Below are 288,358 nucleotides of genomic sequence, written 5' to 3'. Positions count from 1 at the left end.
GTTAGGATAAGGATTTACTGTACATGTATTTAGCAATTAAATTTCGACTGCATCTCCATACACAGTGTGGTATGCGGCGTTGATATTACACATCATATGCAGTACTGTACTGTAATTCGTCTTGTTTAAGTAATCAACTTAAAAGTAAAGGGTGTTTCAGATAGATGGACACAATTTTAAAGCAGTATATTTCACGACGGTAACATGTTACAATTACACAAAAAGTTACAAACGTTTATATGAGTTATCAAGTTTTACTAACCATTTTATAAATGCTCTATGTGCCCTCCACCTGCTGTACGGACAACATCGAGACGATAGTTGAATTCGTCCCAAATGCCTCTCAAAGTGTCTTCTTCCACTGAAGTCACCACTGTTGTGATTCTGTTTTTGAGGTCATCCAGATTAGTCGCTAATGGTGGCACAAAAACACGTTCTTTGACGTATCCCCACAAGAAAAAGTCGCAGGGTGTGATGTCTGGGGATCTTCGGGGCCAAGAGTGTGCGACCTATCCAATGTTGAGGCAGTGTGTCTTGCGAATGACTGAGGCTAGGGGCTGTTTGTGCGCTGGGAGAGGCATCTCGCAGTAAACATTTGAAACTCTATGCCCCACCCTTTCAAGTGGTAAGAGTTTCATTCATGGGCGATTCGTGGTTGCAGAGATATAGCGATTTCAAATCGCGTCCATTATCCGCAAAGCTGTTTCTCCAACCATGGAGAAACAACGCATTGAGACGCCGATCAAAACCATCACGTTGCCATACATAGCAGGTGTTGCCAAAAATATTTCCAAAATCTTAAACATACACAAGATCCAGGTCCGATTCAGTCCAGTACACAAAATCCGTGATCTAATCCCATCTGTGAAAGATGTCATTCCTGACATGCAATATCCTGGAGTCTACAAACTAAGTTGCACCTGTGGTGATTGTTACATTGGGGAAACGAAACATCATGTCTCGGACCGTGTTCGCGAGCACAAGGCAGATCTGAAACACGGCAGAACTAATTCCTCTGCCGTGGCTGACCATTGCTATAATGCTGTGGGCTCTCATGATATTGTTTTTTCCGAGACCAAGGTGCTCTGCAAACCTTCGGGCTACTATCAAATGTTTGTTCATGAAGCCATCCAGATATATAAACATAGACATAACTTCAACCGGGAAGATAGATACAGATTGAGCAATCATTGGAAGGATGTTATTAACCTGGTAAAACCATAACTACTTTTGGCCTGCCTTCATATCCGCATCTCCAGTTTCCTAACCCTCCCACTCCCAGCCCAGCCCACTTCCCCACCCTACCCCGGCATTTTCTGCTGTGCTTGTGTCTTACTTGTAGCCTCCACTCCCCCTACACCACACCCGCACCCTCCCTGTCTCTCCTCCCCGCCTCTTGTTGCAGCAGCCCTTTTGCCCACTTCAGCAAATGTTTCGTGCTGTGGTTGTCCCACCTGGTGATGGACGCTTGTGTTGCGCCAGAAACGTCGTGATTTAATTTATTTTATTTTATACCTACGTGACTTTACCGAAGAACCAAAGAGTTTGGCCCTGCCTATTGCTCGGTCAACCACGCTCACTCAGTCGGTGTCCCGTGTCCTTCCTCCTCCCCCCCCCACATAATGAGCCAAGGGTGAGGCCAACATTTTAAAACCGGGACACAATTCACACTCTCACAAATGCTTAAGGACATCGGAAAAACCTTAGTTTAACACGTAGACTTTCGCGACAAATATTATCCATAATAGAGATTATTGGGTTAGATGGTGTAAATACGCGTAAATACGCGATCTAACCCAAAAACCTCTATTACGGAACAGTCTGGCTGAACCTGGTACTGTGCTGTCCTGGCCAAACCAGGACGTTTGGTAGCTTTATGATTAGGGGAGTCACCCAGAAGTGGAGAAAGAAAATAATTGCTATTATCAGTTTACCTGTGACAACATATTCCGACAGTGATTCCTGTATCCACAGCTATTTCGTGAAAAAATATGAATTATAATTAAGAAGCCATTGCCACACAATTATGTGGCAATTGCATCTCACCGTGGAATGACAATAACAATGGATTTAAGATTATTCCGTAGCTCTGTGCTGTTGCTGGGCAGTGTCACTGGTGAGGCAGTGCCTCCGAGCATCGAATGGACAATGGATGTTGATGAATATGATGGCACTGGTGACGTTGGACTCATTCTGCACTGTGGCACATGAACCCAGAGACCCAAGCACGAATCCTGGCCACAGCTCAGCGACGAGCGATATCTGCACCAGTCGTGGGCCTCTCCCTGATAACCAACCGAGATTGACTATTGCGGTGAAGTACAATCATACAACTCCCATGGCGAGGTCTTCATCAGTGGTTTGACAAAGGAATGAAAATGAAATCGTATCCATCACAAAGGAAAGCATAATTCCTAAGGGGCCGTCCATAAATGACGTCACGCGATTTTGGACGATTTTTTACCCCCCCCCCCGCCGTCGTCACACGGCGTCACAAAAAGTCAGACCCCCCCTCAAATATGACGTCATAAAGCTCTGCCCCCCCCCCAAATATGAAACATGCTTCAAATCGCTTTAAACTATTGTCATTGTAGTGCGTATTTAATGTGGCGCTGCACTCTGATGTTGTAGGAGAAAACATTTATTAAAAAGTCTATTTAATTAAGTAGAAGGTGTTGTCTATATTTATTTAAAGTTGCGCATTTTGATGTGACGTCACATTTCTCAAATCCCCCCCCTCCTCTTGTCACACATCGTCACAAATGTCTGAGCCCACCCCCCTAGGTGCGTGACGTCATTTACGGACGGCCCCTAATGGGGGTTGAGGATCGGTAAAATGTTTCACAAACTCTCCGTGTTGCCTCTCCCTGCGGTGTAATAATGTGTCCTGTGTTTTTGAGAATGTGGTCCCAGTCAGAAGCGGAGGCCATCACCGAGGTGCACAGGGCTGAGCGACACTTTGTCGAGACGCGTTTGGAAAAACTGTCCCGAGACACCGAGAGACTCGTGAGTAACAAGTATAACCCGTAAAAACAAAGTTTTTCACTTTAAATCCTTTATATGCGTGGCGGCTAGAGTCCTCTCTTCCTCTGGCTTGAGATGGCTGCCACCTATGGGTCAGATGATTGCCTGCCACCATTAAGCAATTGGTAATTAAATATAATTTATTTTTTCCTAAAAAGTGTAAAATTTTGGAAACATTTTTTCACGAAAATGAATTGTCACGCACAACGAGTCTGTGTGCAAAATGTCAGCTCGATTGTATCACGGGAAGTGGGTTAAAAAACGACCGAAAGATTTGCACGGTCGTAAGCGTGCAAGCAAGCAAGTGAACTTAATATAAAGGATTTAAAAATTACAACCACCTCCCCGTTTGTCATTCTTTTCTCTCTGCCCAGAAAAAATACTGCATTGCTTATGAGCAAAGTCTCTTGGTGAATTTGAATAATCAGATCCACGATATGATGTGCGTGCTGGTTTATGTATTCTACATAGGCAGCAGGCCTGATCAGCAGACTTAGGCAGCAACTTCAACAGAAGAGTCAGGAGCTCGATTCGGCTCAAGCTCTGATAAGGAAGCTCAAGCTGGAAGTAACAATGTGGCATGAACACGCCGAGGATCTCGACAGAAAGATGGCCTGCATGCATCAGGTGCGGAAAGTGAATGTACCTGTAACGTCCTACATAACGGTCCCCACAACATCATCATTCCCTACCTCTTCGACTGCAGGGGTGGGGAACGTCCGGCCCGCGGGCCGTATGAGGCCCGCGAAATAATTTGGTATGGTCCTGCCAAGGCATACATTTAATTTTGTATGGCCCGCGAATTATGTTATAAATATCCAAATGGCCCTTGGCAAAAAAGGCTTCTCCACCCCTGCCTTAGAGGCTTAGACGCTGACGTCATTCCTACTCATATCTTCATTGGCACCCATAACAAATATGGCATAATATGCTAACAACTGTGTTAATGTCTTGTCCATTATTGGTACAGATCGCTATCACAAACGGGATATAATCCATCTCCATTTCATTGTCACCCTGGAGCAGAATAAGGGGTTAATAACACTGGTCAACAAAAAAAACTTTTCTTTCTGGCCTGGACTTTTGCAGCTGTTTTAGACTAATTTCAGGGTGCTGATTCTAAATCTGATCTCAGATTTGCTCTATCACATCTCATTTTTATTCTGTCGGCATACCCCATTTTCATTGATTTTACCCGAAATTAACTTTGTCACTTATGATTGCAAGTTGTTGCGAGTCAGTGACTGCTTTAGTGTTAAAATATGGTGCTGTATTTTTAGGATAGTGTGTTTATAATATAATTTTATGTAGATATCCACATTTATTTAATATTTTTCTTCTGCAGTTTTGATTGAAAATGCAATATTTGATATCTGAAAAACCTGATGTGATAGACAAAAAGTGATGCCAGATTTGGAATCAGCCCCCCAAAATTACCTTAAACCCGTTGGAATACCTTATGCCAGAAAAAGTGTGTTGACCAGTGTAATGTATGGTAAAATACGTTTTTGCTGCCCTTGCAATCACACATGAAATGTCTGGCCTTCAAGATATTGACACCAGAATCATTTATTTAAACATGAAAACGGAACTGGTTTTGACATTCTAGGGTTCATCAGGATGCCAAACAGTCATGCTAAACACATACTTTAAGTTTTCCAGACAATCAGTGCAGAAATACTGGTGTAATACTGGTCTTTATTTACGTGGCAGCATAGAATGGAAGGTGATTTATTTAATGTAGACATATAATTTTAACCTCTGATTAGCATGGTTGGCTACGTATGGTGTGAAAGAACTTAAATAAAACTACCCGTGGACATTTATAGTATGGCTAGTATAAGTTGCTAGATTAATGAATTGAACAAAGTAAAATTGCAGACATTGCATGCTGGGAGTAATTCACATGTTGATGGTGGTCAACTATACCCTGGCACATTGCTGCATCTTAATCACGACAATGCGAGTCGCAGTTCTGCAACTGCTTCTTTCACCACTGCTGGCGGAAGGACCTCTACTAGACGTAGCTATAGAAAGCCCCTTTAGGTGGAATTTTGGCCTACTCTTCCACGATATAGGTGCTTGTGTTATGTTAATTTATTTAGATTTTCTTTTGTGGGATCTGGCCAGTTATTTGTTGCATAATTCATTATGGTGTGGCGAGAGTGATAGGAACATCTAGAAGAAAAGAGTTTTGATGTAAATTCAGTACTAAGAAATTACCTTTCTAGTTCTTAGCACCAATAGGCACTTTAAGCCTGTGAAAACGCGCATCACAATAATGACATGCCCATCGTCAGCTACGTCAGCATTCTGACACAGTTTGTATTGCCGTTCAAAGGCAGTTGATCATCAGGGCAGCACGGGGAAGTACTGCAGGTCATGTGGATTTGCGGAGACAGCGTTGCACGAAGGGAAGTCCAGAGGATGCGATAACCACAAGGGCTTCCAGGATGCGACTCCTCCTGGTGACCACGTCAACCACCACAACGGGCTGAGGCCAGGTAGCTGTTGTAACGACATCCGTTTCCACGGGTGGCCTACTCAAGGGAAGAGCAAGCTCCAGACAAGAACAAGAGCCAGCCATGGCCACAGCCTCAACTATCAGACGGCAGTGCCCAGCAGTGCATCTCGGCATCAGTCTGGAAGGGAGCGCAGCGAACGGCGAATGGTGAATTTCCAGACAGCGCTCAGCAATGAAGAGAGGCTGCAGGCTGGAGTGGAGCCGAACAATGACCACGGCCTCTTGCCAGGGAGAGAGTGGGAAGGATGGCAAAGCCAGGCTCAGGATCTGTCGAGGCAGCTCGGAATCAGTGTGGAAATGCTGGCCCTTTGCAAGCAAGAGCTGCGCAAGAAAGAAGAGGAGTTAGAAGGACGACAAGAGTAAGTGTGCTGTACACATTACGCGCAATATGCAATGTATATTTATCAACGCTATTGTTCCCATATGACCCGGTTTTTTGTACCTGAAAAGTGGCAACCCTCATATATTGTCCACGACATTATAAAGAAATATTAAGCAAGCTATAGAAGTGTTTAAAGTACTAGCCACATATGCGATAGTTTAAAAGAGTTCAACGTTGTGAATCAAATATTTGGTGTGGTACTTTAGTGGGAAATGTATATTAAAGCATGCTCTCTTTAAACGAATACTGAACTAAACAATTTTTATTTTACCAGGTAAGGCCCACTGAGCTATCTAGCCCTTTTTTCAGAAGAAAACTGGTCACAAATGATAACCAAATACTCTAAACGTATGTTTATAAATGTGGAGAGAAAAACCAGAGGACCCGGAGAATAATCCACGCGACCACGGGGAGAGAGAGAGAGACACGCAAACTCAAAATATACATGCGTCGGGGTTGGACTCGAACCCACGACCTTCTGCACACCAGGCGAGGTGGTAAACATCTCACCACCGCGGTACTATTCCATCGCATGGACAACAAAAACTGCGTGGCACAACTTGGAAGAATTCGAAATCAAAAGTACGACCTTTAACTTTTGAATTTAGAAAATTAGCTGCACTAACAGAGTTAAGGAAGTGTGTCGCTCACTGCGCTGTTGCAGAACTAAAAGCCATTCCCTTGGGACTCAGCGTTCAGTCTTTGCCAAGAATTCCACATGGCAACACAATGAATTAATACATTGGACACTTGAATGGAATGCTTAAAAACTCAAGAAAACAATATGGTGTGTATGGCAGCAAATGTAAATGTCCAATAAGCTCATAAAATAGTTTACAGTTCTTCATTCATGCGTGAATTGCACCATATTTTAAAAACATGAAACGGAGCGATCTATTTCCCTCAGTTCCATAACCATGCCCGGACATGTGTGATATTTTTATTTATTTAAGTAGGGGACAGAATTGAAGTGATTTGTATCTTTTCCGTAGAGAGATGTAAAGCAATATAATTGCATGGATTCTTTAATTTTAAAGGATGCCTATGGTAAAACCCGTGCACAGAACGCCTGTTTCGTATGCCTATATATATCTGTAACTTTAAACAGTGTCACAGAGTCAGTGACACAAAAGCGACTGGGAAAAAAGAGTGATGAGCTAGACAATTACGCGAGGCATTGGCCAAGGTGTACTTGCTCAGTGTTAATTCGGTTATATTTTTGTCTCTCTACTCTACATATCCATATGGTATTGGCATAAGTTTGTTAGAAAAAAAAAGGAACTCAATTCACGTTTCATTTTCAACATGCATTTTGTATTGTGCAGAATACAATTATAGGTGATAATGACACAGATGGCGCCTCCAGTTAAAAATGTGGTCGATCACATCTCATTGACACCATGTCGTGACATTGTGTCACCTTTAACTTTGTAGAAATAAAACAATTATTTAATATAAAAAAAAATCTGCACAATTACTATCAAGTCCAAAATTGAATTGCTGAAGGCTGTCTAACCTTGAACGTTCTAAAATAAAACCCGCCGGTCGAGGCGGTGGCACATGCTCGTAATCCTGCAGCTAAGAGGATTGGTCGGTGGATCACGCAGAGATGGGGCCGTGGTTAGCATCAGCATCATCATCATCACTTCAGTGAAAATACATTTAGCACCACCAAGTGAGGCTGCACCACTTGATGAGAAGCCAACAGTGATTGTCTTATTAAGTCTGTTAGTCCCTGGTATAATAATGTGGAATTTACACCACTAATTTTAAGACTTTCCACATATATGTATGCATGTTGAACTTTTGTCGCACTATAAGTATCCAACCCTGCTAATCGGAAGTACGAATGCTTCGAGTACTTAACATTATCTTCTTGGTTCTTTCGGTAAAGTCACGTAGAAGGGAAGTAATAAAATAATAAAAATAAAACATAATAAAATAATTCTCACGACGTTTCGGCCACAACGCAAGCAGCCGTCCTCAAGTGGAGAACAGGTCTGTCGAGGCGACAGCGTCTGAAGAATTATTTTATTATGTTTTATTTTTATTATTTATGACTTCCCTTCTACGTGACTTTACCGAAATAACCAAGAAGATGAATCCCTGCAGTCACGAAAGTTTTAAATTGATACTTAACATTACTTTTATCTACCACGTGCTTTTTATATTTAGGATTTTCATCAAAATTGTATTCTGATTGCATGATCATGTTCTTATATGATTGAGAGACACCCTTCACTATGATCTGCAATATGCTGGATTAAGTGAAAAGTATATATATAATGACGGAATCTTTTTTTGCAGTCATTGGTGTCAGGGCTAAAAGCATCAATTCATTTCACTTGAAAATTAAGTTTAATCACAGGTCAATTCAAAGTCAAGTAAAAAGTTTCTCTGTACTCACACGAGGACTAGGGCCATACCTGTCAACCCCTTATCAGTGCCTACCTTATTACAGACTAATTCAGACCTTATTGGTCACCCCGTGCCCTTATACATCTTAACGTCCATCCTACAAAGTCTCAACACAAGGGAAAAACACTAACAATATACTTTTTTGGCCCGTATTCAAACGGTTGTACAAGAATATAGATAGGTTGACGGGTATGTAGGGCCTTGAGCCGTTGCTTCAAATTGTACATTTCCATGGCTGGAGCCAGAGCCTACAAAGGGCCCAACCACTGGGGATTATTCCCAACTTTGGAGAAAGGGGTAACTTAAGTCAACTGCCGACTAGAGAATTAAACTCGCAATCGAGTAACAGGATAAATCCTCTTCTCCGCCGCGATCATGTGCGGGACCAATATCACAGACACTATTATCAGCGGGGTTATCCACGAATTTACTCGACTTATCCGTAGGAAGAAACTCTGGCAGATAACAGGGAAAATAAGGAAGAGGATAATAGGGGTTCTGGTGGACCCGAAAGCTCCTGCCATTAATAGGAGTTGCAGATAATAGGGTCATAGATAAAATGAGTTCTGCTGTCCAATTAATCGGCAATCTATAACAACGCGTTCATAATTGTTTAAAATAAATATATAACATAAAAATAACTAATCTAAAACCTTAAGATGAGTGGTAGAAACACCCTACTCAGTATAATAATTGTCTTAATTTAACGAGGGCATGAAATATAGGCCTGTTGAGACACTTTGAATAATGCCCTGTTTGCTCGGGCGACCTGGCAATACTACTTATCAAATCGAGTCACGCAACGCAAGAAAATAAATTATCAGAGCCACATATCTAAAAACACACGGGGACATTGTGAATCGGAATGACATCTTGACAAGACGAGTAAGCACACAACACCCCACTGGTTCACACAGCTGTCGGCACTGGATCCAGCGGCGTAGATTTTTACAATAAAATCACGCGAAATGGAAAATCCACCAACACGTGAACCATGCACCCGCTTGGCTTTTTATTTCAGAATCAGAATCTGTATTTATACTGGAGGAATCCGATGAGCTATGAAGCTCTTTTTTTAAACAAATGTCCAGTAGGGGTGGGTAAGAACGTTACGACAACAATACAAAAAAACTATTGTTCGTGCAGAGTACAGGAAAGGCAAACAAATCACCAAAAATCTTACAAAATAAACGAAACCATCCCCACCCTACCAGGCAAAGCCCGCTGAAGTAATAACTTTTTTGTTTGTTAAGAAGTAACCTGCCCACAAATGATAGCTCACCAAAGTGACTTATCATCAACGCACAACGTCATCTGGGTGTCGATCCAAACGTCTTCTCGGTGTCCGAAAAAACGTTCAGCCGCTTTCCCACAAGCCGCCCCCCCTCCCCCTCTCGGGATAAAAAAGAAAACAAAAAAACCTCACGGCTGCCCTCCCCACGTGCCCCTGCGCTGCTGTCACGCCGCCACGCCGGTGTTTGTGCCGCGTTGCATGCAGGGACGAGTGTCGGATGAACGCCGAGCTGCAGGCGATGGGCGCTCGGGAGGCAGAGTCCCGGGCCCGTCTGCACGAGCTCGTGGAGGAGATGTTCGGTCGGCTGGAGATGGCCGAGAACGCAGCACGACGCCAGGACGCCTCCGACACCAACACCTGAGGCTCTATTGTTTTGGCAACCGGTGTTTGGCTGGGGGATACTAACAGCCATTGGGGGGGGGGGGGGCAATGTCGAGTATCAGAGGCGTAGCTAGGGGGGGGGGGGCAGGGGGGTACATATGTCCCCGGGCGCCAAGGTAAAGGGGCGCCAAGATGAGGCTTACAACAACGTTACATTATAACTTATTGCGGCGGGCGTGGCAGCCTGAAACTACTGCAAAAATCTACACCGCAACCTAAAAGTTTATATATCCCGCCACACACAGCCTACATGTCATGTAATTACATTTTCTCAGGTCATAAGATTTGTGGATGTGGATTTTCAAACTAAAAAAGTAACTATCAAAGAATAATTTTTAGGTTATATCGAGATACATGCAAAAGATGCAGCAAGCCTAGAAAGAGTCATCGTCGAGAGACTGAAATCTGACAACATACCTCTAGCCGACTGTCAAGCACAATGTTACGGCAATGCTGTGATGACTGGGCATATATCCGGCCTTCAACAACGAATTTGTGACAAAAATCACAGAGCATTGTTTGTCAACTGTGACAACCACAGCTTAAACTTAGCAGGAGTACATTCAGCTAAAGGGATCCACTTGTCGTCACATTTTTTGGAACAGTTGAAAGTATATATTTGTTTTTCTCTCGTTCAACAATTCGTTGGGAAGAGTTAAAAAAAGCTGTGCCCATCACAGTAAAGCGGGAGTCTGAAACACGCTGGAGTGCACGATCAAAAGCTGTTAAAGCTATCTATGAAGGACTGGATGAACTAGTAGGGCTGCTAGACAAATTATCGGAGGACGTAACTATGACGCCTGAAACCAGAAGTGATGCAGAACAGTTACAGGCATGCGTATTAAATTTTTACTTCATAGTTTTATTGCATTTCTGAAATGTCATTCTTGGAGAAATTGATCGTGTTCAGAAGCGCTTACAGGATCCTACTATGAATTTCAAGGAAGCAGCAACTGATCTTGAATCTTTGGAGCATGAATTTGTCAAGCTTCATGATGATTTGAGCCAAATTGCTGTAGAAAACGCCAAAACAAGATGCACAGCCTGGGGGAATCGATGTGGACAGAAGAATTAGGCGACGTTGGAAGATGCCAGGAGAACTGGCAAGAGATGCATGACTTTCAGCAGAAGAAGAAATTGTGCGTGTTATGAAGAGCGTATTTTATCGATGTCAACAGATGTCAACACGGTTTTTATGACTAAAAGACCTGAACACAAAATTTGAATTTCTGCTGGACATCAAAACTCTTCTATCCGACACAGATGTCGATGCAATAAGTCGAAATTGCACAGATTTTGGAAATTTCTATGACACCGACATCAATGGCCACGAACTTTTCACAGAAATTGAAGATTGCAAAATGCTGCTCAGTAACCGGAATGTAGTTCTACCAGAAACTCCTTTTGGATCTTATTGGTTTTATTGTGTTTTATGGAGACGACATATTTCCGAATTTGCTAATTTCACTGCAAATTTTATTAATTGCAGTTTCAATTGCAAGCTGTGAGCGGTCGTTCAGCAAATTGAAACTTATTTTGTCGTATTTGCGTGCTTCAGTGGGACAAGAACGTCTCAGCGATCTTGCTCTTCTTAGCGTTGAAAGACAAACATTGGAAAAAACTGATTTTGATTACGTGATTGACCAGTTTGCGACAGTGAAATCAAGAGAAATTAGTCTTTTGTAGACTATCAACCAGTCTACGACAGTGACTGAGTGAGCCATGTAATATAATTTCTATAAATTTGCTTTAAATACAATGTTTCATTAAAATTTAGATTGTTATTCCTTATTCGATGTAATAGGAAAATGTGATTAAACCGGGTGGGGGGGGGGCGCCATATTTATAGTTCTCCCCGGGCGCAAAATATCCTAGCTATGCCTCTGTAGAGTATACAAGAGGGGGGGGGGGCTCGTCATCATCAGCCGTGATTTATCCACTGCTGGATGAAGGCGTCCCTTCGTGGGGATCATAGGATGCGACAATCTATCTGCAATCTGTACGCGAGATGATGTCATCACTCAGTTTGCTTGGAGGATCTCTTCTTGGGAGCGTTCCCTCCTTTGGCTCTCTACTCCACTGTTGGTCTCGGCCACTGGCCATCATCCTTGTCCTGCCTTCGTCCGCGTACCTTTTTTAACGGTCAATGTGATGTTTTTTTTCTCTTGTTCTCTGACCTATTTGTTCCTCTCTCTCTCTCTACCTCCAAGCGTGCACCTCTTCACAATTCTTTGAACAAAAGGATATTCAGTGAGTGAGCCGAGTACGTGTTTTCCATCCCCCTGTGTCAAGGGTTGGGGGGGAGTGAAACAAAGTTAAACCGAGAGAGACACGGACAGAATCAACGCCCCCATCTATGCTCTTAACCCACTCAAAATGGACACATTTCTGTTCATCTAGGATGCCATGTAAAGCCTGGACCTCAGAAGCATGCTCAATTTTGGGTATGAACTTCCATGAGCAATCATGATTTTGCCCCCATTATATTGTTAGATAATGTTCACAAAAGCAACATTTAACTGGCCACTCTTTAGCAGATATCATGGGTCTCATTTTCCTAAAGGTGAAATCAAATGCATTTCAATTTAGCTGCAATGCCACTGTACAGGGAATGGCTTTGGAAATGCAGAGTAGCCCTAACGTTTATCAATAAAAAATAATCGTGTCTGCATATCTCATTAACCTAACTTTAGGGAAAGGGAGGTCTGGACTGCCCTACTCAACATGCTGCCACCGCTACCCTCACCAGGACAAGCGGATTGAGAAACGAACGAACTAACTAACCAACGTTAGGGCCACCAAGTATATCGCAGCATATAAAGTATCACTTTAAGTAGTATTAGTGGAGCAACAGGAGGGCTAATTCAATAATGTAATGAAATATTTTGTTATCACATGGAAAGTCACATTTATAAGTGTTGGCAGCGATTTTTTTTAAATACATAGAACAACCACTGCTGTCTTTTTACACAAAGTGTGGAAGACTGCGGTTTTAACGGTGGGCTCAGTCAAAACGTCGGACACCGTGCTGGACAACACGCGGTAAGGACCCGGAAACGCATCGGAGAGCCATTTTAGATGTTCATTTACAAAAGAATCGCAAATGAAATTACTCTTCAGTTTCCGTCAAGTTGCACTTTGCGTTACTGACAGTTGAGGAATGCTGGGTTGAGTTGACCTTAATTGTTATTTTTAATGTTTAGTGCTGCTGCACTAAACATAATTCAACTTATAAATGTCAGCTTTTCAGTGAATTGTAATGTAAGGAAAGACACCAAAATGGGGAAAAGCAAAGGTAACTATTATTTAAATATTTGTGTCAATACTCCAGCAAGATATACAGTGTAACAGGGTGCTAATTTATTTTTTAAACGGTGAGTAGAAATGTTCTGTATATTCAAATAATCTGTATTCATGGGATCATTAAAATGAAATGGCAAGACACCCACAGATGATGAACACACTCGTATAATAGTGTGCTGTTTATGCAGGCACCATTTAGTGTGGTAATTCAAAAAGAGAGACTTTGCTTGCCTGTCTTCCCAGCATTCCTAATGTGTTGGTCACTGAGGTCACATTAGTTTGCAAAGTGGAAGGGATGAGCAAATGGGGCCAATAACAGCTAAGAAGGGAATGGACTGATGAGGATGGATTTGAAAAAAAGAAAGGAAAGATGGACTCTGGAGTGGTCATTTGGAGATTTTTTTTTACATTCGAGTCATTTTTCGCCATGACACTATCACACAATGACATATTAGTGAAATGAGTCATGGGGCATGTGAGTAAAGGAAAAGAAGAGCACGGGCTTTATAATAACAACGCCAGGCCCTGCGTTGTGTGTATCGTGTTAAAACGATGACTGAGAGATCGTTCCGTGATTTGTGATATTTCATTTCTCTGTAAACATTTTGTGAAGAGATCTCATCATTTTGTTTCAGCAGTTGGTCCTGCTACTTTACTGATTGCCACAGTTTATATCATCTGGTCCAAGCGACGTTCCCCCTTTTCATGCTGCGAAGGGCAGAGTTTATTTTTTCGAGCGTCACATTTGGAACCTCTTCCTCTATACCGCTGGGCTCCATAAGTATTTTTTGTTCATTTAGAGATCTGCACAAAATGTCTCCACCAAATTGTAAGATTGTATCTCTGTCATGAGTTAGGGTTCAATATCTCTCCATAAGTGCTACCACTTGTGAATTGCCAATCATCAACCTCCTTTGTTGCTGCCTTCATATCATACCCCTATTGCTCGCTATGACGCCTTCAATCATGTTTGTGTCGTGTTCTCTGATTTATTTTCTTATTATTTCCCCAAACGTTTGACAGAGTGCCGTGTATTCACTGTTCAGTCTCGCATCTGCGTCTCTTCCTCAATATGTCTTCGGGGTTAAATTTTGATTTAAAGCTTTGGTGACTGCAGGGATTCATATTCTTGGTTCTTTCGGTAAAGTCACGTAGAAGGGAAATCATAAAATAATAAAAATATAAAACAATACAAATTTTCACGACGTTTGGACTGCAACACAAGCAATCATCATCAGGTGTGAAAACCACAGCAAGAAAATTGTATTGTTTTCTTTGTATTATTTTATTATTTCCCTTCTACGTGACTTTACCGAAAGAACCAAGAATATGAATAAGAATATGTCTTAGTGGCTTTGGGGCAATTTGCTCTCTCTGTATAAAATATGTTCTTCATTGTAACTGTAACTTTCTGAGCCACCCTGACTGGACACGTGTGAAAAACAGTTTTGTAGTTCATCCTATTTCTCCAGAATAAATTAAGATTCTGATTATGCTCTTTATTTGCTGTTGTTTTACTGTTTCATTCTCTGTTTATAGAATTAATCATCTAGCATCGTAGTGAGAATAGTGCATTGAAAGTAGGGAAAACGGTTCGAAAGCAGAGAGTAAATTGCTCGGCAGAGTCCCGACTGATAACGCATTGAGCCATGGGCAAAGGAGACAACCCTGTCTGGAATCCCTTTTAAATAAAATCTGGGACGACAACGGTAACCATTCTAACAGTGGCCAAGGGATGCACTTATGATATTTATCCGCGCTATCAAATGCTTTTTGCCCATCGAATGAAACAGCATACAGTCTCTTCTATTATAACGCGGTAGTAGTTGCGTTCCCGGGGAAGACCGCATTATGGCTAAAATTGCGTTTTAATAATATTTAATATCGGCTAAAGCACAGCCCGCGATAAAATCGTTAGCCGTACAACCGCTTACATCTATTAGCGTGACGTATGTCTGTTCACTCATTTTCCTTCTATCCAATTCGCATCCGCGTGATAGAAACGTGTTCTGCAATACTTTCATCGCATTATATCCAATCCGCGTATTGAAAACACGCGTTACATAGGAAAACAGACTCTATGAATAAGCCTAAATATTGCAATCAACAGGGAGACTGGAGCACGGGTCACCTGGTTTAACCGGCTGACGAATCGATGGGATGAAGGTCTCCACCGCTGAGAGTGGCAGCTGCCCCGGCCAGAGAGAGCACTGTTGAGGGTTTGTATCAGGGGATGGGCCAATATTCTGGGTCTGGTGCTTCAACCACGCGCGAGGTGCAATCTGCAGCCGAGATTTTGGATGAAGACAATAAGGTGGCCACACCACGCCCGGCTGCCTTTGTATCCCGAGTGGCGATGCTTGAGGACACAATAGTTCCTCGTTATTCGCGAGGGATACGTTCCAGAGAGGCTCGTGAATAGCAAATTTCGCGTATAATTATATTAGCCGATGGAAATCTGTCTTTGTAAATGAAATACCTTAAATAAATACGTAAATAATGAAATACATGAACATTTTCATAACACATCACATTCTCTCTCATCGCTTTCTCTCGATGCAGTTGTGTATCGTTCCAAATGCGATTCGCGGATAGCAAGTTCGTGAATAACGAGGCAATGGTGTATTGTACCATTTTCTGACATTTGGGAGATTTCAATACCAGTGAGAAACTTCGCAGTAAGATTTTATTTCAGAGTTCTGTGAAGAGTATGAGTTCGAAACATTGACTGTTGCTGGATTTGAAGATTTATTTCAGATGACTGTGAAGATTGGCCCAGTACGGTCCCTTGTTCTCGCAATATATTGAAGATTTTGTATCCCACGTGCTTGGAGCTTCTTAAAGAACGTGGAACAAAACGTCGGACATCACACGTGGTACAGCCTAACAACACGTCGGGAAAGCTATACAGTACTGTTCAGATCATGGGACGTCCCTTGCCAGTATCAAAATACAAGAATAGGTCCCGTGATGTAGCTGCTCACCCCGAGCTCTCAATGCCCTGAGAGTGGCATTGTCTTTGTGCTGTTCGCCTGTTGGCGTCCTCTGGTCTAACACTCTTTGAGACAAGGCTCTAAAGAAAGCTGTCTCTGGTATGGACCAATCAGTTTCAAAGACAATGCAACATATACTACCAGAGCACGTTTTTTAGTTGCATGTTCACCACAAGTATATGTGGTTACTGCAGACATGATTCCTTGCAAAAGGTTTCAGTTTGGTGTTTTAGCATCTTAACGCCTGTTTTATTGCCAGAAAGGGTAAAACCTATTCTTATACGATCACTAAATCCTACACAGGAGCGAGCTTAGCAATCCGTGGCCTTCCAGATGTCACGATGCAGTCCTCTCCCGCGCCCTGCAGAGAGCGCTCCGGCCACACTGCTGAAAAGACGCGTGTGGATCACCCGAACCCACGATCGCAGCAAAAAAGCAGAATGCTTTAAAAAAAACGGCCAAAAAAATCTCATCGAATAAATCTCTTTGCAACATGCCCGGAAGGGCCGATTCATTTGCATCGCTGTTGTGTGTGGAGAAAAGCGTCGGCGCAAACGTGGAGTGGAAAGGGAAGTTGTGAGTCAGACACTCGGCCCGGAGCTTAAAACAAAATTCAGCATAAAAGCACTCAGAACACTGCAGGTGCTTTTTTATCAATTGCCTTTAATGTAGCAAACTCCCTTATTATTTGCCCCCCCCCCCCCTCCGTACGATTTATTGTTCAAACAGAACATTTTGGCCTCATTTTATATCTCGGGATCATGTGTACATTAAATAATTGCAAGCCATTAGTGATGGCTCCATGTTCTTTGCCAGCGCGGGGACTGTGCGGTGTTTGCTTCTCAGATGTGCGTGTCTGATACAAATGTTTGTGTAAACATCACGATTGTATTTGCAATGCAGCTGTGTCGCGTGTTACACTATATATACTTAAAAAAAACTATTTTATTTGACGAGATAAGGCCCACTGAGCTATGTAGCTTTTTTTTTTGAAGCGACCCGGTCACCACAAGCTCAACCAAGCGGCTTGTCATTATGAGCAATTTTATAGCAGCCAAATACTCGAAAGGCAGTGATGTTGATTCTGAATGTGGAGGAAAAAACTGGAGGACCCAGAGAAAAATCCACTCGACCACAGGGGGAACATGGAAACTCCAAATATACAGCAGCAGGCGTCAGGAGTCGGGATCGAACCCACGACCTCCCGTATACCAGGCGAGGTAGTTAACATCTCATGGCCACCGTGGCCCTCACAACGCGCACGGTGCTTTTGTCTTATCCTCGTAAATAATTTAACTGTACCTTTAAAAATATATATGCTTCGCCCTGCTTGCTTAAATGCAGTTTAATGAGTCAGTGTTTGTTTTCATGAATAACCTGCCCTGAATATGCATAATTCGGATTTAATTTGATTTTGCTTCGTGTGAAGGGTTTCTACAATATTAAGATAAAATAATGTGATCTTGCTGTAAACTGGTTTACCATATAGTGTAATGCATTTTACGATTACCACTGGTTATGACTTAATCAACAAGCCTAACCGAGTGTTATGACGTTTTCAGAAAACTGTTAAATGTCCGGACCCAATTCGGTAGAAAATTAGTGACAGGGGAAAACCCCATGCAAATGCGGGGAGACAACTCAAATTCATGACCGAGATCAGTAACCGACTTGCTTTACTGCCTCTTGCAAGCACCTTGTGATCTCTATGAGATCTCTTTTACCAGTGGCAAAATATAGTAGTAGGTTTTTACCCTTTTAAACTGGTACAAAACTGACACCTTTATTCAAGGCATTATGTTTGCAATAACCACAACACAAGTAGTCAAAAAAGCAAACAAAAAGAAGCAACTCTGATAATGATAATTATCAGAGTTATTGGAGATTTACTGAACATGCACATGCCTCATCTGATTCAATTCTAAATTACAAAAAAAAACCTCCAAATACCCTTTAGCATAAGGTCGCGTTCATCTTCATATGTATAAAAGGCAAAGTTGTGAATATGTGTCTATTCAAAATGTTTAGCGTACTTCCCGACATGCAACAAACTGCAAATTTGCCATGTGGGTACTTTCCAAACTGTATACCATGCAAACATTATAAAAATACACTTTTGTTTTTTTTCTTGGAGGGGGGGGGGGGGGAGCTCAATAATGCATTTATTTTTTGCACGGCAAGTGAGCTGTGACGTCAAATCTGTCACGTGATCCGCGCACGTGGGAAGCATAAAGCATTGTAGTGTAGTGGTTAACGCGCTGCGCTACGAACCCGGCGACCCGAGTTCTATTCCCGCTCACGGCCACCACCGGTGACGATTATTTCAACCGCTCCTGGGCCTCCCCTAGGTCGCCTCAGCCTCAAACGAGTAACTGGTGTGCTGTGTGAACATCGCCACTGGGGAGACAAATACGGCCGGGCGCCGTGAATCCAAGTCCCGGGCGAAGCCGAGTAGTAAAGCAAGTTACTGATAAATTCCTTGCCACAAATGAACCCCAATACATCGCTGATCTCGTCAAGGAGCATAAACCATCACCATGCGAACTCCGCTCATCCTCGCTGCAGCGGCGACTTTTGGCTGTTCGCCATCGAACAAATACGGTGGTCACCGATGCGCTTCTGCGGCCGTCTGGAACGTTCTTCCGTCCAACATTAGGACGCCACCTGGAGCTGCACACTTTTAAATCATCGAGATAAAAAAAACACCCCATCTCTTAAGAGCTGCTTTTTGTGTTTAGTTTGCTGTCCATCCCGCACGCACCTCAGATCAGCGTGGTTGGCTACGTACGGTGCGAAAGAAGTTCAACACGCACGTGTGCTGGAGAGACCGGCGGCTGATTTGTGTGAGCCCGTGTGATCCGTGAGAGTTGGTGGTGGTGGGGGGTGGTCAGGTAGTAGCAGCAGGAGCGCCTCTGAATAGGAGGGGGGGGGTCAGAGTCGCCCTCTCCCGAGTCGTTCGCCCTCCTTGCTCCGTCACCGCTCCCACTGGATGTGCCTTCGCTCTCACCCACGTGGCCCCTACGAGTTGCCAGCATGCGCCTGCTGGCACACCCTCGGTTATTACGTCTCGGATCGATGGACAACAACAAGGGGAGGGGGGGGGCTATGCGAGATCCGACTGTGACCCCCCCCCCCCCGCTCCTTTCTCCCGACTCACTTTTACTGAAATAGCTACGTCTTCTTGGTTCTTTCGGTAAAGTCACGTAGAATGGAAGTAATACAATTAAAAAAAACATAATAAAATAATTATCACGACGTTTTGGCCACAACGCAAGCAGCCGTCCTCAGGTGGAGAACAGGAGAACAGGTCTGTCGAGAAGACAGAGTCTATCTTCTCGACATACCTGTTCTCCACCTGAGGACGGCTGCTTGCGTTGTGACTGAAACGTCGTGAGAATTATTTTATTATGTTTATTTTTATTATTTTATTATTTCCATTCTACATGACTTTACCGAAAGAACCAAGAAGATGAATCCCTGCAGTCACGAAAGCTTTAAATCGAAAAATAGCTACGTCGGTTTTTGTTTTAATACGAACACAATGTTAGGCTATAACTATACAGGGCGCTTCAAAAAAATGTTAACACTTACATGGGACTATTGTTTTTAATGGATAAAGAACGGATAATACACTGTAATATAGCTTCAAAAAGTCAAAGAGTCTCCACTTATTAGCCAACGTTGTCAACACGTGGCCTGGAATCTTCTCCAGGTGGGCTCCAGAGCATGGAGGCACATTTCTTGCGGTGTTGTTGCAAATTGTCAGTAATATTTAAAAAAGAATTGAAGCACCCTCTATATATTATTTTGTCTTGCACCGTGTATTGCGTTTCGAGGAAGACAGTCTGACAGTGACAGTTATTTTAAAAACATATATTTAAAGGTACAATACTACTCACAACTAAGTTGTCATGCGTCTTGATTTCATTCCGGCTCCATCAGTCGAGGATTTCCTCAAAGGGGGTGGATCGCGTAACTTTATGCCGCTCTAATTGATACAATGGCCAGATGCGTTAATCGGGCATGGTTCATGGTTGACCGCATGCAATTTTATTTTTAAATCCTTTATATTAAGTTCGATTGCTTGCTTGCGTGCTTGCTTGCTTGCGTGCTTGCTTGCTTACGACCGTGCAAATATTTCGGTCGTTTTTTAACTCACTTCCCGTGATCCAATCGAGCTGACATTTTCCACACAGACTCGTTGTGCGAGACAATTAATGTTCGTGAAAAAAAATTCCCAAAATTTTACACTTTTTAGGCAAAAACATTTTATTTTACATATATTCAAATAGAACTCATTCATGGCTTTGGCTGAACGTCACAGTGTAAGAGCCCAGAGCGTAACCCCTCCACAGGCCGTGGCGGAGTAGCGCAGTTGGTAGCGCCCTCGCTTCCCATGCCAAAGGTCGCGGGATCGATCCCCGCGTCCTCCACAGGCGATTATATTTTTAAATCCTTTATATTAAGTTCGCTGCCACGCATATAAAGGATTTATAGTGAAAAACTTTGTTTTTACGGGTTATACTTATTATTAATACATAAACAAATTCTCAACACGTTTGTTCTTTACACCATTGGAACCTCATTTGCTAGTAAAAAATATTTTACTAGCAAATGAGGTTCCAATGGTGTAAATGCTTACCCCGAGCTCTCATACTCTAATGGTGCATCGTCTTTGAGTTGTGCGCCTTTTGGCGTCATCTGGTCCAACCCATGTGAGACTAGGCTCTATGGAAAGCTGTTTCGGGTGTGGACCAATCAACTTCAAGGACAGTGCATACATTATCAGAGTTATGTTTATTGTTTGCATTATGACTGCAGGTATTGTGGTCTATGCAAACATGACTCCTTGTAAAAAAAGGTGTCAGTTTTGTTGCCAGATAGAAGGGTAAAAAAACAATTATCACGTTTGTTCTTGTTTATATGTTAATTCGGGCCCCCCTTGTGGCCGACTGGGCCCCTATGCGTCGCATAACGCTGCCACGTACCCCCACCCATGGTTGTGTGCCATGGCCAACGGCTTTGAAGCCCTTTGCTGAGACGTGGGGGAGGGCATGGCTCTCCTCGCACGCGAAGAACGACTCTCTTCCTCCGGTGGAGCGGGCGGAAGAGATCGACCGACCGATTCGGCGGTCACGAAGGTGGCTCAAAGCAAAGTTGTTGTAGAGCGCTCAGAGCAATTGGAAACTTCAGAATTATTATTTTCGGAATCAGATTCTTGATATATTACTGGAGGAATCCGATGAGCTGTAAAGCTCTTTTTTCTCTCCCTCACAGATGTCCAGTAGGGGCACGGGGGTCAGAAAGTGACAACGAACAATACACAAACACGATAGAAGTGTAAAGTAGAGGAAAGGTCAGCACTGAGGAATCCATTGGCCACCTACGTAATTTTCAGCCGTCTTCACCTTCGTCTTGCCACCGGGACTTTGATGGGATGGGCGCCCGGACGAGAGAGCGAGGCTGATGTCGCGCAAACTCTCCCTCAACCCCAACACAGCGCACGCGCGAGTCGTCGCACCACCGTGGTCCTCGTCGATTACGGTGGAAAAGCAAGAACATTCTTAGTGGAACGTCGAACCCAGGGCTCTCTCGTAACACAGACGCAGTACACGCAGCGGTCAGCGCTACGCTGCGCTACGAGCCTGGACTTTTGCGGCTGTTTTAGACTAATTTCAGGGTGCTGATTCCAAATGTGATCTCAGATTTGCTCTATCACATCTAATTTTTATGCTATAGGCATACCCCATTTTCATTGATTTTACCCGAAATTAACTCTGTCACTCTGCAAGTTGGATAGTGTGTTTATAGTATCATTTAATGTAGATATCCACATTTATTTAATATTTTTCTTCTGCAGTTTTTATTGAAAATGCAATATTTGATATCTCAAAAACCTGATGTGATAGACAAAAACTGATGCCAGATTTGGAATCAGCACCCCAAATTTACATTAAAACCGTTGGAATACCTTATGCCAGAAAAAGTGTGTTGACCAGTGTAAGCGTCAATAATATTGCAGAGAGCTACTGCTGCGGAGCTGGAGTGGCTGTATTCTGCGAAGTCGGAGCGCCACTACAGCGCTAAATGTTCCAGACCGTGAGCGATAGGATGATGCGATTAGGGGCCGTCCATAAATGACGTCACGCGATTTTGGACGATTTTGACCCCTCCCCTCGTCACACGGCGTCACAAAAAGTCAGACCCCCCCCCTAAAATATGACGTCACAAAGCCTGCCCCTCCCCCCAAATAAAACATGCTTCAAATCGCTTTAAATTATTGTCATTGTAGTACGTATTTAATGTGGCGCTGCACTCTGATGTTGTAGGAGGAAACATTTATTAAAAAGTCTATTTAATTAAGTAGAACGTGTTGTCTATATTTATTTAAAGTTGCGCATTTTGATGTGACGTCACATTTCTCAACCCCCCCCTCCCTCGTCACACATCGTCACAAATGTCTGACCGCCCCCCCCTAGGTGCGTGACGTCATTTATGGACGGCCCCTTAGGCAAGAGGAGGCCGCGATATACAATAGCCGAGGTGCGACCGTGCGAGACAAATTTAACATTGGGGCCCCACGTGACCGATTGTCGCACCCCCTGAGTTGATAAAGTAGTGACGACGCCACTGGATGCAGCCAATGATATACAGAGGGTGTGAGAGCGAGTGTAGAATGCATGACAGAGAAATAAAACAACAACCTGCAGCTCTCCCGCTATAGTTTTTCACCAGATGACGATTGCTTGCGTTGCGATCGAAACGTCGTGATATTTGTATTATTTTTCAATCTACGTGGCTTTACCGCAAGACCCAAATAATATGAATAACAACAACCTGATGTTCCTATGAATTCCATTCAGCATTCAACATTCGTTTAAAGTTTAACATTGAGTGTGATGCCTCCCCCCCCACCACCAAACCCGAGTTTGTGCATGCCCCCCACGATGAACAAGGTGACTCCAGCAGGCCTGGTTGGGGTTCCACCGCCGTGACCACGCGAAACACGCGGATTGCGGGCGTCTGGCGCCAAAGTGCATGCAGTTTCATAGGTAGATCGAATTGAATGCATCGATGAGCACGAAGCGTGTGAATTGGGAAAGGGAGAGGTTTGAAGCTCGTGAGAGTCACGTGTAGTTCTTTGTAGACGGCTCAAAATCCCAGCAGCAGGTGGCAGCAGCGACTGAAATTTCACCAAACCCCCGTTTGGGTGCGTGTTGAACGTTCCACGTTTAGCAATGTACACAGCGCAACAGGTAAATAACAACTACCCGTGCACAGTGCCGGATTATCCTAGTAGCAAAAGTAGCTACATATGTAGTAGCTACGGGCCCCGCACTTTCAAGGGCCCCGCGCTAAATGCTTTCAAGCTATCAATTACGATTCAGTGGTTCTGCACTTGCTCTATTACTGTAGTACTATACCGCCTTCAACTTTTATGAACGACTGGGTGTTTAATGTTAGCGATTTGTCGTATTGTCTGGCTGTATAGCAAATTAAAAAATACAATTACTTTACTATGCAAGTTAAACATTTGTGTTTTAATATTTATGGGTGTGCTTTTTACATTCTATTTAGTGCTTAATTGTATTTAGTGCTTACTCCATCACTGACCGTGCACATGATTTTGTAGGACGTTGTTAAACGGAAACCGGTAAAACCCTTTTGTAGTTCTCTGGTTTGACACTGGTGGTGAGACCAGGCCCTAAAGAAGGCTGTCTCTGGTGTAGGCCAAAGGCAATGCTCAAATATTATAACAGCGTGTCTGTTTGAATGTTCACCACAAGTACGTGTGGTTAATGCAGACTTGATTCCTTGCAAAAGGTTTCTGTTTGGTGTTTGAACATTTTAACACCCTGTTTTAGTGCCAGAAATCGTAAAACCTATTCTTATTTTTTCATAACCCGTAACTGTAAACATGCTATTTATGTTTATTGTTATCCATTTATATTTGTGCGGGGTTTTTTATTCGGGTTTTTGGTAAATGGCAAAAAAAAAAGTCAACAACCCCAGTATTGTGTGTGTGGGGATTTTTCTTTATCAGCACTCATTTTTATCAGTTGATTTTCAATCAAACTTTTAAAAATATAAATTATAATTTAAAGGTCACATGTATACGATTTTTTTAGTACTACTATCCCCCCCCCCTCCGTTGACACTTTCATTTTTATTGCGGTAGAAGCGTTGGCAACATTCTTGAGAAAAATACAGCACCAAGAATAACCACTCGAAAATGTCCCTCCACCTCCAACCCGCTCACCCAACCCCCCTTTCTCGTCACGAGCGTGAGCTGCGATTGTGCTGAGTCCGCATATCTGGTGCACACATTCCCAAATGCACGACAATAGAACGGGATAATTTCTGCTACTACTACTACTACACGATTTTTTTTTATCAATGCAATATTTGGTGTTCATGCGTGGGAACACAAGGTCGGCGCTTTGCCCCTCCTCGCCCCCCCAAAAAAACCGTCGGTGCACTCAAAAAGACACTTGTATTACGTCGAACTTTCTCTAGATGTACGCTGAACTTCTTTCGCACCGCACGTAGCCAACCGTGCTAATCGGAGGTGCGTAGCAACGTTGCCCCGCGAGTCGCTAGGTGAATGTTACCGTGTCACGAGTGATTCACTTGGGGGGGGGGGAAGGTTTCAACCACAGGCTACTGAACATTAAACGCGTCTCTCTTTCTCACTCTCTCATGGTCGTCTTTACAAAATTGTAATTTGAATTAGAAAAACCGTTATAGTGTTTAAGAGAATGGTTAAAGTTGCATTGTAGCTTAATCTTTCGGCACCGGTGATGAATGAATTGCATATAAGGTCGCGTTATGTTTGTTGTTGTTGAAAAGCAATATTGCTTGCTCGGTTAATCCGGTTAGGTTAAATAATCTCGTGATAACTTTTAATGGCGGGGTAATCTCATTGCAGTGGTTCGTTTCACATTTACCTTATCCCGTTCGTGAATTTGTATTTACATGTAAAAAAACTGACCTTTTTGAAGTGTACACAAAGCCGATGAATAATGCTTGCCCAATCTAGGGGGGGAGGGGGGGGGTCGGTGCGTGATGATTGGTACACCGGAACAACGCCCGGGCGCAGATAAGGGCAAACACAGTGTTGTTGCATACTCTTTGTTTTTTTCGGTAAAGTCACGTAGGTAAAAAATAAATAAAAGTAAATAAAAACAACAAAATGTAGTTGGCAATATTTTTTTTTATTTTTTTCCGCCTTTTTTTTCCCTACGTGACTTTACCGAAGAAACCAAAGAGTATGAATCCTTGCAGTCACGAAAGCTTTAAATCTAGAAACAGCGTTGTAGCACTCTTACACACTCCTTCTATAGTTGCCCAATTTGCAGGCATTGTTCAGAGAAAGAGCTCAAGGAAGTTAAACGTGTGACATATAGGCATTGAACAATGCCAACTTTGTACGTGTTATGAAACGCATTGCATATGTATTCACCCAATTTGATTAAGCGTGTACGCGGCACACCCAATAGTAATTATGTAAGTTGTCTCAAATATTATTTATATAGATGAAAAAAAATTGTTACGTACTGTTGTTACAAACCCATAAAAACATATTTTGTCCCGAATATCCTCTGGTGGTGGCTTTCCGTGACCAGTACCGTGAGCGGCAATTGGAGGGTTCCACATTTACCTTTTCAATTTACCTCCCTTGGTAAATGAGGGCAAGCCTTCTCCACAACTTGTCAGTGAGCCTCTATAGGGGGATACGCACGCCTAAGGTTTTTGTTGGAGTGTGTTTGCTCATACTGCTGTGCTGCTCATACAAATGTAACAACAGCAGCAGGGTGCATGATCACACACTGACTGTAATACATCAATCCGGGCTCAGTATTAATGACACTACCCAGGCACAGAATCTTGTCACATTTTGCAAACAGTGCCATTTTGCCGAACCAACTGGATCTTGCTCCACTTGACGAACTGACAGTGGTATTGTGCAGGGGCCGTTCAGCAGATGACAACACATTGCTACACCAGGCAGGTGAGCTTGCGGGCCAAACTAAAAGTGGCATAACGGAGAACTGTTACGGCATTCGTGTCGGAGTGTGTCCCATGGGATTAGAAAGCTCATGCGATCCACATTAGTCACGACAGGCATGCAAAAACACACACACTCATTTTCACTATTAAATATTTGAAATAATGTTTGGTGACGGTCAAAAAAAATGTGTGTTTTATAAAATATCCTACAAATTTTAGTAACAAAGTATTATAATACTTTTTGCAACGTACGTAGCCAACCGTGCTAATCAGAGGTGTTGGAAATACCTTATATCTCTAAGCCAAAATAAATTTTAAAACATCTTCACCTCATGATGGATTTTTGGGTATTTTGTAAACAGGCTGAGCCTCTCGACTCACTAAAAAAACTTGAGAACCCAGTTTAATCGAGAGAGCCTGGAACCCATACGTGAACCCAGGAGCCCCAACAGCGCTCTGACATTTAAAATATATATATGTGGCTTGGACTGTGATGTTGCGTCACACTTTAGACCAAAAAAGCTTTAAAGAAACATCAGAAAACGGCGCTTAAAAAGAGTGGCTGACAGTGACACACAGAGAGGAATACAACGCACCCTTGGCACGCGGACCCCTTGGATGTCACGCACCGGCGTTATTTCTGTCACGCTCGACACAGTGAAGCTCCGATGCCCCGCTGCCTTTCTAATCTGATTTAATTTGAATGTCACCTCTTTGTGTAGGGTCCAGAGACTGGGTCTCTGTACGTCTTACTTGAAGTGGTCAAAATTAGCCAGAGCTCTCTTATGCCATTGGCCCCCTATTCCACCAAACGGATTTCACAATGTCCATAAACCCTGGGCATCATGGGAGTAGTCCACAGTAAACAAAACAACGACCTTTGTTGTCGACCAACTGAGTCCATCACCCCTCCAGGGCCGATAAAATACATTCCACTTTTTTGGGAAGTTAGCAGTGGTTGCCCCATTGGTCGACTGACTGGGCCCTGCAATCTGAATGTGGAGTTCCCACCACTGGCTCAGTGCTGGAAATGTTGATGAGCACAGAACAACGTCTCACTTTTTGAATGGAGTCACTTCAGCTGTTGACTTTTCGTGCTACTCAACTGCCTACTGTATATTCCATGTAAATTGTAAGAAAAAAACAAGTGGCTACTTTTAAGCACGTCTTATAGAAGTATTGACATTGCTTGAGTTGGATTCTGGCAAACCCAGAAAGCTCAGCTGACAATTGCACACATCCCTTTTGGTCGTTTTCCCACATTTGTCTATTTTTCTTGCTCGTTTTACCAACATTATCTGGCGATGACTCATCTCTGGGTCACTGGCTCCTATTTAAAACATACATCCCTTTCCAAGTCCCTACACGTGATAAATATTACACTGGCTGAACAGACGCATAGCCATTATGTATGTATGTTGAACTTCTTTTACACCATACGTAGCCAACCGAGTTACTTGGAGGTGCGGGGGAAGGCCAAAAAACGACGCACAAAAAGCAGTTGTAAAGAAATGAGTTTCCAATCTATTAGTACACACTGCAGACATGTTTCCATTCATACTTGAGCGTAGGCCTGCGCGGTTGTTCCATGTAGTTCTCCAAAGTGTTTTCGAGTTGTACCACAGAGTTGATTGGACTGATGTCCGACGTTTCACGTCCTGGGAGCTTTCTTTCAGGAAAATAGATCTCAACGTCTTTTTCGGCACGCACACATTTGGCTGACCCGGTGAAGAAGCTTCCCAGCGCTTGCGGCAATACGCCGAACAACAAGCTGCACACCTCGACATCCCAACAGAGATGCCTCCAATACATGTAATTGCTTTAGTGCCTTTTTCTTTGGGACATGGTGAGCATTGTGATAAATTGTAAGTCTATATAAACGATGAACTCTAAACTGTTTTTTAAATTTTAGCAGGTAATGCCCACTGAGCTATATAGTGGCCAAGAGAATTACAACTGTTAAAGTGCTTTTCAGAAGCGAGTTGGCTATCACAAATGATAGCTCAACGAAGTGGCTTATCACGTGGAAATCTATCGCAGCCAAATACTCGAAAAGCACGTTCCTAAATGTGGAGGGAAAACCCGGAGGACCCGGAGAAAAATCCACGCGGCCAGGGGGGGGGGGGAGAGAGAGCGACACACGCAAACTCCAAATATTCGACAGGCGCCCAGGGTCGGCATCGAACCCACGACATTAGTTAACATCTTGCCACCGCACCGTCCACAATGTGAAAGTGGGATCCATGCCCCTGCTTGTTTGTGTGGACCAACGCCTCCGTTGTTCTGTAGCTGCTGTGGTTTTGGGGGGTTGGGGGGGGGGTTTCCCAAGCGTCGGCCGCTGAGTCACTCGCGGGCTGAGTTCGCCGCAAGGCGCGCTGGGCAGGGCGCGAGGGCCCTTCGCGCCGAGGAGTTATCGGGCGTCCTCACACGTCCCCATTCACTTGCCTTGCCAACCGCACTCGGGTCAGCCTGCCAAAAATAGAAAGTCACCACGGGCTTATTTATTTAGTTATTTTCATACTTTGGTTTGGTTTCCAGGGCCTCGCTCACTGGCAACTTCTCGGTTCCGTTTTGTGAGTTATACGTTGTCTAGTTGTGTATTTTAAAAATAAATTTGTACGTTTTCGTGAATGTTTGTTTTTGGATTTCGGATTTGTCTAATTGACAGTGTCAAGCTTCTCAAATGAGCGCACGGAGGCAAAGGAAGTGGTGCCTATCTTTCTTGTTCGTTCTCAGCCAGTTTTATAAATTGCATATTGCCATGGCGGTATCAGTGGCCAAGAGAATTACCACTATTAACGTGCTTCCAAATGGAAGTCATTGTATTGACCCCAGAATGCTGAGCAGACAACTGTATATGTGTATGTTGAACGTCTTTCGCACCGTACATAGCCGACTGTGTTTCTCTCTGGCATTTGAACTTAGCCCTAGCCTTCTGTCAGCTCAGTTGGCTACCACTGTGCCACTTTGTTGTTATTTTAAAATGTGACAATTGGCTGTTTTCATTGAATTACCTCAGATCATTTAGCTGATATGGACACGTAAACGTCCATACGCGGGTTATCTCGGCCTCGCTGTGCGCTGCGTTGCACCGCTAGTCGAGTAGATAACCATGTGTTCAATAAACCCTCGGAGCCAGGATGACCGTCCAACTCCGATCGTCATTTATTGATTGTAACAGGTAAAACTGGTGAGAAAACACAGATACAGCATCTGTTATAATTCGGAAACACCCACACAATGAACACCACAGCATCAGAACATTGTCTCAGATAACAATAGATCCTGGAAGGACCAGGCCCCCACATTACCCCTGAACAACTAGACAAAGGCACAAGCTGGTGCGTTGCATACAGGCACATAGTGTAGTCATCCCACTGCACCCCAAATGTACAGCATTACACTTAACACTAAACTGTGGATGAGATACTTCGTCATCACTCTCAGGATCGCAACATAGGCACAAGTCTGACTCGACCTACTAAATCACAAGTAACATCCACAATAAGGAACATCACAGGCTTCGTTACTAACTAGGCCTCGTATTTACTACAACAACTTAACGGCACCATAAAGGCATTTACATTGCTATAACGGTCATTCCAACATTACAACATCATTTCCAATATTATAGGAATATAAACAACTTACAGATAATGCTTCTTAAGCTCCCACAATGGACAAGTGCAGCTGTGATCTCACTGAGATGCGATGCGTGCCGCCATCTTGACTTATCTGTGTAATGACTGACGCCCGCGTGGTACAGTGGAAATCTAACATCGTCACTTCCTGGTCACGTGACCAACATTAGCATAAAAAAACAGGAACTTCCTGTGAACACACGCTCCACATCTGCCGTGAGGCAAGACACTCCCCGTCTGGTATCTAGGAGATACCACCATTTATTTCCTATGTCATAAACAAGTGTATAACAACTTCAACTGGTCGACTTATTTGTCCATATCTTTGCGAGAGAGAAGTAGTACTATCTCGACTATGGGCCTGATGAAAGTTCTTGCGACACCTTGCTTCGCAATCATAACCTCGACCTTTCGAACTTTTCCGTCGGCACTTGGAATCGACTTGAGGATGCGGCCCATTGGCCACTCATTCCGTTTGGCTTGGTTGTCCTTCAGTAGGACGAGGTCGCCTTCTTGGATGTCTGGTCTATTAGACTGCCACTTGTTGCGCACTTGGAGTGTCGTAAGGTACTCGTTTTTCCAGCGACGCCAGAACTTGTTCGCGAAGCTCTGCACTTGTCTCCATTGACGTCTGTAGAGGTCTGCAGTGCTGGCCTCCTCGGTAGGTGCTGTGAGCACATCTGTCTTCTGGGTAAGAAGTGTAGCAGGAGTCAAGATGAATGGTGACTCCGGGTCGGTTGAGACGGGGATCAGGGGTCTTGAGTTAATTATGGCTGAGACCTCGGACATGAGAGTGGTCAAGACCTCGTGAGAGAGCCATGTGGACCCGACATCACATAGCATGGAGTCGAGAATGCATCGAGCAATCCCGATCATGCGTTCCCAGGCTCCACCCATGTGCGAAAAGTGGGGAGGATTGAAGATCCATGTGCAGCCTTGGTCACTAAGGTATTTCCTGACAGAATCATCTTCGACATTCTCCGTATTGATCTTACGCTCTTTACATGCTCCTATTAAATTGGTTCCACAATCAGAACGGTGTTGCTTGGCTGGCCCTCTGATGGCGAAGAATCTCCGGAGTGCATTTATAAAGCTCGAAGAGTCCATGGACTCGATGACTTCGATGTGCACTGCTCGTGTACTCATACAGGTGAACAGCACTGCCCAACGTTTGCTGTTCGCAAGCCCTCCTCTGGTGCGGCGGGAGATGACTGTCCACGGTCCGAACACGTCAATCCCTACAGAGGTGAAGGGAGGTTCTACACTGAGTCGATCGGCTGGGAGGTCTGCCATTTTCTGTTCTTCCTGTTTTCCACGTAGCTTGCGACACTGGATACACTTGTGGATTGTGCTGGCGATGCACCTCTTTGCTCCAACGATCCACAGCCCTGCAGATCGGATTGCTCCTTCTGTGAAGTGCCGACCTTGGTGCTTGACCTTCTCGTGGTAGTGGCGCACGAGTAAGATTGCGATGTGGCTCTGGCTTGGGATTATGAGGGGGTTTCGTTCATTCTCATCTAATTTTGCATTCCCTAGCCGACCACCGATCCTGAGCAAGTCGTCTTTGTCCATCCCGGGGTTTAGCTTCCTGAGGGTGCTGACCCTAGGAAGGTCTTCTCCCTTGTTAATGGCCTTGATCTCACTTGCATAAGCTGCCTGTTGCACACAGCGGAAGATTGATTTCCTTGCTCTGGAAAGCTCGTCTTCAGTGCATGGCACTGTGCAGTAATGCCATCCATTGCAGCTACCAGTGGTGCCTCTCATCGGGCGCTGGAAGCAGTCTGCGATATGCGTTAAATGTGCTATCCCTCGCACGAGCGTCGTCCATTTCGAGAAATGTTCAAAATGGTGTGGACTCAGTGGATTTCTTGGTCGCACATTTGTTACGAAAGTTGTCACTAGAGGACGAATCTCCTTGTCGGACTCGGGCTCTAAGAGTCCAAAGGTCTCCTTGGTAGTAGATGGGCCAACGTCACGTCGTAACAGGAACGCTGGACCCGTCAGCCAGATGGTTTGATTCAGCAGAGATGCAGGGACGGACCTAGTTGCGAGATCTGCTGGATTCTGGTCAGTTGGAACGTAATTCCATTGCTCCGGCTGCGTCGATCTCCTGATGCACTCCACCCGGTTGCTGATGTAGGTGTAGAACCTTCTGGTTTGGTTGTTTATGTAGCCTAGTACGACCTTACTGTCCGTGTAGAACTTGACCGCGTCCAGTTTGACGTCAAATTCGTCTAAGATCAGTTCCGCCACCTCTGTAGCAAGAACCGCTCCACACAGCTCAAGCCTTGGGATGGTATGGTCCAGTTGTGGGGCCAGTTTGGCTTTGCCCAATATGAACCCAACATGCTGGATCCCTTCTGCGCTTGTGGTTTTTAGGTAAGCTACTGCTGCTACGGCCATCATAGAAGCATCTGCAAACACATGTAACTCCTTCCGTTGGGTTACGGAAAGGGATGTGGGCGTGTAGGAACGAGGAATCTGCAGCTGCTCAAGTGCCTGTAAGGAATTTCTCCAAGTTTCCCATTCTTGTCGCCGTTCCTCTGGCAACGGGCTATCCCAGTCTTGTGTATCAGCACAAAGGTCTCTGAGTATCCAACGGCCTTGAATGGTAACTGGCGCTACAAATCCCAATGGATCGTACAGGCTGTTTACCATTGACAAGATGCCTCGTCGCGTGTAAGGTTTCTCTCCAATTGATACTCGGAACGTGAACGTATCCGCTTTCAGGTCCCAACTCAGTCCAAGGCTGCGTTGGATTGGTGGTGTGTCGACGTTAAGGTCCAAGTCTTTCAAGTCTTTTGAACGATCGTCGGAAGGAAACGCTTTTATCACCTCTGCGCTGGTGGACGCTATTTTGTGAAGTCTCAGGTTAGCAGTTGCTAACATTCCTTGCGTCCTTTGGAGCAGATCGATGGCTTCTGAGGCCGTGGGCATTGATTTAAGTGCATCGTCAACGTAGAAATCTCGCTCTACAAATCGCTTGGCGTCTTTCCCATATTCCCCTTCTCCTGCCTGCGCGGTCCTCCTCAGTCCATAGGTGGCTACCGCTGGGGATGGGCTGTTGCCGAAGACATGCACCTTCATTCTGTATTCAACAATTCGATCATCGACGTTGTTATTGCGGTACCACAGAAACCTGAGGTAATTTCTGTCGTCTTCTTGGACAATGAAACAGTGGAACATTTGTTGAATGTCGGCGGTTACGGCGATTGACTCCTTTCTGAAACGGATGAGTAACCCTAGGAGACTGTTGTTCAAGTCAGGTCCAGTGAGCATTACGTTGTTCAAGGAAATGCCATTAAACTGAGCACTGGAATCGAACACCACTCTGATCTGATCCGGCTTCTTTGGGTGATACACGCCAAAGATTGGTAAGTACCAGCATTCCTGTCCTTCTTCTAGAGGAGGAGCTGCTTCAGCGTGACCACTGTCAAATATGTTTTTCATGAAGGACACAAAATGTTTCTTCATCTCTGTTTTCTTGTCCAAGGTGCGGCGCAATGAGTTGAGCCGTGAGAGGGCTTGCTCTCTATTGTTGGGTAGCCGGCATCTGGGATTACGAAATGGCAGAGGGGCAACCCAACTGTTTGACTCATCTTGGAAGAACTCTCTGTCCATTATTTTCAAGAATTCTTTATCCTCTAGCGATGGAGCAGGTTTGTCATCGTCCTTCGTTGTCACGAACACCGTATGTCCAACATCATCTTTCAGCATAGAGGTTCCTTCGTCGGCCTGCATGGTACAGCCTTGACTTCTCTCGCCGAGTTTCTCTTTCAGCGTGAAGTGGTTGGGGCACGGTTTGAAGAGCGACGTGCGTCCATTCGTGAGCACACTCGTTCTGAATGTGCTAATGTGGTCTGGTTTGTGTATTCCCTTCAGACAAACGTCACCTACGATGACCCATCCTAGGTCGAGTCTCTGGGCATAGGGAGCGTCGTGAGGTCCATTGCGTTGGTTGCGAACCTTGTGGACTCTCAGCATGTCCCTGCCGAGCAGAAGTAAAATCTGTGCCGCGTGATCCAATGGCGGGATGAACTCTGCTATGGGTTTCAGGTGTGGGTGGTGACGTGCAACTTCGGGCGTGGGAATCTCACTCCTGTCGTCCGGTATCTCGTTGCACTCTGTCACCGTAGGAAGGGCTAGCTTCATGGTGCTATCTATGGTTTCCACCATGAGGCCGCTCGCTCTTCTTCCCGCTGTCTCCATCAGTCCTGAGCATGTTCTGAGCGTGTATGGAAAGGAATTCCCACCTACACTTAGCTGATCAAAGAACTCTGACCTTGCCAAAGACCTGTTGCTCTGGTCGTCCATTATGGCATACATCCTTACTGCCCTTTCAGGATGTCCTTTGGGATAGACTCGGACGAGGCATATCTTTGAGCAAGATCTTCCTTTGAAGCCTTCTCCACAGACTTCTGTGCATTTGGTTGTGATTGACGAAGTGAGTGCGGCGGTCTCGCCTTGCTCCCCGCCGTGCTCTGCTTCGGGATCGGAAGCCTTAGTGCTACTGGGTTTCGAGTAAAATGTGTGCAGAGCAGTTGCGTGTTTGTCGCTGCCACATTCCTCGCACTTGATATCTGCCTTGCAATTCCTTGCAAGGTGGTTTGTAGAAGCACAGCATTTGAAGCACACTCCAAATTCTTTCAGCATGTTCTTCCGCTCTTCCAATGGCTTCCTCCTGAACTCACGGCATTTCTGGAGGGAGTGAGGTTTATTATGCAATGGGCATTGCTTCTCTGGATCCTCTACCTTTTTCTTTGTGGTGGTTGCCTGGACGGAGTTTGCGAATGTCGCAGGAGAGACCTCAGTCTTGTGTACGGAAATTGGCACTCTCGCTGTTCCTCGTTTCGCCGTTGTCCTTTCCATTTTTGGGAGATCTGGACTGGAAATCCCCGTGGTGCCAAACATGAAACTCGGGTAATTTCTAGTCTTAGCCAGGTTGCGGATAAACTTTGAGAAAAAAGAGAATGGGGGGAATGCAACCTGATGCTCTGACTTGTATCTTGAACCCGCTGTTCTCCATTTTTCCTGCACGTCAAATGGCAATTTCTCTACGATGGGGTTCACGCCATGGTAGGTATTCAAGAAAATGAGACCTGGTAAGTAGGGATCAGCCTGGGCTGATTCAAGCTCCATCAAAAGATCTCCAAGCTCCCGTAACCTTTTATTGTCTCGACCAGAGATTTTTGGAAAGTTCTGCAACTTCTTGAAGAGAGCCTTCTCAATGGTTTCTGGGCTACCATAGCACTCCTCGAGCCTCTCCCACACTGCATGCAGGCTTGAGGCGGGGTCGTCAATGTTTGCTGACCAGATCCTCTTTGCGTACTCTGCAGATTCATTTCCTAACCATTTCACCAATAGGTCGAGTTCTTCACTTGCAGAGATGTCTGCATTTCGGATTGCATTTCTGAAGGTAGATCTCCAGGCTCGATAGTTCTCAGAGTGGTCATCAAACTTAACGAGTCCTGTGTTGATTAGTTCGCGGTGAGCCAGGTACCTAGCAAAGTCTCCTAGTCCTGCTGATCCAGGGTGTGTCCATACTGGCGCTTGTGAGGCGACATTATTGGCTGTATTGCCTAGCATGCCGTCATTTGCGATGGCGTTGGACTGTGGGCCCAAAGGGTTTCGATCACGTTGGTTGGATCCCCTTATGTGACTGTCTGGAATGTGGGTCTGACTTGGTACATCCACGTCTGACCCCACGTGCGCGACGCTGAGTTGGCGACTAACTGCCAGAGCGGGATATGCATTTCCACCATTCCTGTAGACAGCATTCATGTTCATTCGGAGTGGAGATGGCAATGCCTGAACGTCCACCCTTTGTTCGGTATGGTTTGGTGGAGGAGCATTGATGCATTGTTCAGACCAGTCCAAAATATTTTTTCTGGTGAGTTGATCACGGTCCTTGACAGGTATCTGAGTGCCAAACTCACTCCAATTCTCTTCCTTATCCATGTTGGCTGCTGCCTCGAGCACCTCTGCCTGGGCCCTTGCAGCAGCTGCTTCTTTTTTGAGTTGTAGGGTGCTTAACTTAGCATCCAGCTCAATTTTCTTCCGTGTGGCGGTAGCCACTAATGTACTCTCTGCTATGCTTGCTTCTTCTTGTATGCGAGCCTTTTCAATTAGCATGGCTTCCTCTTCAGCCATGTAGGCAATACAGGCACTTGCTGCTTCTGCTGCTGCGCGTGCCTGAGCTGCTGCCATACTAGTAGATGATATATGTGAGTGTGCTGAGGCTTTAGATCTTGTGGTGGACCTGGATGAGACAGAGTGCTGAGATCGTGTCTCTCTTAAGCCCTCCACACGGTCCATTGCATCTTGTATCACTGCCTGCACATTATCATCGAGCAGTTCGAGGAAGTGCTCTTGTCTGCGCACTCCCTCAATGCCCTCATCTGTTTTCACCTTCATCAGGAGCGAGATGTATTTATTTGCCAGGAGCTTGTAGCTTGAGCTGCTCACATTCACTCGCTGGATGGCCCGCTGAATTGAGGCCACTGTGTCTGAGGCGTTTGAAGCTTCAGATAAATCTGCTTCAACCCGGTTCCATGCCCGTTGTATCGTGGCATCCAGGTCCTGTTTATCAGCCTCATAGCTTTCCAAGGCCCGTTGCGTCAACCTGACCTCCCTCTGGGGCCTTGAACTCCCTTGGTTATCTTGAGGCAAGATGGGAGATCCTGGATTGCTTGGTTCACCTTCTTCAGCATCTCTCCCTGCTGAACTGTGGCTTTCCATGCTGCGATGCTTGCAGCACGATTTTAATGTAGACTCGTTGCAGGGCTCCTTGCTTGTTGCAGGCTGACTGCAGGGCTGGCTGCAGAGCTGGCTGCAGAGTTGACTGCAGGGCTGGCTGCAGAGCTGGCTGCAGAGCTGGCTGCAGGGCTGGCTGCAGGGCTGGCTGCAGGGCTGGCTGCAGGGCTGGCTGCAGAGCTGGCTGCAGGGCTGGCTGCAGGGCTGGCTGCAGGGCTGGCTGCAGGGCTGGCTGCAGGGCTGGCTGCAGAGCTGGCTGCAGGGCTGGCTGCAGAGCTGGCTGCAGGGCTGGCTGCAGGGCTGGCTGCAGAGCTGGCTGCAGAGCTGGCTGCAGAGCTTCTTGGGAGCTTTAAGAAGTGTATCTTTTCATTATCTTTTTACTATCTCGGCCTCGCTGTGCGCTGCGTTGCACCGCTAGTCGAGTAGATAACCATGTGTTCAATAAACCCTCGGAGCCAGGATGACCGTCCAACTCCGATCGTCATTTATTGATTGTAACAGGTAAAACTGGTGAGAAAACACAGATACAGCATCTGTTATAATTCGGAAACACCCACACAATGAACACCACAGCATCAGAACATTGTCTCAGATAACAATAGATCCTAGAAGGACCAGGCCCCCACATTACCCCTGAACAACTAGACAAAGGCACAAGCTGGTGCGTTGCATACAGGCACATAGTGTAGTCATCCCACTGCACCCCAAATGTACAGCATTACACTTAACACTAAACTGTGGATGAGATACTTCGTCATCACTCTCAGGATCGCAACATAGGCACAAGTCTGACTCGACCTACTAAATCACAAGTAACATCCACAATAAGGAACGTCACAGGCTTCGTTACTAACTAGGCCTCGTATTTACTACAACAACTTAACGGCACCATAAAGGCATTTACATTGCTATAACGGTCATTCCAACATTACAACAGCATTTCCAATATTATAGGAATATAAACAACTTACAGATAATGCTTCTTAAGCTCCCACAATGGACAAGTGCAGCTGTGATCTCACTGAGATGCGATGCGTGCCGCCATCTTGACTTATCTGTGTAATGGCTGACGCCCGCGTGGTACAGTGGAAATCTAACATCGTCACTTCCTGGTCACGTGACCAACATTAGCATCAAAAAACAGGAACTTCCTGTGAACACACGCTCCACATCTGCCGTGAGGCAAGACACGGGTTGTCTTTGTTTGGAACAGAAACCTGTTTCCGTTGTATTTATATGCACAAAGACTATTCCATTTGCATGACATAATGGATGTTTTAAGTTTTAAAAATATGCCCTGATTTACCACAGTTTGGAGAGTTTCACAACAGGAATATTCACGTGGAATAAAACTTGTGTTTTCATGACAACTTGTTACAGTGTATTTAGTTTATTTATTAACTATCGGGACTAGTGTACGTAATTAACAATTTCAATGAAAGCATAGACAATGGCCTTCTGGGACTCTTTCAGTCAATTCACGTCAGGGAATGGCCCCGGAAGATGACACTACAGAACTACGTTTGAAGTCACTTCACTCAGCCTCTCCTTCCAGAGTGGGTTCTGCTGCATGCCAATCATCCAACACATTTATGAATATTAATGCCCAAAGCTGGAATGGGCAATCTTAAGTGAAAATAATGAATGAAGTGTTCTATACTGGGCATTCATTGGTGTCGAGGCTAGGACTATAATTGAGAAATCTGCTCTATTCGTGAGTAGATGCTCAGATTCAAATCCAGCATCTCAGCAAGATAATTCCGCTTGTTCTGACACAGGAATATATTATCATCAGTCACCAGGCCACCTACCTAAGTTATTATTTTCTGAAAGGCTTTGCATTGTATATATAATGTTACATCCAATTGGAGTACAGCGTCGTATATCGGGACTTGCAGGCAAATGAGGTATGGGCTGATATATAAATTGGTCGCATATGTGAACACCTTATAGAAAATGGAATGTTCACCACGCACAGCTATAGCACTGGGCATGGGCAGTTCATTGGAGAGGACAGATATGATATAGTCAGATATGCGATGTCATTTGCTGTTGTATACGTATGATAATAGGAATGCAAATGTATAAATGATGAGAAATCCCATCAAAATTAAAACATATAGCATGCAATCGTGCAGTTTAAGGAAGGCAGTTGTGGGCACGGTTAGTTGAAAACAGAAATTCTATTGAAACGCAGATTCCTAGAAACACAAAGGAGACCACACATCCCTCTGCCTCGTGTATAAATGTACTTAATCCCAACTCGGTTAAAATGAATTCAAGGGTTCTTCTTTTGAATGACTGGATGACACATTTTTCGTAGAAAATCTATTTTTAAAAAACACTCAACAAAAATTTAACTGCGCCAGCGAATTGTATTATTATTATTAAACTATCGCGATCACAGATCAACACAGAATTGTTTTTGAAGCCCTCATGAATGCATTAACAATACCTTTAGCAAACTCAGGGACTCCTGGTTGACCAATCTTGTTGACTGCATCGAAAAACTTATTTCCAGAGAAATACATTTTAAATATTAAGAAAAGTACGTGGGCGAGGATAAATGGGGTGGAGTGTAATTTAATAAGAAGGTTAATTTCCTTTACTCTACAGGTACTGTGTACGGATAATACAGTGATGTCAATCGTCGATCCAGGTAAGGCTGAATGCACTGTGATGTTTGATCAGTGCGACCGCAGGTCAAAATCAGTTCTCGTGATGTCGAAGCAGCCGGACAAACGTCACGAGCAGCTGAACGCGAAGCTGCACAGTATGTTGCCGTATAGCAGCACCCAGCCGGATGACGATTGGCTGGCTCCGTGTTCCAAAGGCGAAGATTTGCCTCCTCGTGCCCGAGCCTTGGTCGGAGGGATCCTCGAAATATTGACCGTTGATCCAAATCAACGATCATTATTTACCTTTTTTTTAGCAACTCTCAGTAAACTGAATAACCTTCGAATCGTGTCAAACTTGGCGACAGGGTCAAATAAAAACTGATACACAGATTTGCTCATTCAAATTTAGATTTTGGACTGTTTTATGAGGACCGATGTGTTACGCTGCACCGGTGTATGTCCATTTGGCGACGTCGCAGCAAGCAGCCTCATGCCTACAACACCCGGTATGCACGTGGTGATCACGCATCCAAGTCGTAACCAGGCACTGACCCGCTTAGCTTCTGAGAACGGGCACATTCAGGGGTGATTTGGTCCTAGGCAGTACAATATATTGATCATATTGTACACTCGACATAGAGTACTATATGAAGGCAAAGTTGACGGAGTGGCATTTATGTCTCTTGATGACCTGGAGCCAGCTGTCAAAATTCCACATACCTATGGTCTTACAAAGTGCAACCTATAAACTACTGAAGGGGTGATGAACCAAGCCGGACTGACCGGGGCTTTGCACTTGCAACCCCGAATTGTGAGTCGAGCTCCATCACAGCACCACAATATTCGATATCAACAAAATGATTCATTTCTATTCCATCTGATAAATACGTGACAATTGTAGAATACGAACACTTTCAATAGATTTACGAAGCCATTGTAACGGTTCTTTGGGGTCGAGTGGTGACAGTGTAAGCGCATTGTGCTCTCAAATTTGCGGCCTGAGTCTGATTCCCGGTAACAGCTAAATTTTTTACGAAAACTATTTTTATTTTACCAGGTAAGGGCCACTGCGCTGTATAGCTCTTTTTCAGAAGCGACCTGCCCACAAATGATAGTTCATCGAAGTGGCTTATCATGGGGAAAATTTATCGCAGCCAAATACTATAAAATCATGTTTCTAAATGTGGAGCGAAAAATCGGAGGACACAGATAAAAATCCACGTGACCACGGGGAGAGAGACACGCAAACTCCAAATATACAGCAGGCGTCAGGGTCGGGCTCGAACCCACGACCTCCTGTATACCAGGCGAGGTAGTTAACATCTTGCGAGGGTGGCCCATATAGGGGGTTTCCGTTTATTTTAACACTGGCATTAAACATTTTTATTCTCTATTCTTTACATTCATATTTTATCTCTTACCATTATTGATATCTATATGTTTCTTCTTCTTGTGGTGTCACCTCTAATCCGTCCTTGACAAAACTCGACCAAGAATCCTTAATGAACTGAGTGAAAACAATTGATAAATGTTCAAAGGTTACACCTGTAATCTCAAAAAAAGTCCTAAATTATTTGAAAAAGATCATTCATGCACGCATTAACGTGAACGGGAGTCAGTTTTAATATTTGTCAAAACCAAATAAATAACCCAAATAAGCGTTAAATAAATACATTGATTCTAGATTTTAAGTTTTCGTGACTGCAAGGGTTCATACTTTTTGTTTTTTTCGGTAAAGTCACGTAGGTAAAACAAGAAAATAAATTAAATTACTGTATCATAGTAATTTTGCTGTGACGGTTCCACCTGAAGACAGAAGCTTGCGTTGCCTCCAAAACGTCGTGATTTAATTTAATGTAATTTCTTTTTTTACCTACGTGATTTTACCGTGTCGTGGCTTTTGGGCCACCCTGTGTACGGCTCTTTAGCCAGTGCGTGTGCGTCAAAGAGAAAGGTTGTACAGGCAGCCTGTGAAAGTTCTAGATTTGAAGCTTTCGTGACTACAAAGATTCATATTCTTAGGTTTTTTCGGTAAAGTCACGTAGGTGTGTTGCCTCCGAAACGTCGTGATTTTTATTTTTTATTTTATTTTTATTAATTTAAATTTTTTTATCTACGTGACTTTACCGAAAAAACCTAAGAATATGAAGCCTGTGAAAGCTCGCTCACTGCACACAGGAACCACCACGAGAGGGCGCTCTCGCGCACACCGCTCCAACCCCAAGCACACGCCGCTGATGCTGTGGCTTTGTGATGGCTGTTGGCACCTGCAGGGTCTCTGATGTTCTTCACTGCCGTAGTTCCCTTCAAGTAAATTCTACCTCCACCCTTTCACTTTTTTCTTTCGTCGTGGTGATGCTGTATCTCTATGGTTTATATATTTTTTTACATGTTGTTTCAAACAAAACAACTGACAGGCCCGTTACAACGCATCACGGGGCAGGGGACAGGGGGTCATATTTTCATCGCTCAGGATAAACCTGTGAGTTCCGTGAGGTCTGCGGATGTCTTCTGTGGAGCATCACCTCTGGCATGGGAAGGGGAGCGGTGGAAGGGGGGGGGTGTAACCTAACTAACTTACACGCGGCCTTTTAAAAAACGTTTATACCTTTTCCTCCGTTTCTCCGGCCCCCGTCTCTAGAGGGGTTATGGTTTTGTGTTTAGTTGAGGCGGTGTTTTCATGGTTTGTTGTGTTTCGTTTGAAATGCTTTGAGACGCCGTTGCATCGAAGCGCCTAAAAAAACAAAACCTCATCCTGAAGTAGCTCCTTCATGGTGGGGGAATGCTCCCCATTGCAGCACAGCAAGGTAGCCCGGTGGGGCTGATTGAGCATGGATGTTGCACTGATCCAGCACTGCCCAGGTGCCTAGTCCCAACATGAGTTGAAGTCACTCGTTAGTCATGAACCGGGTTTTCAAATTGCAGTGAGATAGTGTTCTCGACAATGAATACGCAGCGAGCACAATAAGTGACCTTTTGGTTTTCTACTTCCATAAGGCCAACCCGCAGCCTCGGAAGGTTATCATTCACGCAACGGAACCACTGTTAACAAAGCACGAAGGTTCAGTCTTCCTGCTTTCTACCTACGCATGTTGAACTTCTTTAACGCACAGTAAAGAAGTAATACATGCCAACCGTGCTTACGGGATGTGCGAAAGATGCTCGTTGAAGTGACGCCATGAACACCGGTCGTGGTGTAGTTGTTCCAGTGTCATTCTCCGGCTGTACTTGATGTTCTCTTCACTGAAGGAGCTCTCTTTTTTCTCCAACGACACAATGATGGAATTATCATTATATATATTTACAACAAAACACCTCAGTTATAATAACATAATTACGAGGACAACCTTATAAATACAAATTGACGATGGATAATATTCAACCCTTGTTCTGCCTCTCAATATAATCATTCTCATTACACGGAGGCAACAATGTGAGGGAATACAGGGTTGAAAAATACTGGACAATCACACACCACTCACCCCCTTCCTACCGGCCCTGTGCTGTGAACTTGTTGAACTTAAGATTGCCTCACTCAGATGTTATTAATAAGTTGTACCTTATTCCCATGAGTCATTGGGAATAAGGTACAACATCAAGAGCCTGGCAGTCATGTTATGTTCCTTGTCAAGCCTTGACATTACTGTGTGATCTTGCCGCGCGACTTTTCAGTCATATTGTATAGATGTCCCACCCTGACCACGACAAGTGGGTGTGCGGTCAGGTAAACATCATCACATATTAAGGAATAATTGTATCTCGGCCTCGCTGTGCGCTGCGTTGCACCGCGAGTCGAGTAGATAACCATGTGTTCAATAAACCCTCGGAGCCAGGATGACCGTCCAACTCCGATCGTCATTTATTGATTGTAACAGGTAAAACTGGTGAGAAAACACAGATACAGCATCTGTTATAATTCGGAAACACCCACACAATGAACACCACAGCATCAGAACATTGTCTCAGATAACAATAGATCCTGGAAGGACCAGGCCCCCACATTACCCCTGAACAACTAGACAAAGGCACAAGCTGGTGCGTTGCATACAGGCACATAGTGTAGTCATCCCACTGCACCCCAAATGTACAGCATTACACTTAACACTAAACTGTGGATGAGATACTTCGTCATCACTCTCAGGATCGCAACATAGGCACAAGTCTGACTCGACCTACTAAATCACAAGTAACATCCACAATAAGGAACGTCACAGGCTTCGTTACTAACTAGGCCTCGTATTTACTACAACAACTTAACGGCACCATAAAGGCATTTACATTGCTATAACGGTCATTCCAACATTACAACAGCATTTCCAATATTATAGGAATATAAACAACTTACAGATAATGCTTGTTAAGCTCTCACAATGGACAAGTGCAGCTGTGATCTCACTGAGATGCGATGCGTGCCGCCATCTTGACTTATCTGTGTAATGGCTGACGCCCGCGTGGTACAGTGGAAATCTAACATCGTCACTTCCTGGTCACGTGACCAACATTAGCATAAAAAAACAGGAACTTCCTGTGAACACACGCTCCACATCTGCCGTGAGGCAAGACACTCCCCGTCTGGTATCTAGGAGATACCACCATTTATTTCCTATCTCATAAACAAGTGTATAACAACTTCAACGGGTCGACTTATTTGTCCATATCTTTGCGAGAGAGAAGTAGTACTATCTCGACTATGGGCCTGATGAAAGTTCTTGCGACACCTTGCGTCGAAATCGTAACCTCGACCTTTCGAACTTTTCCATCGGCACTTGGAATCGACTTGAGGATGCGGCCCATTGGCCACTCATTCCGTTTGGCTTGGTTGTCCTTCAGTAGGACGAGGTCGCCTTCTTGGATGTCTGGTCTATTAGACTGCCACTTGTTGCGCACTTGGAGTGTCGTAAGGTACTCGTTTTTCCAGCGACGCCAGAACGTGTTCGCGAAGCTCTGCACTTGTCTCCATTGACGTCTGTAGAGGTCTGCAGTGCTGGCCTCCTCGGTAGGTGCTGTGAGCACATCTGTCTTCTGGGTAAGAAGTGTAGCAGGAGTCAAGATGAATGGTGACTCCGGGTCGGTTGAGACGGGGATCAGGGGTCTTGAGTTAATTATGGCTGAGACCTCGGCCATGAGAGTGGTCAAGACCTCGTGAGAGAGCCGTGTGGACCCGACATCACATAGCATGGAGTCGAGAATGCGTCGAGCAATCCCGATCATGCATTCCCAGGCTCCACCCATGTGCGAAGAGTGGGGAGGATTGAAGATCCATGTGCAGCCTTGGTCACTAAGGTATTTCCTGACAGAATAATCTTCGACATTCTCCGTATTGATCTTAAGCTTTTTACATGCTCCTATGAAATTGGTTCCACAATCAGAACGGAGTTGCTTGGCTGCCCTCTGATGGCGAAGAACCTCCGGAGTGCATTTATAAAGCTCGAAGAGTCCATGGACTCGATGACTTCGATGTGCACTGCTCGTGTACTCATACAGGTGAACAGCACTGCCCAACGTTTGCTGTTCGCGAGCCCTCCTCTGGTGCGGCGGGAGATGACTGTCCACGGTCCGAACACGTCGATCCCTACAGAGGTGAAGGGAGGTTCCACACTGAGATGATCGGCTGCGAGGTCTGCCATTTTCTGTTCTTCCTGTTTTCCACGTAGCTTGCGACACCAAATACACTTGTGGATTGTGCTGGCGATGCACCTCTTTGCTCCAACGATCCACAGCCCTGCAGATCGGATTGCTCCTTCTGTGAAGTGCCGACCTTGGTGCTTGACCTTCTCGTGGTAGTGGCGCACGAGTAAGATTGCGATGTGGCTCTGGCTTGGGATTATGAGGGGGTTTCGTTCATTCTCATCTAATTTTGCATTCCCTAGCTGACCACCGATCCTGAGCAAGTCGTCTTTGTCCATCCCGGGGTTTAGCTTCCTGAGGGTGCTGACCCTAGGAAGGTCTTCTCCCTTGTTGATGGCCTTGATCTCACTTGCATAAGCTGCTTGTTGCACACAGCGGAAGATTGATTTCCTTGCTCTGGAAAGCTCGTCTTCGGTGCGTGGCACTGTGCAGTAATGCCATCCATTGCAGCTACCAGTGGTGCCTCTCATCGGGCGATGGAAGCAGTCTGCGATATGCGTTAAATGTGCTATCGCTCACACGAGCGTCGTCCATTTCGAGAAATGTTCAAAATGGTGTGGACTCAGTGGACTTCTCGGTCGCACATTTGTTACGAAAGTTGTCACTAGAGGACGAATCTCCTTGTCGGACTCGGGCTCTAAGAGTCCAAAGGTCTCCTTGGTAGTAGATGGGCCAACGTCACGTCGTAACAGGAACGCTGGACCCGTCAGCCAGATGGTTTGATTCAGCAGAGATGCAGGGACGGACCTAGTTGCGAGATCTGCTGGATTCTGGTCAGTTGGAACGTAATTCCATTGCTCCGGCTGCGTCGATCTCCTGATGCGCTCCACCCGGTTGCTGACGTAGGTGTAGAACCTTCTGGTTTGGTTGTTTATGTAGCCTAGTACGACCTTACTGTCCGTGTAGAACTTGACCGCGTCCAGTTTGATGTCAAATTCGTCTAAGATCAGTTCCGCCACCTCTGTAGCAAGAATGGCTCCACACAGCTCGAGCCTTGAGATGGTATGTTCCGGTTGTGGGGCCTTGCCGTGGAACTCCTTCCAGAATTCCCACTCGGACGATAGCTCCGAGTCGAGGAACGGAGAGGCCACGGTCACAGCGACCACCGCCACGACCACCAGCAGAGCGACGAGCAGCTGCTTCACCTTAGTCTTCTTCCCGTCAGTCAGGACTGGCTTGGAGAAACGTGGAGGAACAAACTCCAACGAAGACGGTGGATGCACAAGCGAAGTCATTGTGGTTTCTTCGTAAGTCTGCACGGTACAGCCTTGACTCCTCTCGCCGAGTTCCTCTTTCAGCGTGAAGTGGTTGGGGCACGGTTTGAAGAGCGACGTGCGTCCATTCGTGAGCACACTCGTTCTGAATGTGCTAATGTGGTCTGGTTTGTGTATTCCCTTCAGACAAACGTCACCTACGATGACCCATCCTAGGTCGAGTCTCTGGGCATAGGGAGCGTCGTGAGGTCCATTGCGTTGGTTGCGAACCTTGTGGACTCTCAGCATGTCCCTGCCGAGCAGAAGTAAAATCTGTGCCGCGTGATCCAATGGCGGGATGAACTCTGCTATGGGTTTCAGGTGTGGGTGGTGACGTGCAACTTCGGGCGTGGGAATCTCACTCCTGTCGTCCGGTATCTCGTTGCACTCTGTCACCGTAGGAAGGGCTAGCTTCATGGTGCTATCTATGGTTTCCACCATGAGGCCGCTCGCTCTTCTTCCCGCTGTCTCCATCAGTCCTGAGCATGTTCTGAGCGTGTATGGAAAGGAATTCCCACCTACACTTAGCTGATCAAAGAACTCTGACCTTGCCAAAGACCTGTTGCTCTGGTCGTCCATTATGGCGTACATCCTTACTGCCCTTTCAGGATGTCCTTTGGGATAGACTCGGACGAGGCATATCTTTGAGCAAGATCTTCCTTTGAAGCCTTCTCCACAGACTTCTGTGCATTTGGTTGTGATTGACGAAGTGAGTGCGGCGGTCTCGCCTTGCTCCCCGCCGTGCTCTGCTTCGGGATCGGAAGCCTTAGTGCTACTGGGTTTCGAGTAAAATGTATGCAGAGCAGTTGCGTGTTTGTCGCTGCCACATTCCTCGCACTTGATATCTGCCTTGCAATTCCTTGCAAGGTGGTTAGTAGAAGCACAGCATTTGAAGCACACTCCAAATTCTTTCAGCATGTTCTTCCGCTCTTCCAATGGCTTCCTCCTGAACTCACGGCATTTCTGGAGGGAGTGAGGTTTATCATGCAATGGGCATTGCTTCTCTGGATCCTCTATCTTTTTCTTTGTGGTGGTTGCCTGGACGGAGTTTGCGAATGTCGCAGGAGAGACCTCAGTCATGTGTACGGAAATTGGCACTCTCGCTGTTCCTCGTTTCGCCGTTGTCCTTTCCATTTTTGGGAGATCTGGACTGGAAATCCCCGTGGTGCCAAACATGAAACTCGGGTCATTTCTAGTCTTAGCCAGGTTGCGGATAAACTTTGAGAAAAAAGAGAATGGGGGGAATGCAACCTGATGCTCTGACTTGTATCTTGAACCCGCTGTTCTCCATTTTTCCTGCACGTCAAATGGCAATTTCTCTACGATGGGGTTCACACCATGGTAGGTATTCAAGAAAATGAGACCTGGTAAGTAGGGATCAGCCTGGGCTGATTCAAGCTCCATCAAAAGATCTCCAAGCTCCCGTAACCTTTTATTGTCTCGACCAGAGATTTTTGGAAAGTTCTGCAACTTCTTGAAGAGAGCCTTCTCAATGGTTTCTGGGCTACCATAGCACTCCTCGAGCCTCTCCCACACCGCATGCAGGCTTGAGGCGGGGTCGTCAATGTTTGCTGACCGGATCCTCTTTGTGTATTCTGCAGATTCATTTCCTAACCATTTCACCAACAGGTCGAGTTCTTCACTTGCAGAGATGTCTGCATTTCGGATTGCATTCCTGAAGGTAGATCTCCAGGCTCGATAGTTCTCAGAGTGGTCATCAAACTTAACGAGTCCTGTGTTGATTAGTTCGCGGTGAGCCAGGTACCTAGCAAAGTCCCCTAGTCCTGCTGATCCAGAGTGTGTCCATATTGGCGCTTGTGAGGTGCTATTATTTGCTGCATTGCCTTGCATGCCGTCATTTGCGATGGCGTTGGACTGTGGGCCCAAAGGGTTTCGATCACGTTGGCTGGATCCCCTTATATGACTGTCTGAAATGTGGGTCTGACTTGGTGCATCCACGTCTGACCCCACGTGCGCGACGCTGAGTTGGCGACTAACTGCCAGGGCAGGATATGCATTTTCACCATTCCTGTAGACAGCATTCATGTTCATTCGGTGTGGAGATGATGATGCCTGAACGTCCACCCTTTGTTCAGTATCGTTTGGTGGAGGAGCATTGATGCATTGTTCAGACCAGTCCAAAATATTTTTTCTGGTGAGTTGATCACGGTCCTTGACAGGTATCTGAGTGCCAAACTCACTCCAATTCTCTTCCTTATCCAGGTTAGCTGCTGCCTCGAGCACCTCTGCCTGGGCCATTGCAGCAGCTGCTTCCCTTTTGAGTTGTAGGGTGCTTAACTTAGCATCCAGCTCAATGTTCTTCCGCGTGGCGGTAGCCACTAATATACTCTCTTGCTCTCGTGCGGCAGCAGTTGCTAATATACTTTCTTGCTCTGCTTTCCTCCGTGCGGCAGCAGTTGCTATGCTTGCATCTTCTTGTATGTGGGCCTTTTCAATTAGCATGGCTTCCTCTTCAGCCATGTAGGCAATACGGGCGTTTGCTGCTTCTGCTGCTGCGCGTGCCTGAGCTGCTGCCATACTAGTAGATGATGTCTTTGAGTGTGCTGAGGCTTTAGATTTTGTGGTGGACCTGGATGAGACAGAGTGCTGAGATCATGTCTCTCTTAAGCTCTCCACACGGTCCATTGCATCTTGTATCACTGCCTGCACATTATCATCGAGCAGTTCGAGGAAGTGCTCTTGTCTGCGCACTCCCTCAATGCCCTCATCTGTTTTCACCTTCATCAGGAGCGAGATGTATTTATTTGCCAGGAGCTTGTAGCTTGAGCTGCTCACATTCACTCGCTGAATGGCCCGCTGAATTGAGGCCACTGTGTCTGAGGCATTTGAAGCTTCAGATAAATCTGCTTCAACCCGGTTCCATGCCCGTTGTATCCTGGCATCAAGGTCCTGTTTCTCAGCCTCATAGCTTTCCAAGGCCCGTTGCGTCAACCTGACATCCCTCTGGGGCCTTGAACTCCCTTGGTCCTCTTGAGGCAGGATGGGAGATCCTGGATTGTTTGGTTCACCTTCTTCAGCATCTCTCCCTGCTGAACTGTGGCTTTCCATGCTGCGATGCTTGCAGTACGATTTTAATGTAGACTCGTTGTAGAGTTCATTGCTTGTTGCAGGCTGACTGCAGGGCTGGCTACAGAGCTGGCTGCAGAGCTGACTGCAGCGCTGGCTGCAGGGCTGGCTGCAGGGCTGGCTGCAGAGCTGACTGCAGAGCTTCTTGGGAACTTTAAGAAGAGTATCTTTTTACTATCTCGGCCTCGCTGTGCGCTGCGTTGCACCGCTAGTCGAGTAGATAACCATGTGTTCAATAAACCCTCGGAGCCAGGATGACCGTCCAACTCCGATCGTCATTTATTGATTGTAACAGGTAAAACTGGTGAGAAAACACAGATACAGCATCTGTTATAATTCGGAAACACCCACACAATGAACACCACAGCATCAGAACATTGTCTCAGATAACAATAGATCCTGGAAGGACCAGGCCCCCACATTACCCCTGAACAACTAGACAAAGGCACAAGCTGGTGCGTTGCATACAGGCACATAGTGTATTCATCCCACTGCACCCCAAATGTACAGCATTACACTTAACACTAAACTGTGGATGAGATACTTCGTCATCACTCTCAGGATCGCAACATAGGCACAAGTCTGACTCGACCTACTAAATCACAAGTAACATCCACAATAAGGAACGTCACAGGCTTCGTTACTAACTAGGCCTCGTATTTACTACAACAACTTAACGGCACCATAAAGGCATTTACATTGCTATAACGGTCATTCCAACATTACAACAGCATTTCCAATATTATAGCAATATAAACAACTTACAGATAATGCTTATTAAGCTCCCACAATGGACAAGTGCAGCTGTGATCTCACTGAGATGCGATGCGTGCCGCCATCTTGACTTATCTGTGTAATGGCTGACGCCCGCGTGGTACAGTGGAAATCTAACATCGTCACTTCCTGGTCACGTGACCAACATTAGCATAAAAAAACAGGAACTTCCTGTGAACACACGCTCCACATCTGCCGTGTAGCAAGACAAATTGTTTTGCCCTTTCTGGCAATGAAACAGGTGTCAAGATGTTCAAACCCCAAATAGATACCTTTTGCAGGGCATCAAGTCTGTATTAACCACACGTACATGTGGCAAAACATGCAAACCAACAACCTCTGATAACATATGCATTGCCTTTGAAACTGATTGGCCTACACCTAGTAACATCTTTCTTTATGGCCTAGTCTCACCAGTGTCAGATCAGAGAATGCCAAATGGCGAACAGTACAAATAACAATGCACGTGTAGTGTAGCAGCGCCGACTGGCGACCGAGAGTAACAGTTATGGGTGTACCCACCCAAGGGGAAGATCTGGGCCAAGGGTCATGGAAGGGATTTGTCTTTAAGCTCCCAGAACCAGCTAGATGGCTCCAGAAGGGGGACGTGGCCAGGGCGTGGCCGGGCCCCGCTGGAAGGATAAAAGAGGGTGACAGAGGGAGCTCGGGGCTGTCCGTGGGAGTCAGGGTCGTGCTGTCGTCGTCGCTGTCATCGCTGCCATCTTTGTCATCGCTCGACGTCGCCACCGCTAAATAGTTAGCCAGCTGTCTAGTCAGTTAGCGCCGTCGTTGCTAGGCGGTCAGTGTTGTGTCATGTGCTAGCGAGTAATAAATAAGGTGCCTCTACAGTTGATTGTCTCCAGAGTCGTACACTACACATGTAGCGGAGCATTTATAGCTCGCGTTGAGCAGCTATGTCATCTCGGACCCTTTACTTACAGGGACAAAGTATGAAAAAGAAGACTAGGTTTTACCCTTCATGGAAATTAAACAGGTGTTAAGATGTTCTAAACACCAAATAGATACCCTTTGCAGGGCATCAACTCTGCATTAGCCACATGTCCTTGTGGCAAAACATGCAAATAAACATGCATTGTCTTGGAAACTGATTGGCCTACGCCACAGAGAGCAGCATTCTCTATTTCCAGAAAGGGCACAATATATAGATACATCCCCCCCCCCCCCCAATATTCAAATATGCTCAAAATGTCCCCCCCCCCCAATATATTGATATATAAATAAAATAATTGCGATGCTACGACAAGCAACCACGCACCGCCGTCCGAAATAATCATTAGAAAGTGTCATCATAATCATAACTAAACTTAACACATTGCCATTATTATTACCACCGGTTCGAGTATTACGATGTACTGCAGTTCTGCGTGTGGTTTGTCCAAGTGGCGTTGCCGTACCCCAGCAGAAGCCGTTGCTCGACTGCTGTGGGTAGGTACATTCAATGTTACACACTGCGCTGTCTCTCCATTTCATTACTTTAAAATGTATTAAACAGTGGAAAACTAGAATGTAATGAGTGTTACGGAGGCTATATCACTGTTGAGTGGAAACAAACGTTTTTGGTGAAAGCGGGCCGATTTGCGATTGCTAATCAATCAACCATCACTAACGTTAGCTATCACAGCTAAGTAAGTTACTTGGAAGGTTAATTAGCCAGACATTCACCCAGCGACCAACAATGGCACTCGCAGGCGCATTCAACTAACGTTAATGTCTTTATTACGTTATAGTTGTCAGAAAGCCCACGTGAAGTCTGAGTAAAGTGTCAATCAAATATGTTGCACTGCACGTGTAATATTTGTAGACAGTAATAGCTTTTGATTTAAAGCTTTCGTGACTGCATGGATTCATCTTCTTGGTTCTTTCGGTAAAGACACGTAGAAGGGAAATAGTAAAAGAATAAAAATATAAAACAATAAAAATTCTCACGACGTTTCGACTACAACACAAGCAATCATCATCAGGTGTGAAATCCACAGCAATAAAATTTTTTTCACATTTTCTTGCTGTGGATTTCACACCTGATGATGATTGCTTGTATTGCAGTCGAAACGTCGTGAGAATTTTTATTGTTTTATATTTTTATTATTTCCCTTCTACGTGACTTTACGGAAAGAACCAATAATATAATAGTAAGCTTTCATTTATTGCACACTAGCTTTACTACCCGGCTTTGCCTGGGACTTGGATTCACCACGCCCGTCCCGCCTTTGTTCCCCCCAGTGGCAATGTTCACACACCACACCAGTTACTCGTTTGAGGCTGAGTCAACCTAGGGGAGGCCCAGAACCGGTTCAAATAATCGTCACCGGTGTTGGCCGTGAACGGGAATCGAACTTGGGTCGCCGGGTTCAGTAGCGTAGACGCGCTAACTACTACACTACCGCTCCCCCCCCCACACACACAAACACGCACGTCCATAGGTACACATACACGCGCTTGCAGCAGACACACACGACTTTCAGGGTGCGTACGGCAGTAAACGACTGAAATAATAAAGCAATGCTGCGCGAAGAACGCCTTAGACTTGCAACACATTTGTATTTCACTTAACCAGCGATCAGCAGGCACACTCCGTTACGCTTCCGCACACGGGTCACATGACAGATGTGACGTCACAGCTCACTTGCCGTGCACAATATATGCATTATTGCCCCCCCCACCCCCCCCCGAAAAACAATACAAAAGTCTATTTTTATAATGTTTGCATGGTGTACAGTCTGGAAAGTACCCACATGGCAAATTTCAAGTTTGTTGCATGTCGGGAAGTACGCTAAACATTTTGAACAGACACACATATTCACAAATTTCCCTTTTATATATGTAGGACTCGTACAAGGATTGTCTTTCTCTCCTCTTTATTTTCCTCTTAGAGACCACCTTCGCCGCGCCACCGCTCCGCGTCTCGGCGCGGCCTCGCTTTGCTCCGCGTCTCTCTGCTGCGCCACCGCTCCGCGTCTCTCCATGCCCTCTACCTCACTATCGCTATGCTTGTCGTCTCTACGGTTTCTCCTACTCTGCATCCTGCCGATGCATGGCTACCCTGGTTGCTCACTGCGTTCTCGCTACCACTGTCTCTCCGTGCTTTACTCTACTAACACTGTCTCTACGCTTTACTCTACTATCACATGCTCTGCAACTCTCCGGGCACCGTTACTGCAGCTCCATCCACGACGCCGACTCGTACAGGACTCCCTTCTCTCCGTTGCGCTCTGGCTTATATCCCCACACCAATTAATCTCCCTAATTATCTCTACCCCCCGCTTATCGCTCGCCCCCTGGCCCCCCGTGTCACGTGGCTGTGTTTTCGCCGCCGGAGTGACGCCAGCTGATGCGCAATTACCTTTCCACCTGTTTCAACCCTTAACGACCCACTTCGCCTAAACTCACAACAACAACCATTACCTCACATCACCCCACTGTACTGTGCTTGCTTGCATAGCAACAGAGGCGGGGGATGCGTGGCGTGCTATACTCAAGCCCTACATCACCCCCCCCCCCCCCTGTGAAAAAAACTAGCCGTCCCAGCTAAAACAACGCGAAACGCGAAACCCACAGTACACGAAAAGTTCAACAGATGCACAATATATATACAACCCCGAGTCCCAGGAATTTAAGTAAAAGTTAATCGTCGTGAACGTGTTCCCACGGCCGGTCCATCTCCCCGACTCAATGGAACAAGGGCTAGGGCATCCCCGTCCGTGGCCACAGGGCAGCGTTCTGCCCGAACCGTGCGTCCATCTCCATCCCCCTGTCCATCTCTCGACGAGAGCCACCCACGGCCTTGTGCGTCCCGGCGTGTCCATCGCTTCAAAGATGGTGTTCCTGCAGGCACACGGGGGGTAAACCGCTGAGGTGCATCTTCCAATCGCCCCCCAGGACACTCGTCGGACACATCCAATACAGGCCGTTCCGGGATTGGAAATGACGCATCATATGGCACAACATATCTTTTCAACCGTGACGGGTGAATGTGCCACAACCGTCGACCGTAGCGAATCCTTACACTTTGATCCCGACGAACTTCCACAATCTCAACGGGCCCTTGCGAGGGCCGGTGGAACTTTGGTGACGTGCCCACCGGCACCATTGGACAATGTAACCAAGCCTTGTCCCCCACTTGCCATGGTTCCCGTGGAGGCTGCCCCCCGTGCAGACGCTCATTAGCTGCCTGCCTTCGTTCCGTATTCCGCAGCGAGGCCTCCCTGGCCTCGTTCAACCGATCCAATGACTCGCGCATGGGGACAGCCACCACTGGCGACTTGCTCTTAGATTTCACACCCAGCCTGACCAAGGTCGGGGCTTCTGGTTCACGCCCATACATCAGATAAAAGGGCGAATATCCTGTAGAAGCGTGTGGGGCCAATCTATAAGCGGCCAAAGCCGCCGGGACATGTAAATCCCAATCCGTCTGAGCCGAATTAACCTGCTGGCACAACATAGATGTCAATGTTCGATGAAGACGCTCGACCATCCCGTCGGTTTGCGGGTGGTATGGGAATGTCCGGATTTTTCTCGTACCCAATGCGTCACACACCTCCTTCAAAAGGCGGGACGAAAATGTTTTTCCCTGGTCTGTAAACAGGTGCTCCGGGGCCCCTTTATCGAAAACGTAACCCTGCAGAAAGGCCTCCACAATTGATCCCGCTGATTGGTCCACTAACGGCCATGCCATAGGCCACCGAGTTAAGTATTTGATCCCCACGAGCAAGTATTTGTGACCCCGCGGGGTAACGGGGAACGGTCCCAAAATATCAAGGGCCACAATTTCGTTAACCCGCGAAACACGTATCGATTGCAATGGTACCCGATATGGCTGGGCTGGCGCCTTCCGCCGTGCGCACTCGTGACAAGCTTTAACGTACAAATGAACGTCATTCTGCAACCCCGGCCAATAGAAATCATTACTTAAAGTCAAAGCGGTTATCTTCTCCCCCAAGTGCATCAACCGCGCATGCGTGTTGGAAATGAGTTTCCCTCGTAAACACAGCGGCACCACTATACAACATTTCTGTAAGACGACATCCCATCTGACCAGGAGGTCGTCAATGAGTCGGAGAAAAGGCCGATCATCTGACTGTTTGGAGCGAGAGGCCCGTAGCCTCATCCTGGTAAGCGACGGATCGTCTATTTGCAACCGCACCCAACCCCCCCGTGACAAACCCAACAACCCAGGCTCAGTATCCGGTGTCTCGTCAACCTGGTTTGAATTAGCTGCAGTGGCCATTCTCGGCTCGCTCTGCAGCGGCGGCCCACAACGCGGCGATCCCTCGGAGCACCGACACGAGCCCGATGCCTGAGGCAACCGGGACAGAGCATCCGCGTTAACGTGACGCGTACCCTTCCTGTGCTGGACCAACACGTCACGGAGCGTTTCAAATGAACGCTGCTCCTCATCACCTCATAGAAACGTTTTACCCTTAGCAGTCAGCGTGTGCAGTGGCCTCGCAATCGTAGCAAAATTCTTAACAAATCGCCGATAATATGACGCAAAGCCCACGAAGCTGCGTACTTCCGACACCGTTTTAGGCACTGGCCACGCACGAACACAACTAGTTTTCTCCGGGTCCGTTGCGACCCCCGATTCGCTGACCACATGACCAAGATATTTAACGGAAGTTCACAACAGATGACACTTTTGGGGTTTAAACTTCAAATTGGCGCCCCTTACCCTGCCAAACACAGCTCGCAGCCGCTGCAAATGTCCCTCGAAATCCTTACTGAACACAATGACGTCGTCCAGGTAAATCAAACATGACTCCCACTGCAATCCCGTCAACACCAGCTCCATCAGTCGTTGAAAAGTGGCTGGTGCGGAGTACAGCCCCATTGGCAATACATTAAAGTGAAACAATCCTTGTGGCATGCGAAAAGCCGTCTTCGGTTTAGATGCCTCGTCCAAGGGCAATTGCCAAAAGCCCGATAAGAGGTCTAATGTGGAAAAAAATGTAGCGCCGGACAATGCGTCCAATGAGTCGTCAATGCGCGGAAGCGGATAAGTATCCGCCACCGAAACTTTATTCAATTTCCGGTAATCTACACAAAATCGCAGAGAGCCGTCCCTTTTTATTTTTTACCAACACGATCGGGGCTCCCCATGGGCTGGACGAAGGGGATACGATATCCTGTTGCAACATCTCATCAACCGTCCTCCGAATGCAATCCTTCTCCAGCGGGCTCACCCGGTGAGGATTCAATCAAACAGGGGCCGCATCTCTAGTGTCAATGTGATGTCGCAACAAGGTCGTACGACCGACGTCAAACTTCCCCGAGCTAAACACATCCCTAAATTCCCAAAGCAACTCCCTTAACCGCGTCCGCTGCTCGGGTGTCAAATCGTCGTTACCTTCATACAATTCGCGAAACCAGCTCGGTATCCTCCTCCGGTCGTGGCAGCGTGTTACCCCCCCCCCCCCCCCCGCTGCCAAACACACATGGCTTTCCGAACCTCGTTCGACTGACGCGTGTGCCAGCGTGGTCCCTTCCTGAATAACGACCGGCTCGTGCCCCGTGTTTACAATCTGAATAAACGGTTCGGCCGTGGCTGGCACCATCGTAAAAGCCCCTACCAAAGAGGGCATTCGTGACACGGCATTTGAAGGTGACAATTATATACCCTCCTCCAAGTTACCTACTGACAGCCCCTTTTTCAATTTCAATGGGACAAGCATCTGCGTCGCAGGCGGAACGCGCACCGTGCGGCTAACCACCGCCTGAACCACAGCGTTGACACGAGCAAATTTAGACGGAGTACCCAAAAATTGTATGCACTTCCCTGATGGTAATTCCAACTGTCCCCTTTCAATCGAAATCTTAATTGGCATCTTTTGCAAAAAATCCGTGCCCAATAAACACGGCACAGCCAGAACAGACGAAATCAAAATGTACCCCGTTACACACACCTCCCCGACCTGTATCGTTGCTAGTATACGACCCATAATCCCCAAACTACCCCCATTTGCCGCTATACACGGGCCCTCCACTGGTTCCAAAACATGGGCCGAAGCAGGGAGCAATCGGAAGGTGTGCAAAGAAATAGGCATCGCGGATGCCCCCGTGTCAACAATAACCCGAATTCGAATCCCTTGAACAAACGCCATCACATCCGACGAACCCGGCGCAGCTCCCAAAACACGATGAGCCAACGCACCCCATACCGCATTACCTTGAGCATCATACGAAGGGGGATCAACATTATGTATCGATGTGGATGGGTGAGGTGTAGGATACGGCCGTGTATTGCATTTGTCGCAACTCGCCTGGTAATCCTGCGCTGGGTAGAATCCCCGATTGTAGGGTCCCGATGAACGTGGGAAGACGCGTCTCCGTCTCCAGCAGTCCCGCGCGAAGTGTCCTCGCCGCCCGCACTCGTAGCAGCGTGACGGACCGCCACATCCGCCCGCATCCGAGCGGCGGTGTGGGCTCAACGGTGGTCGTGCGGCCGCTGCCGTCAGCGGCGTCAGCTCTCCCTCCGGTAGACCACCGTCTGATCCAACGCCTACCACCAGGGGCCGAGATGGCCCCGCCGATGGCTCGTCGCGAAGATCCAGGTTGACCTGGATGTTCCTGGCAAGCTGCAAGGATGACCCGTCGTCGTCATTGTCGTTGGGAAGTGAGAGGACGACTTGTAGCTCCTTTGCCATCTGCAACAGCTTCTCCTGGGCCAAAGAATCAAGGGCCGCTTCGTCCATTGCCGGGTAAGCTGCTTGGCCAAGAGTCAACAGCGCACTGCGATACGCGAGGGGAGATTCTCCTTCCGCCCGTCGCCTCAATTGAAACTTGCGCTTGGCGACCGAGCGAGGTTCGTAAATCTTCTGCATCGCCGCAAATATCTCTGTCAAGGACAAGCGAACCCCTCGAGGGAGACCGTAGAACGTCGCCAACGCGTCGTCGTCCAAAGCCGTTGGCAGCGCCCGTAGCGCTTGAGCCTCCGTCCACCCGAGCGACTCATACGCTGTCCGAAATCGTCGTGTAAACGCCGTCCAGTCGCCGGCCGGGACCTCGAAGCGTTCCACGTGCAGCCGACGTGGCGTGCTCGAGGCCAGCGACTCCTGTTCCACCTCCTCGTCCAGCGACGTACTTGGCGCCTTGGGAGATCCAGCCGAGCCGTCAGCCCCCGCAGATGTAACGAGGTCGTGCGGCTGCGGATCCAATCCCGTCGGCGCTTCCCGCATCGACCGCAGAACTCGATCAAATTTTTGCATGAGCACCGCCATTCTGGCCTCCCACGCCGCCATCACAGCTCTCCACACGTGCGGTGGGCTCGGCTCCTCCTCGTCGTGCGTGTCGACCTCGTCGTGCGGCGGTGCTTGCTCCGTCACGTCCTCCGGTGATGCGGGGGCCTCCGCTCCTGATGGAGGTATCACGTCCGCATCGCTGCTCTCCGCCGACGAGGCTGCCGGTAAGTTCTTTTTCTTCATGACTTTCTTGGGCATCTCGGTGCAGGTCCGTTATCACTTCTGACACCAGTTGTAGGACTCGTACAAGGGTTGTCTTTCTCTCCTCTTTATTTTCCTCTTAGAGTCCACCTTCGCCGCGCCACCACGCCGCGTCTCGGCGCGGCCTCGCTTCGCTCCGCGTCTCTCTGCTGCGCCACCGCTCCGCGTCTTTCCGTGCCCTCTACCTCACTATCGCTATGCTTGTCGTCTCTACGGTTTCTCCTACTCTGTATCCTTCCGATGCATGGCTACCCTGTTGCTCACTGCGTTCTCGCTACCACTGTCTCTCCGTGCTTTACTCTACTAACACTGTCTCTACGCTTTACTCTACTATCACTTGCTCTGCGACTCTCCGGGCACCGTTACTGCAGCTCCATCCACGATGCCGACTCGTACAGGACTCTCTTCTCTCCGTTGCGCTCTGGCTTATATCCCCACACCAATTAATCTCCCTAATTATCTCTACCCCCCGTTTATCGCTCGCCCCCTGGCCCCCCGTGTCACGTGGCCTTGTTTTCGCCGCCGGAGCGACGCCAGCTAATGCCCAATTACCTTTCCAGCCAATCACTGGCCTGTGTCCTCCCGGCTACCCTGACACCTGTTTCAACCCTTAACGACCCACTTCGCCTAAAGTCACAACAACAACCATTACCTCACATCACCCCACTGTACTGTGCTTGCTTGCATAGCAACAGAGGAAAAGCCCTACATATATATTCGTATAGTATAGTGTATAGCTGTACCTGCTTAGGATAAATAGCGTTATTAGTGTTTCTTTGATTAAAGTGCAAGCAGTTTTATTACAGTCGGCTTTCATTCACAGTGAGTAGCATCGTGAGCAAGAGGAAGGGTGGCAGTGACATTCTTTCAGTTTTTTGGGCAGCCTCAGAAAAGAAGAAAAGTAAGTTTAGAGCAGTGAGAAATTGAGTACCAGTCAGACGATATAAGTATACAGTGTTACAAGAGATGAGTCAATGTTTCTCGATATAATAATTTCTATTCAGATCAGAAATGGTTATTAACCCATTCCTGAACATCATGGCAAGAAACCTCACTTCTTTACTGATAATATGTATTTTATGTTCATTCTGGTGCATGCAGAGTAAAGAGAGAGAGAGAGGGAGAGAGAGGGAGCATGAGGATGCCGACAGGGCAGGGAGAGCAGGTGACATGGAGGTGAGTGAGAAAAGGAGCAAATATTGATGGTTAAGACCGAATAATGACATCACAACAGTCTAATCCTAATGTTAATTTAAGCTGAGATATTCCTCTAGGTATGGCTTTTCATGTGTATTTCAGATCATGCAATCAAGCAGGGAGAGTGAGTTTGAGACAATGACAGAGAGAGAGAACAGACAGGCAAGTGAAGATGAAGGTGCAGGAGAGGGAGGGGAGGAGCATGAACCTCGCCCAAATCAGCCAAATGTTAATGTCATACCTAGTCAAAGCCTATCAAATAGGAGAAATGGTTTAAAGATTATACTTGGCTCCATTACAGCCCGTTTTTAAAGTGGGTCCTCTGTTTATATTGTGCTAAATACTTTGCAACACAAAAGTCTAAGCTTGCGTCAAAGGCAGATTCAGCTGTTGTCAAGACTGGCTTTCAAAATTGGAAGAAGGCACTGGAGAAATGTAGTGCGCATAAAGACAGCCAGTGTCACAAATTAGCTGCGATGACTCAGATTCAGGAGCCAACACCTGTTAATGTGCAACTTTCACGTGAGCTTGAAAGACAGCAGCAACAAGCGAGGAGAAATCTTATGAAGATTGTTGGGGGTGTGAATTACTTGGCACGGCAAGGTCTGGCTTTTCGCGGCGTTGATAAGGAGAGTGGGAATTTCAGCCAGCTTCTAAAGTACAAGGCAGAGGGCGATGCAGAGCTGACCACCTGGCTGAAAGGTCACGTTGATTTCACCAGTCCCCAAATGCTAAATGAAATTTTGAAGCTGGTGGGCAATACAATCGTCAAAGAAATTGTGTCGGAAATAAAATCAATAACAGTGGTCCAGTTCGCACTTATCATTGATGGCACCCAGGATATATCCGGAGTTGAGCAGGAGTCAATATGTTTGCGCTTTGTAGATGCAGATCTACAACCAAAGGAATAATTCCTGGGACCCTACGAAGTGTTATCAACGACAGGGCAAAATATAGTCAAGATGGCATGTGATGTGATCATGCGTCTTGGCTTTCCTCTGTCCCAACTTCGAGGACAAACCTATGATGGCGCCGCAAATATGGCTGGACGATTGCGTGAACTTAGTTACGTAGGCTGCCTGTGTAGCCTCTCCACTAGTAAGAGAATCAATGGGTCTGGTGCATGAATTGGGGCGCTTCTTTAATCAATCTGGAAAGTCCAAGGTGATTTTCCAGGAAATCGCAAAATCAGAGCATGGTTTCACCTCGTTGAAACCTCTCTGTCCCACTAGGTGGACTGTTTGCGTGTTGGAGGCTGTGGACCAAGGCAAAACAAGCATGCAGGACAAGCGAACGGAGGAGCACTTTGATGTCTTGTTTGCAAAAGCAACTGCTGTGGCAACAAAGTTAGACCTACAACCTATTCAGATGCCTCATATCCGCAAACCTACAAAGCGTTACACCGGTCAGGCTGCAGCCCGTATCCATCAGGATGCCCAGTCTTTGTACAGAGCCCAATTCTACAACGCCTTGGACACAGTGAATACTCAATTCATAGAGAGGTTTGATCAAGCTGGATTCCACAAGCTGCAGCAGCTTGAGAATGTGCTGCTACGCGGAGACATGGACAAGGTGGTAGACGAGTCTCCTGAATTGAATTCAAGACGACTGCAGCTGCAGCTGGCCATGTTTTGAGCTAATTACACATATCACACGAGCTCAGATGTTCTTAGCGTTATTAGGGAAATGGTGCCAGAGGTGAGAGGTCTCTTCAGTCAGGTGGAAGCTTTAGTAAGGCTTCTGCTGGTCGTCCCTGCCTCCTTTGTAGAGGCTGGGGAGTTTTAGTGCCCTGAGGAGGCTTAAGACATGGCTTAGATCTTCGATGAGTCAAACAAGGCTGAATTATGTGGCCATGTGTCACGTGCACCAGGAGAAACTGGACAGACTAGCCCTTGAAGGAATATGCCAGTCTTATCGGTGTCAACGATAAGCGCAGAAGTGCCTTTGGATCCTTTGCTTGAAGAATGTCAAGTCAAAACACTTGTCATTGCCTGGAGAGGAGAGGAGAGCAGAGGAAAGGAGCAAAAATGACTGCAGAGCAAGGGGAGAGGAAAAGAGATGACTGGAGAAGAGAGGAGAATATAGGACCAGAGGAGAGAAGGAGAGAGGGCTGGAGAGGAGAAGATATGAGAGCAGAGCAGAGCAAACGCTGCTGCTGCTGCCCACCCAAGTTTACTTGTAAATATGTAAATAAAAACAACAATTTGCTACACCTTGGCCACAATATCTGGACATAACAATGCAGAGTGTAGCGGTTAGCGCTACGCTGCGCTACGAACCCGGCGACCCAGGTTCGATTCCCGCTCACAGCCAACACCAGTGACGATTATCTGAACCGGTCCTCAGCCGCCCCTAGGTCGACTCAGCCTCAAATGAGTACCTGGTGCGATGTGTTATCATCGCAACTAGGGCGTGGTGCTGGTCACCCACCCCCTCGTGTGCCGGCCTTCATAGGTGCTCGCTAACAGCACTTGCCGCTACAGTCTGGTACAGGCTACACGGGAGATCTTTGTCTTTGGTTATGGTTGTACTTTATTAATCCCTAATCTCTGCCATTACATACAATGAAACAAGAAAAAGTAGAAAATAAAAAAAACACAGAGCAATGAAATACAATACACTATTAGACATTATTGTAAAAAAAGTCCATCTCATGTGTTAGTGAATTTTGTAATATTGTAGGCAGGAAATTAGTTTTCAAATTTAGATTTTTTTCTGTGGGGGGGAGGCCTAAACCCCCTGGAAGATTTGGTCCCCCCCAATGTTGACTCCATGGCTACGGCCTTGTGCCCCTGCAAATAAATTACATTTATCTTCGGCACAATACTTTGTATTTGACAAACAGACATTACCAATGAGCCTGCTGCCTGGAAATTCTAACGGAGACCTATTTGTGCACGCGTTTTTAAATTGAGAAAATAGATAAAAACACCAACTATTATGAGTCTATTCACACTAAACACGTCCGTGTCTCCATGCTAAAACTATCATTCTGAGTTTGTGCTGATCGCCATTGGCAGCCCTCTGTCCAGTGGTGGAAATTCCACGTTCCCATGATGGTGGCTAGATACAATAATACAGGCAGATGGTACGGACGTAGCAAAGAAAATGCAGACACATTCTCGTGACAAGTTTTTCTATCGCGAAGTTTGGGCCAAATCAGTAACTGCTTGCCAAAAGTCGCACTCACTTCATGAATGTTAACATTATTAAACACCCAGGATATCTCGTCTCTCTCTAAGTGCACTGCGCGCAACCACATTTTGTTTCGACTGTAAACATAATATAAAACCATTACCTTATGAGTTTCTTCTATTACGAAAACCTATATGTTTAATTCGATCAGCATTCGTTCATATCGTTCGTCTTTTGAGCACCGGGAATCTTTCTGCCCTACCAAAGCTCGATGTTACGTATATCCATTTAGAAGGGAAGGGAGGGGGGCATTCACCCATACAGGAGATAAGCTTTGTCCTGAAGAAAGCAGCACTTCCTGCGGCTCTCAGTGGGTAGTTCTAACACCATTACGGCATCATTTAGCCACGAGGATAGGACATCCGTCTAAAGCGCTGACGAATGGTCGCCCATTGACTTAATTTCATTGTGGGAAATAAGAGAAAGCCGCCCACAAAGGCGCATGAGACATTTCACGAAAGCCGGGGCCGAGTGCATCTCTTTGGTTTCCGCACATCGCCGTGAATGCAATTAAAGTAGATCCGAGATAATTGCCTTTCATCTCCATGGGAAACGCGGTGTGCTGCGGCCCAGCAGATGTTGCTGCCCGCTCCGTGTATACATCCGCGCGCGAAGATGTCTCCTCGTGTGCCGGTGGTGACTGACTGATGAAACTTCGCTCCCAAGTCATTGAGTGGCACGGGGGGTGTGGGGTGATGCGGGCCTTTGCCTATCAATCGCCGTTGTGCGGTTTGAGCCCTAGACTAACGTTCGAAAATGTTGCGAGTTCAATTGCCGGCAGGCGGTTGTTGACTCATCCTGTCTTTGTTGTTGTTGTTGTTAAATCTTGGGTCAAACAGCATCGTGGGAAGGCAACAGTCGTCGTGTTGTGGATGGACTGAGACCCTCGCCAACCGTGGGAATGTGGAATTGACACTACTGGGTCAGGGTCGCCAGCAAAGGTCATTGCAGCTCCAGTGTTTTGTTTGTTTTTGATCGGCTTGAACGTGACTCGTTTAACTAAGAGTTTGTGTTGTATTTATATTTGCACTGCGTAGTTGTCTTACCCCAGGTCTTTCTTGCAAAATAAATGTAATACAGCACCTAAATGGGCTCTCTTAATCGTCGTAAAATAATGATTTGCTGCCCTTTTCAAATCCAGCGACGGATCATTCGTTAGTGAATTTGGGTGCGTTACAAGTTATTATAATCATTATTATTATGAGGCTCCCCACGCTGTGTAGATTGTGGGGGTTGCTTGATGTTAACTACCTCGCCTGGTATGCAGGAGGTCGAGGGTTCGATCCCGACCCTGACGCCTTCTGTATATTGAAGTTTGCGTGGTCATGTGGATTATTCTCCGGGTCCTCCAGGTTTTCCCCTCCACATTTAGAATCAACATCACGCGTTGAGGAGTATTTCGCTGCTGTACATTTCAACATTGAAAGGCCACTTTGTTGAGTTATCATTTGTGATAGCCAGGTCGCTTCTGAAAAAGAGCTACATAGCTCAGTGGGGCTTCACCTGGTAAAATAGAAAAAAAGTTGATACAAAGTTTATCAATAGTTTAAACTTCACCACACTGGCCCGTGTGGCTTCGTGAAGAGGAGGGCCCAGGACGGGTTCATCGGTCACAGCGCAGGCCGCTCACCACTGGCGCTGCTGCTCCAACTGCTGCTGTTTGAATGTCACTGATGAACTCGGGGTGGATGAACTCTGCCCGTCATCCTGGTGGGGCTCGGTACAATGAGCACCGCTTGACGATGAGTCAGCACCGCTTGTCCTATGGAAAGACGGGAGCGAACGATGGGAATTTGGAATTTTTATCCGTGGCTCGACGCAGCTGAAGGATAGGAGCAAATTGCCCCACGTTATTTTGAGCAGGAGAGACGCTTTGATTCGTGACCTAAATAAGTGCCTCCCTCCTCAGATATTTAATTTTAACACAGATGGTGTGTGTCTGTGTTTGTCGTGGTCAAATCTTGTAATCAAAATTTTGTCCACTTCCCCTAGTCCAATCAATTCCACATTTGGCACACGTACTGAGATCCGGTGACAATGCATGCCTGTAGCAAAATCGGCATCAATTAATCAATTAATTCCCTACTTTAAAGCAATTTACATTTTGTATGGACGCCTTAGTATTTATATATATATTTGTGTAGGTCAAAAACGCCGCGGTCCCTAAACTGTGGAATTTGCTCGCACAAAACGCAGGCGCCATTGACGTACCTCTCGACCGTGGGTTAAACGAAGTTGTTAAGAAAACCGTTGTTTTTAAATAACTTTTTAAAAGGAGTTTATTCACCTGAAGACGGTTGCTTGTGTTGCGATCGAAACGTCGTGATTTATTATGTTTTCTACCTACGTGACTTTACCCAAAGAACCAAAGAGTATGGCTAGGAGATGTTGACTACCTCGCCTGGTATACAGGAGGTCGTGGGTTCTATGCCGACCCTGACGCCTGCTCTATATTTGGAGTTTGCATGTTCTCTCCGTGGTCGCGTGGATTTTTCTTCGGGTCCTCCGGTTTTTGCCTCCACATTTATAATCAAAATCACGCGTTTAGAGTATTTGGCTGCTGTAAATTTCCGCAAAATAAGCCAATTCGTTGAGCTCAGTGAACCTTACCTAGTAAAATAATAGTTTCGTAGTAGTTTAGTTTAGCCAGAAGAAGGGCTTCCTCGTGATAGCCGTCTCATGGGTTAGGTCGCGTCAATGTAAATGTGTTGTACACCCACCTCCACCCGGCGTAGCCAATCGGTATTTGTCACGTGAACAGAACGTGCCTTTCTTTCTTTCTCATGGCTGATGATGTAGATGGCAGAGCACCAACTAACAATGTCACAGTCAGGTGTGTCAAGCCAGTAGATAACCGCGTCCGGGGCAGCGGAGTGCATGGCTCTGGTGTCTCCTTCGTATCCAATCGGTATTTGTCACGTGAACAGAACGTGCCTTTATTTATTTCTTTCGTATGGCTGATGATGTATATGGCAGAGCACCAACTAACAATGTCACAGTCAGGTGTGTCAAGCCAGTAGATAACCGCGTCCGTGGCAGCGAAGTGCATAGCTCTGGTGTCTCCTTCGTATTTGTGGATCCGGCCATTGCGCCGTTATATTTTTTACGGTCTGTTCTGAATGACCACAGTCGCACACTACTACTGGAAAGGTATTCCATTCGTGCATCAGGTATCCGCATCTACCATGGGGTGTGCAGTGGATGCGATTTAGGGTGGACCCTGAGCTTCGTGGAAGACACAACTGCTTCAGCAGCACCAGTGTGTTGGAGAGCAAACCCACGGAATGTGCAATCGAGTGCGACGCATCGCTGGTGAATACGACCAGCATCGTCAGGCGTTTCGCCAGAAGTGTGACGATGTCTTCCTGTTGTCGGTCTTAATCAGCGGAAAGGGGATGTCATCACCGTGCTCCTACAAGCGAGAAGGACCCAGGTATGCACATAGGTTGTAATAGCTTCCGTCTTCTTTACGGCCTCGCAGTGGCCGCGTTGCGATTTCCACTGATGTGCTTGTTTGGGCCGAGCAAACTGTGGCGTTGCCAAGGGAAAGCACGTGGTGAAAGGGCTGACGGAACACAGCTTCCTGCAGAGTCAGCCCCAGACTCCGTCGCTCACGGGGTACAACACAGCAGTGATGACATAAAGAAACACACACACACTATATTCCCTTCAACATATTCATATCTTCCCATGTAATAAAATAAAAAGCATCTCTTACATAACTCATCCAGGGCCGGTTTAAGGTTATGAGGGGTCTAAGGTTGATAGGAGATGAACTCATCAAATATATGTATGTGCCTATGTAAAATTAACACATTTATTCGACTGTAGTTAATGCATCACACATAAATCAGTGACGACACTAATTTCTTCAAACAATATTCCCCCCCCCCTCGTTTTAGCTGTGGCGAAGTCATGAATGATATCGTCGTAATTCAAAGACAAAAACATTTCCGATGGCCGTTACTTCTGCATGAAACGGAGGGCCTTCAAGATACGAGGGTCTTGGGCGTTATTGGCCTGTGGGTTAATCCAGCCCTGGACCCATGGGCCACATGGCCGTCTGGGAGTGTGTGCGATTTCAGTAGCATTGAGTCAGCGCAGGCAAACTCCGGATCGATTTCGACGTTCAGCGTCCCAAAGAAATGACGCCTTTGTTTACAAATATGAATGGTGAGTTATGCAGTGTTGACAGTATGAAATGGTAAGTTGCGAAGGCTGGGAACGCATACTCGTAGTACTAATGTTATACGTTATTCAATACACGACGATTCAATGCACAAACGAAACTCCATGAACGCATCTACTTCGTATATCGAGGTAGTATTGTACTATGGTTGGCTACGTACGGTGCGAAAGAAGTTCAACATATTAAATCATCGGGGTTGTTGTGGTGGGGCAATCGTTCGCACTCCGCACATACAATCAAGAGGCCGCCGGTTCGATCACCCGGCACGGCATTTCCTAAATCCCCCCCCCCGCCGCCCCCCTAATCATCACTATAAATAGCTGCAGCACATTCATAGTCAATCGGCAGGTCACATGAGTGGTGGGGTAAAGTGTTGCTACTCCCGCCTGTTACGCGACGTCTGGTCAAGCGTGGACGAGAAGGCCAAATATCTCGCAGAGGGGCTCTCTGCGGCTCCATCTGGTGGAGGCCCTTTCACTGGCAGTGGCATATGCAAGCAATTGCAGGGCTGCCCCTTGAGCAGCTTCTTCCATTTTTCTTCAACGTGGGACCGTCTAAGTCAACGCTTGTATAAATGCCGAGACGTCAAAACGCCTCCTTCCTGAAGAAACACGAGGTGGCACATATCTGTTGTCAGTTCATAGCCGGTGATGGAATTCCACATTATGATGGCAGGAGCCAGTCTCTCCATAGGCTAACCACTCTGGGATTTCCCATACAATGGATTTATTTTCAACCCCAGTGGGATGATGATGATGATGATAATAAGATGTCTGCAAATGGTAAACTCTTGACCGTTAAATTCTGAGTCAAGCATTTTGCAGAAGCATCACCACCCAGCCATCTCTGACGACGACAATTTCTGCATCAATACCACGAAAATTCAATAGTCGCACACTGATGGAAATTATGGATACATGCAGGGCCGTTGAAGTTCAATAAACATCTAAACTGCTAATCAGAACCACAACATTCCGAAAATACAATGGGTATTTCCCGTGCCATTATTTATTTATTATTTCCCATGACGAGTATTTCATACAGTTCACCATAACAGATATAAGCAATTCACCGTAGCAGATATATATATAAATTCACATAGCTATAAGGGTGAACAATTTTACTTGAATTTTATTACATCATTGTATAAAAAATTAAAACTGTTTTGCATTAATTTGCATGGTTCCTGAAAAAATTGGCTCTCTAAAGTGCCCTATATTGTGTTACCCCCCAATATCTTGACATTAAAACCGGTATTTTCAGTAAGGCTGCCAGAAACCAATTTTACGTTTACAATATATATAGAAGAAGAATAAAAACACTCTCCAGATACCCCCCAACGGAAAATGTGATGACGACTGTCTTCTCAACCCCCCAGCGAGCGACTACAACTTGAGCACAACAAGCGAGACTGATAATGGGGGGGTGGGGGGGAGGGGTTAGTGGGGGGCTCCACCCAGGATGAGGAGGTGACGTGGCCGAGTTGGAGCCGCGTCTTGCGCTCGTTGCGGACGTCTGCGGTTCCAGGTTCAGTGGCTGCTCTGGTTCATCGTGCCTGGGGGTGCATTGAGAACAACAACAAAAAACCCCCATCGCTCACCGGTCCGCTTCACAGTGGGCGTTACATGTGTAGTGGTGATACGCGCTGGGGTAGCGATCAGGTGCCAGCGCGTCGTGATTGGATGTGTGTGTGGTGACGCGCGCTGACGGTGAGGGATCAGGGGTCAGCGCGGGATCGTGGGTTGTGTGGTGCTGATTGGCTGGGTGCCGGTGACGCGCTGGTGTGGGAGTGATCGGGTGGCAGCGCGGCGTGATTGATTGGTGAGTGGAAACACGCGTTGGGGAAAAGAGGATCGTAGAGATAGCGCGTTGTGATTGGTTCACTAAGAAGCGATGCTCGCATCGAGGTCCGCATCCGCTCCGTCTCCCGGGAGGAGGGACTATATAAGGTGATGCGCACAGGCGCACGGGGAGAGTGTAACCAGCGAAGACTGAAGACGGGAGGAAGAGATAGGGCCCTGCGGTACCTAGTCCCGCTGTCCTGTGAGGACCGGGACTCTGTGTAACCCAGAGGCGGAGTGTAGGGTGGGCATGCAGTGTCAGCATGCAGAGTGTGTAGCCAGGGCCTAGAGTCTACACGAGACGAGTGATGTGGGTGTAGCCAGAGGCATAGGGTCTACACGAGACGAGTCTACACGAGAAGAGTCTACACGAGACGAGTGATGTGTGTGTAGTCAGAGGCAATGGGTCTACACGAGAAGAGTCTACACGAGACGAGTGATGTGGGTGTAGCCAGAGGCATAGGGTCTACACGAGACGAGTCTACACGATAAGAGTCTACACGAGACGAGTGATGTGTGTGTAGCCAGAGGCATAGGGTCTACACGAGACGAGTACAGTGTGTTATAAGAAGAATAGAGGTTACGAGTTGTACCGGTGTCTGGTGACCGTACTCGGAAGAATAGAGACCACACGTTGTATCGAGATAAGCGAAGATTTAATAAAAGAAGTGTGTTACCCGTCAAGGAGTTTCCTGCCGTCATTTCCAATACTTCACATGTGGCGTGGCGTTATTAAAAACAAAAAGGAATAGGCCGCGTGTGTTGGCATCGTGGTCCAAAAAAATAATATTTTCGTATATTAATTCATTGGCGAAAAGCCACTTAGCAACATCATCCCATCCGATTAGCGCGGTTGGCTACGTACGGTGCGAAAGAAGCTGAACATCCATACTGTGAAATATAGCGCGCTCATGATAGCCTTGTGCTTTAAGAATGGGGCCAACAGCAAATGTACTAAATTATTTATTGTTATGAATACATGTTAAAAAAAACCCTTTTGTCAAGCCTCGACTGGAATGAGAGTATCCTCATCATGCAGTCGGATCGTGGTGGGCTGTATTTGACCATACTTCACCGTGCTGGTCAATGCGGGTTGGTGAAGTTGTTGGGAGCTTAGACGCGGGAAGCACAGAAGTCAACCGCTAGATGCCAGGTCCCAACCTGTGCAGCTGGGTGAGGATGTCCATAATGAGCTTCTGGCAAGTGACCCGGCTGAATCGCTTGACTCGCAACCAAGAGGTTACGAGTTCAAATGTCGGCTTGGGGTCAACCCCAACCTGCAGTGTCAGCCCTCGGAGAGGAGTGCACCCCTGGGTTGTTGACGAGCGTCGTTGGGCACGATGTCCGAGAAACGGAAATGTTTTCTCCGATACGAAGCCGTGATACACAGGTTCGCTGCACATTTGTTCTTCTTGTATACCTCTCGAAGGACTGTACGGTTGGATTCCTGAAAGAAAAAACCCGAAACGTTCCTGATACGTGCGCCGTCTGCTTCAACCGAAACGTTCCGTCAAGAAGCTCCCCCAGCACGTGGAGCGAAACGTCGGACGTCGTGCCGAACGTCGCGCGGCACGACAGCGCCGTGAAAACCCCCGTGGCAGCATACTCTTTGGTTCTTTCGGTAAAGTCACGTAGGTGAAAATGAAAATAATAATAAAAATAATAATAAAATTTAAAATACAAATGAAAAGAACTAAAAAAAAAACATTTTTATTTTAAATGTTATTATTTGTATTATTATTTTTATTTTCACCTACGTGACTTTACCGAAAGAACCAAAGAGTATGTATGGATCTTTGCAGTCATGAAAACTTCAAATCTAGAATTAACCCCGTGCAGCAGTTCCGCACGAGGACCGGTTTGTGGGAAGAAAACAGCGGGCGTCCTATGGATGCACTGGTCCCTGTCATAGGAAGGCAGCGATTGATCTCCACTGGCTCAGCACCACCAACGGAATTGAGCGACGTCCAAAACGCAGTTGGGTTCGTGGCGCACTTTGGATTTCTGCGAGATACTTTCTTTTATTTCTTTTAGTTTTTGGTCAGCGATGCTCACTTTTTTTGCGATTTGTTTCGGAAAGGCTAGAGCACCATTCAGTCTCTCACTTTACAAATTAATATTCTCGCATTTACGGCGAGTTTTGCTTCGTCGCGACGTGGCCCCGGTGGAAGCTCAGAGGAGAAGGGGAGTAATTGAGTAATTGTGGGTAATGGAGCAAATTTGTCTTGACACGGGCAGACAAAGCCGTGGCTCTTGCAGACAATACCATGGGGACCTTAATACCCAGACAAATTGTGAGGCGGTGTGATTGCGAGTGATAATGGCCTTGCGATGCAAACTCAAGGAGCCGAGATTTATTATTTGAACTGGTGAACTGTGGGTGCAAGCCATGCAAACGCATTGAACGCAGGACAGCCCAGCCGACGTGCAGCAAATGCAGCTGTCGTGTTAAGAGCAGCAATTTGCTATAAAATGTCACCGCCGTTGTGAAACGATTGGGTGTCTGCAGTTGGAGAACGAGGAAACGATGCGGTGAACATGAATGTTTCTATTTGAGGAGAGAGAAGGAACGCGAAAGCTTTAGAGGACATACGCGGATTCATGACGTAATTCCCGCTGTTTAGAAACGTGAGCGCATTGATGGTCGATGGTCATCAATGTTGACGGAGGGGCCGCCAAGAGACTGAACATGCCCGAGAGGACGTCGACAGGGGAGACGGAGCGACGAACGGAGTCCTCGTGTGCACGTGCTAGGACCGGTGAAACGTTAAATCGCGGGACCGTGAGAGATTGGTAACAGCTGCGAGAGGGTGCCCCTTCATCCAGCAGTGGATTGACCATGGGCCAAGCGACGTTAATTTCACTAACACCAGAGGTCTGAGTTGACCCTCGAGTGACATTTGGCTGGAAGCCGTGCCGAGCTAACGAGACCAACTGAGGCTTGTTTCCCGTCAGTAAACACAGACGCTCTGCGTCGTGTCAGTTGGACTCGTGATGATATCAATCAGCCAGCGGGAAATTTTAAACAAAATACTTTAAATATATATCTTCATGTAAATACCGTACAAATATTGAGTCACCACGCAAACGAACGCACTCGTAATTCTGAACAAAAAACTCGCGATAGAAACAATTATCGTAAGGGGCTCAAAACCTTAAGCCGCTCCTCAGAAATGAAAGTGGTTATGAATTATTGTTTATTATCATATCTCGCCAAAATGTCCTACTTCGACGAATGTGAGTAACGGCCGCTAAAAGTCACACCAAGGAGGGTGGTCCCTGCAACCGCAAACTCGCACAGGAAAGAAAGTGCGACAAAAAAAAACCCAAACCAAACCAAAGCGTCGTTTTTTTTTGTGAGGATGCCCCCCGTGCCACGCGTCCGTCGACGAGGACGTGGAAAGTCGCAGCGCAACGGAGCTTATCGGGGCGGGCGACGACGAGGAGGAGGGGGGGGGAGGAAACGGGGCGCTTGCAGCAACCGGCGTCGCCAGGGATATTATCGGACTGAAGTTGGGGAAATTCCAAAAACCGGGTTCCTCAATCGCCTCCGGCACGCGCCGGGCACTACCTCTTCGCACAAAACGTTCGACGTTCGTGGCAGCGACGAGGTCTGTCGCGTGACAGGCGCGAGGAATGTTTCCTTTCCTTCGTTTAGAACGGCACGGCGGTTGGCGATTTATGGGGTGAAAGTGAAAAATAAAAGAGTAAATGTTGCGTTCATCCGCACAAAAGTGTCCTCATCCAGCAGGGTAGATACCACATTCCCCTGGCGCGGGCCAGTCGATCCGTAGGAGATGTGCAGAGGGCCATCACTGACGATTCCCTGATGATTCCCGCTTGCTGTAGCATTATTACCGCTGGTGATTTTGATCAAAGTGAAATATTTTTTTCACAATACGGTATATTTTGCGGGAATGGATTTCGATTGCGTAGAACAATGTCTCTCTGTTGGTGGAGAGATTTCCGAGGTGGCTGACTGGCTTAGGAGTGTGGTGCTTTTGTCGGAGTACAAAGCCAACACTGCCGAATTTGAGCATTTAAATTTGAGTCGCTACTTGTGGTTCAATTAGTTGTAGTAAGTGTATGATTTCAACCTTCGTTATCAATTATGGACTGGTTATAAGGTTATACCTTTTCGGAAAACACTTTTTCTGGTTATTTTTTCTGAATACATAAAAAACACTATTCGGCTCAAAATTTGAACTTGACCAAATACCTAATTAGATAGCTTAACGCGGTGGTTTCCATAGCCATTGCAATGGTCCCCATTTGTTTCCGAGTTGGGCCACGTGGTGATAAGATTACTACGTTTATACAGATATCAGTCACACGTGGTCAACAATATCGATCAAATTCTGACCGATGAAGATCTACCTCACTGGTGGTTTAAAGGCTTCTCACGACTGAATTCACAAATCTAAGTCGTTCCTTTTTGTCGACTGAGAAGTAATAAAAACCGCAATTCGTTGCTTCCCTTAATAAGTTTGTTGGATTATTGACCAAATAAAAACAACCCCACGTACATGTGGATACATTCACACATAAAAAACAAGATCACACACTTAGATCAACGCACGTGTAATCCCTGTCTGATATCCCGGTTTACGTCCGGGGATGCGTTCCTAAAAGATGCGAGGACGAATATCGAAACGACGTCAATCAAAGAGATGTACAGGAGAGTAGGCGGAGGAGGCGAAGGGTGAGAGGCGATGGAGGCGAGAAAGGGCGGACAATGCTGTACGTATGTTCAACTTCTTTCGCACCTTACGTAGCCCACCGTGCTCATCGGAGGCCAGCGACGTAAGTGGTGGGGTTGAGGCGACGCAACTCATCAGATAGCCGTGTGAATAATAAAGTGACGACGTATCTGCGAAACGACGTAGAAGGGGGACACGTAAGTCGGCGTATTTACTGCATCACCTTCGGCTGCTCTTCGTGGCCACTGATCAAACGCCACGATTTGCTGTGTGGCGCGCACGAAGCGCGCTGCGCCACCGCTCCGCACGTGCATACAGACCAGTGACGTGCGGTGTCAGAGCCAGATTCACACACTGAGGGGGGCGTGGCCTCACTGAGGGGGGTGTGTTAGACACGTCCCCCTCAGTGAGGCAGATGTGATAGCTGCCTCCCCTGGTGCTTTTTCACTGCAGTTTCATGACGAGACCAGCGAGCCTAAATATCTTTATACACATACGTGAAATAAGTTACCTGGAGTATGGAAGGCGAGAACATGAAATGAAGCAGTCTACAAACATTACATTGGTGACATACTGAGATAGTAACAGGCACGCGCTTATTGCCCGCGCTCCATCCAGTTTCTGAGGAGTTGCTCAATCAGAGGGGAGGCTGAGTGCGTCGCTGCCTCACCTCTCGTCTCTTCCTGTATTTGCAGCGGAGCTCCGCAAAATTTGGCTATTTTGACTATAAAAATTATTGGAATCGTACAGAAATGACATTTATAACACATATTAGTGGGAAAATCTTAATATTTATTTGATTTGATTATTTTTTTGTTACTTTAAGTAACAGCTATTTTCATTGGAGCGAGGGTGCAAACAGCGTTCACCTCGAGTGGAAAGGAGCGGCCGGATAGAGGCTCGCAAGTGATGGGGAGGGAGGGAGGCATGAGTGAATGTGCGGCTGCCACCCTGGTCGTGAACACATCCGCTCGGCTGCTTCACGTGCAAGTTTGGCTCCGAGGGCTTCACCGCGTACCTGCGTTGAATTTCTTTCGCACCCGTACGTAGCCACCCGTGCTCATCTAAACCATTTTTTTTTATTTTACCAGGTAAGACCTACTGACCTCTGTAGCTCTTTTTCAGAAGCGACCTGGTCACAAATGGTAGCTCAACGGAGTGGCTTATCGCGTGGAAATGTATAACAGCCAAATACTCTAAACGCGTGTTTATAAATGTGGAGGGAAAAATCTGGAGGACCCGGAGAAAAATACACGCGACCACGGGGAGAACACGCACACTCCAAATTACAGCAGCAGGCGTCAGGGTCGGGATCGAACTCCGACCTCCTGTATAGCAGGCGAAGTAGTCAACATCTCCTAGCCACCAGCATCAGTTGGACTTAGGAGAGATCGGCCCTGACATAAGAATGCAGAATTTCGACGACTGGCTCAGCCCCCCCCCCCCCCCCCATTCTAATGCACGTTTGAGGTTTGAGCAAGGATACAATGAGAATAAGTTTTTCCCCTTTTATCTGGCAACAAAACAGGTGTTAAGTTGGTAAAACACCAAACTGAAACATTTTACAAGGAATCATGTCTGCATTAACCACACTACTTGTGGTCAAAATGCAAACCAAAAACATACTCTGATAATATATGCATTGACCTTGAAACTGATTGGTCCACACCCCAAGCTCTCATTACTCTGATATTGCATTATCTTTGTGCTGTTCGCCTTTTGGCGTCCTCTGGTCTAACACCATTTGAGACGAGGCTCAAAAGAAAGCTGTCTCTGGTGCGGTACTTGTCAAAACAGTGGGGCCTTAGTCTCGCGCAAAGTTCCCTCCTCGGTGACTCCAGGTGTCTCCAGGTGTCTCATGTGGGCCCGGCTTGAGCTGCCTAGCGCCACGTTGGCACCGCCCTCCCCGGCCCCATGGACTTGCTACCCCCAATCCCATTGATCTCCACTCTGATTCGACTCTCTTTCTCTCTCCTCTGCACAACTGGCTCAGAATTTTTTTTTGAGGGCCACGTGGTAACGTGGCACGCCAATTAACCCGCCCGCAACCGAGGACTAAAAACCCGCGCACGGGTTTCCACTCAGCCCATCATTCGTCTCCAGCGTTGTTAAAACAAGTCCCACTTGGGGAGAGGCGCGTGGCGATATTTACCGCGGCAGCGTTGAGTTTCCATCCGTGGCTCGGGAATCACCGACGACGATCAGTCAATGTTGGACCAACATTGACCTAACCTTGGGGGCCGTCCATAAATGACGTCACGCGATTTTGGACGATTTTTGACCCCCCCCCCCCTTTGTCACACGGCGTCACAAAAAGTCAGACCCCCCCCCCCTCAAATATGACGTCACAAAGCTCTGCCCCCCCCTCCCCCAAAAATAAAACATGCTTCAAATCGCTTTAAACTATTGTCATTGTAGTGCGTATATTAATGTGGCACTGCACTCTGATGTTGTAGGGGAAAACATTTATTTAAAAGTATATTTAATTAAGTAGAACGTGTTGTCTATATTTATTTAAAGTTGCGCATTTCGAGGTGACGTCACATTCCTCAAACAACCCCCCCCCTCGTCACACATCGTCACAAATGTCTGAACCCCCCCCCCCAGGTGCGTGACGTCATTTATGGACGGCCCCTTGCGCGTTTTCTTATATGTGCGGAGTGAACCCCAGACAAGGATTTGAACTTGAAACCTACAGCCTCTGTGGGTCAAGCACTCTCTCACCGTGTCCTCTGCCAATCGCTTCTGAGACAAGAGATAACAGTGTGGGTTGCCATCTTGCCAAAACATAGTTTCACTCCAAAGCAGACCGGGTACCCGATACCCGTACCCTACCCGATACCTGGCTACCCGTACCCGGCCGGGTACGGGTAGCCGTTTGCGACCCTGGTGCGGCCGGGTACGGGTGCGGGTAGGCCGTGAGTCACTGGTGAGTAACCGTTTGTCACTCATTTCGGGTAGGGAACGGGTACCCATTTGCGACCCTGGTGCGGCCGGGTACGGGTAAGGAATCAAAACCGGTTTGCGACCTCTGCTCCAAAGTCCAAAGGGCTCAACGCTCTCTCCCCCCTCTCTCTCTCACCTTGGCTCAATAATGAGTCCCACGTGCGTTGGGGGTGGCTGGGTGGCCATGTGCAAAAGTGCCGCTAGGGGGCGCCATCGCGCCAGGCTGGGGGTCGGTTTCACTCGAGGCTTCGCGCTTGAGTCCCGTGAAGGTCAAGTACAGGGCGGTCCAAGATGTCTTGGTACACCCCCCCCCACAAGCCCCCTGCCCCCCCATTTAATTATCTCAAATGTAATGTTATTTATTCCAGATTTGAAGCTTTCGTGACTGCAATGATTCATACTGTTAGGTTTTTTCGGTAAAGTCACGTAGGTAAAAATAAATTAAAAATTATTTTATTTCCATTATTACTTTTATTAACTTTTAATGTTATTGTTTTCCTACGTGACTTTACCGAAAAAACCTAACAGTAGTAATGTTATTTTTCAGCGTGAGGTTTATTTAAAACAGAAACGAATATGCAAAGGAACAAAAAACACGTTAGGGGCCAATTAATTAGGGGGGGGGGGGGGGGGGGCGGGGGTTACAAGACATCTGGACCACCCTGTACTCTATTGCTGACGACCAGGACACGCGGGTTCCGTTCTCATTGAACACGAAGATCGCAGGTGAACGTCGACTCAAGGAGACAACCGCCTCGGACCCACTGCACGTGTCTTCGCGTTTGTTAACGTGAAGCTCTGCGATTGTAGCTTTTCGGGGTTGTAATTTATTGCTTGTTTTGTTCGAATCGAGGTTCCGACGTTTCGCTGCAGGTTCCTGAAGGGTCATGCCGAGCAACGTGCGGCACAACCCGAAAACACAAGGGGCCGTCCATAAATGACGTCACGCACCTAGGGGGGGAGGGGGGGGTCAGACATTTGTGACGATGTGTGACGAGGGGGGGGGGGGTGAGAAATGTGACGCCACATCAAAATGCGCAACTTTAAATAAATATAGACAACACGTTCTACTTAATTAAATACACTTTTTAATAAATGTTTTCTCATACAACATCAGAGTGCAGCGCCACATTAAATACGCACTACAATGACAATAGTTTACAGCGATTTGAAGCATGTTTTATATTTTTTTGGGGGGGGGCAGAGCTTTGTGACGTAATATTTGAGGGGGGGGGGGTCTGACTTTTTGTGACGCCGTATGACGAGGGGGGGGGGGGTCAAAATTCGTCCAAAATCGCCTGCTCTATATTTGGAGTCTGCATGTTCTCTCCGTGGTCGCGTGGACTTTTCTTCGGGTCCTCCGGTTTTTGCCTCCACATTTATAATCAAAATCACGCATTTAGAGTATTTGGCTGCTGTACATTTCCGCAAAATAAGTCACTTCGTTGAGCTATCAATTGCGGCCAGGTCACTTCTGGAAAAGACCTACATAGCTCAGTGGGCCTTACCTGGCAAAATAGAAACACGCGTTTAAATATGTATAGGGTAACACACCACAGAGCCGCATTGTAAACACAAGTGTGATGTTTGCGCCAACGTTTGTGTCAGACGCACACGCAGGCAAAGCCTCCAGCGTCAACAGTTTTCGTGGGGTTTTTTTAAACCTCCGAATAACAAGCCGAGCGCTGTCCTCAGTAAACGTGGCGTGACACTGAAGGAGCCACCTCTTACACGTGGGCACGAGGATGACCCACTCCGGCAAAAGAATAATAATAGGAGAAAATGTTTGAACCGCGCTAAGAAAACTGCGGAGAGGATGCCCCCCGCTTGGAGTTCCATGAACAGAGAGACGCAGAGTGGAGGAATGCTTCGTTTGTACTCTTAGGTTTTTTCGGTAAAGTCACGTAGGTAAATTGATAAATAATAAAAGATGAATTATAAACATAATAGAAGAAATAATAGAAATACAATAATAAATCACGACGTTTCGGAGGCAACACAAGCTGTATCAAGTAAAGTATCAAGTGCTGTGACGGTTCCACCTGAAGACGGAAGCTTGTGTTGCCTCCGAAACGTCGTGATTTATTATTTTATTTCTATTATTTCTTCTATTATTTGTAGAAAATGCCCGTATTATTTATTTATTTATTACCTACGTGACTTTACCGAAAAAACCTAAGAGTATGAATCCTTGCAGTCACGAAAGCTTCAAATCTAGAATGCTTCGTTTGGTTTGGTGAGTTTGTTGAGCCGCCGCGTGGCCAGGATCGGGCAACAAAGAAAAACCCAAGAGACCACGATTCAACCAGGCAACTGGAGAGCAGCAACATACGTCAGTGTTTATAGCCTGACATTCCAACTAACAATACAATATTTAATCAATAAATTAACGAGACAAACAACAGTATGCGTACTATTAACTCGAAGAATAAAAATCTCATAAATTCTCAAAAAATCTCATCAATAAAAATCTTATGAATTCGTAAGCCACTAAAGCTAGGCACTTTTAAATCAAAATTGAAAACTAATTTTATTAGAACTGATTTTTGTGCTCAGTTTTCTGTCCTTCCTCTGCACCTCCGATTAGCACGGTTGTATACATACGGTGCGAAAGAAGTTCAACATACTTGTAATCTAAGCAGATCGAAGACATTTTTACTAAAACAAAAGAACAAAAAACGTGATATAAAATTACAAAGTTAGGGGAAACAGATATCGCAAGGATCGTCATATCGTGAAATGCAGTGTCATGTTAACGTAAATCTCGGCAACCCTGGGGGTGACGCGTTTGACTTTTGACTTGGTATCAATGTTGACATTATTCAAAACGTAATCACGGACTTCTTTCACTTTACAAATTTCCCAGCTGCGTCACGTCGTCATGTATCTTTCCCCCGCTGCAAATCGAATACACGCGAGATCATATTTATCCTTAGAGCAATTCGCCATTGCACCCCTTTACGTCTTCTGACTACGCCTTGACTGCCCTCCCACTGGGCCGTACATTGCCGTATTGATACAACCTTGAGTCGCTTTGTTTACGTGGCGAGATCTGCACCGCATACTACGACTCGGAGGGTGTGGGGGGGGTTTCACATCTCACGGTGGAGCTGACGAGCCCCGGGGGAGGTGTCCTCATGAATTAATTACGGGAAAGTGAGCGAGAGTCGAGAATAGCCAGCTGAATCTGTGCCTCGGGCGATTTACCAACCAACACCGCTTCTGCTGCTCTTTCCGACAGACCTGGTCTTCACCTGAGGACGGCTGCTTGCGTTGTGGCCGAAACGTCGTGAGAATTATATTTTATAATGTTTTATTTTAATTATTTTATTATTTCCCTTCTACGCGACTTTACCGAAAGAACCAAGAAGATGAATCCCTGCAGTCACGAAAGCTTTAAATCCAAACTGTATCTAGTTTAGCAGCTATTTAGCTCTTTTTCGGAGCGACCTGGCTATGACAACGATGTAGTGTATCACGTGGACATTTATAGCAGCCCAAAAAACATTAGTTTTAGAATTAACTGAAGTAAAACGTAGCTGAAAAGAACCATCGGCCTCGTTTCGGAGTATATAAGAAAAAGTAACAGAATAAATAAGCAAACCAATACACCTCCCTCGTATATATATCTGTCTCTCCGCATAGTAAACATTTCAACGCATCCCATCGGTCACACACGGCCGACTGGGAGCGAATGTTTTCAGCAGCAGCGTTGATTAAAGACCGTCAGACACCTCGTTTGTCGGTTGTGCAATGCTCCTCCAGGACCCGTTCTAACCAGTGCCGGATTATCCTCGTAGCAAAAGTAGCTACACATGTTACGGGCCCAGCACTTTTAAGGGCCCCGCGCTAAATGCTTTCAAGCTATAAATTCCGGTTCAGTGATTCTGCACTTGCTCTATTACAATAGTACTATACTGTCTTCAACTTTTATGACCGACTGGGTGTTTAAGGTGTCGTATTATCTGGCTGTATAGCAAATGAAAAAATTAAATTAATTTACTACGCAAGTAAAAAATGTGTGTTTTAATATTTACGTGTTTTTATTTATTTTATTTAGGGCCCCTCTATAACACATTCCTGCGGAGGGAGCTGGTAGGAACGTTGGGTTGCTCGGTCAATGGCCAGGGTCAACGGCGGCGTGGTGTATTCCGCAAATATGCCCGACTGTGAGGGCGGGCACAAGCCGGCGTGAGTAGGTTAAACGTTGAGTTGTATAAGGGTACCACGGGGTGACCAGCCCCTCCCCACCCAGCCCCACCCCTCCCACCCCCCCACCCAGCCCCACCCTTCCCACCCAGCCCCTCCCCACCCTCCCTTCCCCACCCAGCCCCTCCCCACCATCCCCTCCCCACCCAGCCCCTCCACACCCTCCCCTCCCCACCCAGCCCCTCCCTCCCCACCCAGCCCCTCCCTGCACGACAGACACAATAATCCCCTGTGGGCTGGTGTAACCAGCAGGTTCCTACCAGTAACATCATGCTACAGGCCCCGCACGAGCTTCATCCGGCACTGGTAGTAACTCGCTCTCCCGCAATGTCGACGTGTCATGTTTTCGTTGTTGCTGCACGCACGACGACATCTCCCGACTACAATAGCCGAGCAACTGGCTGAACGGGGACCTTCATGTACATTTATACAAGACTAGCATAAGTACCCGGCGTTGCCCGGGTGAAAAATATATTTCTTAATAACCTTACATATATACACAGATGGGCTGCTACCCCTGCCCCCCCCCCCCAGCCACGATCTCCTCGGCCGCTGTGCAGTAATATGTACGGCCTATAGTGTGGTGGGGTGTCGAGGCCTAGTACCGTGCAGAGCCTCCGGCCTCGCCTAAATTGCCCACTCGGCTGAGGCTGGGTACAGGGGCCGTTACCCCCCCCCCCCCCGCGCTACAATAATACTGTCTAATCGCTATAATTTTATTATCTACCGACCCTATAATAGTAATTGCACACATTGTGGTGGGGGGGGGGGAGTGAAGAGGACGTGAAACTTTGATGAATTTACCTCAGAGTCGCGTGTTAATGCGTGCGCATATTTTTAACGGGAATTAAAAATGGCGTCCACCCCGCAGCGAATGCGTCGCTACCCGTTGCCAGGGGCAACCGCCGTCCAATGAAACTGTGTATGGTCCGGCGACACACAGACAGACAGACACACACACAGACAGACAGACAGACACACACACAGACAGACAGACGGACAGACAGACAGATTTGCGATTTTATATATATAGATAAGCCACTTAGTTGAGCAGTCATTCGTGACCATCTCGCATTCTGAAAAAGAGCGATATAGTTCCGTGGGATTTACCTGGTCAAAATAAATATTTTTCTTTGAATCCATGGAACAAATAAAATAAACTTTGAAGAGAAAAAAAACAAGCAAACTCTGGAACGGTTTTGCCGTGGAGTGGCTCATCATCAGGCTTGCTTCGATCAATGCTGGCGAACTGTCAGAGAGTTTCATAGGCACGAAGTATCTCTGTTCGAAATGAGACTCGTGATGAGATCCATTTCTACTGATGAGCCTTCCAGAGCCCTCCTCCAGGAACCCAGGAATTACTGCAAAGTAGCGGTGGGTGGTCGCAATCAGGAGGTCCCAGTCACTGCCGTCTCCACGCGCTCAAGTCAGCCACCCCACTAAACGTGCGAGAGAGCGCAATGAGTGACAGCGACACATTCACCTCGGAGACCCCCACCCCCCGCACCCATCGTCTCAGAGGGCTCGTCAGCTTGACAGCTCACGAATGTGGGAATGCGATCCGATCAAAACCCGTCGGCGGCACGTGCTCCGTACGCGGCCGCCGCCGCCATCGTCGGCATCTCAAAACAACGTCGCGTCATTCTTTAATGTCTCCATGTAAATGCTTCTCCAGGTTGGTCGAGACGTTCGCTACTTTCAGGTGATGTAGATGGAAAGTGTTCTGCGTGCACTGGCTGCCCTGAGCGAAACCGTGGCTCTTCGCTGGGGGTGGGTTTCTCCAATAAGGCTTTGCACCTCCATGAGTCTTTTTTGTCAATGCTCTATGCCAGGAGAGGGCCTGGTAATTGATGGCAATATTAGTGAAACCTTGACCTTGATAAAAAAAAATGTTGACGATGATGATAGTTGATGAGGATGATGATCGAAGCAAGTCTAACCAGAGTCTCTCCATGGTCAATAGAGAATTGGGGTAGCCCAGATCCAGTCATGCGAAATCCATGTTCTGCATGTCAGGGGCCAGTGTCTCTAAATACTCATAAAACTGCTGGGTTCCTGCAATCCCAGAGGTTCTGTGAGAGTTCCAAACGGATGTGTCTCTCGTCTCCTAACGTGGCGCCAACGTTACGATTGAAGTGACATTTGTAAAGAGACAAATAATTCGATTTACACCGATCAAAACAAGGATGGACTTATGACAATTTGGGATATTGAACCCTGTATATCTGTCACTTGCACGAGACATATGGGGCTCAAGTTATTAATTCCTATTTTAACGCCAGGTCAAGATTATTATATATATTTTTTATAATAAAGTGGAAAATAAGAAGAATTTTACCGCTAAAATTACTCGGACTTCTCGAGTCTACGTCTTTTCTTTTAATAAATCCATCACAGAACGATGCCATTAAGCGAGGTGATGTTAAAGTAATGAAAAACTGTCAGAGGCGTCAAGGTGCCAGCACTCGCAAAAAAATCAACTCTTTTTTCGCAGACACCTGTAAAGATTGGGTATATCTAACAACGGCACTAATTTTTAAATTACAGGATAACAACCCAAGGCTCAAAAATAGGCTCTGATTTGACCATTTTTGTCCTGGACAATTTAAACCTCATCTTTTCCAGGTCTGACTTCACACTCATTATGGTCGAGATTATTAAATAGTGGATGGAAATGGTTTTTGTCACCCCCTGTGTCGGCCCTACATCCACGCCAGGTTTCAAAAAATATAATTTAAGACGCAAGTCACTGATGGACTTTCATGGTGATACTGAATTACAAAACTGTGAAAACATCCACAGCATTGGATCGTAACTTTAACAATCCAATCTCCAGATCAGCTATCAATTGTTACACACAATCGATAGGTACAGCTTCAGGATTACCAACAAACTACACATCCTACATATAAACGTGTCTTTTTGGTTACACAATATTGCACCAGGTACTCGATCTAGGGGAGGCTCAGGACCGCTTCGGCCAATCATCACTCACTCGTGTTGGACGTGAACAGGAATCGAACTCGGGCCGCATGGTTCGTAGCGCAGTGTGCTAACTATTGCACGACCACTCCCCCACTATACATTACAAATAAAAAGATCCCCCGTATAACCTTAACAGCAGAGTAAGCTACACTTAGCAGACACACAGCCTTCACTTTTTGTAGAATTAAAGTTTAGATTTTGTTCGATCAATGTCAGTGTCAACTAGACATGCAAAAAGCACGCTGGAATTCTTGTTATGCGTTGTCTTTTGAAGACACACATATACGCAGACGCCGTATGCGCGTTTCACAAAGTGTTATTTTCTTCCATGAGCCGTTTTTGAAAGCGACTTTCGCTGACCAGGTGTAACACGATGCGGCCCACACAGGGCTCACGGTAGAACGAGATTCACGCTTTGTTCAGTCGGCGTGGACGAGTTCAAAAAACGCGTTTGGTGGCGCTCAACCGCATCTGCGGCCATGAGCCCTTCGCATCACAGGCACTGCTCTGCCTGTGATGCGCCTGTATATTGATCATCAAGCCGCCTGCGGTGGGGTGGAGTGTGGGTACCCCTGGGGTACCCCCCCACAAACTCTTCTCAGACGATGGCCACTGTGGACGAGTAGACCAAGTATAATCTAGAGCGGTGGTTCTTCTTCTTCTTAACCCGGTGTGCACGCTGCACCCCCTGGGGATGCGAGATGCCCTTTTCCGGGGGAGCGAGACGTGGCCAGACACTTTTTTTAGTAGGTACATAATCGAAAACACAAATAAAGCACGTGCAACGCAAGTACAACGACTTTGTTTCATGAAACCCCTCTGTGTGTGTATTAACATGATAGATGGGTCAACGGTTGAGAATCAAAGGGGTGCAGGCTGCGGATAAAAGTTAAGGACCACTGGTTGCGAGGGTCCTCTCCAGAGCTCGCTCCAGTCCAGGACTATTACTGGTAGGAACCTCCTGGTTACACCAGCCCACAGGGGATTATTGTGTCCGTCCGTCGTGCATCCAAAAATGGGAGGGGTGGGGCTGGGTGGAGAGGGGAGGGTGGGGAGAGGCTGGGTGGGGAGTGTGGGGAGGGTCTGGGTGGGGAGGGGAGGGTGGGGAGGGGCTGGGCTGGGTGGGGAGGGTGGGGCTGGGTGGGGGTGGGAGGAGTGGGGCTGGGTGGGGGTGGGAGGGGTGGGGTGGGGCTGGGTGGGGAGGGGCTGGTCACCCCGTGGTGCCCTTATAAAACTCAACGTTTAACCTACTCACGCCGGCTTGTGCCCGCCCTCACAGTTGGCCATATTTGCGGAATACACCACGCCGCCGTTGACCCTGGCCATTGACCGAGCAATCCAACGTTCCTACCAGCTCCCTCCGCAGGAGGAATGTGTTCTGTTTGCCGTGGCTTGAGAGGACATTGCGTTGTCACCCGGGAGCAACTGCACGGCTCCGCCGTTGCCTCTCACACAGGGGAGCAAGCGACGGATTTGTCTTCAAGCAATGAACGGCTCCTGGTTTTAAATGCACAACGGTGCCCATGCCCTAAAGCGACTTAGCGATGTATACACAACACGTGCAGTTTTAATGTCTCCGTGCTCCAACGCTTATATGAGTGTAGTGGTGATACGCGCTGGCAGTAGGGATCGTGTGGCAGCGCGTGGTGATTGGTCAGCTGAATGCTTTCAAGCTATCAATTCCGGTTCAGTGATTCTGCACTTGCTCTATTACTATAGTACTATATCACCTTCAACTTTTACGAACGACTGTGTGTTTAAGGTTAGCGATTTGTCGTATTATCTGGCTTTATAGCAAATGAAAAAATACAATTACTTTACTGTGCAAGTTAAAAAAATGTTGTGTTTTAATATTTATGTTTTTTTGTAATATTCAGGGCCCCTTAATAACATATGCGACAGGCCAGCACAAGCTTAATCCGGCACTGGCTTTAGTCTAAGGCCAATGTTGCGGTAGAAATGTCAACTTACGGAGACTGGTGCACTCTTGAGAACGAAGATTTATAACTGACAGTTAAAAAAAGCGATTTTCAGTTACAGCCCCCCGCGTTCATAGGTTGACATTGAGAGAGAGGATCGAATGTGACGCACTAAGTGGAACTTTAAAATCGTAAGAAATCAATTTGTTGAAAAGCCTTATGAAGCGTAGGCCTGAATGTGCATCAAGCTTTGTCCCATGGTGCTGTTTTGCATTTTGAAGTATAAACCCGTTACGCATCGGTCAGTCTCAGCCAGAGCAGTCTGCAACGCTTTAACAGGTCGGATTTCACGACCAATATGCAACTTTCTTTCTTCTAAATGATTTCCCCCCCCCCTCCAGGCATTATTTTAGCATCCGGCCACAACCATCTCGCCTCCTCACTGTAAAAGAAAACTTCAGAAATACCCGCGTGGCCGTGCCACGTGGCGCACACTACGGGGCCGTCCATAAATGACGTCACGCGATTTTGGACGATTTTTGACCCACCCCCCCTCGTCACGCGGCGTCACAAAAAGTCAGACCCCCCCTCAAATATGACGTCACAAAGCTCTGCCCCCCTCCCCCCCAAAAAAAACATGCTTAAAATGGCTTTAAACTATTGTCATTGTAGTGTGTATTTAATGTGGCGCTGCACTCTGATGTAGGAGAAAACATTTATTAAAAAGTATATTTAATTAAGTAAAACGTGTTGTCTATATTTATTTAAAGTTGCGCATTTTGATGTGACGTCACATTTCTCCCCCCCTCGTCACACATCGTAACAAATGTCTGACCTCCCCCCCCCTAGGTGCGTGACGTCATTTATGGACGGCCCCTACAGGGATTCCTCTGCGCATCGTTGCGAAGGGTCCGGCAGGTCTCCCGTGTGGCTGCCCCCGCGGTTCTGTGGCCGTGATGTGGGGAATCCGCCTGGCAAACAAGCGCCGTGCTGATGTCACCGCCACCGAGTGGCCTGCGGTTGTTGTTGTTGTTCTCGTTGTTGAATAGTGCCATCAATATAAGATTGTATGTCTGTTGAACTTCTTTCGCACCGTACGTAGCCAACCATGCTAATCGGACGTGCGATGGGAAGTGACAAAAATTGGAGGTGCAAAAATCGAAAGACGGTGCTTAGGGTTAACGCATGGATTTGATGTATGAATGTACTGTATGTTGAACTTCTTCCACACCGTACGTAGACAACCGTGCTAATCGGAGGTGCGGGGGAAGGACAACAAACTACGGATAGGCATACTATCTCGAGTGGTAGTGCCCTATGCCGAGAATCCCTTCTCCCAGTCAGCCCTAAAGCAGTCTTGTGACAAAATAAGAAAAAAAAATTAAGCCCTGTCTCTATGTACACCGAGCTCTACGATTTATAAAACCACAAACGTTGCACCTAACCAAACATGACATTCAAAATGTTTTTTTTGTGTGTGTGAGAGAGGAGTCAAAAGAAATGGGCCAAGAAAAATGAGGGTATGCTTCTAATTTCTCGAGAAATAGATTATTAATTTAAGATGGACCGCAAGACACGGTAGGCGATGGTTTTGATGGTGCATCTTGACAAAGGGCTCATGTCTGCGTACGTTGGATCATTCGTGACTTGACAAGGGTTCTGTGGAGAGAATTGTACGGTACTTTAAGGCACAGTGGAAAATTACCCAGGTTTTTCATTGATAAGTCTGCCCGGAAAATGTCAATTGCTCCCATGAATGAACCCTTGCGCGGCCATTATAGTCCATTCAAAGCCACTGTTCAATGCCATAAACGCCCCTTCTATTAAGGTGTGATGCACAGGGTGTAATTTTCTTGTTTTTTTGTTATTTAGAGAGATGCTGTGACCTTATTCAAGCAGGGGATACGGAACACGACTGATAGTCCATCTCACGCCTGGGTTGTGTGCAGGGGAGAGAGATGCGTCACGTGCGTCACTCTGGAGGTTACAAACGATAGTCCCCAACAAATCACAGCCATTCGCTAGCCACCGCTAGATGCAGCGGATCTTTGTACCTCGTTTCACGGCCCCCTTGTAACTGATTATTTCAAATTCTAGAGCGAATAAGCAGCGCTGGGGGTGATAAGGAGATTCATCACGACAAATGTAAAAAAACATTTCTAACGAAAAATGTGGACTGCATTTTCATAAACGACACTTCGTAAGCTTTCACGTGAATTGGTGGAGCGGCCTAGGAGAAGTCCTTTGGACAAATATACATATGCATATTCAAAGATACATACATACAAAGATACATACAAAGGTACATATATACAGAGATACCTACATACAAAGATCATCATCATGATCATGACGATCCATGGGCAGATGGCCCGTAAGTGTCCACTGCACATTTCGTCATTGGTTTCCACTTTCATCTGTCTTGTGCCAATGTGCAGTGGCCACATCTTGCTGGCACCGATCTCTTGTGAAGTCGTCATCAAGCCATTCTCTGTTAGGCCTTCCTCTCTTTCCGGTTCCTTCCGTTTTCCCGAACACACTTTAAATTATCCTCTTGTCCATCCTACTACACGTGTCCAAATAGTGCCAGTTTCCTTCTCATCACTGCCTGCTTTGTGCAACTTTCTTTTTTTACTTCTACGTTAGTTACTCCTCGGTTCCATGAGCTTAGATGCAGCATCCTTCGGGAGCAATACATTTTTGACGCACTACCTACCAGCTTGAGACTGGCTCCTAACTTGCTGGGTTACACGGTGGTCATGCTAAGGCGATACAGATCATTTTTGTTACTGTCCTATGCGTATACTCTCATACGCATGTGTGGAATCTCCCCACAGACCCGTTTCTTCCCGCATTTAATAAGGATATGGCCAAACACCCCAATGTATGGCTATCTTAAAAATTGTGTTTGAGGGTTTATTTTTTTGCTAAATAAAAGAGCGATTTCGTTGTTAAAATCTCCGCATCAATTTCAGTGCGACTGGTCACCGATATTGATGGTTTTGATGAAGGCTGTGTCACTGTGCGTGTTATTAAGGCCTTGTGTTGTGAGAGCTTTGGATGACTGCATCAGTTCCCACTCAAATGCATTTTCATCATCCACATAAATCAGGCGTAGTAGTATTTGATATAAATTTGCGTGTTTAAAATAAATGTAATCTGATTGATATGTACGTGATCAGCGGTAGCAGACACGTTCTGATTACAGTGGGGGGGAGGGGGGTGGTGGCACGTGCCCCCCCCCTAATGATCCGATCGAAATCCCTAATTTCGATCGGATCATTGGGGTTTATTAGTAATAAATCGGCATTTTGCGACCCCCACTGCCACTGTGTCGCATATTATTATGTGCCATGGACTCTATGAGATGATAGGACAATAGTCTGAGTCCATAATTGGCAATAAGTAACGGCAAAGCAGCGATAAGTGACTCAGAATTGTGCGCAGATGCGTATACAGCACACGACTTCCCTGAAGGCATCAACACCTTCAGCGAGCGTGATGCAGATCACACGAGGTTCGAATTCGACCCTCGATCGATGGCTGTGCCATCGCCGCACACGCGTCGAATAAAAAGCAAGGGACAAGTCCTTACTTACTAACAACTCCTCTATAATTTTTCATTGCTGGAGGGGTTGACCCCCCCCCCCTACCTGAAAATCCTGGCTCCGCCATTGGTTCTGAATATAGCTTCCTGGCGTGGTCTGTCGGCCCCTAAATTATCCGATATTTTGATCTCTATGATCTCTGTAAAGCGTTACATCTACCGGAGATCCGGGATTCTCCCCTTCTCTCACACTGCGAAGGGCCGTGGTCACCTTTTCAAATGTGACATCTCTCACATCGAAGTTTTAGTTTAGCTTGCTGGGGTATTCGATGGTAATTATTTGACGCCATTTCCATTAACCACTGGGTTAGCACATTTTGTGTGTCGGTGTGGAACTGCATTTGTGATCTATCCGAAAACTCCATCCATCCATCCACGCGCTGTTTGAAGATACACATTTATAAAGTAATTACCAAACTACTTCAGATTCACCTTCTCTCAAATGACCGTATTGGTGATGGTGAAACAAGCGTGACATTACGACAGCGAATACAAAAACCCCCACCTGAAATTCGAAGAATTACATTGTTTATATAAATGTTCATCCCCTTTAGTGTCACGCACATTCAAATTGCTTCCTGCGTCGTGCTATTTGGGAGCCACGCTCTTTGACCCCCCCCCCCCCACTGAAACGAGAACGAGAGGCATCTTCGGCCTCCTGGACGGACAACAGCGTGACCATCGGACTCGGTGGGTGGGGATGACTGAAAAACACCGCTACTTTAAAAGCCCTCCTACCACCGCCACCGCCGTACATTTGAAGGGGCACATAATTGGGTCCATTACGACGAAAATTAAGGCGCGCATTATCGAAATGTCAAGTTTGACGGAGGTCATTAATGCGCAGCTGTCAGTGAGTCACAGGTGAGCCTCGAGACTGGGCCTCAGAGGCTGCCTGTTTTGCGGTTTTCCTGCCGGCCTCTCGGAAATTTCCATTGCGTGCACGCGACGTTTGATGATGATGATGGTGATGATGATGCAGACGCCGCCGCCTTGGACGTGGAGTCGGTCAGATTTCGGGAAAAATGTTGGCAGCAGTACGAAGGTGAACTCAAATCTGTAGGTGACAATGGGGAAAACCCACCACGGCGGGAAACAATGCAGGCTGGGAGTCAAACTGATAGAACGACACATAACCAGCTCAAAATATCCAAACACGTGGGCAATTTCTCATTGCGAGGCACCAAGTCAGAGTTGAAAAGACGTACAGGACAGTGGCCAGTGCTCACTGCTGCTCTACGCCTTGCGCTCAATTCTTTTGAGACACGTGCTCAAAGGCACCCACCTCCTTGGACTTCTCCCCTGGGCGATTTTTGACAGCGCGGCCTTTTGTTTCGAACGCAGAAATTTTGCATCGTGCGAAATTTTCCGTCCTCTTTTTTCCCGTGACGCCATTTGTTAAGTGATTATGGTGGATTACAAAAAACAAAGTAAATGAAGGTGCAGCCCTGCAATTATTTTGCTCAGGGCACTGCTGAGCCACTTTGCCCAGTGAATCGCTACCCCAGCAATCCGTACTACTGCCATGGCCAGGGAGCGATTCTCTTAATGCGCCGGGAATAACTACTCCGTGGGACGTATGACAACACAACGGGGAGGATGGCAGGCTCGGAACATCAGTGGGCTTGCCTTTGAAAACTAGGTTTGACGTAAGGCAGCCAGCCGTCAGTATGGCTCCAGTTCGGCACGGTGCGCCATAAGCGTGACCTCCACTGCGTGCCCGAGCGGCGATCTATAACTTAATGTACAGCCCTTGTCAAATACAGCGCTGGGTGAAGACGTTCAACACCATGCCTCGTTGACCGCAGAGGTTGGTTAACCACCAGGCCGGTCAGTGCGGGGCGGGGAAGAAGCCCCAGGACCAGTTCAGGTTTCTCTCGCCGCCGATGTGAGCCTTGGTTGGGAATTCAACTCAAGCAAGCCAGGTTCATAGTGCAGTGCACCACGGCTCCAATTGCATCGACCAAGTTAATTGGAATTGAATAACGAACGGGAACAAAAAAAAACACGGCGATACATTTATCCCAGAACTTCATCGCTCAAACTGTGGTGGCCACGATCGCCCTTACAGGACAGGGCATCTGGGGAGGGCCGTGACCGTCAGGGGGTGGTCACGTCTGAATGCGGCGACCTGCGGGGCCCCCCACGCAACCGCCTCGTCGAGTGAGTTCTGCGATGGCACCCAACATGCAATTCTCGAGTTGGACGCAGATTTTTCCACTTCTCTGCGTCCCCCCCCCCCCCGTCCACAAAAAAATAACTCCGCGAGAAGACGCTCAAGAGCACCGTCAGATTATTGGCCGCTAAAGTCCTTTTTCTAAAGAGCCCTCGCCACATCTAACTTAGGGCGCCGAACGTGATGGGGTTACTCTCTCGTGGTTTGCATGGAAGCCCGAGATGCTGATAATCTCCTCACCTTTGTGGACAATTATAATTGGGGCCAGAAGCCATCAAAGGTTGTAACCCACGTGCTCTTCTGGACAAAGCCAGGGATATAAGCAACACCGTTTCTTAGCATCATATTAATATCTAAACTTTGAGGTTTGTTTGTCCGAATGTTAAAATTTAATTCACATTGAGTCACGTGAATGCGTTACGTCTGACAAACTTCAAACGCACGAAACACCGTACACCGTTAAATAATGGCAAGGTAAAGCTGTCGTCGTGACCATTGCTGCCGATGCCCTCCACACTTCAACCGACTTCCAAGGCGGCCCATCCTTGGTTTCACGTTTTCCTTTTGGTTGCCGACCCGTGTCCTTGTGTAACGACTCCGACGACAAGTTATAAGAGCCACTTCTCGTGCTCTCCCCTTATCTATCCCTCAGCCCCCTTTCTCGAACCTGCTCCTTGTTTTACCTCCAGCCAATCCCTGTCCTTTCCCTTGAACGGATCCTTTTTGTTTTCCCGTTCAACCCCCTTATTCTCCAATCCCTTTAAAGTCTGCTTCCCGACCAATCACCGTGGAGGCCTCTTTCTTCCAATAGGAGACCGTTGTTTGTGTTTAAATAGCCGGTAGGCTGCACATGGCTTGGGGTAATTTTTTGGTCATTACACTTAAACACGCGCTCCGCTCATTACCATATATCCCGCTGGAAATTCCATCCACGATGTTTTAGCGTCGCGTTTTATTCTAAAGGTACACCACAATTACCCCCGTGCCTCCATCAACACAGAGATAACCATTCAATATTAACATTTTCCAAAAAAGCATTCATATAATGTTCAATAAGACACTATTCAGTAATATGTAATAATAATGTTCAGTAATAATACTGTGTTAATAACATAAAGCCAATTTACTGCTACATAGATTAAAAAGATGTCACTCGGTAAATGAAAGATTTTATTACATTGCAAGACATGTGCTGAATTTCAGCTCATACAGTTGTTATGCATTTGGTATTCAATTACAGAACCATTAACAAAAATGCAATTCATAATCATTCGAAGTCAGGTCAAATGTGGGCGAAAATTAGTTCTGTAGCGAGAGGCATTCAACGTATGAACGGGAGTTGCGTTTCACATTTTATCTGACATTTTCATTTACAATGCGAACTCGAAATTTCACCAACTTTTTAATAAATGGGCCACCTTTTTTGCAAGATGTTGACCTATATTATCGTCACTATTTACAATCTAATTCATTCTATTTCAATAAATTATATTTTAACTGTTCATATTAAAATCCAGAATGTATTAAAAACAATGCTAAACATTTACGTGGCAAAAAGGTTGCGATTATTCGGACATTTTGAGAGTTATAAAAGGTATGTGTCAGCAGATGCTTAACGTATATTGTTATGCAAATTATACTTTTAAAATACAATGAGGTTGTCAGGAGTCTAAGAAGTCTGATTAATAACCCAGCACGACTGACATTGTGTGTTTCAGTCTGGACATCCATCCGTGATTATACGGATGCCTGCAAGTTGATGTCTCTGCCTAGGCACTGATTACTGCAATTTGTTTTGCGCTTCATTTGACTCAGTTCCACCTCTATAAATTAAACATGTTGGTGTGACCTCCATGCAACCGTCCGACGACGGTCTCGTAGAAGGGTGCACGGGATAATGCTCCCCCTACTGTGTAAATTAAAATATGTTCACCTGATAGATTTTCTTTTGAGAGAAAAAAAAAACATCTTTCTTGTGCAGCCATTCTCTGCCACACAGGGCACAATGCCGAGATTTCCGAATGTATTTCTCGTGGCACGACATGATGCCATGAGTACAAAATGGGGGGGGGGGGAAAGACAAAAGGAAACAACAAGATGCTGACCATCGTTCGCCGTATTCTATATCCTAACTCAACATTCTATATCATGTTTACGAAGGCCTGCCCCAAGGTTCCACGATGCCACAACTCCATCGCGCCTCTGCGCACGAGTTCATCTCTCATCTCTGTGGTAGTTTGTCTTCTCCGGTGGCCTCACTTCCCTGGCTTCCACTCTCAATCTTCTGGGAAACCGGCCATCCCTCCTTTCCAGGAGTGTGCACTGCTCCAGCCCACTTCACCCTTCAGTGAACACGATGCCTCCGATTTTTTGTTTGTGTACTTCTCAGCTTCTGACCCAAATGTTGTCAGGTGTCCATATTTTGAAATCCACGTCATTGCGCGTAATTTGCCTTGATTGAAAATGTTCCTCTTAGGCACATTTGTTGTTTTTAAAATAAATCTAATTTAATGAAACAAAAGCACTCCATCCTGTTCCCGCTGTCAGTTTGATTTATGTTGATCCTGGTTCACCTTCAGTAATTGCCCTAGATTCACATCATGCGTTTTCCAGCATCCTTCCAACAAGTGTTTTATTTTGTTCATCAATGGATAGATCATGGGCTGATGATAATACCAGAGGTTGGGATTTTTGGATCACGTAGAGATCACCTCCCCACTTGCTGCACTCCGATGGCCAGGAGAGGGCAGGAGAGGAAATGGATTACCGGCTTGTTTGGACAGATTTTTGAACGTGACTTCATGGTGCGTCTGGGAGACTCTGGTTAACCCGGGGTCGCCGTGCTCGTAACGCAGTGCGCTAACCAAGACGGCGGCGGCGCAGCCTCCTCCTTAGTTGTGTGCGAGCCAAACGCCGGTTGTTGCACGCTCGCCCATTGACAGCACAGGTGGGGCCTGAAAGTTTAAATAAATTCGACCTCAAGGGAGCTCGTGGAGGCTAACACGAACCAGGCAGCAACACCAAAGGGAAGCTGCTGTGGATTTACATCCAAGGCAATTTAAGTGGTTGGTGGCAATGTCGTGGACATCCTGAAACAGGAAACATACTGCATGAACTTATCATGTGGGCCTGTGTTGCGTGCCAAAACTCACAACATACCAAGATATGTTTCATATTTCCACAGTAATTGTGAAATGACAAATGTGTGTACCATAGTGATGTGTGTCTATATATATTTATTTTTATTAACGGTCCATTTCAGCCAAGGCTTACCAACAATACATATACATTTCACACACACACGAAATAAGCATCAGAAGGCACAAGGCGGCATACGCCATCTCACAGTTTTTGTTTTTACTTATTTGCTAAAATATTGTTTAACATAATCAACCCAACAACGTAAGCTAAATAGCAAAAGTATAATTTCAGTGGTTTATACTGAGCAGTAGACGTTACTGGCACAAAGCGATTACAAAAAATAAATGTGAACCCAAGTACTGATCCATCACTTACAACAAGGAGGTTTAAACGCTGTAGGTATTTAGCATAGTGCTCGAAATAATAACCAACCCACACAGCTCTGCGGACACGACCATTCATCATGATTCAAGTGTGCGTTATTTGCCGTGAAGTGCGCCACTTTCTGCAGCCATCAAGCTCAGCTCAGAAGTTGATAATCCAGGGCTGTGATTAAAAATGCACCTTTCTTGGAATCACGACATGCCAGCCATTATGTGAGCCATGGAGACAGCGCTTATCGTTTTTTTTGGAATTCAAAGTGAAACTGTCTAGTTGACACCCATCTCCATATCTGGGCGAGTGGTGGACATTCCATATTCTTGTGGTGGGGGCCAGACCGTTCGGCACTGTTGACTTCCTACTAAGCGGTACCAATTGTATCGGCCCTGGAAGGATAGGCCGAGTTTATTATGACTTAGCTTCGAACTTGTAACTTTGTGACCGGGCGTAAAGAGTTTTAACCACAGCACCATCGGACTGGACATGAACATGCACACTGCTTCCCAGAAACCAATCCTCCATTCAACCAGATGAGAACCCACAGTGAGAGGCCATCTAATTCGGAGTAACGAATAGCGGAAAAACACAAGATGCGATGCAGGACAGGCACATAGCTCATGATCACGGAACATACAACACACGCACGGGCACCCGACATTCAAATTTAAAGTTAATATGTTGAGTCTTGTAAACCGTAGGGGTGAGTGATGTTCGTGAGCACTCACACACGCAGCAAAGCCAACGGCACTCCCGATTGCATCACCAGGTACCAATGGCCGAGTTGACCTAGAGGTCACGTTTTTGCAACTGAACGATGTGCACGGCTAGGGATAAAACCCACATCTCCACAACTGTAGTGCAATGCTTTAAATACCAGTGTCGTCATTCTCCACACACAAAACATACACACAGAAATAACAAAAAAAAACACAAGCAAAAACACAAAAAGTGCAAGTTCACAAAAATACCAAGAACCTCTCGGTGGATGCCGTTCCACCTTATCTTTGCTCCACTACTAACACTCACTGAATGGCATTAGACGTCCAACACTAGCCACATTCAATGGCATCACAAGCTAGCACTTTAACCGATAAGCTACAGTCACCAACTACCACCTCTTTTCCACTGGCACATCTGAGCCGAGCCAGCGTGGGACACTAACAGTCGGGTGCTTCCCCACTGGCTATTTGCTGTGCCGAGCCCGAAACCAAACCTAGATAAGCTGGCCTTACAACGACATCTGTATATGGCTCGGGGCCAAGCAGGGCCGAGAGACGGGGCTAGGAACGTGTGTTCATTGCGCGTGGCATCAGTGGGCACACACACACAATTCAAACACAGCGTCACCGCTTTCGCAGCTACGTGCGTTTTGACTCGTCCACAGGTGCTCGGCTCAGCTTCTGCCGTGGCCAAAACCACCCGGCTGGCTCGGCATGGCCCTAGCACAGCTCGGTTGTGTGGTGGAAAACAGACGTATGTGGCAGATGCACATCCTGAAGGGGGTTGGTTATATTATGTAAGCAGGCCCAATCTCACGTACGCAGTATCACTCTTTATACTTCCATGAGAAAAGTCGGTGCAGAGTTGACGAGGTGAATGTTGAAAAAACAAGTGAGAGAGGGCTGCCGAGATAGTTCTGAAATATTAGCAGCGATTGAACAATCCGTGGCTTGGCACAGATGCATCGACTAACCTCAGTGGTCCCGTGTTATTTGTCTCCTTTCTCAAGCCACTTACTCTTGCACAGGACCAATCACTCCAGGTGTCGGTAGAGAAACGTTTCTTTCCACAAGCAAAATCTTTCACTGTGGAAACACGTGGAAGTCACTGGGATCAAGGTTTGGTGGGCGTGGCTTTTCTTGAGGTCTCTCTGGACATTTAAGCTTTTTCGCTTAAGGTTTAAACACACGGATTAATTCACCAGTAGCGATCACCGAGTTACCCTCTCGCGATGAAATCTGGATTTCAGAAAATATGGAAGGGTGCACGCGGAAGGTCAAGGCGCATCCCTGCAATAGCTCACTCACACCACTGCTGGCAAAAGGGCCTCCGCTCGAGGGAGCTCTGGAGAGCCCCTCTGGAGAGTACTGGCCAGACGTCTTTGAAGATGGAGTAATCACACTTTACCCCACCATACGTGGCCTGTCAATCGACTAACTCGTCTTCTTCGTCGTGTCCCCTGTACAATCTATCGTCTTATTCCAATATTCTGCACTGTCGTATTTATACTGCAGGGTGGACAGATGCGTGGGAGGGGGGGGGGCGATTTAAGACATTTGCCTCATTGTTTTATAGAACTGCCAACCTCTGGATTGCAAGTCCAGCGTGCCGACCATTTCACTATTGCATCATCCCCTTAAATAGATTTCACTTGTGTTTTTATTCATCTCGGGAAAGTCTCACCGAGTCTCAGGAGGGTGCTGCAAAGTGTTTTGCAGTAGGGAGTAATGATCGTTACGTATAACCCTATTTGAGTTTTTTATTGTCAAATCTGAAGCGTGACACCAGCTCACAATAACCTCCTCTTGTAAATGACATCACGGGATCTTTAACGTCCACTGCAGCAGACAGCGCATAGTATTGTCATGGTTAATACACCACCGCAGTGATAACCAGGGTGGGCTGCTGGATGCGAACCATGAACCTCTGCAACGAGCAGGGAAAGCGGAAAGATAGCACCCGCTTCTCATGTTAGGGCCACAGATTTGATCACCCTATGTAAGTGAAAAAACTCCTTCACCCGCATCAACACTTTCGGATGCGCTTCTGCGGCCGTCTGGAATACTCTTCCTTCCGATATCAGGAAGCCACTGGAGCCATGCATTGACAATTCATTTCTTTAGAACTGCTTTTTGTGTTTAGTTTGTTGTCCTTCCCCCGCACCTCTAATTAGCACGACTTGCTACGTACGGTGTCAAAGAACGTTAGTCACATTTAAATGTACGCGATCAAACCCAAAAACCTCCATTATGGTGCCAAAGAAGTTCAACATACATACATGGGGTGGGTGGGGTGGTGGGGGGGGCGGGTGGAGGGTGGCTTAGTGACAAGGGAGGGGGTAGTCGGTGAGGCAAGGGTGAGGGGGTGAGTGGGGACGGAGGGGCGGCGGTGGCGAGCTCTCAGTCGTTGGCGACGATGGAGAGCGAGCGCAGCTCGGCGAGCCGCGCCTCGTTCTCCTGCTCACGCTGCTCGTCCGTCCGCTCCGCGACGTCAATCTTCTCCGACAGGTCGCGGAAAATCTTGGAAACCTCCGCGTAGTAGTTCACCTGCGCGGGGACGACAAGCGCGCACACGCACCGGGGATGAGGAGCGCGGCGGAGGGCTTAAAGAAACCCAAAGAAACAATTAGCTCTCATCCTTACGCTCGATTCGTACCACCCATTGTTTAGGAACCTTGGTGGCAGGGTTCGTGCAGTGCTTGATACAGCCTGGTTTAAATTCGTGATTACGCCTCTATTCTGTGGGGAGTTTGTGTGTTCTCCCCCTGTTCTGCATGGGTTTTCTCCGGGTTCTCTGGTTTGCTCCCATCCAACGAATAAACGAGATGTCTACCAACCGAGACCTCAACAATGTTCCTCTCCACTGACTCCAGCCCCTTCTGGGATTGTGCCGCTGTCACCGTCCTAGCATCTCATCCAGTGGAACAACGTAGACGTCCAGAATAAACACCTCACTCAAGACCCAAACATCGCACCTCCTGGCTTTAGCATTCCTCCTCCTCCTCGAAGACACCAATGGAACCATCAACCGCATCAGAACATCAATAGGCCGATATGCACATCTCCATAATTCGGAAATTAAAGGCAGGCCACAGTAGTGCGATTGTGGCCATGCAAACCAAACCATGGACCAAATCGTAAACCACTGTAGTCTGCGCGCATTCAATGAAGAAATAGCAAAACTACACAAACTCTCTCCTAAAGCCTTCTCGTGGCTTGCAGACCTTGACATTGGCAATATTTTATAATTGTTTCTATCTATGTAACTTTACCCGAAAGAACCAAAGAATACACTGGTCAACACACTTTTTCTGGCATAAGGTATTCCAACGGTTTTAAGGTAATTTTGGGGTGCTGATTCCAAATCTGGCATCAGTTTTTGTCTATCACATCAAGTTTTTGAGATATCAAATATTGCATTTTCAATAAAAACTGCAGAAGAAATATATTAAGTAAATGTGGATATCTACATAAAATTATATTATAAACACACTATCCTAAAAATACAGCACCATATTTTAACACTAAAGCAGTCACTGACTCGCAACAACTTGCAATCATAAGTGACAGTTAATTTCGGGTAAAATCAATGAAAATGGGGTATGCCGATTGCATAAAAATGAGATGTGATAGAGCAAATCTGAGATCAGATTTGGAATCAGCACCCTGAAATTAGTCTAAAACAGCTGCAAAAGTCCAGGCCAGAAAAAAATGTTTTTTGTTTGTTGACCAGTGATATGAATTCCTGCAGTCACGAAAGTTAAGTCAAAATTTAACCGCCTCTATGGGGAGGGTTTCCACATAACCACAACAAACTCCGAGACACGAAAGCACTCAATTTCTGAAGAGATGCCGCGACTCTAAGGTAATACCGACCTCATTCACACTGACCTCTGCTGCTGTCACATCTTCCAATGGCAAATAATTTTGTTCAGGGCTGGCTTGGCCCTGATCTCAGAGATAATTAGACTGTTCCGTACTGAACAAGATAATGTGGACAAGACACTCTTGAAATCACACTTAACATTGACAGAAAAAATGTCTACATCTGATTGGGAACATGTAGATAACATGACTACTTCATCAGCCGCTACAATGTCAACTAAATGTACAGATAACCTGATTTCCAAGTTCAACCTCCTTTCCACGAAGAAACCAGATCCACGCATTAAAAAGTTATACGTTGACAAGGTTGTTATTAATCTGAGTAATAGTCCAATTTCCAATGGTCAAAAATCGGTTTTGGCTAAAGGGTTGAACTTCACAGTCACCTCAATGAGCCATTCTGTCTACGGGAAAGCAACCCACACTGATGCCTACCGAAAACCTGATTCCCACCACCATCTATCCCAGAAGAATTCCCTCATCAAAACTCTACACCATAGAGCTCAATGTATCTATGACCATGAACACCTAACCAGCGAACTCAAACACGTGTAGTGGTGATACGCGCTGGGTGTATATGTCGTGTGCCAGCGCGTATGTACGGGTGTGTGTGGGGTGATGCGCGCTGACGGGGAGGAGCAGGCGTCAGTGCGCGGGTGGGGGTAGTGCTGCTGATTGGCTGTGTGCCGGTGACGCGCCCAGAGGGAGTGATCGGGTAGCAGCGCGGTGTGATTGGTCGGGGAGTGGAAACACGCGCTGAGCGGAACCGGATCGTAGGGATAGCGCGTGGGGATTGGGTAACTGAGGAGCGGTGCCGACGTTGAGGTCCGCATCCGCTCCGTCTCCCGGGAAGAAGGGGTATATAAGGTGATGCACAGAGGAGCAGGGGCAGAAGTGGAACCATCTAAGAATGAAGACGAAGGTGCAGAGATAGAGCCCGGAGAGGAGAGTAATGGAGAGTAATGGAGAGTAATGGAGAGTAATGGAGAGTAGAGGAGAGTAAGGTATAAGTGTGTAGCCAGCGAGAGAGAACGGTCTACACGAGCTGAGTAATGTATAGTGTGTAGCCAGCGAGAGAGAACGGTCTACACGAGCTGAGTAATGTATAGTGTGTAGCCAGCGAGAGAGAACGGTCTACACGAGCTGAGTAATGTATAGTGTGTAGCCAGCGAGAGAGAACGGTCTACACGAGCCGAGTATGCATACGGTGTAGCCAGAGAGAGAGGAAGGTCTACACGAGCCGAGTATGCATACGGTGTAGCCAGAGAGAGAGATGCAAAGTCTACACGAGGCGAGTGGAGAGTGTAGCAGAGGCGCAGAGTCTACACGAGGCGAGAGAGGAGTGTAGCCGAGGCGCGGAGTCTACACGAGGCACAGAGAGCCAGCAGCACAGAATCCAGAGTCAAGAGAAGCGCATTGTGAAGAAGAGAGGCCACGCGTTGTATTGTTACAAGTCAAGATTTAATAAAAGAAGTGTGTTCCCGTCAAGGAGTTTCCTGCCGTCATTTTCCAATACTTCACACGTACACCAAGCTCTCAAGGCGAATGGATATTCTGGCTACACAATCCGCAAAGCCATCACCCCAACCGTGAGGAAGGAGCCATCTGAGGATCCAATCAAAACCATCGCCTTGCCATACATAACAGGGATAACCAAAACGATTTCCAAAATCATGAACAAACACAAGATCCAGGTCCGATTTAACACAGTATATAAAATGTGTGATCTGATCCCATCTGTGAAGGACAAGATCCCTGACATGCAATATCCCGGCGTCTACAAACTAAGCTGTGTCTGCGGCAGTAGTTACATTGGGGAAACTAAGCGACATGTCTCGGACCGTGTTAGTGAATACAAGGCAGATCTGAAAGACGGTAGGACCAATACTTACATTAACATTAGCTGCCCCGCCCATGCTGCTGACACTTGGGCTACGCCCATTTTAAACCTTAATGAACAGTTTGCCTTTAGAGGCTAACCCCTTTTTCCTGATGACGACCGCTTGTGTTGCGATCGAAACGTCGTGGTTTTTATTTTTATATATTTTTCTATCTATGTGACTTTACCGAAAGAACCAAAGAATATTGGCAATATAGCTCCTGAACACATTGTTGCCATCATGCGCAAGGATTGAATTATACAAGTGCGTGATAAAGTCACAGCGTCAGTGTGGTTTTATACTCCTAACCACAATGGCACCCGGTGTGTTGTTGCACGAGTACAGGCATAGATGTGTTTCAAAGCCTCTCCTCGCACAAACTGACACCGGCACTCATCTTCATTTGCAGCCTAGAGCCAGCACTGGCAATTTCACACTCCCATTGTGAGGACCAGTCAAAACATGAAACGGAGTAAAGTTTGAAAATGATATGTAAATATTGAGTTCCACGGGAGCGAAAACCATGGACATCGCGCAGGAACAACATGCGACGTAGCCGCATAATTCTGCAAGAATTATCAATGGCCAACAGTCAAAGGTACGAGGAGGTGGTTTGTTCATCTGGCCAGCTTGCCTGACAGCCAACTCGGAGGCACAACAGGGAACCCGTGTCTAGAAAGAGTCTGGATGCCCCGGAAATTGCTTCAGGTAACAAGGCAACTCGCCGTCTACAAGGAAAGCTCACCCCTCCCCCCCTATCAATGGGTTTGTAGCCTAATTATGCCCACAGTCTCAGGGCCGGACACGGCAAGGCGCAAGAAATGTCACTAAAGACGGTAAAGTGGAAAATGTTCGTTGGGCTGACAGTTTTATTTTTTTGCCGGCATTCATCAAGGGCACTATTAGACATCCCGTGAGTGAAGTGCGAGGATTTGAAGAGGCAATTAGTGTTTGGGTGCAGGCTGCAAGTAAAGAAAACACACGCACGCATTTCTCGCCAACCTGTCATTACGTCGACAAGCTCCCTGCGCTCGGTAGGGGTGATACGAATAAATATTTATACATCCGTATTACAGCGGTGCATTCACTCACTTCTCATTACTTTGCCAATCAACGTGGCCGGAAACCGAGCGATGTGGAAATGCTTATTTGTGAATGGACAGCGAAAGGGTCCTGCTTGCCCACCGCGGCGTTTACGATTGTAATCATGGGAGGGCATTACACACTAAGTGGACAATTTGGATGCATTTGATTTCAATTTTGAACGGGAAATTCATGCTTAATACTGTGCAATGTGCAGTTTCCTTTTTAAAGAAACGTGTCCCTGCTAAAAGCAACGAAGAAGCACTCATTTCTCTGTGCCTCTCGGTAATGATGAGAAGTGTGCATCCATTAAAATACTGTGTGCATCGTTTGGGCTAGATGCTTCAAGTATCGATGGACAAGTTGCAACATTTTCCATTGGCATGTAGCATTCCTAAATAGGCCACATTCCCAGTAAAAAACAATTGGTATTCAATTGTGAAAAAAAATGTCCTTAACCACAACTCAAGAAACGCAAAAAAAATATACTCGGTATTTAATGCCAGGATGTTTTTTTTTTTCACGAGTAGGGAACCTGTTGTGTTGCTCAGGAAAACAATTCAATAGAAATGTGTCAGTTTGACACTCTTCTCACGTAAATTAAGCAATCATTGGAAAGATGTCATCAACCAAGTCAAACTTTAGCTGCCTTATAATTTTACAGCCATATCCATCTCTTCCAGCCTGATACACCACCATCACTCGCCGTGCAGGCACTGCACTCATGCACAAACTCCCCTCCCCTGACATCACAAAAAAACACAGATGGTTATCTATCGGCTTAACTCATGCTAATCCCGTGCACCACCGTCCACACGGCCTGCCGCATGCCCCCACCCCCGACCCCTTGACTTCTCCCCCCCCCAACACCCGATATAAACACGTTGTCTCTTAATAATTCTCTTCATATGCCTCAGTAATTTTGCTGAAGCAGTCAACACCTGATGACGGTTGCTTGTGTTGCTTCCGCAACGTCGTGATTTAATTGATCTGTTTTCATTTTAATTTATTTTATATATTTTACCTACGTGACTTTACCGAAAAAAAAAGTACTCTTCTCACAGTCCCGTACTTGGAGCACGAGAAGTAATCCGCTTCTTTACGCAATATAATTCGTCGTAGCACTTTGTAGGAAACCAACAGAGGTTGTGGCTGTGGTGAGACCGGCCCCACCATTGGAATGTGGAATTCACACCACTGGCTCAGGGCTGCCAACAGAGCAGAGTACCACGCAATGGTGAGCACCGCCCCTTCAATAATAAAGACACTGCGAGCTTGGCTGACAGTGACTGCATATGATGCCTGCTGGAACCTATATAATGTATAACCATGGGGGGGGGGGGTGATTGTTCAATTATTGGTTAAGTCACCAGGGGCTTCTTGTGCACATAAATGTGCAGGTCTGAAGTAGAATCGAGTGACAATCAAGGAAATCGCATTCAAGTTGAAAGACAACAATGAGGCTGGCTTTCAGCCCTGTTGGGCATTCACACTCCCTCCAACCTCCGTTGTCGTGGCACGGCGCGCTGTTCTACATAAACTGAACGAGCCCCCCCCCCCCCCCTTTGGTCCTCCTGTTTCCGTTTGTCCAACTCTCACAAACGCATCCACAATGGCATGCAGCCACGCTCTGGCAAGCCACACAAGGTAAACAATTCAAAGCGATAATGATGTTTTTTTTTTAAATCTGTAAATATCTATTGCTCTACGACTGGAGTGATTTTCAATGGGCAACTTCCGTGGATACCGAAAGGAAAGAAACAAAAATCCAATTACAGTTTGACAATAGGTAATGGTTGAAATTCTCAGTATCCCATACAATTTAACCTCAGTGTTTCGAGGTGACATTTGAAGGTAAACATGTTCGTTAAATGTTAGATAATTACTATATGCAATTCGCTTCATGAAAATTTTACGATTGCCCAAAACAAATTTAGCAATAGTCTATTTATGAAGAAAAATACGACCCTGAAAGCCGAAACAGCAACACACAGCTGCTATATGAAGATCACAGAAGCTGAGAAACCGATGTATCCTCTGTCTCAATATTAAGTACAGATATCCATTTATCTCTCATCTACTGCCAATGAACAAATCACCTGGGAATGCATTTGATCTCATCAGACCTCATAATCTAAGCAGGGTTGATCCTGGATATGGATTTGGATGAGCAACCACCATGCGCCGAACATTGTACGGTACTCCTATGCTCCCACACCTGTGCTCTTCGCGTTCACCAACCCACACATTGATCAGCGGGGTGAAGGAAAAAACTTTTAACTATAAACAATTTGTATTTTACCAGGTAAGATCTACTGAGCTCTATAGCTCTTTTTCAGAAGCGACCTGGCCACAAATGATAGCTCAACGAAGTGGCTTATCACGTGAAAATCGGAGCCAAATACTCTAAACGCCCGTTTCTAAATGTGGAGGGAAAAACCGGAGAAAAATCCACGCGATCACGGGGAGAACATACAAACTCCAAATATACAGGCATCAAGGGTCGGGATCGAACCCACGACCTCCTGCATACCAGGTGAGGGAATTAACATCTCACCAACGTGGCGCAGGGTCACACACTGTCCCCGTGACTTACACGGCATGGGCAGGCACTCATCTAGCAGTGGACTGGCCAAGGGCTGCACAACATGACCATCTAATGCAGCCAGCCACAGGGGGCAGAACTTAAGTTCAAATCCTGGCTAAGGGTTGACTCGGCTGAACCATCCCTCCACATTCTATAAATTGAGCACTACATGTCATGGGAAGTCAACGGTGGTAATTCCACAGTGGTTATTCCACACGACCTCACCCAGTGGAGAACACCATTCCCAATGCTCATGTAAGCAGGGAAGCACTTTTTCCTTCTGACTTGCTTCTACGGCAGAACTAGAGTTGGGGCATTCGTCTGAGGTCAACTCACAAGCGTCAGCGTTCCAGTTGTTGTGCGACGAATGTGTGGACGATGTCTATGTTATTTTGGCAATCATGACTGCCCAGACATACACTGCAGCTCCTTCAGTTCACCGCATTGACAACACTGCTCACGCATTCATAGCTCATGTCCAATTTGTCTACTTTCGGAGTGGAGTTAGATAAAAATGTGGTCGGGCCTTTGTATACCGAGAGGAAAATACAACTCTTCACCTTTCTGATCTCTGGAGCTCAAATGAAAGCCGCACAAATAACACGGCTGTACACGATAGTCCATTTATATAGCTGACTCACCAAATCACTGTCTTGTCCTAATAGGCACATGTAGAGTAAACTGTCTTCAAGCCATTTTTTCCATTCTGCTCAGACGCCACAATTTTTGAGGAACTTTTCATTAACAAAAAAAATGGCCGAGCACACTTCAATGACGTCACGGCCCATGTGATGCACAGGATGAACGAGCAGTACAAATCCAGTCCAGGAGGTTGCTCCCTCCCTCTCTTGATAGTTGACTCAAGTGGTAACTGAGAGAGGTCAACAACACATTCCTGCGAAAACACATTCCTGCGGAGGGAGATGGTAGAAACATTGGGTTGCTCGGTCAATGGCCAGGGTCAACGGCGGCGTGGTGTATTCCGCAAATATGGTCGACTGTGAGGGCGGGCACAAGCCGGCGTGAGTAGGTTAAACGTTGAGTTTTATAAGGGCACCATGGGGTGACCAGCCCCTCCCCACCCAGCCCCACCCCTTCCACCCAGCCCCACCCTCCCCACCCAGGCCCTCCCCTACCCAGCCCCTCCCCACCCTCCCCTCTCCACCCAGCCCCACCCCTCCCATTTTTGGATGCACGACGGACGGACACAATAAACCCCTGTGGGCTGGTGGAACCAGGTGATTCCTACCATCACCAATCTGTCAGCTTGTCTCAAGCCACTGAAATGTCCTCTCCATAACCAGATGCAAACCTATTGGGACTTAGGGCTGAACGCTGAATCAATTTCAAATCGAAATCGCAATTTGAAACAATGCGATTAGCAAATCGCAAAGGCTGCGATTTCAAAAGTTCTATTACTTTCTTATTGGAATTGTAATTTTGTATTATTATTATTATAACTTTATTTATTTAACCTAACAATTGTTCTATTTTGATTGTTCTACTTCAATTTTTTTTTATAAATACATGTTGGAAGCAATTCATATATTTTAAGTTCTCATCCTTGCATTAGAATATATAGAGCAGGTCATATTTTGATGGTATCATGTGGCAATGCTCCATCACATGTTTGAAATCTAGTACACAGTGAATATTGAACTGAAGCTTGAATAAAAAAAAATTAATCGCAAATCAAATCTCAACATGTCACAAAAATCGCAATGAGATATTTTCCCCAAATCGTTCAGCCCTATAAAAATGAGGCTCATTTGTCCTTTCAAAACAATGCCATAGAATACAATTACTGTATTATTTTATTTATTGGTACTTAAAAAAAAAGTCAATTTAAGTATAATGCGTTTCTGCTAAAACAAGCAATGGGGGTGGTGTTCAGCTCCAAGTGTGGCTCAGATCCAGTGTCGGAAATTCCACATTCCTCCAGTGGGGAATAATTTGGACAACCAAAATCTTGACTTCTACAAATAATTTGAACCAATCATCTTCCAATTACGAGTCGAGTACTCACACTGCACTTAATAGCAACCCATGTTATGCAGACGTCATCGTTTTGATTTTTCACATATTTTAAGGGGCCCATATAATTGGACCACTATATCAATACTTTACAATCTAGCAACTTGCCACGTGGACTGCTAACGGGGGGCCATGTGATACGCTGTCAATTGAATCGGAGTGGCTTCACGTCCGCCGCGTCTAATTCACTCAATGAGAATTGTATGGAAAGCTATCAGGCTTTTTATTCTCGTTAATTGCCCGCACCTAACCGTAGGCGGTGGGGGTGGGGGAACGGACAATGGCTTTTATGTCTGTTGCTGCTGCTCGTTTTCCACACGAGGTCGTGGACGATACGTTAGCCCCCCCCCCTCCCCCCCGTGGGTTCTATGCCTCTTACACACGTGGACTGGAGCTGCTATTTTCATGGAGCCGGGGATCTCGAAGAGTGCACACGTGCAACAACTGCGCAGCAGGGGGGCGTCGTCGGTGCATGCTACCCACTCCCTGCTTTGCCAGCTTTTGTACGGACTCATGCATTCGTATGAATTAAAACTATATATATTTTTTTATCTTACCAGGGAACCCCCACGGAGCTATACACGGTGCGTCACAAAAATGTTAATAGCTTTACAAAGTCAGTCTCCACTTGTTCGCCATCATTGTCAACACATCTTGACTTAACCACTTCAATTCCATACACCCAGCCTTCAAATTCACCATGGAGGTGGAAAAAGATGGCAAGTTACCATTCTTTGCTGTTTTAATCGAAACGAGACCAGATGGCTCAATGGGACACTCTTTAAAGGAAAGCCACCCACACGAATGCCTACCTAAAACCTGACTCCCACCACCATCCATCCCAGAAGAATTCCCTCATCAAAACTCGACACCATGATCACCTAGCCAGTGAACTGGAACATGTACACCAAGCTCTCAAGATGAATGGATATTCAGACTACACAATCCGTAAAGCTATCACCCCAACCGTTGGGAAAGAACCATCTGAGGACCCAATCAAAACCATCACCTTGCCATACATAGCAGGGGTCACTAAAAATATCTCCAAAATCATGAGCAAACACAACATACAGGTTCGATTGAATACAGTACATAAAATTCGTGATCTGATCCCATCTGTGAAGGATGTGATCCCTGACATGCAATACCCCGGGCGTCTACAAACTAAGCTGTGTCTGCGGCAGTAGTTACATTGGGGAAACTAAGCGACATGTCACGGACCGTGTTTGTGAACATAAGGCAGATCTGAAACACGGTAGGACCAATACCTCGGCCGTGGACTTCATTGTTTTAATGCGGTGGGTTCCCACGAAATGTATTTCTCCAAGACGAAGGTACTTTGCAAATGCACTGGCTACCAACGAAGATTCGTTCATGAAGCCATCCTTATTTATAGACACAGACACAATTTCAACTGAGAAGATGGGTATAAACTGAGCAATCATTGGAAGGACGTTATTAACCAGTTCATATCAAAACTGGCTGTGATGTTTCCGCACTGTGGTCTTGGACCCCGCTCTCTGATCTCACATTAACATGATCATCTCTCACATTAACATAGCCACTTCCGCGCCCTCGTCGTGGAGGTCACCATCAGATCTTACATTGACACGCTAATTTCTCACATTAACATCACTAGCACCGCCCACTTCATTTATGACCCTTGGGCTACACCCATTTTAAACCCTTAAAACAGTCTGCCTCAGCAGCTTTCCTCTTTTCTCCTGATGACGATCGCTTGTGTTGTGATCAAAACGTCGTAGTTTTTTGTTATTTTTTTTCAACCTATCTACGTGACTTTACCAAAAGACCCAAAGAATATTGTCAACACATGCCTGGAATCTTCTCCAGGTGGTCTCTAGAGCCACAATTCTCGTGTTCACATTTTTTTGAGCGACCTGGCCACAAATGATAGCTCCACGGAATGGCTCATCATGTAGAAATTTCTAGCAGCCAAATACTCTTAAACGCATGTTGATTCTAAATGTGGAGGGAAAAACTGGAGGACCCGGAGAAAAATCCACACAACCACGGGGAGAGAGACATGCAAACTCCAAATATACAGGCGTAAGCTGGGACGAATCCACGACCTCCTGTATACCAGGTGAGGAGGTTAACATCTCGTCACCACATGCCCACCTACCATGGTCTCCCCAGTGCTGCTATCTGTACATTGCATCATATATTCTTTTATGGCTGAGTCAACTTAAGGAAGCCCATGAAAAGTGTAGATACCACATGCCACTAATGCGTTCTATGGATGGGTATCGATCTCAGGCAGCTATGATTGTAGTGTTATGTGCTAACCACTGCACCACCACAACACTGCCTTCTGCCGCACACACAAAGACCCCATTAACAAACTGTTGGAGCAATTGCTGTTAGTAAGCACCTATGAAGGCGAGCACAGCACACGAAGAAGTGGCGTGGTAAACACCAGGCCTGGCTGCATTTTTCTCTGCAATGCTGTTGTTTACACACCACGCCAGGTACTCGTTTAAGGCTGAGTCGACCTTGGGCAGGTCCAGAACTGGTTCAGATATTCGTCAATTAGCCAGTAAAGAAGCTCGGGTCGCCGTGTTCATAGCGTCTGCTTTTATCGTATTACAGCGCAGTGCATAAAAAAACTATGGCACTGATCCCCAAAATGACAAACATTTTCTGTATAGCCTTAAAATACTGTCGGGACAAGTGCTGTTAGCGAGTAGCACCTATGAAGGCCGCCACGGCACAGAAACACACAACCACACACACATATGTAACATACGTGTACGATACATACAAGAATATCCAACTAGGCACATATAAATGAGTGGGAGTTCAACAGCACAGTTGGTTACAATTGTGTTCTAGGTACTCGTGTTTACGTATTGCGACGGGTACACTTTTGGCAAAGTTAACCGAGGCGAGGCCCAAGCCAGGCATCAACACCGACAGCCACTTCTTTGGCACATCTGCACAAACTCAGTGTCTCCCTGGGTCCAGGATGCCCGAGCGGGTGCGTTCATCTCCACTGACAGCCCTGTGCCAGCACTGCTCATAATTCCGTGTTCACATTCGTGGGGCCCATTCCTCCAGAGGGCACCGCTCCTGGCTCCGCGCACGGTGCTGCTCATGTTAGTGGTCCAGGTGGGACGATGGGCTCGGCTGATCCCCAGATTGTGATGATCGGCCATCCAATTGATAATCGAGACACTGCTGGATGAGGTCAATCTACGAGAACGATTGTCTGTGCTGGTTTTACACCACAGTGAAACAAGCACACTGCTGCTTCCCAAACGAATACTCACACGCACGCGCAAAGACAAAGCTCCCCCATATAACCTTGACAGACTGGAGGGACAAGTGCTGTTAGCGAGTACCTATGAAGGGCAGCGGTAGTATAGCGTGATTTGCGTGCTGCTCTACAAACCCGGCGACCCGAGTTCAATTCCCAGTCACAATTATCTGAATCGGTCATGGGTCTCCCCCAGGTCGACTCAGCCTCAAATGAGTACCTGGTGCGATGTGTAAACATCGCCACTAGGGAGACAGAGACGGCTGGAGGTGATGCTGGTCACCCACCCCCTCATGCGCCGTGTTGGCTTTCATAGGTGCTCGCGCGCATGCACTCACACTCATACATACACATAAGTGCACACAGACACGTGCACACGCCATGCACGTAAAAAAGCGGCTTCTCTCAGCGAGTCCACTTTAAACAAACAAAATGCTGCGGAGCCGCTAATCAATCCTTCTTCACTTAATTCGGGGCCCGTTTCACGCCACTTGTAGGTGAAATCGCAGCAGGTGGCACACACAAAGCAAGGTGCGCGCAGGGGTCGCGGTGTATTTAGAGAACTAATTAAGCAGTGCATTAACGCACATGATTGCTAACCCCCCCTCCACACGTTCTCGCTTTTGTGCGTGGCCTAATGCCCGAGGCCGGAGCCACCTCGTGTACGTCAGCGCCTCCAAGCTACACGACAACCCCCCCCCCCCCACTCCCCACCACCGCACGCAATCAGTGCACGGGGCACGTGTCAAGAGACCGGCAGAGGCGATTCACGTCAACTCTCTCGATCGAGAGTGACGCGGCTTCCACATTAGGGTGGCTCGCTAACAGCACTTGTCCCAGCGGTCGGGTGTGTGCGGCACCGACGGTCGACACTGTTGGGCCCCGGCTGCAGTGTTACATCCGAACGGCCATCATCGCTTGGCGCGGAGCCGAGAGCTGCCAAGTCAACAACAAGGAGATGGCCGAGCTCCGCCGGTGGTGGCCACGATGGCGCATCGAGTGCGGGCAGCGTGTGGGCCGAGTGTTCGTTTGGCGAGGAGAAGACGCTTCCTCTCTTTCGTACCCTCAAGCACGGGCTGCGATGCCCCAATTAATGGCGCGCACGTGAAAAGCATTCAAATTTACCCTTCTTTCAAAAACAGCCAAATAATAATAAAGAGTCAAGTTCAGCGGGTTCAAACTTCGTGCATTCGAAAATCTAAATGCCTTTCCGGTAATTTGCAGTCGGCTTTCGCATGACTCTTGCACGTTAGAGGTTCAGGCAAAAAGCACTCACCGGTGCATTTGATCATTGCCATTTACAGGTACATGAAGAGTGGAGTGTTCTCCGCTGAGTGCAAGGGAGTTGCTGATTAAATGTTGTCCCCTACCCCCTTGTGACACATAAAAGAAGCCTCCATTTAAAAAGCTATTTGGTGATATTTAATTGCATTATCAAAACAATCATTGATCCGAGAAAATACAAATGTTCAAATCTCTTAAATCCTAGGGGCTGGCTACAGGGCTGTGTATCAAAATTTGTCATCGTCAGCCATGTTCTATCCACTGATGGACAAAGGCCTGCGCATGCCATTGCAATCCCTCACTGTTGCCCGATGTCATAATACACAGTTCCTGCACGTACGTGTATGCATGTTGAACTTCTTTCGCACCGTACGTAGCCAACCGTGCTGATCGGAGATGCGGGGGAAGGACAAGAAACTAAACACTAAAATCAGTTCTAAATAAAAAGAAAGTTTTCATTCTAGATTTAAAAGTGCGTATCTCCGGTGGCTTGCGAAAATCGGAAAGGCGTTGCAGACAGCCGCAGAAGCGCGTTTGAAAGCGAGCGATGCAGTCACCGTCTTTGTTCGATGGTTAGCCAAAAGCTACTGTTGCGAGGATGACTGGACTTCGTGTGACGGCTTATGCTCCTTGAGCTCATTGCGGAAGCGAGATGTATCGTCATCTCTAAGATGGTCATCCTCTTGACAAGTTCCCTGTCTTGGTTGCCATTAATTTATCAGTCTTGCCCATGGGGAATCAACCCTTTTGCAATGATTAACATTCACGATCATGCCTCGTTCGTTTTTTGCTATCTGATCGATTTGTTATTCTTGCTGTCTTTGAATATATTTTCCAGTATGCATCTATCCAACTGTTTTAATTTGAAGCTTTCATGACTGCAGGAATCCATACTCTTTGGTTCTATCGGTAAAGTCACGTAGGTATAAAATAAACCTTTTAAACCTTTTAAAGCAGTCTGCATCAGCAGCAGACCGTGCTTTCCCACCTGATGACGGACGCTTGTGTTGCGCCCGAAACGTCGTGATTTATTTTATTTTATACCTACATGACTTTACCAAAAGAACCAAAGAGTATTCAACTGTTGTTCTGATATCTTTGTGAGTGTGCATGCTTCCAATCCATGGCTTAGCAGGTGATGTTCTCCACGACATCTGTGAAAAAGAGCTTTGTATCTCATCAGATTACTCCGGTCTCGAAGATTCTGATTCTGATATGCAATGATTGGAAACTTTCCTAATTATGCACAGGTTCAGTCGTGCAAAAGCACTCCAACCTGACCTCGCTCTCCATCTATGTCACGTAATCTTGACTCTGGTCCACCTTCAATAACCTCCCTAATATATACAGTACGTACAATTATATTCTTTACGCGCTGAACTCCGTAGTCTAACAAGGGTACGACTCATCTTCCTGGTTCTTCCGGTAAAGTCACGTGACTTTACCGAAAGAACCAAGAAGATTAATCCCTGCAGTCACGAAAGCTTTAAATCGAAGGGTACGACTCCCACCGTGCATTTCCCATTTCACGTAGCTAGCACCATACGGCCCTCGCCCAGTGAAGAGAATTGAAAGGATTTCAGTGCGGCTTTTGCAGTGTGCCTCAAGATCATGCGGCTGTGACTCCTTTTTCTCCTTACGAACAACTCCCACCGAAGGATTGTAACCGTATTGTGGTGGTGGGGTTTGTGTGTTCCAATGACGCTCAGAGCTATGTCGCCTGGAGTCTTGTACTCCTAGTAGGGTCTTCCTTGTTGAGCAGGTCTTGGGGGAGGTTCCAAACAAATAACAGTCTAAAACAAAGACCCTCATGAATGGTTAAAAAAATACAAAAATCAGAGAACCTCGCCCGGACAAGGGATACCGGGATACACCGCTAGAGCCAGGCCTGGGGGTGGTGTTCACCGGCAAGTGCCCGGGGTGACCCACGTCACCCGGTTGGGCCCAGCCTGTAATGGCTACGTGGCACCATCCTGTGGGCCCACCATCCACAGGACGAAGGGTGAGGGACGGGTGAGATGCCAGTATGGCAGGGAGAGGGATGGTCTCAGACGGACGAGACATTGGCGATGGACACTAGCTATTGGGACATGGAACGGCATGTCACTGGGGGGGGGGGTGAAGGAGCCAGAGCTGGCGGTGAAAGTTGAAAGGTACAAACTAGATATAATTTTACTGGAGCAGTTACATCTGATGACGAAAGCTTGTGTTGCTTCCGAGACGTCGTGATTTAATGTAGCTATTTTCATTATTATTATTTTATTATTATTATTTATATTTTTTACCTATGTGACTTTACCGAAAAGATCTAAGATTATGAATCTTTGCAGTCACGAAAGCTTCAAATCTAGAATTAGATATAGCCAGTCTCACCTCCACACACAGCACTGCCACTGGAACTAAGCTTCTCCATCGGGGGTGGTCTATTTCCTATTCCAGAGTAATTCCTGGTGAGAGGCCCCGGGCGGGTGACGGGATACTCACAAGCCCCCGGCTGGGTGCTGTTCAGTTGGAGTTTGTCCCAGTGGATGACAGGGTCGCCTTAATGAAACTTCAGGTCTCAGAAAAATAAACTCTGACTGTTGTCTGTGCTTATGCACCAAACAGCAGTTCAGAGTATTCGGCCTTCTTGGAGACGGTGGGTGCAGTGCTCGACAGAGTGCCGCCGACCGACTCCACAGTCTGACTGGGCGACTTCAATGCCCACGTGGGAAATGATGGAGGTACTTGGGGAGGCGTGATCGGGAGGAATGCCCCCCCTGATCTGAACCCGAACGGTGAGATATTATTGGAATCTTGCGACAGTCACGGAATGTCAATAACGAACACCGTGTTCGAAGACAAAGATGCTCATACGTGTACTTGGTACCAGAACACCTTGGGCCGAAGGTCAATGATTGACTTTATAGTTGTATCATCGGACTTAAGGCCAGATGTTCTGGACAATAGGGTGAAGAGAGGGACAGAGCTGTCAACTGATAACCATATGGTGGTAAGTTGGATCCGACCCTCGGGGCACTGACCAGATAGACGTGAAAGCCCAAAGTGATAGTGCGGGTATTCTGGAAATGTCTGGCAGAAGACCGAGTGCAGAAATACTTCAACTCACACCTCCGGAAAACCTCTTGCACTCCAGGGGAGGTTGTGGACATTGAGTCTGAGTGGACGATGTTCAGGACCTCAATTATGGATGCAACTGCAAAACGCAGTTAGTGCTTGCCATAGCGGCAACCTTAGGACCCGCTGGTGGACACCGGTGGTGAGGGAAGCTGTCAAGTTGAAGAAGGCGGCTTTCTGAAGCTGTCAAGTTGAAAGAAGGCGGCTTTCTGAGCTATGCTCAGAAAAAGTTATCCCGACTCGATTGAGAGGTACCAGCTTGCCAAGAGGGCAGCAGTTGCAGCAGTCGCTGAAGTGAAAGCCCGGGTGTGGGAGGAGTTTGGAGAGGCTATGGAGAGGGACTAACGGGCAGTCTCAAAGATGTTCTGGCAAAGCATCCGACGCCTTAGCAGGGGTCAACAGGATGTGGCCCAGGCTGTTTTCAGTACGGGCGGTGTAACATTGAACTCAACTAAGGAGATGGTCGAGAGGTGAGAGGAACACTTTGAGGAGCTCCTCATCCTGGTGGACATGCCCTCCTCTCAGGAGGGAGCCCTGGAAATAGCTGGGGGAGTCTGATCCATCAAAGCTGCTGAAGTCGCTCCGACGGTCGAGGGCCTTCGTAGCGGCAAAGCTGAAGGGGTGGACAAGATTCGCCCAGAGTCATTGAAAGTGCTGGACAGTGTAGGAGTGTCGTAGTTAACACACCTCTTCAATGTTGCATGGAAGGCGGGTACAGTGCCTCTGGATTGGCAAACAGGAGGCGTGGTTCCCATTTTTTAAAAAGGGGACCAGAGGGTGTGCTTCAACTACAGAGGAATCACACTCCTCAGCGTCTCAGGTAAAGCTGATGCCACAGTGCTAGAGAGGAGGCTCTGCCCGGTCGTCGAGCCGCAGATTCAGGAGGAACGATGTGGTCGTGGAACAATGGACCAGCCCTTTTCCCTCTCACAGATATTTGAGGGGTCATGGGAGTATGCTTCTCCCGTCTACCTTTGTTTTGTAGACTTGGAGAAGGCATATGACCGTGCTCCCTGCAATGTCTTGTGGGAGGTGCTGCGGAAGTATGATGCTTTTGTGCTGTATCCGGTCCCTGTATTCCCAAAGTGAGAGCTTTGCCTGTATTCTTGGTGTTAAATCAAAGTCGTTCATGGTGGGTGCATCTTATCTCCACTCCCGTTGTGATTTTATGGACAGGATATGAAGCTGCAGCCGAGGTACAAAGAGTATCCAATATGGGGGCATGGAGGTGACGTCGCTGCTTTTTGCAGATGACATTGTCCTTTCCTCTTTGCCTCATCAGTCTGTTATCTCCAGCATGCACTCCCGGGAGATGGTCGATTGTTCTCTCCAGGTGAGGGCGGAACAGCTGCCCTTAGTGGAGGAGTTTAAGTTCCTCGGGGTCTCTTTCAAGAGTGATGGTAAGTGGCAGCGGGAGATCGGCCGGGGGATTGGTGCGGCGTCCACGGTGTTGCGGGCACTGCACCATTCCGTGGTAGTGAAGCGGGAGCTGAGTTCTCGAACAAAGTTCTCGGTTTACAGGTAGATCTACATTCCCACCCTCACCTATGGTCATGAGCTTTGGGTAATGACCGAAAGGATGAGATCGCCGGTACAAGGAGCCAAAATGAGGTTTTTCCGCAGGGTTGCCGGGCTCACTTTCTGTGATCGGGTGAGGAGCTCCGTAATCCGGGAAAGCCTCAGAATCAAGCCGCTGCTCCTCCGGATCAAGAGGAGCCAGTTGAGGTGGTTCGGGCACCTGGTAAGGATGCCCCCCAATAGACTCCCCCTGGAAACTCTACCGGGTACGTCTCACTGGGCGAAGACCCCGGGGCCAGCCCAGTACACGCTGGCGGGACTATGTCACTCAGCTGGCCTGGGAACACCTGGGAATTTCCCGGGAAGAGATAGATTCTGTCGCAAGGGAAAGGGAGGTCTGGACCACCCTCCTCGATATGCTGACGCCGCGACTCTCACCAGGACAAGCGGACTGAGAAACGAACGAATGAACCCTTAAAACTGTCAGGCAGCATGTGATACATATGTAATAAAAGACTCGGACGCTTCTCTCTGTCCTGTGTCCTTTATTTGGGTTCGATCTCTTTTCCCTCACGGCACTCCCCTATATACTCTCTGCTCTGCAACCCAAGGCTGCTGTTGCTCACGTAGCCTAACTCCCTCCTAGCAGACCCGTTGCTGTCTCGTCACGCAGACCCCTGCTGCCCAACTCCTCCCTTGCAGACCCGCTGCTCTCTGCAGCCTCCTCGCTGCTCCTGCTGCCCAGGGGTCGGTCACCGTTGGCTGACGGTGCCGATCCTCGTGGCCCGGGTGTGTGGCGATCTCGCCACTCTCTCTCTCACCCTTCGCCCTGCGTGGCCTCACACTTTCCCAGTCTCCGATCACTCCCCACTGCTTCCGGTTACCCCCCTTATAGACCTCTACCCTCTCCCCCACGTGACGTAACTCCTCCCCCCCATGACGTCACTTCCGGGAGGTCGTTTACGCCCGCATTACACCACCCTCCCCCGTAGAGAAAATCCAGCCGACCTCGGCTGAACACAACTCCAATAAGCAATGCGAGCGAACACGACCGAATACGAAAAAGGACACAGAACACACCATAATATACCGAAAGAACAAGAACACAACACAATAATTAACGAAATGTGAGGGATTTCGAGCGGGTGTGGGTTGCCGGGCCGTCCCGGACGGTCGGTGGCCCTCCCGCCGAGCGGGAACGTGGCAGGGTTTTAAGAGCGACAGGCTGAAGTTTGTCTGTCGCTATTGGAGGCCTAGCAACGTCCCGGTCCCCTATTCTCGAAGGCGCAGCATCAGAGGCGTCCCGCAATCGTGTCCGCGGCGTGGTTGGAAGGGCTGCGGGCCTCAAAGGTTCCGCAGCCGTGGTAGGCGCACCCCGAGCTGAGTCTTCTTTCCCCTGCCGCGTCACGGCCGGCTCGTCTGTGCTGGCGAATCCTTTCTTGGAGCGGCCGCTGTCGAGGCCTCCTGCTGGGGCGGACCCGGGAAGCGGGCCCAGCAGTCCCTGGCATAATGGCCCTTACGCCCGCAGCGGAAACAGTCGATGTTGTTGCGCCTTGCTGCGGGCGCCCCGTCCCGACGCGGCCGTGTCGGCGGCGCAGCCCGCGGCCCCGGCCACGGAGCAGCGGCAGCCGACAGCTCCTGCGGGCTCCTGTCGTCCGGCACATAAACTGCCTTCTTGGGGTCCCAACCCACGGCTCCCCCTTCGACGATGGGCCCCCCCGTCCACGCCGTAACTTGCTTCCACCGGCGCAGGTTGAACTGGGCGTCCAGACACTTAGCCGCAGCCCGGGATGTGAGCTTCTCGTGACCGCACACCGGCATGGGAATGCCGAGATCCCGGGACAACTCCAGCATCTTCCCCAGGATGAGAGGTTCCAACAGGTCAGGCTCCATCTCCGGGTATGCGGCCATTGCCAGCTCCAGTACCGCGCCCCTATACGCCACCGGAGACTCCTCGGGTGCGCGTTGTCGTTGCACAAACCGGCGATGAGCATCATCCGGCGGCTCGTAAGCGTCTGCCATTTCGTCGAACACACCACGCAATGTTTTCTTCTTCGCGGCTTTTATAGAGCGAAAGAATCTAACGGACTCGTCATCAAGGAGAGTCGGAAGAACGTCTAATGCCTCGGCGTCAGTCCACCTCGCCGAGCGTACCGCTGCCAAAAATCTGCAGGCGAACGCACTCCAATCGCCCCCGATGGAGAATTCCTTGACAGTCGTTAGGTGACGACTGCGACTCCTTGGCGCGCTCCCTCCAGCCGCTGACTCATCCGGTGGCATGTTCAACATGGCGTCGCAGCGTGGTGTCGACAAGATGGCGGCCTTCCGTCGCGGAGGGCCCAAAATGGCGGCTTCCCGCCTTTCGTCGTGCGCCACGCCCAAGATGGCGTTTTCGTGCCGCGTGGCTGATGGCGTTGACATCGAAGACAACCCGGGCTCCTGCGGACCACCAACATCTCCTTCCGACGCCGCCCTCGGCGTGACAAGCTCACACAACTGTGCAAGTACGTTCTTGAGAGTTTCAAGTTGCTCCGCCATCTGACTCCATCTTAAATCCGCGTCCTTTGGTGCAGACTGGTCCGCCGACGCGGCGACATCTTGGACCCCCGGACCTGCACTCGTCCCAGCACGGATCTCCTCCTCTGCCGGAGTCGGGTCCACCGCAGGAGGAAGGTCATCGTCGTCGGAAGATGAAGCCGATGCCGGAGACGGAATATTCTTTTTTCTCAGTTGTTTAGCCATGCCGTTACACTTTTGACACCAGTGTAATAAAAGACTCGGACGCTTCTCTCTGTCCTGTGTCCTTTATTTGGGTTCGATCTCTTTTCCCTCACGGCACTCCCCTATATACTCTCTGCTCTGCAGCCCAAGGCTGCTGTCGCTCACGCAGCCCAACTCCCTCCTAGCAGACCTGCTGCTGTCTCGTCGCGCAGACCCCTGCTGCCCAACTCCTCCCTTGCAGACCCGCTGCTCTCTGCAGCCTCCTCGCTGCTCCTGCTGCCCGGGGGTCGGTCACCGCTGGCCGACGGTGCCGATCCTCGTGGCCCGGGTGTGTGGCGATCTCGCCACTCTCTCTCTCACCCTTCGCCCTGCGTGGCCTCACACTTTCCCAGTCTCCGATCACTCCCCACTGCTTCCGGTTACCCCCCTTATAGACCTCTACCCTCTCCCCCACGTGACGTAACTCCTCCCCCCCATGACGTCACTTCCGGGAGGTCGTTTACGCCCGCATTACACATAGTCTAGACAAAGCAGCTATTTGTTTTTTTTTGGGTGTGACTTCCCTCAAGGCAGCAGTTAGGCTAGGGATAAGTAACTCATCATATTAAAATGAGCCATGAGAACCAAGACAAACTTGTGGTTATAATTTTCAGAATTTAAATTGGTATAATTTCATAGAAACAACAACGAAGATGACAAACAATTGGCGAAAATAAAAAGCACGCAAGCATTTTCCTACGTGTATTAAGGCAGCAATAATTAAAACGGAGCACCTGCAGTTTTTAAAATGCCCCCCACCCCCAGCCTCTGTTCTGCCATCGGAAATAAATGGGTACAACACAGTTGGTCAGTTCGGCAGTTGGCAGGCCACGTGGAGTGGGGGTTTACACGCAACTGTTCTAATACGTCTGGCTAGCTCAGACAATTCTAGATTTTAAGCTTTCGTGACTGCAAGTATTCATATTCTTAGGATTTTTCGGCAAAGTCACGTAGGTAAAAAAATTAAATTAATACAAGTAAAATAAAATAAAAAATAAAATAAACATATTTTCATTTTACTTTTATTAATTTTTATTTAAATTTTTTACCTACGTGACTTTACCGAAAAAACCTAAGAATAGCTCAGACAAATTCGGCGAAATAACCCTCCAGATGGGGGCCTCTATGGAGTCCCCTCGAGTCCGGGGCACTTCCAACAGCAGTAGCAGTGGGCAAGCAATTGCAGGGCTGCATCTTTAGTACCTTTAACCTGAAGCTAAGTTCGTGTTCTCATAGCCTGGAGCAGCTGATTTAAATGGTATCATGAAAACAAGGAAGTATTATCACTCCTTAATATTCAAGGCCACCACAGAAGCGACGATTTGCTTCTCGTCTATTTTGCTTGACTATTGTAACTCATAAGTCCTAGTTCAGAAAAAATGAGACATCCAATGGAGTATAAATTGTGTTTGTAAAGTAACCACGCATAACTGCGTTGGGAATGGATGTACAAGTGACATCAGGTCAAGGGGGAGTGGGTGAAGGATGATCAGAGAATTTGGAAGGTGAGAATAGGTTTTCCCCTTCTTTTGTATATACAGGTGGCAGGAGAATTATATGCGTGGTGCAATGTTGCAGTGACAAGGGAGAAAATTGAAAAAATTCCATCACAGGTAACCCTCATCTATTAACACGTCAACTATTAAGTCACAACCAACCGTTCATAATTTTTTACTATCGTGGTATATGCTGTTCAAAAAACAAAACCCCACGGCTTCGATAAGCCATGAAGCTACGACTGTTCACAACATATATTTTCCTTTTATTTTCAAAGCTGCTTCACCATTTCCACTCCAGGATTTAGTGCGAATAGATGAGGTTTGTCTTTTAACAGTAGAATAGGATCAGGATGAAGGACAGGAAACAAGCGAGTCTCACGTGGAAGAAAAGAGGGCGGTCTTATCATGAGACCTCCTTTGCCAGTACCAAAATATAAGAATCGGTTTTTCCCCTTTTTTTCTGGCAACAAAACTGACACCTTTTCACAAGGAATCATGTCTGCATTAACCACAATACTTGTGGTCAGAATGCAAACAAAACACACACTGATAATATATGCATTGTCCTTGAAACTGATTGGTCCACACCAGAGACAGCTTTCTTTTGAGCCTCGTCTCAAACGGTGCTAGACCAGAGGACGCCAAAAGGCGTACAGCTCAAAGACAATGCACTATCAAAGTAATGAGAGCTCGGAGTGAGCATCTACATCATGAGACCTCCTTTGAATCTAACCTAACTATTAACTTTATTTTTAATTTCAGCAGGTAAGGCCCACTGAGCTATATAGCTGTTTTTCAGAAGTGACCTGGCCACAAATGATAGCTCAACAAAGTGGCTTATCAAGGGGAAATGTGTAGCAGCCAAATACTCTCAAGGCATGTTTCTACATGTGGAGGGAAAAATCTAAGGATCTGGAGAAAAATGCACCTCTGATTAACCAAAGCAAGGCGTTGCATTCTGGGAATTATTTGCTACTGCCACTCCTTTTCCAGAAATAAGGGTGTTCCCTGTTTGCTATGATTCAGTCCGAAAAATGCAAACTATTGCGGTTTCAAAGATCTCCCGTATAGCCTTAACAGCCTGTTGGGGCAAATGCTGTTCGCGAGCACATATGAAGGCTGGCATGGGAAACATAATGGGGTGGGTGGCCAGCACCACACCTGGTCACCTTTGTCTCCTGAGTGGCGATGTTAACACACTTAACCAGTTACTCGTTTGAGGCTGAGTCGACCGAGGTGAGGCCCAGGACCGGTTCTGATAATCGTCGTTGGTGTGGGCCGTGAACGGGAATTGAACTCGGGTCACGGGGTTCGTAGTACAGCGTGCTGAGCACTGCGCCACCGCTCCCCACTCTACACCCAAACACACACGCATATACTCACCGAATTAAATCAGTGCAGTGTGTGCAAGTTCCGTGCATGTGCAAGAGCACAACCATGCGTATATTTAATTATTGAGTTTAACAGCAACAAATAGAAGCTGAATGTCAGGCCAACACTGTGGCGATAATACTGTCGACGTTGGGAGAAATGACCGGCTAAGTCAACACCATGTGACATCACAACCTGCCTTGTAACCACAAGCATTTTATCGAGTGTGCCACCCTACTAACAGATATCTCGTCATTCTAATTGTGCAATATGCAATGATCCACTTGCTGGATGCACGCCTCCCCTCATGCCGTATGGGTGGCAGGGGTGAATTGACCATACTTCACCACGATGGTCAGTATGGGTGAACAGTGAAGATAGGGAGCATAGATGTGAAAGCGTACGAGTACAATACGACACTGGATTTTGATGCACTGCCCTCTGCTGCCAATAAAATTGCCTGACACCTGTTATACATGCCGTTCACCCATCCGAGCCCTATCCAGGCTCAAAAGCAGCTTAGTTTATGATATCTGATTAGATTGATATCTGATTAGAGGGTATTCAAGGCGATTTTACGGGTAGGAACCCACTGGTTCCACCAGCCCACAGGGGATTATTGTGTCCATCCGTCCGTCGTGCAGGGAGGGGCTGGGTGGGGAGGGAGGGGCTGGGTGGGAAGGGGAGGGTGGGGAGGGGCTGGGTGGGAAGGGGAGGGTGGGGAGGGGCTGGGAGGGGAGGGTGGGGCTAGGTGGGGAGTGTGGGGAGGGGCTGGGTGGGGAGGGGCTGGGTGGGGAGGGTGGGGAGGGACTGGGTGGGGAGGGGCTGGTCACCCCGTGGTGCCCTTATAAAACCTACTCACGCCGGCTTGTGCCCGCCCTCACAGTCGGCCATATTTGCGGAATACACCACGCCGCCGTTGACCCTGGCCATTGACCGAGCAACCCAACGTTCCTACCAGCTCCCTCCGCAGGAATGTGTTATTCTTGGCTATAATAATCCTGATGAGAATGACACTATTCCATGAGCATGCAAATGGGTACTATATGACATGGGTGCTTTAACATCTTCCTAAAGGACACACACATTTTTTCTGTGATAACATCTATACTTCTGATTAGAACGGCGTAGCCACCCTCGTTCAGTGTGGGTTGAAGACGAGAGAGACGATAATTGTGAACGACACCGTGCCTCCTTAAAATAAACGAGCCGCTTTGCTTATCAATCTCCCTGGGGGCTCTGTGAAGACCTTTCTTGCGGAGTTTTTGCCCTTTTCCACAGGCATGGCAACGAGGGGCAGTTCCATTTGTTGCAAGGTTGCATCATGATAACCACTCAAGACAATGGGTGCAATGCACGATATGTGCAGATTCTGCAGTTCAACGGATAATAATAGTAATAATACGAATTCAAAGTCATATGTCAATCTGCTGGTAAATGAAGGCCTCCCCAACGTGAATGGGTCATGGAGTACGTTCGACTATACTTCACCATAAACGTCAGTGCGGGTTGGTGACTGGACGGGTTCAGATTTCACTCACAACTGATGTGAGCCGTGGTCAGGAATCCAACTCACATTCTGGGTTCGTAACGCATATCGTAAGTCACAGCGCCACCACTCCACTCCCCCACATTGGAGGATAAGTGTTACCCTGCTCCAACAGGCGTGGGAGAGCGTTCAACTCCGATTAGCACGGTTGGCTACGTACGGTGCGAAAGACGTTCAGACGTACATACGTACGACTCCCGTCGATTACTGAACGAATCGGATAACCTCGGCTGAACTCACGACCTTCCGACCGTGATCCCAGTTGCGCTGAGCACAGTGCGTGGGCCTCTGGGCATACCTGTGAGCGCACGAGCGCCTCAAAGCTGGGCTGAAAGTACTCCGCTCGGCTCGTGTAGAGCTGAGGCATCTCCTCCAGCAGGGCCTTGTTCCTCTGTTCGAACTCATCGCGCACGGGCTTCAGCTCCTCACGCGACTGTGTGCAGACATGGAAAGACAAAGATCCCCCACAGAGCCTTAACAGACTGTTGGGGGAAAGTGCTGTGAGCGAGCACCTATGTGTGTACACATGCAAATACAAAGATCCCCTGCAGAGCCTTCACAGACTGTTGGGGGCAAGTGCTGTCAGCGAGCACCTATGAAGATTGGTACCACACACCAGGGGGTGGGTGGTCAGCAGCACGTCCGGCCGTCTTTGTCACTCCAGTGGTGATGTTTACACACCACACCAGGTACTCATTTGAGGCTGAGTCGTCCTAGGGGAGGCCCAGGACCGATTCGAATAATCGTCACTGGTGATGTTGGCCGTGAGCAGGAATTGAAGTCGGGTCACCAGGTTTGTAGCGCAATGCGCTAACCGCTACACGAATGCTCCCCATTAACAAGACACACAGATGAAGATGCCTTCATGGAGCCTTTCTCTCCATTGCTCAACCACTTAGCCCTTCAACACTGGCTGTTTTGCAGAGCCAAACCAGAACCAATCGTGTGAAACTAAGGCATCACAAGAAATCTGAATCCGGCCTCGAGCCAAACAGGGAGACTCGACTTTTCCATTGCGTGCGACATCAGCGACACTGCTCGGGGTTCTGCGGTGTAACAATTAAAAACAACCTGGTGACTTCTAAGCCATGCCAGGCTGGGCCCTGCACGGCTCGGTTGCACAGCGGTAAAGAGGTGAAGGTGGCCAGAAACAAAGAGGGAGCCACGTGATGGACAGTTAATGGGAGTTGATATGCTACGTACATTTTTCTTTCAAGTATAAAAATTATTAAAGTGTTTGTGTGCATTATTCCCAACACAGGGCACCAAACTCTCCATAGCATGACGATTACCACAGTCTTGGATTCGTCTCACCCACAACTGTGGTCTTGTGACAGATGGACTCTGTGATAACGGAAGGACAGGTGCAAATTTGAGCTGTGTGACGAGTCTGTTTTGCCCTGCTGAGTACAGATGAAAGGAGTCGAGTATTGTTAGTGAGCACCTATTAAGGCACGTTATGTGGTGAGCACTGTGTCAGGCTCCCTTGGGTTCTCCAGTGAAGATGCCGACACACTGCACTTGGTGCTTCTTCGAGGCTGTGCTGAAATTTGAAGTTCCAGCCTTTATCGATTATTCTATAGATTATTGTTCTGATTAATCAATTTAATTCATAGTCTTTCGCGACTAATTGGCTGCGTCGAGTGGTGGCGGGTTTAACGACACATTTATATTTACGTGAGCTAACCAAAAAAAACCTCTATTACCGATTATACAATGACTGCATATTGATAAATGGCTATTTTAAGTATCTTATTTAAAACGTACAGAAAACATTCTCAATTGTATTACCAAGCGTGATTATTAGCGTCATGTCACGAAAATAAGTGTCCATTTGGTACTCTTACAGTGCACTCCATCACTCCATGTCAGAGAGAATGGCCCACAGAATATGATATCAGAGCTACTTCTGACAAGCAAATCGTGTAACATCCACACAAGAGTGCTGCACTTTCCATGCTTCCTGCTGCATTCAATTAAATGTTTATTTGTCACACGAAAAGTCCCGCGGGGTAGCCAGTTACCCAGCTATAGTTTGCAAAGGAAGATCCGTGGTGCATCAGCAGAGAACACGAACAACAACGACATCAGAATAATCCGTACGGAGGAACCGGCAACATCAGAACAGAGCAAGCCAGAGGGTATAGGTAAAAATATTACGTGTAAAGTACAAACATTCACAATATTAACAAAATAAACAGGAATTTTGGGATTACTCATTCCATGGCAGTCAAAAAAAAATCAGCTTTTTTCATGAAGTCACATGTGGCCATCAACTTAACCCAGACTGATAAATTGTGACTGAAACTGGGAATCAAACCTAGGAACCTCAATGGTGCCGGTTCAGTGCCCCTGACCCCTGAACTAACAAGCCACCTTGGTTGTTCAGCAAACACACGTTTACACATGTGCAGCGAGTCCAACTGAGTCACAGACGTTATCTTGGGAGCAACACAATTTATTCACACAACAGCACCAACATAATACAACCTACGCGCGGGTCTCGAACGCCCATCTAACCACGCTACGGCAGAACTAGACACGGTTCGCTATCCCGGTCCGGACCACGAACTGGGTCCCGGACCGCGTGTCTAGAGGCTTCTTCTCCCCGACATGGATCTTCGTAACGCCGACCTCGGGCCCCTTCTCAAATGTTCCCGAGAGCTCTCCGGGACCACGTGACTGTCCCTCGGCCCCCGTCCACCGGTGGCCCCCCTCCAGCATCGTCCGGTAACGTGACAACAGGTCAGCCAGTGTCATGCCCCAGAATAACCCTGGCTGGCTGACGTTCACTCTCGCTCCCTCAATGGGAGCCGGCACCGCACACTGCTCGCGGTGCCTCCGCGCTAACCAGCGCTCACCCAAAACCACCGCTAGGGTTGGTACTGCAGCCCGCAACCCGGGCTGCCCGCAATGACAACATTACCGGCCGTGACTTCGCAAATCCCGGCACCACACAGTGACAAGTACAGTCACTACACATGTATGATGTGCACACACACACACACAGATATTCTCAATTAAATGGAAAAAATATATAATGAAAAAGGAAACTCAGTGCCCTCTCTACTGAGTCTGGTGGGTAACTGCAGGTATTTTTATTTTCTTTATACACACTCGGTTTAAGAAAAATACCTAGAAATGCGCATGTCGTGGCAAATAACACGGTGGGGCTCTACGGCTTACCAAGAATGCATTGCGCTCAGAAGGCAACAAGGCTCAGGGGGGCTCACGAGAGAGAGTAAAGCAGCTGACTTAAGTGGAACAGACTTTGAACCGTTTACATCTCAGCACTCGGTATTGACCCAGATGCCTGCGAGGTGTCAGGCGCAGTAAGGAACACCCAACACGTCCCGGCTTGGGTGACAGAAACTACGCAGCCTCTTGGCCCAAGTGCATATCTTTTCAAGGGGACATTAAGCATAATATGATCCAAAGACATCTGCAGGCAAGCCAGGGTCTCGGGGCGACCATCCATTTATTAAACCATCCAGTAAAAATAATAGAAGTGCTTCTACAACGTGCGAAGCGGCTTTGCTGGTATGTTACCCGTTAGTGACTGCTAAGAAGTTTATGGGGGGGGGGGCGATGTAAAGGGCAGGGGAGATAAGGTGGGGATTTTTGTGTTTGTTTTATACGTTTAGTCCCCTAGTGCCAATGTCCACCACATCTTACTTCAATCAGGTCCAGGGTGTGGGTGGGTGGATGAGAACGGATTTGGCTATGTATGGCCATGCTTACTCACTTCCTGCCAAAACACATGGCCAGCTCGATCGCCAGTGCGTACCAAAAGCAGAGGAAAATTCGAATGTCAAAATTAATTGTGCTCATTTAACAAGAAGTGTGTGTATATGAGAAAACATAACCGTTTTTAAAATATGCAATGAAGTAGATTATGTAATACCCTGCTCAGACAAGGAATGGGTTGGTGCTGATTTTTGTTGGCTGCTGTGGAGCCACTGAATACATATCCACATGCCTATGCTGCGGACCAGTCTGTTCACTTCCCGCAAAACAGTATTAATTTTAACCAGCATGTCAGAATGATGGGTCACGTTCATTCCCATCTGGGATACGGATTCAGAACATTCTGGTGGGTTAAGCACTTTCATTAGCACGATCCAGCAAAAGTACGGTGTCACTACCTGATAAGTTTGTAACACATCTGTCTCTGTACAAACGTCTTCTTCTTTTACAAATGAGCAAATACTGCATCAACCCATGCAGCGTAATTCAAACCAGAATGACCTTTGGAAAATTGCAAGACGATAATGGTTGGATGATCTTTGACCTTCAAAGAACATTTTTTAATCTACTCATCTAATTTTCTTATTATATTAACCACTAAGTTTCCATCAAACTTGACTTTCCAACATCCTGGAACAACAAACAGGCGTCTTGATTGCAAACTAAAACAATCCACTGCTGTACGGAGTGGCGATACTCATCTCCACGAGCGGCCTTGAGTTGGAAATTCCACATTCCTATGGTAGGGGTCAACTAAGACTATAAACTAAAATATTTGTTATTTTACCAGGTAACGCTCACTGAGCTACGTAGCTCTTTTCAGAAGCGACCTGGGCACAAATGATAGCTCAACGAAGTGGCTTATCCACGTGGAGATTTACAGCAGCCAAATACTCTAAAAACATGTTGATTCTAAATGTGGAGGAAAAATGTGGAGGGAAAAACCGGAAGACCCGGAGAAAAATACACGCCACCACGGATAGAGAGACATGCAAACTCCAAATATACAGCAGGCGTCAGGGTCGGGATCGAACCCATAACCTCCTGTATACCAGGCGAGGGAGTTTCCACAGGATAAGCCACTTTGTTGGGCTATCATTTTGGTCAGGTCACTTTTGAAAAATAGCTGTATATTTTAGTGAGCCTTACCTGAAGCACTTCTGCGGCCGTCTGGAACGCTCTTCCTTCCGATATTAGGAAGCCACTGAAACTATGCAATACTAAATCTAGATTGAAAACGAATGTCTTTCGAATAGCTTTTTTGTGTTTAGTTTGTTGTACCTCCACCGTATCTTTGATTAGCATGGTTGGCTATGTACGGTGCGAAAGAAGTTGAGCATACAATGGTATTGTTCATTTTAGATACCGTCAACACCAGCCAGTGGTCACCTCCAGCCAGTGACCACCTCTGATGACCACCTCTGATTACCAACACGCCCAACCCCAGCCAAGTGACCACCCTGAGAGTTATTGGCGATGGTCTTGGGGAGTCTCTAGCGCCGATGATAGTTACCCGTGGGTTCAGTGGGTCCATTCTCTCCCAAGTAGTTTTTTTGCTGATGATGTTGCCCTTTTTGATTCGTCCCCTTTGCGCCTTCCCACTGTGTGCTTGCCCCTGTCGTTACATTTGTTTCCTGCGTCTTGCAAGGCCACATGTTGCCACGCAAGCAACAGCATAACTGTGATCCCTCTCGTTAACCTTACACGATTACAAACACATACAAGCTCCCGTTTGCACATGCATACATTCACACACTTCCACATGTGCCAAACAGGAATGACCTCCTTACTACACTTTTGACCAGAGCAGCTAGGCTAAGGAAAAAAATACACAAAAAAGTAATGATGCAACCTAACGGGCAAAGCATGCTGCAAGTCAACAGTGAACCACAGTGGACCGCAAGACATGCCTAAATGTGTATGTGCACAGCCAAGGTTGTAATCACACACATGGGAGTACATCTTTAAATAACGGAGGTAAAGTTATGCAACAGAGTCACAATGTAATTCACAAAGCGATGCACTTTTTAAAAATGCATATACCTTACAAATGTGCTTTTGAATGTAAAAATACATATATATAAAAAAGCACATTTCTTTGCAAACAATTATATTGCATTGTGCACATCTCTTTCACGAGCCGTGAAGCAGCGATAGAGAAATCTCAACGCTGCTACGGGGGGCTCGGATGCTGCCGTGGTTTAACGATGATCAGCACGCAGGAACCGGAATCCAGAGGTTGCCGGTTTGGTCCGATCTCCCAGCGCAACAATTGACGCAATGGGGAACGTTTGGTAAATCCCTCGGCCTCTGTCCACCCAGCAGTATAAATGGATACACCCACAGTTGGTTAATTGGCAGGTAGTGTGTTGGTGGGATAAAGTGTGGCTACTCCCACCTCTTCCATGACATAGGGCGTGTGAAAGAGTAGGCCAAACACCATACCCAGTGGCTCTACAAAGGGCGACAATTGTACGCTCTGCGCAAAGTCATTGGCTGAGATGATCGTGACTGGGATTTTAACTCGTAAACTTGAGTGAGCTGAGCATACTATGCACAGATGATGTGGTTTACCATGGTAATGAGATAAAAATGTAATAATGAAACCCAATGCAACTTCCAATACTTTATAATTATGAGTACAATTGGAATTGGTGTCACTCTAATAAGCATCATCAAGACGCTATGATTCACAGACGTAGAGTCTGCTAGTGGGGGGAGGGGGTGGTAGGGGGGGGTCGTGATGTTGCTATGTGGTTTACACAATTAGTTAATTAGGTAATTTGCAGGTAATTGAAAAATTCGCTAAAACCATGTAATAGCAATATTAAACAATTACTTAAAAGTAATATCACACAATTTCGTTACTGCATACTATTACACGTTTAATTTACGATAAAAACAATTCAGAAAGTAATTCAAGAGAATCACAATAGTAATATCTACAAATTCTGAAGAACACTCATATCAACACTCATACCAACACTCATACCAACACTCATACCAACACTCATATCAACACTCATACCAACACTCATACCAACACTCATATCAACACTCAATCTATTCATTTTTCATGCCACTATCTGTGAGCTCTTAGGCACTGTATTTATATTTCATGTCCATGGGGTGCGTGTGGCATATCTGAACGCACAGAGTGGAGCGGTGGCATAACGGTTAGTGCACTGCGCTACAAACCCAGCGACCCGGGTTCCATTCCCGCTCACAGACAACACCAGTGACGATTATCTGAACCGGTCCTGGGCCTCCCCTAGGTCGACTCATACACGTACATTTGTACGGTTGGCTATGTACGGTGCAAAGTAAGTTCAACATACATACTCAGCCTCAAATGAGTACCTGGTGCGGTGTGTAAACATCGCCGCTGGGGTGACAAAGGCGGCCGGGCGTGGTGCTGGCCATCCACCCCTTTCGTGTGCCGTGCCGGCTTTCATAGGTGCTCACTAACAGTGCTTGCCCCAAAAGTCTGTTGAGGCTACACGGGGGATCTTTGTCGAGTGTGTCGGCGCACGTCATCAAAGTTCCCAGTTGAAGGCAGAGGAGCGCTGTGTCTGCTCTGCGAGAAACGCACGGCACTGATAATTCACTGCCACCAAATATCACTGTACAGATTCGTTCCTAGGTTGCATTCACAATAATTATCACAGTATAAATTAACACGTTTTCAGAATGCGTTGTGATTTCGTGCAATGCTAAATGGACATCATGAAGAAGGCTTCCGCAGACGGTGGCACTGATGCTGTAAAAATAATCATTGGGAGGGCCGCAAACTGAGTAATGAGGGCAATCGTTCAAAGGTTCACTGAAATTAAAATTCTCAAATGAAGAGGCGAACGACAGAAGAGCTTGCTGACGCAAAAGCTGATTTTGGATAACAAAAATCTACACACCAATGCAGACAGTTTAACCAGTGCGTACTCTCGCATACTACCACTTATTGATCAGAAACAGACACTGACAAAGGAAAATGGAACAAAAGCTAAAAAGTACGCAGATAAGGACAGATTTATGCTTAGAATTACGACTGAAAGACAGAGAAAGGATGACACGTCGATGAGATGAGTTCCTGTTCGCGAGCGAGATGGATATTGGCATCACAAGTACACCAAAGGCCTTTATTCCGCAGTAAATGCAGCATGACTAATGATGATGAATTTATATTTTATATACACAAATCCTGAAATGTTATTAATATCTGTTACATCTGATAAATACGCGACAATTGTAGAATACGAACATTTTCAATACATTACTAAGCCAATGTTCTTTGGGGTTGAGTGGCGACAGTGTAAGCGCATTGTGCCCTGAAATTGGTGGCCTGAGTTTTATTCGCGGTCACAGCTAAAATAAGTGTCAAATTTTACCTAAAACGATCATTATTTTACCAGATAAGTACCACTGAGCTATGTAGCTCTTTTTCAGAAGCGACCTGGCCACAAATGATAGCTCAACGAAGTGGCTTATCACGTGGGAATTTATAGCAGTCAAGCACTCTAAACGCGCGATTCTATACGTGGAGGAAAACAACAGAGGTCCCGGAGAAAAATCCACGTGACCACAGGGAGGAACAAGCAAACTCCAAATATACAGCAGGCGTCAGGGTCAGGATAGAACCCAGGACTTCCTAAATACCAGGCGAGGGAGTTAACATCACACCACTGCAGCGCCCCTCTCATCGACGTGTCAAGTGAAATCTGAACTAATTCTGGCACTACCCTTCTTTAATCCGCACTGATCAGTATAGTGAAGTATGGTCAAACAACCCATATGACTAAAAGGCATTTACACAAAAAAAAATTCACCATTCAGAGGTGTAGGGCTCAAGCTATAATGAAATAAAATATTAAAAAACACTTTTTTTTTAAACACGCTTTAATGAAATGTCCTGTCCGAGCTGCCCCTCCCCCTGCCCCCTATCCCCATCGCCCCTCCACTTCTTTCACATCCTCCGCCCCTGGGCGTGGCTCCCTGAGGCTTGCCGTGACGTAAGGGACCGTGGTGATTTACAGGCAACGTGAGTTGAGCGTGGACAATTAGAGCCGTAAAAAAGATCATTTAAAAATATATTTTTAAACTTTTCAATGATAGAATATAGTATTGTCATCAGTATGACACACCTATACCAAGTTTGCAGTCGATACGACATTGGGAAGACGGTTGAAATTGAGTTACAAGATTTGAGGATACAACAGAGTGAGTTAAATAAAAAAGCGTGTAAAATGTTTAAAAATATATATTCTTAGATTTTAATGATAGAATATAGTCTTGTCATCAGTGTGACATAAGTATAACAAATTTGCAGTCGATAGCACATTGGGAAGTGGGTAAAATTTGAGTTAGAAGATTTTTTGAGGATACGACAACAGACGGAGTGAGTTAAATAAAAGCGTGTAAAAAAGCTGCTTATCTCCATAATCCCTAACTCTACAATTCTACATATTTCAGAATTGTTTTGGGTTTTTTTGTTTCAAATCAAAGTCTTCTTCATAAATATCACAGTAAATCTGCGCGGTATTTTTTTTCCCCACACGAAAAATTGAGTAGTATTTCTTCATACTATTGTATTGATTTCGATTTAAAGCTTTCGTGACTGCAGGGATTCATCTTCTTGGTTCTTTCGGTAAAGTCACGTAGAAGGGAAGTAATAAAATAATAAAAATAAAACATAATAAAATGAAATAATTCTCACGACGTTTCGGCTACAACGCAAGCAGCCGAAACGTCGTGAGAATTATTTCATTTTATTATGTTTTATTTTTATTATTTTATTACTTCCCTTCTACGTGACTTTACCGAAAGAACCAAGAAGATATTGTATTGATGTTTCTCATTCGAATGGAACAATCTCTAAACATTTTAAGTAGTTACCAACCAAACTTAAAAAACACGAGGGCAGATTTAAGGGCTTATTTGACGTTATCGTTAACATAAAACAACAAACACGAGGCAATGAAAAATGTTTCTGGTTTTTTTCATGAACACAACGGCAGGTGAAATCTCGTTTGATCATACAAATGTAAAAGCGTATTGTGGCTGATCGAGTGTTTGTCATTCTTGTGGTTACAATGACACCGATGGTCACTCAGCAAACAATTCGGGAGGTGTTGAAATCCACAATTTCCGAATGTCCTTTAATTACATTCACGGGAGCTCAATGATGTTCGTAATTTCTTTAAATCCTCTAACTGTAACGTCCCGTGTTGATGCATTTTTGATCGATGCGTTTACACGTATGTGGATTATTCATGGTTAAGTCTATTTACAATCAAATGAGCGAAAGGCAATACCCTATCGATACTGGCAACCCTGGAGTCAGGAGTAAAAATTCCACATTCCTTGAGACAACCACAGATAAAAAAAATAAGAATATTTTCATTCTAACAATAAACATTTTTGTATGCAGAGGAGATAAGTTTGGTGCATTCCTGTAGCCCACAAAAATGTATAAACAGTGTTTTACACAGGACTAAAAACACGTGTTCAGAATGTTTGTGGCAAACTAAATCAGGCATATATTTTAACCTCTCCTTTTGTGTTATTTAAACTATTCAAATATAAACACAGCATCAAAGAGCGCATCCCGGTCGTTTGTAGCCTCGGCAAAAAAACAAGTTTCACTTGATACTTAAGGAACACTTATTTACATCTGCATAAATTTGTCACTCATCTTCCCATATTTTTGTTTGTAGCAGTCATTAATTGGCAATGTATGTTGAACTTCTTTCGCACCGTACGTAGCGAAATAAAAAAAAAGTTATTTAATCTGGCTGTGTGGTAATGTGGTTAGATTACTGGACAATTGCAAGGTTGGGACTTTAATCCTAGTTGGGAGTGAACTCAGCTCATTATCTGTTTGGGGTCTATAAAATTTATATCGCTTGGTAGAAAATCAGAACAGTTGTGCTATAAGACCCGGCCTCCTTCATGGGAATGTGGAATTGTAGCCACTGGATCAGGGCCACATTTCTCATTAATTTGCGCAGGTGGACACCGACTTTGATCTCAAGAGGCTAACTCCAGAATGCTTGAAAAAAATTACACCCTCCATATATTGAAGGGTTATCATATTTCTGGGGTCACAATACGATTAAATAAAGTTTTATTATCTTAACCAGGTAGTGCTCAGAGTATCTATGTAAAGTACATGTTTTTTATGATAATCACCCAAAACATACTTCATATGAATCTGCAAATCTATTAACATTTCTAGCAACATCTGCAGGCATCTGTACTCAAAGGCCAAAGCCTTTGAGTCTTTGATAACATAAGAGAAATATAATTGCTGCCAAGGCCGCCGCACACAATAAAACAAACCAACACACCTGATGTGTCTTGGCAATGTTTGGTCCCGTCTTTTCACGCTCCTCGTACTTCTCCAACTTGGCCTGGAGCTTCTTGCATTCCTGCAGGGCCTGCTCCCGGCGCTTGACTGCCACGTTCAGGCTCGGGAACACGCTGCTGAACCTAACCAAAGAGTCACAGGGAGGACCAGAAAGAGCATGGATTAAAACCACAGGAGGCTTGGGGCAATGGCTGAATTCGGTCTGACAAGAAAACACACGTACAAACACCAAATATGGTAGCTGTGGTGCTCATTAAAACCATGGGGACCAGTTTATGCATATATGTATGTTGAACTTCTTTCGCACTGTACGTAGCCAACCGTGTTCATTGGAGGTGCAGGGGAAGGACAACAAACTAAACACAAAAAGTAGTTTTAAAGAACTGAATTCAAAAGCATGTGTGCATAACAGACATTATGTCTGCATAACAGATATGATGTTGGCTTCCCACAGTGGTACCAATCTTATCAATGCTGGAGAGATTACTTTTGTTGACTCCCTCCACTAGGATTTGAACTCAGATCACGCCATACCAATGTGGAATTTTCACCAACGCCTCCGCCACTTCTGGTCGCGATAATGCACTCCTGTGACCTTGCCTCTGAGTGGCTCAGAGGCAGGTTAGCAGTGTCGAGTGTTATTCCATTGCAAATGCATAGACTAGGTTTTTGTACCTTGGTAGAAACCTCTTCTTGAGTCAAAGCCACCATCCCCACAGGAGGCTTCTTTATCATATATGAATTTATATTTCTAATACATATATATTTTTGTATAAATAAAGGATACTCCTGTGATCGTCGTGGACAGTGGCGTTGATGAAGAAAAATAAGATTACACTTTGCAGCAAGGGGGTAGCAGTATCACGTGTTGCACTCTTGAGCACATTACAGCTCTGGCAGCAGACGCAACATACAAACTCTGCCATCAACAGTACTGGTCGGAATGAAATGTAGACCTTGGCGTTCTACCATAACATAGGGACTAAAACTGTGCACAGCAGTGTTATTCTTTCTGAAACCTGCACACCGTGTAACGTGTGTGACGGAATGAGCTCAAAATAATTGTCCACAAGCGCAAAGCGTCGAATTGGTCCCAAGGCCATTCAGATGAACACAATATTCTGCAATTTATTACCTTGGTAAAACGTCAGCAACACGAAACATGGTATTGAGCGCAGGAGATGAAAAAAACGAGTAAATTGTTAAATAAATGAGCACATTTTGGGTATATAGGGATACACGTGCAAAGTACAAGCATTCTTTAATTAACAATTTGCCTGATTTGACAAGAAGAATAAAAACATTATGGAGGTGCAACGTTATCGTGGTAGTTGAATGTTTAATATGGTTGTGATGGTATTTAGATGGTTAAGACGTATGTATGTTGAAATTCTTTCGCAATGTACATAGCCGACAGAGCTAATTAGAGGGACGTGGAAAGACAACAATAAAAAAACATCTGCTTCTAATTATCCGGGTAAAATTTACTAATGTGATCTTGTGAACTGCGCACTTTTTTGTTTCGTCAATTTTAGTATCAACATAAGTAAGATAACTAGATTTTTTATTTTTACATAACGAGATCAACTTTAGCATATTCAGAAGCTGGCGGTGAAAATGCTGCAAGGGAAAGCGCCGCAAACACGTTTCACACCAAAACACACACACGAGCAACATATTTCAACATTCATGTGTGGGATATTTTAAGTTTAAACTAAATTATTCATCAAGATATGTTGAGGCTGTAATCCTGTTACATTCATAAGGACGGAGCCATGTAACAGCGAGGTTTCCTTTTTTAACCGGCTAGACGAGAAACCGAACCGATGGACACAGCTTCCTACACCCCCGTCTCCATCTCTGTCCACCCAGCAGGAAAAACGAGCGCGCCACAGTTCATTGATCGGCCAGGTCGTGTGTGGTGGTTTAACACATTCCTGCGGAGGGAGCTGGTAGGAACGTTGGGTTGCTCGGTCAATGGCCAGGGTCAACGGCGGCATAGTGTATTCCGCAAATATGGCCGACTGTGAGGGCGGGCACAAGCCGGCGTGAGTAGGTTAAACGTTGAGTTTTATAAGGGCACCACGGGGTGACCAGCCCCTCCCCACCCAGCCCCACCCCTCCCTCCCCACCCAGCCCCTCCCTCCCCACCCAGCCCCTCCCTGCACGACGGACGGACGGACACAATAATCCCCTGTGGGCTGGTGTAACCAGGAGGTTCCTACCAGAAAAATTGTGGCTCCTCACACATCTTCCAGGAGGTGTGGCTAGCATGGAAAGAACTGACCACTATCACCAGAGCGGAGCTCTCTGTCTGTCGGTGATTGTCAACCTGGTTTCAAGGCTGATGGAGGGAACTCGAATAGCTCTGTCGAGCAGAGGCTCTTCCACCAGCAGTGAAGTTGGCAAGCGATTGCATGGCTGCACCTTGCATCCCTCCTTTGAACACTTTTTTGCAGCGATTTAAAGTTAACGTTTTGATGACCTCATTCGTGACATCAACCGACACTTCTTAAAGGGACGTAAGAGGTAAAACAGGAATTTCCACGCGAGGTAATAAGCCTTTCTTATCTGCGTCTTGGAAAGCGGGAAATAAATACACAACTCTCATTCATTGCCATTAAAATGAAGGATGTTTGTCATTTAAAGACAAGGTCAAGGTGTCGCTACGTTTTCACCACCTGTCTGTAGGTGGTTGCCAACCAAGTTTAAAGGCTGAAGTAATAAGCGTTAAGAATTTAATAAAGTCGAAAGAGCATCTCAGCGCAGCCTATTTGTCCAACTTCAAAATTCCTCATTCGAATCTTTATTCGTACAAGACCTTCGCAGCAAAAGAAAGAACTCAACACTAAAAATCAGCGAGCAAGATTTGTCAAACTGTTAAAACAGACCACCGTGATTCGTTATAACGGTGCTTTAAAAAAAAAAGCCTGGCAAACAGCTAGAGCAGCAGCAGCGGCAGCAGCAGGAGGATTAAAACAGTCTTTATCATTGATCTACAACAAACAGTGCCGTGCAGCACACTTTGCCTTCATAAATTATGTAACCGTCCGCTGCACCGCTCCAAATTAGTCAGCACCACGCTATAATGGCTCTGAACCCCCCCCCCCCCCCAAAACGTAAAGTGAGACTGCAAAAGCAACAGGCTACCATGTGGAAGTAGTTTTGACGCCCCCACAGTCATGTTCTCACACACGGGCCCCCCCCCTCTCTTCCCATCCTCGGCCAAACGCCCCTGGGGCTGTACGCTTCAGCTGTCGTTTCCTCCGCGCTCCCCATGAACCGGGGATAGCCGCCTCCGCACACCGGTCTCGTCTCGACTGCCCTGCGCTCTCGACTGCCCCTACCCAAGGCTGCCCTATCCAAGGCACTCCTGTTCATTAATGGTGGCCATTAGACACCGGGTTTTTTTTTTGCTACGTTGATAAGGATTGTTGTATGTGCGAACTTCTTTCACACCGTACGTAGCCAACTGTGCTAATCGGAGGTTACGGGGGAAGGACAACAAACTAAACACAAAAAGCAGTTCTAAAGGAATTGATTTGACTAGAGCCAGAAGTCGCTGCGAGGATGACTGGAGTTCGTGTAAAGGTTTATGCTCCTTGACGAAACCAGCAAGGTATTGTGGTTCATTTGCGGCAAGCACTTTATGTGCAATGAGGGGCCGTCCATAAATGACGTCACGCGATTTTGGACGCTTTTTGACCCCCCCCCCCTTCGTCACACGGCGTCACAACAAGTCAGACCCCCCCCCCTCAAACATGACGTCACAAAGCTCTGCCCCCCTCCCCCCCCCAAAATAAAACATGCTTCAAATCGCTTTAAACTTCTAGATTTGAAGCTTTCGTGACTGCAAGGATTCATAATCTTAGTTTTTTTCGGTAAAGTCACATAGGTAAAAATAAATAATAAAAATAATAGAATGAAAACAATTATTTTATTTTATTATTTGCAATATTCGATGTTTAAAATAATTATTTAATTTCAAATAATTTTTATTATTTACTTTTACCTACGTGACAACCGAAAAAACCTAAGATTATAATCTTAGGTTTAGCGATATTTATCGCTTTAAACTATTGTCATTGTAGTGCATATTTAATGTGGCGCTGCACTCTGATGTTGTAGGAGAAAACATTTATTAAAAAGTCTATTTAATTAATAGAACGTGTTGTCTATATTTAAAGTTGCGCATTTTGATGTGACGTCACATTTCTCACCCCCCCCCCCTTCGTCACACATCGTCACAAATGACTGACCCCCCCACCCCCAGGTGCGTGACGTCATTTATGGACGGCCCCTGAGAGCGACCTTATGTATTCGTTCAGTAACTGGAAGCCAATGCAACTCGGCGAGCAGCGGACGGACACGGCCCGATCTATCTAAATCACCTATACTGCAGTACGAGGTGATGGTACTTGAGTGTTTTTACAAACTTTTATTGAACTTGCCGTGTTGTCTGTTTATATTATTCGTAATCTTTGACGCTTAATATCTTCGCATCTAAGAAGCCTAAAGAGCTGAAATTTTCAACACACACCCGTCGCCTCCTCGCGTGATAATTCAATATTTCATTTAAAAAACGGTACAGGTCCCGCCCATCGTGGTCCTTTTCGTGTTTTTAACAAAATTTTACTCATTATTAATCATACATTTTACCCCCCATTTTTTAAGTCACAAATGGTCACGCCCACCTACAACGGCAAACGGCTGGACCAATCACAGCGGCTGTTGCTGTCCAGCCTATGACCAATGAAAGGAGCGCTTCTTCTTAGGTTTTTTCGGTAAAGTCACGTAGAAAGTAAAATAAAATAAAAACAAAAATCACGACGTTTCGGAGGCAACACAAGTCTCCGTCATCAGGTGGGACCGTCACAGCCAGATTAGCTGTATCAAGTGAGGCAATGATTCAAGATGTAATCCCTTAAAAGCGAGTTGAGGGGGGAGGGAGAGGGAGGGGGGAGCTCATCAGACTATGGTAGCCAATGAAAGGAACGTATCGGGAGGGAGGGGGGGCGAGGCCAAAAAGGGTGGGCGATGGACGTGGAAGCGCTTGTGCGCAAGCGGCCAATTACTGCACACGCCAACACAATGGAGCGATTGTGCGCAAGCGGCCAGCCACTGCACCCGCCAACACAATGGGCAGAGAGGAGGAGGGGAGGTCTAATACACATGATAGACAAAAGAACGAAAATGATGATGGGTACAAACTTAGGGGGAGCTCATCAGACTATGGTAGCCAATGAATGGAACGTATCGGGAGGGAGGGGGGGGGCGGGGGGGGGGGGCGAGGCCAAAAGGGTGGGCGACGGACGTGGAAGCGCTTGTGCGCAAGAGGCCAATTACTGCACACGCCAACACAATGGAGAGAGAGGGGGAGGGGGGGTCTGATACACATGATAGACAAAAGAACGAAAATGCCCATGTTTATACCAATGCTGGCTGAACAATTTAGAGAGTACTGTTAAAATAACTGAGGATGTTAACACTCGGTAAAGTACAGTAAAATAGTGCCTGTCAGATAAGATGGTCCAAAAAATTTGTGATTAAGTCTTTTTTGCGTGGTTGATAACATCTTTCCAATGATTACTAAGTTTGTACCCATCATCACGGTTGAAATTATGTCTGTGTTTGTATATTTGTATGGCTTCGTGTACAAACCTTTGATGGTAGCCGGGAGGTTTGCAGAGAACCTTGGTCTCGGAAAAGACAATTTCATGAGAGCCCACCGAGTTGTAGCAATGATCGGCCACGGCAGAAGAATCAGTTCTGCCGTGTTTCAGATCTGACTTGTGCTCGCGGACACGCTCGTCATGGCGCCGGAGCGGCCGCTGTGCTGCCCTCTTCACGCGACAGCAACAATTACACAAAACAATTAGGCAATAAAAAAAACACGCTTTCCAATGCACACATTTTATTTACACTAAAAGTAAATCATTTGTTATTTTGACCCCAGAATTAATCAAATTTTACGTGTTCAATATTCGATGTTTAATTTTCTTTATTCAAAACACCCACTTTTATTGAGCACATAGAATTTCATTCATTCCGGGGTGAAAAACATTTATTTTCTACTTTTGTGTGCAAATAAAAGTGTGTGCATTAAAAAGCTTGTTTTTTTTACCCAATGTTTGTTTTAGTATTGCTTAAGTTTCTTAATGCGCACGTGTACAGAGGCCCATACTTTTCCCTTTTCGTAACACTGGGCCAGGACAGCAGGACGAATTCCACATTCCTACGTTTGGAGTCAATACCTTCAAAGGGCAACCACATGACTTTTTCATGGTTATTTAAATTTTTAGAGCTCATGTGCTTTTTTGTATATACAAAGCAGATAATTTAGTGCATTCTTTTAGCCCACAATGGTTAATGTCGGGAAACATTGCATTGTGAATGTTTTGCGGCCAACCAAAAAAATTTAAATGTTGCCCTGCCCTGGTGTGTTATTTAAACTATTCACAAAAAACAGTGTTACAGACACATCGCAGTGTTTATTAACCTCAGCAAAAAAGCACCATTAACCTGACCCTTATGGAACACTTAATTATACCTACATCAACTTGCCTGCTTACCCTTCCCATATCTATGTCTGTAACAGTTTGTTTTCTTGCCTATAAGATGACAAAGAAGCAAAAAACCCTTTTGGAGAGATAAAATGAAAACACCGTTCGGATGGGAAAACTTTGTTTAATCTGCTCCGGATGGCACTCTGAATTCCCAATCTTCCGAATTACTCGCAATCACACTGTTTGGAATTAAAATACTGGTTGGGGGTTGACCCAGAAGATCATCTCTGGCAATGATAAGGAGCATAAATCATGACGCCTGAACTTTGGTCTTCCTCACAGTGGCTTTCGGATAGTCATCAAACAAAGACGGCCACTGCATGGCTTGTTTTCAGATGCGCTTCTGCGGCTGTCCGGAGCGCTCTTCCTTCTGACATCAGGAAGCCACTGGAGCTATGCCCTTTTAAATAATCAAGATTTTAAACAAATTTCTTTAGAAATGCTACTTTTATTCGCATGGTTCGCGACGTATGGCGCGAAATAAGCTCAAAATACAAGTACAGAAAAAGCCTGATATATAAAGTGGGTCAAGTTACATCCCGCTAATAAATGTTTAACATGAACTTCATGGGAATTTTATATTGCTTGGCGTTACATCGCTGAGGTGAGAGGAAGAGTCGAGGTATTCTTTTGAACTGTGGCTCTGCGCCCCCAGATTTTTCGATTGAATGTTGCATCCGATTCGTGAAATAAACCCACAACACTTACAATTCGAGTGGCTTTACTCTCCAATGTGCTGAACTAGTAACTAATTGGCATGTTTTGTTTACGTGATAAACCTTACTAATCGGGTGTGTCGGGCGGTGGAGGGTTTAACAACACATTTCGATTTACGCAATTTCCCCCAAAAAATCCTCTTGTGTATAATATTGGTCACGAAAGCCTACATGTTAAACTTATACTGTATTGCCTTACAGGATGTGTACATATATTTTATCCAATGCCCCTGCCCATAGGAATGTAGAATTTTCACATGTGGCTAAGGGCCACTGGGAAATGATCACTGCTTAACGCCTCTTTGAACATGGAGAAGATTGTGACTGACAACGTAATTTTCAACCACAAGCCTGCAACTGCTGTACCTTTCAAGAAAACACTAAAAACAAAATGTAGATGGTGTCACTACAGGTCTTAACATAAACATACCATTTCATTTAGGGTTCAATCGCAGTTCAACCTCATTTAAGTTTCAATCTTACGACCTCCTATAATCTCAAAGCGATTTCCATCTCTTTGACTCCATGGTGCATTGTTTGTGAGGTCATCATTGACTGGGCTTAGATAATTTATTTTGATGCATCTGTAGTGACATGGAATTGGTCACTAAGTAGCATAGCGCTGGTTGCTGGCAGAGAAGGGGATCTGCAGTTGCAGCAGCCCTGTCTGTCAGCAGGTCACGTGACAAGCCAGGGAGAGGGATGTAGGGGAAAGGTTACAGAGGGGGCACGTGAGGGAAGCCCGGGAACCCGCTAGTAGGTTCTAGAAGGGGGGTGTGGCCGGGGCGGAGCGAGGAGGATAAAAGGGGACCCCGAGTGAAGGCTCGGGGCTGTTGCCTGGAGTGGGATCCCCTCGTCGTGCTGCTGGAGTCTTCGCCGCCGTCTTCATCTGCTCGGTGCCGTCAGTCAGGCAGTCTGCCAGCTGTCCTGACTGGGGGCTGTCGTTACTCTGGGTGCACCGTGAAGGCTGTTAATAGAGTGCCTCCTACTCTTAGTGTCTCTGAGTCAGTCACTACACATACAAACAGCTGCCTGTGCCTCACCTGGCCGATAGATTTGAACCAATGACCTTACAAATGCTGGCTGTGTGACCTGACAATTGCATAGATATATTCTCCTGAGCCACCCAGACGTTAAAATAAAGGGGAAAAAAATGCAAATCATAGACTAAATATTGACAATTCAGAAGAGTAAACAGGCTCGTGCGGGATACATCACTCAACACGGTGATGGCCGATGGACGAGGCTGGTGATGGAATGGCATCCAAAGGACAGATCTTATCTCAGCGCACAGACGGAGAGATGAGATGAGTTCACACGCAGGAATGAGATGGATGGCAGCAGCACGGGACCATGGGGGAAGGTGACAGCGTGGGGGAGGCCTTCATCCAGCAGTGGATAGACAACGGCTGACGACGATGATGGTTGAGGATGGTGATGGTGAAGCATTACTTGACTGTAAACAGTCTCTGATGACATACTCTTTAGTTTTTTCGGTAAAGTCACGTAGGTAAAATTTTAAAATAATTTTTTTTTTTACTGGAGCGGTTACACCTGATGACGGAGGCTTGTGTTGCTTCTGAAACGTCGTGATTTAATTTAACTTATTTAAATTTTTTACCTACGTGACTTTACCGAAACAACCAAAGAGTATGAATCCTTGCAGTCACGAAAACTTCGAATCTAGAATTAGTCTCTGATGACATTTCTCGTGCATGTTACGTGAAGTTCTTCTTCACGTTACACTTCATAGGTCGCAAAAGCCAATCTTAGACAGATTATATATCATACATTGAGCCATGCCTTTTACTATAAAGACACCAACGTTTACATTTCGTGAGGTCAGACTGCAAAGCGTAAACATAAACATATTGTACTCACATGCAATGTTGCGAGGATAAATTGTTTGTAAAATTCCTTGCATTTGTACCAAATTTTCTTGCGGAACGGTTTTGTTTCGAGCGTTAAAGCCTCCAAATATAACAAAAACACATCTTAAGCGTTTGGCTTACTCTACGGCATCCATTTCCAATCTAAACAAACACATCTGCCTCTGTCATGTGATAATGTTAAATGCATGATGGTTGGATGAACACGTGTACTGCAAATTCTGCTCTCTCACCATTCCTGCGTGATTAGCAAGAGGGAGAGCAGCGAGTACAACTTCACAGAACTTTTGTCATCTTGATTACTGCGGATGGAATTGGGAGAGAACCAGGGTAAACAGAACTGGTGGAAACTAGTTTTGAGCTGGCTGCAAGATGCCTCGAGAGACTTGATCTCTTTCTCTCTCTGCCTTCCCACATGCTGAGTTGTTGGGACTGAAAATCCCTTCCATGACCAGGCAGTTTCCTTGATGGCTTCCAGATGTTGTGATCAATGAGACATTAGCCTTGAATACAATGACTAAGCATGTTTTTACGGGGTGCTTTTATTTCATTTTTCCCCCTTTCCATTGTTTGTTTTCACCGCTGCCATGCCAACTTGAGCAAGCGTGTGGAAAATCGATGCATGTGACAAAGGGTTCATCCGAGGGAAGAGGGCCAACCATGTGGTGTCTTGGAATGAAATCACATCCAAGCTGAATCCACTCTCTTTTCCTTTGCAAATTTCAAGCCATAACTGACCCACCACTGAATGTTAGCGTTTTGGAAATTATATCAATAAAAAACACTGGGTTTGAGATTTTTTTTAAGCTTCTTTGTGTATAACCCGAGCAGTTCTATTCATATTTTACTTTCATAACTTAAAACTCTTGTTGTTTCCTGAAAATGTATGGACTTAAATCATTATCAGGTGAAAATTAAAAGTGTCCCTGAGCTCATATCAGCATTGAGCTGAGCTCATTTTCATGAGTGGCCCTATAGCTCGTGGTTAAAATTCCACATTCCTATGCTGAGGGTCAGTGTCCCCACACAATAACTACTGATGACCTCGCACAAAGTCTTACTCTTGCACATTTATTCAACGGGAACAATTCATTGGCTAATTTTTTTACAAAGTCACACTAAGTTAATTGTACCACGTGTTGTACATTTACGATGTTTTTTAAAATAAGTTCCTTACTTGCAAAACTTGATCCATTAATCATGTATTGTTGATTATTATTGTTGTTTGGATTTTATATCTAGTATTGCGTCTGAAGATCATTTAACCCCCCCCCCCCCCGTCAATCTCAGTAGCGTCACACACTCGGCTTCAAGTTAAATCGTTCATTCATGAAAACTCTCGCCACAAGATTGTTCGCATAATGTCCAGCGTTATCGCCACGAAATACAGATCACACTGACAATCCTAATCACTTATTTAATAAAATAAAACATATGCTACAGACACTCTCCCAAATGACAAGCTTTAAGCAGCTGCCTATTTCCATACTTATACACACTGGACAGATATTCGTAATAAAGAGTATGTCATGCTGACTTAGTGGGCGGGGGGGGGGGTTCCACTGCACACTCTAATGGCACTTTTCTGCATGACTCACGCATGTTTTGTATAGCCGATGCGGAAGACACGATACACACGGGTTGCGATGACCATCTCCCCCTGGGAACATGGAGTGGTAGCCTACCTTTGTGCAGATGGCAATTGCTTCGCCTCCTCCGAGGTCATTCCACATACAGCGTCTCACTCTTGTTACTAGTTCCGTACATCACAGGGCTACGCAGCATATATGGACGTATTGGCGGTACACAGGTGCAGCATAACACACCGGTTCTCATCAAATTGTCTAAAATCTAAATTAGAATCAGCAAATCTCTTTAAGACTTTTTTTTACCCTGTTGACAAGTTTGGCGCAATTCGAAGGTTTATTTAATCTACTGAGACTTGCTAAAAATGGTCAATTTTAACCACTGATTTGGGTCCGTTGAATCGAGGAACCGTCCCGACCAAGGCTAGGGTACGTGTAGTCAAATCTGCCTTTGTAACATGGACCAGCCAATCGTCATCAGGTTGGATGCTATACGGGAACAAACTGTGAAGCTTCGTGTTCAGCTACTCGTTATAACAATTGTCTTCCGACTGCTTCGACATCACGAGAACTGATTTTGACGCGCCACCCCGCAACATTTTTTGACCGGGGCTGCAAATTGCGGGAAAATATAATAATTATTGTGAAAAATGTGCTTCTTTTAATACCGCGCACCACCGGTGTACTGCCAATACGTCCATATGCTCCATGTTACATAACACAACTCAACGAAGCTGAATGCTGCACCCTTAGGACGAAATATAAAGAAAGATACCATGCAAGCGGATATCAGATAATTACCGCTGAAATCCTTTAAGGTGACCCCTGACCTCTGTGCCATCAGCCCACCTATCCAAAAAAGGACTCTTGTCTGTTAAGTGTATGCTGCATCGTTATAGCCAACTGTTATGTCACTTTGAATTTGCAAAAGCTCACTATATTACACCTGTGAAACTTCTGGACATCTGTGAAAAAGAGCTTTATAGCTCATCGGATTCCTCCAGTATAAATATTCTGATTCTGTTTACAACTGTCGAGTATGCACATGCAGTATAATGAGCACATGTCAACCTATTGTGTATTGATACACTCGGTATGCATCTAGGGTGGCAGAGTGGTACAGTGGTAACACTCAAGCCACTCCGCAATAACTCCCTAGTTCGATTCCTGATTCGGGCGCCTTTCTGTACAGAGTACGTTCTTCTCCCTGTTCCGAATGTGTTTCCTCCGGGTGCTCTGGTTTCCTCCCATAACTCAACAATAAGATGTGCAATGTAACTGGTATTGGCCAAACATCCTGATGCTGATTAAAGACCTGCAAATTACTCAAATGGGATTACGAAAAGCGACATCGCCCCATCCTGTGAAAACTGGGCAGGATCCTCCTGGGACAAGAGTCTTGAGATTCAGTGAGGCTTTCCTGGGTAAACATGTGTAATAATAATGATACATCTAGCAAGAAGGGACATGTTTGGCTTTGGAATATAGTTGCATGCACGTTATGTTCGGAATTTCACGGCGGAGAAGGGTAAGAAACTTTACATTTCCAAAACGAAACGTGGTAAGAAAGCATTACTTATATAATTAAGAATGGGAGGTTCTATGTATATTCTTTGGTTTTTTCAGTAACACAAAATTACTTGATACAGTAATTTTGCTGTGACGGTTCCACCTGAAGACGGAAGCTTGTGTTGCCTCCGAAACGTCGTGATTTAATTCAGTTGTTTTTTCATTAATTTTTTTACCTACGTGACTTTACCGAAAAAACCAAAGAGTATGAATCCTTGCAGTCACAAAAACTTCAAATCTAGAATTAGGTTGGATGTATGTTGAACTTCTTTTGCACTGTATGTAGCCAACCGTGCTATTCGGAGGTGCGCCCTACACCGTAGAGGGCAACGATCGGGATCAGCAGATTTCCAGAGAAAGGGAAGAGGGGGGGGGGATAATGTAACCAAACAAAACCGAAATGAAACAAAATTGTCATGTTGTGGGCACGTGCAGGATGGAGGGGGTCCGTCTATTGAAACCGGTCGCTGGAATGATTACCCTGAGGTCGGCAATCAGGGGGAAGAGCTACACGTGGTAGGATATAGGGAGGGCAGCAGCAAGCGATAGTGGGGTGTTGTGGCATCGACAACATTGGCTGTGATGACCCCTTCACCTTGATCATACACCTACCAGTGGACTGAAAATGTCTTTACTCGCCTTACTGAAGCAGAAGTAATATAATTTGACGATTCTTTTTTTTACTACTTCTAAGGGATGCATGGCTTAGCTGTGCCTTCCATGTCATTACAATAGTAATGCAATCAAGTATGCTAATAGCCGGGCATGGATTACTGACGTGAAATACAACAAATGTATTGGTTTAAACGAATTCCGGTTTATATTACTTGCTGCATATTATTCCCACAACGCCTTCTTTTGGGTTCTTAGTCGAACATTTTAACATTCTCAGCAAGTAGAAACAACCTACTTTTTATTTTGTTGAAGTTAAAACTGTAATGTAAGAAAAGTTTGACCTTAAAAAAAACGACTCAATACTCTGCCTGTCAGGCTTTCCAGAATCCACTTCGCAATCCACAGCATGGCAACCCCAGGCACATTTTAGAATTACGAACATCTTTCTATCAGGCCCGTCAGTTAACACACAGAGCTGCATTTGATAGAAAGCTGAATAACATTATTTTTTACTTACTAAGTTTTCTAAAACAGCATAAACATATTTTAACGACCATTTCACGTTAGCCCAAAAGGGGCCCTACAGTTTATCTGCAGTTCAAATCACTTATGTAAGCCTCTGGGATTTCCTTGGTAAGCTGCAGATTGCAACGACTCGCTGACCAGAAGGGGAACAACACATCTATGTCTCCCACGCCTGGCCAGTACATGATACCACTTTGGAGAGGTTATGCTATGGAGAGAGAGGCCTTTTCCTAGAAATGTGGAATTCCAACAAATGGTTTTGAATCAGTAATCTGAATGGCTTTGAATCAGTAATGTAAATGGGTGCTGCAGAAACTCGTTCTTTTGACTTGGAAAACGTATTTTTTTTACGTTTATCACATTTGCATAATCTACAGCTGGGAATGTATGTTTATCGTGTATTTATATGTATGCCGGGCCGCCTTAAAACCAGATATTGTTTTTCAAAATGTGATGAGTGGGGAGAGACTGGGTGTGGCCACCAGATGGTAACATGGTCATGTATATTTAAAAAATGTGTTGAAGGAAAACAAAAAAAACTATTTGGATTGAATGCCAGTTTAAACAATGGAGATGCTCACTGCTGTGAACCGGGGGGTTCCCATCACCTTACGCTGGACTTCAGTGTTCAAAGGCGATCGTGGGACAAAAAGGTTACTACTACACTTTTAGAGACGTTCCAAAAATAATCGCAGTCCTTCAAGTCTTTTTGATGGAATCGGTGCATATATTACCCGGTCTGATATACGCTTCGGAGACATGCACACCGACAATGAAAGTGGCACAAAAGCCGAAAATTACACAACTGTGCGTGGTGTCGAGGTGCACGCTTGGAACTACAATGAGCCGCGGATTCGAGAACATATTCATTTTTTGGACAATTCAGACCGTAAAGCAAAAGTACAATAATTGGGCTTGGTGAAGACTTCACTAGAAGGGTTCATCGCCTTTGATCGAGAATAACGGCCAAGTGGCAGCCGAAGGAGGCAAGGCGTACGAGGGTAGGTACACGGCGGAGAGATGACATCGGCTCGTACGCAGGTGCTTGGTGGATCGTTACATTGCAGGATAATGGGAGACGGTGATTGGCTTTGGGAGGCCTTCATCCAGCATTGGATAGATCATGGCTGATGAATCCAACAAAGACGTTCAACACCAGGTTCGTACTTCCATATTTTCATTATGGGCAGCTATAATGAAAAAGTGCATTTTTAAAATATATCATGGAATCTTTGATCAATAATATTCTAACATGTGAACAAAGTTAACGTGGGTTTTTTCTTAACCTAAATGGTGTTCACCCATCCTTAAATAACAGAGATTTCCACGAGTAACAGCTCATTAGACAGTTCTTGGTTGAATGAAAAGTACTACTTTGCGAGACCAGAAACTTATATCCTAAAATTAACCTTAAATACAAATTACATGGATTTTTTGTAAGTAAAAGGGTAGTGTAATAGCGCCGGCTGGTGGACAGCAGCGGCAACTGTGGTGGACAGACGCCGGTGAGGGTGTGCACGGTGTGGGCAGAGAGGAGGAACTAGGGTAAGGATCATGGAGGACCCCGTCTGGAGGCCACTGGAGTCTGCTAGCGGGTTCGAGAAGGGAGGCGCGGTCAGGGTGGAGCCAGGCCGCGCTGGTAGGATAAAAGGAGTCGAGAGCGGGAGCTCGAGGCTGCCGGTTCTGGGAATGGACTCGTCTCGTCGTTGCTGTCGTCCCGTCGCCGTCGTCGCTGAACGTCTCCGCTAGATATTGCGCTACGAAGGATAGTAGTTGGCTATCTCAGTCAGCGCCGTCAGTGTTAGACGGTTCGTGTTACGTACAGGCTCGGTTGAGACCGTCAAAGTTGTTAATAAAGAAACATACTTTGTATATAAGACGTACGCATAGGCATTCTGGCAGGGACTGTAACTGTGCAGAAAACAGAATATTTCAACATTCACGTCAATATTTTTTTCCCGTGTCCCCACCCTATTCCAAAGACAACACAGTTGTATCACATTTGGGATGAGGCAAATGTTTACGATGGTAAATGAGCACTTCAAAAGCTCACTGGGTGACCAAGACTAACCAATTTGACAAACGACATCTTTGGCATGCCGCCAGCTTTTTCTGAGATCCAGAGCGAACACGACAAAATAAGCTATGCTCACGTCAGGTTGCAATATTTTTTTACGTTTAAAACACAAGAAAGAAACCTGGTGTCCGTTGGGGTTTTCACAACAGTTTGAAGTACACGCAAGATTAAGATATGTTTAGACACAGCTTCAATAGTGTGCTGTTTGTTGTTGGCTGCTGAGCAGAGCACCCCACCGCTGAATTATCTCAGTTTTTCAAGGACGCATTGTGTGTAGGCGTAAATAATCCAGCTGGTTGATGCAGTTATAAAAGGGTGACTCAACTCGGCCATCAGACCCATGGGGGTCAATAAACGAAATTCTACTTGATGGTTCTTGCTACGGATAGACCGGTCCCCTTCCATAGAGATGTGGAATTTTAAACACCGGCTCAGGCCTGATAACAAAGCTACACACTTCCCCGATTTATTGTCATCATAACTGATATAAGTTGATGTAGATGGATGTATTCTACGTGAGTGTCAATTGGTATAATGAGCATAACATCGCTCAGAAGCTTCTCGCTGCATTACCCGTTTGTGGAAGCACGCTCAACTACTTGATTGCCAGCCCTGGGTCACTCTCTACCGTCTCCTTGCTGGTAATAAGAAAGCCAAGTTATAAGAACGCCAAACTGAATGCTACCCACAATTTGCAGTTGATTATATCTTCAAACGTGCCAGTAAATCCATCACAGGCAGATCAGGCGTACACAAGCCTAAATGCACATTTAAGCATACACTATTGAAGACATTCATAGTCTAATTTTTTTTTTATCAAAACAATTTAATGTTGGTTCCCATAATTGGTAAAGTGGCATGTTTTTCTCATCTTGGGGGCGGCTGTTTTTAGGTCCTGCGTGGGATTTGCTAAACGAGATCCCTATCTTGCATTGGCCAAAGCATACCCCCGTGCCACATTGGACTCTGCAAGCATTTATTTGCACAGAAAATACTGCAGGAAGAAACACCCGGGGTTAATATACTTAATGGTTAACCTTTATAGCAACTGGCACATGGAAACAATTAAGTGGGCGTTTTATTATTATTGCTATTTATTATGTGCCATGCAGCCAAAGCTTACGGAGATGATCCGGTTAAGGCATCTATATCCATTCAGGGTGTGATGGACAACGTTTGAGATTTACACGTGCTCGAGAATTACGCCCTGCACTCGCAACATGTCATCCTTCTTGACGGGGTACTGCTTTACCGCTGTGGTATTTTTAGTTGTCGGATCTTAAGACGGTGCAATGACAAGCTTACCAACTCTCAGCCTGTGGGCCACACTTTCCACGCGAATCGCATCTGGGAGAAACGTGACCTGAAACGACCGCTTTGATTTTCTCTTTGCATTTTCCTTGCACGGTGTTCATTTTCGCCCCCCCCCCCCCCTCTAACCCCCACCAGCCACACAAGACTGTCGATGTGTTCAAATCAAATTGTCTCAAATGCTCCAACGAACAGTGCGGCGGTGCTCATCCCTGTTGGTACCTTTGAGCCAAAAGGAGGACATTCCGTTTTGACGTGCACGAGGCTTCGTCTCGCCACGGCATAACTGCTGTTGGGTTCACAGAGGGATAATGCGCTGATTGGAGCCCTGACTGGGATTTGAACGTACACTTTATTGATTTTATTCTCTACCAACGGTGACACTCAGCCAGACATAAATGTTATGTAAGCAACAATAAGAATGATATCAGAACTTTTTAATGGATGCATGTTTTCATAAAACTTCAGTTGCACTAACCTAATGTCAGCATTATGAATTTTTAAGTCTCCAAATTTGTGTAGATTGTCATGTGATAGTATTGTTTTTTTAATGACGTAGTTTAGTGAAAGAGATTCAACGTACATATATACGTACGATTTAAGAAAGGCAGTGTCTCCCTGCTCAAACGAACACGTGATTGGTCACCATCTCCACATATGAATGCGTTTGGCTACGTACGGTGCGAAATAAGTTCAACATACATACATACAAGCTTCACATTACACCGATAAACAAGAAGAGACACACATGGATTACAGAATAAATTCAAATTAGAGACATAATATTGCCTGTAAGGAAAATTAAGCAGGCTTCGGGCAGGGCACATCATGAGAAGGAATGATGGCTGATGGACGAGACTGGTGATGGAATTGCAACCAAAGAAGAGAAAGTGTTGGATTGAGACATCAAAGGACTCTATGGGTAGGCCTTCATCTAGAAGTGGGTAGGCCTTCATCTAGAAGTGGGTAGACCATGGCTCCAGTAAATCCACACGTGTATGTGATGTATTCTAATTGTCACATTTGAATAAGGCCAACTGTTGATTTAGAATTTACCCGCAAGATTTTAACTGTGTTATTTTATGGGCAATTTATAAACCAGACAAATAATTTCTCCGCATAACAAAAACACGAATATGTTTATGAAACTATTTGTTTTCATACAGCTGATAAATTCCCCAATGGTGACATTGAATTTATTTATTTAAACAAATAAAGTTCAACCAAAAAATCCTTTCCATTAGACTGCCATTTAAATTCAGCAGTTACATCATGTGCGTAGGTTGGGAGAAAATAAATCAGATGCTCTCTTAGGTAAAATTCTATTTAGTCTACATGGCATCATGGGAAAACACATGCAACACTCTTCAAGCTGACAAGAGTACATGTGCAGAACAACCGGATGTAGCCAGTATATATATAAAACATTTAATATAAAACGTTTTATATATATTGATGAAGATAAATGGAGACAGTATTTTACATTTTCCAGCAGTAAGGGACCAATGAAAGTGTTTAAGCAGTACACGAGTTGCTCACAATCGGAAGGATTTGGATTTAAATCTTGTTTGGTGGTCCTCAACAACCCATCACCCCTCAAGGATCGTTCAAATAAGTCCACAGTGGTTACATTGGGTAGCGATTGGCCGCTGACATTTAACTGTGGAATCTCACCCCACTGGATCAGGACGGCCAAGAGAGAAGAATGCCACCTCAATGTACATCATTTGAGCCGACGGACACTTACGCGTTGCCTTGAATAGATCTTCTTGGTTCTTTCGGTAAAGTCAGTTTCGGCCACAACGCAAGCAGCCGTCCTCAGGCGAGGACGGCTGCTTGCGTTGTGGCCGAAACGTCGTGAGAATTGTTTTATTATGTTTTATTTTTATTATTTTATTACTTCCCTTCTACGTGACTTTACCGAAAGAACCAAGAAGATGAATCCCTGCAGTCACGAAAGCTTTAAATCGAAATTTAACCGCCTTGAATAGAGTTTCACCTAACCACCACATCGCTTGCAGAGTACGCTAGAACTCTCCACGGCAGCGCAATTCATGTCCACCTCCTCTTTTTCTGCAATATTTTGCTGTCTTTTCTTGGATTTTCTGTTTGCACATAGTCACATAGTCACTTTAAGATGTTTTACTGGTAGGAACCTCTGGTTACACAAGCCCACAGGGGATTATTGTGTCCGTCCGTCGTGCAGGGAGGGGCTGGGTGGGGAGGGGAGGGGCTGGGTGGGGAGGGGCTGGGTGGGGAGGGTGGGGAGGAGCTGGGTGGGGAGGGGCTGGTTGGGGAGGATGGGGCTGGGTGGGGGGTGGGAGGGGTGGGGCTGGGTGGGGAGGGGCTGGTCACTCCGTGGTGCCCTTATAAAACTCAACGTTTATACTACTCACGCCGGCTTGTGCCCGCCCTCACAGTCGGGCAGAATTCTGGGGAAGGACAACAAACTAAACAAAAAACAGTTCTAACGAGATGAGTTTTCAATCTAGATTGAAAATTGCATTGCTCCAGTGGCTTCCTCGTATCGGAAGAGCGGTCCAGACGGCCGCAGAAGTGCACCTCAAAGCGCACCTGAAAGCACGCGATGCGTTCACCGCCTTTGTTCGATGGGGAGCCAAAAGCCGCTGCTGCAAGGATGGCTGGAGTTTGTGTGATGGTTTATGCTCCTTGATGACATCAGCAAGGTATTGTGGTTCGTTTGTGGCATGCACTCTGTGTGCAATGAGCATGACCTCATCGTGTATTCGTCTGACAACCGGAAGCCAACGCAGAGCAGCAGGCACCGGACGGACATGGTCGGATCAAGCTCAAGTACAGGCTCTGTTGCTGAGACTCATATTGAAATGACTCAAATTCAAATGAATGTTCAAAGAAGTTAAAAGTAAAATCAAGATCAGATATCACCATAATTCCAGTATAAATACTGGAAAACAAGCACTACTTTTCATCACGGGTTCCGCTATGACTGTGGCGAGATGTTGCAATAAAACACAGCCCTGCCTGACCAGAGTCATTCCTTGGGTTCTTTACATGGATTGAGCTGGCTGGGGTGGCTGGGGGGTGAAGGCCCATACGTCAGAACATTGAGCCAACACCCACTAACATTCTGAGTTTGAACATGTCAGCCACCTTAAGCATCTCCCTGCTCCAATGTGCAGTGCAAGAGTTAGCCACTTCATGAGATACACTGCACCAGTCACCGACACGCTCCGGACACAGACATTAGAACACCATTCCAGTACCCAGCACCCTGGGAACCTAGCTAAGGCATTAAATGTTGCATATACATTAAATACATTTGATATATACTTTTAGGCATAGGGCTTCCCTCCCCGTTCCCCCCTCCTCTCGGGGTGGGGGCCGGGGATCGAGCCCCCACCCACGTGACCTCCCCGTGGCCATCTTTCTTAGTGTTCAAATTCCCTGCTCAGCGAGAGAGGAACTTGTACTGGTAGGAACCTGGTTACACCAGCCCACAGGGGATTATTGTGTCCGTCCGTCGTGCAGGGAGGGGCTGGGTGGGGAGGGGAGGGTGGGGAGGGGCTGGGTGGGGAAGGTGGGGAGGGGCTGGGTGGGGAGGGTGGGGAGGAGCTGGGTGGGGAGGGTGGGGCTGGGAGGGGTGGGGCTGGGTGGGGAGGGGCTGGTCACCCCATACGTTTAACCTACACACGACGGCTTGTGCCCGCCCTCACAGTCGGGCATATTTGCGGTATACACCACGCCGTCGTTGACCCTGGCCATTGACCGAGCAACCCAACGTTCCTACCAGCTCCCTCCGCAGGAATGTGTTTTTACATGAGCTTAGCGAATGAACGGCTACAGCCAGCGAGTGGTTAACAATCCATGCCTAATCAGAACCTTCTAATTGTGAGTCAATCGCTTTATCCCTGATGCTGCTACCTAGCCAGATGAGATAAATGAGACATTTCACTTAATTTGATCGAGTGCATCAAGGATACAATTAATGAATAGATATATCACGTGAGTGATATATGGCAAAACGCTCTTTGCATATCTTTAAGGATTGCCGTATCATTCTCATTATTATGGCAAGAGCCAGTCCTTTATAGCATCATCTTCCCTCGTGATATGCTGCCTTAAGAAGTCCACAAGGACCATTCTTTACCTCAAGACTTGAGTATAATAACACATTTTGGATGTGACGAGTGAAAGACGCTCTATACAAGAAAAGCATGGAGGCCCCATCCATTTGGGCGGTGCTGTGGCAGTGCCCAATTCAAAACGATTGCAAATTCAACTCCTGCTCCAAGAAGAGCGGTGTCTGCCATAACAACACATTCCTGTGGAGGGAGCTGGTAGGAACGTTGGGTTGCTTGGTCAATGGCCAAGGTCAACGGCGGCGTGGTGTATTCCGCAAATATGCCCGACTGTGAGGGCGGGCACAAGCCGGCGTGAGTAGGTTAAACGTTGAGTTTTATAAGGGCACCACGGGGTGACCAGCCCCTCTACACCCAGCCCCACCCCTCCCACCCCCCACCCAGCCCCACCCCACCCAGCCCCACCCTCCCTGCCCAGCCCCACCCTCCCCTCCTCACCCAGCCCCTCACTCCCCACCCAGCCCCTCCCTGCACGACGGACACAATAATACCCTGTGGGCTGGTGTAACCAGGAGGTTCCTACCAGTATAAATATGATATTGGCTAAGTATCACCAACTAAGATGAGCACAACCCAGACACCAGAGGTCAGCTGTCACTACATTAATAGCCACATCGTTAGCCGAAATGATAATTACATTGTAATTGAAATTCATTACGAATCGCACAAATTACAATTGCAATTAACCCTGGGTCTGGCACAACCCAATAAACTCATTTGCACATGGGAAGAGACATCAACTGTAATATAGGCCAGTGGAGAAAAAAAGTCCCCCGTTAAAGCACTTCACAAACGTGCCTCTAAATCCAAGCCGCTGTCTGAATAATCAACACCTTAAAAATCAAGTTAGAGGCCAATGTGAAAAGTACTCATTGGTTGCTCGGGGGAGATTTCTAAATAAGAACTGCAGCCATGTCATGAATGCGATATATAAACGATGAAATTGGGAATGACGTTATAATACCAGATAAAAAAATGTAAGAACCACTTAATTGTCAATAAAAAGAACACACTTGATATTATTAGGCACTTGCACCTCTTGTAATTAAACCGAGTATAGACAAACATGTTGACGTCGATCAGATATTTACAAACTAGTAAGTTAAAATTAAAAGTTCTGAATCGCCTATTAAGATATCATCTAATAAGTCTATTGCAACCCATGCATAACAGTTTTCAATTTGCACGTTTTGTTGTTGTTAGAAATATGCAGGCAAAATGACTTTACCCAAAAGCAGCGAATACAACTTTCACCTGGATAATTTCTTACACCGTATTAGAAACGTACTTTTGTTTTAATCACACCGGTGAAACCACAGCCCTAGTTCGAAAACAATGCCAAACACTTGAAGAATGAACATAAACATTGATTGCAGGTGGAGATGTGGACAGGTGAACGTAGGTGATCCATAGCGTTTAGCGTTGCTTTGACGTTGAGAACTTTGCCAGGACTCCATAAAACACTCCGTGATTCGAGCATGGGACATTTTTGTGTGTCTCTAGTTTGCTGTCCTTCCCCCGCAACTCCAATTAGCACGGTTGGCTACGTACGGTGCGAAAGAAGTTCAACATACATACACATACATTGCTGTTGATGTTTTTAATCCCAATGGCACAAAGTCACTTAAAAGGCGAATGGCACACCTGGCTTCAATACTCGAGTGTGAGCAGCACATATTAAGAAGGCTTGTGTGAAGCACTTCAATCCCTGTATGAGATACTCAAGATGTGCCAATGCACTTAGACAAGAAGTGTTAAAAGAAGAATACGCAAATAATAAATCAGATCTACAGTCTTGATTTGAAGCTTTCGTGACTGCAGGACTCCAAACTCTTTGGTTCTTTCGGTAAAGTCACGTAGGTAGACACATAACAGATCACGACGTTTCGATCGCAACACAAGCAATCGTCATCAGGTGGGACAACCACAGCGAGAAAAAACTGCTGAAGTAGGCGAGAGATCTGCCGTGGCACGAGCTTATATAGGCCTCGGCAGTAGGGGGGGGGGGGAGAGGAAGATTGAGCGGCATGTAAGTAATGTTTAGTTGAGGTATTGTGGCTTCATCAGGAGAAATAGCTCAATTGACTTCTCTTGCAGGCAAATACTGCTTTAATTGCAGGCAATTGTCAGAGCAAACTTGACTGATAGATTACGATGCCGAGTGGCTATATCACCATTAAGAAGATAACACGAGAAATGTACCAAGATAACGTCATGAAAGCATTGCCGAGATAAAAACAACGTTCCACTTGCGCGTGATTGTGGACGCATGACATCAGCGGTGCGACTGGGCTTGTAAAGAATGCGAGTTGCTGAAATCACAATGAAGACAGACACTCTGTAAGCTGTTGCAGTGACCACACATAACCTTGTGAAAGGCGTATGAATCACCGACAGACTTCCATGCGGGAAGCAGCTAAAACTACATGCTTGCATGTAACTAAGTTCATCAAGGTAAGGAGTTTGCAGGTATGCATGCATGTTCTTTCGCACCGTATGTGGGCAACCTGTGCGAATTGGAGGTGCATGCGGGGTGCATAGTTTCCAGAAGCAATATTTGAGTGAATTGAGTTTGGAACTTGACAGCATTCAACCCCTTCAAGTGAATTACATTGAGCACATTAGCAAGTAATAAAAACAACAGATCAGAACTTTAATTTGACTCAAGAAAATCACAAATGTAGGAATGTTAAGCTACATCAGGCAAAGAGGAGTCGGGGCAGAGTGCGTGACTCAAAATTTAAATCTCAGTTGGTAACCAACCCAGCCTATCATCCCATCTGGGGATGCTAAAGCGAGCACAGGTTTGTGATAATTAAACAGTTGTAGCATCAATGGGGAGAGACACTTTTACTGAAATTTACTTACATAATGAGCAATGTCTAATCTCTAAATACCGAAAGCGAAATTATCACGGCAACATTTAACGACATGGACAGTTGTGCCCCAGGACGACGTGTTTTTCTCAAAATAAACCACGCAAAATGGCATTAAAATTCTACGTTAATTAATTAGAAGCCTTTTACAAATACTAGTTTTGGAATAATTGAAGCCTCCCCCCCGCAAAAAAAAACACTCCTAAGCAGCGCACATGTGCAACGGGCAGGGGGAATTTATAACCTAAAGAGGTCACGATTATATCTCTCACACACCCATCTTCCGCCCAGCCGGCTGCATGGTTTCCGATGACTCACGCATCACGGGGAGAGTTGCAGGCGGGGGAGGCTGGAGGAGGAAGGGGGGCATCTGAACAAGGGGTCTGAGCCCCGCAGTGTAGCCACTCCCAAACACCAGACGGGTTGGTGGGCGGATACAACCCTTAGTCGCACAACCCATACACTCGGGTTTCTGGGTAAATCCGGCTAACTGTCAACGCGCGGGGCCTTTAGGATCGGCCCACGCAAAGGTGTGGCCTGGCCACACCAGAGACCAGCAGCGAGATCAAAAGAGAGGGGGAAAAAACGGTTTCACGAGTTCACTTTCTCGGCCACGTCACCGTCATTGTGGAAGGGGGGGGGCATTTGAAAATCCCAAGGCAAACTTCCCCGTCTACATTGATATGCGAGTCAAGTGCCGCAACCACAAAATGTGTGGGGGTTTTTTTAACCGAAAGGTCAGATCACAAGTTTAGACGATCATAGTTTTGAACAGCCGGTGAACCCGTGCAGGTTTTGTTTTGGGCAATCACGGGACAGGAAGAGAGCCCAGTGTCATTTGTTTTGCCACTTAAAATATATTTTATATGTCAGAATGCAAATATTGCACTATAAATTACGTCTTCTGATTGGAAATAAGTCTTAGGCAAAATATGTTTTAGAACTCTCACGATATGCATTTATTCGGCATGTCACTGTGGTTTGAATGCTTTTCTCACAAAAGGAAGCTTGCAAGTTAATATTTGTTGTAGACTTAGCCCGTAATCCCTTTGAGTTTGTTAAAACAAGTACTCCACTTTTTCAGATGTAAAAAGTGGCTCTCCTATGGAGAAATTGGACTGCTACCAGAGGTTGTATGTCATTTCTACCATTGGCTTGGGGCTGCAAAAAAGACGAGCACAACCACGACTAGCTGTTGGAGCATGGAGACACTTTGACTTCACGTGTACACACTTGATTGCGTTGAGCATTCGGGTTGAATGGAAGTTGTTCGTCAGTTCTAAACTTTCCAGAATGGGTGCGCGATACAAGGAGCTCTCATTCACATCCACTGACTGATGCAATGTTTTTGGAGAACTGTCGTTTTGTAATGAGACTTGCAAAATACACAATAACATTTCAAGATCTGCCAAACCTTCACATTTTCTGCACAATTATTCGCCGTCACTTGCAGGCACAATTCAGATTATCTTAATTTCACTGCCATTCGTCACTCTACTACTGGATGAAGGCCTCGCCATGTCGTGTTGGTCAAAACGGGTTGTTTTAACCATACTTCACCACACCAGTAAATGCAACTTGGTGAAGCGCATGCTCAGGACTGGTTCATGTCCCACTGGCCACTGATGTTAAGCCATAGCTGGCAATGGAGCTCAGGTCGCCGGGTCAATCGTGTGGTGTGGCAACTACCGTAGCACCGTGCACCCAGTAGCTGCTAGGTGCATATGAATAATTTCTTACATACAACCTACAACAAGTTATGGATAACAGTAAGCTTAAAGACGTCAGTGCATTTCATAAAAGCACAGCCATATGTGTGCTAGCCACTGAACCAGTTTACTGGAGTCAATCGTTCACCATTCAAGTAATTAATCTCTCTGTGTAATAGTTTTATCAAAGTGTTCCATATCCATCAAAGTTCACAAGAAAGATTAAGTGGCATAATTCACAAGAGTAGGCTATCTCATATGGACATACCTCGACATACGTTTGGGTTGCGATCTTAAAAACCTGAACATGAATTGAAAATTTCGATTTAAAGCTTTCGTGACTGCAGGGATCCATCTTCTTGGGTCTTTCGGTAAAGTCACGTAGAAGGGAAATAATAAAATAATAAAAATAAAACTATTTAATTGTTAAAAATAAATCAATTTGATTGTGAAATTTGTATTATTTTATTATTACCCTTCTACTTGACTTTACCGAAAGAACAAAGAATATGAGCTTTACATAGTTTAAAAAGCGGTAACAAAAATCGAGTGATTTAGATGGCAGGGGCAGTGCAAGGGCCGAGGAATGAGTGACCATAACAAAGGGGGACACACAGGGGTCACCAGAGGGCCACATGGGAGGGATGGGAAGCAGTGGAGGGGCGAGGGGAGGGAAGAGAAAGGGAATTTGCAATGGAAAAGAGGTGAGGCTTTAAGAGAGGAACGAAAGGAAATTAAAGAGGGGGTCTGCTTCATGTACAGGGGAAGTTGATTCCAGTGGTAGGATGCAAGGAGGGAAAATCGAAAACAAGATTGGGCACAGGGAGGAGGGACAGAGAGACAGAGAATGTTGGGAGCAAAGAGGACAAGAATGGACATAGAAGGAGATGAGAGAGGCTAGATAAGGTGGGTAAGGCCATAAATATATTTTAAAGAACCAGTTTAAGGTATTTGAAAAGACAGCGGTGTAGTAAACAGGAAGCCAGTGGAGTTGATAGAGGAGAGGCGAAGTGTGAGAAATTAAATGGGAGATTTAAAATAACCTGCGTGAAAGCATTTTTGATTTGTTGGAGGAGAGTGAAAGCATAGGGAGGGGGAGACTACTAAAATAATAAAATTGCAGTTGTCCAGATGGGTAAAGAACAGAGCATGAACCATGATAGTGGAAAAAGTGAGGCATCAGTCAAAGGTGACACCAAGGTTGAGGGCAGAGGAAGTGGGAGTAAGAGAGAGGAGGGAAGGAGATGGTAGGAACGGGAGGGGGAAGAGCAAGATGCCGGTGAGAGAGTGGTGATAATGTTAGAGCACTTCACTGCAGAGTTGTGAGGTTATATCCCAGTCAAGGGTCTAATCAGCCCACCACATCCTTCTGGAGTTTATAAAATTAGTAGTACAGTAATTATTTTTTTACAGCCCTTTGTCAATAAGCTGCTGGTCGTAGGTTTCCCCAATAACGTGTCAGTCATGGGGATCGTTTGACCATAATTCACCCTTTGCTGGTCAATGCGGGTTTGTGACTGGGAGCACAGAACTGATTTGGATATCAATGAGCATTGATGTTAGCCATGGCCGGGAATCAAATCTGGGACATCGGGTTTCAGATCACAGTGCGCTGCTGACCATTGCGTGAAAACTGATCTTTGCCGTGCGGAAATATCCACAGCTGGCTGGAGAACGCTCACCGAGGACGAGCGCTGTGCCGACGCTCATTTTGAGCATCAAAACACTGACTCACCAACCTGAATTAACCATCAACAATGTGAAATTAGCCGCCATCGGCAAATCTGCCATACGCAAACTCAAAGGTATATGGCAAAGTCTTGTTCATGGTTCGTAATGTCTTCCACCCCTCTCTTTTGTTTTATGCTACCCTACATTAACCCAAACATGAAACAGGACGTGTTTTAAATGTCAAATATGATTAATATTTTATAGTGTTAAATATAATTTGTACATCTTCTTGGTTCTTTCGGTAAAGTCACGTAGAATGGAAATCATAAAATAATAAAAATAAAACATAATTTATTTTTATTATTTTATTATTTCCATTCTACGTGACTTTACTGAAAGAACCAAGAAGATGAATCCCTGCAGTCACGAAAGCTTTAAATCGAAATAATTTGTACAGTAAAAATAATAATAATGTAGAGTACAATACTGGACAGTCCACATATACGTGCCTCGCTGCATTCTGGGAAAACGTCGACTGGGACCCGCGATGAGTTGCATTGGAGAGAAGATGGCGTGCGCATTCTTCCGCGGCAGCATCATTGCGAGCAGTACAGTTAGAGAACGGTACTTCTTGACGATGCGCACAGTAGCCTCGCAGTCAAGCCACAGGAACGCGATTGGTGAACTATACCTCAATAAAATGGGCACAAATGGTAAAATCCAACGAAAAGAAAACCCGCGATGGGCAAAGTTGGGCTGCAGTTGTAAAGAGCAGGGTAGGTAAAGTTGTATTCATAATACCTCGCTGCAAATTTCAGCAGCAGCGCCCACAAGAACTTCACTGGCTCAACGTGTTTTAAATGTGCCGTTGAACAAGTATGCCACAACACCACGTCATTCTGAAGATAAATACAGTATATATATCATCTGTTGCGCATACGAAAGCAATGCGTAAATGTTTAACCGCAAAACGTTAGACATTAAGCGTAGCCGATTGGCGTTGCTTTGACAGAGCGGTTGAGAGAAAGTTCCGCTTATTGAGTGTCCACTTGTTAGATCAAGTTTGCAAACTTGGATTTGGAAAAGCAAGTAAAGTAATTTTTCCCCACGTTCCAGGGCAGTGTTCTTCATTGCAAGGCCCATGGGCCACTGGCAGCCCCTAGTGGCATTTAGTGCTGCCCCCGATAATATACAAATATGAAAGAAAAAACACATCATCATCGTGCTGTCAAACCCCCAATGGTTTGAAATGTGTGGCGGCCCTAACACTGACTGATGACGTCTTATTCCAGAAAAAATCGTGAAAAACTCTGTTCTAGGGTATCAAATTCCTCTTTCCTGCTCACAACTTTCCAATATGATACACATGAGGATACAACAAAATAACCCACCTTGACTGGGAATGCAGGTAGATGGACACCAAGAGAGGGCACTATTTGGGATTTTGCAACAGGTGTGGATTGGCTAGAGCAGCGGTTCTTCTTTACCTGGGGTGCACGCACCCCCCCCCCCCTGGGAGCGCGAGATGCCCTCATCGAAAAAACAAATTAATCACGGGCACCTAAGTACAACTACTTTGTTTCATAAAACCTATGTATTTATTAACGTAAAAACATTTAACGAATGAGAAGCAAATGGGTGCAGACTGCAGTAAAGGTTAAGAACCATGTGGGGCTAGAGAATGCACGGATGGCTTCCTCTTCAGCAGTAAGCCACAACAGCAAACCGTTGCAACTCTGGCCCGACGGCAGAAGTTTGGGAATACAAGTGTGGGTTCACCGATTCCAATCGGACTCATGAAGGGGTATAATATCTATGGAGGCGTGTTAACACAGCGTCACCTGATGACGAGGTGACGAAAGTTAAAGCGCGCTTTAGCCTTTGGATATCACTCAACGGCACGTACATTCGCAATCTAAACTCGTGTTGGATTACCAAAGGTACCAAACACCCGATATGCCTGCAAAACATCGGAAGCGTTTTTTGTTGTTGACGTTGGACCCGTTTATTTATTTTCTCCCAAATTATATTGCAATTGTGTTGGCACGTGGCAACACCTCATGTGAAGTGGGCACAGGGAGACAATACCATAGAACTACTTTGTAGTCCCTTTATTAAGTTTCTCTCATTCAACACGAATAAGTAATATTTAAAAATACTTTTTTTTGTTAAACACGCTTTAATGAAATGTACCCTACTCGTAATGGCATAATTCCACGACTCCAGGAAGTGGCCCCGAAGCTTGCCATAACGTAAGGGGCTGTGGTGATTTACAGCCAACGTCAGTTGAGCGTGGACAATTAGATCCAATTTAACAATAAAAACGATGGTTTTTATTTTTGTAATTTTAATGATAGAATATAGTATTGTCACCAGTATGACATAAGTATACCAAGTTTGCAGTGGATACCACATTGGGAAGTGGGTTAAAATTGAGTTACAATATTTGAGGATATGACAACAACAGACAGAGTTCATAGAAAGCGTGTAAAAAGATTGTTTAAAAATATATTTTAATTTTTTTTATGATGGAATATAGTATTGCCAGCAGTAAGACATAAGTATACGAACTTTGCAGTCGATACCACATTGGGAAGTGGGTTAAAATTGAGTTACAATATTTGAGGATACGACAACAACAACGACAACAACAGACAGAGTGAGTTAAATAAAAGCGTGTAAAAAGAGCTTTTCTCTATGAGCAGTAAACATTGCTAGTTGCACAGCAAAAAACTAATAAATTATGAATTAAGCGAATATATCAAATGTATTTATTGGGGTTATTTTTGTGGAGGCTTTGATGACTGCGAACACCATAAACTTTTTTTTATGTTTAAAATATATAAATAAACTAAGGAGTGGGTCCCGTGTCCCCTTGTGTTTTCTGTAATGATATTTCTACCAGTTACATTTTTTATTATCAGTCACGGTGTCCGTATGCCTGCATGTGTGCAAATAACGTCCTTTGCATCATTCCACCACAAAGCATCAACGGCTCACAGTAAAGGACACATTTCTACTGGTCGCAAGGCAGCTTCCTGATATTAGCACGGATAGATGTGGTGTGCCTGTTACATGTTAACATGTTAACATGTAACAAAGTTGATAATTTCTTACTTATCAACACATGTGAGGCCCATGAGACTGACGCCTGGGTTAGATATAGTAAAATGCATCCGCGCATCGCTCCAAATTATTTACGAGAGACAATTTCGACCAATTTAATCCTCTGGCGAGACAGTCTTGAGTCACCTAGCGAAGCGTCGTGTCTGGGAAGCTACGTGCATTGAGCGTACGGCATTAAACTATTAAGCACATCTGACGGAAATCCGTTGAGGCACCAACGTTTAACAAAACACCACCACTTGTTATTCAAGCAGCTGGAGAAATTGCATGGCAAAGTGCATCCACGCGAGTGATAAGCAAATTGCAGCCTGCCAGCACTGAGGTTATCTGCAAGAAAACACGTCGGGTTTTTTGTTGTTGTTGTTGTGAGAAAGTTGAGTGGCTCACGCGGATTTTTGCATCGCTCGTGATTATCGTGCATATCACACCTTGTCTGAACTCCTTCAAGCCGAACTCAGGCCCGGCACACTACGCTGACAACGTAATTGCACCACACGGAACACAAAGTGCACCCATTTCTTGGGTCACCCCCTTGTCTGCCGCCTGAATATTGCAGAATTACCCCATCACCAGGTAGCTCACAGCGCATTCGTTAGCCATCACAAGCAGCTGAGTCTCTCTCTCTTTTTTTTTGCGCAGGGCCGAAGGTTCGATTCCCCCAGCCATCCCGATCCTGCCCCAGGCAACAACCAAATTTCTCCCCCTCGCTGCGTGCTGCAAGGTTAGCGTTAATGGAGGTCGTGGCGCGACTCAAAAGAGCAGGCGATTACGCGCCCGTGTTGCTCAAATTCCAAACGTGACAATCGCCAGCCACTAACATTGTAAACTGATGATGTGCAGTATGCCAAAATAATCAAGCCAATGTATCTCCAAGCTCAAACGATTGATGGGGGGTACTCATTGTTGTGTAACTTCTACATTCCCAATGTGGAGGTCGGTCTCTCAGTAGGACAACTACTCGTAACTTTGTGCAAATTGGAGACTCCATTTTTAACCTTAGAGGGATGAATGGATGAGCAAACACCCGACCGGAATTATAAGTTGAACCCTTACGAGTGAGTTGGGCATTTTAACCGCTGGCACCACAATGATTTTGCTCACATGCCATTGTTCTCACAGGCACCACCCGTGAGAACTTACTAGAGCTGGGGCGATTGGTTGACTGATTCGATGAATCGACTAAGAATTGCAATAAACTCTCTTTTTTTAAGGCCGCTATATTTGGGACAATTTAAAATAACGGCCAGTGTTGATGATGCCAATGATGTCCCCAAGCCCCACCCATCACCTCGCATCCAGCAGCATCCGTGTCATCCAACTAGTCATCAAACTGATAACCTAAAAATCATAATACATTTTTGGGATTATCATTTTTGGGCGAGGCCACGTAAGGGTCTGACCAAATCTGTGCCATTAAGAACCGTCAACCACCCAACAAAGCCAAACAAATTAATTGTTATGCGTACGATAATTTAACTCACCAGTTGTTATTGGATCAGTTCACCGGTAGGTTGATCAACAACCCTTATAAAATTTACACAGATTTAATCAGATAATTGCATGGCCTAATCCAAAAATCTATGAATCAAAATATTGTCGACAAAAAACTAGGTGTTTAAGGTGGATTAATCAATGACTTAACTAATTGTAGAGCCCAGTTCGAGAATTAATATCACAACAAACGTAATAATAAAAAAAACCCACACATGTGAAACGAATGCACAATTGAATGCACGTGTGCGGCATGTTGAATACAATGTCTTGCCAGAGCCCGACTGTTTTAAGGGTAGTGCTTTAATTCGTGCAGCCTTAACTGAGATTATAAGCAGCAGAAACGTCCTTAATAAGTTCAAGCATGCCAAGGGCATGGGCCTTGCGTACACGCAGCAGATTCAGATAACGTAAACCTACGTTCACACGGCTGGCTCAAACCGTAATTGAGGAAAGAAATCAAATTACACATAAAGATGGAAAAAGCCAATGCACGTGTTTAACTAATCAAAAGCATAACAACATAAAAATTAAGAAAACAAAAATTTCAAAATATTCCCTGCCCCCGCCCTTAAAAAAGGTCATCATGCATTGGGGAAAGTGAAACAATGAGGCTTTTGTATCAATTAGCCGCAATTCATTTGTCTGGGGTGTCTAGACACTTTGTTTTGCCTGCAAGGAACCCGAGTGCTGAGTCTGGTATTATGTTTGTCAAGGTGCCTGCCAAGGCTGTGGTATGTCTGGCCTGCATGAGCGCAGGTGTTCCTGGGCCAGCCAGGCGAGGGCAGTCCCAGCGCGCACACACATAGGGCACTTCCTGCACCACACTCTGCACTCCACAGCCACTTCCTACAGAACCTGGCCCGAGCACGCGCATATAAACATCTCTGCACGTGCGCGTGTATCTGTGTGGACAGCGGTAATGTTGCGCGCTGCGCTATGGACCCCGGAATACCCGAGTTTGATTCCCGTCCTGATCCTCCTCTAGGTCGACTCAGCCTAAAATTATAACCTGGTGCGGTGCGTAAACATCGCCAATGGGAAGACAAAGGCGGCCGAGCGTCATGCTGGCCACCCACACGCTCGTGTGCCGTCCCGGCCTTCATAGATGCCCGCTGACAGCACTTTCCCCAACAGTCTGTTAAGGCTATACTGGGGACATTTGTCTCTGTATCTGTCTGGAATGGGAAGCGGTGGTGGTGGTGCAGTTGTTAGCGCGCTGCGGTACAATTCCAGTCACCTGGGCTCGATTCCAAACCTTGCCCAGCATCAAAAGCAAATTTGTATGCCACATCCTGAGGTCCAAAAAAACTGGGACATAGCCTGGGAAGAAGAATATCTCACAATACCAGAAGAGGAGAGAACGATATGTGAAATGCATTGTCTTCAATAGGTGTATTATTAAGCAACTGGAAAAAAAAACTAATTGGACTCTTAATGTCCCGAGAAGACCAAGAGATTTCTCAGAACAGCTACCTCAACGAGAGGATGCGCTGGGAAAACTATGACAGGTGGCAATCTTTGTAGCATGTGCTATCTGAACCTCGTGCGCTTGTGAGGACAGGTTCATCAGCACGGTGTGGCTGGCTATTATCACGCAAGCTACACCACCCGACACGTTCCTCACTAAGCCTCCAACGAAACTGTGAGCCGTGCCAAATTCAATGGGTTCTCAAGAACAGAAGCCGACACACGACTGCCTTTGCGTGTGCTTGTGTACATGCACGGAACAATGGTCGTGGTGGTAAGGTGGCTGGCAAATTGCAATATGAATCTTGGCGACACGGGTGCAATATCTGACCATGCACCTGGGGACCTCCCCTAGGTTAACCCAGCATTAAAATAATATCTGGTACTACTGTGCATAGGTTGTATAAACATTAGCAATGGAGAAACAAACGTTTGTCCCAGAAGACTGTAATGGCTATCTGGGGGAAGGCCTTGTCTGGTGCACATATGTAATAAACGACTGGACCACGATGTCTGGCTCAGTGTCCTTTATTATTCGGTTCGTGCTGTACACCCACACGGCTGTCTTTACTCTGTAGCTTCTCCACGGTGCTGACTCCAATGTCGGCCCGATCCACAACAGCAGCTCCGCTGCTGTTTCTCTCACACAGCCCCCCTTGGCTGTACTCTCTGCTGCTCTTCTCCCTCCGCAGCTCTCACAGCTTCTTGCTCTCTCTCTCTCTCTCCGCAGCTCCTCCTGGCAGCCACACCGCTGCCTCTAACAAGCAGCCCCCTCTCTCTCTCCGCAGCTCCTCCTGGCAGCCACACCGCTGCCTCTAACACGCAGCCCTCCTGGCTGTCTCCTCCCCAGCTGCACACCACTCCGCAGCTTCCTCTTATCTTCGGGGTTGGCTCCCGATCGCCGTCGGCGCCCCCCCTCTCCACACTTGCCCGCGTGGCCTCACTCTTTTCCGCTCACACCCCGACTACCTTCCCCTTCCGGTTTACCCGCTTAAAGCCCCGAACCTTACCCCCACGTCACATGACTCCACCCCCCGTGACGTCACCTCCGGAAGGTCGCTTACGCCCGCATTACACCACCCTCCCCCGTAGAAAAATCCCAGCCGACCTCGGCTGACCAATAGCAAATCGTAATGCGGCGAACCGAGCTTCCCCCCCTAAAGGACACTAAGCATATAATGTAACAACAAGAACAACAACAACGCAATGAACATCAACGATCGTACAAAAGCATGCAATAAATACAACTGTAAGAAAAAAATAACAAGACAGCAACAATCAACGAAACGTAAGCGATTTGGAACGTGTGCGGGTCGCCGGCCCGTCCCGGACGGTCGGCGGCCCACTCGCAGAACGGGAACGCGATGAAAGTCGAGGAATGACAGGGGGTAATCCCCCTGTCGCAGCTGGAAGTCCACCGACGTCCCGTGTCCCTAAAGAGTTAGTCTTGGGCTTGTCCTGTGACCGTGCCCGCAGCTGGGTCGGAAGGGCTGCAGGGCTCGAAGGTCCCGCAGACCTGGCAGGCGTCCTCCGAGCAGGGCCCCTCGTCCCCCGCAATGTCACGGCCGGCCTGTCTGGAACAGGTACGACAGGCGCTCCAGCGAGATCAATGGACGCAGGCAGGGGAGAGTCAGCAGCAACAGACCCCGGCAAGGCAACATTGGGGGATGACGCATCATGTAAGGGAGCAACATATGGTTTCAAGCGCGACGTATGCACAACCCAGCGACGAGACCCAATCTGGACGCGTGCTGTCTGTGGGTTGGGAACCGCAATGAGGCGTACGGGACCATGCCAGGGTTTGTGCAATTTCGGCGAGGTCCCCGGACGTACCTGTGGACAATGAAGCCAGGCTAGGTCCCCAACCTTCCAAGGGCACTCCCCCTCAGACCGTCGCGCATATCGCTCGTTCCGGGCCTGGGCTTTGGCCGTAGCCACGCGGGCATTCTCCCGCGCCTCCGTGACTCGGCGAACCGTGTCCTGAATGTATTCAGGAAGTGGTTTACGAGGTCCCTTCACCCCAGTTCCCAATTGCACATCCACCGGCGGCACGTTTTCCCGACCATACATAAGGTAAAACGGCGAATATCCTGTAGCCGCATGAGGCGTCATCCTGTACGCCGAAAGCACCCCGGGGATGTGCAGATCCCAATCTGATTGTTGTTCACTCACGGTGTGGCAAAGCATGGCAGACAATGTCCTGTTCAGCCGTTCAACCATACCATCCGTCTGCGGATGGTATGGGGATGTCCGTACTTTCTTAGTCCCAAGGCCCGCGCACACTTCCGCCAATAATTTAGAAGAGAAATTCCTGCCCTGGTCCGTGAGGAGTCTCTCAGGCGCCCCCTTATCCATAATATACCCAAACAAAAAGGCGTCGGTAATGGCCGCGGCCGACTGATCGGGCAACGGCCAGGCCATCGGCCAACGGGAGAGGTACTCAACCCCTACCAGCAAATATTTATTACCCCTCGCCGATGGTGGAAAAGGTCCCAATATGTCCAGTGCCACCAATTCATTGACTCGAGACACCTGAATCGACTGGAGAGGCGGCACGTAAGGATGTTTCGGCGGCTTACGTTGTGCACACGCAGGGCACGCGCGCACGTGCCCTACGACATCTGTCGCCATGCCGTGCCAAAAATAATGACGTTGCAACGTCAACAAGGTCTTCTGCACCCCTAAATGTAAGAGAGTGTCACAATGGAGGGTTCTAATCAACTCGAACCGCAAGGACGTTGGTACCACCAGGCGCCAACGTTCCTGGAACCCCTCCCGCCACATAAGCAGACCATCTCGGAGAGCGGTTTGCGGCCCCACAGCCGTACTCGGACTCCCATCGTCCTTAGCAGACCGCTTCCGCAAGGACACCAATGACTCATCCATCATCTGTTCCCGGATCCAGACAGACCGCGGCAGATTCAAAACCCCGTCAGCCGGTCCCGGTTCCATCGGAGTGTCCGACTTCTCGACGGCCAACGTGAGCGGCTGAGGGGGGTTTGGAATCGGCGAACACCTATGCGTCCCCGACTCACATTTACAAGGGGCGCGCCGCGGTAATCTGGAAAGTGCGTCAGCGTTCGCATGGCGCACTCCCTTCCGATGTTGAATTTGGAAGGAAAATTCCTGTAGCGTGTCCAACCAACGTGCCAACTGTCCGGATGGCTGGTCAATTTTAAGGGCATATTGCAAGGCCGCATGATCCGTACGCACAATAAAAGAACGACCGTAGAGGTATGGTCGAAATTGCCGTAGGAAAAAAACAACCGCCAATAGTTCTCTGCGAGTGACACAGTAGCGGGTTTCCGCAGGAGACAAGACTCGGCTACCATACGCCACGACACGCTCTACACCCCCTTTAGACTGTGATAACACCGCCCCAATACCTGTGTCACTCGCGTCCGTATCAAGAATGAATGGGTGATCGAAATCGGGATAATCCAATGTTGGGGCCGTGGCCAATAGATCACGCAGACTCCGAAAGGCCGCCTCCTCCGGCTGTCCCCAAACAAACTTCCGTCCTTTACCCGTAAGGAGATGCAAAGGCCTCGCAATCGTCGCAAAACCCGGCACGAATCTTCGGTAATACGAGGCAAATCCCAAAAACCGCCGAACATCCCCCACGGTGGCCGGAGTCGGCCAATCCCGGACGCACGCCGTCTTTTCCGGATCCGTGGACACTCCCTCAGCGCTCACAATGTGCCCCAAATAGCGGACGGACCGTTGCAGTAGGTGACATTTCTTTGGTTTGAATTTCAATTTGGCAGAACGCATCCTCGTGAACACTGTCTCCAGCCGCGTCAAATGTTCATCGAATGTGCGGCTGAAGACAATGATATCGTCCAAATATATAAGACATGTCTCCCACTGCAACCCCGTCAAAACGAGCTCCATCAATCTTTGAAATGTAGCAGGGGCCGCATTCAATCCCATCGGGAGACAGTTGAATTGAAATAACCCCTGCGGCGTACGGAATGCGGTTTTCTCCCGTGAGGACTCGTCAAGGGGAAGCTGCCAAAATCCCGAAGAGAGGTCCAGTGTGGAAAAGAACTTAGCCCCCGACAATGCGTCGAGGGAGTCATCCATACGCGGCAGGGGGTACGCATCTGCCACCGATATCTTATTCAATTTGCGGAAATCAACACAAAATCGCAATTTGCCATCCTTCTTCTTAACCAAGACGACTGGAGCGCCCCATGGGCTGTTAGATGGCGATATAATGTCCGCAGCCAACATGTCTTCCACTGCCCCCCGTACGTGTTCTCGCTCCGCAGGACTCATCCGATGCGAATTTAATCGAATAGGGGCAGCATCGCCCGTCTCAATGTGATGGTAAAGCAAGGAAGTGCGGCCCAAATCCAAATCATCGGAGCTGAACACGTCGGAATATGTCAACAACAATTTACGCAGCGCACCACGTTGCTCCATGGACAGGGAAGAATTTTCGTCACATAATTGAGCAACCCAACGATCATCCGAACTCCTTGGCTCGGAAACCCCAGCAACAACTCCCCGGCTATGTGGACAATCATGGGTCGCAAACGCCGTAGTGGCATGTGCCACAACCGTACCGGCCGGGACACGGACGTTTTCTCCCCCCGCATTAAGCACCTGTAAAAACGGTAATTGATCCGGCCGGACGATGGTCTGTGCCCCCACTAACGCCAACCCGGTTGTTATCGTGGCGGACGGTGACAACAAGACCCCTACTGCTCCTAGCCGATCAGGCAGGGGCTTCCGATACCGCAAGGGTATAAGCATCTGTGTACCAGGTGGGATGTCCACAGATGCGACGGACAGCGCCTGCACTTGTACGGCCGAAGCAGGTCGCCCCCAGGGTGACGGCAGAAACGAGATTTGACGGCCCCCCGGCAGTTCAATACAATTCTCATTGATTTTGATCAAAATGGGCATCTTAGCCAAAAAATCGGTGCCTAACAAACAAGGAACCGCCAAAGATCTCGATATCAACACAACACCCGAGGCCGACACATCCCCAATAGATATCTTAGCATCCACCTGACCCACGATACCCATGCTACCCCCGTTCGCAGCGACGCACGACCCATAAACCGGACGCACAGCCCGCGACGGAATGCCCAACAGATGGAAAATGACATCCGATATAATAGTCGCAGACGCGCCCGAGTCGACCAAAATGTGCACGTCCACACCTTGTATGGACCCCGGTACAGTGGACGAACCCGTAGCGGCCGCGACAACTCTCCGTGCCAATTTGCGCCACTGCGTAACTGAATGACAAGGCCCCGTCGATGGCCTTTCTTTAACAACAACAATAGGATCGCGCAACACAGGTGGTGGGTGAGGTGGAAAGCCTTGCCGAGTGTCTGGTGCGTGCCGACATGCCTGTTTCGGAGGATCTTTAGCCGACTTGACCGGTGCCGAGGCCTCCTGCTGCGGCGGAGCCGGGAAGCGGGCCCAGCAGTCTCTGGCGTAGTGGCCCCTACGCCCGCAGCGGAAACATTCGGCCTCGTTGCGCCGAAGCGCAGGCCTCGCCTCCTGACGGCCCCGTTCTGGTAGCACCGCGCGCGGTCTCGGCCCGCCGCGTCCCGTCCATGGAGCGGAGGCGGCCGTCAGTTGTTGAGGGCCCCGGTCATCCGGAACATAGACGGCCTGCGCAGGGTTCCACCCCAGCGCCTCCTCTTCTTTGACGGGCTCCCCCGTCCACGCCGTCACTTGTTTCCAGCGACGGAGGTTGAATTGCGCATCGAGACACTTAGCAGCCATCCGGGAAGTTAGCTTCTCATGCCCACACACAGGCATGGGGATCCCTAGATCCCGAGACAGCTCCAACATTTTCCCTAATATGAGAGGCTCCAGCAGGTCCTGTGGCGTCTCAGGATAAGCTGCCATGGCCAGCTCCAGCACCGCACCCCTGAACGCCACGGGCGACTCCTCTGGTGCTCGTTGTCGTTGAGCGAATCGCCGATGCGCATCATCTGGTGGCTCATAAGCATCGGCCATTTCTTGAAAAACACCACATAAAGTTGCCTTCTTATCGGTCGCTATGGAACGGAAGAATCGGACAGATTCGTCGTCCAGGAGAGTCGGCAACACCTCCAAAGCCTCCGCATCGGTCCATCTTGCTGTGCGTACCGCCGCCAAGAAGCGGCAGGCGAACGCGCTCCAGTCCCCACCGACGGAAAATTCTTTAACTGTTGTAAGGTGGCGACTCCGACTCCTCTTCCCGCCGTCTTCCAATGGTGGTGGTTGTGATGGCAAATTCAAAATGGCGTCGGCCCGCGGCGTGGCCAAGATGGCGGTTTGGCGCCACGGAGCGCGCAAAATGGCGGCCTCTTGCCGCGTGGGCAATGGCGGCGGCAGGACAGGCAACGTGGCGGCCCGCGGAGCACCACTTGCATCATCCATCGTCCCTGGCGCGACGAGATGGCATAGATGCGCCAGGACGTCCTTAAGTGCCTCCAGTTGTACCGCCATCGCTTGCCATCGTTGATCCGCGTCTGATGATGTCGACGGACCCGCCACCGCGCCAACATCCTCCACTCCCGTTCCCGTGGTCTCCTCAGCCGGGCTCTCCTCCACCACCCCAACAGGATCCGCGGTTGGAGGGAGTTCGTCGTCGTCGGACGAAGAAGCCGATGCAGGCGCCGGATTAACTTTCTTCCTCACTTGTTTCGACATGCCGTTGCACTTCCGACACCAGTGTAATAAACGACTGGACCACGATGTCTGGCTCAGTGTCCTTTATTATTCGGTTCGTGCTGTACACCCACACGGCTGTCTTTACTCTGTAGCTTCTCCACGGTGCTGACTCCAATGTCGGCCCGATCCACAACAGCAGCTCCGCTGCTGTTTCTCTCACACAGCCCCCCTTGGCTGTACTCTCTGCTGCTCTTCTCCCTCCGCAGCTCTCACAGCTTCTTGCTCTCTCTCTCTCTCTCTCCGCAGCTCCTCCTGGCAGCCACACCGCTGCCTCTAACAAGCAGCCCCCTCTCTCTCTCTCTCCGCAGCTCCTCCTGGCAGCCACACCGCTGCCTCTAACACGCAGCCCTCCTGGCTGTCTCCTCCCCAGCTGCACACCACTCCGCAGCTTCCTCTTATCTTCGGGGTTGGCTCCCGATCGCCGTCGGCGCCCCCCCTCTCCACACTTGCCCGCGTGGCCTCACTCTTTTCCGCTCACACCCCGACTACCTTCCCCTTCCGGTTTACCCGCTTAAAGCCCCGAACCTTACCCCCACGTCACATGACTCCACCCCCCGTGACGTCACCTCCGGAAGGTCGCTTACGCCCGCATTACACATATATAAGTCATCTGGATAGCCTAGTACAATCGTAGTTCCCTTGCAACTGAGCCAGCTTGTACGGAGCTGACCAATGAACCCTGTCAGGTAATCATGTAGTGGTGCAGATGCTGGGGAGTATTGATGGAAAAATGGTCATCAAAAGACCCTTCCCACAAACATGTCCTTCTGCACTGTGCTCAAGAGTAGGTCAGTGCGTCATAACCAAAACCCCCACTTTTTAAAATTACCTGCAACTAAATCATATAAATAACTCCCTTCCTGGTACAGCCACCAAGGGTTCCGTCATGGCAGTGACAGTGCTATCCAAAGGGGCTCTTGCCCACTTAAATAAAGGAAAACAGCCAAAGTGAACATACGCAAATACATATACGTATAAATATGCATCTGTTAGGTGGGAAACAGTTTTACAGCCAGTTCTGAATCCAGTGACCCAAATTCGATTCTTGGCCACGGCTAATATCAGTGGATTGACAACGAGCTGCAAATTACCATTATTTTATTACACGTTATCTGTATACTGAACAAATCGCCCTCTTGCGTGCAAACAAATAATGTACATAAGTCATAGATATCAACGTGTCGCCCTGCTCAAACAAGCGACTGGGTGGTGATTATTTCCACCCGATGCCCCAAGGCAGTGGTGGAAATCCCACATTACTACGATGGGGCCAAAGCCTCCTTACTTAAACCGTGCAGAGCAAGATATTGGTATTGTATACAGAGCTGATGAGTTATTAAACGCACTGTACGCAACGGCTGACTGTGCTTGCAAAGCGCCTTTCATAGTCGCTCAGAGGAGGGATTGGTGATTCGCGCGGAGATCATGCGAGGGAGACATTCACCAAAAGGGGGGGGGGGGGTTACAAGGAGCTTGTGTGAGGTAGTCGAGCAAGTAGAATCGCTGATCTATCTGGACAGAGCTTTTGCGTGCTATCCCTTCTCCGTGCGAGTGTGTTTTCCACAGGTGCTCTGGTTTCCTCTCGGGTGCGAAAACAGTCGAGATGAAATCGGTGGAACAATCCCCAAGCATCACCATCCTAAAAATAAAAAGTATTGCTCGTGTAAAAAGGAATTAATTAGCTATGCGAATACTTGCGGCACACGCAGTCATAACTAAGGATTGGCATATCTTATCGGAAAAATGACAGCATCATTACGGTAAACTTGAAACTGTACATCAAACACAGATATAGATAGCTTTACAGGAATGAAAAGAAAACATGTGACAAAGACTGAAAACAGCAACATGTTGGTTTTCATAGTTTCTAAACGTTCTTACACGGCACGTTGTTGTGATACATAAAAGAGCCGACTTCGTGAAAAAAAGAGCTAACTTCATGACTGTCTCTAACATGCAAGTGACATCATGAATTCTAGATTTGAAGCTTTCGTGACTGCAAGGATTCATATTCTTAGGTTTTTTCGGTAAAGTCACGTAAGTGAAAAAATAAAAAACAAAAATAAAAAATTGAAATAACTAAATTAAATCACGTTTCGGAAGCAACACAAGTATCCGTCATCCGGTGAGACAACCACAGCAAGAAATAAAATTACTATAGTGGTTGTCCCACCTGATGACGGAAGCTTGTGTTGCTTCCGAAACGTCGTGATTTAATTTAGTTATTTCTATTTTATTTTTTAATTTTTTTTCACCTACGTGACTTTACCGAAAGAACCAAAGAGTATGGATCCTTGCAGTCACGAAAACTTCAAATCTAGAATACATCTTCATACTCAAGCATTTGGCAGTGTTCATATTTATTGGCAGTGCTGGTACCGTCCGCTCTGCAAGACAACTACTGATGGCTTCCCACAAAGTAGCACCAATTTGTATTGACCCCAGAGGTATGATGGGCCGATTCAATCCCTTACTGTACTCTGAACTCATGACCTGAGTCTGGTGCTCTGCCAATGTCACTTCATGATCCTATGAAATCAAAAGGAAGTGCAGGTCACTTGTGCTCGGTGTTATTGCCAAACCTCAAATGAAAGCGATCTTTAATGGTTTCGTGCTCCCCCACCATGGTAATCTCCATATATATAAAAGGCAAAGTTGTGAATATGTGTGTCTGTTCAAAATGTTTAGCGTACTTACTGACATGCAACAAACTGCAAATTTGCCATGTGGGTACTTTCCAGACTGTACACCATGCAAAAATTATAAAAATACACTTTTTGGAGGGGGGGGGGCTCAATAATGCATATATTTTTTGCACAGCAAGTGAGCTGTGACGTCAAATGTGTCATGTGACCCGCGCACGTGGAATCGTAACGCATTGTAGTGTAGTGGTTAGCGCTACGCCGCGCTCACGGCCACCATTGGTGACGATTATTTGAACTGGTCCTGCGTCTCCCCTAGGTCGACTCAGCCTCAAACGAGTAACTGGTGTGGTGTGTGCACATCGCCACTGGGGAGACAAAGGCGGCCGGGCGTGGTGCTGTCACCCACCCCCTCGTGTGGAATCTACACGACAGGCTCAAGACCATTCACAGAGAGAGCACTCGCACATGTTGTATGTACATATGCGTGCTGAACTTCTTTCGCGCCATACGTAGCCAACCATGCTAATCGGAGGTTTTAGCCAGGAGACACTTTAACTTGACTGAACTTGATAAAAAAAAAACATAACTGTCTGTCATCAACGAATCACAACGCTAAAAACGACTGCATGTAGTAAGACCTTTATTTAAATGTCCATAGCTGGCTAGAGCATCTGCATTGATGTTAAGAGGTTACTCAAATTCATATTGCCGTTCAAGGCAATGACTAGAATTGGTTTATCTCTATATATAAACACACACACAAATAACGATAATAACAACAATAAATACGGTATGTGAATACACGCAGTTTATTTTCTCCTTTGAAAGAGTAAACCAAAAAAGCGTTGCTATTACTCACACCTATATTCCTTGGACATCGCATGGCACGTGAAATTGCTCAGCCATTAATGTCACATTACATGAGCACAAGCAGAGAGGCAGTGGGTGGGGGGGGGGAGGTCAAAAACTTGACGACCCCTTTGAGAAAAAAGAAAAGGGGGGCTAAAGCAAAGTAACTAAACGCTCGGCCGCTAATGCCCCGCACGTGTGCCCCTAAGTGGGAGCCGTGCAGGTGTAAGCTGTGCTCCCCGCTCCACTCTTCACAAGAACCGTTGACCGTATGGAACCCTTTTTGTGCAGCACCGTCACTCGCAACACTTTTAAATTGATTACCCAGTATCGTTCGTTCTGATGACTCTGTGAAGGTGTTCCTTCTCTTCCTATTTTTTTTTAGCAAAGGAACAACGTGCTAATGCACGCGTCTGCGTGTTTTGGAGACAAAGGCGGCCAGGCGTGGTGCTGGCCCCACCAACCTCCCCTCGTGTGCCGTGCCGGCCTTCGTAGGTGCTTGCTAACAGCACTTGCTGCTATAGTCTGTTAAGGCTACACAAGGGATGTTTTTAGTCCATCGGCCTTGTGGCCTTCCAGAGCAATGCTTTATCATCAAGCAGCATTTGTTTGAGCAATTCAACGTTGGACCAGTTTCAACTTTCGGGGTTTCATCAGTAGAGTCGGGCTTATTAAACAAATCCTGTTGGATTACCAGATGCTATTGACATGAGCACTCAGTACATGCCAATGTTACGTTTAGGTCAATTGGAAGCTACATGTTATACCGCAGGTTCCTGCAAGCGTTATATGTCATGCACGCATTAGCGATATAGGGATATAACAATTAAAATTGATTGTTAAGCTGAACAAAATGTCTATCGAGGCATGATGTAAGAATCAATTATTTCACACCGCAATCGTGTAATGCACCAAAAAAGGCAATGGGAGAATTGATTTGTCAATCAAATCGTGGCCCCTAAATCGTGGCAATTCAATGAATTGCGAGGGGTGAGTCACCACATCTCTAATTTGTGGTGGTGAGGAGGCCGAGAGATGTAGTAGGGTAGCACGGTGGGTCTTCGAAGGACTACGTAAAACCAGTGAAGGGCAACTTTCGTGCTAAAAGACAACCGATTCCAGGAGTAATGTCCGAATTATTGTACGAGTCAAGCAGCTAGACATTAACAAAGCAACTAGATACGAGAATAGCGCCAAATTTAGACTTTTAAGCAAGTATGTCATGGTTGGGTAGGATAAGTAATTGGGGAGGTTGGGAATTAAACCATAGAAAAAGCTGCAGTGTACGTGTAATCAGCAATACAATGAAGGTTGCAATGAGAGGGATGTGTGCAGGAGGAAGAATATGCAAACTTGGTTAAGCAAATAAACTTTAACGTAATAAACGTGTCAACTGTGCAACAGCTGAATGATCTGATGGGAAGAGGGATGAGATGGTGAGGTGGGAAATCATGGCACTGCCAGCAATGACCTCTTGACCTTTTGACCTTCACTTTGAAGCCCTGACTTGGCTTTGAGGTTCAATACTTAGTAGTTTAAAGATAATTGATAAATTACTGTAAAACCGACAGATATGAGATGATTAACCAGCACCTTGTTAAAACAGCTCACCAAGGCCAAGTAGGCTGCGGCCAAAAATTAAATATAAATATTTGACATTGATTTCTAAATGATGGCCTTATAAAATACTCCTTATTTAAAGCATGGAACCATTAACAGTTATATTAAATCCGGATCATTTCAATGTTGAAAACGACACCCAACTTACCATAGTATATACCTCTCTTCACTGCGAAGTTAAGTTCCTAAAAATATTTCAAATTTAACTGGATAATAAAGTGAGGAGAAAAAAAGTGCATTCGTGGAGAGGACCCCTCACAATCGGAAGGTTAAAGTGAAAATCGTGGTTGGGGGTTGTCAAAGCCCATAATTTCTCTGGACTTGATACATTGAGTATCATCTTGTTGGAATTAATCAGTGATGGTCCTTTACAGACACAGGCTCCAACCATTGGAATGTTGAAAGTGCACTTCTGTTTTGATGCTGCCAAGATTGAGCATTTAGATACGGGAGCTTTTTTTTACTATTTGGGCAAGTGTCGTTTGCAAATTTAGCAAGCAGATATAAATGCCAATACAGCACATGATAGGGTAGTGAGGCCAGCACACAGCCAGACTAGCGTCTCTATTAACTGTGTTGACACTCCACACCAGAAATCCCATAATGCTTTGAGGCAGTCATTCTAACAGAGGTCCAGATCAGGTTCAGATACCAATTGCCATTGACATGAGGCATGGCCTGGTATCGATCCAAGTTCACGGAGATCACGGAAAAGTACACAAACCACTGCTCCTGCCACATTCCCTCCACACAAAGTACACTAACCACTGCGAGGATGTTTACACAGATGAGAGCACATGCCACACCGCCCTTTCATACATTATGACGAGGATTTTCAGTCCACTTAACCATCTCCGACGATGAGCGGCAGAGAGTTCAACTGCAGTCCAGCAGATTGTAAGGATCTGCCCACGGGTGTTTAAAAACCCTCTACTCCAGGTGCGGCTAATAAGAGGTCATTTAAAAAGGCTGTTCTTTCAGGAGCACGTACACTAACTCTGCTGGCTACTACACCTGGCGTGGAGAATTCGTAATCCCATGGCTTTAAAACAGAGAGGCCCTGCGTGTTTGTTTACCTAGTCCCTTACCCACTTTCCTGCAAGGTTTACGAACGTACATTAATTCTGCTCGTGTACATAAAGCGGGTCTTGTTGTGCTTTTCCCAATTATCCCTTTTCCTATAGAATACAGGAAATCCCACAGAGCTGCAGCTGCATGTGTGTGGAATGCTCGGGAGCAACATTTCGCACTTGGTGAGATAAACGGCTGCAAAATCATGGCAAGAGCAAACGCACAGCAAGTTCCTTCTGTGGCTTCATTGCCCTGCTGCTAGGCTCTTGAAGGGAAGTGATACAGCCCCAAGGCAGACCTGTATCCTTTTGAAAAGAACCTAACGATTTAAACTTTTTGTTTGGGAGTGGGATGCCATGTGCCGGAGCAATGCAAATAATTTAAGCACCCCCCACATTAGGGCATGAGTACCATTTTATGAGAATTCCACAGTGGTTGTTCTTTGGAGAGATTGGTCCTTGCCATCATCATAATTATCATCAGCCATAATCTCTCCACTGCTGGATTAAAGCCTTCCTGAGCTATCACCATGTCCTGTGGCCCTGCAATGGCACAATTCATTTGGCTCCTGAAAATGTACGTTTGGAATCACGCAGGCCCGGAAGACGACATCAAAACTACTTCTTACGTCACCTGAATAAGCCTCAATTTATTCACGCGAGGGGCATGCCCTTTCATGCCCTGCAGAGGCTGCTCATGGCATGTCAATCACATTGAAATGTTTAAGCCTTAAAAGAGTTATAATAAGCCCCAAATAGGCAAAACAGCACATATGAGTGTTTTCATTGGTGATCAAGCTGGAGACAATCAACATGCTAGGCTTAAGAACTCAGTTTGATCACAGGTGAACGAAGCCTGGATTCAAACCCAAGGGTCTCAGTGGTTCTGGCTCAGTGCTGACCCCTGAAACAGAAGGCCAACAGTATAGTCGATCCGTGTGCTCACGATACATGCATAGCATCAACATGTAAGAATCAATAATTTACTATTTATGTCAACTACATGCTAATAACATGATAATGAGATATGTTTGTGCTCAATGAAAAAATGTATATTTTTTAATCTATTGTTACATTGAATTACAACCCTGAATCATGACACTTCATCAAGTCTCTGGAGATGTGCATTGTTTCAAGTTGGGCTGACATCCTACGTTTATATCGCTGCATACGATTCACAGTTGCTGTGCAAATTAAGCCTTTTTAAAATGGGGTTTGTTCCAAAAGTTTGAATAAAATGTACAAATATAGTTGGCAAATAATGCATTTTAATCACTATTCAGCCAAAGGAATTAAAATACACAAGGCTCTTTTGAATGCAAACATGCACAAATGAAAACAAAATACTCATGACACATTCTTATCAACATCAGGAAGCATTTTGCGTGTCCAGACATGCGGTCACCACGAGTTTCCCTCCACCTCTTCCGATTTCTCGCCGACTGCACTGCTGTTGTTATTGTTAGGTTCCATTGTGCCAGGGCTCTGCCTACTGGCTACTGTCTTTCCATCTGCTCCGAGGTCTTCCTCTATTCTGCCTTCTGTGTGTCGGTTTCCATTGCATCCCTTTTCCTGGTAAACTTCATCCTTAGTCCCATCCATTGCATTATCTTCTTCTTAATAACACGACTAACTTTCTCTTGTCATGTCCTCTTTCTGACTTTTTAGTCAAGTAATACTTGCCAAACAAATAGATGGGCAGTATGAAGTCAACGTCTACATGTGAAAACTAAGGTAGGTGTTCGGTCTGCATACAAATAAATAACAAAGGAGCCTTCAAACGGCAGCAAAGAGTGAATTTTTCTGACCCTTGTCACATTTTTGCTTTTCCCCTTGCATAGCTGGGTATGCCCCATAACAAGAACGAAAAATAAATTTGTATAACATCCCAAAGCAGGATATTATACTATACAGGAACACTTTGCACTTTCGTCTGGTTAGGGACCAGAGCATGGACGAATGTCAAAGATGGACGAATGTCAAAGCAGAGCCTTTATTTGAATTGTTTAGAGTATAATCTCAAAAACAAGTACAGCATTAATAACATATGAATAAACACATAAATAAGAGATGCTCACTGAACGACTGCTATCAAAGACTGAACGAAAAAGACGGCGCGTGCGTGGCGCGAACGTCGTGGAAGGTTTGGGATGAAATCGGACGAAAGAGGAAAGCACCTGGACGAAATTTTAAATGTGGTGAGAGTTGAAAACGACTGAAAGAGTAAAGCGACGAAAGTCAAGTGGACGCAAGTCCAGGTATCGCTGTAACAGAAAGAAGCCGGCTAGCCGACTGTTCAGCTCAGCGCGCAGTGGTGACCGTCACTGCACACATCCTTGTCATGATTTCATCCGCATCCCACGGCGTTGAGCCTGGTTCGTGCGTTGTTCCCGACGTCACGCCTACCCCCCACCCCATCCACCCTCCATCCCAGCAGTGTATCCAGTGCAAATGCACAGGCAGTGCTAGTTGATGTGTAAAACAAACTAAAACAATAACAAGAGGCAAGCAAAGTAATCTACGAGACATTCTCTGGTATGTCTTTGGGTTGTACCGCACGTTGCTCAGCAAGATGTCGGAAGTGTTTATCCACGTGCTGGGAGATTCTGATATCAGCTTCCAGCGCACGAGTAGTGAGCGACTTCCGCGACACGTCGTGTAGAGGGCACTCTTCTTTATTTCACATACGGGCACAGCACAGGCCAACGTTATCTTCTTCCTCTTCCGAGTACACACTTTAGATGTTAGCATCCTTACAGACCACACACACGGTTGATCACACGGCAGGGCTCCACCCGTCCACTCCCGGCCTCGCCGCTGGCTGACGGCGTGCTGGTAAGGGCGGTGGAACTCCGTAGGAGATCCGCCACGTGGCTGAATACGGAGAGAGATGACGGCGAGCAGCGACGCAGTCCGGACCCAAGACTCCACACACCGACCATGAGTCCCCCTCCGCCTCCGCTTATATTGCCGCAGGTGCGGCTAAGCTCCACCTCCGGCCACGCCCTCTTGTGGAACCTTCTCGCCGGTTCCCGGAGTATTTCGGCCAGCCCTGCCCTTTACCTTTGGCCCAGATACCTCTCCCTTGGGATTTGATGTTTATAGCAGTATTTAACACGTATTTGTCTTCTGTCAACGTGACACTTTTTTACTGATTGGCCGTGTCGGGTGGTGGAGGGTTACGACACATTTATAAATAACGCGATCTAAACCCTAAAACGTTGATTATGAATGTCCAGTATTGACGGGTCAGATAGTTACACCAGCTTCAGTCCATGGCCATGCACAACATCAATCACAAACTGTGTGAAGCTGGCCTGGGATTCCCTTAGGTTGACTCAGCTTCAAATGGATACCTTCAAATGGAGCAGTGTGTGAACATCAGCACTGGACAAAGGTGGCTGTGTCAGCCTTGATAGGTTCTTGTCAACAAAGTCTGTATGGCTACATGATGAGTCTTTGTGTGTGTGTGTGAAAATCAGCATCATTAATAAATATTAGCAATGGCCAGAAAGCTCTAAATTGTTTCACACATGACAGGTTATCTTAACAAATGATAAATCATTGCATTTAAAGTGCCTTTTAAATAAATCACAAGCCAATAAGCTGTTTAATTAGTGAATATATATCAATCCCATTACTCTGACCTTTACAGTATATGCGAAACTACTTCGTCGGTTTCCAGATTCAAACGAGCAACGGAGGCTAACATTTTCCACAAAATACGCGATCCCACATCACAGCCGGCAAGCCAAGTACAAAACAAAACAAAGTAGGACACTTAAACTCTGACGGCAACAGAACACAGGGTGCGATAACGTCACCCGGCAGCTGCCGCGACCGCACAACTTCAAAAAATATTGCATTTGCACAACTTATAAATAAGGCACAGCCCCCTAAACACCACTGTGTTTCTAACACCCCCAGCCATTAGCGCCGAGGTGTTGTGCCCGTGTTGGTTTTAGTTGCTGTTAAATACGTTAGTGGCACACGCACATGCTTACGGGAACAACAGAGCCAGGGAACAGGGAGATTCCAACACGCCGAAAGTTGGGTTATAATTCATGAAGTCGTGCTGCATTCATTAACTCCATCCATTTACTCCTTACATAACAAGAGGCCAAGTGAAAACCAAAACACCACACACACACACGTAACTTTGCCATGTGGACTGTCGAGGCAAGTTCTGCGAGCGAGCTTTCAGGAGGGCCAAAGGGGGGTGTATGAAAAGTGATTGGCGTGCACGCACACCACACCCAGCTACTTGGCACCCTACCGTTCACGTTCGTGCATTGTGCCGGCGAATTAACTTTTGGGAGCCAACCAAAGAAAAGGACCCAGACATGGCCATGAATCGGGACCGAGCTGCTGAGAGCGAAACACAGTGGCACCGACAGCTACCCCACAGCTTCCTACAAGGAATCTCACGTGAAACCTGATGAACCACAGGGAAAAAAGTGATGTTGGTCAGAGCCTACTCCCACTGAGACGGTACACAAGGGAGCGGCGTGGCCCACAGCGCGCCCCGTCAATCCTTCACCTTTCTCATCTACAACTAAATGTACCGAGGGAAAGGGGGGAGTGGTGGTGCAGTGGTCAGCGCATTTCCCAATTAACCTGGCTACCTCAATTCGAATCCTGGTCATGGCTAACGCCAGCAGCAAGTGATACTGAATTGGGTCTTTGGCACTTTAACCAGTGTGGTTAATGTACGGTTAAACAAACACCAAGCCTGACGTGGCATGGGAAGGCCTTCATCCAGCGGTAGACAAAAGGGCTGTACATGAGTATTTGTACTCAGAGCTGGTGTACAAAACTGATTGTCCTCTGGAGGGAGAATGTGGAACGTTCACCAAGAGTGACGGGCCACCAACTCTGTGATTTCCAGCCACGCACTCACCATGCACAGCTGGAAATTGGACAGAAATCGGTGTGATAACCCGCCGCACCGCCACTCCTCAGAGCGTCCAGCGCACACACACATACACACAATTCAATAAAGGGGGGGGAGGGGCGGTATGGGAGGGGGGACCGGGGGTGGCTTCCATCATATTTTTCTTTCCACACATGTGAACTCCAAACTCGGGGGGGGTGGCGTGGCAAAGGCGTGCTCTTCCCACAGTAGGTGGCAGTGTGGCACAAGACACATCCCACAGTACCCGCCCCCACCCTATTGCCCACGCACGCATTACTCAGGCACCGAAAACACGTGTGTGTGTGTGATCTGTTTGCTTTTTCCACCTACCGCCCCCTCCCACACCACACCACCCCGCTGCCTGCTGCTACTACTTGACTAAGCTACACACTGCTCGGCCGATTTACTACACTCTGCTTGTAGGGCAGAGGTGGGCGGGAAAGTGGCCCTTCACCTTGATTCGATAAAAGGGGTTGGCGGCGGTGGCGCTCAATTGAATTAAGCCCCCCCCCCTCCCCTCCCTCGACACAAAACACCGCTGGGGTTGCCAACCTTCTCTGCTGGTTTTCCAAGAACTGTCCTCTCTTCTAAGTGAAGCCGTCCTGGGAAAATGTGTAAGTCTTTAACTTGAAAGCACTGCCTTTTGTCAGCTGCGTAATAATACGCCACTCAAGCCAATCGTTGGTACGTGTAAGCTTCTCCCCACTTCCAGTACTGTTGGGGATATGATTCTTCCCATGACGTCCCCGTTATTTATACCTCAGAGGTGGTAACCCTAAACACTTTGTCGCTAAAAGCTATTATTTAATAACAGCCCTTTAGTCAGGGAAAGACTTGACCGTGTCTCAAGACGCACTATCAGCAGGCCACAGCCACAGCAGGTCACGGGGCGGATGTTCAGTGATTTGTTTATTGAGTATTTCTTGCAAGGGGCCCCCCCTCACCTAGCCCCCAAATAGTCTAAAAAACGTTGCTAAATGTGGGGGTGGGGGGGGGAACTGGAAGACCCGGATAAAAAATCCATATAATTACAGGGAGATAAACTTGCAAACTCTAAATATACAGCAGGCATCAAGGTTAGGATCGAGCCCATGACCTCCTGTATACCAGGCGAGGTAGTTTCCATCTCACCACCGAGCACTGTGGTTAAAAAAAAAATACCATTGCTCTGACAAATGCTGCTGCCATTAATAAGAAGCGCGTTCGGGGTCTATGATGAATGGTAATTGACGTGATAATGGGGCAGGCACACCATAACGTAAGAAAAATGGGAAGTACGGCATAGTTCAGAGTGGCAGTGTTTTGCATTCTAGTGCCATGTTTCTCTCACTACTTCCAAGGTTAATGTTGCCATGAACTTCACTTACATATAGATTCCTCCACTTATGTTGAGGACTCGGTCGACAAGAATGTTTCGTACCACCAACATCGTGTTTAAACACCCCACTTCAGTTCACAACACTCCTCTTGCTGCTTGTTTACTCGCACTGCTCCACTATGGAACTCCCTTAAGTTATTGTCTTGTCTATTACACCTTCAACGGTACTGTTTGTTGCTGGTCACTTGGAATTTTGGGCCTTTAGGCTTGCGCTTAGTACAGGCCTAAACAAAGAATACCTACATCATGGGACCTCCCTTTGCCAGTACCAAAATATGAGAATAGGTTTTCCCCTTTTTTCTGGCAACAAATCAGATGTTAAGATGTTAAAACACCAAACTAAAACCTTTTACAAGGAATCATGTCTGCATTAACCACAATACTTGGTGTCAGAATGCAAACAAATAACATACTCTGATAATAGATGCATTGTCTTTGAAACTGATTGGTCCACACCAGAGACAGCTTTCTTTTGAGCCTAGTCTCAAAACGGTGTTAGACCAGAGGACGCCAAAAGGTGTTTTAACATCTTAACCCCTGTTTTGTTGCCAGAAAAAAGTGGAAAACCTATTCTCAAAGAATACCTACTATAATCACCCAGGAATGTCTGTCCTTAACACTCGTGACGTCACTCCACATCGACCAGCCCCCCTCATTAATAATCATGAGCAGGTGACGTCACTCAATATGGCGTAGCCCCCCCCCTCACGAATAATCATGCGCAAGTGACGTCACTCCACATCGAACAGCCCCCCTCATTAATAATCATGAGCAGGTGACGTCACTCAATATGGCGTAGCCCCCCCCCTCACGAATAATCATGCGCAAGTGACGTCACTCCACATCGAACAGCCCCCCTCATTAATAATCATGAGCAGGTGACGTCACTCAATATGGCGTAGCCCCCCCCTCACGAATAATCATGCGCAAGTGACGTCACTCTACATCGAACAGCCCCACTAATTAATAATCATAAGCAGGTGACGTCTTCCACATGGACCCCCCCCCCCTTTCATTAATAATCATGAGCAGGTGACATCACGACACATGGAGCACCCTCCCCCTCATTAATAATCATGAGCAGGTGACGTCACTCCCCATCGAACAACCCCCCTCAATAATCATGAACAAGTGACGTCCTCCAAATGGACCCCCCCCCCCATTAATAATTAGCGGGTGACGTCACTCCACATGGGGGGGGCGAGGCGCCTCCGCCCCCCTCCCCGGCGTCAACTTACAACCCTCGCTACAAAGGCAGAACCCTCACGTCACGCGATCTCCGTAACGCTGTTGAGACATCAAAGTAAAAAGGACGTTATGATGAACGAGGGATTATAACCTTTAAATTATATAAGTCTGTGTCACCGCGCCCTTACAAATTGCACACGCATTAATGCAATTAATATCACGTCACGGTCTGCTTTTTGCTTGCAAGTTTCAGATTTACTGCAATACACCCGTCCTTGGAAGGGCAAAGACTAGTTTTTTTTTATATAAAAACCTTGCCCCTTGTATTAGGGTCTGCTATTTTCTGGTATGTGCAGACTAAACAGGTTTACGCTGGGCCATAATATATTCTGCGAAACATTGTACTCAGATTGTAATTGTTGTGGATCTTCTCTCTAACACACCGGTGTGCTGTACTAGTAACGAATTGGCACGTTCTGTTTACGCGACAATCATTACTAGTTGGCTGTCGGGTGGTGGCGGCTTTAACGACACATTTATATTTACGCGATCTAATTCCCCCAAAAAAACCTGTCTTATGGATGATATTGGTCGCGAAAGCCTCCAAGGTGTTAAACAGGAATTGAACTGTTCACTGAGAAGAAACTTGCTCAGTTGACAGTAAGCTTCACCGCTAAACCATCCGGCTGCTGCCGCATTGCGAACCACAGTTTATAAAGAGTACAATTGCTTGTTGTCATGAGCTTGAGACGATGACTCAGTTTCTGTCAAACATTCGGCAAATCGTAACGGTAAGGAGTTTTACAGATGGCTTTTTTTGGGCCACGCAGGACATAACAATTGTGTTTCCGTAGTACGATACTGTGCAGGACCATTCCCTATGATGCACCATTCTCTGGGAGTATTTACACAATAGTGCGTAGGTTTACCGGACGACACATTCTGACTGAATTGAATGTAGGTTAACTGGGGTCAATTAATATTTACAGAATGAGTAGTGATAATGGGGATACTGGTCCCCCACCATTGGAATGTGTCATGTCCACCAATGGCTCATCGTCATAACGGAGAACCACCACGTTTACGTTTTAAGAGCAGGCAAACACGATTAGTGATATTACACACGGAAAATAACTCGTTAACCTTGGACCACATAGTATGCCTTCGTGCGCAGTAATGATGCAACATGGCTAGGTGGCTTAGGGGGTTAATTCCCGCACAGCAGCGATTATTGACATACGTATTAAAAAAAGTAAGCACGATTATATATTTATTTAAATGCGCAGCAGACACAAAGGGCTTCCGAACACGGTACGGTAAAATGTATACAGGGAACTCCGTATGTCCAGTTGTCTGTTCGGACCGAGTTTTTCAAGAGAGTAGAGAGGAAACATGGGAAACAAAATGGAATTAGTATCAACATCTGCAGAAAATAAAGAGCCAGTGCCATCTACATCTGCAGAACATGAAGAACTAGTGACATCTGTAGCTACAGAACATGAAGAACCAGTGGCATCGACATCGACAGGAGATTATACAACTTTTAAAACCATTCCCTGTGTTTAGTGTACATGCCGTACAAGATGTTTGGAATCGACAGGAGTAAAGTTAGACTTACAAACAAATCGACTTACAAACAGATCGTCTTACAAACAAATCGACTTACAAACAAATCGACTTACAAACAGATCGACTTACAAACAAATCGACTTACAAACAAATCGACTTACAAACAGATCGACTTACAAACAAATCGACTTACAAACAGATCGACTTACAAACAAATCGACTTACAAACAGATCGACTTACAAACAAATCGACTTACAAACAGATCGACTTACAAACAAATCGACTTACAAACAAATCTACTTACAAACAGATCGACTTACAAACAAATCGACTTACAAACAGATCGACTTACAAACAAATCGACTTACAAACAAATCGACTTACAAACAAATCGACTTACAAACAAATCGACTTACAAACAAATCGACTTACAAACAGATCGACTTACAAACAAATCGACTTACAAACAAATCGACTTACAAACAGATCGACTTACAAACAAATCGACTTACAAACAGATCGACTTACAAACAGATCGACTTACAAACAAATCGACTTACAAACAGATCGACTTACAAACAAATCGACTTACAAACAGATCGACTTACAAACAGATCGACTTACAAACAAATCGACTTACAAACAGATCGACTTACAAACAAATCGACTTACAAACAGATCGACTTACAAACAAATCGACTTACAAACAAATCGACTTACAAACAGATCGACTTACAAACAAATCGACTTACAAACAAATCGACTTACAAACAGACTTCTGTAACCGAACTCGTTCATAAGTAGAGTCACCGCTCTATACAACAACAAACAATCTCCAGTTTACCCAACATATCTTAGGAAATAAGTAGCTTTTTAGTTTCTTTCAAAATGGGAGAATCTCGCCGGTTAGGCGTAGTTCTTCAGGCAGAGAGCGTTCCAAATCTGAGGGCCAAGGACCGAAAAATCCCAAACTCCAAAAAACTTTTTGCTGAAAGCGAGCGCGGCTGATGAAAGAAACATGGTCGCGTGGTGGGGACCTCAGACTCCAAGAACGAGGATCGTACACAGCTGCAGTTTATTAAGCACAAGAGAGAGAATAGTACCTTGATGTCATTACATTCAATGATCAAAGTGTTGATATGACGAACGTTTGCAATTTTTTTACCATTCCTTTATTTTACACAGAAAGCTACAATAAAGTAAAAAATAAATAGACTCAGATAAACAATGAATGCATCGGTCTGCAGTGCTACATAAATTTGAATAAAAATACGTTTCTTCACCGTTTCTTTTATTTGTTAAAGTTTTTAAATTCTATACTGTACAGTGTAAAATATAACATTATTTTCAATATAAATTGCCTTTGTTTGCAATATGAACGGTAATCTATGAAATGTTTACAGTATTAAATGTTAAGTTATGAAGACTGGTAACGCATCCTCATAGTAGTGTCATACTTTATTCAACATACTGTACGGAGTTTCAACATATGAACGAAGCTCCAGGAATGCATTTACTTCGTATATCGAGGTATTTCTGTCATTTGAATTGTGCACGGAGCTCAATGGGAAGCCAGTGTAGGACCAGTAAAGTTTGGTCGATTGGGTCCCGACTAGAACGACCGGTCGGTCTAAAGTCATGGTAGAGGCGTTCCGAATGCCCTGGAGTGGTCTAACTTGACACCGTGGAAGGCCCACATACAGGGCATGGCCATAGCTGCTGCTACCATTGATCATTTGGCTGCTGCTATAAATTTGCGCATTATATGAGCTATGATTTGTGACCAGGTCGCTTCTGAAAACTTTAATAATTGCTCAGTGGGGTTTAACTGGTAAAATAAAAATAGTTGCAATTATTTGGGTCTTTCAGTAAAGCCCCGTAGATAGAACAAATAATAAAAAATAATTACAATATCACGACGTTTCGATCGCAACACAAGCAATCGTCATCAAGTGAAAAATATAGCGGGAAAGCTGCTGGGGCAGGAAAAACGATATGGTGGGAGCGCTGCTAAGGCAGGGTGTTATAAAGGTTTAAGATGGGTGTAGCCCAAGGGTCAGTGGGTGGGGCTAGAGATGAAATTTGCATGTAAATGTAAGATCGGAGAAATCTTGACAAACGAAGCTGCGGGGGTGGCCATTGTATTGTGAGAGATCAGCGTGTCAATGTAAGAAATTTGCTTGTAAATGTAAGCTCAGAGAGAGCTCGGAAAGAGCCATCGCCATATGGAGGTGGAAAAGGATGGCAAGCCGCCATTTACTGAATGTAACTCAGAGTCGAAAATAACTGATAACATAGGTAGGTAGGGAGGGAACACCACAGCCAGTTATGACCTAAACTGGTTCATAATGTCCTTCTAATGATTGCTCAGTTTGTATCCATCTTCTCGGTTGAAATTGTCTGTGTTTATATATCTGGATGGCTTCATGGACAAATCTTTGCCTACCTTTCCTATATTTTGCACTCCTTTCATATTTTTCTGTGAAAGAGCTTCATAGCTCATCGGATTTCTACAGGATAAAAACATCTGATTCTGAATGCAATCAGCCACTTATAATCAAAGCATATTAACAAGTATAGGGCGGTTCATGGCCTCAACCTGGTCACTGATGACATGATTTTCTCCCTCAAAGCCATATTCTAGCTGTGACAATTAAGAAGTCGGTTGATTGACCCACAGTGGACACTCTCTGCAATAAATTCAAGAGCACCATAAACGATTGGATGAGATGGGTATCTACTTGAATGAAACAAAGCAGTCGTTACACGATGTCATCTTCCCGGCACTGTTCCCCGGCATAAAATTAAACTTACGCAGTGATAAAATGTGCATATTTTGACGAATATTAAGCTTAAACGAGTCGACTACGCAGTGTGTATATTGCAGTTTCTGCTTTGAGTTGTTAAAGTTGAAAATATGTGTCTGACCATCTATCCAGGAGCAAGCTGTAGCTATGTGTCAACGAAAACATTGATGGTAAATAAAAGCATAGCGGATGGCAGGCTTGTAAACAAGCCACTTTCAAACCCGACAGTTGCATCCTGCCACGACCTTCACCAGGACAAGCGGATTGAGAAACGAATAAACGAGTTGTATCCCCCACTCATCCAGGAACATTTACAGGATATAACAAATCACATCTTATACAAAGTGGACATTAAAGGACACTATACAATTACGGTATTAAAATAGAACCGCTTTATACGTAGGTGTCATAGCCCGTATCCCAAACGTACCAATTACCTGCTGATAATAAAAAAAAATAATGATCACTGGCGGAGCCAGTGGGGGATCATTGGGGTTTATTAGTAATAAATCGGCATTTTGCGACCCAACTGCCACTGTGTAGCATATTATTATGTGCCAGGGACTCTATGAGATGATAGGACAATAGTCTGAGTCCATAATTGGCAATAAGTAACGGCAAAACAGTTATAAGTGACTCGCAGAATTGTTCGCAGTTGCATATACAGTACACGACTTCCCTGAAGGCATTCACCTTGAGCGAGCGTGATGCCGATCACACGCGGTTCAAATACGACCCTCGATCGATGGCTGCACCATCGCCGCACACACGTCGAATGAAAAGCAAGGGACAAGTCCTTACCTACTAACAACTCCTCTATCATTTTTCATTGCTGGAGGGGTTGCCCCCCCCACCTGAAAATCCTGGCTCTGCCATTAATTATGATGAGAAGAATAACAATTGGCCCAGTGTATTGAAGGCTTCCACATTCCGCATGCAAGAAAGGTAATGATCCTCTCAGTGGGTTCTCACCCCGAGTAAACAATGGGCACACAAAGTAGAGACCAGGACACGTAGCTGACATGGGGCGAAACGGAGGCGCCCGGCAATAATGAATAAATTACAAAGCGAACAACGTCCATAAAGCGTTGTGTTTGAAGAACAAAGCTCGAAAGCCTTTGCAGAAAAGATGCAGGTGAACTAACGAAGCAATGTTCAAAGTGCGACCTGCATGGAAATTACCAATTGTTTTTGAACCATACAAAAAAGACGTATCGTGCACGTAAGTGCACGCTGCCTTTTAACACATGGGAATATTCATTTCTTGTTATTTGATCATAAAACGCAATTATTGTAGAAATAAAACCTGCTTTCTGTGGCATTAATCATGATAATGAGTTGTTGAAAGGACATATATTGCTCAAATTTGGAAGCGCAAGAGTTGGTGCGCATTCAATGTACGGCCTTTGTCTCGTAGTCTAGACTCATCGCAAGCCAAGTAACCTTGTACAAGTTGCAACTTTCGACAACCATTCCAAGAACACAACGCCATACAGAAATAAAATCATACACAAGAAAATATTCTTTTGGGCAAAATAACCTTCCACTATTGAAGGCTACCAATTAAATTCACAATTGACAAACTGTATTTAACAAACAAGATGATACAGTGGAAATCAACTTCTATTATTTTACAATGTGACAGCATATTTCTTGGGTATTTCGGTAAAGTCACGTAGATAGGTTCAAATATGTGTCTAGAAATATGGAAAATAACAAAAAAACAAAAAAAAACCACGTTTCGATCGCAACACAAGCAATCGTCATCAGGAGAAAAAAGGAGCAGGGAAAGCTGCTGAGGCAGGCTGTTTTAAAGGTTTGAAATGGGTGTAGCCCAACGGTCATAAACGAAGTGGGCGGGGCTAGTGATGTTAATGTGAGAGATTTGCATGTAAGTGTAAGATCGGAGAGCTACCTCCACGACAAGGGCACGGAGGTGGCCATTGTATTGTGAGAGATTAGCATGTCAATGTAAGATCGCATGCGGAGGTGGCCATTGTATTGTGAGAGATTAGCATGTCAATGTAAGATCGCATGCGAAGGAGGCCATTGTATTGTGAGAAATTAGCATGTCAATGAAAGATCGCAAAGCGACCGCCACATCGAGGACAAGAGCAATGGCAGCAGTGTTAGTGTGAGACATTTAACCTGTTAATGTAAAACCAGAAAAAAAGGTAGGATGGAAACATCACAGCCAGTTATGACTTAAACTGGTTAATAACGTTTATTTTTCTCCTGATGACGATTGCTTGTATTGCGATCGAAACGTCGTAGTTTTTTTTGTTATTTTCCATATATATGGACACAGATTTGAACCTATCTACGTTATTTATTTTTATCTACGTGACTTTACCGAAAGACCCAAGAACATGAATTCCTGCAGTCACGAAAGCTTTAAGTCAAGATATAATGTAACAGCACTTTATGATTAACCGGTCTTGCAAGTATGATCTGGGAAACCTCAATTCCACCGTGACAGTTGTTTTCTAATATTTCCAATTTAGCACAGAGTCATTTAAAAATATGGATTTTCAGCTGTAATATCAGTACACATTGGCCAACTCCTGTCAATCACATCACAGGGTCTAAATTGTCCTCATCATAGCTGACAAGAGAAATATGATGCTGCGGTCGTGAGTTAAAATACTGGCGAGGATTGACATGGCATATGTATGTATATTGAACTTCTTTATGCACCGTACGTACCAACCCCAACCATGCTAATCGGAGGTGCAGGGAAAGGACAACACACTAAACACAAAAAACAGTTCTAAGGGAACTAGTTTTAAAATCTTCATTTAAAAGTGCATAGCTCCAGTGGCTTCCTAATATTGGAACCAAGAGCGTTCAAGATGGCTGCAGAAGCGCATTTGAAAATGTGCAACGCAGTGACCATCTTTGTACGATGGTTAGCCAAAATCTTCTGCAAGGACGACCGGGGTGTGCGTGATGCTTTATGCTCCTTGGCGAGATCGGCGAGGTATTGTGTCGTTCATTTGTGGCAAGCACTTCGTGTGCAATGAGTGCCACCATATGTTACATGCCGCTCGCGAATGTGTGAGTATTTGCTGCCAGCAAACGCTGCGATACGCACTTGTCACATGCTCTATATTAACGAGAGTGGATGTTAAACCTTCCATAATCAACCTGACGGGTCGTAGAAATCGAGGCACGTCCACGCTCAGAGTTACGTTACAATAAATTTACAATTACACCTCGGACAGGGCTTCATCAGAATGAAGTCGCTTCATAACACCGCAAGGAGACTACACAAGAGAAAATACAATAACAAGTGATGCATGTTGTGTGGTGGAACCACGGCATTACCTGCTGCCTTGCCATGCTAACTACAAAGGACAAAGATTCGCCGTATAGCCTAAACAGACTATTGGGGCAATTGTTTTAAGCGAAAGCCTATGAAGGCCGGCACGGCACACAAGGGGATGGGTGGCCAACATCACGCCCGACTGCCTTTGTCTCCCCAGTGGTGATGTTTACACACTGCACCAGGTACTTGTTTGTGGCTGAGTCGACCTAGGGGAGGCCCTGGACCAGTTCAGATTAACGTCACTGGTGTTGGCCACGAGCGCAAATCGAACTCGGGTCGCCGGGTTCGTAGCGCGATGCGCTAACCACTACACTACTGCTCTTCACATGCTGCATACAGTGCAGGTGTAATAAACGACTGGACCACGATGTCTGGCTCAGTGTCCTTTATTCGGTTCGTGCTGTACACCCACACGGCTGTCTTTACTCTGTAGCTTCTCCACGGTGCTGACTCCAATGTCGGCCCGATCCACAACAGCAGCTCCGCTGCTGTTTCTCTCACACAGCCCCCCCTTGGCTGTACTCGCTGCAACTCCTCTCCCTCCGCAGCTCTGACAGCCTCTTGCTGTCTCTCTCTCTCTCCGCAGCTCCTCCTGGCAGCCACACCGCTGCCTCTAACATGCAGCCCTCTCTCTCTCTCTCCGCAGCTCCTCCTGGCAGCCACACCGCTGCCTCTAACACGCAGCCCTTCTGGCTGTCTCCTCTGCAGCTGCACACCACTCCGCAGCTTCCTCTTATCTTCGGGGTTGGCTCCCGATGGCCGTCGGCGCCCCCCCCTCTCCACACTCGCCCGCGTGGCCTCACTCTTTTCCGCTCACACCCCGACTGACTTCCCCTTCCGGTTTACCCGCTTAAGGACCCGAACCTTCCCCCCACGTCACATGACTCCACCCCCCGTGACGTCACATCCGGAAGGTCGCTTACGCCCGCATTACACCACCCTCCCCCGTAGAAAAATCCCAGCCGACCTCGGCTGACCAATAGCAAATCGTAATGCGGCGAACCGAGCTTCCCCCCCTAAAGGACACTAAGCATACAATGTAACAGCAAGAACAACAACAACAACGCAATTAACATCAACGAACGTACAAAAAGCATGCAATAAATACAACTGTAAGAAAAAATAACAAGACAGCAACAATCAACGAAACGTAAGCGATTTGGAACGTGTGCGGGTCGCCGGCCCGTCCCGGACGGTCGGCGGCCCACTCGCAGAACGGGAACGCGATGAAAGTCGAGGAATGACAGGGGGTAATCCCCCTGTCGCAGCTGGAAGTCCACCGCCGTCCCGTGTCTCTAAAGAGTTAGTCTTGGGCTTGTCCTGTGACCGTGCCCGCAGCTGGGTCGGAAGGGCTGCAGGGCTCGAAGGTCCCGCAGACCTGGCAGGCGTCCTCCGAGCAGGGCCCCTCGTCCCCCGCAATGTCACGGCCGGCCTGTTTCGGAGGATCTTTAGCCGACTTGACCGGTGCCGAGGCCTCCTGCTGCGGCGGAGCCGGGAAGCGGGCCCAGCAGTCTCTGGCGTAGTGGCCCCTACGCCCGCAGCGGAAACATTCGGCCTCGTTGCGCCGAAGCGCAGGCCTCGCCTCCTGACGGCCCCGTTCTGGTAGCGCCGCGCGCGGTCTCGGCCCGCCGCGTCCCGTCCATGGAGCGGAGGCGGCCGTCAGTTGTTGAGGGCCCCGGTCATCCGGAACATAGACAGCCTGCGCAGGGTTCCACCCCAGCGCATCCCCTTCTTTGACGGGCCCCCCCGTCCACGCCGTCACTTGTTTCCAGCGACGGAGGTTGAATTGCGCATCGAGACACTTAGCAGCCGTCCGGGAAGTTAGCTTCTCATGCCCACACACAGGCATGGGGATCCCTAGATCCCGAGACAGCTCCAACATTTTCCCTAATATGAGAGGCTCGAGCAGGTCCTGTGGCGTCTCAGGATAAGCTGCCATGGCCAGCTCCAGCACCGCACCCCTGAACGCCACGGGCGACTCCTCTGGTGCTCGTTGTCGTTGAGCGAATCGCCGATGCGCATCATCTGGTGGCTCATAAGCATCGGCCATTTCTTGAAAAACACCACATAAAGTTGCCTTCTTATCGGTCGTTATGGAACGGAAGAATCGGACAGATTCGTCGTCCAGGAGAGTCGGCAACACCTCCAAAGCCTCCGCATCGGTCCATCTTGCTGTGCGTACCGCCGCCAAGAAGCGGCAGGCGAACGCGCTCCAGTCCCCACCGACGGAAAATTCTTTAACCGTTGTAAGGTGGCGACTCCGACTCCTCTTCCCGCCGTCTTCCAATGGTGGTGGTTGTGATGGCAAATTCAAAATGGCGTCGGCCCGCGGCGTGGCCAAGATGGCGGTTTGGCGCCACGGAGCGCGCAAAATGGCGGCCTCTTGCCGCGTGGGCAATGGCGGCGGCAGGACAGGCAACGTGGCGGCCCGCGGAGCACCACTTGCATCATCCATCGTCCCTGGCGCGACGAGATGGCATAGATGCGCCAGGACGTCCTTAAGTGCCTCCAGTTGTACCGCCATCGCTTGCCATCGTTGATCCGCGTCTGATGATGTCGACGGACCCGCCACCGCGCCAACATCCTCCACTCCCGTTCCCGTGGTCGCCTCAGCCGGGCTCTCCTCCACCACCCCAACAGGATCCGTGGTTGGAGGGAGTTCGTCGTCGTCGGACGAAGAAGCCGATGCAGGCGCCGGATCAACTTTCTTCCTCACTTGTTTCGACATGCCGTTGCACTTCCGACACCAGTGTAATAAACGACTGGACCACGATGTCTGGCTCAGTGTCCTTTATTCGGTTCGTGCTGTACACCCACACGGCTGTCTTTACTCTGTAGCTTCTCCACGGTGCTGACTCCAATGTCGGCCCGATCCACAACAGCAGCTCCGCTGCTGTTTCTCTCACACAGCCCCCCCTTGGCTGTACTCGCTGCAACTCCTCTCCCTCCGCAGCTCTGACAGCCTCTTGCTGTCTCTCTCTCTCTCCGCAGCTCCTCCTGGCAGCCACACCGCTGCCTCTAACATGCAGCCCTCTCTCTCTCTCTCTCCGCAGCTCCTCCTGGCAGCCACACCGCTGCCTCTAACACGCAGCCCTTCTGGCTGTCTCCTTTGCAGCTGCACACCACTCCGCAGCTTCCTCTTATCTTCGGGGTTGGCTCCCGATGGCCGTCGGCGCCCCCCCCTCTCCACACTCGCCCGCGTGGCCTCACTCTTTTCCGCTCACACCCCGACTGACTTCCCCTTCCGGTTTACCCGCTTAAGGACCCGAACCTTCCCCCCACGTCACATGACTCCACCCCCCGTGACGTCACATCCGGAAGGTCGCTTACGCCCGCATTACACAGGTAAACACAAAAAACCCATGTGGATACCAGAAGTACAACAATGACCTTCATCTTCTTGGTTCTTTCGGTAAAGTCACGTAGAAGGGAAATAATAAAATAATAAAAATAAAACCTCATTAAATAATTATCACGACGGTTCGGCTACAACGCAAGCAGCCGTCCTCAGGTGAAGACCAGGTCTGTCGGGGAGACAGCGTCTGTATTATGTTTAATTTTTATTATTTTATTATTTCCCTTCTATGTGACTTTACCGAAAGAACCAAGAAGATGAATCCCTGCAGTCACGAAAGCTTTACACCGAAAAACAATGACCTTCTTAAATTTTACATAATTAGCACAGGTAGAATGCATACAGTTATTAATTATCACAATGCATACATTTATTGCCACATTATAATGCTCTACAAGTGGTGTGTTTATGAACTAGGCAAATGTAAATTACAACTTTGATTCAGAGTACAACTTTGATTCAGAGTAAACCGATGCACTGACACTTAATATCAGGCTATAAACCACTTATTTGTTTACGAATTAATAACAAAATAACCATCGTTCTTTTTATAATCATTCCAGTTTCACTAAGCGCCAAGACGATAACAATAATCCTGCTTCGGAGTATATGTGCTTTTTTGTTCGTGGGAATTTCCTGCACCTTCGATTAGCACGGTTGGCTACGTACAGTGTGAAAGAAGATCAACGTACATATCACCCCACTTGCCTAAAGGATAGAGCAATTCGTAAAAAAAAAACATTAGATACCTAGACTTTGTTCTGCCCCATCCGACACAAGTTTGAAACTTCGTTAATGAAGGATAACAAACGCATGATGGTTAGGCACTTCGTCACAACGTTTTCATAACGCGACGATGTCATCGTCGATCCACGTATGTCAAAGCAGTGACGTAACTTGGCAGTGGTTACCACCCTTTGTTCCATAGGCCACTTGGTCGCCTAGTTCGAGGAAACTGTTGCTGGTTGCATATTTTTTCACAAAACATCAGAACATGTGTTACTACATCGTGGTCCACGAAATATGTTTGATATATTTGCATTACAGCATTTTTATGGACTTCCTAAACCATGATGCTGAAGTATTTTTTTCCACAAAGTCAACGACTCAAAATTGGGCTCAGACAGGCCTGATAACACAGCCAAGGAACCTCTCTACAACGTTAAAGCTATCGACTACTTTGTTTTGAATCTTCTGTAAATTAAAAGTTGATGAAGCCAATAGAAGTAATGCGATATGTGACACACGAATGTGGAGCAGTGAGCTCGGCTTGCTGGGTTCAAAAGCCAGTCGTGGCAAGTGTGGAACGTCGTGATTATATTGTTTTTATTTTTATTAATTTTAATTTCATTTTTTACCTACGTGACTTTACCGAAAGAACTAAGAGTATGAAGTGTGGAGGGCTCCATCCCCCTTGCCTCACTAACAATTAGCCCCCATTGCAAACTACCAAGAACCCTGCACAAACCAGAGACCCAGCTGCAGATCCAAGAGCCACGGCTCAGCAAGCGGCTCCTCCTCTGGGCCGTCAACATTTCGTGAGAAGCCGATTATAGTGAAGCATGGGGGGGACTGGATGTGTGGCGAGGCACAATCTATCCTTGGCACCGCAAGCTAATCCCCAGACCTCTCCCCTTTGCTGGGCTCGACTGGCGGTGCTCCCGACGCTTTCTAACAAAACGCGTGCCTCGAAGGGGAGTGGGCGAGCACCCCCCCATAACCGCGCGTAAGCCCTGCCTGCCCCCATCACACATCTCCACTCTGCACCTCCGCGTAACAACAGCAAGTAATGGCAAGGCCAACGGTAACTACAGTGATAGCACTTCTGCAAATGCAACGCGCGAATCGCTATGTGGCACCCGTAGGCATTGTCAATCGCGGTAGCGCAAATACGCTGTGCGTTGTCTACAGCCCCCCCAACATGTAGAACCTCAGTTGAACCCACGAAACGTGTTTATTGATTTAAAGATGCAGCGCTCAATATGCTTGCTTGCAATAGGGAATCCACTAGAGGGAGTTCTAGGGAGCCCTCTCTCATGGGTATTTGGTCTATTTTCTCACAATTGTACAGGAATATAATGCAACATTTAAACGTGTATAATATAAGCAGCAAAATAGAAAATCTTAACACGGCCTTCATCATGATTCTTGTTTTAGCCGACTGGCCTTTTTCAGGAATTCCTGTCTGTTGCTATTTACATTATCCTGTTATTCATTGTGTACGGTCACGTGATACTTTATGTTACCATGTACAATGTATCCATTTCTGGGCACTGCAACATTGTATGAATAAAGTCAAAGGTTTCATCTTCTTGGTTCTTTCGGTAAAGTCACGTAGAAGGGAAGTAATAAAATAATAAAAATAAAACATAATAAAATTATTCTCACGACGTTTCGGCCACAACGCAAGCAGCCGTCCTCAGGTGAAAACCAGGTCCGTCGAGGCGACAGAGTCTGAAATTCTCTGTCGCCTCGACGGACCTGGTTTTCACCTGAGGACGGCTGCTTGCGTTGTGGCCGAAACGTCGTGAGAATAATTTTATTATGTTTTATTTTTATTATTTTATTACTTCCCTTCTACGTGACTTTACCGAAAGAACCAAGAAGATGAATCCCTGCAGTCACGAAAGCTTTAAATCAAAAGCCAACGGTGTTAAAAAACAGCTATAATTAGTTATAAGCTTCTAATTAGAACATACTCCATGAGAATAGCTATCGCCTTCACATCAACACAAACTTTTGGGATATAGTATTATCCGCACAATGACAATGCCGGCGGTCCTTGGACCTGCAAGAGGTTTACGTTCCTATAAAGGGTGCTGCAAGTCAAAACGACGCAAGTCAAAACCGATTTTCCCAGAGAAATAATGATAAAAAAAATTTTTATTATTTTATTTTTAGACGTGACTTAACCGAAAAGAACCAAAGAATAATTCCTGCAGTCACGAAAGCTCCTAAATTAAGATAAAATAGGAGTCACGTTCCTGACCAAGGGTCCGATATGCAACTTTTTATAGATATGAATACAAAGAGCATATTTAGCTAACCACTAAATCATAAAGTATAAGAGTGTTTATAAAGTTCTTGCCTCGATTCGTCGTAATTCCTGGCTAATTTGGACTGGATACCATAATGGCCTTTCCCGCTGCGTATCTTTTGAAAACCGTCACTCACCACCTTTCCTTTCATCAGCTATTTTAAAAGATGAAATAAATAAAAAATGCTAAAAATCACGAAGAATGCACAGAGGTTTAGCGGCTGAGCGTGGAGTCGGGTGGCAGACTGACCGGGCGACGTACTGTCCGTTTGTTTGTGCGCAGAACCGGAGCCTGCGTCAGCATAACGCAATAAGTAAGGGACCGACCGCCGTGAGAAATAACAGGGGGGTGGCGATTGGCGACCTGCCGTAAGTACGGATCGATGTATTATTGTTTCATAAGCTCAGGTTACCAGGTTCATAGCACAAACCAACAGCCACCGCACTACTGCTCCATCTTGCCATTCAACAAACAAATAAAAGCTCAATTGTTATATTTTGTAACTTCAAAGTGTGCTATAGTTCTCCAATGTCTCACGACTAAACTGGCCTTCAACTAAATAGCATCTACCCCACTCTCATCAATACAATGGCACTGACACGCAACAATGGATATTCAAATGGTCCAACAATGAAAATGATTAATGTTGACCTCCCATGTAGCAGCAGTCTTAAATGGATGCACGCGCTTTCTACACACATCAATGTAGGACGGGTATGTTTCACTGCTATGGAATTTTACACCAAACATGAATTAAATTATACCTCTTTATATGGCGATACATTTATTTTTATTTTACTATTGTCTTTCAAAAATCCTGGTGAATCAAAAAAACACCGCATTGTCCAACATGTTGTTTCATATGCCACACTGCTGATGCGACTCAGAAAATTGAAAACGGTCCGGAGTTTAATGATAAATAAAGGCTTTTCCCTTTCCTAGCATAAATACAGGTGATAAGATGTTGAAACACCAAATTGACACCTATCGATATCTTGATACTGGCAAAAGGGTCCCATAAATATGGTCCAGAGTTAGTCTGCTAAAACAAATGCTGCTGATAAAACATTGGCCTAGAAGGTCCGCCCACACGATGGTGGACAAAAATGTAATTATATTTTAAGAAGTAAAAGAGACCATGTCTGTGTATAACTTGATCACCATCATCTTCTTGGTTCTTTCGGTAAAGTCACGTGACTTTACCGAAAGAACCAAGAATATGAATCCCTGCAGTCACGAAAGATTTAAATCGAAAAATGTATCACCATCCTTTCACCACAAAAAACAATTCGTACATTTTCCACACTCTTCTGTAGGATTTCCCTAAACCCATGACAAACCTACAATGCTGTAACCGGGCTACTCAACCACATTCATACAAAACCACTTCACTCCAATCCTCAAGGTCCTCTATTCTGTAATTGAGGCTATACTAGTCTATTTATATCTTCGTCTGTTTCCTTCAATTTGTCCCGATTGTGCTCTTGGCGGCATTGTCGCAAGACGCAAAATTAATTCGGACCACTCATGCAGCAGTGCACCTTGTGTGTCCAACCAACAGTAAATAAAGGTGATCTGTTTTGTATTATTATACGAAGGCTTTCATGACCAAAATAATGATGCATATTTGGTTTATTTTGGGTTAGGGCGTGTAAAACTGTCTGTTGTGAACCCTCCTTCACCTGGCTAGGTACGGTACAAAAGAAGTTCAACATACATAGAATAAAAGGGTCACGTGAATAAAATGTGCCAAACTCATGACTGCTTCAGCAGACTGGTGTTGGAAAGTAATAAATTGGCACGTTTGATCCACGTGACACTTTTATTAATTGGCTGCGTAGGGCTGAGGAAGGTTTACGTCACACAATTTTACACTTCAAATCATTATTTCCAGTGGCGTTGTCATCCTTTACACAAGTTCCCACAAAAGTCTGCTACAACATTGTCAGATGACGGTCAAACGAAAAGCATTTTTTTTAACTCTCAGAGCAGGATTTTAGTCAAATTTACGTGCAAATTGGCACTTTAGGTGCGCGCATTCGTTGGTGACCAGGCCGAGACCACCAACTCGCCACACTGGGGAAGCCAAGTTTAATCTGGGGCAGCTGACCTGGATTCAAACCTAAGATCTCGGTTGTACTGGCTCAGCTCTCTGACCGCTGAGCCACCTCTTGCCATTTCGTGAGTTTAAAATCTTTCACCAACTCTCGCCACTTACCTTCGCTGTAGTATCCTCCTCGTGCCCTATGTTCCGTACAATTACACTCTCATTCAAACTAAACTCAGCTTAGCGGAGGTTGCCTGGAGAGGGGTGGGGGGGGAGGTCATTAAATTGCCCACTGCCTGTAATTCCCTCCCCCATACCCATATTGCTGACCCTCTCTTGCCCTATTTAGGACCTCACTCAAGACCTACCTTTCATCCTCTGCTTCCGATTGATTGCATACAATTACAGCGGAGATGTTTTATATGTCTTTTTAAATCTCACGCTTTTGCAAGTCATCTCTCTTAAAGTTACATTGCAATGCTAATGCGGGCGCTCTTTTTAGTTTTTGCAATATAAAAATGTGTTGGCATGTAGATGCTTTGTAAATTAAAATTGCCATAGTATTAATTCTAATCTGCCCATCTTCTCACTATGTTGCAGGGCCATGTTCATAACATGGCGAGTCGTGTTGGTTTATAATAACATTTTTACAAATTTTTAAGCTTGTTAAGCCTACCACTTTTCACAAACGACAGTTTTGCTGTTGAAGTTATATATATATATTTGGCCGAATGTGTGATATAAATGCAGCAGTGTCTCAGCGTGCTATATTGTGTTGGCTCTCAGGCACACGCAATGTCCTTATACCACCTAACGTACATCCTGAAAAGCACAGTGGTGATTCTATGCCATTTTTTTTCTTAAAACTTAATACTAATCTGCAATTACAAAGACACATATGCCCCAAACAGCCTTAACAGATTTTTGGGGGCAAGTGGGGGGGGGGGGGGGTGGCCAGCACCACGCCCGACTGCCTTTGTCTCCCCTCGTAGCGATGTTTACACATTGCACCAGCTATTTATTTGAGGCCGAGTTGGCCTGGAGAAGACCCAGGACTAGTTTGAATACTTATCACTGGTGTTGGCCTTTATCGGGAAACGAACTTAGGTAACTGGCTTTGTAATGTAGTGCACTGAACCACTACACTACCCCAGCTCACAAAACACACAGACACACACAAATTACCCTACAAATGCAAGTTTATCATGCTAATGAGTAAATGTAATTGCTTGCTCATGCTAATGCTGGAAGGCCCTCCACTATAGAGAACTACTCAAAAGTATAACAATGTGAAAAATAAGTTTGATTTGCAATATCAATTTCATATTATCAAGTACTGCGTTAAATGTGTAGTGACATCGCGGCTGTCATTGTGTGGTGCCGGCCCGAGAGAGGCACGGCGTGCGATGCACTTACATCGCGGACATCACGTATGTAGCGACATCGTGGATATCACTGGGTAATGCCGGCTCTAGCGAGCCACGGCGTGCGATGTATTGCCATTGCGGGCACCACGTATATGTGGGTGTAGTACCAGCCCCAGAGAGGGCTCGGTGAGCGCTGGGTCATAGAGCTCAGTGGCACCACACGTAGCGTGCAGTGTTGAAACCGACAGGAGGGAGTGTGAGAGTGTCAGCTATGGGATGAGGTTACCCCAGGCCATGGCACTCTGGTTGACCCTGGAAGGCACGTGACAAGTAAGATCTACACAGGGGCCCCAAGTGGGGGCTGGGGGTGGTCACGTGCCGGGGCGAGATCCTGCAAGTGGGTTCGAGAAGGTGGTCGTGGCCAAGGGCGGAGCCAGCCACAGCCAGCGAGCATATCAACCGGGTCCCCGAGAGGGACCGGGGTTCAGCGTTTCTGTTGTCATCTGAAGATCTACGTTCTACGTCCAAAAAGAAGTCACCAACACGTGGACCTGGACCCAAGCTGGGGTCCGGTCTGCGACTCAGTTGAATCCACTACAAATGTAGAGAACAAGAAACTTTACATTGCGGGAAATGTGAATAATTTCGAGATCAATGTAACAATCTGTAACAAAATAGAATTTGGGGGAATATTGTAACTCAAACATAGGCACGTGTACATGTAAAGCTCTGTTGGCAATCCACTGCTGGATGAGGGCCTCCCCACACCACGTGGGTCATGGGAGTTATTGACCATATTTCATCGTGCTGATCAGTGTGGGTTTGTGAATGTTGGGAGCATAGACTTGAGAAGATAACAGGAGAGTAGAACAATGAATTATGCTGCAATGCTTCATGTTGCCTATGTACGGTGCGAAAGAAGTTCAACATACATACGATATAGCTCTGCAGCCCTATGACAACCTGTTTGTGCATGGTGGTCACCAAGCACTATCCAGGCTCAAACCTGCTTACATTCTGTCACCTGATGAGATGGGTTGCATTCTGGGTGATTTGGTCATTGGCAAAGATAAAATGGCCAAGCTGATAATCAAAGTATCTACCTGCTTAAACAGAACTTATCTCCCCACTGGCAGTTGGCAGCAAGCTGAGGAAGACTACTGCTGACTTACAATTTTAAACTGGTACTTATTTTACTGGTAGGAACCGCCAAGTAATCACCAGCCCACAGGGGATTATTGTGTCCGTCGTGCATCCAAAAATGGGAGGGGTGGGGCTGGGTGGAGAGGGGAGGGTGGGGAGGGGCTTGGTGGGGAGGGAGGGGCTAGGTGGGGAGGGGCTGGGTGGGGAGGGTGGGGCTGGGTGGGGGGTGAGAGGGGTGGGGCTGGGTAGGGAGGGGCTGGTCACCACGTGGTGACCTTATAAAACTCAACGTTTAACCTACTCACGCTGGCTTGTGCCCGCCCTCACAGTCGAGCATATTTGCGGAATACACCACGCCGCCATTGACCCTGGCCATTGACCGAGCAACCCAACGTTCCTACCAGCTCCCTCCGCAGGAATGTGTTATCTCGCTTGAAATTGGGGGTTGGGCCAAGTAAATCTCTGACTGGGATTTGAACTGAACACCTTTTTTATTTTCAAGTCAAGCACGGCAATGTCTATTAACTTGTCAGGTTTAACGATTACATTTTTGTAACAAAACTCAAAGGAAAAAAAAAACAGATGTGCAAAATAGAGACATTTATTAGTTATCATCACCTTTTCTACTTAAACAAGAACAAAAATTCACCCAAGCAATGTAGCAGAATGACTCACTTGCCCTGTGAGCTGGGAACCACACGGATAATTGCAGCTTTATATAGGAATGCAGCTGAGAGTTATGCGCTAAATCAGCAAATATCCCAGAGCTCTGAATTAACACCTGGGAGATGGCTGATGAGGCTGTGATTGCATTTCATTTTCGAGAAACACTTGTATCTGTTTGGGTTTTTGCCACACAATGGGAAAACCTGCCAAAATCACAGTGAGGCGTGCATTAAAATGTCATACCTACCGCACAAAGGCAAAACAGACACGTGCACTTGTTGGAATGCAATCTCTATAGACCAACTAGCTTCATGTGGCATTTTCTAATTTGCACTCTGCGCCATTGACAATTCAAAGGCGGTGACTCATAGCTGGTCCCAGATTCTAATAAAGTCAAGAAAAGAAGGAGCCCCTCATCGCTACAGAGCAAAAGCACGGGTTACAATGACTGAAAGCTTCTGAGCTCAAAGAACACCTGATAAATATCACCAGAATGCACATCATGGTTGCACATTGGAAATGTGAGAGTTGGGCCCCAAAAATCATTAAGATTCACACTCTAGATTCACCATTAGATTCACCATCTCTCCAACAAAACTCGGCTTTACTGGAACAAGGTAGATAAAGAAGATTAACATGGCAATATGTATGGCTGAAAAGGACTTTGCTAGAATCTAAAATTTTTGTCAACAAATTATACATATTTATACTGTTTATTCCACCAAGACCTAAAGTCAACCAAACCATTGTTCTACCATTCGACGATTATTATTTATGTATACGGTATTTATTGCAATGAAACCATACTTGTGAGTTTTCAGTAATTTCTGTAGGATTAGAAGCTAATTAAAATGCACTGATAACCTATATGTGAACTATAAATTAAATTAATGTGCAGTTCACAAATCAATGCATAACCCCCAAAACACATTTGCAAAGTATATGGTTTGAATCAGCGTTGTGATTTTAAACAAATGGTTTACATTTCAACCAATGGGAAACATATTATTTAAGCATATAAAATAAATCACCAAAGCCACTGTAACAACCATGTCATGTGGATTTGAGACAAAGTAAAAAAATAAAAACAGGGCTGTCCAAACGATAGCTTGTCGGGTCAAGTTCGGCCTGCCAATTCATTTTTTATCGGGCCCACTGCCGTCATACAAGCTTAGCATTGAGAGTTGCCCAAGGTGGCTCTGACCTACATTTTTAAGTTAATTATTTCCCAATAATTATATAATCTTTGCGGGGAGGGGGGTGGAGGTCTGTGGGGGGCTGTCTGGGAACAAAGTACCATGCGTTATCGATGAGTCTATCTCTTCTGTCTCTCAGATTTCTTCTGATGACATCCCTCTCCTGCCTATCTCTTGTATTTGGCTTCTGAAAACATCTTTCTGCTATTTAATGTCTGAAGATATATTCTCTTTTCAAAAGCTCTTCCGAATACATCTCACTCCTACAGTTCTTGCTCAATATAAGCTACGTCCATGGTTCGACTGTCTCTGCATGTTTATCAATCAATGCCTCAATATAGAATGTTTGGATACACTCGGCACAAGGCAAGTATCGCATTGGGTACAAAAATATTTCTCAACATCGGTTGTCAGCTTCAAGGCATTCAAATGTCATACTTAATCAACACTACAGCAACGGTAAGATTGCAGTTTGGGATGATTGAATTGGCTTACAATGAGAGCGCTATTCATAATTTTATTCGATAATGTAACCTAGCATTATGCACAACTTGATAATGAGGGAAATCTCAAGTATTCAGCACACTAGCCCGCATGCATTACTCCTGATACAAGGCATTTACAATTAAAACTAACAAAAGCAATACATTGTAAAACTAAATGTGTGAAAACTGTACAAAAGTTACAAGTAGAATTGGTCAAAACTGAACTGGTTTGCAAAGCTGAACCTTACTGATGCCAAAGGTTTAAAACGACACGGAATAATGTATAAGAAAAACACAGCCTCTGTGCAGATATTTTGATGGGGTTTTCCTCATCATTTCCAGGTTTGATTTGCTTCGCGATGCCACGTGCTACAAAGGAAAGACTGAAAGGCTTGTAGTAATTTACACAGCTGAAAGTGGACATTGACGTAACCAAAACCGATAGTTATTTCGTCATTGACACACGTGACGGAACGATGTTGTAAAGAAACGTAATGACACCAACAATGAAAAGTGAACGAACGACCAAGACTAAAAATGATACAAGTACTTTAATTGATACTGCATTCGTCTGAGATTGATCAATTAAGCATAACCTACTTTGCATATCACAAAATGATCCCTGTAAAATTCCGTATAAAAAATCCCGAATGCGCCAGAAACAAAAAAAAAATTACATTAGGATTGCAGGCTTGCATATTGTGCTTGAGAAAACAAATCTCGTACACACTGCAGCAATGTGACTCATGCTTAACGTTAGTAATTTATTATCAAATCCCAGGTTTTTAATTAAACTGATGGCCGGGTCTACATTTGCATGTCTCTATTGGGCACATCATGTGCTAAACAATGGCATCAGGGTCACCTCACTGAGGAAAACTTAATTCAAGTGAAATTATTTACATATAAGGCGCACTGATTTATACACGTGCATGACACCACTGCATAGACATTTATACATGTATGTACAACATGCTTAAAGGATATTGTAAACAAGTTTAAACTTACTTTTTCATAGGCTCTATTACGGTCTTCTGTAGTTGATTTACCTGAAAATAAAACACAAAAAGTTACTTCTTCCAATAAACTGAAAAGTTAATAAGGTTACTTACATGCCACACATTACCCAACCATTAGAGATTAAGGTCAGAATGCAAGATTTTAAAGAGGTAGCATTCTATTACAAAATGAATGGCATCTGCAGGTCAATTGCCATAAATTAACATTCCTATTTCGTTAATGTTTAAATCCTCAAAACCGTATGTTGTCATATAGAAAATATTCAAGATTGCGTCAAATGATTAACTTCTGATAAATATTTTCTTTCTTGACCAGAGCTTTCCCAGTGTGTACTGTGAAGTTCAAAGCAATGTAGACTGCAAGGCATTTCCTGAGGTTACAAAAACCGGATTCTCTGATTTACAATAATAAATCATGGACCCAATGCCACTGGGACAAAAACATCGTGACGGTCAATATTCCGTCCTTATTACAGAATCCTGACGCATAAATCAAACCTTATTTAATTTTAAATATGTCGACTTACACTTTTCACCTACAAGCGAAAAAAAAACAAACCCAATTGCCCACCGAATATTTTTTTTCCTGCTCAAAAAGTCAAAGCGTCATAGCACTGAGCAGCCCCCGCTGAGTTCCGGGATTCAAATCCAGACGGCTGCCCATGATGAAATCAGGGTGAAAGTACTTCTGGCTAAGTACTTACAACACATTTGTCGCTGTTACCCCGCACCTCCGATTAGCACGGTTTTCTACGTACAGTAGAACCTCTGGTCACAATCATAATTTGTTCGATAACTTTGGTCGCAACCCGATTTGGTAGTGACTCGAACCTGATTTCCCCATTGGATTGTATGTAAATACGATTAATCCGTTCCAGACTCCTACGAACTGTATATAAATATTGTTTTTTATAGATTTTTAAGCACACAAATAGTTCATTATGCCATAGAATTCACAGTGTAATAGTAAACTAAATGTAAAAACATTGAACAACAGAGAAAACCTTGAACAGAGAAAACTAACATTGCCGCGTCAAGGTTTAGAATCGTTCAACAAGATGATTGTTTCGTCTGCTAAATCAGTCGGTCGATTCTGAGAAAGAGAGAGAGAATATTTGTACGAGCAATTCATGTTTCTATTGAAAGTAAGTTAACAGTAATAATTGGGGACAGTACTGTTTTTGGAAGCATTCACCGTAATATCGTATGAACGTTTACTTCACCGCATCATCGTATGAATGATGCGAGAAGAGATTAACGGGTTCTTACGTTAGCGATTTACGTACTCAGCGCTTTCGCTCTCTAAATTACGGCTTGAATGAGGGGGGAGGGGTATGACTACACTCACAAAATGAATATCTTACTAGGAATTTTATATAACAAAAGTTATATACATAACTGTTACGCTTTATGTTGTTTGTAAACAAACAACAGGAAATTTGGCGCTTACAAAAAAAAATGGCGTGGAAGGGGAAATCGGCCGCGGCCGTGTTTGACCGCCACCCGAGTTTGTGTTTGTGACCAGATTCAAAATTTGTGAATTTTTTGGTCGGAACCCGATTTGGTCGTGGTCAGAAGCGTTCGTGACCAGAGGTTCTACTGTACAGTGCGAAAGAAGTTCAACGTGTGTACAAACATCCGTACTAAGCACGGTTTGCATCGGTTGTCACGACAGGTGGGGGAGGGGGCAAGCTGGCCCTGCTGCGAAAGTACAACAATTAATTAACCAATTAAGTAATTGATAAAATATTTAATTGAGTGAGTTCTGAGTCCCTGGGTAGTAACGGTGTTATAATGGTGTTGGTTCCGAGCGTGTCGGTGAGCAACCACTAATAACCAGCTTCTTGAGTGTAGCGGGTTGATGGTGGGGTATCAATTCAGTCACCGACGACTGCCCACAAGAAAATATTTTAAAAAAATTGATATATGACTGAAATTCTTCACTAAATGGTGGTGATGTCACCACGGTGCTTGTGCCAGGCTATGTGCACTTTAAGGCCACGTGAAGTGCCATGGGTTGACTGACTTAGATGACTGGCCGATGCACCACCTGTGCCCCCTATTGTATCAACTTGAAGTGTTTTATCCACCTGCCACTTTGCTCGTTGTTGTGAGCTTCGCTCCTCCGCCCTCCGTTTTTGCTGGAGGGTGACTGCCTCCAACTGCCCAGGAATGTCTTTCACGAGACTCCTCCACAGAGGCTGATCTTGACACCGCTGATACCAGTCATCAGGAAGTCCACTCGGCTCCACATCCTCTTGTACCACATCATTCCATATTTTCTCTAGCCCACGCCACGCGCGTTTAGCACTCTCTTTCTGGCCAAACAAAAGCTGTTAAGACATGCGATGGCTGGGCATATGAGCTACATCACCCAGCCAACGTAGCCTTGTCTGACGGAGGAACTCACCGATGGGACTTTGTCCAGATCTTTCGAGGATTTGTGAGCTCCTCACACAATCCAGCATAGAGAAGAAAGGACATGACCATGGCCGAGAAGATCCGAAGCTCCATGTCACGCGACAGACCAGGAAGCTTTCAAACAGCATTACACAGCCGATGAAAAATATAATTATGTTCAACTGATTTGGTGTGAGACCTCTACTGTCAAACCGGAGGTGGCCATAAGCACACTGCCCAGGTATGGAAAAATCTCCACACTCTTGCCCCATCATCACCAATGGGGAGTTGAGGGGGTGGAGTGTTTGATAGCACAACATACCCAGGGAGGTGCTTAGTTTTAGTGGGGCTGATGGTAAGGCCCCACCTTACCATCACCCACCGCCAATTGCAGTCGCTGCCCATCACTTACATTAACATTAGCTGCCCCAACCATGCTGCTAACATTTGGGCTACGCCCATTTTAAACCTTGATAAATGGGTTCTCCCTTATCTCCAGTTGTAGGCAATGTTTTCATGGAAACATTTGAGACAGATGCCATCCAGGCATCCACTCTACGTCCGTCCTTGTGGAAGAGGTACGTAGATGACACGTTCGTCATCTGGCCATATGTCTGACCAGCTCTGAACCAATTCCTCAACCACACCAATTCCATACACCCAGCCATCAAATTCACCATGGAGGTGGAAAAGGATGGCAAGTTACCATTCTTGGATGTTTTAATCGAAAAGAGACCAGATGGCTCAATGGAATACTATCTACGGGAAAGCCACCAATACAGATGCCTACCTAAAACCTGACTCCCACCACCATCCATCCCAGAAGAATTCCCTCATCAAAACTCTACAGCATAGAGCTCGATGTATTTCCGACCATCATCACCCAGCCAGTGAACTGGAGCACGTACACCAAGCTCTCAAGATGAATGGATATTCAGACGACACAATCCGTAAAGCCATCACCCCAACCGTTGGGTAAGAACCATCTGAGGACCCAATCAAAACCATCACCTTGCATACATAGCAGGGGTCACCAAAAAGATTTCCAAAATCATGAGCAAACACAAGATCCAGGTTTGATTTAACATAATACCGTACGTAAAATTCGTGATCTGATCCCATCTGTGAAGGATGTGATCCCTGACATGCAATACCCCGGCATCTACAAACTAAGCTGTGTCTGCGGCAGTAGTTACATTGGGGAAACTAAGCGACATGTCCCGGACCGTGTTCATGAACAACAAGGCAGATCTGAAACACGGTAGGACCAATGCCTCGGCCGTGGCTGATCATTGTTTTAATGCAGTATAAGACCCCACCTCTTAGTAGCATGCTCCAAGGTCTAGCAGCACCTCCAACTCCTCCTCTGAGTGAGCAGCAATCACCAGATCATCAGCAAACATAACGCACCCGGGCTTCGATCAACCTCACAGATATGCTCAGAAAATCTGCAAACCTGTTCCTGGGGGTCGGAGATCGGATAACCTTTCTTTGCACTAAGAAAACTTAACAGCCACGAGAATGCCCATGTATATAAAATTAGAACACTCAAACTATGCACAGATGGGTCTGAAATCTACTTCACGTACTGCCCTCCAAAAGGCACTCAGTTTGACCTCAGGTGGGTGCCATGTCTTTCCCCTGTCTCGGATCTAACGCCCCTGCATTCTCAAACCGAGCAATGGTTGGATAGAAATGCATGTGCACTTCACCCCATCATTAATACATTATTTGGGCTGAGTCACTGAACCAGTGCTTTGGTTACCAACACTGACATTTGAGAGCAGGTCTGGGCATACGTAACACCAATTTGCTGGTGCTGGTGACATGTAAATGAAAAATAGTGTGGCTAATTTTGTATGATACTATTGTGAGCTGCCAAATGCACATTTAACATGACTACATACCTCTAAATAACCAATCGCGTGAGCGCCTGTTGGGACATCAAATTGCCACCAATGCAATATTTACAGAGTTATTGATGCCAAGTCATGCCATACATAAGTGTTCCAAAGATGCCTCTTATAGACCATAGGGGCAAGCACTGTCAGAGAGCACCTGCTAAGGCCAACAAGCATTTAAGGGAGAGGTGTGGCTAGCATCATTCCCAGTCACGTTTGTCTCCCCCTCTCAACTTGTTAGCAAGCGGCCAAAGAAGGCAAGCAACGGGGCACGAGAGGGGCGGTGAGGCCAACAACATGCTCGACTAGGAAAGGCTCAGAACCGATTCAGTAACTCTGACATGTACAAAGGTGTCTTTATCTCAAGCATAAATCCATTCCAATGAAATATTAACGGAAAAAAACACAAGCAGAGTGAATACCTGAAAAGGCCTCCCTGCACACTTCATTAATTCCAGATGAAACTATTTGGTTATCTTCACGGGGCATCTTTAATTATCTAAGTGACATTTAATCCATGTTGACTTCAATCACAATTTATGGCACATCGATATATATGTATGTTTTTGAAAATGAAATTGTTATAATTCATTATTTTAGTGAAACGCCTAAAATTAGCTACAGGTGTTAGAAATTGATAGAGAGAAAAGACCGAGCTTTAGCAAGTGCTGCCAGCTGTAAATTAGCATTTGTACAATAATTCTCGCGTGTGCTTTTACAGGCATACGGATCTGCACACGTGTTACACAAAGGCATTCAGGACATCGCACGAACTCCAGTCATCCTTGCAGCGGCTTTTTGGTGGCCATTGAACAAAGACGGTCACTCCATCGCGCACTTTCGGATCTGCGGCCATCTGGAACGCTCTTCCTTCCGATATTAGGAAGCTACTGGAGCTATGCACATTTAAATCATCTAGATTGAAAAATCATTTCTTTAGAACTGTTTTTCGTGTTTAGTTTGTTGTCCTTCCCCCGCATTTAGAATTAGCGCGGTTGACTACGTATGGTGCAAAATAATTTCTACATACTAACAAAGAAAGTCAAATGTCTCTCTGCTCAAATGAGCAATGAAGTAGCCCTCATCTCTGCTAGTGAACCCAAACAATGGCAATTGGTTATTCTGATGGAAGGGGCCAAGCTACCCACAGAGTGACAACTGTTGTGATCTCATTATGACCACTTCTGTTGAGGTTTTGTTAAAGTTTCCAATTATCCCGAAGTTGAAATTTCTACAGACTACACTAAGCTACCAGTCAATGATCAAATTGATAGATGTCCAGTTAAGAAACTAAATAAATCCAAAGAAACTTATCGTGAAACACACATGTATGTGCCCATGTAGCTATTATTTGTATAGTATTGTGGCTTGTCACTGTGAATTGTATGTTAAAAACAGGATCGGACAACCATTAACATGGGCAATTGAGATGTTGTTTTATAATGTCATGAAATCTGCAACAAAGTTTCGGTAATTAAAAAGGTAGACAAATATTATCATACACAGCTCATCGCACAAACCAATCAGCTCGAGCTGAGATCCGCAGGAAAGGTGGGAGAACACGAACCGCTGTTGACTAGCGAAGAAACGCCCCAGTGGCTTGGACACATGACAACAAAAGGGGAGACACTTACCCAACATTATCTTACAGGGCATGGTCGAAGAGAAGGTGGGCACAAGCCATGATCAGAAGGATGGCAAATGTGATATAGACTGACACGCCAGACAATGACCGTGAAGGACATGCCAACGTGGAAGAGAGTTGACAACCGAGGCATCGGTGGTGCCCCAGTCTTTCCAAGGAACAATTATTGTTGATCCTGTACCGAGTGGTATGGCCTCAACAGGTGCGTACACATTTTGCCGATCCCTGATTGATGACGACTGTAGTGATGTTGATGACAACAACGATTATCTAGAGTTGACATTGGTAAGGGTATGATCCCATAATTATATATAATCACATGATTGGGAGCACATGTTTATCATTGCCCAAGTCCATTTGCAAGTTGTGACTTACAGCTAGGCAGAGCCGACTGCAAGTTTTAAGATGTAGAAATATTCACCGGGAGCCTTGTTGTGTTTATTTCATATTTACACAAGTGAGTGACTAAATGTGGAGTTTGCTCTTGTGGACCTGGTGACGCAATCACAAACCCACAAAGGTACGATGATATAACCAGAATGCAATGCAGCTCTGCCACCCATAGCGATTTAAAAAGGGTTGTATCGATTAACGAAACACGCATTCCAGAATACCATTTTAGTTAACCTTGGGCATTTGCAGTGCACTTCAGCATGTTATTTGCATGCATTCGGCTAAACTTCCGCCACTATTGTCACGGAAGTCATGCCGTTGGTATTCCTAATGTTTAATGGATAGTGGTGCAAGGAAAAAATGTAAAAATATATAATTTACCCTAAGAGCTCTATAATTCGAAGTATATTTGCCCACATATAGAACCAAATGGCCATATTTAAACTCTTTGGGTCTTTCGGGCAAGTCACATAGATAGAAAAATAATAAAATCGCGACGTTTCGATCGCAACACAAGCCATCGTCTTCAGGTGAAAAAATACAGAAGGCGAACTTCTGAGGCAGGAGGAATATAGCGGCAGCGCTGCTGCAGCAAGAGGTTATATAGGTTTGGGATGGGTGCAACCCAAGGGTAGGTTTGCGGGGCTAGAGATGTAATTTGCATGTAAATGTAAGATCGGAGAGCCTGATTTTCATCACGACTACGGCGCTGAAGAGGCGGCCATTGTATTGCTAGAGATTAGCATGTCAATCGGCCGTATTTAATTCAAAAACACTGTCATAATAACTTTGCAGAACTGCCAAATCATCCATGTGATTGGTAACCCCGAACATGAATGCAAAGTAATCACTATCAACCATTATCTATCCACAGTTGGATGAAGGCCTCCCCATGTCATTGCCATCCATCCAATGCCACGATACACGTTAGTTGATTTCACCACCCTATTTATTTTTTGCACAGCCAAAAAGATACCTGTAATTTATATTTGTTCTGTGATCAGAGTTACCATTTCTGTCTCTGGGTGTAATTCTTAGTGTAGGTCTCTGCTTGCTTTTTTCATACAGAAATCTGTCGGTTGCCTCATTGCACGTTGTTTCGCATTCACATTGCCAATGAATTATGTAACATAATTTCCTTAGAAGTTTAACGTTTAGTATTATATATTTTGTTAAAATTGTGTAAAAAAAAAATTTAGCGCAATTTTTTTACTCGGAATGCACGCGGTAAAAAAAATTGACTAATTAGTTGTGTACTAACAAAAATCCTCCGCCAAGTGCTCAGTCTCCGTATGCCAGCCCGCCATGTTCCGTGTTCGTTGCACACGTGTGAGGTAAGAATGTGTATTGTATAGCATTAGGCGATAGTTGGAGGAAAAAAAGGTGCAAAGGGCTTTGAAAGATGAGTGCAAAACTCACAGAAAACGATGATAGCGCGTGCCTCTGGCAACAAAAGGCAAAGGAAAAGTATTAATCTAGAGGTTAAATCAGAAGATTTAAAAGTTTTGAAGTAGGTGAAAAGGCAGCCGAAATTTCCAGAATGCTTGGTCTACCCCAGACCTCACGAGAGAACTATTCAAGTTAATGAGGGAAAACTTCTAGAATGTGCTGTACTGGAAGCGAATGCTAGCAAGAACGTTTGTTTCCAGAGAAGACTTCTCCAGGTTTGCTCATTTACCACTTGGAGACAGTGAGGGCTACGAAAGGCTCTTCAAAAGAACATCTCCCTGTTATTTGGCGATCGAACAAAAAAGCCTTGGTGACAATGGCAGTTTTTCAAGAATAATTTAAGTCGCATTTCTACCCAGATGTGAAGAAAATGAAAAAAACAATGTGTTCAGGTATTTTTTTTCTGCCACCCAACACAACTGCATTGCTGCAGCCTATGGATCAAAGAGTTAAGAGTTATCGCCAACTTGTAAGCTTATATAAAAAAAAGTAAGACAAAACATTAAACTTAAAAGGTAATTGCGTTCCCTTATTATCCACACCACACCTCCTCCAAGCTCATCGGGGAAAAGTCAGCAAAGGACTTTTGACGTGGCGATAATTTCACGTCAGCCGCTGGCATCATTGAGGAGTCGTGGCAGGAAGTAAACGCGTCAAACATGAATGGTGTGGGTCGTAAGATCTGGCCCGAATGTGTCACAAACTCCGAGGCCATTCGAGGAGACAGTGCCAGAAATTCAACATGACGTCGTGGGATTGGCCTAAGAAGCTGGGCTCGACAATGTGGAGGAGTCGGACAATGTGGTGGAGTTGCTGAAGTCCCATGGTGAGGACCGGTCAAATGAGCTGATGGAGCTGGAACAACAAGCTGAGGAAGAGGAAGATTAAACGAAACCACCATCACAAATCTTTGTGATAACCAGTTGAGCAATGCCACATCGATATATAGTTAAATACGGCTGTGACGGTCCCACCTGATGACGGAGACTTGTGTTGCCTCCGAAACGTAGTGATTTTTGTTTTTATTTTATTTTATTTTCATTAATTTTGATGTTTTACCTACGTGACTTTACGAAAGCTTCAAGTCTAGAAATAAATACGTAGTGAAATTACATTTGCCAATCCTCCCTCATTTCTGTATGGATAGAGGTTTACATAGACCCAAGCATTTTGCAAACGCATGTGCAGATGAAGCTGATGTCTCGTCATCTCCTCACCGATGTAAGCAACGAGAGCCCATGTTACAAGGTGGTCACCCCAACAAATTTCACTGACCACAAGGCATGGTATCGTGTACAGGATTTATAAATTGGCATTAACAACAAACGCACGGAAATGTGGTTCACGGCCACCCACCGCTCTACACAGACCACAGGCTATAGTTAAACCCTGATCGAAGCACACCTGGTAGGTTTTTCCAGCAAGTACAGCACAAACATTCCTACCGAGATAGGAAAACAACTCAAGCTTTAAACACACGCACACTTGCTTATTCCTTAACCGCCTTCACGTTCACCGAAATTAATGGAATATTGTAGCTCTGCACAATCATCATTTCCTACTTGACGATGTTAATGGTTCGTATTCTTGCGGCGAGAGTTGCAGCAATGAAAAAGCATTTTGTGAACACAACCTAAAGTTCTCTGCTAGACTTAGGTGTCATTTTGAAAGACGACCGTTCTTTCCCTAACGAAAACTACTTCGAGACACTTACGAAGCAAAGTATCTGTGCGTGTGCGAGTGGTTTGTTACATTAGGTTTTACAGTAATATTAGTGTAATTTCACAACACTATATTTTCATCAACGCAGAGGAGGTTTGTGTTCACACAATGCTACTGAAACATTAGCTCTTGTATTAAGCAAAAAAGCAACTGCATCTAATTTACCCCATTAAAAGATGGTAATCACTTCTGCTGAAACGTTGTGTTTTGCATCAATATCATTTTAAAATCGGCATATTAATTTGAATGCACTACCTGCTGTGTTACATCATTTGAACACATGTAAGCCTCATCTAAGCTTACAATTGAGAACATAATCAACTCATTGCCTGGTTTGAAAAACTCACCGGGGGCGGATTTTTATGATCAAGTCAATTTATGTACATTTCTAGAAACCCTGGTTCGTCATTGTGAAAGCAGACTATCATCCAACTGTAGAAGGGCCGTTGCCCCAAACGTCGATTATATGTACAGTGATACCTCGGTTCACGAACGCTTCGGTTCACGAACAACTCGGTTCACGAACAGAAAATTTCATAAAAATATGCTCCAGTTCACGAACAGGAGCCGCGGCCATTTTTATGCTAATTTCAGGCTGTCACATGGTCGTGACTTCCTGTAGGAAGATCGTGGAGAGACGCAAAGACACAGAAAGAAGTACTGTGAAGACACTTTCAGTGACTTTGATTTTTGGTGTGCTTTTTAGCACATACAGTACTGTAATGTACTACTGTACTGTACAATACTGTACTTACTGTATTGTACAGTTCACCCGTTTGAGTGCTTACTGTCTCCCACCCGCCTCCCACCTGCCTTCCTCCATGCCAGAAGTCATCTCAAGCAAGGTTAGTGTTCTCTCTTTATACATTACTATACTGTACAGTACTACAGTAATGTGTATTGTCATTTGTTTCATATTTTTGTGCTTCAAAAACCAAAAAAATAAGGTCAGAACGGATTAACCGGATTTACATTGAACCCTATGGGAAAATGTGCCTCGGTTCACGACCAATTCGGTTCACGACCAGAGTCAGTTCACGAATTAAGTCCGTGAACCAAGGTATCACTGTACAGGGAAACCTTGGATTGCGAGCATAATTCGTTCCGGAAACGTGCTCGTAATCCGAAGCACTCGTATATCAAAGCGAATTTCCCCATAAGAAATAATGGAAACTCAGATGATTTGTTCCACAACCCAAAAATATTAATATAAAAATGATCAATACAAAATACTGTACACCTTTTATATTTGTATTTAAATTTAATAGAAAGTAATCAAATGTATTAATTAAATTTTATCGTGGCTGGTGTGAGGGAGACGAGAGAGAGGAGAGGAGGAGGAGGGTTATTGTGTAGGACGACTTTCACTTGCAGTACAGTTACTAAAGAACAGTCACTACACTTGGACACAAAATAAAAAATGCTTTATGCACACACACGTACTGTAGTAATCAGTATACGCTCGCACGGATGTTGACTATACGAGTGAGGCACGCCGACTGAGACCGAGCATGGGAGACGATTACCCACAATCACGCAGCGAGAGAAGAACCATTGGCTCAGTTGTGATCACGTGACGCTCGGCAGACAAAGCGTATACTGTACGTACTGATCGTATTGCAAGACATTGCTCGTTTATCAAATTATTATTTTAAAAAATTGCTCGTCTTGCAAAACACCCGCAGACCAAGTTACTCGCAATCCAAGGTTTCACTGTATTTTAAAGCAGTATTATTGACGAATGTGTTTTTTTGCTAACTGTGCAGTGAAATGGGTACAATCGAAAAACACGTGACTTGCTTTGATACATTTCCACTGGATGCAGCACTTCAGCAAGCGAGATACTATTGCCCTGGACAATACTCTGTAGAACAAAGTTTTACTGTGCAATTCAACTATGCACTTTGCGTCTTGATACAGCCAAAATCAAATTAGTTGCCACATGATCTGACTCGGTGAGTCTTAAAAACAACATGTACACGGCGTGGTGCGGTGGGGGGTGTGGCAATGCCGTACGATGAAAGGACTTGCGTACGGGCCCCATTTATTATACTGAAACCATGGGGGGCGTTCATAACCAAGTACTTTTCTATACACACACCACCTCTACACATATATGCGGATGGAAGGCAGTGGCCAGGCGGTTAACACACAAATAGTGGAGACATGAGATGGAATTACACTGGTCAACAAAAAAAACATTTTTTTCTGGCCTGGACTTTTGCAGATGTTTTAGACTAATTTCAGGGTGCTGATTCCAAATCTGATCTCAGATTTGCTCTATCACATCTCATTTTTATGCTATCGGCATACCCCATTTTCATTTATTTTACTCGAAATTAACTCTGTCACTTATGATTGCAAGTTGTTGCGAGTCAGTGACTGCTTTAGTGCTAAAATATGGTGCTGTATTTTTCGGATAGTGTGTTTATAATATAATTTTATGTAGATATCCACATTTATTTAATATTTTTCTTCTGCAGTTTTGATTGAAAATGCAATATTTGATATCTCAAAAACCTGATGTGATAGACAAAAACTGATGCCAGATTTGGAATCAGCACCCCAAAATTACCTTACAACCGTTGGAATACCTTATGCCAGAAAAAGTGTGTTGACCAGTGTTATTGGCCTTAAACGTACCGATATATTACACTCATCTACATGAAACCCCCTGCTGCACTCCTGTAGCAGCAAGTCACTGTAATTGATCACTATCGCCGAAGTTGAACATGGAACAGCAGCAGGTGGCACGGCCAGTGCTGATGTTGTCCACAGGTACTTATTTTAGGTCGAGTCAACCAAAAGAAAGTCAAAGGCAATTACGGAATGCTTTTTTTCTGCCAGTGGTGTGCATAACTTGGAATCAACCCACATCACCGGTGGTCTCAACAAAGCGAGAGAACCACGATGCAAACACTCGCCACATGTTCGTGATGTCCGTGCAGCGAGACCTCTATTTATGCTCTATGGAAATATTCCATTTATACATGTACAGCCCTTTTTGTCAATCTACTACTGGATGAGAGCCTCCCGAATCCATACAGGTTAAGGAGGTCATTTGGCCATACTTCACCATGTTTGACAGTGTGGGCTGATGAAGAAGGGGAGCATAGAAATAGTCTACCCAATAGGGGGGGGGGGCAATAATTGCTGTGAGCATTCCCAAAAGAGTAGTTTGGGGTGTCATTTTAAGTTCAACAAATGTGGACCCCTATGCCAGCACGCAACAGCCTACTCTTGTGAATGACTTCGGGGTCAGGGTTCTTTAATGTCCACTATGAATCAGACGTCGCACGTGGTGGTGGTGGTGGTATTATTACCGTTATCATGCCTGTGGTATAATAACCAGGACGGCCGCTGGATTTGAAAAACTTCGAACTTCTGCAACAAGCGGAGAACGCGCCCGCCCCGAGGCCACACAACACACGCGGAGAGAGCGCGTGTGTTGTGTGCGTGCGTATGTACGCTGGGGTAGCTGGCAGTACTGACCTTCTCCTGGTTGTAGTTGTCCACTCGGCGGAAGGCCAGGTCCAGAGCGTCAACGGCCCGCGCCAACTCGTCATCCTGGAGGCTCGACTGGCTTGACTGCAAGTCGGCCGTGATCTTGAGCGCGGACTTTGACACGGCTGTCACGGCACGGAGGTAGAAGAGAGAAGCGGGATGTTAGGGGGTGGTAAGAGAGGACAAATGTCCAAACACTCATTGTACATATATATGCTGAACTTGCTGATCTTCTTTCACACCATACGCAAATGGACCGTGCTAACCGAGCAGAGCCAGCGTGGTGGTTTTCCAACAGCTGTTTGCCAAGCCGAACCGGAACCAAACTGCGATATACGACGGCAGGCTGTTATCTTGAATGCATAATCCGCTATGTGCTCATATTACTTAGATTTTTAACAAGGCCAACACTGAATAACAGAACCACAATACAAAGCATCACCGTGTCCGGTATAGATGAATGTATTTAAAGAGGAACCCATTTGAGATTGAAGGCAGTAAAGAGAAGCAGTAGAGAAAAAATAGTAAAGGGGGAAAAAAGGGGAGATGAACCTTGCGGTACACGCTCCATGCTCAATTCGATCCGGCACAGCGGTGCTACGTTTAGAACACCTGACTTTCTATTGTGCTGGTCAAAGGTCAACGGAGCTCATTATTTTTTGGGGTGAATACAATGAGCACTACGTCTGGAGAACTATTGCTCGTCTCAGAGAAAGAGAAAGAAAGAGGCTGGTCCCACAACGGGAACGTGACATTTCCACCAGTGGCTTCGTGCCAACGACAGAAGAGGGCCACCCCACTGTTGGTTTCAGCAGGGGGACTTATTGACATCTTGAAATGAAATTTACTTGCATAGTGTGTGGAAATAGACAGTGTGTAAATGCTTGAAGACAATAACGAGTAGTACTAGGTGTCTTCTTAGTCAAGATGCATTAAATCTTTACAGCATACCTCTCTGATTGGGCAGTATCGAAATTGTTTCTCACGGATTCCAGAAATTACTACCATAATGAGCCAAGAATGTCTGTTTGTGTGTAACGCCCGTGACGTCACTCCACATGCCGGACCACCCCCCCCCCACTTAACTGAAATGCAGTTAAGTGATTGATGACTTCGTTTTGTGCCAGATTCACTGCCATTAATACAGTGCTACAGTGAACTGCAGTGAAGTGTTTGATGACAAACTTTCGTGCAAGATTCACTGCCATTAAATTTACACAAGATACAATTATACTCTGCTCAATTTTTTCGTAAATATTACAGCTTCCGTCCTAGGACGGGCACACAAGCTAGTGCATATTATAAACCGTTTTCCCATGAAATCCAAACTTTTGTCACGTTATAAAAACCGCTGCTTTAATAAGCAAATTGAATAAACATTTTACATTCAATTTAAAAAATAGCAGATTTATCACTAACAAATATATATGTTTTTCCACAACACTGACAGCAAAAATTTTCCCACCCCATTAAGGGCTAAAATGAAATTGGCATCTTACAATGGCTTTATAATAGAATATATTAACACTTACACACAAGTATGCTATTATTGCATCTAAGCTGCATTTTGAGCAGGGTTTTTGTTTGCCGTAATCCCCAATTTAAGTCAACAGAAAATGTATGTTCGTCTGTGTACCAATTAGGGTGATTCGGGTCACACAGGGAAATCCCCAACACTCCGTTTATACACATTTCACCGTCTCACCTCCGTCTGCCTCCGCGCATTTTTTCACGTCTTTGTAGAGCTTTTTAATTTGCTCATCCAGCCTGTTGGTAGGGAGGAGCACGCATGAGCATCGCAAGCCAATCCCTACCCTCTCGCAAGATCAAAAGGTCATCAAAGCCAATGCCATGGATGCCACACCACTGCACCAACACTCCCACGCTTCTGCTAGTTTCCTGTGACTGTAGGGACAGTTGACGCTCGACCTCCAAGGTCTGCTCTTGCAGCATCCGAGCATCTGGACGTAAGTTTTTTCCCTTGGTTCCCGACCTCTGGGTGCCCACTGCAGTGTCTACCTCTGTGTAATGTGCTTCCCCCCCTCCACCCTACAGACATGTTCCTACCACATCATAAATTCATCTTCGTGATTATCTGGATGCTAAGAGCCATTGACAACTGCCAAACCTGTTTTTAAATGTTCTATATAAAGAATAGGTGGCTGGGGAGCTAAGAGAGATGATGCCCATGTCAGAACACCGAGTTGGCAACCATCATAACCTGTGCCCCGTAAGCAGGTATTAGCTGTGATTATACCAGCTTCTTAAGTGTAGCGAGTTAATTGTATATATATAATTGTTGAACAAACACAAGACCCATCACGATGTTTTCAAATTAATTCAGCCAAGTCAAATGATTGCAGCTTACAATGTAAAAATACACACGATTGCTGTGCGGCCAAATCACTCATCAATATAAATAAAGGTGAGTCGTCTAATGTTTAGAGTCCTACGAAAGTGACTCATGGTGCCTTCTTGGGTCTCATCCTCTGCGGTCGTTCCCTGGCACTGGAACGCCGCGCGTTGCTCCGCTCCACACGACTCATGGGACAACTGTGACAATATTTGACGTTAATCCAAAAAAAGAGATGTGTAGTGACTTGTAGCGTCACTACCATGTGGACACACACACACGTGTGACGTCACTATGTGGGGGAGCGTCACTACCACGCGGGTCTACACACACATGACATCATCCCATCTGGGGGCGGGAATGACGTCACGGCCGGTTCAGGGGATCTGGAGGTCGTGGGTGAGTGCCCCGGGGGTTGTGTCAGGCCGTGGCACTCTGAGTGAACTCGGCTGGACACGTGACCGGATCAAGGTGGGGGCGAAGGGCCCCGGGGGCACCTTGGGGAGCCACGTGGACAAGAGAGGAGCCTTCTCCAGAGTTCTCAAAGGTGGGCGTGGCCGGGGTGTGGCCTGGACACGCCGAGGCGCATGTAAGCGGCCTCCGCCCCGGGTTCGGGGCTGCTCGTGTCCGGGATGAAGATGCCGCATGAAGACGCCTCGTGAAGAAGAGTCAAGCCTCAAGTCAGCGTGGCCATCTAGTAGCCCTCCTGGCTGGGCCACGCTAGTTGTGTCCGAGAGTCGGTGATGGTGTGTGTTAGCGAGGATAGGTCGGTGGTCACCACACTATGTTAAGTGTTGCCGTTGTGTTAATAATAAATAGTGCTACCTCCCAAGAAGTTGTGTGCGCCTAATTCGAGCCCACTACAGATGTATGAAAAAACCATCGCAACACAAACAAGGAAATTATCACTTCAGGGGAACCTCACTGAAAAAAAGACAGTGTTCGCCAACACGTGGTGGGAAACAAAGGAAATATTTTCTATTTGTTGTCCCTGATTTGAGTATTACATCCTCTGGCTACCAGTCAATGTGTGCTACCTGAGCCTCCACACATCTATAACTAACAGGCAAGCACACTAACACTACTGTTCAGCAGCAACCCAAGTGACATTCCAGTGTTTTGCATTGGTGACTAATATGCACGGTTGACTGGGCTAAAACCATTTACCCTTTTGAAAATACGTTGCGCCATTGGAACCTTGCTTCATAATTCCTTGCGCTTGTGCGCTTTATTTTATCCGAAACTATTTACCCAAGGTAGCTGCTCGCTTGCACTTTTCGGAGCTCGTCTTCAAAAGGGGACCCCTGCTCAAGCGTGCCATACATCACCCTCGCAGATGGTGCTATTAATCACGCGGCAATACCCGCTATTGAGAACAATTAATATTATAAATGGCCCAAAAACCGTGCCGTGACTAAAACCGGCGAAAGAATGTGGCTCGCTGCAACGTTATTCTACTCACTGTTGAAGTTTTCCATATTCTCGTTCAAAGTCTCGTTCCACCTAATGATAAAAAGACAAAAAAAAATCAGAGATGTAAGTGTTTGTCGCGATCACAATTAGAGAACTGCAGAGAAAATCGTTGGCACCGGTTTACTGCCTGGCAGCCTTCCAGTTTGTCTGTCATTCCACAGAGATGATCGTGAGATCCAAGCTGTATCAACGGCACCGTATAAAATGAATCGCTAGATTATAATTTGCTTAAAAGTGCCCGAAGAAATACCCAGAGATCCAAGCTTCCAGGATAATATCCTCAAATGTTCCCATGGTATTTCAGCATTGGCATTTCAATATCTGACCAAGTGGGAAAGTTAGCCAAGGACTCTTTAATGTCCACTAGAGAAAGGATTTGTACCCCCATCAAATCAACAAAGTAGCCAACTATGAAAGAGATAATGAGATGCACTGTCACAGTTACAATGAGAATAATTTTGGGATTTGGATTATTTAATGAGCACACATGAATTATGGAATGGGGTTATTTACACCCACTTTACAGCAAAGAGGTGTGCACCTTTAATTACCTAGAGAGATAGTAACGACCGCTTAGAAAATTAAATCGCCGGCCCGTTACTAACTTGCTCATTGGCATATAGTTATTAACCATTAGGCGTAATTATCAACCACCATACATCCGTACACCTGAAGTCGCCAAATTGACGAATTGTAACAACACTGTCACGCAAACACGGGAATCACATCTCGCTACTGGGTTAATCACTCATGAGGCCTAAGGGCTTTTAATGTATAAAGCAAGCCACAAAAATGTGGGTTTGGGTTACTTTTCAGCAGCTGCATGGAGGTGTTCAGGTCAATAATACGACCCAAACAAAACAAAAACCCCCCCATTGTAATTGTTTGCTACAGGTGTTTAAAATTGCCTTACTCTTTCTGGGATGTGGTTTATGCTGTGGTTTGCATTATGGTCGGTGGTGCTGTATGCTCCTTCATAGCAATGGCCAGCGTGTGGAAAAGCTGCACGTGTCAGTACGTGCCACTGCAATAGGTGATTCAACACCACAGCCCTAGTACCTCAAGCACGCTATTCCTAATTCACGCTACGGGATGGTTAAGCTGCCACTTTGCTTGTGTGTTCAGAAAGGCAGTGAATGAAGGCGAGCCGTAACTGTTGGCCAACTATCTCCACCAAAGGTTCAGCTCCCATTCAGATATTTGCCCATTCCAGTATGCCTAGTCTAAAAACAACACACCTTGTGGGTGATACTGTGGGTTCGAGCAACCGGCTAAACATTGGAAGGTTGAGAGCTCTCGTTTCAGTATGGGAGATGGTCAACTTATCCCATTATCCCTTCCAGGTCTATAAAATAAGTAGAAACTTGCACAAAGTCAAAAGTGGTTGACATATGGAGGAATGTTTCACCACTGAGGCCATAGGTATCATTGAGTAGTGCCTGACACTCAGCAACAACAGAACAATTCATAGATTTAAAAAATATTCATTCTTAAACGACATGCATTCAATTGCAAATATAAGAACGGATGTTTTTGTATGCATATATTCTGTATGTAACAGGTCCACATAACCCCTACAGCCACTACAGTCATAACCATTCATGGCGGTGTTAATATTGACTCTTGCTTCGAATCGCGACAATTGATACAAACGTTCTGAATGGTGTAGTTTTTAAATACAGGTTAATGTACTGAGATGTGTATTTTTATCTGCAAATTTATTTCTTATTGTCACATCTAATTTTAATTCTTTCCGTATTGTGCCACCACACCATATTCCCCCTTGACTTTACACCACAAGAGCAGCTCGTATTGGTACCACAATCACCATATCCTTCTGCCATTATCAGATGCTGTTATATTAAGGTGACAATAAATGATAGAATACAGTACATCAATTCACAAATGATGGAAAAATGTTACTAAAATCAGTCTAATGTATGCAATGCCACTAGCACCATATCTGTACTCTAGCATACATTGAAATTACATTCCTTATCAATGTCATTGTGTTCCACGCGCCAACAAGTGAAACAGAGAAATTCCATGAAGTTCTCAATTGTGTTTCTATTTTTAAAAAATCAACATCCATCGGACCACAGAAGAATTCCATTAAATCTATAACGGTCCAGCTATTCAAAACCAAAATTCCATATTGGTGTTGAAGAATTCCTTGATATCTCAATAACCACATTCCAATTTGTGGGCAACATACACATGATATTTTCCATGATTTTTCAAAAACCTTTATTCCAAAGAGCCAAAAATAAATGGAAGAATATTTAAAATGATATTTATAATTCGACGATGAGAATGCTATTATTAGCGATGATTGTCATGTTGATAATGCAGAAATCTATATTGTATACACAACGTAATATTTATAATCACTTTATAACCACCAGAGCACTTAGACAACGTGTTGACAAACCCTGCTAATGCAAGCAAAAGGTCATTTATCAATGCATACTAACATTATCCGTATTTTGCCAAGTTAACTTTGTGTCGGAATTTTATATAGATTGTACTCTGAATAATTCTGGGGTGATAACAATCGTCTACATAATTGTTTTACATTGCCTTTATTATGTAACATATTTATTGAGCAATAAGGCATTTTAAGATTTTTGTTCTAAATAAAATATGATTTAACCGATTAATTTCAAGCTTGCATCAAAGCATCGCCTTGATTTGCATGATATAATTGAGCCGATATTACAAAACTTAAGCGCTCTTTCGAAAATATAAGTCCTAACAAACGTAACTTTCAAAGATACTCATACTGATAACATGAATGTCACCTTTGGACTTATTTTGAAACATGTACCGGGCTGGTGTTGTGGTCTGGTTGCTTGACTCACAAAACAAAACTGAGAATTTGAATTCCTGACAGGCATCAACGTGGCCCACCATAACGTCGATGGTTGATAAAAAAAAGTACAGATTTTTTTTTTGTAATGTCAAGAATGTTTGGAATTAAAATACTGGTGCCTACCATAAGCAAGCGGAGTTTCCACCAGTGGCTCAGGGCTGCCAGCGGAGATAAACACTGCTCACTCAGGGCTGTGTTATTTTGTTTGCTTCCACTCACTATATACTAGATCTTCTGGAGATGCTGTCGAAACAATGGTGAACATTTCTTAAATCTCCCACCTCTGTCCACTCAGCCATATAAACGGGTACACCGCAGTTAGCCAATCGGCAGGTAGTGTACGCTGGGGTAAAGTGTGGGTATTTCCACCTCTTTTGAAAAATTTCCACCAGCATGGAAGAAGAGGCCAAAAAAACCTCCAGAAGGGCTCTCCAGAGCTCCCTCTAGTGGAGGCACTTCCTCCAGCAGTGGTGTGAGCAAGCAATTGCCATGCTACAAACACCTGTACATTTTTATTATAATCTAACATGAGATGCAAGTAAACAAATTTAATAGCTCAGTGGTTTTGCCTCCTATTTTTTTAAATTGTAAAGTAAACAGACACGGATGTAAACACTCATACAGTGCGCTCGTCAAAAGCGTAGAGTCAGCGTGCCTATAACAAGCAAGGTTCCCATTGAAAATGCAAATGCTTCATGGTACGATCTTTGTGGATTGTTAAATTTAGCCGCCAATCGTTGCTATTTTCATCCGAACGCTAACATATGGTGGCAGCGCCACCGAGATTATCGGTGCAGGAAACGTGGGATTTTTTTGTGTTGTTTTCTTTCCTTTCTGCGGCCACTGCACTTTTTAGGTAAAGGTCTGCGCTTACCAATGGCACAGCCGCCCACACGCCCCCCACTCGTTTCCCCTTCTCGTTTTCTTTTTCCAGTCGTGCGCCTGTTGACCATACCCATACAACGAGGTCCCAAAACTGAATGGCCCAACTCATAGCGTGGCCTGGCCACTGAAACAGAACTGGCAGAGCTTTTCCACTCTCTCTCTTCTCCCATGACACAGCAGGCATTCCTATTTTTAAAATCCGAGTTGACAAACTTTCCACGGTATTTAATAAAAAGGCAATAACACACGACGTGTGCTCTCAAGAGCACGTGCTGACGATGATCAGAAGGCGGTTCTTATGAACCAACGATGCCAAGGCACACGGCATGAAAGTGTAAGGGAAATGGATTTAATGCTGCCAAGAATAATGTCACAACCAATGTATTATAATCTGGTTACGTGGGTGCAGAGCAACCATGTGCACTTTAAGCTAAAGATATTCCCTAAGATTACAGGCCCATTTCACTAACACAGACAAAGATCCCCCGTATAGCCTTAACAGACTGTTGGGGCTAGTGCTGTTAGCGAGTAGCAGCGCCTGTGAAGGCCGGCACGACACACACGGGGGGTGGGTGGCCAGCACCACGCCCAGCCGCCAATGTCTCCCAAGTAGCGACGTTTACACACCGCACCAGGCACTCATTTGAGGCTGAGTCGACCTAGGGGAAGCCCATAAGCGGTTCAGATAATCGTCGCTGGTGGTGACAGTGAGCGGGAATCAAACTCGGGTCACCGGGTTTATAGCGCAGCATGTTAATTGCGACACTACCGCTCACCCCTTTCCACTAACAGAAGGCGCTGGCCGCGTTATTTATAAATGTGTCGTAACCCTCCACCACCCGACACGGCCAATCAGAAAAAAGTGTCTCGTTGACAAAAGACAAATCGTTCACTACTTTAGCCCACCGGTGTGTTGAAGAGTGAAACAACAACATTTACAATTTTTGAGTACGACGTTTCGCTGGTAATTGCATCCAGCATCATCGGGCAATTCGCCAGAAAGGCGAGACTCTGCTCTTGCTCCCGGTCTTAAATAGAGCAGCAGTAGCAGGGTGACATCATCATTTAACTCATCAGGTGCAACGATTTGAGGCCTCAAATCTAACCCAAAAACGTTTATCATGAATAATATTGGTCGCGAAAGCCTACGTGTTAAACTTAGAAGGACCTGGCTCATGAAACAGCTGTGCAGCTAGCACACTTTATAAATGGAAACACCTTGTACCCAGGTGTCTTGGAAAGTATATTTGGCCAAAGTACAGCACCAAGCTGATGAGCTCCAACAGTTCAAAACATGCGCGCCCGTGACTGCTTTTCCATGCCAAACACATAAAAGTGTAAAATAACCACATATCTGTTAATTTGTGTGTACATGAAAGATCTCGGGAAGTTTTCTTAAGTCGGGTCCATTGCCAAATGGCCAAAGCCAAGACATCTCTGTGCGGTTTTAATTTAAGTTTATCCCAGGACAAAAATAGCTCGATGATGATGATGATGTCATTACATGCACAATGATGTAATATATTTCCCTAAAGGCACCCACTGAATTTGAACCGTCGGCTAGACATAAATTGGCTGAGCGGCAGGTGCGTCAAACCACCTGACCTATCTTTTCCACGCCCATCCTGTGCCCAGACGCAGGCGTTGACTCTTTTGGCACCAGCCGCGGGAGACACTAAAAATACGGCTGCGTGTGCCAGCGGCCGGGCGCGTGGGGGGGGGGCGGCTCACGCCACATGCTCGGCATGCTGGAAGCCTGCGGGGGGGCTTGGGCGCAGCCGCCCCCGCTCCATCCTCATCGCAGTGACAAAAGCGCACGGTGTGTGTGTGTGGGGGGGCTGACGTGGCAAGGCCGCGTCGACGGTGGTGGCGGGCCACACCCCGCTGCTGCCGCCCACTGCTTCCTCTATTGTCCTTGCGCAAGTCTCGAAAAATGAGCGTGGGGAATGCGCGGCCATGGCCCCAGCACACGCGCGGCACGCGTCCCTCCCCGCCGCTTAAGGTCCAGATGGAATGCAGCACCGGTTGTGTTCCAAAGATATACCAATTACACGGTGTAGCGTCGTGCCAGGAGGCATTGAACTTCACAGTCCCCCCTGTCCAGAATAGCTCTCCAAACCAGAAACGGCAGCCGGAAGTTGCCGCCACAGAACTCCTTCTGAAGGCACTTCAATGGGCATATTTCAGTCAATGGTAGATGGTGTACCTTCAGGCAATGTCGATGAGGAGCTTGTCACATGACAATCAACTTGAATATTTTTAGATCTCAAGAGCTGGAAACTGCTGAATTATGTGAAAGATCAAAGGCCAGAGGTTACCATGGCAAATTCCATTGAAGATACCAGACCCAGGCATTGCTGCCTTCCTTTGGCCAAATCCCACAACTATTGCCAAGTTGACACCAGACCCCACAAGGCCTTAGGTCTTCCCCTTGATTGTCAATCTCTGAGTATGAAGCGAAATCGCAACTTTGCAAATCCAACTTTAATGTGACGCATTATTTGCGTGCATTCTTTGGTGGCCAAGCCGAGTCCATCAACTCACCGCACTTGATAACCTTCTTTAATAACTTAACCAAATGTCTGCCTGACATCATCTAAGAAGAACCCTTCGAAATTTACTGCACCGCAGGTAAGACGAAACCAAGAGCATCGTTACAGGACGCATAAGTTAGGTATTAGCTGCTGCCATTGTCATCTTCCTTGATATACCCACGTCCTTGCTGTCCTACAGTCATACCAGAGGCCATCTCGCCGCTGCCCACACGCTAAGCTCATCCTTCCATCTCCACCATGTTCATCCTCTTCGGAACGTTTCCTTCTTCGGTTGCCATTCCATAATCGAGACTATTGCGTTGGCCACCATCCCCTTCTCGCGATGTTTTCTGCCCAAGCCTCCTTTTCTTCAGAGTAAATTATGTTTATAAATTGTGTTTGTTCTCTGATGCATGCATTCTTCTTTCCATGTCTCGGTGTAATTCCCTGCATACGTCTTTTCATGCTTATTTTTGTTCACTCTTTAGCCTTGGTTCTATTTTCTTTGCCAGTGTCTGTGTTTCAGATGAATGTCAATGGCAGGCCATATGGAATAATTGAAATATGTTTTCTTTCATCATATCGATGTTTCTAATTTCCAAATTATTTTTTTCCAACAGCACTTCATCCTGATCTCACTCACCTCTGTAATTCGTCATTCTGTTTCCAATCGGATTTAAATAATTTCCCTCGATACATAAACTGTTTTGTTTTACAATTGTGTCCCGATAAAAATACTTTTCCTTTGTTCAGCTAACTCCCTCTGAGCTTATGTCCACATTACATCTTCACTGTAAGGCCTTCACATGTCACATGTTTGACTAGACATCCATATTTGGCCAAATTGTGTGTAAAAGTACTTCACATATCCGCCACATTATTTTAACTGTAAAACATTACATCGGGCATGATCAGCGGTGAACGCACTGTCAAACAAACGCTCCTGATCATATTTTATAGGCTGGCTAATTTTTTTTGGAATGTCATATGAACCTGACGGGATAGTTATTATCAGGATAACTAACATTTCAGATTAAATATTTGCGTAAAGGTGCAACTTAGCAATTGCTTGTTTATGCCACTAAACTAAGCAATTTTTTATTTTACCAGGTAAGGCCCACTGAGCTATATAGCTATTTTTCAGATGCGACCTGGCCACAAATGATTGCTCAACGATGTGGCTTACCATGTGGACATTTACAGCAGCCAATTACTCTAAACGCACGTCTATAAATCTGAAGGGAAAAACCAGAGGACCGGGAGAAGATTCCAGGCGACCACGGGGAGAACATCCAAACTACAAATATACAGGCATTAGGGTCACGATCGAACCCATGACCTCCTGTATACAGGCGAGGTAGTTAACATCTCACCACCGTGGTGCCCACCAACGGTGGAAGAGCCTCCACTGGAGGGTATTTTGGTCTACTTTTACAAACTGGTCAGATGTCTTGGTGGAAGAGGTGAGATTACCCACGACACTTTACCCCATGACACGCGACCTGTCGGTCAACTAACTGTGATTTACCCCCCCCACCACCCACCAGGTATGCTGTTGGGTGGACAGAGGAGGGAAACATTTATTAACTTGAACGTTGTTTTAACTGCCATACTGGGTGATTGAACCGGCGACCTCTGGATTTCAAGTCCAGTATGCCAAACATTACACTTTTATAGCAGCATTCACAACTGACATCTCACATTAACTTGCAACAAATTGAAAATGCCAATCTCTAAATATGATGTTGCTGACGTCCAGACCGCTCCATTTATTTATCCTTCAAAGAGCAAATGATGCTGAGATACTGGGGTGGGTGTGACATGATGCAATGTATCTAAATGTTAAAATCTAAAATTTCTCCAAGCTGCCAATCAAGTATGTCCCTGGGCAACTTTTTTTTTAACTGACGCACCAAGAAGACGCTCCTTTTTTTGCGCATGTATTTCATTGTGGTGACTGTACAAACAACCACATCTGTCTGAAGAGGTTGATAACAACCACTTATATTCTGTGGCCCAGGTCAAATGTCACGTGCAAGATGTTACCTTAGTCTGGACAAAAGCATCCAGTATTCAATGATATCCACCATTCTCTTATTCATTGTAAAATGCACATGGCACTAGAATAGATCATGCAATACTTGTTTTAATGCTGCAAAATATAGAAGATTGGTGAACGTCTTTTCTAAGGAATACTTACACAGAATACTAGTTTAATCTTTAGCCTGGATAAAGCCAATTACAAATTACGTAAATTGTAAATGAGGATTGGTGGACGAATGGTGAACGTTACACTCAAATGAGTACTGGGCAGTGTTCATCTCCAATTGTATGCCAATGGTGGGTAGGTATGGGACCAGTTGTGGATAAGCAAAACAAGCAAAAGCTTCGGGATCCAAGCAGCTTAAGGGGCCCCAAATTCAGGACAAAATAGAGGGAATCAAAAGAGCCTTATAAACATAAAACGCTTATCATTATAAGAGTACTGAAAACAAAATTAAATGCATGTAGTGGAATTTAACGCACAGGTTTCGCAGCCAATATTATGATTAATAATTTATGTTTTTTGGTGTGGGCTACGTATGGGCTTACTACAAAAATCAATTATGCGTTTAGTCTATTAACTTAATTGTTTGACACAAGTCTGTGATATCATTTAGTTACATAGTTTGTCCAGCAGTCTGTGAACACATCTCTCCTCTCGAACTTATTGCAGACACACTTCGCGTCTCCTCCATGTCATCCGGATACATCTCTCTGCTGTCTTCCGCCTGTCAATGGCTCATATCTTAGCTTGCAAAGGCAGTAAACCTGGAGACTTCGCCTCTTTGGAAACATTTTCCGGGACGGACACCTCGGCCGATCGCGCCGGAGCACTACGTGCTCCACCAATCACTGTCAACAGCGGTGGCGCTACCGCAGGACTGGAGCCGACCTCGGTGGGGGGGGCAAGACCAAGGTGAACGGGGACACGCACCGCTGAGGCTACCGTCAAACTCCACGGATTTGCACCATGACCTCGGCGTGGCGACGCGCTCAGGATAGGGTCGCCCTCGCGTTGCCTTGGGGGGGTACTGTTTATGCTCCAGCCAGAGGCAAGCGACTGGTGATCATGTTGGCGATGATGTTCATGGCAGTATCTAGCTTATACGAAGGAGCGGAATGAATCGTGGGGACTGCCGCGAGACCGAGAGTGACGACTGCGACGACAGTGAGGGGAGGCCTTCATCCAGCAGTGGATAAAGGGCTGATGATGATGGTATAAGGCAGTGTTAAATGGAGAGGCGATGAGTTTTAGTTCTGATAGGATAGACATTCCAAACAAGATGACGTGACGCGGCACATGATGTAAGCTTATTTTTAAAAAATACACGGACATAGACTGCGTGTCCCACACTGTCCAACACACGTTTGAAGCCTCGTTAATGAGGACTTTTTTTGTTCAAGATAATGTCAGCAGCGCTTGAGTGACATCAAATGAACATCACCCTTGTACTTTTTTAAATGTCGTTACAGTGACATCACTAACTACAGCATGCCGAGTCATGACTTTACATGATTTTTTTCCACTGCTGAATATTCAACCCGTGCCACTGTGGCACAGTGCTCAACTCATAATCGGAATGTTTTTTCAGTTAAATGGACTTGTCTGTTATCTCTCTGGGGTCAACACAATAGGTGGCGCTTTGTAGGAAAAAAACGGTTGTCATTTACAGAGAATGGCCTCTGCCATAGAAAATATGCCATTAGTTCAAGGCCACAAATGAAAAGGGAGCAACCACCCAACACTTGCTCGAGAGTGGAAACACTTTCATTTTCACTGTTGATACCATGAATAGATTGCCGTTGACGATACACTGGGATTAATATATTTTCACATTAAGTTCACGAGTACTGATTGTAGTAGGTATGCTAGGTAGCTGCCAAATATCACCACACTCCGGCTCACCGCAGATGATTTGCTAAAACATTACGTTTTCTAGATAATGCACAAACTCAGGCACTCATTATCCATAGCACTTTCCCTTTCAACATTAAACATTGGCATACAATTAAAAGGACAACTCCAAGGTGATTAAATTACAATCAAACAGCTGAATGCATACCCAACGTTTCCCAATTGTTTCTAAAGATGCACATATCATTTTACAATTCATAATGTCGTGTACTTTAAAACAATGAGGGGAAAATCGTGAAATCCTCTTCGGTAAATGAATACACATGGGTCTTAACCTGAAAACACCTTGGAATTGTTGATGGTGCCGATCTATTATTTACCACTGGATTACACACCGCATTTTAAATGAGTCAAGTTGCAAACATTGAAAACCTATTTTACACAAAAGGGATTTCCCACAGCCCCTAGAGCCATTTTCCAAGCAGCAGCAGCAGCCTCACCTTGTGATGCAATACAGCACCCCCGCCTCCTCTCTCTGCTATCACGAGGCATTCCAAGCGAAACCACCCATGTTTAAATACGACTGTAGTTTTTTGTGTCTGTACATTTAGTGCGGAAAGAAAAGTTGACGTTGAATATTAAAGTAAGGTTCAACTGAAAGTCCAATTTAAAATTGTAGAACTCTATGCGTTTACAAGGATTGCACTGAGGAAATGGTGCAGGACCTTAAATGTAGTTTAAATTATGATTGAGAATGATTTTTTTTTTGCCAAAAGTAACTTGTGGATATTCCACAGGGTGGTGCCGTGATGAGAAACATTTAGCAATCCAGAACTTGAGCTCAAATTCCAGGCAGGACGCAACTCCGTTGATCATCCCTCTGGTGTCAATAAAACAAGTAGCATGGAGAAGTGTGCACTCTTTCTCTACTGCAGGGATGGGGATCATCCGGCCCGCGGGCCGTATAAGGCCCACAAAATAATTTGGTGTGGCCCTGCCAAGGCAACCGCAGGCGGGACTCGAAATTCAATAAATCTAGGAGCAAACCTGGAAAAGCAGTTGCGAGTAGCAACATCATCAACACCAGCTAACATCACACGCCTCACCAAAGAGAAGCAGTTCCAGCCATCGCATTAGGGGTGAGTTAATTAAATGTTTGACCAAATATAAACAGGCTAATTTTTAAGTTGATCATTTTGTATGGCCCACGAATGATGTTATAAATATCCAAATGGCCCTCGGCAGAAAAAAACGTTCCCCACCCCTGCTCTACTGGCTCAGAACTACTGACAGAGATGAGCACTGTCCCTTGATCGCTCGAGAGCATGAGAGACAACAATTTCTGACAGCGTCACGCACATTATTCCCCGGGTGTTACTTAAATTACAAAACGAGCTTGGGGTGCGCGCAGGTATGAGCTTTTGTTTCCACGGAGCAGGGAATGTGAGGCGCGCGATCGACGAAGCACGTCCGCTTGCCCGAGGGCAGGACGGGAGCAGGAGGGGCACATGCGAGGCGCGCCGCTCCCCCACAGGTCAACGACTCCGCCGACGCAATTACCACGCCTCTTTACTTCCGACGCCGCCGTGACAGCTGGGCACTGGCTGTGCTGCTGTGTAGGTCTTAGCGGTTGTGCTGCGTGGCTTAGTGGTTGTGCTGTATGTGGGGAGCGGTAGAGTAGCGCTGAGCACGCTGCGCTACGAACCCGGCGGCCCGAGTTCGATTCCTGCTCTGGCCAACATTGGTAACGAATATCTGAACCAGTCCTGGGCTTCTCCTAGGTCGACTCAGCCTGAAATGAGTACCTGGTGCAGTGTGTAAACATTGCTACTGGGGAGACAAAGGTGGCCGGGCGTGGTGCTGGCCCCGCACCCCCTCGTGTGCCGTTCTGACCTTCATAGGTGCTCGCTAACAGCACTGGTCCTCAGTCTGTTGAAGGCAATACAGGGATCTTTGTCTTTGTTGCATGGCTCTCCAATGCATTTTCGGGATTGTTGCGCGTGTAGTTCGCAGTGATGACCGATGCGTTGCTCCTAATGCTGTGAGCTTTTTCATAACTCAGTTTCTGAAGAAGCACCGACTGCATTGCCATGCAACTTCTTGTCATGTAACACTGGACTTACGAAAATAAATCGTGTCCACATTAATGTGCTGTGAAGATTTTTTTTTAATTGTTCATAATTAAGGAAGGGAAGGTATTCATAATAAGTCACTTTTTTGTACCATGTCTTTGTCAAAAGCACCATGGCAAGGCCACATGGCTCAGTGGGGCCCCTGCACGCCAAGTTCTGATGGGCCAGAGAAAGATGAACGGGGCCCCTTTGAGGAGAACCCTCTAGAGGAGGCCTCAGAGTCTGAGAGGACCCAGGAGAAGAAGAACCTCCCGAGAGCCCAGGAGAGAACAATGTCACAAGGGCTTGGCAAGGGCTTGGCAAGGGCTCATACAGAGGACATTTATTGGCTCAGCCCTGCCGGACAGCAGTGGCTTATTGTTGGTGGTCCTGCACAAATGTGTCCTGTCCAGCAACTGACTTAAACACACCAAGCATCTTGCGCACAGCCTCCCACTAACCCCGGCTAACTCAGAGATAGGCAGTAAAAGTCTGGCTTAATTAAAAACATGAACATGTTATTTGTAGGCACCTGTGCAAACCTGGACTGGAAGAACCTCCCCGCAACTTTCATGTCAATTGGTCTGCATTGTCCCGTGACAGAACTGAGCTCAATCGACAACAGAAAGTAGCTGACCGGCAGCAAAACAATGCGGCAGACACATGCTGGAAACAGACAAAGGAGCTGTTTGTCAAGGTATTCAATAAATAATGTATGTATACGGGTCTGTTTTAGCTCCAAAATGTAAACAATATTTACATCCATCGATTCTGAACTCGTGCTCTCTCATGCAAGCAAACCATAAACTGGCGTTGCTGCTCTGAGTCTCATCGGCAACATATGACCACTGCTGGGTTTCCCAGTGTTATAAACAGGAGCCTTTCACTAACACCATCCGGTCACTTTCTGCCCAGCTCCACGAGTAGGCACTATGAGTGTGCAAATATATAGTTTTCTTCTGTATTAACCCTTTCCCGTTCCAACATGACTGCAAGTTGCAGGGTGGGTCCTGTTTACCGCTGAATCTCGGAACGTGCAAGTGGTTCAGCATTAATTTAATTTAGAGGCATAGCGCCGATGTTTTTAAAAGACATTGCACTCACTGTATAGAACAGTAGCGACACAACTGCACGCTATGATAGCTGGCGCCAAACTGTGCCACACACCCTCCCGCATGGCCTTGTGGGAGCCTCGGTATCGAGAAAGTTATTTAATTCTGAAATGTATGATGAATTTCTTTTGCACCATAGGTAGCCAACCGTGTTAATCGTACGCCATCGGAACGGAATCGGAATAAAAACTGATGACGTAGGACAGGATAGGGTTAAGCTACTTGCAATATTATATTCCGAGCTGCCCTTCCTCACATTAAGCCCAAACACTTTATCAATAGTGATTTGGTTTTACCAGTGATAGGTGTGACACCATCAAACAAGCAACCATTTTTTTCTGGCTGGGATGCCATAAAAGTGCAGCGCACGTGTGATATGGAAACATACTTTTAAATGCAAACGAAGTCCAATTTTCTATAACACCACCTATCTCTACACACTCTGCACTCCACCCTAAGGAGACGCCATTACATTGTCTACAAAGTGGCATGCCCAGGTAACAGTTGCAGAAAGCAATGGTATGTATGCACACTGAACCCCTCTCGCACCTTACGTGGCCAAAGGTGCTAATCGGAGGTGCGGGTGCAAGCAATGGCACACCGACACCATTGTGACTAAACATTCACAGGCCATTTGACACCGTGGTCGTCCAGACATGGAATTACGGCTGATTACAAGCATTAAGTTACATTTCACTGCTGATGGTGTGATAACAGACAATATACAATGTGTTCAGCAGAGCCACTCCTTTCCCTTGCTGCCACCAGTTTGGAACTGCGTCCCACTTGGCTGGTGGTACTGCCAACTCCACCCCTTTGGCCATGGCTGAGCGTTGAACAATTACATCCCCGTCCGTCCTGACAAGGAGAGCACTCAACCATGTCTCCACGTTGTACACACAAACACCAATGTACAACTTGGCATAACACCCCCTTCAATGTTAATGTTGCATTACTTGCAAATTGTATTTAATAAACATGTCTACACGCAGTATTGTACGCCACATTAATGTGTGAATCGGTGCGTACCACATGTGTTTATCCAGCTGGGTTATGCTGTGAAAGGTTGCGAGTCCATGGTCATGTAAATAACATTGGGATTTCTAGAGCGTTATAAGGAGTATAACTATTGTGCAGTGCTTAGTTAAATGCAGAATTAACCCGGCATCCGGAGTTCGATTGCCAACCACGGCAAACGTCAATGGTGAGTGATATCTAAACTGGTCCTGGGAAACCCCTCCACCAAGCCGCACTGACCAACGAGGTGAAGTATGGTCAAAAACCAAACACGACTGACAGGCAAAGTAATTCTGCCATCCAGCAGTGGAATGATAAAGGGCTGTAAATTACAAGTATACTCTTTGTTTCTTTCGGTAAAGTCACATAGGTGAAAATAAAGTAGTAAAAAAAATTTCTTGCAGTCACGAAAACTTCAAATTTAGAATGACAATTATACTGTAATGCAGTCTTAAATGTAACCAGTCCGATTATCCAACCAGGGTCAATAAGTTGAATAGCACTTGGTGAACAGTTACCAGCTATTGTCATATGGAGAGACTGCTACCTACAATTGAAACTTAAATCATTTTTACTCCCAGCAGAGATTAGCGCTGCGCACTGAGTAGTTTATCAGGGAGACACTTTTGACTTGACATAGGTAGGTAATTTAAACGAATACAAGCAAGCAGTGTGAATCACAACTCGTAGCTTAATATTTAACTCGGCAGTGTAAATATATAGGTTAGAGAATAAGCTCACATCGAGCTCACATCACGCGTCAGTGCTGGCAACTGTAAATATTCCCATGCCTGTTTTTATCTGTATACACTTAAAATCCTGCATATCACACGACAGCAATGTGACTCACGACCATTGCCAATAAAAAAAAATAATTTTATTACACAAACGTACAAAAAAACTGGTCAATACAGGCATATATCAGGCCACTTGAGAAGGTGGGATAAAAGGCAAATTGTTCTTCCCACACTCGGTAACAGGGTGGAGCAAGTGATGTGGCTGGCTTCTTGCCATCTGGCTGCACGGAGCCTGCAATCAGGTGGGATTGCAAATTCACTGTTGCTTCTACTCCTTCCAATCTATTAAACTATTTTTTGTTATTTTATTTTATCAGGTAAGGCCTACCGAGCTATATTGCTCTTTTTCAAAAGCGACCTGGCCACAAATGATAGCCCAACGAAGTGACTTATCAGTGTGGAAATGTAGAGCAGTCAAATACTCGTCCTGGGCCATGCCCACTGCTGCTGCTGCTGCATTGCCAAGGAATTGGAAGCAAGTACAAGTCACCACCACGAACTTGCCAGACGTGTGCTGGAGAAATGCTGTTATACACGAGTGCCGACTTCTTTTAAATGGACAGATGCCAGAAATTCAGCGGCAATATTAAGGTGGTACTGCTGCAATACAGACGCTAACTCCACGATGTCAGTTGCCTCGCTCGGTCATCTGCCAGTGTTAGATTCGAATCAACACATACAGCCCCTTCGATACGCTACTGCTAAATGAGTGCCCTCTCCACTCTGCGCAGGTTGTAGGGAATATTTGACCATATTTCATCACGCTGCTTAGTGCGGGTTTGTGAAGGCAGGGAGCATAGACGTTGGAGCACAGTAGTGGTATGACACTGATTTTTGCTGCACTGTCCCTCTGCTGAAAGCAATTATAGCTGACGTCTTTGACAAAAGGACATGGCACAAGGAACAGATCTCTGCTGACAACATATCTCCGCAGCTGACTGCAATGCCTTTTTATGAAAGGTAGCAAACAATCCAAGCCCTATCCAGTCTCCACGCCTGCTTAACTTCCAAGACTTGACAAGAGCAAGCGCAATTCCGTGAAATGTAATTAGAGGCTTCAAAGAAACTAGGGGAGGAATTATAGAGAATATAATTTCAGGTTTGTGGCTGTTGTGAGAGGCGTATTGAAGGCACACATATTGAAGTAGGTTTGTGGTGTCTCCTTTGGATTAGTTCTCCACCGTGATGTGAAGGTCCATCATCTGTAGGAAGTGACGGAGATGAGCGTGTGTCTTAGCTTTGCGTCTTGAAACCGGTCGTACAACTACGACGCTACGGGTATTTAGAAATACCCACACAGGCCTGGATAAATTAATGGCCAAGTCCAGACATAAAGTGTATCAGTAGTAGTGATTTTGCTTTTAGCAATAAGACACAGTGCAATTGTATAGAATAAGAGTTAAAATAAGGGAAGAAGATAAAAAGAGAATCAAAGTCGATCAATATCACTGATTGGACGTAGAAATGGGCAATAATTAAATCCTAACGATTGTACATCCATTTAGGGCAGGGGAGTAAAACTGTAGTTAAAAGGGCTGTTCATGCCATAAGCAAATCCTTGCAATCTTGAGGCTTATCTCAAAACCCATCTGTCAAGCCCCAAAAGTAAATACAAAATAATTACCAACACAAACAGCATAGGTGTAATGCCTCAATTATTATCTTTTCCATCATGATCAAATCAGATTTCACAGTTTGAATCAATGACTGCAAACATGAACATAAACATTTCGGAAGCTAATGTGCATGCAATTACAGCACCAACTACAAATAGTCTTCATTTAAATATGATTACAGTATTACATTTCTATTTTGCAGTTGCACATGCTTTAATTTCAATAAATGGTTATTTGTAGTTAGGAATTTGTATTGTACTTTGTTAATTTAAATAAGATTGTTTTTAAGTATCACTTGATGCACAATAGTTTTGTGTGTCATATTTTTCTTGCTTCAGAGTTGTACCCGGTAACCTTGCTCAAACACTGTTATAGTATTTCCATAGGTTTCATATTGGATGAGAAAAAAACTACATTCTGGATGGATAACCTGAGTAGATTCCTGTCTGTCTGTCTGGCTGCCGCTCACCCAAGTGCAAGGCACGGCGGTGACGTCATCATGCGCTATGCGCGATGATGTCGCTCAGAACCAGAATATTTGTGTATAGCGGAGAAATCCGGAGCTATAAATCTCTTTTTCACAGATGTCTCCAGTAGGAGGTACGGGGGGGGTTCCAAAAACAAGCAATACAAAAACATGATAGCAGTGCAAAGTACAAGAAAGGTAAACAAATCACCCAAAAAAATCCAACTGCACCATCCCCATCCTACCAGACAAAGCCCACTGAGCTATTAACTTATTTTTCAAAAGCGACCTGGACACAAATAATAGCGCAACAAAGTGGCTCATCATTTGGACATTTATAAACACGACCCTGCGGGGTGGGCTGGTAGGAATAATACTTAGTACCGGTACAGGGATATCGACCGGGTATAGAGGAGTTAAAGAAAAAAATACTGTATTCTAGTGTAACGTTAATTAAAAGTGTTTGTTTTGACAAGAAACGCTGTGAGATTTAAAGACTCGTAGTCTTTCATTTCCAAACGATCACATCTGAGATTAATTGACCTTAGATGGGGAAACTCGAATGCATTTACTAGTATAAAGGTGAAATAAAATATAGGGAATAAACGGCACCGTGGTGCATTTTATGTCGTCTACATAGAGTTGAATAGACGGGCATTTGGCATATTCATATAACAGTACTACATTGAGCAGTGTTTGTTTGGCACTTCGAGTTTTTATTCGCGCGCACGACATGGATACCGAAAACAACCACGACTTTGAAGACCCCAATGGTTGTCTGGACGCCCACGTTGAAAAGATGCTTGCTGAAACAGAGACCGCATATGCTGCTGGAACCCTTTACAAACTCGCAGTGAAAAGCGTCGTTTCCATGGACCCAGAACCAACCGCAGTTGGTGCTGCTATAACGGTAGCATCGCCACCAAACATGCAGCCAGCAGCTAAATAATCAAAGATTGCAGCACAAGTAGAAATACTTGCGTGTGAATACGATGTAGTGAACACGACAGAGATGTAGTGAACACGGCAGAGATGTGGTGAACACGGCAGAGATCTGGTGAACACGGCAGAGATGTGGTGAACACGGCAGAGATGTAGTGAACATGGCAGATGTAGTGAACACAGCAGATGTGAACACAACAGATGTAGTGAACACGGCAGAGATGTAGTGAACACGGCAGAGATCTGGTGAACACGGCAGAGATGTGGTGAACACGGCAGAGATGTAGTGAACATGGCAGATGTAGTGAACACAGCAGATGTGAACACAACAGATGTAGTGAACACGGCAGAGATGTAGTGAACACGGCAGAGATGTAGTGAACACGGCAGAGATGTGGTGAACACGGCAGAGATCTGGTGAACACGGCAGAGATGTGGTGAACACGGCAGAGATGTAGTGAACATGGCAGATGTAGTGAACACAGCAGATGTGAACACAACAGATGTAGTGAACACGGCAGAGATGTAGTGAACACGGCAGAGATGTAGTGAACACGGCAGAGATGTGGTGAACACGACAGAGATGTGGTGAACACGGCAGAGGTGTAGTGAACACGACAGAGATGTAGAGGTGATAGTGAACACGACAGAGATATAGTGAACACGACAGAGATGTAGAGATGATAGTGAACACGGCAGAGATGTAGTGAACACAGCAGATGTAGTGAACACGGCAGAGATGTGGTGAACACGGCAGAGATGTGGTGAACACGGCAGAGATGTGGTGAACACGACAGAGATGTGGTGAACACGGCAGAGATGTGGTGAACACGGCAGAGATGTAGTGAACACGACAGAGATATAGTGAACACGACAGAGATGTAGTGAACACGGTAGAACTATAAGTGAGTGAATAGCAGCAGCGACGAGGCCTCTCGCTGCCTCTGCTCTGCCGCTGCCGGGCTGCAGATTCAGTCGAGTCAGGCACCACTGCCAATATGCACAACAACAACAATAAACGTGCTGCGTTTCATCTCTGTGTTAATAAGCCTCCCGCACTAGGCCTCGCGAAGCCTGCCGCACTAGGCCTCGCGCCGTGCTTTTCGTGCACAAATAAGGCGATTAAATGTATCTCGTCTCTGTGTTAATAAATGTTTGTCTCTGTGTTAAAAAAAACGTGCTGCGTTTCAGTAAAGTAATTTTTTTTTAAATAAACGTGCTGCGTTTCATCTCTGTGTTAATAAGCCTGCCGCACTAGGCCTCGCGAAGCCTGCCGCACTAGGCCTCGCGCCGTGCTTTTCGTGCACAAATAAGGCGATTAAATGTATCTCGTCTCTGTGTTAATAAATGTTTCTTGTCTCTGTGTTATAAAAACGTGCTGCGTTTCAGTAAAGTAATTTTTTTTAAATAAACGTGCTGCGTTTCATCTCTGTGTTAATAAGCCTGCCGCACTAGGCCTCGCGAAGCTTGCCGCACTAGGCCTCGCGCCGTGCTTTTCGTGCACAAATAAGGCGATTAAATGTATCTCGTCTCTGTGTTAATAAATGTTTCTTGTCTCTGTGTTAAAAAAACGTGCTGCGTTTCAGTAAAGTAATTTTTTAAATAAACGTGCTGCGTTTCAGTAAAGTAATTTTGAAGCGAAGTTTAAAGTTTTGCCGTAATGCGCCGGAAGTGACGGCCATCTTGTTTAATTCACAGATCGCAGGGGGAGCGGGCGGCCATCTTGTCGGACAGGGTCATGCCAAGTGTTTGCAGTAGGGGGCGATGTTGATACACGGACGGACGGACGGACAAACGCGGACGGAAGGACGGACAAACACGGACGGACGGACGGACAAACGCGGACGGACGGACACATTAATCTATTGGTGGTCTGGTTCACTTCGTTCCTACCAGTATAACAAAATAGCCTAAATAATCTAAATGCATGTTTCTAAATGTGGAGGGAAAAACCGGAGGACCCGGAGAAAAATCAACGCGACCACGGGGAGAACATGCAAACTCCAAATATACAACAGGCGTCAGGGTCGAGATCAAACCCACGACCTCCTGTATACCAGGCGTGGTATTTAACCTCACAGCGGCGAGGTGAATCTCCTACAGGGCCAAACATAAGGTGCGCATGCAGGGATGTCGGGGGGAATTAAGGGGAGTTTGGGGTATCCCGCCCCGGGGATACACAGGAGTTAAATAACTGCTCTGCGGGACTTAAACCGACGATACGTTCACTCGGCACGTGTAGGTTATTTTATTTGGAAGATTTTGTTACGTGCACCCCCCCGACCACTCCTTTTTTCCGTTCAATTGTGTTCCTCTTCCCTTGCCCATATAAACCCCTACACTCCCACAGCTCGCAGTCTCTACTACATGAGTGGGGCAGTGAGCCCTATCTTCTCCCCCCTTCCCAGACCCCAGGAGCACTGAGTTCAGACTTCAGTTCTCAGAATTTCTGGACCCCACCCCCTCCCTTATTACGGTTCGTGCCTTTAACCGGGGCTCTCGTAAAAAAGAAGAAATCCATTTGAATTGCACCCAGCACACGCAAGGGCCATTGCATAACCTGTGCTTAAATGTCAGCACGTAGCTTCAAAAGTAATTTACATAGTTCAGAAGGATGCAAAAGCCAAGCTGTTTCTCGACATTACACACAGGTCATGTGGGCTGCAATGCTTTGAATACAAAAAACCCATTGCAAAACTTCACAGATGCTGCCAAGAAACTGCGCACTCCAAAGCTCTTTTAAAGTGTAAATTCTGAGGCTAACAACACCTGTGTCAAATGGAAGGGCTCTTCAGACGCTCTTGTAAGTTGGTGCTGGCACACGGATGTGTAAACGTGCACACATCTGGATTCACTTAGCAGAGCAAATGGCACATACGTGCCCTTTTTCAGCTCAAAGGTACCAAGCGATCCGAGGGAGGGCTAAGGCTCCAATAAGCCAAGACTTGCACCTAAAGTGGCTGCTACGAGTTACTTATGCAATGCACTTGACGCCACATGTTGTTAGACAATTTAAAAATATATATTATTTCATGTAGAGTACCATAATGTATCTCAGCCAGTCAAATGGCTAACACAAGCTTATATAAAGGAAATCATGTGAACAATATGGATGTGTGTGTTTTTTGTGTTCAGTTTGCTGTCTTTCCCCTGCACCTCCAATTTAGCACGGTTAGCTACGTACGACGCAAAATAAGTTAAATGTACATACATACAAGGGAAATATGCGACAGAAAATGTATAAAATGTGGAGGTACTTACAGTTTTTGACACGACAGGCCTTTTGGGTTCTTGGGCCTTAAATGGGTTCCTGTATTTAAAGAATAAAAATGTAATCAATGTTCAGCAAAAAAAAAAGTTTTATATTGTGCAAAAATGCTGGAACGAAGCTGGCAGTATTTATTCGAATATTAAGTCAATAACACACCCCACTTAAAATGCCTCCAGCCAAAGAACATTGTCAATGATGAAAACGATGGGCTTTTAGCAACAGTGATGAAAGGGCTAGTGGCCAAAACAGTCATCAGTTTACATTTTATTTGCATATTTTCTTACAGCATTTCAAGTAATAAATATGGTAACAGAGTGCATGCAAGATATAACTAGTGCTGGGGGCATTACTGATCCACACCGATGTGCACAGACAAGGAAAACACAGAGGAGGGGATGACCAAAGGGGAGCAAGAGCCATGGGCATGCGCACTGCAGCAGGAACGCGATACACGCTTCTCAGGCAGCAACGCACATGTGTTAGAATCCCTCATTCAGCAGTGAATACTTATCAGGAATGGTAAAAAAAGTTATGCTTTCGTGACCAATAGTATCCATTAATAATGGAGGTATTTTTGGGTTACGTCGCGTAAATATCAATGTGTCGTTAAACTCACAACATTTACAATTCAAGTGAGTTGGTGCTTACTCTCCACCACACCGGTGTGCTGAACTAGTAACGAATTGACATGTTTTGTTTATTTGTTTACGTGACAAATCTTACCCAATGACTATGTCAGGTGGTGGCGGGTTTAACATGCATAAAGGGTGCTTCAAGAAAAATGTTAATACTTAATTGGACTATCGTTTTTTAATGGGAAAAAAACTGATAATACACTGTAACATGATAACAAATGTATGTTATTATCTGTCAACAAAACTGGCACTTTTTTTACAAGGAGTCATGTTTGCATTGACCACAATACCTGCGGTCGGAATGCAAAAAAAACACAACTCTGATAATGATATGCACTGTCCTTGAAATTGATTGGTCCACACCCGAGACAGCTTTTCTTAGAGCCGAGTCTCACATGGTGTTGGACCAGATGACGCCCAAAAGGCGCACAACTCAAAGACAATGCACCATGAGAGTTTGAGAGCTCGGGGTAAGCATTTACACCATTGGAACCTCCTTTGCCAGTAGCAAAATATGATAAATTTTTTTTACCCTTTTATCTGGCAACAAAACTGACACCTTTTTTACAAGGAGTCTCCACTTGTTCGCCATCATTGTCAACACGTGCCTGGAATCTTCTCCAGGTGGTCTTCAGAGCCCGGGGGCACATTTCTTGTGGTATTGTCGCAAATTCTCAGAAGTGTTAACAAAAAATGTTGAAGCATCCTGTAACAATGTGATCTGTACTGATCTGCCCAAAAAAACCTCTATTACGGAAAATACCAAAGGAGTCAAGGGCGGAGGGGGGGATTGCATCATCGCCAAAATAATTTAAGAACAGCATAGATAACCACAATCACTTGCTGTTTTATACAGATGATCCAAATAGGTTGTGCATTTAGACATTGTATTTTTCACGAGCACTATTGACATTCGATTGGGGTTAATAGAGAGGCAGCTGCAAATGAGTTGAGTCAAGCCACTGGCTGTCAGCTTATAGTCCATCACGTAATGGAATACTCAATCTCGAGCGGTGTGTGATCATCAGCATCTAGTTAGGAGAATGGCTCTGCCTTAATTCTAACACACACGACCCGTTGTTCTTGTGATCCTCGGGTAGAAGTTTCTCCCGTGAATAACGACGCTTTAAAGAGATAACAAGGGACCTACAGAGTGGGCTACAGTGGAATTGACCTTTTCCACTTCTTATATAAATGACTGTTAAGAACACAAATACGATATCTCTGCTGGCGGAAGAGTTCATGGGCGGTTCATGTGAACTTACAAATGAATATGACAAACCCACTGATTTGGTGATTGTAAAACACTAAGATACACGACTTGGGCACAAATCAAGACATTAAATGAGCAAAATAAAAATTATGGAAATAGTTCACACGAACGCATTTGTGGTTCAATTTATCTGGTATTTTCACCATTAATTGACATTTGCCAGTCACATGGAATTGAATCAAATGAGTCACCCTCGTGCAAGTGTATATGGCACTCAAATTTCTCCAGTAACGAACTGTATGGCACTTTTTTATTAAAATTGCACTTCTTGTTAACATGCGGATGAAAAAACAATTGCGGGGGGAAAAATATATGAATAAACAGTTAACGATTACCAGTTGCTTACCAATGATGATCACAGGATTGCTTTAAAAATATATATCCGTGCAAAAACTTTGTTTCTAAATTACGTAAAAAACTGTTCCAAGTCAATTGTAATTACACCACACAGGTATTTATAGCAAAGTGTAAACTATAATTTTTCTGTGTCTTGACTTCACTTGTATGCAATTTGTAATTGTTACAATTGTTTAAACCCACGTATTATATCTTAATTTCCTATTTCTATTAAATGAGAAAATGGACTAATTTATATTGGCAGAATCCACCTATTCCATAGCACTCAGCAGCAATTTGGCCATTTTCTACTGAATATTGGCAGAGAGGTACAATACATCAATCATACCCCATGTCTCAATGAGCCATCACCTGGTCAAGTGAGGTACGCGACTGATATTATGACGGGCACAATTATTTTTGGGTTTTCAATGAAGTATCACCTACAGGTTCACTATTTAGTAAACACAACAATTGAGTACCTCATAATACAAAAACAACCGCTTTACACTAAACTCAACCAATCCCACCTTTATATTATCTCCAAATCTTCAGTCATGAGCAACAACATTGCACAAAAGCACACAAAGGCAGAGACCCCCCCCACCCCCCCATATAGCCTTAACAGACCTTTGGGGCAAGTGCAGCTAGCGGGCACCTATGAAGGCCGGCTTGACACACGTGGGCGTGGGTGGCCAACACCACACCGGCCGCCTTTGTCTCCCTAGTGGCGATGTTTACACACAACACCAGGTACTCATTAGAGCCTGAGTCAACCTGAGGGAGGCCCAGGACCGGTTCAGATAATCGTCAATGATGTTGGCCATGAGTGGGAATCGAACTCGGGTCACTGATCTTGTCGCGAAGTGCGCTAACCGCTGGGCCACTGCTCTCCATAAGCACTTCTTGTCCTTACTGTGAAGAAATGTGGAACCGCCAAAAGGGAAACAGTAATAAATCCCCACCGTAGAAAGCAAAGCAGAATTATTATATTTAACCACTGACTGCCAGAACTGTCAGTTTGCAATGTTGATATCAACTTCCCAATAACATTTCTGTCATAAATAATAAAATTAAGTTAAAGGTTACGAGTGCTTCTGCAAATTCCTAAATGGGCAATGAATACCATGAACAGCTGTTCACGAAAAAGTTTGTGGTTTCACTTTATTCTTCTTTGGTCATTCCCTTTTTTAAACTGAGAAAATGTGACCTTAAATCCCTACAAAAACACATTTTCGCATGACAATTACAGCGCAAGTGAACACCTATGAGCTATTTCTTGAAATAATGAGGTAATAGAACTAAGAAATTCCTATAAAATGAAGTCTTCACACAAAAGTTAAGGGATCCATTCTCTTACGCTACGCGAATAGGGCATCAGAGCAGCTACCAAACACATTCCTGCGGAGGGAGCTGGTAGGAACGTTGGGTTGCTCGGTCAATGGCCAGGGTCAATGGCGGCGTGGTGTATTCCGCAAATATGCCCGACTGTGAGGGCGGGCACAAGCCGGCGTGAGTAGGTTAAACGTTGAGTTTTATAAGGGCACCACGGGGTGACCAGCCCCTCCCCACCCAGCCCCACCCCTCCCATCCCCCACCCAACCCCTCCCCTCCCTACCCAGCCCCTCCCTCCCCACCCAGCCCCTCCCTGCACGACGGACACAATAATCCCCTGTGGGTTGGTGTAACCAGGAGGTTCCTACCAATATAAACAATTTTATGGTTTAGATTTAGTTTACAGTATTTAGACTGGTGGTCGATCGCCTCTCTATCACTCTTCTATCGCTACTACCATACCATGGTTACTGTTCCCACGAACTTCACTCCTTCATTCTGCCAACCACATGAAGGATTTGTCTACCAGACTCACTCTCTTGTCTAATCCAAACTATGTTCAACCAAATTTAGGTAGGAACTAATTATTTCAGAAACTCCTCTACTTACGAACATTCAGAGATATGAACAAGCCTGGCCATATGTCCAGTTACCTGTTCGGACCGAGTCGTAAGTTCAAATGCCGCGCAATAGATGGTGGTGGTGGCATCTACATCTGCAAAATGTGAACCAGTGAAGTGTACATGCTGTACAACATGTTTGGAATCGACAAGAGTAAAGTTCGACTTATAAGCAGACCTCTGGAACCTAACTCGTTCGTAAGTAGAGGAGTCCCTATACGTACAATCTTTCTTTCCCCACCTTCATCATAAGCCTCCAACAGAGGCTTATTCATTTCATGGAACAATATAGTCCAGATAAATATTCCCAAAATCAACAAGGTTTACAATTCCATGTAAAACAATCTCTTGAAATCACAAATACAATGTACTATGATGAAGACCGAAGATCATGACGAACTTTAAATTACAATTTCTATACAAGTAAAAATTATTATTTATGGCCCTTTACCAAATTCACTGCTGGATGAATCCTCTGAAAGTTGTGCCAATCGTGGGGGTTGTTTAATCACACTTCACCATGGTGGTCAGGACGAGATGTTGAGAAGGGAGGGGGGGAACAAGGACCAGTTCAGATATCGCTTGGCAATGATTTTAGCCATGGCGAGGAATCGAACTCCGGTCACTGCGGTCACTAGCGCAGTGCCCCAACCGTTGTGCCACAGAGAACAGAATTAGAATCTTTATTTATTCTGGAGGAATCGAATGAGCGATACATTTCTTTTTAACAGATGTCCAGTAGGGGCGGGTCAGAAAGTTACAACAACAAACACGATACAAAAACACAATCGGAGTGCAAATTCTAGAAAAGGTAAGCAAATCACATTTTTTTTTATTACAATAAAGATTTTTATTTTCCCAGGTTAAACCCACTATTAGCTTATTTTCCAGAAGCGACCTGGCCAGAAATGATAGCTCAACGAAGTGGCTTATCATGTGGACATTTATAGCAGCCAAATAATCTAAATAATCTAAATGCATGTTTTTAAATGTCAAAACAGGAAAACTCAGAGAAAAAATCCACACGGACATGGGGAGAACATGAAAACTTCAAATGTGCAGGCATCAGGGTCTGGATCGAACCCCTGGCCTCCTGCATACCAGTCGAGGAGGATCACGTCACACTGGGTTGGCACTGGATGGCACTGTGTGAGAGTAACTCGCAAGTTCAAACCCAACGGGAGGGGGAGGTGTCAACTCAACCCATCATCCCTTAGAGGTTGTTAAAATGAGTAACCAGTGCGTGCAAATAAGCCTGGCTATCCTATAGAAAAACTGGCACCCCAATTTTATCCAATGGAGAAACTGGCCCCCCACGATCAGAATGTGGAATTTCGACCAACAGCTGGAGCCACTAATGGAGGAAGAACTCCAAACTTACTTGACCAGGACCATCACTGGTTCGACCGGCTTGGCTATATACAGCAATCACTACAAGATGCACCTGCCATTAGCTTATTACGTGAAAATAATGGGCTCCTGCAGAAGCCTAGAATCAGGTCAGTTAAACTGGTTTTAATCTTGAAATGTTAAACTTCTCTTCATGCCCAACATTGTGTAGTTCTTAAATGACTGTACATGTGGTAAATGACACAATTCTACTGCACTATATAGGTATGTCCTAATGTACAAAGCGTTGATTAAACAACGCATTCGGAAAAACTGTTTTTCTCGAATGCTTCCAAACACTGCGAGTGTGAGTCACACAGAGCGGTTTAATATTTTATACCGTGGCGTGGTTAATAATAATCACACCTACAAGTGCTGAATCACACTGGGAATTTCAAAGCCATTTGTGGCTGTGCAAGATATTGTAGCATGCATGGCTTAGCCGTGCCATTTGACATTTCGTTACCGTTTTTTGTGGTTTCTTTGGTTATTTTTTTTCCCCTCGTGAAAAGGAATAAACAAGTGTTATTTCAAACGGTTCACTTGAATATTTCCGTTAAAAAAAAAACCTGTTACATTTTTAGCAACTAAAAAGAGAGTGAGAAATGCGAGGATAAGTGAACTTTTTTTTAGCTAAGCAGAAACTTTTGGGCAAATTACATTTTGTGGGTTTACCGACGCGATGAGTTTGCTCTAAAGTGATTACTAAAGAGCCTTTAACAACATGTGGAGGTCAAGGTCACTTATCACTGTCAAAGCCCGGATATTTAACTTAAAAAAACTCCAAATACATAACAATGTAGTAAGTACACTATTTCATTTTTACCCAGACACTTAGATCTCATTTAATCAAGGGACAAGTAGAAATACACTTTTAGCAGTAAATGCAGTACATTTCAAACACCACAGGTGGTCATCCTTCCTTGTTAACAGAATATAAATTCCTTCAAATAAACCAGAGATCTTTTTCACTTAAATGATAATAAGAAATAATGCAGATAAAACAATACCGTGAGTGGAAAATTGGTTAAGCTGGAAACGGCAAACACAACTTTTTTTACAAATACGCTTTCAAATTTCAACTGTACGGATGTGAGCTAATATTAAACTGCCCCTTAAACAGGAAGGGATATTGGAAAGGGAAGTGGTTTTTTTCGTCATGCGTGTGATGTTGGTTGTGATTCTTGTGACTTGGGTGCCCAGAAAAAAATCCCCAGCGAAGACGAAAATGTAAAAGTGACATTTCGTTTTTTTTTTTCCAATTGCGAGGCGGACGTTACGACCAAAAATGTGACGACAAAACACGAAGAGACCTTGGAAAGGAGAGCACACGCACGTGCATATGTATGTGTTGAGCTAATACAAATGCTTACAAAATTACACGGCCTCCCATTTAAACACTCAGTTCCACTCATGGATTAATGGTGATGGCAGACGTGCAACATCAGGGGAAATTATTTCATATTCTAAAAGGGGAAAATATGAAAAAAAAGTTTTCCCTAGCTCTGCTACATTTTGGTTAGCCATGTGCTCTCACCTGGTTATAATCATTTGTCATTTATTTAAATGATGCGATATCAAAGTGTTACTATGATGTGATATAAAAGTACTCTCTCCAACACACCGGTGTACTGTGCTAGTAACGAATTGGCAGGTTTTGTTAACGTAACAAACCTTGCTAATTGGCTGTGTCAGGTGGTGGCGGGTTTAACGACACATTTATATTTACGCGATCTAACCCAAAAAAAACTCTATTATGGATATAAAAGTAGAGGAATCTAGAAAAAAAACCTCAAAACAATTGCATTGCATATATTGATAGGCAAATCAAAATGTTCTGGAGATGGACCAATGAGGTCAGCTCATGTGCACGAGTGAGATGTATTGTCGCTTTGCAGGACCACGAGGGAAGGAGGAGACGGCACAGGTGGTCTTCATTCAGCAGTGGATAGGCAATGTCTGATGATAACCCTTGATATATATTGTACTCTGTAGAGTACTTCAAACAATGCTGATTTACAAGCTGGATTATTACACTGGTCACATTTCAGTGTGCAACTAATGGCACTGTTGGAGATCACATTGCGAAGAATTGGCATGTATGAAACAACACACTACTTTGTTGTGCCGTTGTATATATTCTGTCATAAAGTAATTGCAAGCTACCTTCATTCACTACCAGGGTTTTTGAGCACTTGTGCCAACATTATAAGGCAATGGAAGGTGACCGTGCCCAGGACCAGCAGTTTAATTAAGCTATAACTATATATATTCTTGGTTCTTTCGGTAAAGTCACATAGAAGGGAAACAATAAAATAATACAAATAGAAATAAATACAATTTTCACGACGCGTTTTCAAATTTTCTTGCTGTGGATTTCACACCAGATGATGATTGCTTGTGTTGCAGTCGAAACGTCGTGAGAATTTCATTGTTTTATATTTTTATTCTTTTATTGTTTCCCTTCTACGTGACTTTACCGAAAGATCCAAGAATATGAATCCCTGCAGTCACGGAAGCTTTAAATAAAAATTTAAGCTATAACTGTAAACATTGCAAAATAAACTGGATTGACGCAACTCATGACTAACCTTGCTGTCAGGACAGACCTGTGAATGTCACTACGTGAAGCCTAATCCAGTGCAGGGCTTGTCTTCTTCAAACAAATATTAAAAACGTATGTTGAGTCAAGAGGCCCATTTCTCAATGGACATTTTGTATTGGTGACCCTGCACACATCCTCGGACCTATCACAACCTCCTCTTCTTGAGTTCATCTATAATCCTTTCCTGTTTCCTGCTCTGAATTTCCATGTGAAAATTTCCAAGTCCCAACCATTAAATTACTAACGACCTCAATATGCACCAAATATTCGAAGGCCTGAAGCTTCTTGTTTTGTTGCGTTGTTGTGTTTCTGTGCAGGTCTTGGACCCATACAGTGAAATCAGAAGCAGAATGTATATTATTATACTGGAGGAATCTGATGACCTATAACACTCTATTTCACATATATCCATCAAGGGCGAATCAGAAAGTTACAACAAACAATATAAAAACACAATCGGAGTGCAAAGTTTAGGAACACATTTTTTTATTATTTCACCAGGTAAAACCCACTGAGGCTATTAGCTTCCTTTTCAGAAGCAACCCAGCCACAAATGATAGCTCAACGAATTGGCTTATCATGTGGAAATTTATAGCAGGCAAATAATCTAAATAATCTAAACGCATGTTTATAAATGTGGAGGGAAAAACAAGAGGATCTGGAGAAAAAATCCACACCACCACGGGCAGAACATGAAAACTCAAAATATACAGCAGGCATCAGGGTCAGGATCAAACCCCTGACCTTTAAACCACCGTGGCAATACATTAACCTTGCCTCCAACATCCAACTATTTATGCTTATGGTACAATTTCAGTTAGATTGTTACAGTCCAAGAATAACACACCCTGCTAACTATACGAGTAATTATTATTTAAAAAATAATAATTACTGGCCAATGCACATTATTGGCCTATGGGAATTGTCTATGGGTACTTGGGCACTATCTTAAAAAAATTCGGCCCATCGTCCATCCAGGGATAATAAACCTAGTACCACTTTTATAGCAATCAGCATTGTTCATTGGACTGAATGTCCCTACCGTGGAAATGTGGTATGGGGGTGCACTTATTTTACCACTGGTCCTTATCTGCCAGTGGAAAAGAATACCACCCCATTGCTCATTGGAGCAAGGAAAAGCTTTTAATTTGTTTAACCCTTTTCCACGAGTACATCGGAGCCATGCCAGGGCTGTGCCAAGCGAAGCCATAGCAAGTCAGGAGGTGGAGGTCAGGGCCATGATGCTGACGTCACACGTCATGTGCGATACCGAGTTGCGCAGTGACAAGTCATTGATGCGTTATTAGCCCTGGCCCTGCTGGGCCGCAAGGTGGATTCAGATGTTTGGTGAGACACAGTGTGTCAATTTGGTCACGGCTCTGAATAGAAAAAAAACAATGAATGTGCCAGTGTTAAACGGGTATTTAAGTGATAAGACTACACTATATCCAATCCCAAACACATGATAAAGGTATCAAACAGCTGTTTCTTCAACTTAATCTCTCTTGTGGAATATGTATGTTACTCAATCGTCAAGCATAACTCAACTTGCATACTGAAAGGTGTCAGCAGTGTATTTACTTTGGAATTATGATGGTGGTGTAGGGTCGTTAAAATATTAAAAATAAAAGTTATTCATTTGTTGGTGCAGACAGGTCCTACGACTGCAACTATATAACACATCAATATTTCAAGCATCTTCTACTGAAAATAATCCCCTCAGAAACTGAATAAACTCCATAGTTGTGGTAATCATATTCCTATAAAAGATACCACTGGATATTTACTTCGTTAAATAGAACGCTGTGTAGATAATTTTTTTACCAGAGGTAAGGTCAACTGAGATTAATAGCTCTTTTTCAGAAACGACCTGGCTACAAATGATAGCTCAATGAAGTGCCTTATTACGTGGAAATGTATAGTAGCCAAATACTCTAAACGCACGCGTCAAGGATCGGGATCGAACCCACGACCTCCTATATACAAGGAGAGAGAGTTAACATCTTGCCACCGTGCCGCCCACAATATAAATCATTTACAAAATGCAACCACATCTCCAGACACCCCACAGGAGTGGGAACTCAAGCGATCGAAAAAAAAATACTGTATTCAAGGATATGAGAGGCTACTGAAGGAGATATATGATGAAGAGAGGAGTGTTCTTTCATAGAACTTGCAGATTTTTATTTTCTTTGGGCACTCGTTTTCTCCCACACTCTGAAATGCCTAAAAATAAGCTGAACATCCCGAGATGAACCCTCGTGACAAAGAGTCTTGGGATTAAGTGACTACTTCCAAAGTAAATACAGGACATTACGTATTACTAAGTAAACGCATAACACTACAATCCTTGACACGTTGGACAGATAAATCATAAGAGATACTTGGTCATCATCAATCATGATCTACCCACCACTGCTTGGACTAAAGCTTTCCCAGGCAATCACCATCTATCACAGTCTTGCAATAGAACAATCCATCTAACACCTCCACATGAGCCGATTTTATCACTCTATCTACATTATGGACAGCCTCTTGGTCACGTTCCCTCCTTTGGTTGCAACTTCCTCAGTAGTCTCAACCTCCAAGCCCACTTACTTTTCTGAACAGTTGATATTATATACCTAACTTGGGTATGTTTTCTAATCCATACATTCTGTAGCCTATCTCTCAGTGTCATTTGAAACATGTACTGCTCAATTCTATTACTTTTTCCCATTATCATTGTCAATGTTCATCTTTCTGATCCGAGTGTAATAGTTGGTAATATACACAGATCTAGAACGTTCTTTTTAAGTACACAGATTGGGGAGTCCCTTCATCCAGGAGTGTATTGATCATGGCTAATGATGAAAACATCATAAATTTAGCACAATACCGTACATAAACACACAGACAAGAATAAAACAATCGACATATGTATAACCTCTAAATATGAATACGATGAATCGCTATCAATGCTATTCGGAACGTATTCGGTATTTTGTCAGAAGTTCTCAACCTGAGGGGTACCCCCCCCCCGCCGCCCAAGATTTTCAGGGGAGGTGCAGACTGCAGAATGGATACCGTACAGGATAATCAACTAATATTGGGCTCAGTTGCGTCCTATATTCTTTCTCATGGTGTGTCATTACACTGCATCCAACAATCGATCAAGAATGAGCATCATGTGGGGGTTATCTGAGAGACATGCCAACACGTGTAGTTCTGGTCAATCCGCAGCCAGTGCCGCCATTCTGTGTCATATAATTTCTAGATGTTTGAATAACGCCCGCAGCACCTGCCATCGTTTAAGTTGTAACCTATGTTTTTTGACTCTAAGATAAAACTGCCTCCGGGGAAATAACTGGCAGATTTTCCTACTTCCAACAGTTATCAGCGACAGTACTTTCCAACAATGATTGGGTATTTTCTTTTAAGCTAGTGCAGTGCATATTGTTGGCTGTTTGTGATTGTGAATGATAAGTGGGCTTGATGAGACCACGTCATTGATAGCAGAAATTATGGTTAGCGGTCTAGGCTATGAACAACGGACACATAAGTGCACCAAATTGTTTCATCAAACCTGTGTTTATTAACATTATACATTTCTTGTCAACGAATGAGATCCAAAGGCATACCTGTCAACCCCTTATCAGTGCCTACCTAATTACAGACCAATTCAGACATTATTGATGACCCTGTGCCCTTAAAAATCTCAACGTTCATCCGACAAAGTTCCATCACAAGGGAGAAACACAAACAAATAGACAAAAAAAAACGTTTGCCCATATTATAAACGGCTGTACGCCGTATGGACATGAAAACTCAATTTCCCTGCATAAGAATACGGGGTTAAACCGTACGTGTTGACATATATGCAAAGGGCCCCGCAGGGCTGCAAGTAAAAGGTTTTAAGAACCACTGTCCTCGGTCACAAGGGGCATCCAGGACACGCGGTCCGCAACGCCGGATCGGCCAGCGGCACAGCCATCAAACTTCGTTCTTCTCTCGTATGACGACGGCCCCTAATGATGTAAGACGGCAGAGCACCAACTAAACACATTCCTGCGGAGGGGGAGCTGGTAGGAACGTTGGGTTGCTCGGTCAAGGCCAGGGTCAACGGCGGAGTGGTGCATTCCGCAAATATGCCCGACTGTGAGGGAGGGCACAAGCCGACGTGAGTAGGTTAAACGTTGAGTTTCATAAGGGCACCACGGGGTGACCAGCCCCTCCCCACCCCTGCCTCACCCTCCCCACCCGGCCTCACCCTCCCCACCCGGCCTCACCCTCCCCACCCAGCCCGACGGACGGACACAATAATCCCCTGTGGGCTGGTGTAACCAGGAGGTTCCTACCAGTACAATGTCACGTGCAGGTGGTTCAAGCCAGCGGGATAACCGCTGGGTGGCCTCCATCGTATTTGTGGACGGGGCCATCATAATTGGCGTCGTTGTATGTTGTGGGGTAGTTGTGGGGTAGTTATGGGGCAGTCTCTTTCGTTACGGCTGATGCAGATGCATAGAGCATCAGCTAAACATGCCACGTGCAGGTGGTGTGTCAAGCCAGCAGATCAAGGGGGGGGGGGGCTGGAGTGTCAATCTCTGCCATGTCTCATTCGTATTTGTAGACCGGGCCATCATCATTGGCGTCGTGATTACGCGGCACGGCGGCGTCAGGGTCTGTTGCAGTGGATGTCGGCTTGGGGGTGGAGGAGGGAACCCGTGAGCGTCGTGGTGGGAGATCAAAATCGCTCCCTCGGGGGGGGGGGGTAGGATCGCTCGCAGTTTCCGCGTCTAAATGCGCGCTGCGATGATCCAAACGGAGGCGAAGTTGGCGTCTTTATTTAGAGTCGCCTCCCAACAAAAGCCACCATCACGTTCACTCAACTCCCGGTGTCTCTCGCTCTCTCTCTCGCTTCGCCACAGAAGAAATCGCCAGCACGTCGGGTAACACCGAATGAGGACGGCACACGGTGAAGCGAACAGCCTGAAGAACAACAACGACGACAACAACAATTCGGGCGAAGTTTTTCGTTTGCGCCACTCACCAACTCATGGCTGTCGCCCGCCGAGGTGAACGTCTCCACGAGCGAGTGGGAGGGTGGGACGGGGAATTCGCGGCGTTTGTTGTTGTTGGTGGTGGTTTACGTACGGAGTTTCAGAACAAACAAACAAAAGCGGCCTAACACCGAGTCGCCTACACGACGACTCAGGCGGCCGCAGTCTTCTTCTTCCTCACACAACACAATGAAGAGGGGGGGGGGCGGTGGAACTCGATTGGGGGACCCGAAGATTCGCACGCGCGGGCGCAACAAGCCGCGCGTTCGTTGCCGTGCAGATTCGTGATTCTTGGCGTTGGGTGGGTTTTTTTGTGGAGTTTGTGGCGTTTTTCTCTCTCTCGCAACACACAGAATGGGTACTCATACTCTTAGGTTTTTTCGGTAAAGTCACGTAGGTAAAAATAAATCATGAAAATACAAATAATAGAAATAATAATAGAAATAAAATTTTTATTAAAATTAGAAGAATGGGTTCTAGATTTGAAGCTTTCGTGACTGCAAGGATTCATACTCTTAGGTTTTTTCGGTAAAATCACGTAGGTAAAATAATAATAAAATAATAATAAATGAAAATTACTAAATTAAATCACGACGTTTCGGAAGCAACACAAGCCTCCGGTCATCAGATGTAACTGCTCCAGTAAAATTACTGGAGCGTATGACCCATATGTTCACCGCTATAGTAATTTTGCTGGAGCAGTTACACCTGATGACAGAGGCTTGTGTTGCTTCCGAAACGTCGTGATTTAATTTCGTTATTTTAATGTATTATTATTATATTATTATTTTACCACCGTGACTTTACCGAAAAAACCTGAGAGTACACAGAATGGGGTTTTGTTTGCGACCGGAGGAATCCGATGAGCCACAAAGATGTCTCCAGTAAGAGGCACGGGGTCAAAACGTTACAACAAACAATACTAAAGCAGGATAGGAGTGCATTTATACAACTAAAACAAAACCATTTTTTTTGTCTTACCAGTTAAAGCCCACTGAACAATTAGCATATTTTGCATCATAATCAGCAATAGCAGCCATGGTCAATCCACTGCTGTGGTGACTCGTGATACATTCACAACTGCAACAAAAAAACAAGTTTGCGATACTGCATTGACAATGGTTCACTAATAACAGCACGGTGAACATATGGGTCAGTAACGCTGCCCTCACAGAAATACATAAATATAATAGGTCTCTGGAAGTGGCCCTTCCTTTATCCCTCTGCTGTGTAATAAGGGACAATTACATCTTTAATCTGCTGCTATGAATCCATTCAAAAGACGAAGAATAAGGGACATTATCCGAAACGTCTATTATGTTCATTTTATGGCAGTGTTATTGACGAATGTGCTGAATTCACAAGCATATGCTTAGTCCATAGGCCAGAGAGGAAACGGGTACCAGCTAGGGTAGAAAAAGGTGAAGTCGTGTCGATCTATGCGATCTTTTTTGCCAATACTGTATCAAGATTATAATCTTGCCATGAGTACATCTTTGTTTATACGACTCAGGAGAGGCATTATACTGGTAGGAACTACCTGGTTCCACCAGCCCACAGGGGATTATTGTGTCCGTCCGTCCGTCGTGCAGGGAGGGGTGGGAAGGGGAGGGTGGGGAGGGGCTAGGTGGGTAGGGTGGGGCTGGGTGGGGAGGGGAGGTTTGGGAGGGGCTGGGTGGGGAGGGTGGGGAGGGGCTGGGTGGGGAGGGGCTGGGTGGGGGGTGGGAGGGGTGGGGCTGGGTGGGGAGGGGCTGGTCACCCCGTGGTGCCCTTATAAAACTCAACGTTTAACCTGTGTTTTGTTCACCCCCACTCATTTCAAATGGCACGGTTGGCTACGTACGGTGCGAAAAAAGTTCGAACATACATCATTAAATCGCTTATTGGCCGCATAAAGAAGTTGGAACCAATAAAAACTTTGCATGCCACACGTGTCCAACATCTGGTCTAAACTCATGGACTGACTGGACTAAGACGCGTGATTGCATACGCTTCTCAAACATGTGTGTAAGATGACATCGATGGTTATATTTGGCAGCGTCTGGTGGTTATAGGTTGTCATTCCTTTCGTAATTACCCGGATTATAATACGCTCCGGAAAGGAAGACGCACCGAAAAACGTGTGGCCGAGTGTCAATACAAAGTGACGTTGGGTGACACGCACGGACTCACGCGTGCCGGATTATAAGATGCAACCACAACTCTTGCTTTCAAGTGCAGGTGGAAAAGTTCAAAGTATACTCCGGAAAACCACGAGTTACTTATAATTGCAGAATTATAAATAACACAGTACAAATAATGAGCTTGTACATTGGAAGCGTCTGACTTAAGTGGACATTATTGTGCCATCATATTCACGGTTAACGAGTCAGTAAATCAGATCCATGTGTTTGGGTGTAGTTGGGAGATGTATGCAGCATATTAATTTTAAGGATTCCAGCGTAATTTATCATAATAATTAGTCTTATCGTCTTGTAATTGCCACATTCATTCACATATGCTATATCCCATACACTTGCACTAATGACATGTACAATTGTAAACAGATTAACGCTCGATATGCATTCCTATCAACCCATCCGGTTTACCCCGTATTCTTGTATAGCGAAATTGAGTAAAAAAGTATATTTTTGGTGTTTCTCCCTTGTCACGTGACTTTGTGGGATGAACGTTGATATGTATAAGGGCACGGGGTGACCAATAAGGTCTGATTTGGTCTGTAATAAGGTAGACACCGATAAGGGGTTGACAGGTATGGATATACATATATACCGAACACAGTAAAACAAATATGAGGAGGAGTGCAGCCATGCAATCACTCGCTTACGCCGTTGCTGGTTGCGCAAACACTGCCCGGACGTAGGTGGGTGCACCCACACATCATTCCAGCACATGCGGCGCGCTTTGCTGATGGACTAACTGGTTCCCCCATTGACACTGTCGGGTGGACAGAGCTGGGGTGAAAGTAATTAAAAGGGCTCTCGTTGCAACTTCCGCGCCGAGAGATCGAACCGACGACCTCTGGATTGCAACTCCGGTGTGGTTGGGAACCGCCGAACGATGGTTGGAGGCTTTTACAGTGTACACATTTGATGGGAGAGAAACCTTCCCTAAGCCCTTGCCTGATCACGTGGTTGTTGACTCAATTTTTTTTTTACCAGGTAAGGCCCACTCAACTATATCGTACATCAGCGATCTGGCCACAAATGACAGCTCAACAAAGTGGCTTATCATGTGGAAATGTATAGCAGCCAAATTCTCTAAACGCGTGTTTCTAGATGTATAGGGAAAAACCTGAGGACCCGGAGAATAATGTACATGACCACGGGAACATGCAAACTCCAAATATACGGTCGTCAGGGTCGAGATTGAACCCACGCCTCCTGTATACCAGGCAAGGTCGTTAACATCTCACCACCAAAGCACCCTCATGATCTTTGTGAACAATGATTCTGTTTCTCATGATCTTGTGAATCATTTATATAAATTTCAGAAATGGATTGACCATGGCTGATAATGATATGTTCACAGACTTTGACTTGGATGGTATTTTCAAAGTATGGGCTGTTTTGGGGCCTAGAGAACCGATGCAATCCACACAATTCCAGGACACTGGCGCTATGTACTTTGCAATTCCACACGGTGTCTGTTTGCTCTCTGAGACTCTGCTGTGATAATTCAATTTACAAAGAAAATTTTCTAAAAGTAATTAATGTGCAATTCATTATGAAATGCATTTTTCAAGCACCGTGCCATGAAATTGTAAAATAGTTGCAGAATGAGCTGAATATTGCCATTGTATGTACGATGGGTGTTAGGGCATGCTGCACACACGCACATTGATGCCACATCTCAGTTTTATTGACATATGACGATATGTTGACTCACTTGCCTTGTATACAGGATGTTGTGGATTCTATCCCGACCCTGACGCCTGTATATTTAAAGTTTGCATGTTCTCACTGTGGTCACATGAATTTTTTTCCGGGTCCTCCGGTTTTTCCCTCCACATTTAGAATCAGCATGTGTTTACAGTATTTGGCTGCTATAAAATGTCCACGTGATAAGCCACTTTGTTGAGCTATCATTTGTGCCGAGCCGCTTCTGCAATAAAACGATATTGTTCAGTGGGCCTTATCTGGTCAAATAAAACATTTTTCATTGTAGTAGAGTATTTTAGTTTCATATAATGTGCCAATGTAACTATGAACACTGGCAGTATACTAAATACAGTAGAATAACGGCTCAAATATGTGGTGTTCAGATATATACTTGATAAACGCAGTGCCTATGAAACTCGCTAAGATGGTATAATGTGAAATGCCTCATTGCTCTCCGCAAAAGCTTATTACAGTATATTTCATTATAACAGTAACCACTGCTCGAGAAACTTGCGAGCGCATTTATTCGGTGCAGTGTGTGTAGCCATAGGATACTGAACAAAATGTGCTCATTTAAATCTTGGGGTGTCATTTTAATTTTGAATCCATTACAGGGCAATATTTACAGCCACGAGTCCCTGATGTGCAACAGAATGGAGTGCAAGTGTTTATTATACACATGCAATTCCTCCTTATATATTAACACTTATACAAATCTCGAGTGTTGGGCTCTACAAACTTGGAGAATTGTTATTAATCTAGAGAAATATTGGTCGTCTAAAGGTATTTTTATGATTATTATACGTGCACAGTGTGCCAAGGAGACTAAACATACATTCATACATTTAAATATTTTTTTTTACAGGCAGACTCTATAAAGTAAATGGCCCAAATGGTTAGCTAAATGGATACTATTATACACTTCTACGTGCCATACTTGGGGTTACATGGCGAGACAGAAAGATGAACGTATTCGCTACGTTAGATATCAATGCAGGTACATCATAGGATCTCCTTTGCCAGTACCAAAATATGATAATAGGGGTTTCCCCTTTTTTCTAGCAACAAAACAGGTGTTAAGATGTTAAAACACCAAACTGAAACCTTTTACAAAGAATCATGTCTGCATGAACCACAATGCTTGTGGTCAGAATGCAAACAAAAAACATGCTCTGATAATATATGCATTGTCCTTGAAACTGATTGGTCCACACCAGAGACAGCTTTCTTTTGAGCCTCGTCTCAAACGGTGTTAGACCAGAGGACGCCAAAAGGTGTTAATAATCACCATCGTTCGTGAAAATAAGTCATAGCAAAGCTGTATCAGGATGTTTGCTTGCAATGTCATATTTGATCGGACATTATTGGGCATATAAATGCATTTTTCCAAGTTTGCATCTACTCGGCAATAAATTGCAGCAATTTATTTCATTGCCTTTTTATTTGTGTTTGCTAACATTACTATGCACGTCATGACGGATGTGTGTGTGCAGTCGCCCTCCAACAACATCGGAGGGCGGAGGAGCGACGCTCACAACAACGAGCGGAGCGCCGGGTGGCTAAAGCACAGCAAGTTGGTACAGTAGGGGGCACAGGTGGTGCATCAGCCAGTCATCTCAGTCATCTCGGTCATCTCGGTCAGTCGACCCGTGGCACCTGGGTCTGCCCCGTGACCTCCTGCCAGCGGGCGTTCGACACTCCACGTGGCCTCAAGGTGCACTTGGCCTGGCACAAGCGTCGTGGTGACGTCACCGCCACTTAGTGGCGAATGGCGGTTGTTGTTGTATATGTGAATCTTGTGGCCACCCTCTGCCGAGTGACTGGCTTATGTGCCACCTTCAAAGGTGCGAACAATGATCCAAAGCCCGAGACTAGGTAAAGCGACGAGCGGAAATTGCCTCCCAATACAACTTTTGAGGGACGGTGACAATTGTGTGCAGGCTGCCTTATGTGGCATCATTAAAACGTATTGGGACCATGGGACACGATTATGTCCTCTCGTCGCTGTGCTTGCGAACCGTGGACCTCTTTGCAAGAACACCTGTGTCAGCTTACAACATTCAGGCTGGCGTGCGAATGATATAGCCTTGGTTTAACCAGGCTGGAATATGAGCGGCTCACATCTTCGAAAGAGCTGTGCAAAGTCTGGTCAATGAGCTCCTCTGGCAGGTGAGGTTGTATTGGCTGGGTCATTTCTTCCAGATAACCGAGAAGCTTCTGTTTGACCGGATAGACCGGGCTATATGGGCACTGCGTGGGCTACATTGGGAGATTGGCTAATGCGGCAAGACTTGGAACTGAGTGGACCTGTCGATGACTGGTACGAGTGGCATTAAGATTGGCCAGTGTGAAGGAAGCTCATGAAGGTCACTACAGGGCAGTAGGAGGACGCCATTGTCAAGCAACAATGGAGGAGCAGAGGAGCGATGCTCACAACACTGATCGGAGCAACGGGCAGTTAAACACGGAAAGTTGGCAACCAGTTATATCAGTCAGTTAACCCATAACATTTTGGTCTGTCTCGTGACCTGCCAACGAGCCCTCAACACTTAATGTGCCCTCAACACTTAATGTGGCCCTTAAAGTGAAACCAATCTGCTACAGACACGGGTGACATGACTGTTATTCTGTGGCAAATGTTGCTTAGTGTTACGTGAATAAAGTCCAGTTATTAAATATGTATATACGTGGGAAATCGGTTGTGAATCACGAGGCGCGTGTACGTACGTGTGAACACTCATAACAACATTACGATTATCATTTTCGATAAAGTGAACCACATAGTAAACACACACACACACGTCTCTTCCACTTTACACAACCGGTGCAATATCTCCACGTGCTTGAGTAATGAAAAAAGGGATGTTGCTTTTAATAGCTCCTGCCAACCCACCGCACACGTGGGCAACATGCGTCGACTTCGCTCACGGTGCGTGGCGAACGCCGTGGAAGAACGCGCACACGAGTCTTGCGCACAACTGTAGCGCAAGTAGCAGCGTGCTGGAAAGCGGCGAGTGTACGTGATGCATGTGTCATCGGAACGAAGGTGCGTGGGCGTTTTAGGGCCAACACAGGCCCCAACTCCCCTTTTGCCTTCTGTGGGCGGACCGGCCGTCCTACATTTAGATTCTAACCGCCAAGGTCTGCTCATGTAATGTACAAAGACAAAGATTCTCCGTGTAGCCTTAACATGCCGTTGGGGGCAAGTGCTGCGAGCGAGCACCTATGAAGGTGCGGAACGGCGCACGAGGGAGTGGGAAAGCCAACAACCACGCCCGGCCGCCTTTGTCTCCCACGTGGCGATGTTAACGCATCGCACCAAGTGCTCATTTGAGGCTGAGTCGTCCTAAGGGATGCCCAGAACCGGTTCAGATAATCGTCGCCGGTGATGGCCGTGAGTGGGAATCGAACTCGGGCGGTCGGGTTCATTGCGCAAGCGCGCTGACCACTGCGCCACCGCTCCCCAATATAATGTACAAAGACGCACACACACAATAGATCGTTGGGGCAAGTGCTTTGTGAGCGCGTATTAAGGCTGGAACGTTGCACGAGGAGGAACCAAAGCCACGAGCACTCGTGTTTACACACCGCGCCAGATACTCATTTGAGGCTCAGTCGACCTAGGGGAAGCCACGAGTCCGGTTTCAGATATCACGCCCCACTCACTGACGATGTTTGCAACGTCTGGAAGTCGAACTCACGTCGCTGGGTGCCAAGCACAGTGCGCTAATCGCTGCGCCACTGCTCCTCCCTACGGAGCAGAGCCTGTTGTTGGTACGAGAGAGTCACGTGTACTTTGTATTCGGTGCCAATATCGCCACACTTTACCAACTCGAACTTGCGCTCGTTCAAGGTTCAAACGACCTGGAAGATTCCGGGACCACGATGACCCTGTAGAGCAAGGCCGTAATCATAATATTTATTTTGGGGGGGGGGGGGGGACACAACCCCTCCACATCCCCCCCCCCCCCCCCAATATTCAAATATGCTCAAAATGTCCCCCCAATATGTTGCTATCAAATAGATTTCTGTTTATGTGATTGTGGTTATGGTTGTACTTTATTAATCCCTAATCTCTGCCATTACATACAATGAAACAAGAAAAGGTAAAAAAAACAGAGCAATGTAATACAATACACTATTAGACATTATTGTAAAAAAGAGTCCATCCTATGTGTTAGTGATCTTTTTAATATGGCAGGGAATTCGTTTTCAAATGTAGATTTTTTTTCTGGGGGGGGGGGGCCCAGACCCCCTGGAAGATTTGCCCCCCCCCCCCCCTAATGTTAACTCCATGGCTACGGCCTTGCTGTGGAGGTTACATTCCGCGTATCGATGTGAAGTAGCACCGGTGCTCACGGCTGCAGGGATCGCGCGGTTGACTAATCGCATCGTTGTTAATCAAGACAACGAGTCTCCGTTTAGCCGAACAGATTATAGGGCACAGGCTCTGCAATTGAGCTCCTGTTAAGGGCAGCAAGGCACACGACGCAACGGTGTCTCCCCAGTGCTGATGTGTAACGAAAGTCGGTTGCCAGATATCATAGAACAATATCAATAAAGAGACACAAATACAAATATCCCCCAGACGATTGGGGCAAGTGCTCTAAGTGAGCGCCTATCAAGGCGGATATGACCCCACGTCCGCCCGTATGCCTCTTCCCAGTGTTGCTGTTGCTGTTCATACCGGGGGTACTCTTTAAGGCTAAGTCGACCTTGGGGAGTCCCATGACCGGTTCGGATATTCGTCGCCGAGAATCGAACTCGGGTCACTGGGTTCGTAGAACAGCGTGCAAATCGCTGCACGACCGTTCCCGTAATAATAAAATACACGAACACAGGCATAGATTGTACATCCATAAAACAAGGCTGTTTAAATGCAGCAGCATTTGTCAAGGAGTCACTTTGCCTCGTGTACAACGGCGTTTTCTTTGTAATGAAATTCACATTTTTATCATCATATATTACATTCTCAATTCCCCAAAGGAGAGTATGTCACGTCCCGTGTGTTCTCATCCAATTAATCTAATTCAGTGGAAACATTCTAAATTGAGATCCACGCGGGGAACTTAAGAAGTTTCTCTTCTCTTTCTTCGAGATGATGCATTCGGGGCGAGTGCGCATCACCGCCAATACACAGCTCCGTGTGTTGGGGAGAATTGGCGTTGCTCCTGAGAGAACCAACGTCAGAAGTCGTTAGTTTTCGTGAGCCCTGGAGTACGCCGACAGAAAATCTATCCTACATCGCACCTCCGATTCGCACGGTTGACTACGTAGGGTGCGAAAGAAGTTCAGCATACATCCATCAAACGCAAGTGCCAGATCCACATAGATGGCATAGTGGCCTTCTCTACCACCATGCCACCCAATTTGAAGCTTTCGTGAGTGCAGGAATTACTCTTTGGTTCTTTCGGTAAAGTCTCGTAGAAAGAAAATAAATTAAATAATAGAATACGACGTTTCGATTGAAACACAAACAATAGTCATCAGGTAGAACTAAATTTGAGAGAGAGACAAAACACAGACAGGGAGATACACAGAGAGACACACAAGCAGAGATAGTTGTGTGTCTCTCTCTGTATGTCTCTGTGTTGTCTCTCTCTGCTTGTGCGTCTGTCTGTGTGTCTCTGTGTGTGTCTCTCACTGTGTGTCTCTGTGTGAGTCTCTCTTTGCTTGTGTGTCTGTCTGTGTGTCTCTGTGTGTCTCTCTTTGTGTCTCTGTGTGAGTCTCTCTCTGCTTGTGTGTCTGTCTGTGCGTCTCTGTGTGTGTCTCTCACTGTGTGTCTCTGTGTGAGTCTCTCTCTCTGCTTGTGTGTCTGTCTGTGTGTCTCTGTGTGTCTCTCTTTCTGTGTCTCTGTGTGAGTCTCTCTCTGCGTGTGTGTCTGTCTGTGTGTCTCCGTGTCTCTGTTTTGGCTCTCTCAAATTTAGTTCTACCTGATGACGATTGCTATGTTGCAATCGAAACGTCGTATTCTATTATTTAATTTATTTTCTCTTTATTGATATTGTGCGATGATATCTGGACAGACACCGTTGCGTCGTGTGCCTTGCTGGCCTTAACAGGAGCTCAATTGCAGCACCTGAGCCCGATCGTCTGTTCGGCTAAATGGAGACTCGTTGTCTTGATTAACAACGATAAGATTAGTAAACCGCGCGATCCATGCAGCCGTGAGCACCGGTGCTACTTCATATCAGGCATCAGTGCAACTCACACCATCCTTTACAGGGGGTGGGCTGTCGTTACGACGACTACCACTGAATCTCAAATGAACACTGGGCAATCCATGCTCTCTCAGTCAAACTAAGGGGGGGTCGACTTAGCTAATCATCTCTCCTGGGTCGGTAAAATAAGAGACCACTTTGTAGGAAGTCAGGAGTGGTTGCGACGCTAATGTAAAAAAAAAACAATTCCTTCTGTTGTCCATTGTTTCACGCAAACCAGGACTCATACGCTGCATATCGTTATGTCACGTGACTGAAGTACCAATCTGGTTCAGGGGTTTGCAATTTTTTTTGCCAGGATGATGGGACGCATTGTATGTAGAACTTCTATCGCACCGTACGTAGCCAACGTGCGGTGCGAAATAAGTTGCTCTGAATTGCTCTGAATCGCACATTGTAGCGGCTAATTAAACGTCATTGCATGTTGATATTCATACAGCAATGTCTCGGCCAAAAGTGAATCTTCTCTGGATATGCTGGGCCCTGTCATGTTAATATGGAATTTACACCCCACTAATTGAAAGCCACAAATGGAAGTATGCACTCTCCAACGACTTGACCTACCATTACCTGTGGAGGCAAGAGCTCTGCCCCAGCAGTCTTATCTCCAGCATCAGAGGTTAGCATATTTTTCTACAGCTTTTGAGTGAAAAGTATGGTGCTTAAGCCATGCGTAGAGCTCATTATGTGGTTTCCTATCAATGAGTTTCCTGTTTACAAATGGAAATGGTTGATACGTATCCCCTGGGTAATTCCAATGCCACATTTATATGTTGCATATGCTGCAAAGGAAATGTTGCACTTATATAACAATAACTACAATAAATACATTGCAATTGACTGTATACTATTACATTTTATTGTTTAATCCACATCAACGCAATGTTTTTTGCTAAATTCCTTCAGTAATACTGAAAATTGAGAGATTATGTAATTAAAGTTTTGAGAAAATTGATGATATTCAAGACGTTACACGGTGTAATAATCACAAGTGCTTTGCTGATGAGATGGTTAACATCATCTTCAGCCACGACCAATCCACTGCTGGATGAAGTGCTCTCTTTTCTGTCGCCATCTCTCACAGTCCTGTGATGTTAACGATCCACAGAGCGCTCGATAAGGTGGCTACATTGAGAATAAATGCTGTCCAGCAAGTGTGAATTTCTACACACATGTTTTTTTCCCCACACTCCCTGCTTAAGACTGAATCAATGGAGAGCATTTTACCTTCACGTGGCAGGGACGAATCTATCCATATGACTTGCTATCTCACTATGTGGTCACCATTTTATCAAGCTGACCGATGATGACGATGATGATGATCGTCATCATCACCATGATCATCATAAGCCATGATCGATCCCCCGCTGGATAAACACCGCCCTCCCAAATCTGTCACCATTTTTCCACGATCCTACGATGAAACAATCCACCGCCCAGTTGCACAAGAAGTGTATTTCATCGCCTCAGCTCTCAGTGGGCAGCCTTTCAGATGCGTTCCATTCCTTGGTTTCCAACTCACCTTTCTGAACAGTTTGAAGGGTGTAATTAGCTTGCGTATATTCTACAAAACCACGTGTTCCTCTTTACGTCTCAATGTAGTTTAATTCAAGTATTGACTCGCCCCGACTGGATATCTATAAAAACAAGAGCTTTTATAGCTCATCGGATTTCTCCAGGATAAAGAAATATTCGGATTCTGTATGCCTCTTCCACGCTTTGTTGTCCCCTATTTTAAAAAAAGGGTTTTCTTAGGAATGAAAAACTCCGAACGACATCATTTTCGGAACCGAGTCCTCAAACGTCACCGGAGGATTGATGGGTTTCACAGGACAGGACCGACAGGGACCATCGGCGAACCAAGAAGTAGTTCGTCTGCGGTTGAGTGTGACACTGCAGCCGACGTAAAGCGGGCAAAGATTCATCTTGGGGAAATGTCCTCGGCGTCTCACACATTAGCATAGCGACCCTCAACATGAATCAACAGTAATAGCATCAGGCATGACCGCAACACAAAGTTCAAGACATCAATACGCTTAGGCAGCAACAACTCAACGGCCAAGACACATTGCTGGTGCCTCTTTGATGACTTAATCCGCTTTAAAAAAAAAAACATAATTTTACAAACACCGCACGTTATTCGTGGTTGCTTGTTTATTGTATATGACCCTGGGAATCTGGTATACAGAACATACAATCCGAAGTGCTGATGGCGGTGGTGGTGCTGGTGACGTGCAGCGGTTTGAGTATTGCGCGACCCCAGTTCGATTCCCGCTCACGGCCAACATCGGTGACGAATAGATGAATATTCGGCCCACATCGTTGCGGTGGGTAACCATGGCCACTGGGGAGACAAAAGGCGATCGGGCGTGGTGCTGGACACTCACCGTCCTCACACGTAACCGCTCCAGCCTTAATAGATGCTCGCAAACAGTACTTGCCCCAACAGTCTATGGCATTAGCGTGGTGTGGTTGGCGTGGGTTCCCGTGTCCCTGTGACCCCTTCCCCTCGACACATCCGCGGTGCCTCCACCCCTCGGGTCCGCGGGCCGCGTTGCAGTTGCACTGCCTGCACACTCGACAGCTCCCACGCCCCTGGTTGTTGGTGATGGTGATGTTGGTGGTTCTGTTGGTGGTTGTGGTGATGGTGGTGTTAGAGCGCTGCGCTACGAACCCGGCGACCTGAGTTTGATTCCCTCTGACGGCCAACGCCAGTGACAATTATCTGACGAGGTCTTGCGACTCCCCTAGGTCGACTCAGCCTAAAATGAGTACCTGGTTCGGTGTGTAAGCATCGCTACTGGGGAAACAAAGGCGGTCGGGCGTGGCGCTGCCTGGCCACCCACCCACTCATGCATGTGTGTTGAACTTCTTTCGCACCGTACGTATCCAACCGTGCTAACCGTGTGCTGCGCCGGCCTTCGTAGGCGCTCGCTAACAGGACTCGCTCCTACCGCGTCTGTTAAGGCTACACGGGGGGGAGGGGGCGGGGGTGTAGGAATCGTTGTCTTCGGTGCTCGTTTGAGTTGATGGTGTTTGCATTCGTCTCACACCAATTGCCATCACCCGGCGCGGCGGCGCTGTCACCACGCACGTGCCCGAGTGGTGAAGCCGCACGCTTAGCATCGGCGGACCCGGCAGCCGCTTCGCTTCTGTATAGGGGCGCCTGTTGGTCTTGAAATCATTTCGCTGCCATTAAAATGATCTCGCTGATGGTAAGACGCAGGCGCAACGCGTGACACACGTCTTAGATTCCACGTCTGCGGGGTGCGAATGGGATAGGGCACGAGATAATGCCGTTCGTTTCCTCTTGAATTAATTGCCTTCTGTTTGACTTGAAGGAGCTGGGTTACTATTCCTGTGTGTGCTAAATCCATGGGTTGCCCAGCGTTTGATATTCGAGTTTGACACGGGCTTTCCCCTAGGTTACGTGTTGATGGTGCGGCGTGATAAATATCGCCACAAGGGAGACAAATGCGGTCGGGCCTTTTGCCGTTGCCAAAACAACCTATCAGGTACTTGATAATAACAGTTATCCCTTCTTGGCAGAGTTGCCACCTCTTGAGGTACATCGAGCCGGGAAATCTCACGGGAAGTAGATGAATATCTCACAATCGGAGAAAGGAGAAAATACACGTACATGAGTTGTCTTGGGCGGTGAATTATTACGCAACTGATAAAAAAAAACCCGGGACTTTCAGCGTCCTGGGAACACATATATTTCCCAGGACTGCGACCTTTAAAAGAGGACATCCTGGGGAAATTAGGAGCAGGTGACAATCGTACTTCTGTGTCGTTAAAATAGTTATTCTATGATGGAGAGATTGTCTTCCGCGATGGGAATGTGGAATTTCCATCATGGCTCAGGACCTCCGAAAGAGATGAGCATGGGAACACACTGCATTTGAAACTGGCTGAGGCGAGAGTTCTCGATGGCAAAGAGATGTCTGTGTGTGTGTGTCTCTGTGTGTGGGAGCGGTGGCACATTCGGGGTACAGCTGGTGCATCCACCAGTCAGCTCAGTCAGCCAACCCATGGCACCAGGGTCTGTCCCGAGACCTCCTGTCAGCAAGCCTTCGACACTTCGTGGCCTCAAAGTGTACCTAGCCTGGCACAGGCGCCGTGGTGACGTCACCATCACTTAGTGGCGAATGGCGAGTATTGGTATTGGGAGCGGTGGGGTAGCGGTTAGCTCACTGCGCTAAGAACCCGGTCGACTCAACCTCAAATGAGTACCTGGTGCATTGTGCAAGCATCACCACTCGGGAGAGAAAGGTGGCCCGGGCGTGGTGCTGACCACTCACCCCCTCGTGTGCCGTGCCAGCCTTCATAGGTGCTCGCTAACAGCACTTGCTCCCAACAGTGTTGAAGGCTATATGGGGGATCTTTGTATCTTTTGGACGCGTGTGATGAGTTCCAGACTTCCGAAATAATTTCTTATCTGGACTTTATTTCGACACCTTTTACACATCAATGTGCAGCTATAAAGCATGTATAGGAAAGCAACAAAAAAAACTTTAGTTCCTTTTGAAAACACAAAGTGATTGTCTAATTAGGTGAATTAATATAGAAATCCAACAATTTTTTTTAGAACACTGGCCGACAGCTACAAATGTGTGTAGTCTGCATTTAAAACTAAACATGCTATTACATCAAGTATACAGCAGTTACACAGATACAAAAATATATCTTGGTGTCATAGCGCAAACAATTTGCAGCTTATACTGACCAAACTATATACACGCATTATACTCTAGCAGTTAATTTAAGGCGGTTTAGAACTGTGTTCAATCTGTACATTACAGCGACTCTTGAACGTACCTCGGGCAAGCCCAGCTTGGCCTTTAAAACGGGTTTTTTTCTCTCGTAAATATTAACAATAATAACAATATATATTTTTAGGCTACAGATATAGCCATAGTTCTAAAACAGTACAAACTGTAATCGTACCCTTCTCGCAAATCCTTGACATGCCGATAACGTGGACTCTCGTGGAGAGAGGAAAATCGCGTGTCAGAATTAAACAAAATATATAAACTCTACTCTCGCACGCACACACGCGGTAAGTGCTCATTTACTTACAAAAAGAGAAGCGGCTCTGAGACAAAAAATGTAGCGCTTGTTAAAACTGCGTACAAACACGTCTTACGAAACCATATAAACACTTAACTATGTACACATAACAGTATCCATAAGCTGCCAATTATTTAATATCACAAGAACGACCCTCCAAAAAGTGAGAGGGACGGAAATATGGCAGTTTGATATACATCTATTTCTGTTTTGACTTAAAAGGTCAAGCGTGTTGCTCTTATAAATGTACATTACGCCACGTGTTTATACAGTGCATTTGTCAGATCCGTTTGTTGTAATGGCCATAGTAATGTTTAACGCGACGCGAGGCTGCTTTAAAATCGTCTTGAGGGACGGAGACGCCGCTGTTGCTGCTGCTGAGACACAGATCATCCTTATTCAATCACTGGTGTGCCGTGATTGAACGCATACCAAAACATCATCTGATACACCACCACCGCCGCCACGCCCCTCCAATCAATCGGTCATTCAATTCGTGGGCACGTGTAGAAGAACACCTGTAGCAAATCACGATGTAAAAGGTAGTAACGAGACACGTGGGGAGCGGCGGCGGCACGGCAGAAGATGTCCATCAAACGCAGACTCACGCCTCGACACTCGAGTTCCAACTTGAGCGAGAGAAGAGGCCCCCGGACAGATCGAGTCCGAAAGCGGGTCTCGTGTCTCACTCACGCTGAGTCCTGCGCACGTGGGCGGCGCGTGCGCCACGGTGCGAGAGTTGTTGGTGTTTGTTTGGGGGGGGGGGGCGACTTCCCCTCCACCCACCCCCGCCTCTCGATTCTCACGAACCTGCTCCTCCTTGCAGCCACCTCTGGCATGCGCCAGCCAATGCAACCGCGGGTGTCACTTTGCACACTCCGGGCTCTGTGGCTTGGCTTAAGCGCATCTAGACACACGCGCACACACAAACTCCCGTGTGTGTGTGTGTGTTTATGTGTGCATGCATATGTCAAACAAAGACGATGTCTCGTCACACCGTCCCCCTCCCCACACTGCCCTACGACAGCACGCCGTAAGAGTCATTGCTGGTGACTATCTGGAGGTGGCCCGGCGCGATGTTGTTGTTGCTGCTGCCGCCGCTGGTACGATTGTTGCACAAATCTCTCGACATGTCCCCTCCTGCCAGTCCAACTCCACCTCCCATGAGCATCCCCATGCCAGGGGCATCTCCGACGGCCACCTTGACGTCACCCCTCGTCGCCGCAGCGGCGGCGGCGGCAGCAGCAGCAGCGGATCCCTTGGAGTTGGCGGCCGCGTCGCGACCCTTGAGATGAATGCGTCCGTGCCTCTTGCGCTCATCGGAGCGCGCGAAGCGGCGGCCGCAGAAGTCGCAGGCGAAGGGTTTCTCGCCCGTGTGGGTGCGCACGTGGGTCGTGAGGTGGTCGCTGCGGCTGAAGCTGCGCATGCAGATGCGGCACGTGAAGGGCTTGTGCCCCGTGTGAATGCGGATGTGGCGCGTGAGCTCGTCCGTGCGCGAAAAGCGCCGGTCGCAACCCTCGGCCGGGCACGGGAAGGGCCGCGCGTGCGGCGGCGTCTTGCACGGCCGGTTCGGGTACTTGCGGAGGCGCACGGGCCGCAGCAGCTGCTGCTGCGACAGCGCCGTGAGCAGCTTCTTGCTCTCGGCCACCGACGTGGAGAACGCCTTGATGGTGGACAGCGGCGTGATGGCCAGGGCGGGCGGCTTCGTGTCAACCCCCACACCTGCTGCTGAGGCTGAGCAGGGCAGGTTCGAGCGATGATGCTCGTGCATGCTCGACGCTTGCATCGCCTGCTGCTGCTGATGATGATGATGATGTTGTTGCTGGTAGAGCTGTTGGTGGTGGTGTTGATGTTGCTGCTGCTGCTGCTGTTGCTGCTGGTGCTGCTGCTGCTGCTGGTGCTGTTGCTGGTGGTGGTGGTGATGGTGGTGGTGATGAAGTTGCGGTTGGTACAAGTAGTCTGAATGGATCGGAAATACTGGCGCGTCCTCAACCTTTGCACCAGACGAGGAGGAAGATCCGGAGGGGTAAGGAGGTGGTGGTGGTGGAGGAGGCGGTGCGAAGACGCCCGCGTGGCCCGAGCCGGTGTAATACGGAGACTGAGGCTCAATGCACGGGAAGGGGTCCCCGCAGGCCGATGGGTAGGCGGGCGGGGGGTCACCGCAGGCCATGGGGGCCACGGACAGCCCGGGACAGCTGTTGGGCGTCAGCAGCCCCGTGTTGGGTGCCGGCGTGTGTGACGAGTGCACCGAGCCGGGAGACATGTCGTCGCCCACCACCTCGGCGCTCACGATGTTGATGGAGCCCGAGGAGTTGGTAGAGGAGACGCTGCCGTTGGCGGCCGCCGAGGAGACGGTGGCGGACGGCGCATCGGTAGGCCACCAGCTGGTCCCGGGCTCGATGAAGAAGGTTCCCATGTAGGTGGGCTTCTGGGAGCCCGACACGGAGTCAACAGCGCCGCCGAACATGCTCTGGTAGGACAGCTCGGCCGAGCCCTTCTCTGTGCCGATGGACACGCTCATGAAAGCGTCTGGGAGGAGCAGAGGAGCGCACGCTGTGTCAGTAGTGCCTCTGCGCGCGTGTCTATATACGCCAAACAACCAATCAATGTGTGTGTGTGTGAGTAATCGGTGCAGCACGGGGCATACACACGTAGAGAAAGCACCGTGCACACGTTGCGTGGAGCAGCCCAAACGCAACGCGCGCGGCTGGCTCGGCGCTCATTGGCGACGCACGGCAGTAGCAGCTGCAGCTGCAGCATCAGCCGGCGAGCTACGGACCACGCGTGCCCGCCCGCCCGTCCGCCCGTCCGTGCGCGCACGCACGCGTGCACTGCTATTGTTGTGGTGTGTAACGCCACGTCTAAACATTCGCCTTAATTGCGGTCGTCATCGAGGTGTCATGCTTTGGGGGCGGTTCTGCTTTCATGCAGATTTTGCGCGCAGCCAGCTGGGCTCCGGCTCCGCTCCTGTTGCTGGAACAGTCTTCCTTTAAATGTTCGGCCCAAATGATCTTGGAGATTTCGCTTATCGTTTACACATACACGGGGCAAGAGCTGGTACAGTATATATATAGACTGCGCGATCAATACGTGCAGCATAACAGCGTGTAATTTGGAATGTATAAGGGGCTGTTCTCTAGGATACCTCTGTGGCTGTGTACATCTACGTGCGTTTGCAGAATTGCAATGGCATACGCATGCAGTCAGCGAAATGCACGCTGTACAAAACACACCCCACCAGCAACAAACACATCGAGACCTCAGCCAATACAGCACACGATGTGTATCCTTGTATACGTGCTCACGTGTGTGCTTGCTTGTGTCAATGCGCACACACACAACAGACACGGGCGCAGCGGAGCAATATTGATAGAGCTGATCGAATAATTATATATGCGGAGTTGCAAAGGCCAATATCTATATGCGCACTCCCTATTGATTTGGGAAAGAAAAATACCTTGGGTCATGAAGTGCACGGACACTCTATGCACGGCTGTGCGAGATACGGACTGCAGACCGTGGCACAGTCCATGTATCATTGCGACGCCAACGTCCGCTCGCACACGTGCACACACGTGCACCTCATTCGATCATATACAGACTGTCGATAGGCAAGCGCTGTTAGCGAGCACCTATTTAGGTCGGCAGATAGCCACGCAGATCTGGCCGTCGACGCTTAATTCAGCTGCACCGGGCCGTGCACGAAGATTATACACACAGAGTGGACACAGACACGGCTCAGCCCTAGCTTCAGATACTGATTTCGCCCGGTGTCAATGCGAGCTACAGCCGGGAGTCAAACAGAGGTTTCGCTGCGGTTTTAGTGTGTGTGAACATCACGACGCCACGGCTCAGGAGCCAAACACAGTCACCCCCCCCCTCGCACAGATCGTATGGGCAAGGCGCTGTTAACGAGCCACGGTTAAAGGCGAAAGAGCGCACGAGGGAGTGTAGGTGGTGTGACTGATCAGCATTACTCCTCGCCGCGTTCATCTCTCCAGGGATGATGTTCACACACACACCTCACCAGACACTCATTAAGGCTAAGCCGTGCACCCTACAGTGAGACCCTAGGACAGGTGCAGGCACCACTTGCCCACACCGCATGTCATAGCCACGGTGTGGAATCTAACCCATGCTGTCGGAAGATCGTAGCGCAAAGTCAGCGCGCGCGCGAATATCAACGGTAGCAGCGGCAGCGCTGGCTGTCCGCTGACTGACTGCAGAGTCAAAGACCCCCCCCCCCCCCACGTAGATTACAACAACACAAGCGTGTTGGGGCAAGTGATGTTAGCGAGCACCCATTGAGGCCAGCAACGGCGCACGAGGCTGGTGGTGTTGGCACGTCCCGAGGGGGGATGGGGGGCCTTTGACTCCCGCAGCAGCTTGGAGTTCACGCAGCATTTAAGTCTCGAATGAGCGCAACACACACAGTACACACAGACACACAAACACGCACGGACACTCGGGAAAGAGGAGCTCACCTCGGTTCATGCCGCAGTTGAGGCCGGTGTATTGCTCGAGGGTTCCGGCAGGAAAGAGCTGGCCGTCCGCTGCCGAGCCGGGAGTGTTGACAGCTCCGGATGGGCCAAATTCGTCCAGGTTAACGCACGCTGCTGCATCGGGCAGAGGATGGAGAAATGAGCTAAGCAGGGGCATTATCTCCGTCATGACGCGCGCAACCACCAGCAGCGGCTGTAAAGATCGACAACTTAACCCCGGAGTGAGGGGCTGATTGTTGATTTTTGTTGTTGTTGTTGTTGTTGTTTGAGATTTTGTTTGTGTCTTTGCTGTTTCTACTGCTGTTGTTGCTGCTGCTGCTGCTGATGTTGCTGCTGCTGATGATGTTGTAGTTTGTTGCTGTCTCTCGGTTTGATGCGCTTGATACCTGCGTTGCTTTTGAGCTCTTTCTTTGAACACAGCAGCCAGGGCATTCGCTGGATACCAAAACAAAAAAAAATCTCCCAGAGAAGCAGAAGATTAAGCGGTAGTTCAGTCCAAGCTGGGTGGGGGGGGGAGGCTTTAATACCGGTTGCTCGGGTGCCTTCACACAGGCAGTGTTGGCACCGCTGGCAAATGAATAAGAGCTCAGCTCTGGGCTTGAGGATGCCGATGCTTGATGATTATGGCTGGAATTGCTTTTGCAGCCAGAACAACAGCCAAAAAACCCAACAACAACGACGGGGTCCGCTGTGCGAGTGGCAGATATCTTTGCAAGGTGCGTTAAGTCAACGGAGTTGCCGGCAGTCGTAGCTCAGCCACCATCCGATGCTGCCACCGCCACCGCCGCCTGCTGCCTGCTCGGCTTGCTGGCTGGCTGCAGGAGGAGGAAGAGAGGCGGAGAGTGAATGAATGAGGGGCCCCCAGCACCCGGTGTTCCCTTTTAACTACAAAGTGGGCGAGTTTCGTGACGTCACTGCCCTTATTTGGGCATTCGGGAGGACCGCGGGGCTCGTGCCGTGACGTCACGCGGTGGGGGGGGGCGGCGGAGAGACCTCGCGCGGCGCCCTCTCTCTCTCTGCGCCGGCGTCGTTGTCGCTCGCTGTTGTGCTCGTGGCTTTCCCCGTGTGCGCGTGTTGTGGTAGTGGTGGTGTGTGTACAGCGTGTTGTGGTGGTGGTGGTGTGTGTACAGCGTGCGCGTGTTGTGTGTAAAGCGTGCGCGTGTTGTTGTGTGTACAGCGTGCGCGTGGTGGTGGTGTTTGTGCAGCGTGCGCGTGTTGTGTGTGAGTGTGTACAGCGTGCGTGTGTTGTTGTGGTGGTGGTGTGTACAGCGTGCGAGTGTGTTGTTATTGTTGTGTGTGTTGTGTGTGTTGTTATTGTTGTGTGTGTTGTGTGTACAGCACTCGCGCGCGTGTGCATTTAAAACACAGTGGGCCACGTTATATCGAGCAAAAATATCACATTGGGCTACTCTAAACCAGAATATACGAACCCGCCTTCATAATTATAATAACAATAATACAAGCAACAACTTAATGAAATTAAACAATAAGTTCATTCATTGGTAGCCTTTTGGGTAAAGTTGGTATCGGGAAAATCTTGGTGGAATCGCTCTAACGCCAGGTACGCGAATTAAATTAAATTGCCACGGTGGCTTTGATATGTTAACTACCTCGCCTGGTACACGGGCGGTCGTGGGTTTACTTGGGAGTTTGCGTGTCTCTCTTTCTCCTCGATTTGTCTCCGGTTTCCCCAGGAATCAAACATCCACGCGGTTTGGAGAGATTATTTGGCTCCTGTTATAAATGTCACCACGACCATGACGACGACAAGCCAAATTTCGATTTAAAGCTTTCGTGACTGCGGGGATTCGTCTTCTTGGTTCTTTCGGTAAAGTTACGTAGAAGGGAAATAATAATAATAATTTTATTATGTTTTATTTTTATTATTTTATTATTTCCCTTCTACGTGACTTTACCGAAAGAACCAATAAGACGATAAGCCACTTCGTTTGAGATATCCAAATGTGATCGGCAGGTCGCTTCTGAGAAAGAAAGCTATGCAGCTCAAAGCGGGTCTTTACCCGGTAAAACATATTTTTTAAATGAAAATAATCGTAAAATCGTCGAGTCGTCCACAGTTGTATTATTTCAAATTAAATTTCAAATTAAATTTCAAATTGGCAACGCGCCTCGGCTGCTGCAGCGGAGGGAACCCTGTCGGAAGCGCCGTGCCCATATTAGGAGCTCGCGCTCGGAAGCGACGCTCGTGACGTCACAGCCGCTTCCCCACCATGTATGGGCATCGGTGCTTCCGGTTTGGCACGAGATCAAAAAAAAGCGCGGGAGCCCGCTCGGCGGACCCCCCCCACACCACCCCTCCTCCCGGAACTTCCTAATAAGGTGCGCCGGGGGGGGGGGTCGCGCGCCACGGAAAATAAACTCTGCCCCCCCTCCTCATCCTCTTCCCCACCACCGCCCCGCCCCCCCCACCACCGCCCCGCCCCCCACCCCTACAACCACCACCACCAACCGCCACCGCGCGCTCCCAGCCACAGAGCCCCTGGGTAGCAATGAAATCAGAATCAGAATTTACACTATGAGACATCTCCTTTACCAGTGGCAAAATATAGTAGTAGGTTTTTACCCTTTAAACTGGTACAAAACTGACACCTTTATACAAGGCATCATGTTTGCAATAACCGCAACACAAGCAGTCAAAATGCAAACAAAAAGAAACAACTCTGATAATGATAATGATATGCATGTTTGCAATAACCGCAACACAAGCAGTCAAAATGCAAACTAAAAGAAACAACTCTGATAATGGTAATGATATGTAAATATCATTACCATTATCAGAGTTGTTTATCAGAGTTGTTTATTTTTGTTTGCATTTTGACTGTTTGTGTTGCGGTTATTGCAAACATGATGCCTTGTATAAAGGTGTCAGTTTTGTACCAGTTTAGAGGGTAACAACCTACTACAACAGAATCAGAATGTTTCTACTGCAGGAGGAATCCGACGAGCTATAAAGCCCCTGTTCACGGATGTCCAGTCGTTACATAAGCAGACGATATGCGATTTTCCTCCTATACCGTATATATGTCTTCTCCCTCGACGTGACAAAAAATATATACTTTTGACACATCCCATCAGCCACACGTAAGGGTTTCATGGGAGTGCATCATATTAGCAGCATTGGTTGAAGAAAAGCAAATCTCTGCTGCACCGGGTTTCTGAATTGCACACGTGTTGTGAGCAAGGAACATCCTCTGCACGATTTGGCTGCTGCTGGGAATGTCCACGTGATAATCCATATTCGTTGAGCTATCGTTTGTGGCCAGGTCGCTTCTGAAAAATAAGCTAATAGCTCAGTGGGCTTTGCCTGCTAAAGGAAGAATTGTAAAAATATATTTGTGATTTGCCTACCTTTTCCAAAACTGTGCACTGCTATCGTGTTTTTGTTTGTTATAACTTTGTGACCCGCCCCGACTGGACATCTGTGAAAAAGAGCTTAATAGCTCATCAGATTCACAGACAATTAATTACTCTAAATGAATTCCTCTAATTAATTGGCTGCGTCGGGTGGTGGTGGGCTAGCGACACATTCATATTTACGTATCTAACCCAAAAACATACCTTTATCATCAATACTATTGCTTGCGAAAGCCTCGGTGTTTTATGATGTTTGTTGGCTACACTATCCCCTCCTTGCATCTTTCCGACTTTCACAGCCTGTGTTTCTACAGGGAATCTTCTTTACTTTTCGGGATGTTAAGGGTTTTTTACGTAATATAAAGCATAGCTTTATTTCTATCCTAAGTGGTTATTTGGGCTTCTTTATGTCTGTGGATTCATCAATGGCGAGTCGTATCTGAACTGAACCTGGGCATTGACCAGCGTGGTGAAGTATGGTCAAACAACCCCCGCGACTCACGCGGCGTGTGGGTTGGGGGCATCTTCATCCAGAAGTGCAATTCCCTTAAGAGTGGTAAATAATTCATTATTATTATGTGGGTTTGATTCCCGGCCATGTGCATCATCAGAAACACGGTTTCGAGTTGTAAGTAGAACTGCTTCACGTGTAAAACACTTTCTAATTTATAAATGAACAAATTCATTTATTGAACAACGTAAACGTAATACATGTAAATGGATGGCCTGGTGATACAAAGGACAGGACACTATTACTCGTTCGACACCTCCGTTGAGTGTGGGCATTCCACGTTCCCATGACGGGGCGAGTCTATCCATTGGATGGTCACGTGTCTTGCAATGAAATGGCCCTCTCGGCTATGTCTTGAATATGTGCTCGCTAATTTGTTTTAACATATACCAACGGGTGTCCAGTCTCTAAAGGAAACATAGCATTTGTTTGATTTACATATGGACAATATTCAGGGCGTTGAATGTTCAATTACCAGCGGACAGCCATTAGCGTTACTTTTCCCTCTTCACATTCTCATGTCGCTCTCACTCATTCTCCATTCATTCAATCCATTCATCCTCACTGATTTCACGCATCACAGATTTGCCCATTGCTTCCTGTCATCTGATATTTCATTCACCTCATCTCCAGCATTACATTCACATGTACCATTGTTAATTCTGTGCAAAGCACCTTGGATAAGGCGCTATCCCCTGTGGGCTGGTGTAACCAGGAGGTTCCTACCAGTAAAATAAGATCAGCGTGCAAACTGCGACAGCTCCAACCAACCACCGCAGTTTGCTTTCTGCGACATCGTCTCCTTGTTCACATCGAAACCGCTCCGTCCAAGTTGCGCAAGCGAGGCGTGACACCGACTCGAAAACGAGATCGAAGACTGTGTGGTGGCGATGATGGTGGTGGTGGACACGATGATGATACGAGAGACAACGTTGGTAGTTTTCGCCCATCTTGCCGCCGTGAGCTTATAAACATTGCTAGATGTTGCGCGCACAGCTCCCCGACACGATTTCTTTGCACGAAAGCGATACGAGTTGATTTATTTTGGGAGGCGTTACGTGTTGTGTTTTTATTTTGGAGCAGGAGTATTGAACCCAGCTCTGAAACCGAAGGAAGGTTCAATACCTGCAACTGCCGTGTGAATAAAAACAATCCTTACATGTGGGGAGTCAAGTGAGCGTAACGCTACTCATTGGGAATTCTTACAATGTGTGTTACTGAATGCTGGTCATCGTCATTATCATCAGACATAATTTAATACTGGTAGGAACCCACTGGTTCCACCAGCCCACAGGGGATTATTGTGTCCGTCCGTCCGTCGTGCAGGGAGGGGCTGGGTGGGGAGGGGAGGATGGGGAGGGGCTGGGTGGGGAGGGTGGGGCTGGTTGGGGAGGGGAGGGTGGGGAGGGGCTGGGTGGGGAGGGGAGGGTGGGGCTTGGTGGGGAGGGTGGGGAGGGTGGGGCTGGGTGGGGAGGGGTTGGTCACCCCGTGGTGCCATTATAAAACTCAACGTTTAACCTACTCACGCCGGCTTGTGCCCGCCCTCACATTCGGGCATATTTGCGGAATACACCACGCCGCCGTTGATCCTGGCCATTGACCGAGCAACCCAACGTTCCTACCAGCTCCCTCCGCAGGAATGTGTTTTAATCAGTCCACTGCTGGATGAAAGCGCCCTCCACCCACCACACTTGTCCTGACCTCTCTTCACCTCGAGTCACACATTTCGCAGTGCATTTTAATTTAAAAAAACAACCCTCGACATATTCGCCCAGAACACTGCGACTCTAAAATTTGAGATATATAACAGGCGACGCTTTAGGCAACGGCCCTCTTTCACAGCAGGGAGGTCAAAAGAAGAGCCATTTCTGGACACGTAACTCATTACAGTTTACTGCACAGTATATATTTGTTGATTTTTTTCTGTTTGTGTTTGTACACCACTGCCAACACAGCATCACCAAATAATGCATTTTATTACTAAATCAATTCCTCCCTCCCTACTACCTTTGTACTGTAATGGCATTGTTATTCCGAAGCCAACGTTCAAACGAGGTAATGAATTGCAATGTATCACCCACCCGGTAAATTAACAGGGGTCGATTCACACATCATCCTTCTGGGTTCAATACAATTAGTACCAACAGTGGCTATTCTATGCTCCTCCATGGAGAAACTACCACCCTCCCGTAACGGGAATGTGGAATTTCCATCACTGTGACTCAGGCAGGGCGACAGAGACGAACATCACGTGGTTGGTCGTTTGGGTATAGAAACTCTCTCTCTGACTTGAAATAAATATCTTAAACAGTACTGCACGCATAAACCCTTAAATAATGTTTTTTTTCTGGAAACAAAGCACAATAACATCGAATACTCATCTAAGTTTTCCAGAATTCGCTGTCCTGAAACCCAACAACAACAAAAACCACTCGCAATCTTTAACAATAACCTCCCACAATGTACCATTTCCGAGACAGCGTGGTTTACAAATGTTTCGCCCACTTCTACGAGCGTCTGTGAATCGACGTACGAGACGGCTCCTGACTTTTGCAGCGTTCCATTCCGTCCGGTCTGGAGTCTGCTGGGCGCAACGAACCAAACAACGCAGCAGACATGAAAGGGTCCCCCATCCCCGCCATGCGTGGGCAGCCCTTGCCCTCATTGCGAAAGCGTGGGGGATTCCCCGGTTCTTGGACCCGATCACTGAAAGCCCGGCGGGCCGGAGCGCATGCACCGCCTGGTGGCCGCTTCCTATCATCCATTCAGAGGCACAGTCCAAGCGGGCCAAGGTTATGACCACCACCACCCACCT

At 46.0% G+C, this 288,358-nt stretch overlaps 2 protein-coding genes across 3 annotated transcripts; both read right to left on the bottom strand.

The window, feature by feature from the left end:
• Positions 1 to 94,710: 94,710 nt before the first annotated feature.
• On the bottom strand, positions 94,711 to 262,178 carry BIN3 (bridging integrator 3). Its single transcript, XM_078855536.1, has 9 exons — positions 261,971 to 262,178; positions 248,739 to 248,787; positions 227,217 to 227,257; positions 225,107 to 225,168; positions 223,390 to 223,526; positions 210,377 to 210,417; positions 134,680 to 134,821; positions 123,888 to 124,022; positions 94,711 to 98,292 (listed from the first exon to the last, which is right to left on the bottom strand). Exons 1-9 carry the CDS (start codon positions 261,976 to 261,978, stop codon positions 98,146 to 98,148), a joined length of 762 nt encoding a protein of 253 aa, XP_078711662.1. The 5' UTR covers positions 261,979 to 262,178; the 3' UTR covers positions 94,711 to 98,145.
• A 14,334-nt stretch (positions 262,179 to 276,512) lies between these two features.
• Positions 276,513 to 282,503, bottom strand: LOC144931561 (uncharacterized). Of its 2 annotated transcripts, XM_078855535.1 has the most exons (3): positions 282,044 to 282,503; positions 281,640 to 281,771; positions 276,513 to 279,684 (listed from the first exon to the last, which is right to left on the bottom strand). In XM_078855535.1, the coding sequence occupies exons 1-3, from the start codon at positions 282,087 to 282,089 to the stop codon at positions 278,174 to 278,176; spliced, it is 1,689 nt and encodes a 562-aa protein (XP_078711661.1). In that variant the 5' UTR covers positions 282,090 to 282,503; the 3' UTR covers positions 276,513 to 278,173. The 2 variants fall into 2 exon arrangements, with proteins under 2 accessions (XP_078711661.1, XP_078711660.1); XM_078855534.1 differs by lacking the exon at positions 282,044 to 282,503 and having other exon boundaries at positions 281,640 to 282,037.
• Positions 282,504 to 288,358: the final 5,855 nt, after the last annotated feature.

The sequence above is a fragment of the Lampetra fluviatilis genome, chromosome 4 (genome assembly GCF_964198595.1).
Source record: "Lampetra fluviatilis chromosome 4, kcLamFluv1.1, whole genome shotgun sequence".
In the NCBI taxonomy this organism is placed as follows: domain Eukaryota; kingdom Metazoa; phylum Chordata; class Hyperoartia; order Petromyzontiformes; family Petromyzontidae; genus Lampetra; species Lampetra fluviatilis.
The sequence above is the reverse complement of the archived record's forward strand: the minus strand, read 5'-3'. Positions and strand labels throughout refer to the sequence as shown.

Coding starts and splice junctions, on each gene's coding strand:
- BIN3 (XM_078855536.1), bottom strand. Junction 210,418..223,389: donor ACAACTACAACCAGGAGAAG/GTCAGTACTGCC, acceptor TTTTATTTTCAG/GTAAATCAACTACAGAAGAC. Junction 98,293..123,887: donor AGGCGCTCGTGCGCTCACAG/GTATGCCCAGAG, acceptor GTCCCCGCGCAG/GTGAACTACTACGCGGAGGT.
- LOC144931561 (XM_078855534.1), bottom strand. CDS start 281,826: ATGACGGAGATAATGCCCCTGCTTAGCTCATTTCTCCATCCTCTGCCC. Junction 279,685..281,639: donor CAACTGCGGCATGAACCGAG/GTGAGCTCCTCT, acceptor TGCTCCTCCCAG/ACGCTTTCATGAGCGTGTCC.